The sequence below is a fragment of the Lissotriton helveticus genome, chromosome 11 (assembly GCF_964261635.1).
Source record: "Lissotriton helveticus chromosome 11, aLisHel1.1, whole genome shotgun sequence".
Classification (NCBI taxonomy): Eukaryota; Metazoa; Chordata; class Amphibia; order Caudata; family Salamandridae; genus Lissotriton; species Lissotriton helveticus.
Genome location: NC_136072.1, coordinates 585,958,385 through 586,246,742, shown reverse-complemented (window position 1 = coordinate 586,246,742; position 288,358 = coordinate 585,958,385). Strand labels below are relative to the sequence as shown.

The following is a 288,358-nucleotide window of genomic DNA, read 5'->3' as shown; positions in this document are numbered from 1 at the left end:
AGGTGTTCTCTTTCCTCTTCCTCTAGTAATATGGTTCGATCAAAGGACCATGATGCATGGATGGGTTCCTGATCTAATTTTAACGAGAAGAGGATGGCTGAGTGGTCTGATAAGTGCTGAGGTAGATATATCATTTTTTTTATAGAGTCTTTTAGAGAAAGGCTAAACAGGGCGTAATCGATCGCGATTTATGTTTATATTTATGATTGTGAAAGGTGACACCCGTGGTTTTCCCGGCTCTTTGCCTCCAAAGATCATTTAGTCCCAAGTTTGACATGCAGCTCCGAAGTGTGTCCCTCATGTTATTTTGCACTACAGCCCTGGAACTGGGAGATTTATCTAATTTTGGATCTAGCACTAGATTGAAATCTCCCATCCATATTATTGGGTCCGTGATGGTAATCAGATGGTTCTGTAATATGTTTAAATAAGAAGGATCATCCTGATTAGGACCATAATAGCTTACAAGAGTAAAACACCTTGAGTCCATCCGGACATTGGCTATCATCCATCTACCACTCGCATCCGTTTTCCAGTCAGCAATCTGAGCCCTTGCTCCCTTTTTGAAAATGATGGCAGTTCCACGAATATTGGCGTTGTGGTCTGTACTTATGAATTTATCAACCCATTTCAGTTTTTTTAGTACATCCGTAATCTCCTGCTTATTTAGATGTGTCTCCTGGATCGCCATGGTCTGCGCGGGTGAGTCTCTGAGGTACTGCGTGATTTTATGTCTTCTCCCTCGTACGCGCAGACCATTAACGTTCCAGGATAGAAATCTGATGTCTCTCATTTAATTTTGCCATCCAAATGCTCTACTGCCGTCCTGCTAGTTATCTGCCTATTGTTTTCTATTTCGACCAAACATTTATTATATCGCGCCGTTGGATCCGTATTTTTTAAGAATTTAAGATTTAGCATATGAGAACTTTTGTTTTGTGCTTTCACCCCCCCCCCCCCCCCCCCCCCACCCCTGGAAACCCCCCCCAACTTACTCTGGCTGGATGTCTTGCCAGGTTATCGTCTCCGACGTGCTCCTGTCTGGGGTCCCCATTGTCTCATTTGTCGGCCAATATACTCAATATTGTGTAGGTGGTGAGTGTTTAATTTTATTTTTTAATGGTTTTAAAAAATATATATTTTTCCCCCTTAGATTGCAAAAAATGCCGAGTGATGAAAAATAGATCATAGAAAGAGTGAATCATGATCGGGTCTTCTTATCAAAAATGATTAAAGGGAGAAGGGAGGGAGAGATCAGATAGTGGTAATTTTTTTTGTTGTTGTTATTTTTACATTTGTATTTCTCCCTTTCTCTCTATAGGAGCACTCAATTACTTCTCCCTTTGTTTTTTTATTTTTTAATTTTTTTTTAGTTATTTTATTTATTTTATTATATTTTTTGACCCAATTTTTACCCTATTTTCTGTATTCATATTTAGTTTTTAATTAGTTATTTTTTCCATGGGCTCTACCATTCATTAACGCCACTCTTTTATATATATATATATGTATTTTTTTTATATTTTTGTGCTGGCTACTTCCAGGTGTCAAGGGGTTTTTGCAAATTCACTGATAGAGACTAGTAGCTCATCCGCCTCGAGAGGAGTCTTGATGTTGTGCAATTTGTTGTTGAACATAATCTTCAGGAAGGCGGGGATTCGCATCTGTACAGTAGCTCCCAGAGCTCTAAATTTCTCCATCCGCTGACCAAGTTCCCATTGCCTATCCAATGTGGTTTTGGATAGGTCCGATCTAACTTCGAAGGGGAAGTCTGAAGTTTTCAGTGTCTTGGCTTTAAGTGCTAAGTTCAGTATCTTTTCCTTTAATGTATAAGTTAGAAAGTTTACAAGGATCTTTCTGGGTTTAGTTCTGCCAGGGTGAGACGGAAGGGGTCACGGTGTACCCTCTGTATACCAGACTCCAGTTCTGGCACAGACTCCTCCAAGTTAAGGGAGTCCTTAAGTATGGTTGCCACAAATTTCTTGATATCACCTCCCTCTTTCCCCTCCGGAATTTTTAGAAACCTCAGGCTGTTCCTTCTTGAGAAGTTTTCCAGGGATTCAACCCTTTCTTTAACTACCTCTCCCTCTCTCCGTAGAGTCAAGATCTTAGTTTCTGCGTGTTCTAGCTTTGCTTTAAGTTCACCGACCGTATTCTCTAGGCTCCCAGTTCTTAGAAAGAGCCCATCCACTTTGGTCTCCAAATTTTCACACATGGTCCGGATCTCAGACTGGTTTTGTCTTGATTCAGCGAAGCATTTTTTTGACTCCTCAAACCCGTTCTTGATCTCCTTCCTCATATTGAGAAGTATATGTTGGAGGGTGTCTTCGCTATCTTCTTTATTACCCCCTGAGCATAGATCTGAGTCTTTTGTTACGCTTGCGCTTTCTGTCTCTACTAGGTTAGCGGCTAGGTAGTCTACTGGGGGCGTCATAATTGTAGTCTGCTTTACTGCATCACCCATCTTTACGCTATTTTCCTGCTCTACTGCCTCTGCTACCTCCGCTGCCTCCACTACTAACCCCTTGAGGTTGCTGAGTATAGGTGTCGAGTCAGAAACTTCAATTGGGGTGAGTGTGTTTTGAGTAATATACAGTCCTTGAGATTCTTGATTAATGTTAAGAACCTGAGGCAGGGAGGAGCCAAGCTCGCGTCCGCGATGGCCGCGTTTTAGCTCGGCTCCGTTCGCTTTCCTGCCTGGAACGTCTATCCTGTGTCTTATCCTGCCCCGGGAAGTATTCTTTGGTAGACTATGGAACTAAGACATTTCACTGGCACTTACCGTCTGATCCGTCTGTTCCTAGGTGCCGCGGATCCTGAGCTGCGCCCTTGTTCGCTTCGGGGCCTCCGGAGCGGGCGGGCCTGAAACTCCTCGGCGGCGCCCGGGCGGGGCGGAGCGCTGTAGCCGGCCCTTGGTGGCGGTGTGGGCTCGGTCGGAGAGGCCGATGTGCAATTAGACCGGTGACGGCTCTCCGGGCCTGGACCGGCGATCCTGCGGCCTGGTGTTGAGGCGCTGCCTTCCATGGACGGGGGTTGACCGTGTATGTGGCTCGTCTCCCCTTTGTTCTCCTGTCCGGCCATCTTGAGTCCCTCCGCCCGGACTCGGAGAACGGAGCCGGTGGCGTGGGGGAGCCGGCGACCCTCCTTATCCTGGTGGCCCGCCTTCCTGCCCTGGGGGTGCCTCTGCTTGTGGTCGGCTGTATCCTGTGTGACCCCGCTTGTGGCCGGACGGGGGTCGGAGATTGCCGCGGCCCCGCCGGGCTTTCAAGATGGCGGCTGGCTCCCTGTCTCTCAGCCTGGCCGAGGCTGGCGACGCTTGCCCGCCGCATGGCACGTTTGCTGAATACCGTAAAGGTGAGCCTACGTTTGGCGACATTCTCGCCGCCTTGCGCTCCTGGAGTGCTTCCATGACCGCACCTATCGCTGGACTGGATGATGATCATTTTGCCGGGCCTGCTGGGCCCTCCTCGGTGTGTGCGGCTTCATCGCTGCTGTGTGCTGCTGGGACTCTCCTGGAGGTCGTGGACCCGCCGGCTGCCGCTTGTTTGGGTGTACGGATGCCCGCTGCTCTCAATCATCATGTGATTTCCCCTGTGCTGAGGGTCCGCCGGCCGGGTCCCGTCCGGACCGGTCTCATTGGATCTCCCATTCCTTTTTTGCCTCGAATGGCCGAACGAAGATCCTGTGGTTGCTCCGCCGAGACGGCTTTCCTCCTATTGTCGGCGGAACTGTGCCTGCATTTCCTGCGGTGGTTGCCGTCTTTTCCTGTTCATCTGGGTCGAAATCGATATGACTTTTGTGGATTGACGATTGGACTCCCTGCTATTCGCCTCTGGTTCCTCATGACCTGGTTCCTGGTGCATTGTATGCCTACGGCTTTGGATAGACGAGGACAGGGTTGAGATGAACTTGCCTCGGTGGACTATTATTTTGCGGTATGGTCGGATGATCCGTTTGTGACTGTATGACTATGTTCGATTCTCCATCATGTTCCTGGAGCTTATCCTTGTAATTACTATCTTCCCGTGGGCACTGAGTATGTTTGGACAGGGGGGTGGGAGCTGATGGTTTTGATTATGTGGCTCCTCTCCCGTCGTTGTTTCCCTATTTCCCCTTCTTCTTTTTGTCTTTGTGGTTCTTTCTTTACTTTTAACTCTTCTATATTTCGGGTTTCTGGTTAGGGCGACAGGCACGCTGCTGGGGGGGTAGGCAATAGCCTTCTGCAGGGGTGCAGGGTGGGGTGTGCGGGGTGGGGGGGGGTCTGTCATTTTGTTTTTTCCCCCTTTTTTCCCTCTTTGGTTCTATGGCTCTTATGTATCCCTTTTTTCGGGACGCGGTGTCTGCATGTGGGCCCCCTGGGGTGTTTTTTGCTAGCATGGGCCTTCTGGTCTCCCTGCCGTCACGGTTTACTACGCATCTATTACTCCTGTTACCACTGGTTCCCTGTGCCGGTCTATTTTTGAGTGCTTTGTTAGCCATGGGGCGCATGCTGTGATGCCGCGTTCTTTCTTCCCCCCTTTTTCCCGATGCCCTTTCCCTTTTTCCCCCCCTCCTTTTTTTTTCTTCCCTCCCGTGGGTTGTTGTAGCGGAGGGCTCTTTGTTTTGCAAGCCTATTTTCCGTTCTGTGTATCATTGTGTGTTCTCGTAGTGGTGGGTGGGCGCTGGGCAGCGGTTGCAATTGCTTACTAATGTGGGACTCACGTTCTGCCTCTGCTAAAATGTAACTGTTCTTTTTGAATTTTCCTGTGTTCTGTATTACTGCTTGCTCGCGGCCCGCCACGGCCCTCTGGACCTTAATGATTGCCATTTTTCTGCTATACCCCTTTTTCTATTATAAAATCAACCTTCTCTCATCCTGCTCGTGGTGGTTGCTCTGTGGCTTTTCGCCTTTGATTCCCGTTTGGATTACTGTGGTACCCTGCTGGAGCTTCTGTCCTGCCCAATGTGCTTCTATAATTGTGGTGGCCGGCCCGATGGGTTGTAGGCCCGTATTTGTGAGCAATTTCTGCACAATAAAGGTTTAAAAAAAAAAAAAAAAAAAGAACCTGAGGCAGGACCTTAAAGTAGGACTTTAGTGAGGGTGTAATTCGGGAGGTTTTGATCTTTTTGGAGTTACCCTTGCTCTGAGTTTCCTTATGAGGTAGCTCCTTCGGGCTAGTGTATAATGGCTCATGTCTCTTTCCCCTCCTCTGCGCTTTAAGGCCCAGAGATTGTGGTAAGTCTGACTCAGTTTCAGTCTCTGACTCTGTAACAGTTTGTCTTTCAGGGCTTCTTTCAAGATCTTGCACCGGTTCAATAGCATCAATTTTCGCTAAACCTCCTAGGTCTTTATCCTTTTTACTCCCTTTCCCTTTTCCCTTCCCCTTTCGCTTCCCCAGGTTTTCGCCGGTGAATCCCTTCTTCGCTCCTAAATTTTTTTTTTGAGGCTGTGCTTTGCTGTTTTCCTGGGTTAGAGCTACACAAGAGAGAACTTGCAATTTTCTCTTAATACTAATCAAATTTGGGGTAGAGACTGGGTGAAGACCTTTTCCGACGATCTGCACAGAGCTAAGGTCCTGATTTTTAGGTGCAAAAGAACTTTTGTCAGTGTCAGTGTCTATATCTACATCAGTGCATTTGTGCCTGAGGAGGTCATCGTTTAAGCTTGTAACATTTCCAATATTATTGGAGTCTAATATAGCATGCTCTTTGTCCTTTAGCTGACTCACCCCCTGGTGATCCCCCTTACCGCACCGTGTTTTTGCAACTGCAGAGGTTGTTCTCCTCGAGAAAAAGCTGTGTGTGGCCGCCCTCCGGCTTCTTCGCAGCTCCACGGCTGCCTCTCTCCAGCGGTAGGGCGCAGGAAAGGAAACCCGCCCCCAGCACATCAGCTGCTCCGGCCGCGGCGTTCAGGTGTATCCCGGAGTCGCTGAGCTGCCAAACCCCCGAACCGCCGGGCTGCTGAGCTGCCGATCAGCAAGCGGAGATTCGTACGCCACTCCGACTCCAACTCCTATGGACCGCCAAAATCACCTCAGGTATGCCGCATATGACCGATACGTTCTTACGTTATTACTGCCCTACTGTTTTTAAATTCTGGACTTCCATTTGGTCTACGTCCTTTAAGACGTGAGCGCTATACCTGGAGTGCTGCATTTGGCAGTTCCTTGTTTTTAAAATACCCGTTTTTTGTCTTTTATTTATCTTGTTTAGGAATACTTATCCCTTGTTCTTAATCAGCCTGGCCTCGCATACCCTCCACTCTGTCACCATACTTGCACTATAATAGTGGAAATCACCGCTCTTTGTGGGTCCTTTGCCCCTGACTCGTGGCGGCCATTTTAGGTGAGTGGGTCCTAGCGCGTGTTGAAGTCCTCTCTCTACCTCGCTAGGAGAGTACTTAGGTAGGCAAATCCTGCAGCGCCGCCCTATTCCAGCATGAGCGCTATACCTGGAGTGCTGCATTTGGCAGTTCCTTGTTTTTAAAATACCCGTTTTTTGTCTTTTATTTATCTTGTTTAGGAATACTTATCCCTTGTTCTTAATCAGCCTGGCCTCGCATACCCTCCACTCTGTCACCATACTTGCACTATAATAGTGGAAATCACCGCTCTTTGTGGGTCCTTTGCCCCTGACTCGTGGCGGCCATTTTAGGTGAGTGGGTCCTAGCGCGTGTTGAAGTCCTCTCTCTAGCTCGCTAGGAGAGTACTTAGGTAGGCAAATCCTGCAGCGCCGCCCTATTCCAGCGTGAGCGCTATACCTGGAGTGCTGCATTTGGCAGTTCCTTGTTTTTAAAATACCCGTTTTTTGTCTTTTATTTATCTTGTTTAGGAATACTTATCCCTTGTTCTTAATCAGCCTGGCCTCGCATACCCTCCACTCTGTCACCATACTTGCACTATAATAGTGGAAATCACCGCTCTTTGTGGGTCCTTTGCCCCTGACTCGTGGCGGCCATTTTAGGTGAGTGGGTCCTAGCGCGTGTTGAAGTCCTCTCTCTACCTCGCTAGGAGAGTACTTAGGTAGGCAAATCCTGCAGCGCCGCCCTATTCCAGCGTGAGCGCTATACCCGGAGTGCTGCATTTGGCAGTTCCTTGTTTTTAAAATACCCGTTTTTTGTCTTTTATTTATCTTGTTTAGGAATACTTATCCCTTGTTCTTAATCAGCCTGGCCTCGCATACCCTCCACTCTGTCACCATACTTGCACTATAATAGTGGAAATCACCGCTCTTTGTGGGTCCTTTGCCCCTGACTCGTGGCGGCCATTTTAGGTGAGTGGGTCCTAGCGCGTGTTGAAGTCCTCTCTCTACCTCGCTAGGAGAGTACTTAGGTAGGCAAATCCTGCAGCGCCGCCCTATTCCAGCGTGAGCGCTATACCTGGAGTGCTGCATTTGCCAGTTCCTTGTTTTTAAAATACCAGTTTTTTGTCTTTTATTTATCTTGTTTAGGAATACTTATCCCTTGTTCTTAATCAGCCTGGCCTCGCATACCCTCCACTCTGTCACCATACTTGCACTATAATAGTGGAAATCACCGCTCTTTGTGGGTCCTTTGCCCCTGACTCGTGGCGGCCATTTTAGGTGAGTGGGTCCTAGCGCGTGTTGAAGTCCTCTCTCTACCTCGCTAGGAGAGTACTTAGGTAGCCATGTTGACGCGCAGCGGCCACGCGCAGCGGCCACGCGCAGCGGGGACGCCAGACTGACGCCGGAGTTACGCCAGAGTTCAGCCCGTCTGTGCCCGTCCGGGCACAGACGGGCTTAGGGCTGGTCCCCCTGCCTATCTCACAGGAGCCACCCTCTACTTGTATCAGGTATAGGAGGGATGACCTTATTTCTTGGCGGTCCCCAATTGCATCTACTTGTAGTTTTGCTCACGTGGATGGTGTCAGGAATACGGTCCTGAACGGGACGCTGTCGCGCAATGCGTAGCATTTGGCACCTCAACCAACCGGAACTACATTTCCTAGAGGGCCAAGTGGTTACGCGTCGCGACAACGCTACCACACAATTCCCGGAAATAAAACAAACGAAGCAGCGGCTGTCGATGCCGATAATTCTTACCAAGTTCGGGTAAGAGGTTTGTAGAGTCCGGTTTCCTGACACAACCGTGAGTACAGCTATTGCGAAGAGATTTGCCTGGAGTTTATCGGAGTGGTTTCAGGCTGTGTCCAGGGTGTGTTTCTGAAGATTCACTCGGCTGAGTGAATACGTCTGTTTTCCCCGTTGGCTGAGAAGTGCGGCTGCATTCTCTTGCGGGGAAAACGAACTTGATATAATTTTGGAGTGTTTTGGTTATCACAGGAGCAGAACGTGAATTCAAAAACTTATTGTGGTTCTATGGCATCTTGTTCTCATGTGACAAGTAGTGTGGGCTCACGCTACTGATTGAGTATAGACTTCTGTGGAATTCGAAGGAGTATAAAAAACTCTTAAAAGCACATGTACATTCACGCATAAAGGTGTGAGCTGAACTGTTAAGAGGGTGATTCAACCTTCAGTGAGAAGTTATCATTTGTCTGCCGACAACTTTGTTTTGTTATCTTTTCTCCAGTGCAGGAGAGAACCTACAAGGGGGGGTATCTAATCAAAAGGACGTGCAGCCTAAGAGAGAACACTGAAAGAAAGTGGTAGGTGAGGTATTGACCTAATGTGCATGTACTTCGTGAGGCAGATAGCATCACCTGATATTCTTTCTTGTTCTCTTTCAGTTGGTTGCCATTTTGGATAGAACCCTAGCCTCTCTCTCCTGTTTATAAGACCTCCTATTTTTTTCTTTACAGGTAGGAGGGTAGACATACAGGGTTCTCTTGTTGTTAACCTTGGGGTATGCAAATGTGAGAGTGAAAGATAAGAAAGTGGACATTAGTGTAAAACGTGTTATTTCTGTTGTTTCAGATCTCCCTCCCTGCTGTCCCCTTCCTTTCCCGCGCTCACGGGACCATTCTGCTAGTTTGTGGTTACCAAGTCATACAGCAGGATTGTCACGAGGGTGTGGGTAAAGGGTTTTCAGCACAGCCCCGAGGAGTAGTCCGACGGAGCCTGACAGAATTATCGGCCCAAGAAAAAGGTCCCCCTCTTGGCTGTGTTGAAAGACAATGGCCACGCTTGATGACGTCCTGGCAGCCCTAGCCTTAGTGCAGACAGAACTGGCAGCCTCCAATAGAGAAGTGGCGGCTTCCAGAACTGAAAATGCTCAATTACGAGCTCGTATGGATAGAATGCAGGGGAATACGTTTGATGCCGGGACGAGCGCTACACCTGCCCCCTCATTAGTCGTAGAAATGCCCACTCAAATACCACTAGCTCCCCCTGAAAGGTTTTATGGGGATAACAAAAAGGTCCAGGTTTTCATGACCCAAGTGCTCTTACACTTCATGTGTAAACCTAAAATGTTCTCAACCAATCAGGCTCGGGTAGCGTTTCTGATTTCCTACCTTGGGGGGGAAGCAGCGCAGTGGGCTGTCCCAGTGGTCAGAAGAGATGACCCCTTGCTCTACGACTGGGACGAATTCAGGGTAGAGTTCGAAAAAACCTTCGATCGCAGAGCTGAAACGTTTTCAGCGGACAGGGAGTTGCTGGTCCTTAAGCAGGGTAACACAGATCTGGTGACTTATTTGAATAGTTTCCGGCGATTGGTTGCAGAAACAGATTGGCCCGAGGTTAAACAATCTGCTTTGTTCTATCAGGGCCTCAACGATGAAATGAAGGACGTACTGGCTCATATCGACCTGCAGCCCCGTACCTGTTCGGCTCTCATAGAACTCGCCCTACGCCTGGATCATAGGATAAGAGAGCGGAAAGGCGAACTAAGAAAGAAAGAGCCAATAGCGGTGGCTCCGGATCGAGGAGGAGGGGGTGGCGACAAAACGACCTCGGCACAAGACGCCATGGAAATAGGAGCAGTGCGGGCTTCTTTATCCTTTAGCGAAAAGGAATATCGCCGAAAGAACGGCCTTTGTTTATATTGCGGGAAAAAAGGTAATTATCTACGTGAATGCCCAACAAAGCCTAAAACTGGAAAGTATAGGACAGGACAAGCCGCTGCAGGTGCCTCCGATAAGAAGACGGAAAACTTCAATGCTTGAGAGCAGAAGAAGGGGAACCCTCAAGCGTGATCATCATCCCTTCTATCACGCCTGGTTGTGATCAGGAAAAGAATCATGTGTTTTTGTCCTTGTCTTTAATCATGGAATCCGGAGAAAGAGAAGTCAAAGCTATGGTGGACTCTGGGGCCAAAGGTTTTTTTATAGACTATGCGGAAGCAGAACGATTGGGAATACGGCTTATTCCCAAGAAAAAACCTGAACTGGTATTTGCGGTGGATGGCAGTGAACTGATAGCAGGACCCATCAAATACCATACCCCTGAATACCAGTGTATCCACAACGGTAACCATCAGGAGATGATCTTGTTTAATGTGATACAAGCACCACAATATGGCATCATTTTAGGGCTTCCCTGGCTTCAAAAACATGAACCGTACATTCATTGGACTTCTAAAACGATTAGTTTTTCGTTTCTGATTATTGCAAAGAACATTGCTCAGTGTCCGCGGAGTGTCCATCTCGAGCCTTGGCGTTGTTACATAACATCGCCACTGCCGCAGAAAAAGAAGTGGAGTTACCCTCCTGTTATGAGGCTTTTTCGAAGGTGTTCTGCGAGGAGCAAGCCGAGACGCTTCCGCCTCATAGACCATACGATTGTCGTATTGATCTTATACCAGGATCAATAGTGCCAAACGGCAGGCTCTACGCTCTTACAATACCCGAGAATGAGTATCTAAGGGCTTATCTGGACAAATATCTGGCCATTGGGTACATCCGTCCTTCAAGATCACCGGCGTCGTCGCCTTTATTTTTTATCCCTAAGGCGAACGGAGAGAAGAGGTGCTGTATAGACTATCGCGCCTTGAATTCCATCACCATAAGGAATCAGTACCCTTTGCCCTTGATCCCGGTCTTGCTGGAACAAGTCAGAGCAGCTACTATCTACACAAAGCTCGACTTACGTGGAGCATACCATCTGGTCCGAATTAGAAGGGGCGACGAATGGAAGACGGCCTTTAAGACGCGGTATGGGCTTTTTGAATACCTAGTAATGCCCTTCGGGCTTTGTAATGCCCCGGCCGCATTCCAATACTTTTTGAATGAGGTACTAAGGGAGTTTCTGGAGCGCTTCGTAGTCGTCTACATCGACGACATCCTGGTATACTCCAACTCAACCGATGAACATCGAATACACGTAAGCAAGGTGTTGGAAGCCTTGATGTGTCATCATCTTTATTGTAAAATCACAAAGTGTGAATTTCATGTGACAACAGTTGAGTTTCTGGGGGTAATGCTTACTCCCTCTGGTCTGGTTATGGCAGAAAGAAAAGTTAGAGCCATAAAAGAATGGCCTCGTCCATGTACAGTCAAAGACATCCAGTGCTTGTTGGGATTTGCCAATTTTTATCGGCGCTTTATCAGTGGATTTTCTGCCCTGGTGACCCCCTTAACCCGCCTCACCAGAAAGAACGTATCGTTTCTTTGGGATGCTGAAGCGCAACGTGCGTTTGATGGTTTGAAAGAGGCCTTCACCCGAGCACCTGTCTTGACTCACGCCAATCCGGAACTGCCTTTTGTGGTAGAAGCAGATGCGTCTGAAGTAGCTTTAGGGGCTGTTCTGTCCCAGAGAAACGAAAACACAGGAATCTTACACCCCATTGCTTTTATGTCAAGGAAGCTCAGTCCTGCAAAAATAAATTACACCATCGCCGAAAAGGAGCTATTGGCAATAAGAGACGCCTTCTTAGAGTGGAGACATTGGTTGTTGGGAGCGGTTCATCTGGTTACGGTCTATACTGACCATCGCAACTTACAATTCATACGAGCGGCACGTCATCTCACTCCCAGACAGTTACGATGGATGCAGTTTTTTGAGGAGTACAGATTTGTTGTCACTTACAGACCCGGAATTAACAACAAAAAGGCAGATGCTTTGACCCGGCAAGAAAGTCCTGGGATGCATGCCATCACCCCAAACCGATCCATCATAGATCCCACTAAGGTGGTGTGTGTTGCCCAATCCGGAGATTTCTTGCAAGCAGTGCGTTCAGGGATACAGTCCTGCGTATGGAGAACTTGGCTTCGCCACCATCCGGAATGGACAATGAAACAAGGAATAGCCATGAAAGGGACTCAAGTGCTAGTACCTACCAAAGCATTGCAAAGAACTGTGTTCAAATGGTGTCATGACACACCTAGTGCAGGTCATATGGGACATGTGAAGACTCTGGAGAAGGCGTTAAGGCAATTCTGGTGGCCTTCCATTCGTGTGGATTTAAGCAACTGGGGAAAACAGTGCGAGCTGTGTGCCCGTATGAAATCAGATCGACAACAACCTCAGGGGTTCTTACAACCTTTACCCACTCCTGAGACCCCATGGGAAAGCTTCTCCGTGGATTTTATCGTTAGCCTACCGAAGGATCAGGGTAAGACAGCCATCGTGGTTGTTGTGGATTATCTTACAAAGATGGGACATTTTATCGCTTGTGATCAGGCGCCAACTGCGGGTCGATTAGCACACCTTCTATTGATACACGTGGTGAGGTTGCATGGACTCCCTAAAGTGATAGTATCGGACAGAGGGGCCCAGTTTACTGCCAGTTTCTGGAGAGTCTGGTGTTCGGCACTGCATATATCCTCATCTTTGTCCACTAGTTTTCACCCCCAGACCGATGGCCAAACGGAGAGGCTCAATCAATCCCTGAAACAATATCTCCGTTGTTATGTCCAAGCAGATTCAGATTCCTGGGTGGATTGGCTGTGGGTGGCGGAGCTAGCGTATAATAGCACTCAACACTCTTCCACAGGTCATTCCCCCTTTTTCAGCTCCTATGGTCATCATCCTAGGGTTAATCCCTTGGTGCTCCCAAACGACAATGTTCGGCTGCCAGACGTTAAAGCAAGATTGATGCGCATTCGCAAGATACTTCTGGCGACGCGTAGGAATCTTGTTCGGGCCAAAGTGAGGTACAAGACACAGGCGGATAAACACCGAAGGCCGAGTCCTGTGTACAAAAAAGGGGACTTAGTGTGGTTATCCACAAGACACATCAGATTCAGGAGACATAGTGTGTTTAATCCAAGGTTCATTGGTCCTTATCGGGTGGTTAGACGGGTGAACCCTGTTGCTGTGGAATTGAAGTTGCCTGCTCATCTCAAAATTCACCCTGTGTTTCATGTGTCTCTCCTGAAGCCCTCTCGTGTCCCTGTTTGTCGGGCTCCCTTGCCTGTTTGGGTGCAGAATGAGCGGGAATACGAGGTTCTGCGGGTGTTGGACGCCAGGAGGGTGAGGGGGAGGCTCCAATACTTGCTTTCATGGAAAGGGTTTGGCCCGGAGGAGAACTCCTGGGAACCGGCTGGTTCGGTACATGCTCCCCGACTTGTGTCCCGCTTCCATAGACTGCATCCGGACAAGCCTGCTCCTGGACAGCGCCCCTTGTGAAGGGGGATGTACTGTCAGGAATACGGTCCTGAACGGGACGCTGTCCGCGCAATGCGTAGCATTTGGCACCTCAACCAACCGGAACTACATTTCCCAGAGGGCCAAGTGGTTACGCGTCGCGACAACGCTACCACGCAATTCCCGGAAATAAAACAAACGAAGCGGCGGCTGTCGATGCCGATAATTCTTACCAAGTTCGGGTAAGAGGTTTGTAGAGTCCGGTTTCCTGACACAACCGTGAGTACAGCTATTGCGAAGAGATTTGCCTGGAGTTTATCGGAGTGGTTTCAGGCTGTGTCCAGGGTGTGTTTCTGAAGATTCACTCGGCTGAGTGAATACGTCTGTTTTCCCCGTTGGCTGAGAAGTGCGGCTGCATTCTCTTGCGGGGAAAACGAACTTGATATAATTTTGGAGTGTTTTGGTTATCACAGGAGCAGAACGTGAATTCAAAAACTTATTGTGGTTCTATGGCATCTTGTTCTCATGTGACAAGTAGTGTGGGCTCACGCTACTGATTGAGTATAGACTTCTGTGGAATTCGAAGGAGTATAAAAAACTCTTAAAAGCACATGTACATTCACTCATAAAGGTGTGAGCTGAACTGTTAAGAGGGTGATTCAACCTTCAGTGAGAAGTTATCATTTGTCTGCCGACAACTTTGTTTTGTTATCTTTTCTCCAGTGCAGGAGAGAACCTACAAGGGGGGGTATCTAATCAAAAGGACGTGCAGCCTAAGAGAGAACACTGAAAGAAAGTGGTAGGTGAGGTATTGACCTAATGTGCATGTACTTCGTGAGGCAGATAGCATCACCTGATATTCTTTCTTGTTCTCTTTCAGTTGGTTGCCATTTTGGATAGAACCCTAGCCTCTCTCTCCTGTTTATAAGACCTCCTATTTTTTTCTTTACAGGTAGGAGGGTAGACATACAGGGTTCTCTTGTTGTTAACCTTGGGGTATGCAAATGTGAGAGGGAAAGATAAGAAAGTGGACATTAGTGTAAAACGTGTTATTTCTGTTGTTTCAGATCTCCCTCCCTGCTGTCCCCTTCCTTTCCCGCGCTCACGGGACCATTCTGCTAGTTTGTGGTTACCAAGTCATACAGCAGGATTGTCACGAGGGTGTGGGTAAAGGGTTTTCAGCACAGCCCCGAGGAGTAGTCCGACGGAGCCTGACAGATGGATACCCGTTCCTCCCCTGTGGGGCCTGCATTCCGGATTTGGATAACTCTGTGTTATCACTAGCTTTGCTGAACTGTCGCTCTCTACCCAACCACGCGACCGAAATTAACTCTCTTATTCTTGATCATAAACTGGATGTCCTATTCCTAACGGAGACCTGGATTTCCTCATGCTCCGGCCCGGACATGGTCAGAGCACTTCCACCAGGCTTCCTTATATTTCATCTAGACAGACCTGTGGGGCGGGGCGGAGGAATTGCCATCCTTTACAGGGATACGTTAGTGTGTAAGGCTCAAGATGGAGGGCTGAGCGACTGCGAGAGCTGTCAGTTCTCCCTACGTCTGTCGCCTACGGCGTCCCTGGCGGGCCTTCTTATTTACCGCCCCCCTGGGACTATGGGCAATTTTATCAACTCCTTCCTAGAAACGGTCGCGCTCCTTGCCTCCTCTACTGCCAACTTTGTGGCATTGGGGGATTTCAACATTCACTTTGATGACCCTTCTGGCTCTCCGGGTGCAGATCTGCAGTTCGACCTCAAGGCGTTTGAGATCAGCCTGGCCAACTCGGGTGCAACGCATGTGAAGGGACATCTGCTTGATCCTATATTCTCAAACTCGGATCGCCTCAAAGTACTGCCCGCGTTGGCTCTGCCCTGGACAGACCACTTTATGGTCCCGGCCCGATGGCAGCTCGATGTCTCAGTGGCACCAACCCCCAGGGTATTTATGGTTGAAAGAGCCTGGTCTAGGCTTCCAGTGGACACTTGGGCAACACATTTGGAGTCGTCCCGGCCCCTTCTTGGGTCTGATCCACTGGTAGCCGATGTGAATCTTAGCACCTGGCTGACCAATTCACTCGACGCCATTCTCCCGAAGAAAAGATTACTTACCAGGGGTAGAAGAGTGGGATCAGCCCCCTGGTATACACCAGAGCTGAGAACACTCAGGAAGGGCTGCAAGAGGATGGAGCGGATTTGGAGAAAGGACTGGAGTGAAAACAGCCGGACAGAATATCGGGTGGCTCTCGGTGCCTATAAATCTGCCATTAAGGCAGCGAAAGCTGTGTTCTTCGAGGAGAGAATAGGTCTCTCTTCTAACTCCTCAAAGGAATCTTTCAGGGTTATCAGAGAACTCCTGCAAACTCCTGATCCCCCGGTTACTCACGACAACCCACGTGAGAAATGTTCCGAACTGGCTTCTTTCTTCAAGACCAAAGTCGAAAACATCTTGGCATCTCTCCCTCGGCTAGCCCAGGAGACACACTCGGGTGGCAGCCCAGGGCCTCGACCCGGGCCGCGGTCAGTGGAGCTGGATTCCTTTGGTCTAGTCACTGTGGAGGAAGCTCTCGGGGTCATGGCGACTGTGAAGAGTGAGTCCCCGCGAGACCCCGTACCGATGAAATACCTGAAGCAGGTCGCCCCTACCATCGGCGGCCCTGTGACTGACCTTATAAACCTTTCTTTTTCCAAAGGAGTGGTGCCCCCCAGTTGGAAGGGAGCGGTTGTCAAGGCCCTCTTGAAGAAGCCTAGCCTGGACCCCGCCGACCTTGCTAATTTTAGCCCATCTCTCTGCTCCCCGGCATTAGCAAGGTGGCGGAGAAACTCGTGAATAAGCGCCTATCGGGTTTTCTGGAATCCAATTCCCTCCTGGGTGATTCCCAAACGGGTTTTCGTCCTGGTCAGGGGACGGACACTGCCCTGCTCGCAGTCGTGGAGAATGCCAGGAGCATTTTGGATTCAGGGGGATCGGTGGCAGTCATCCTCCTGGACCTCAGTGCGGCATTTGACACCGTAGACCACCAGGTGTTACTCCATCGGCTGGCGGGGGTGGGGGTTTCCGGGATGGCCCTGAAATGGTTCGCGTCATTTCTGGAGGGCCGGACGTTTGAGGTTTGGGAAGGCCAGGAGAAATCAACATCAGTCCCTCTCCAGTGTGGTGTGCCACAGGGCTCATCGTTGAGCCCTACATTGTTCAACATTTATATGGCCCCTCTGGAGAGTGTGGTGCTGCCACTGGGTATTAAGATCATCAGCTACGCTGATGATACCCAGTTGGTGGTAGGGCTCTCCCAGGCGCCAAACCAACCCGACCGGCTGCACACCTGTTTATCTCAGATCTTTACGTGGATGTGCAGCTCGGCACTCAAACTTAACGGTTCGAAAACCGAATTGATGATGCTAGGGAACTCCCCTCCCTCCCTCTCACCAAGCAGCTGGCCCAGCTGCCTGGGAATGGCACCCACCCCCAAACAGGAGATTAAGAGCTTGGGGGTGTGGCTAGAGCAGGACCTCTCTTTTAGGACTCACGCCAAAAAGACAGCAGGCGTGTGCTTTGGTCTGCTCCGGTCTGCCCGGAAGATCCTACCTCTCCTCCCGATGGCCTCGAGGAGGCTGCTAATCCAGGGACTCATCATCTCACGGCTGGATTTCAGCAATGCGCTGTTTCTGGGGGCTCCAGAAACAACCCTAAACAAATTACAGCAAGTACAAAATGCTGCTGCCAGGCTCTTGACGGATCTGCCCAGGTGCCAATCTGCCCGCCCGGCGCTTAAGGCGCTTCATTGGCTTCCCATCAGAGAGAGGGTGAATTTTAAAGCACTCTGCATGGCCCACAAAATCCTGCAGGGTAAAGGGCCACCGATCCTACGGGAGATGGTCCAACCCTATAAGGCCCCTCGTACCCTGCGTTCGGATCATCAACACCTGTTACAAGTGGCGAGAGTAAGGAAGGCCAGGACTGGCGGCAGAAGATTTTCCATAAACGTTGCAACTTTGTGGAACTCCCTTCCGTTATTCCTACGCTCTGAAACGAGTTCCTTACGGTTCCGCAAACTTTTAAAGACCCACCTGTTCCCTGTCTAATGTCTTTCTCTTCTGTTATGGTGCGCTGTTTTTTTTTGGAAGAGCGCGGGGATGCCCAAGGGTAACCAGGCGCGATATAAAACTCAATAATAATAATAATAATAATAAGATATTTCAATGCCGTATTCCATTATCAATTCAAAATGTTTTTCTTGGATCCATGTCTTATGATTTCTGTGACTCCTCTTTGAAGCTGAAATTACTCCATCTTTGTATTGCTCTTGCTTTTAAAGGTATTTTAACTTGCTGGAAAGATCATTCTAAAGTTTGTTCTGTGATGTATTCCTATAGGTTCTGTATCGATCCCCCTATTCCTGACCCTATTCTGGTTAACAAGTTAACTAACAGCCATCCCATGAGGCAGAAAACCCCCATGATGCAGGAACCGTTATCTGATTAAGCCACACTACGGCACAGGAACGTGTTATCTGATTAGGTGATAACGCTTGCCATCTAATTAGACAAGCGATATTCCTCCAGCCCCTGATAAGGCATACGGAGTTCTCAAAACAAATCAAACCTATGACAGACCTGGGAAAAACCCTGCGGCCATTGTTTTGATTTCACCGAGAACTTCAGCAAAAGAATGTGCTAACGACCAGGTCGTATGACATCCTTATTGACATATCTATGTCCATCCTTACGTCAATCTCGGCACCTTAAAGGTATAAATATTACCGATATTGCCCTATGCAAACACACGCGGTGGTGACGAGATCGGAGCAGCCAGACTTGCCGAAGCCCAGAGCAGAGCAGACCCCGCTGGCGCAGCCCCGCCTTCCTGACGCGCTGAGAACGAGACGCTGCTTTCTCCTGCCGAGAAATCCAGCTCCGGCGCTTCCGGGTAGCCCTCGCAGGCAGCCTGGAATATCGAGACCAGAGACGAGAGATACCATCCCTCATTCATCCTAGACTCCAGGTACAGAACTGAATAACCCCTCACAGAGAATTCTTGAGTCAGTCACTTGGCAAAACAAACTTAACTTAAACTGCTACTTTCTACTCCCGCCCACGTATTAGGCTTAGGTCAGGTACATCTGGGGTAGGCGTAGTTAGAAACACCAGTTGAGTACGATTAGTCAAATGTATATGTGTATGTATCTATTTTATCCATTTTAAACCAGCATATGGCTTAGAAACCATATCAATGTTTTTACAGTATTATTTTATACTTCTGCTTTTAATGTATGCACTTTACTTAACCATAAGTATTGCAATAATATCGATCCATTTCTCTTGTATGAGAAAAGAGACTGATCAATAAATAACATCTTTTATTGAACACGCCCGTCTCTTCCTTTTCTCTACAATCTGGTGAGACTAAGAATGCACGTACTGACTGAGTAAAATAAGTCGTCTTTTGTTTTCACACGACTCTAGAGATACACTCTTGATTAGGGGAGAGCAAAGTTGTCCTGTTCTATGGTTGTCAGAAACTAAATCCCTTCTTGTCTATCCAGGGAGGTTCAACTCCTCCTTGCCTAGTCGAGAAAGTTTCTAGTGAACTCTGAGCTAGCTGGCAAACCCAAAACTTTAAGTCTAATATCGACAGTAGTAGACCTAGTTAACGTCTGGTCTAGGCCTATACTATTGAAGGTATTATTCCAATGCGCAGAGCCTATTGGGATAATAGGAACTACACTACAGTTCATCAACATGATGGAATCTTATTTGTAATGAGCATAGAATTTCTACTGTTTCAGCGTTAACATTATCTCAGAAAATCAAATCTGACTTACTCTGGCTTCCCTTTACTTCTTATTTATCTTCACACCCTTCTTTACACTAACCTCTTTTCACTATCCCCCCCCTCCCTTCTTCTTTCTCTCCCTCTCTCTCCCCCTCTTTTCTTTCATATTCTTTGCTGTAAAAGTTACTCTTATATCATTATTTCCTTTGTTATGTACCTTTAATGTGTTTTCATTAATTTTTAATGCATAAGGCTGTTTCTCTTTATGTACTTTAGGAATTTTAGATAAGATTACTTTTTACTATTGTAACATTTGTGAACATGATGTCTTTATTATGCTATTCTTCACCTTATGCCAAATGTATTTTTGGTACTCTCTTTTTCCTTTCATGTCAAAGAGCTGCACCAGGCCAGCGACAGTACAAGCTTCCCTGTGAGTCGTACTGTCTGTCACTGCTGTAACTCATGCTGCTGTGAGGTCAAGCCAGTCCCAGGGGCGTAGCTAAAATTGGTGCAGCAGGTGCAGTAGCACCTCTCTGCCTGAGGAGTCCAGTGAACCCTGAATATTGCTGTAGTGTACAATTCAAACACCAACTAAGGGGGCCCATTTCCTGACTTGCACTATGGCCCATGACACACTGGCTAGCCTACTGGTCAGTCGAGTTGTTATGTTTACCCATCAAGAATAATGCTGTCATTCTCTTCCAGAACAGCTATCATTCAGACTCTTACCACCTCCAAATAATTGGTTAGAGGGAAAATATCGAAGTGAGTGGGTGGAACTATGATCCACAAAATCTGTGAGGGCAGCTCAAATGAAAGTGAAGAGGGCAACGGATTTCATGCAGCAACCTCAGCTGAGGTATGTTTCATAATCATTTGGGTAGGACTTCAGCATGGTATAAAGGGCAAACAGGCAGTGTCTGAAGGGCTGGGCTGAAAGGCAGAGTGTGGACCTTTTTTGTCTGTTTGTGGGCCTGTTCTGTGGTCCGTTGGGCCTATTGTTTATCTGGTTTTACCACAAACAGTGCCTGCAGCAAGCACAGATGCCTACAGTCTTCCATATGTTGCAAAATATATATACACCCTGCCATAAGGTTCAAAACTGCCCTGATTTGCAAACATGGGTACTTTTTTAGCTATCTGATCTGCAAATTGAGTCCACTTTTATTCTGGTGCCTGGGCCTGTTTTCTGTCCCAGTCTGACCCAGCCTGGTCTGGCTAGTCTCTATAAACCAATTTTGAGAGTGGTTGCACAGCTAACAAAGTAGGATTCCGGTCAGTGCTCTTCACGTAGAAAAAGGCTCCTTACAATGTATCTCTATTTATTCATATTTATATAGCGCAGACTTTACCCAAAGGTGCTAGAGTGCTTTACATGAGAAATATGTAGTTACTTGGAAGTTACAGATAATTTAAGATAGATAATACAACTATAAGTAATTACTATGGTTAAACGTTTAACAAGGTAAATCATTACATAAAACAGATTATACAAAGTCCGCGAAATACCGTAAAAAGTTTATGGTAGCGTACCGAGTGTACAATAGGTATATATGGCAGTAAAAAGGTTTAGGTAGTTTGTATACAGTCGTCAAAAGATTGAGGTAGTATAGAGGTGCCAAGAATTTACCACAGTGTTTCAGTTAAAATACCGTTGGAAGAGAAGGGCTTTCAGGTCTGTTTTGAAAGTCACCAGCGAGGTGGTTGTACGAAAATTTGAAGGTAGTGAATTCGAGATTCTGGATGCGCTTCCCAAGAAGGATTGTGCCATCATTGCTTTGGCATTTCGCAATGGTCTGGAGCCACTTGATAGCTTGAGTTTGTCCTCCAGGTAACGAGGCGTAGCTGTGTGCAGTGCTTAGGGGTGATGCGGGCAGTCTTTTAGACAGCCCTTGCTTCAATTGGCAACCATAGGAGAGTGATCAGCATGGGTGGAATGTGGTAATTTCTTTTGGCCCTGTAGACGAACCATGCTGGTGAGTGTAGAATCGTTTTCAGGGGGGTGAGATGGGTTTTGGGGAGACCAGTCAGACGAGAGTTACAATAGTCTATTTTGGAGAGCACCAGCATATGAGTAAGAGGTTTAAGTTCTTGTTCTGGGATGTAACAGCAGATTCCCCATAGAAGGCATAGTTGATCGTGAGCATTTTTGGCCACGGCGTTGATTTGAGCATGTTGGTTGAGTCTTTTGTCTAAGATGACTCACAGAGACTTGGCACTAAAAACAATGGGGTGTTTACTGTTGAGGATGCTGTCTGTGTCAATCCAGGACTGCAGTGGAGATGTCACCTTGGCTACTAGTGTTTACCGTAAAATGCCTCCATCTTCCTATACAAGACCATTCAGTGTCTGTTCAGTTAAAGGAACAGGAGCTGTGCACTACCCTTCTGCCTTATAGGATAACTTGTTTGCAAATCTAGGTGAAGGTTTTTTTTTTCTGGTACACCCCCTCCATCAGTGTTGCTATATTTCTTCTTGTGGTATAAATATGGCTTCTCCTGTAGTGTGATAGATATCTACCTGGTGTATCTTTCCCTGTCCTCGTGTTTATCACACACACCATCCTCACTAACTCCTCTTTATCATGCATCCTCCTTTCACCTCATTTGCATGTTTCCCGCACTTTCGAATTTTTCACCCTCACATTTCTAACACTTTCCTCCTCTATCTCGCACCACCTTTGCTCCAGCCCTCCTATTGTAAAGTAGGTTATTTCATTTCCAAGCTTTGTCCATCCTCTAACACCCTGCTCACTCGCTCCCTCTTCCTTCCATCCACTTTCCTCTGGCTCACCCCTCGCACATCACACTCACTTGCTTATTCTCCTTTCACAACTTATTTTCGACAAACTCTGATCACAAGTTTCTTCTCGCAACCATTCCCTCCAGTGGCCTAACACAAGATCATGGGGGGGAGGAGGGGGGTTGTAGAATGTGGTGAGGGCATCCCTGGCTTCCCGTACCGTGTAAATAGGGTGCTGAATGGGGACCCCAAACACGGCAGAGACCTGTGTACATCCCTCCTTAACACCTTTCTCTCTCCCACACTCGCTTCTCTCACAAATACTCTCACGTAATGCTCACGCTAAACTCCCTCACAAAGTTCTCTAATGCCCTCATCGATCATAATCTGTTCCTCCAAAGCCCTGTCCTTACCTTTCTCTCACACCCCTCTTGCTCCTTCCTCAACACTTTCTCTCTCACCTATCCCTTTTCTTTCACATGCTGTCTCAGCATGCCAAGTTCTCACATGCACTTTAACACTTGCTCTCACACATATCCATTCGCTAGTGATAGCTGAGTTTTTACACTGCCTAGCACCAGGGCAGGTGTTGAAACATCATTTGTCAAATATGCATTAGTGAAATCAAAGCTGTGTTGCACAATGCAGCTGCATCAACTACTAGAACAGTAGAACTGACCGAGGGAGCCATTTTCGATGGCCTTATCTCAAACGCAGAGGCTGCAGACAGAGTGAACTGCTTGGAGTCCCACTCCCCAAGTAATGGGCACCCTGAAAGGGCAGTCTTGCCTGAAAGTACTATTTGCTTGAGCGGTAATTCAAACAGTTCACTTACCCTGGCACAGCCCATATACCGTGTAAAATAGTAATACTCAAAGTACGGCCCGGGGGCCACATGCGGCCCTCCTTAACCTTTACATGTGGCCCTTCAGCACTGGGCTGCTGTTTACTCAACTCAGCACTAACATTAAAAAAGTTAAATAAACAGCAAGTATTTATTTAAAGGTTTATTTCAATTTAAGAAAAGAAGTAAATTGGCTGTACTGAACCCCTTAACTTTAGGAACACTTTCCTTTTTAAAGACGTCAAATTTGTAAAAATATGATAGTCTCTTCAAAATTCAAAAAGTGTATTTAATTAACCTGCAGAACCATTTCACCTTAATAAATCAGATTTATAGCAGTGGATTCAGAAATATTTTTTTTAAGTGATGATTTTCAAAAATATATTTAGAAACATCCACTCTTACCCCCACTCCACCCTCACAACAATGCAATTAATGATTACAGCCAAACACAAGAGAAGGTTTTGTACAGCACGCATCCTTAAGTAATGTATTTCAAGGTCCTCTTACATGTCATAATGAAGAAAAAAGAGGAAAATTGAAATAAAACAATTGCCCAGGATCACACAGTTTGTAGTAGTGGGGATGCCAAGATTCATCCCAGGTTTTCTGGTTCCACATTGTGCAGTCCGTTTCAGGTACTAGGTGTACATGTTTTGCTGCCCCTACATCCACTCTATGCTCCCAACCAGCTGCACTGCAAGCCTGCTGGCTTCAGTGCGGCCTTTGGTCACACCAGAGACCAAACTTTTCGGCCCCCGGGAAAATATTTGCGAGTACCCACGCTGTACAACACGTGCCGGGCTCCATGGGGACGGAAGTAAGGAGAGCATGGAGAGTGCACATCCTGGCACGCAGTAATCCATCACCCTCCCTCTCCAGAAGAAGGACAATGAGCGTGCACAACAGGACACAAGCAACACATTCATCACTTAGTTACTCCCTCACGCCATGGCCCCCGCAGCTGGGAATACAAGCACTGAGAGACGGAAGCTGCACTGTTTGAGAGGGATGACGTTAGAGAGACAGCGGGAGGCTGTTCTCTTCCTGGAAGCTGGCCTGCACAGGTCAGGGCATGTATGACGTCGGAGCTGGGCGGGGTTTGCGGTGTTGTGTTAGCATTGACCGTCAATGCTCTCAAGTTCTTGATTCAAGGCCTCTTGAGCTGGAGTACTTAACTCATTACGTAGTTCAGATACTTTTTCTTTTGATCTTTATTTCGGCAACATATGCCATGAAAGGTACAAATAACATTACATCTCGAACAACTAATGCTAAAATATAAAAGATTTTAAAAACATATAAGATCAATGTACAGATATAGGGGCCAGCCATTAAACATACTGATATTATTGATGTCGTAAATTTATAATTTTTACAGTTGCCATACATCCCCGACTAAGAGATATCTCCTCTTGTGCCAAACTATCCCCAAATATTTAGCTAATGCAAAAACTATATGCCCAGATAGGTCGTCTTAAAGACCCTGTATGCATGCAGACAGTGAGAGAACCCCAGGTTTTTACATACTGGAACAATCCATTTCCTCCGCGCCTGCGCGTAAGCATTACAAAAAAACAATACGTGCAGATCAGTTTCCTGTTCGAATTTGCACCCTGGGCAATGGGTCGGGGAAGATTCGGCCCATTTACTGGTATAGGCACGTAATGGCAAACTGCCATACCTCCATTAGAGATACAGTTTCCTAATAGTACTGATATTATTGATGTCGTAAATTTATAATTTTTACAGTTGTCATACATCCCCGACTAAGAGATATCTCCTCTTGTGCCAAACTATCCCCAAATATTTAGCTAATGCAAAAACTATATGCCCAGATAGGTCGTCTTAAAGACCCTGTATGCATGCAGACAGTGAGAGAACCCCAGGTTTTTACATACTGGGACAATCCATTTACTCCGCGCCTGCGCATAAGCATTACAAACAAGCATTTGCAATGCAATAGGTCTCGCATTTACCAGAGTTTGAGCTGTTGGCTTTGTAAATGATAATGCCTTTTTATTTATGTTTTGGTTTTTAAAACATAAATAAAAGGCATTGTCATTTAGAATGCCAATAGCTAAACACTCACAAATGCGATACCTGTTGCATTCCAAATTGTGTTTAGAAAACTCATGGAATGCATTTGCAGGGGCTCACTGTGATTGATGGCCGGTATAAGGAGGCGAGATATAGGACGGGCACTTTATAGCTAATGTTGTTACAGATGCATTTGAACAGAATGCTGTCACTTGATGGGAGTTTATTTTTGTATATAAACTAACAGGAATGATTTATGTTTCGGTTTTTAAGTACCAAGGAAAATGCGTCCTAAAAATGCATTCCATGTTGGGAAAAAAAGAAAAGCAAAACAGAAATCTAAACTGTTAGTTTATTTTAAAAACCGTCAGGTGAACGTGCTGTGTTTATAAAGCACATTGAATGCAAGAAATGCATTGTGGGGGCTCACTGTGATTGATGGCCGGTATAACAAGGCCAGGAATGCCTCTTTCGGTGCAGCAGGGTAAAACGACGAAGTTGGAGGAAATAAAAGCAAGCGCCCTGAACCTCCCACCCAATTCTGGAGGGTTGGAATGTAAGATCCCTGCCATATCAGTAGGTGACCCCAGTCAGTTTCTGAAAAAGTAAACATGCAATGCAGGCATTTATTTTTTATTTAATAAAATGACAACAATGTCGTGCACACGTTTAAAGAGGCTCCTACCTGAAGGGTCGAGTGCAGAAGTGGAGGACGTGCTGATAAAAGTGAGTGCATACGGGGTGGATGTGCCGATGGAATTTAGATAATTAACCGCACTAACGAACTCCCGTAGGGTGAACCCGACATTTAAAAACACGGGCAGAAAGACATAGGCGGAAAAAAACAATTACAAGTGATAAGGAAAGGTTACCTGTGTCAGAGAGAGATTACAGCCACACTGTTTAGTGTCCCATGAAGCCCATCATGCACTGTAAAGGAGGCGGGAGAGCCGCGGAGTAATAAAGGTTCAGCAACTTCTCCTCCACAGGAGGCGATGATAAATCTGTGTGCGTCTTCATGCACAAAACAAAAAGGGTGGAGGGGGCAGGGGAGGAGGGGGCAGGGGAGGAGGGGTCCGGGGAGGAGGGAAGGGCCAGAGGGACTTGATGGGAGTGGTGGGGGGGAGGGGGAGGGTATAGAGAGGGAGAGGAGGAGAGACAGGACAGGGGGAAGCAGCAGAGACACGGCGGGTAAAATAAACAAACACGGCTGGCAGGGGAGGGGGCGGAGAGGGGAGAGGTGCGACACGGCAGTAGGAGGAGGAGGGGGGAGGAGAGTAGGGGAGGCACGGCCTAGCGGCAGGCAGGCAGGGGAGGAGAGGAGGAGGGGGGAGGAGAGTAGGGGAGGCACGGCCTAGCGGCCGTGCAATCAAGTAGTGAGGGGGCGGAGCTGGGGGAGGCTGTGAGAGAGAGTAGGCAAGGCAGGCGGCTGGGGGCATGTGCACGCGCTTTTAAGCTCAATGCACATGCGCATTGAGCTTAAAAGTCACGGGCACTGCAAGGAATCGCCACGATTCCTTGCAAGTTAGATAAGTCTGGATGAGCCCCTATAGTCTCGCTTGCTCGATGCGCATGCGCATCGACAGGCGAGACCTAAAAAACAATACGTGCAGATCAGTTTCCTGTTCGAATTTGCACCCTGGGCAATGGGTCGGGGAAGATTCGGCCCATTTACTGGTATAGGCACGTAATGGCAAACTGCCATACCTCCATTAGAGATACAGTTTCCTAATAGTTGTTGGGAATATGACATCTAAGACAGTTTCGAACCTATAGCTGTCCTTAGTTATTAAAAATGATGCCGTTAAAGTGCCTAGGCGTGTTCCTTGTAGATGTGCGACAAGTTTGCTTTCTTGATACTGGGTGCTGAGCTGCCTCCGTGTGACCCTGGGGCATGATAACAGTGGGTTAGACCATAGGGTGGATAACCCTAGTTTCCCTAGTTCTTTCTTTATGTAATTTAACCAGGGAATTTTCCCAACATTTGGGAGATTAAGGATTTCCTGCAGTTCTAGCCTGTAATTAACTAGCTCTGGTACAGACCATATCCTGCTCCAGAATATTAGAGGTCGTAGTCCCATATCTTCATCAAGGGGTCTCAAGCCCAAGTCAAGTCTCATTGGCAACAGGGGGGTGCTAGGGGGAAGTGATAAAAGCTGTCTAATGAATTTATTCTCTATGGCTACTAGATCACGGTTGCACATGTAGCCCCAGAGTTCACTTCCATACATGACCGCACCCCTAGCCTGTGCTCTGTAGATCTCTAATGGGGGACCAACCGGCTTAGAAGAAGATTTATTTGTATTGACCAGTTTAATAATTTCACCTGCTATTTGGGCCAGCTTTAGTTGAGATTTCTCCCGTTGGTGCCCCCACGACATTTTTTCATTTAGGGTGATTCCCAAGTACTCGAAGGTTCGAACCCTCTCTAGCCTGTTAGGACCAATGTAAGGATTGGGGCGAGTTTTAGATGGAGGGTTGAAGACCATATATTTTGTCTTCAGTGCATTGATCTCGAGGCCATGATCTTTACAAAATGCCTCGAAACCATTGAGAACTCGCTGAATCCCCATTGGCGACTTGGAAAGCAGCAGGGTGTCATCTGCAAACATGATTGCCGGCACCCTGCTGCCTCCAAGTTTGGGGGCATCGCTGTTTTCAACCCCATTCAGGTGGGCGATTACCCCGTTGACGTAGAGGCAAAACAGGGTTGGTGCGAGCACACAACCCTTTCTTACCCCCTGCCAACGGGGAATCTATTGGACAATGTTCCCTCCCTCCACATCTGACCTGAGCATAGTTATCAGTATGTAATCTGACAATCATATTTAAAAGATGTTGCGGAACCCCCAGGCCAGAGAGCACGGACCAAAGTTTCCTACGAGGTACAAGATCAAAAGCCGCTCGTAGGTCAACAAATACAGTATAGAGGCTGCCACCCTCCAACTGTACCGTTTTCCAAAATAAGATGGCAAGACGGAAGACTTGATCTATAGTTGATACTTTGTTCCTGAAGCCAGCTTGATATGGGCTCAGGACTGAGTGGTCTAGCATCCATTCTAATAGGCGATCCAAGATCAGCCTGGCAAAAATCTTTTGGGGGACGTCGATTAAGCTGATGGGTCTATAGTTGACTGGGAGCAGGGGTGAACCCTTCTTGAAGATGGGAACAATCTCTGCCCCCAGTCAAGTAGTAGGCACCGGCATCCCCTCTTGAATTGCATTTAATAAGACCTGTAGGTAGGGAGCCCAAACCGTGGGTTCATTTTTAAATAAGTCACCAGGCAGTTTGTCCAACCCTGGGGCTTTTTCTGGAGCAAGTCTGGCAATAGCTGTCCCAACTTCTGCCAAGGTAAATTTGTCCGTGTCCAGAAATGGCGTAGGGGCCAGGCCTGCCACCAGGTCTTCTTGGTCCCCAGTGAGATCTACGTTGGCCTGGATATACAGAGATCTAAAGTGATCCTCCCATACACTGGGTGCGATATTAGCCTCTACTGCCGGAGTGGGATCGGCCGAGCCATTTTTAACAATCTGCCAGAATTTCCGGGCGTCTCGGAGCTTGAGAGCGACCGTCATATCTGTCCAGTTGTTGTTATCCCATTCAATCTTGGCATTGGAAATAAGGTGTTTGTACTCCTTCCTCTTAGTTCTAACCAGGGAGATGTTGTCATGTTGCTTCATAGCCACTAGTAGGTCGGCTTTGGCCTTTCTACAGACGGCGTTGTACCACGAGGCACACATCCCCTTGCCTTTTCCTTTCTTTGCCCTCTGCACAGGGTTCAGCACATCGGCTAAGGTGCTACACAACTCCAAATGAATTGCACCAAGTTCTCCATGGCTCTCCTCAGACGGGAGTTGGTGAATGAAGTTATCAACTTTTTGCAAGACTGAAACAGTCTTTGCATACTGCCTCTGGACGTCCTTGGGGTTTCCTATAATTTTGGGCCATCGAACTCTACGCCGGTTGGTGGATAAAATCATGATCGAGTCCGTGGGATCATCACCGCCCTGCGTAGGAAAAGTAACGCCCTGGACCGAAATTTTTAGAATCAGCGCGTTATGATCGCTGTCGTCTCGAGGAATTACATTGGTCTTGAGTAGACATTAATCAGCGCCAATTTTACGGTGTTAGGCCATTCCAGGAGTACACATTGGACATCTGGAGAATTTGTTACGAGAGCCCTCGCTTTGCAGCCCAGATGGGAGGCCACCCAAATGAGTAGTCCGCCAGACGGGCGTCCCTTCCCCTTCCAATTCGCCCAGATTGAAAATGTATCAAACCCTGGACGCCGATGGTCTTCTCTAGCCCATGTCTCCTGAAAGACGCAGACGTCATGTAAATCTATGAATGCCCCCCAATCCGGGGAGTCAAGTTTGTTGACCAGACCCGCCAAATTTCAGGAAACAATGGAGATGTGACCTCTATCGTGCAGGTCTACATTAGAACAATTGTTTGGCCCATCTACAGATGGATCAAATAAATCCCGCATGGCCTGCAGATGATTCCGGTCACAAGGGATGGAACTCCTCTTGTTGGTATAAGGGAAGGATTTCTTGCTTGGCTTGGGTGCGGTAAACTCACAGTGCCCATTTAATCCCCCCTTGGGGCTTCAAGGTCCATCCTCCCACCCTTTGGTGAGCTAGTAGGATTTGGCTGTCAGTCGACCATCTCTAGGCAGCTGAATCTATTAGCAGTTGGGAAGCCATCCCAGTTGTCCCTATATGCTTGATCTCTAGAGCCCTGTGCCCCCCAGGTCCCCCAGTCTCTACTCCTTACGCGATGCCCTACAGTGTGCCAATCACTATAATTGTTCCAGTCACGTATCGGTCCACTCCTGGGGGGGTAAAAGAAGGAAAGGCGTCGGGTTGCGATCCCCTCATACCTATCCTGTGTATTCCAAGTACATACGTAGTCAGCTGTATGAGGGTCTGCAAAATTAACCAGGAGGCAATCACCCTGGACTGTTTTCCTTTCGTGACCCACCCATGTTACCCTGCGCACCGTCAGAATCTTGCTTGTTTGGTTAGATGGTAAGGGCCGATTTATATTAAGCCAATGTTGAACTTTGTTTTTTAGAGACCAATTGGCTTCCTCATCGGCCTCACCCAGTTCTGGGACCCCTGTCATGACCCCCACATAGGGACTTGCCTCGGGGGGCAAGTTCACTGGTCGTCTCCTATGTGGTCCTCCGTCGTTATTGTTCTTATTTGGCTGCATCGTGTGATCCCTGGATGGAATATGCCCCTCTCGGGGGGGGGGGGCGGGGGTAGCACAGATTTTAGTTTTAGGTGCGGTTAACTTCGCAGTGGCCAAAACAGACTTAGGTTTTGGGTTAATCACTGGTGCTGATGTTTTTTTAATGACAGGAACAGTGGGTTTGTCTAAATTTGAGTTAGTTCCCCCTGTTTTGTGAGTCCCCTGCGGGATTAGTTTTTTTGGGGCAGCACACAAACCAGCTATCTGTTTTTCAATATGGGCTAGTCTTGTCTCGATAGGGGTGAGGTAGAGTTTGAAAAGTTCAGCAATCCTAGGTAGGAGTGAAATATTAACCTCATCATCCCTAACGCTAATCCTATCTGAAATATCCAGGGCCTCTGCGCTCACACTAGACGATGCCTCATTTATAGGGACATTACTAAGGGGATCAGGAGCTGTAATCGGGTTTGGGACAAGAGCCCCAGGAGTCTTTCTCGATTGTTTACCCCTTTCCCTTGCATTTTTTGACTTGGGTTTTTTGGGGATGGCTCCCTCCCTCTTACCCTTGAGCTGGGTCGTACTCAAGTCAATGGGTGAGGTGATAGCGGCTAGATCCGGCGTTTTTTCTAAGTCTGCACTTAGTTGTGAGTCTAATGAAAGATGGGACACTGATAGGTCTACCGTACCGGGCAGACTCTGTCTATGGGCGTGTATGTTCGCGTTAGTTATTACAGGGGTTTCTAGGGGGACCAGACCCTTTGGTTGTTCGGGGGTTTTGGCTGTAGCAAAGTGGCCCATAGAAGATCTTTTTGCGAGGGCAAGGTCTTGGGATACTCTGCGTTCCATCGATGAAATTTCTTGCTCTATAAAAGAGTTAGCCCTAATGATAAAATTATCCAAAGTACCTATTGTGGTAGCCCCCCCGCTGCCGTTTTACTTCTAGACCCTCTTGTGCACATAACTATCCAATATTAGTGACTGACAATAATCTACTGCTGATCGAGACAGAGTTACAACTGCTGATCGAGACAGAGGTCCGGCTAATGCATAATTGCTACTTCGCAAAATCGGATTAACTCCACCGGATTAACTCCACCGGATGTGCTGCTCATTGGCATTTTAGGCATAACATTTCGATGCCTATCAGGATCGTGCACATTTAATCCCCGCATCCCCGTCTTGAAAAAGACCCGCCGCGACCGCCGAAACGTCGACGTAATTCTTAGGTCCAGGATGACCTGGTTTCTATAACAAGGATGAAACTGTGGTTATAAATTGAACTCTGGCCTCTCTTGTACATATGATTTTAGACAAAATAATTGTTTGTCATTGTATATATTGTGCACCTATTCACTGTTTCACTATGCACAAATGTCACTGAATTGTATCTGATATATAAATCGATTTCATTTTTTGAGATAAACTGACAGCTCGGTATAGAATGAAGTAATTCTGATAAAAAATTGAGCAATATTTTATAGTTTTGGTTTTTTGTTCTTGTGTGTGTTGAGAGTATAATTTGATGTATTACATGTACTGTACTTTGAAATAATTGCAGGTCCACCCGACAGAACCACTTTTTCTTGAAATATTGATAATAATCTATACAAAATATGCGCAATTGGAAGACAAAGAAATATAATATAAAACGTGCACCTAAATGTTAGTCCGATCTTGGAGTCAGAAGTTAGAGGGGTGGCCCGGCCCGGCCTTACACGGTCTCCTTTGCCCGGGCTAAGTCCCGCGCGCGTCCCGCGATGCGCGGTGGGAACGTTAATTAAGTACTAAAAAGGAGGCGGGGCACGCCCGGAAAGAGGCACCAGCTGTAGATGTTAGGGGGAATGCTGGTCCTCGCAGTCCCAGGCTCCCGCTGTGGGTCCTAGTTGTCAGGGTCCTCCACACGATATCAGCCTCCAAACGGACACGGCAAGGGAAACAGCAGAGGGATGAACCAACACCGGTTCAGAAAGGAAACGAACGCCAAAGACCTGCTGCGAGCGGCAGATACTTACTCGATGTCCCAAAAAGAACACCATGGGCTCCTGCCACAACACAGAAGAATTGTTGACCTGAATGTATCCCTGTTCCAGCAACAAATCTACGTATTTCTTACTCTGCTGATCTTCAGAAGCCTATTAATACAGGGGGGCATACCCCAATAAAAGCACTCAACATTGTTGGAGAGTCTAATGCTTCTTAAATAAAGCTGTTTTATGTGTAATGATGCTTAGCATAACGCATCGATCAGCCAACCTGTTTGCTTCCTTCAGATGTTTTTTTTCTCGTATTTCCACACTGAAGAGATTAAAACTTGCTGCAAAGCGTTTCATTTTTTTCAGGGTCTTGGTCAGTCCGTGTAGTTTTTCTCCAATGCTTAATTCGCTCCGATGGTTGCAGGTGGTGGGCTCGGGCACTCACTTTTTTAGGAAGCAGACTTGAACTTATTTTTCATCCTTAGATTTTGACTACTAGCAAAAAGGCGGGAAAAAAGGGAGGAGAAAGGAAGTAGAGAAATATAGCAAATAAATCAAATGTGATAAATGAATGTCCAGCCAGAGTAGTGCAGATAAAAAGACTGTGGGACAGATTTACAAGCCCCTTGCGCCCCTTTTATGCCGCCATTGCATCACTCTTTTGACGCAGCAGCGGCGCAAAAGATGCGCCATGGTGCTGGGTACTTACAACGTGACGCATCTGGGAGATGCATCACGTTGTAAAGCCCTGCGCCAGAAGGAGGCGTTCCTGTGCAGGGGGGGGGGGTGTTCCGGCGCAGGAACGCCTCCTAAAAGTGGCTGAGTGAAATCTACAAGATTTCACTCAGTCACTTTTGCGCCCATGCTGTGTCAAAACCCTGCGCCTGCTTGAAGCAGGCATAAGGAATGACGCAGCATTAACAAGATAGGGCCCCCCTGAGCATTGCTGGAGCTGCTTATACGGTACAGATGCATCACGCATCTGTGCCATTTTTGCCCCATAGTGTGCCGCATTGTAAATGCGGTGCATCCATGGTGGCGGAGGCATGGCGCACAATAACTGGCCCAACCCTGCAGATATGCAGGGATGCGCCAGTTATTGTAAATCTGCCCCTGTGTCTTTTCACATATAGGATGGTAGAACAGTTATAAAGAGGCGCAACACTGAAAAAAGAAGGTGATACCCAGAACCATGACCGAAATATGACATCAAATAAATCCATGGATTTGACGATTATGGCGCAAATAACCACACCTGTGTTATGGGACTGTATTGGGTTTGTCACTACACCTTAAACTGCAACGCCTTTAACAATTCAGCTCTCTGTCCATTGGTGAAGCCAAAACTCTCAGAGCATGTGGGCGGGAAAGAGCGAGGGCAGAATTTCAAATTGCCACAACATCATGACCAGAATAGCAAGGACCAAAATATCAACAAGTAAGTTTGCATAGATTTTTATATACCTAACTCCACATGTACGTAACTTGGTGATATAAATATATTCGAGGTACGTAGATGCGTAGTTAAGAATAATACATCCATACATCCCTCAGAGCACTTATCGCCTCAATATTCTAGTTTTCGATATTTTGGTTACAATATTGTGGCCGTTCGATATTCGGTCTTCGATAATCACTACCACAATCCTCTCAGAGCATTAACTACAACCCAGTCAATGGCTACAATGTATCCTAGGTGCTGTGATATGTCTGTCCTTTGTCCAGCGTTTCTTCCCCAGGTCAGGGTAGAGACAAGATAGATTGGTGGGCCTAAGCCAATGCTGCAGGGAATGTATAGAAAATGTCACAACCCCACTACCCAAAGGAGAAACTATGAGGACAACTTAAAATTAGGTGCTACTGATTTAACATGAGAACCAGACTAAGTCACAAGGGCATCCGGTGTACCAGAGCTTCAAACTGCAGTTCTGGCCACAGGACCATCAGGTAGCAGTTAAAGGATGAGTAGAAGCTTCAAACCGGTGTCATAAAAGGTTCTGGATACTAATTGGCTCTGGAAGATGGGTTAGCACCGCACCGTGTGGACCAAATGAGTATAGCAAACATCAGGGGCCTGAATCTTTCTACTAGTTGGTCCCAGCCAAGACATTTTAGTAGAAGGGACAACCCTAAGACAGAAGGCACTCATGGGTTTAGGTGGCACCTACCAGGGACAGAGGTTGCCTCAGCCAATGCAACATACCTAGGTGTCAAATATTAGAGACAGAATCCTTTCCTTCTCTGTTTCTGGCATGGATAGTAAAGGCTCCAATAGATTCCAGCAGATTTCACTGACATTATTCAGGACATGCTGTTGTCTACCAGTGGGTCGTGGTCCCATGCGCTCACAATTAACCTACAGGATGGGTGTCTAGGTTGGCAAATCAATGTGGCACAGAAATGTCACCGGCTGAGACAGTCTTCCAGTGTGCCTGGCATGTTCTCAGCTCTCTCATGATGCAGATATATAAGAGATGCACTGGAGCTGGACTTTGTGCTCCTCAAAGGTTCTTGGCCCGCTATCATCCTTGAGTTGTCCTCCATGTCTGCTGGGCCTTGGTCTGGTCCTCAAGGTCAGTGGATAGTTCTGTCCCCTTTAAGCAGGAGAGCTCATCTTCGCTAAGTAAGGCATATCAATGAAGCCAGCTGAAGCATCTTTTCAGTCCAGAGGGGAACAGCAACTCGACGCTTCGGTCCTCCTAACAATTTCAGGGCACAGAGTACAAAATCCGGCAACTTACAAAGGATAAGGAACTTGATACAGTCGCTGCAGAACTGCAGGTCTTCAGCATACTTAAGTTAAAGTTGTCATATCTTAATGAGAGGTGGATTGAAATATTATAAAACCCAAAGTTCAAGAGCAGCCCTTTTCCATAAACTACACACAATCCTTGTCTCATTCCTTCATATACCTTCTTGATAATTGTCCTAACCCTAGTGGCCAGAGAAATCTAATAGTTACGAAATTACAAAATATGTCCAATAAAACATATTCGAAATAATTCCTATGTTATATTTATCCAGGACATTAGCCGCTGTCAAAAGGCTCTGATGGGAAGAGTTTGTGAGGCATGATAAGTCCTGATTAAGGCTGTTGTATTGTGATGTATACAGCCGAAACACAACACCAGAAGCAGCAAATAAGTCCTGATACGAAGAGAGTTGAATTAATGTTAAGGGTATCCTGGAACTTTGTACTGGGGATATGGGGAATATGAAGTGTACAAAAGTTATCAAACTTAATTATGGTCGAATCCTGTACAATTGGAGAGACAGAAGATTATAGGTATGTGCAAATAGTGACGTGATTATAAAAATATTGGATTTCTGCATCTTGTGAAAGTAGTAGAAACAAGCAAAGAATTCTCTTTCATGTTAGCGAGGATGTCTATCTGCTTGTTTTCTTCTCCTTGACTGTGTTTACAAAATAGCTAAAACGAGACTTCTGCATTTCCAATGTATAGGCTGTTTTGATGTTTTATAGTGTCCACATGTCTAAGACTTATAAATAAATTTCCTTATCCGTTTGGGAAAGCGTACCTGCATCTTAAGTACCAGGGTGTACCATTGTACTCCTTTCATACAACCTCACTTGTGTGACCAGACACAAGTCTAAGCGAGATGATCAAGAAATATGCAGGCTCTGGTGCAAGAGGTGTGAGATTGGCAGAGGCATTCATGTTGACAACAGTTGAAGCGTGAAAGCAAAGAGCTTCTATTAGATGTATGAAATCATAGCCCAAGAAATACTGAGGGCCATTGACCAAAATTCAAGTCTCCAATTAAAATAATATTGTCAGGTGTCAAAAGCAACGATCTCTTAATTTCTGAAAACTCAGAGATGAAAGATCCATTGAAAATGAAGAATAAGTAATGAGTTGGTGTAACTGTGCAAGATATCACATTCAGTAATTAGAAGTTCATACTCAACAGGGAGAGGTGGGGACCATATGTAGATATCAATCTAACACCACACTACTAGGAAAAGACCACCGCCATGAATATCTGAGGCCTGGTCTTTCCTTAGGGTCAGAAACACAGGGATGATGGCTTTTGAAATTCAGATCCATGGTAGCCACTGAGCCAAGTCTCTATATTTAGAACGGATGTGGCCATTCCGCCTCAATAAGGCAAAAAAATGGAAAAGGAATATTTGAACATGGAGCAACTGTTGCACGTGTGGGTCGGCGGCGGGGTGGGAGGGCGGTGAAAGTCCAATGTCCATGAAAATTGAATGAACACTGTCAAAGCACCTAGCAGGCACAAATGCAGTGCTCGATCCATGCCAAAAATATATAATAATAATAATCCACATTTGTAAAGCGCACAATCACCTGTAAGGGTCTCTAGGCGCTGGAGGCCATCTGGAAGATTAAGCAAGCTATTGCCCAGAGTTACATGGTGCTGGGCTAATCTGCCGCCGGTGATTGAACTGTGATCCCCAGATTCCGGAGTCAGTCGCCCTAGCCGCGACGCCACACCAATGGGGTCAGATGGACATCAAGATGCCAAAATAGTTGTGGGTGTGCCCGGGTCTCAGGGAATCATTGACAGACTACAGGGGCTGTCCAACGACCCTGAACCAGGGACAATCGAATATAACACCTAACAGTTGGTTCAGGTGAAACCATAAAAAATCACATACAAAGGATGAAACACTTAATTAAAACAAAAAAGGTTAGAAAAAAGAAGAAGAAGCCTATACATATCCAAAAACAATTTAGAAAAAAACAATTAGAATTTATTAAAGTTAAAATTTCTTAAAAACATTAACGCTCAAGAATAACGTTGGCAGAGACAAAAACAAACAATTCACGGGCCAAGCAAGTGGCTAACAAACAAACATTATGTATACAGAAGGAACAACAAAAACAAAATAATGCATCCTTTATGAATTACGGCCACAGAGGCGTCGACGGCGTTTCGACGGCTGGGTTATTATGCGGTCATCATCAGGACCAAAAGGTTGCTTGAGCGTACAATTACTTCGTAAACAGACAGATCAGTCATAAATGGACTGGTAGTTTAGGCAAGAATTCTAAGCTTGGAGAAAGGAATAGCTAACTGCACTCCAATATATCGTCAAAGAACCACTCAATGGTCCTCTCAAGTCTCTCCAGAGAGTAAAAACTCGAATGGACGGCATATAATTGTGCCTCCAATTACGCCTAATAATTCGGCAAAGTTAAAAACGGGAACCCTGTCACTATCGAGATCTCTCAGGGAAGTCAGATCCATGTAGACAAGAAAAACACTGTTTGCCTTAAAGCAGGTGATTGAGGTCAACATGAGTCATATTTCAAGAGTCAGCAAGGTGGTCCTTGGCCCTGGACAGTCTGTGGGGAAAGCAGAAGGAGCAAGCTAACCAGCGATAGTCCGATAGGGATCTGCAAATCAAATTGGTTTGGTTTATTGTATGCTTATGCATGCTTTGCTGTAATGTATGTTGTTGTGTGATATGTCTGGATGCACAACCTGAAAATACACAGGCCCCCATACACACCCAGATAATACCTCCCTCCCCCACACACACAGCCAATCAGCACTCATATGGCACTTGGAGACATGATGTTGGATGGCTGTATCGAAAGATTGATGGCTTTGAGGGTGATGGATGAATACATGGTTGAATGGGCGCAGGTGCAAACAGATGGATGGGCGTGGCTGCATGGTTGGTAGATGCAAGTGTGGGTGGATGGGTGAATCCAGCCACGCCTTGAAGCTCAATCCCCAGATAGAAATCTATACCACCCTCACCTTGCACCCATCTATCCACCCATTCTCAATATTAAATCTATTCACCCTTCTAGGTTCTACTCATGTGTATGGTGCACTTGTCAATGTATATTTCCGTCCACACATCTACCCATATGTATACACACATCCACACATATGCCATCATCCACCCTCACCCAGGCATTCATTCACTATCATCCATGCATACATCATCCAATGTCACCATGCATATTAATCATGATTTCATGATAATCCAGTGAATACTGGAAAGACTATAATACTTCAACCTGGACAGAGGGGCAGGGGGACGTGTGGTTGAAGGTGATGTTAGGTCAACAAAGTCAGCCAAGTGAGACAGCTGCTGGGGGACCGGCTCGCCCAGAAGGCGTCACCACATTTCCGCTTTGAGCAGTCGACATTGTCGCATTATCTCTAATTCGGTTCTGGACTTCATCAACCATCCATGACTCAAAAGAACAAGCAGCGGTGTGTGCAGGACTTGGTGAGCTCGGGCCCAACCTGGTACAATGTGGGGCTTCCACACATTGTTAGAATATCCATTATGCCATGGAAAAGGGCGCGAGGTGAGGGGTGGTGGTATGGCTATGACATTTCAGAAGCCAGATTGTGCATCACAAATGTGACATTTGTCCTACTTCACCTTCGCACTGGCTCCTCGCCAGCAAGTAGGAAATAGGGCAATCGTCTGTATTCAGGTGGCCCCTCAGACGTCTGTTCCCCGGTGTCACTGCACCTGCTGCACCAATGGAAGCCTCGCCCCTGCTCAAGGTCACCTGCAACTTCCAGAACTGAATACATTCCGGTCAGTTCGTAGCAGCCAGAGGCCTTGCAGCGCTCCAGGCCTCTTGAAATGATTCATTGACGTCATCATGCAGGTGGACCGGCACAGGACAACAACACTTCACCATGGAGGCAATAGAAAACACACACAAATACACGATCGGGACAGGGTGTGGGGAGCCAATGGAGAGCGGCCCAGCAGCAGTGTGCAGCTGCCAGGCCCTCACAGAAATAAAAGAAAACGCGCAAGAATAAACAAAAAATGCAGGCTTTGTGGGGAGACTGATGAGGAGCAAGGGACAAGAAGACAAGGAGCCTGGCAACCGTCTGCGGTTGCCGGGGCCTCGCACAAGCAACTTTAACAAAACAAGCATTGGGAATAACAATAGGTCTGGCTTTAAAGAAATGTGTATGGTATGTGAAGCATTAAAAGTTAATAGCTTGGGAATAGATATGTATGTATGTGGAAGCAAATAACTCAAGTAATATTTGTGTAGGTTAAAAAGTCAGGTGACAGTTGAACTGTCAAGCCAGGCCTAAAATTCCATGCGGGCAGGGCCGGACTGGCCATAGCGGGCACCGGGCATTTCCCCGGTCGGCCACTAGGGTGGAGGCCAGTTTTGTTACCGGAGGTCGGCAATATCGGCCCCCTGTAACAAAATCGGCCTCAACCGGCCCTCGCAATCTGCTCAGCTGCACTCCCCCCCCAGGGTGGCCCGGCTGGGCAGTTTGCCAGGGCCGGTTTCTGTTCCCAGTCCGGCCCTGCATGCAGGTGAATGTCTGGCCACTTCCTATCTGTGCTGCTTTCAGAGAAAAACAAGATAAATTATCTAGTCATCTAAGACACTTTAATAGCATTAGAATGTATGTGTGTGCCCCTAAAAGTTGGGCTGGATGTACACATAAAATGTTTACAGCTGGGTGTGTGGTAAGCACTTTTTTTGTGGAAGCCAGTGGCAGCTACTCCACTAAGGCGGAGGAGCGCTGCCTCACTGCGTAAAAAAGAAAAACAAAATGACAATAACGAGTATCGTTATTGTCATTTTATTTTTACGATTGCATCGGTCAGTGGCCAGTGTGTGGCGGGGCAGGGCTAGCCAGAGCAAGGGAGGAGTGGTTTGCACTCCCAAAGTGGACATGAACTGTTTGGCATTCCCACTTGGGCCGATCAAACAGTTCATGCGCACTTTGTATGTTCCTACCAGGCTGCATTATACAGCCTGATCAGGAACATGCACAGGCTCCCTGTTCCAGTATGAGCACCGATCCACGCCGTTCAGACCAGTCACAACGCTGCATTGCAGCATTGTGATTGGCTCAGGGGAACCTGTGTGCCAAGTGCTTCCTGCTGACGGCCAGCCGTTCCAAGGGAAGTGTGTTTTTTTTGTTCTGTTAATTAACCACCTCCGCCTCACCACCCCCGTCAGGTAGCAGCCGCTACTGGTGGAAGCATACAACTTCTGCCCAATGAAAACATGTACTCTTGAGACATAACATGTGGGTGGAGCCAAGGTCCCTCTCTAGTGATGGTCACATAATTGTCTGGCAACAGTCGTGCTGTCAAGCCAGACCATAAAAAAAAGACTATACAGAAAAATAAAGTATGGGAGGGGTGGGGTGGGAGAGCTATTGAAGGGGTGCATTATTGAGTGGAAGAGAGAAAGAGAGGGAGAGAGAGAGTGCTCTCCCATACAAGTCTTCCACTCACAACTGATCTCTGCTGCAGAGGGGACACAAACTGAAACACAAGAATATAGAGGAAAGACGTTGAATAAGAAACAGGAAACTGATGAAACCATTCAGCCAGGACTAGAGGGCTGACCAAACGCCAACAACACTGTACAATGTATTACAGACAATAGGTATTCTTCAACAGCTGAATATGTGTGGGATGACCAAACCGAGATCAAAGTTAGAAATGGACCAAAAGCCATAGAAGGCATACAGAACCAGAGGGATCAAAAGAAAGAATACAGCTAAGAATAGAAATATGTACAAAAAAACTAAGAAAAAAAGCTAAAGAATGTTACAATTTAAAGAAAGCTCAAAGAAACTGTTTAAACAGGCAAAGAATCATAAACGAATGCCAGCTGCTTTATTATTTGGCATATAATAAAGGGGCGAGATAAACATAAAAAGGTTTCATTCTATCGGATGAAACAAATAATAAAAAAGGAAGGCTGTTGCAGAGATGGGGCGGGGAGTGGTGGTTGCCTTGCCTTACTTTGAGCAGGTGCATGGAGGTAGTTTTAAATATAGAAAAGAAGAGGCAGGTAACAGTAAGAGCCAGCAAAGGAGCATGTACTCCTGAAGGAATACCAAACCCAGAAATTTAAATGGAAGAAAGATATGTGGAGGGAAACGGGCAGGGAACAACAGGGATGACTACAAAAATACAGCCCAACTATAAAAATGCTCACTAAAAGATCATTAAAGGTGTTGCCTAAGTAAAACTAAGTGAAAATTGAGGATACCTCGAAAATGTTTCAAGAACAATGGTAATGAACAAAGGTTAGGCTCTTGCAGGTTACAAGACAATCAAAAAAGCAAATAGGTTAAAAATAAAATAATCACATTCTATAAACTAAAAGAAATTGAAAAGGTGGTTTGTTGGTTGTGCTCCCAGCTCTCACGTAAAGGCAAATATGAAGTACTGCTTGGCTACTACCTGGGAGGAAATTGGGGGTATAAGTGGAAGACAACGGCCCAGCCCGAAGGTTGGAGTGCCACCTGCAATATCTGGAATCTCCGCTAGCAATGGCAGGGTGAGAAATGTCCCCACAGATATATATAGAGACGTTGCAGGCTTGACATCAAAGGTGGCGCTGAGCTGTTAGTCACCATCTTGGCGAAATGGAATCGCCTCTTACATAAACCATTTCCAGCGAGTGCCTGGTCGGAAGTTGCTATGTCAAGAGGTGTGGCGCAGCGGCCAGGTGGCTGACTCCAGAACCCGGGGGCTCACGGTTCGATACCGGTGCCGGTGGCAGATCTGCCCAGCACCATGTGACTCTGGGCAATAGCTCGCTTAATCTTCCCGACGTACCCCAGCGCCTAGACACCCTCGGGTAATTGTTTGTGCTTTACAAATACTGGACATTTACATTTACACATATCCGCTCTCAACACGTGTACACAAGTACAAGCAAGCCATACACATTTAAGGCGTTGTTTAAGGACTGAGAGGATTTTCTGTGAGCTGGTCGTTATATGCTCTCCCACCAGTACAAGTAAAAAGTGACATAAATTAACAGCCACCATCAAGCGTCAATGTCCATTCAACATTTGAGGAGGTAGTAGAAGATAGCCTGTTCTAGCCATTGGCAGAGTGGGCTACTGCTCGGTCTACCCTCCCTATCCATGACACCCACTGAAAAGTTATCAGGACACTCTTCCTACCAATCTCTGTGCCTACCTCACCATCTCGGTCACTGCACCCCAATTCTCTAAATTATCCCCTCACTTCTCTCTGGCCATTTTACCTCACTGTATCTCTGCTGCACCTATTCCATCTTACTCTGAACCAAATGTGTCTCTTTACCGCACTTCTCTGTGTCACACCACCAGGGGCGTAGCTTCGGGAACCGAGGGGAGGGGGGTTGTTTGGGGTCTGACACTCCCCCAAATAAATGCATTCTTGCCTTGGTAGTTGAGGGGCCCTGAGTCGTGTCTTCTAGGACTTTGTTGGGTTTTCTCGTCATTCTCATTTCACAAAAAGGTTTGAACTTGTTAATTTTTGTATCAGGAACTTAAATACATATAGGGCCAGATGCATCAAGCAAAAAACCGGTCGCAAAGGGGCAGATTCTCAGAATCTGCCCCTTTGCGACCGGTATTTTTGCATTTGGGATGCATCATCCCAAATGCAAAAATCGGAAATAGAGAATTCGCTACATTGCGATTGTTTGCATTTAAGGAATCTCAAATTGAGATTCCTTAAATGCAATGCATGAAAGTTTCAAAAATAGCGAATTCGCTAACAGGGCACGCAAATTACCACGAAGTACAACTTCATGGTAATTTGCAAAAACTTTGAAAAATGCACTTTTGTGCATATTTCAAAGTTTCATGTTGTGCACACACATGCCCTAAGGGCATGTGTGTGCGCAACATATGTGCATAGATCAAAATCAGGGGTGCAACAGGGTGTCATTTTGACACCCTTGCACCCTTGAAATTGCATGAGCAATTTGCGAGTACCTACTGGTACTCGCTAATTGCTCATGCAATCTCCCATACATTCCTATGGGCCTGTAGGCCCATAGGAATGTATGGGGAGGTATTCATTAATTGCGACTCCCAATTTGTGAGTCGCAATTAAGGAATTCTAAGGAATCGCTATTTTTGTAGTGATTGCTTGATGCATTCCATTTTGCTATTCCTTATTAGCGATTCCTTATTTTTCGCTAATAAGGAATCGCAAAATGGATGCTTGATGCATCTGGCCCATAGTGACTGGTTTGCAAGAAAAGTAATAAATCAGCACACACAAAAGTGCTCCTTGAATGGTTGCAAATTTGCTACTTTTTGATGTCAGGTTTCGAGGCATACTACTGGAAATCAAACTCCGAAAAGGTGATGGGATGAATGCTTGTGAACAGTCTAACCACTGACAATTGCTCGGAGTAGCATTCTAACTAGGGCTGTGCGAAATGTGCATAATTTGCTTCCATGGAATTGCTCAAAATTTCTGCAAAAATATATGAAATTAAACATAAGTATGCAAAATACAAATCTGTCATGTTGCAATATATTTTTACTTGAGATATGTCCTCACGTCAATTTTTAGTGCAAGGAGGCATTCAAACAAGGGACCATGAACAACAGCCGCTTCCATTCTGTTATTCATAGTACATTTTCACTGTACTAAATTTTTACTGCAATTGGCGTGTTATGAAGTACATTTATACTGTGAACAGCTCATAATTAAGCAAAGTGGCATAATGGTGTAACTTTGGGAATTTCTCATAAGCGTAGCCCAGGTCTGTGAAATTATGCACAATACTCAGGCATAATTACATTTTGCCCAGGCCTAATTCCAACCATTGTTTTTCACCCACTGCTCTATTCTGGACTGACGCCCACCTATTGCAAATAAGTACTGACCCTGTTCCTCATGGGAACAGTCCATCCCGAACCTTGGTCATCTCACCCCTCCACCTTGCGAACCACCACTTTTAGTTGGCAAATTTGAGATTTATACCCCTCTGTACTTCACTGACTAAGCTACGCCCCAATACACCACCTCTCATTCTCACGCCTCTGTGGCTCACAATTTCTTCTTCACCTCTCTCGTTCTACCTCATTTGTCTCACTGCCTCACATCCCTCTCACACCAACATCATCTCTGGTCTACTTACCTCTCCCGCTTTCAACCTAACCTCTAAATTTACATCACCATTTGTTCGCTACCTTACATCTCATTTCCCTCTATCTTCCCTCCTCTGTTCCCTCTACCTCATCTCTCTTGCTACTTTATTTTTTCTCTGTACCCATTCTCCCCTACCGCTACCCTTTTTGCCCTTCATTAGGCGCCCTCTCCCTACCTCATCTGTCTCTTCCTCACTAAACTCTCTCTCCTTCTCCCTCTCTCTGCCTCTGGATAAACTTCACCTTTCCTCTTTTTCTACCATTCTTCTCTCTCTATTTCCCATCAGTTCCTGCTACACCCCCTCTTTGTACCATTCAGTCCTCTCACTGCCTCACTACTCTCTTTAACTGAGTTGTCTTTCTATTCTGTGCTTCTCATTCCACCATTCACCTCACCACTTTCTCTACCTTGCACCAATATACTTTTCTACCTCACCACTCTACGTGTTTATCTCTATCTGTCTTCCTCTATCTCTAAGTCACTTACTTTTCTACCTTACCTCTGTCATGTTCCCTCTGTGAACCCACCTCCTTCAATCTCTTTACATTCCTTCTTTAAATGTATAACTCTTTGCACTCTATACCTCATTCTAAAACGTAACTTTTCTGTCTACCACTCTTTCTCTACCTACTTCTTCCTCTTTTTACTTCTCTGTATCCTTCCGGCTCCCTCACCCTTCCCTCTTTACCTTACATCTATCTCTATCTCACCTATCTCTCTACCTCATCTGTGTTTCTGACTTACTTCTTCCTCTATTTCACCTCTCTCACTACAGTTTCCTCTTTACCTCTCAGCAGTGGTGACTGCTTGCATTATAAAGTGGTACGGCAACGGGGGACATAATAATAAATAAAAAAGACTTACCTGATGCTGCTGGCCACCTCAGTGCTCCTCTGCCACACAGCACAGACTCCCAGGCTCCGAGACTCCCCCACCCAATCCAGATGCTGCTCTCATGTTATTACCAAGCATAAGATAAGAACTGGGGTTGGCATGAGCAGGCTGGTTTGATGCTCACTCAGGCACAGGGAGCCTGTGCCTAATCTCCACTCGGTATCGCAACACAGCTGGGTTGGAGAAATATAGGTGTGCATGTCGGTTTGGCCATCCTAAGATGGCCGGACAAACCGACATGCGCACTTACAGTGCCCACCACTCCTCCTCCTTGCCATAACCCGTCCCGGCCCGCCCTAAACTGGAATCGTCTCAGTCAGTCAGTGAAAAATAAAATGACAATAACATTGTTTTATTATCATTCGATTTTTCATCTACTGGCTCTGAGCAGTGGGGCAATGCTCTTCCGCCATTATGGAGGTGCGCTGCTGCCTCTCAGTCCTATTCCTGTCTCCAGCATCCTTTTATTTCTCTTAGTAAAGCCGGGTATCACTGCTTAGCCAAAGGACAGTACACACAGAAAGAGCAGGGGAATTATAAGGAACGGGAAGAGAATTAAGAGGAAAATTCTCAGATTTAACTCGATGAAATGGCAAAAAATTATCAGAGCAGAGTTTTGATTTTTAGTGTTGCAACAAAAATACCAATTTCAAATGGGAATTTATTTTTGATTTGGAATACCCGGCAACTAAAGATGCACTTTCAAGTACTATGTCAATATGTTTTATTTAAATATCGTGCTTTAATTCACTGAACATCCACCAAGTCATTCTATATGTGTCTTACCTACAGTGGAAGGAAGATGCTGGTTAGGAACCTGAATTACATGTAAATGAAATGTGTTCCATGATACAATTTTTTTTTAGATCCAACACTAAAATGAACAAGTGTTACCAATTCTTGTTCTAGCTTTCTTTTTGTACTGATTGACTAGCTGCCGGGCAGCTGGAGCATTGAACTGTTTGTGCATGCCCAGTTTCTGAAAGTTTAACATATAATTCACTATGATGCAGGCATCGCAAGGGCTCAACATGACTGAAAATGGGTAATAATTTCAATTGTCCTGAACTGTGGAGCCCAATAATATGCCTGACCCAAGCGCCAAAAAACCCTTAAGATGGCACTGCTGGTAGAGGTACTGTTTTGATGCCCCACAGAGCATTGTCAGAGGTGTAGCTTGGTCAACAAGACTGCGGTGGTGTAAGCTTCAGATTTTCTGGCAATCACACTGGCATATCATATTACTCATTATATGGGAAGCAGCGCATGAGGGGGGCCTTAAAGGCTAGTGGAAAGGGAAAGAAGTGCGGATTGTAGGAAGTACTTAAAACACAGGGGCTCATTTATAAAAACCTGTGCGCCGCCATGACGTCACTTTTTGCGACGTTCCCGTAGCGCAGAGGACTTAGCCATAGCTATAAGGCCACATAAAGCCACCGTGGGTGGCTTTTCATCGCCTTGTAGAGATGGAGTGAGGCAATGCAGCGCAAGTCACTGAGTTGCCTCACACTAAGATAGGAAGGTGTGCCATGGGCGTTATGGTGGGTATTCCCACATAACACCCATGGCATTTGACACATTCCCAGATTTACAACAAAGTGTAAACCTGGGAATGTGCCAAAAACCTAGACCTTCCCAGGGGTGGTGTAGGGGAGGAGCAACAAGGAGAAATAACATTATTTCCCCTCATTTTTAGGTCGAGCCTGGGTAGCGCATGCGCTGGTCTGCCAGGCATGGTGTATTTCAGTATGGACTTGAAGCTCCACCCACTCTCCACCCACTCTCCACCCATATATTTTATTGGCTTGTGTCATTTTCCTTTGTAAATGCTGGCTTGTGATTTGTTAACGGGCTTGTTAGTCCCTCCTTAGTACCGCCTTGTCTTCATTTGTTACCTTCCATGAGGACTGGCCATTTTACTTTGGTTGTTACATGGTATGTCTTATTTAATCTGTAAGCACTATTTTCTTTAATTGGTTTCTCCTACTGCAGGCAGGACATGCTTTCCTGCAACATTCAGCACGCCATGCAGGCTTTCACTTTCCAAGCAGCTCGGGACAATGGAGCCCGCTTCTTTGAAATTAAATAGGTCTCGCATTTACAAGAGTTTGAGCTATTGGCATTGTAAATGACAATGGCTTTTATTTATGTGTTAATTATCAAAACAGATAAATAAAAGTCATTGTCATTTACAATGCCAATACCTTAAGCTGTCGCAAATACGAGACCTATTGCATTGAATAATGCTTGTTTCCTCTTTTTATGTGTGCTACATTCTGCAAAATACATAGAAAGAGGAAATCACCTCCATTGATTCTTTTTCTGCAGGGAGGTGTTTTATCCTGCACAAAAACAATCATCCCTACAATGCTTGCATTGGTGCATGGCACCTAATTGAGCACCAACGCATGGAAAGAGGACACGAATGGGCTGTATCTGATAGATACAGCGCGTTACTGCCCTTTTATTTTAAGAGCGCAGCAGGAAGGCTTGCAACGCTGCCCTACTGCAAAATATTGTAAATTAGGCCCACCGTATTTTGTAAAATTACCATCTTTATGCCCCTTAAAACACAGAGGAGAATGTAAAAGTGTGTGTGTGGGTGGAGGGGGGTGCGCATGTGTGTGTGTGTTTGTGTGTCTAAGTGAGTATTTAAAAACCCCAGATGAAATCCGCCCACAGTGAGAAAGCACAAGGTCAGGAAGAAAACGTCAAGTGAGGACAGGAGGTTCCAGCTCTCCTCACACATTTTAAGGACTTCCGTCTCTACACGTGTGCGTGCTTTGCCTTGCAATCTACACAGAGCAGCTGTTTGCTATGGTGGTCGTTTAAATGGTTGGGTTTTATTCTAATGACAATATTCTTTCAGCAAATGTATAAATATGTATATAGTTTGTAGATAATGTGTATAAAGATTTATTCTGACCACCTGATTCAGTAGGCCCAAAATATATCAGGTTATTATAAATAAAATATATTCCCCGGTGTCACTGCACCTGCTGCACCAATGGAAGCCTCGCCCCTGCTCAAGGTCACCTGCAACTTCCAGAACTGAATACATTCCGGTCAGTTCGTAGCAGCCAGAGGCCTTGCAGCGCTCCAGGCCTCTTGAAATGATTCATTGACGTCATCATGCAGGTGGACCGGCACAGGACAACAACACTTCACCATGGAGGCAATAGAAAACACACACAAATACACGATCGGGACAGGGTGTGGGGAGCCAATGGAGAGCGGCCCAGCAGCAGTGTGCAGCTGCCAGGCCCTCACAGAAATAAAAGAAAACGCGCAAGAATAAACAAAAAATGCAGGCTTTGTGGGGAGACTGATGAGGAGCAAGGGACAAGAAGACAAGGAGCCTGGCAACCGTCTGCGGTTGCCGGGGCCTCGCACAAGCAACTTTAACAAAACAAGCATTGGGAATAACAATAGGTCTGGCTTTAAAGAAATGTGTATGGTATGTGAAGCATTAAAAGTTAATAGCTTGGGAATAGATATGTATGTATGTGGAAGCAAATAACTCAAGTAATATTTGTGTAGGTTAAAAAGTCAGGTGACAGTTGAACTGTCAAGCCAGGCCTAAAATTCCATGCGGGCAGGGCCGGACTGGCCATAGCGGGCACCGGGCATTTCCCCGGTCGGCCACTAGGGTGGAGGCCAGTTTTGTTACCGGAGGTCGGCAATATCGGCCCCCTGTAACAAAATCGGCCTCAACCGGCCCTCGCAATCTGCTCAGCTGCACTCCCCCCCCAGGGTGGCCCGGCTGGGCAGTTTGCCAGGGCCGGTTTCTGTTCCCAGTCCGGCCCTGCATGCAGGTGAATGTCTGGCCACTTCCTATCTGTGCTGCTTTCAGAGAAAAACAAGATAAATTATCTAGTCATCTAAGACACTTTAATAGCATTAGAATGTATGTGTGTGCCCCTAAAAGTTGGGCTGGATGTACACATAAAATGTTTACAGCTGGGTGTGTGGTAAGCACTTTTTTTGTGGAAGCCAGTGGCAGCTACTCCACTAAGGCGGAGGAGCGCTGCCTCACTGCGTAAAAAAGAAAAACGAAATGACAATAACGAGTATCGTTATTGTCATTTTATTTTTACGATTGCATCGGTCAGTGGCCAGTGTGTGGCGGGGCAGGGCTAGCCAGAGCAAGGGAGGAGTGGTTTGCACTCCCAAAGTGGACATGAACTGTTTGGCATTCCCACTTGGGCCGATCAAACAGTTCATGCGCACTTTGTATGTTCCTACCAGGCTGCATTATACAGCCTGATCAGGAACATGCACAGGCTCCCTGTTCCAGTATGAGCACCGATCCACGCCGTTCAGACCAGTCACAACGCTGCATTGCAGCATTGTGATTGGCTCAGGGGAACCTGTGTGCCAAGTGCTTCCTGCTGACGGCCAGCCGTTCCAAGGGAAGTGTGTTTTTTTTGTTCTGTTAATTAACCACCTCCGCCTCACCACCCCCGTCAGGTAGCAGCCGCTACTGGTGGAAGCATACAACTTCTGCCCAATGAAAACATGTACTCTTGAGACATAACATGTGGGTGGAGCCAAGGTCCCTCTCTAGTGATGGTCACATAATTGTCTGGCAACAGTCGTGCTGTCAAGCCAGACCATAAAAAAAAGACTATACAGAAAAATAAAGTATGGGAGGGGTGGGGTGGGAGAGCTATTGAAGGGGTGCATTATTGAGTGGAAGAGAGAAAGAGAGGGAGAGAGAGAGTGCTCTCCCATACAAGTCTTCCACTCACAACTGATCTCTGCTGCAGAGGGGACACAAACTGAAACACAAGAATATAGAGGAAAGACGTTGAATAAGAAACAGGAAACTGATGAAACCATTCAGCCAGGACTAGAGGGCTGACCAAACGCCAACAACACTGTACAATGTATTACAGACAATAGGTATTCTTCAACAGCTGAATATGTGTGGGATGACCAAACCGAGATCAAAGTTAGAAATGGACCAAAAGCCATAGAAGGCATACAGAACCAGAGGGATCAAAAGAAAGAATACAGCTAAGAATAGAAATATGTACAAAAAAACTAAGAAAAAAAGCTAAAGAATGTTACAATTTAAAGAAAGCTCAAAGAAACTGTTTAAACAGGCAAAGAATCATAAACGAATGCCAGCTGCTTTATTATTTGGCATATAATAAAGGGGCGAGATAAACATAAAAAGGTTTCATTCTATCGGATGAAACAAATAATAAAAAAGGAAGGCTGTTGCAGAGATGGGGCGGGGAGTGGTGGTTGCCTTGCCTTACTTTGAGCAGGTGCATGGAGGTAGTTTTAAATATAGAAAAGAAGAGGCAGGTAACAGTAAGAGCCAGCAAAGGAGCATGTACTCCTGAAGGAATACCAAACCCAGAAATTTAAATGGAAGAAAGATATGTGGAGGGAAACGGGCAGGGAACAACAGGGATGACTACAAAAATACAGCCCAACTATAAAAATGCTCACTAAAAGATCATTAAAGGTGTTGCCTAAGTAAAACTAAGTGAAAATTGAGGATACCTCGAAAATGTTTCAAGAACAATGGTAATGAACAAAGGTTAGGCTCTTGCAGGTTACAAGACAATCAAAAAAGCAAATAGGTTAAAAATAAAATAATCACATTCTATAAACTAAAAGAAATTGAAAAGGTGGTTTGTTGGTTGTGCTCCCAGCTCTCACGTAAAGGCAAATATGAAGTACTGCTTGGCTACTACCTGGGAGGAAATTGGGGGTATAAGTGGAAGACAACGGCCCAGCCCGAAGGTTGGAGTGCCACCTGCAATATCTGGAATCTCCGCTAGCAATGGCAGGGTGAGAAATGTCCCCACAGATATATATAGAGACGTTGCAGGCTTGACATCAAAGGTGGCGCTGAGCTGTTAGTCACCATCTTGGCGAAATGGAATCGCCTCTTACATAAACCATTTCCAGCGAGTGCCTGGTCGGAAGCTGCTATGTCAAGAGGTGTGGCGCAGCGGCCAGGTGGCTGACTCCAGAACCCGGGGGCTCACGGTTCGATACCGGTGCCGGTGGCAGATCTGCCCAGCACCATGTGACTCTGGGCAATAGCTCGCTTAATCTTCCCGACGTACCCCAGCGCCTAGACACCCTCGGGTAATTGTTTGTGCTTTACAAATACTGGACATTTACATTTACACATATCCGCTCTCAACACGTGTACACAAGTACAAGCAAGCCATACACATTTAAGGCGTTGTTTAAGGACTGAGAGGATTTTCTGTGAGCTGGTCGTTATATGCTCTCCCACCAGTACAAGTAAAAAGTGACATAAATTAACAGCCACCATCAAGCGTCAATGTCCATTCAACATTTGAGGAGGTAGTAGAAGATAGCCTGTTCTAGCCATTGGCAGAGTGGGCTACTGCTCGGTCTACCCTCCCTATCCATGACACCCACTGAAAAGTTATCAGGACACTCTTCCTACCAATCTCTGTGCCTACCTCACCATCTCGGTCACTGCACCCCAATTCTCTAAATTATCCCCTCACTTCTCTCTGGCCATTTTACCTCACTGTATCTCTGCTGCACCTATTCCATCTTACTCTGAACCAAATGTGTCTCTTTACCGCACTTCTCTGTGTCACACCACCAGGGGCGTAGCTTCGGGAACCGAGGGGAGGGGGGTTGTTTGGGGTCTGACACTCCCCCAAATAAATGCATTCTTGCCTTGGTAGTTGAGGGGCCCTGAGTCGTGTCTTCTAGGACTTTGTTGGGTTTTCTCGTCATTCTCATTTCACAAAAAGGTTTGAACTTGTTAATTTTTGTATCAGGAACTTAAATACATATAGGGCCAGATGCATCAAGCAAAAAACCGGTCGCAAAGGGGCAGATTCTCAGAATCTGCCCCTTTGCGACCGGTATTTTTGCATTTGGGATGCATCATCCCAAATGCAAAAATCGGAAATAGAGAATTCGCTACATTGCGATTGTTTGCATTTAAGGAATCTCAAATTGAGATTCCTTAAATGCAATGCATGAAAGTTTCAAAAATAGCGAATTCGCTAACAGGGCACGCAAATTACCACGAAGTACAACTTCATGGTAATTTGCAAAAACTTTGAAAAATGCACTTTTGTGCATATTTCAAAGTTTCATGTTGTGCACACACATGCCCTAAGGGCATGTGTGTGCGCAACATATGTGCATAGATCAAAATCAGGGGTGCAACAGGGTGTCATTTTGACACCCTTGCACCCTTGAAATTGCATGGGCAATTTGCGAGTACCTACTGGTACTCGCTAATTGCTCATGCAATCTCCCATACATTCCTATGGGCCTGTAGGCCCATAGGAATGTATGGGGAGGTATTCATTAATTGCGACTCCCAATTTGTGAGTCGCAATTAAGGAATTCTAAGGAATCGCTATTTTTGTAGTGATTGCTTGATGCATTCCATTTTGCTATTCCTTATTAGCGATTCCTTATTTTTCGCTAATAAGGAATCGCAAAATGGATGCTTGATGCATCTGGCCCATAGTGACTGGTTTGCAAGAAAAGTAATAAATCAGCACACACAAAAGTGCTCCTTGAATGGTTGCAAATTTGCTACTTTTTGATGTCAGGTTTCGAGGCATACTACTGGAAATCAAACTCCGAAAAGGTGATGGGATGAATGCTTGTGAACAGTCTAACCACTGACAATTGCTCGGAGTAGCATTCTAACTAGGGCTGTGCGAAATGTGCATAATTTGCTTCCATGGAATTGCTCAAAATTTCTGCAAAAATATATGAAATTAAACATAAGTATGCAAAATACAAATCTGTCATGTTGCAATATATTTTTACTTGAGATATGTCCTCACGTCAATTTTTAGTGCAAGGAGGCATTCAAACAAGGGACCATGAACAACAGCCGCTTCCATTCTGTTATTCATAGTACATTTTCACTGTACTAAATTTTTACTGCAATTGGCGTGTTATGAAGTACATTTATACTGTGAACAGCTCATAATTAAGCAAAGTGGCATAATGGTGTAACTTTGGGAATTTCTCATAAGCGTAGCCCAGGTCTGTGAAATTATGCACAATACTCAGGCATAATTACATTTTGCCCAGGCCTAATTCCAACCATTGTTTTTCACCCACTGCTCTATTCTGGACTGACGCCCACCTATTGCAAATAAGTACTGACCCTGTTCCTCATGGGAACAGTCCATCCCGAACCTTGGTCATCTCACCCCTCCACCTTGCGAACCACCACTTTTAGTTGGCAAATTTGAGATTTATACCCCTCTGTACTTCACTGACTAAGCTACGCCCCAATACACCACCTCTCATTCTCACGCCTCTGTGGCTCACAATTTCTTCTTCACCTCTCTCGTTCTACCTCATTTGTCTCACTGCCTCACATCCCTCTCACACCAACATCATCTCTGGTCTACTTACCTCTCCCGCTTTCAACCTAACCTCTAAATTTACATCACCATTTGTTCGCTACCTTACATCTCATTTCCCTCTATCTTCCCTCCTCTGTTCCCTCTACCTCATCTCTCTTGCTACTTTATTTTTTCTCTGTACCCATTCTCCCCTACCGCTACCCTTTTTGCCCTTCATTAGGCGCCCTCTCCCTACCTCATCTGTCTCTTCCTCACTAAACTCTCTCTCCTTCTCCCTCTCTCTGCCTCTGGATAAACTTCACCTTTCCTCTTTTTCTACCATTCTTCTCTCTCTATTTCCCATCAGTTCCTGCTACACCCCCTCTTTGTACCATTCAGTCCTCTCACTGCCTCACTACTCTCTTTAACTGAGTTGTCTTTCTATTCTGTGCTTCTCATTCCACCATTCACCTCACCACTTTCTCTACCTTGCACCAATATACTTTTCTACCTCACCACTCTACGTGTTTATCTCTATCTGTCTTCCTCTATCTCTAAGTCACTTACTTTTCTACCTTACCTCTGTCATGTTCCCTCTGTGAACCCACCTCCTTCAATCTCTTTACATTCCTTCTTTAAATGTATAACTCTTTGCACTCTATACCTCATTCTAAAACGTAACTTTTCTGTCTACCACTCTTTCTCTACCTACTTCTTCCTCTTTTTACTTCTCTGTATCCTTCCGGCTCCCTCACCCTTCCCTCTTTACCTTACATCTATCTCTATCTCACCTATCTCTCTACCTCATCTGTGTTTCTGACTTACTTCTTCCTCTATTTCACCTCTCTCACTACAGTTTCCTCTTTACCTCTCAGCAGTGGTGACTGCTTGCATTATAAAGTGGTACGGCAACGGGGGACATAATAATAAATAAAAAAGACTTACCTGATGCTGCTGGCCACCTCAGTGCTCCTCTGCCACACAGCACAGACTCCCAGGCTCCGAGACTCCCCCACCCAATCCAGATGCTGCTCTCATGTTATTACCAAGCATAAGATAAGAACTGGGGTTGGCATGAGCAGGCTGGTTTGATGCTCACTCAGGCACAGGGAGCCTGTGCCTAATCTCCACTCGGTATCGCAACACAGCTGGGTTGGAGAAATATAGGTGTGCATGTCGGTTTGGCCATCCTAAGATGGCCGGACAAACCGACATGCGCACTTACAGTGCCCACCACTCCTCCTCCTTGCCATAACCCGTCCCGGCCCGCCCTAAACTGGAATCGTCTCAGTCAGTCAGTGAAAAATAAAATGACAATAACATTGTTTTATTATCATTCGATTTTTCATCTACTGGCTCTGAGCAGTGGGGCAATGCTCTTCCGCCATTATGGAGGTGCGCTGCTGCCTCTCAGTCCTATTCCTGTCTCCAGCATCCTTTTATTTCTCTTAGTAAAGCCGGGTATCACTGCTTAGCCAAAGGACAGTACACACAGAAAGAGCAGGGGAATTATAAGGAACGGGAAGAGAATTAAGAGGAAAATTCTCAGATTTAACTCGATGAAATGGCAAAAAATTATCAGAGCAGAGTTTTGATTTTTAGTGTTGCAACAAAAATACCAATTTCAAATGGGAATTTATTTTTGATTTGGAATACCCGGCAACTAAAGATGCACTTTCAAGTACTATGTCAATATGTTTTATTTAAATATCGTGCTTTAATTCACTGAACATCCACCAAGTCATTCTATATGTGTCTTACCTACAGTGGAAGGAAGATGCTGGTTAGGAACCTGAATTACATGTAAATGAAATGTGTTCCATGATACAATTTTTTTTTAGATCCAACACTAAAATGAACAAGTGTTACCAATTCTTGTTCTAGCTTTCTTTTTGTACTGATTGACTAGCTGCCGGGCAGCTGGAGCATTGAACTGTTTGTGCATGCCCAGTTTCTGAAAGTTTAACATATAATTCACTATGATGCAGGCATCGCAAGGGCTCAACATGACTGAAAATGGGTAATAATTTCAATTGTCCTGAACTGTGGAGCCCAATAATATGCCTGACCCAAGCGCCAAAAAACCCTTAAGATGGCACTGCTGGTAGAGGTACTGTTTTGATGCCCCACAGAGCATTGTCAGAGGTGTAGCTTGGTCAACAAGACTGCGGTGGTGTAAGCTTCAGATTTTCTGGCAATCACACTGGCATATCATATTACTCATTATATGGGAAGCAGCGCATGAGGGGGGCCTTAAAGGCTAGTGGAAAGGGAAAGAAGTGCGGATTGTAGGAAGTACTTAAAACACAGGGGCTCATTTATAAAAACCTGTGCGCCGCCATGACGTCACTTTTTGCGACGTTCCCGTAGCGCAGAGGACTTAGCCATAGCTATAAGGCCACATAAAGCCACCGTGGGTGGCTTTTCATCGCCTTGTAGAGATGGAGTGAGGCAATGCAGCGCAAGTCACTGAGTTGCCTCACACTAAGATAGGAAGGTGTGCCATGGGCGTTATGGTGGGTATTCCCACATAACACCCATGGCATTTGACACATTCCCAGATTTACAACAAAGTGTAAACCTGGGAATGTGCCAAAAACCTAGACCTTCCCAGGGGTGGTGTAGGGGAGGAGCAACAAGGAGAAATAACATTATTTCCCCTCATTTTTAGGTCGAGCCTGGGTAGCGCATGCGCTGGTCTGCCAGGCATGGTGTATTTCAGTATGGACTTGAAGCTCCACCCACTCTCCACCCACTCTCCACCCATATATTTTATTGGCTTGTGTCATTTTCCTTTGTAAATGCTGGCTTGTGATTTGTTAACGGGCTTGTTAGTCCCTCCTTAGTACCGCCTTGTCTTCATTTGTTACCTTCCATGAGGACTGGCCATTTTACTTTGGTTGTTACATGGTATGTCTTATTTAATCTGTAAGCACTATTTTCTTTAATTGGTTTCTCCTACTGCAGGCAGGACATGCTTTCCTGCAACATTCAGCACGCCATGCAGGCTTTCACTTTCCAAGCAGCTCGGGACAATGGAGCCCGCTTCTTTGAAATTAAATAGGTCTCGCATTTACAAGAGTTTGAGCTATTGGCATTGTAAATGACAATGGCTTTTATTTATGTGTTAATTATCAAAACAGATAAATAAAAGTCATTGTCATTTACAATGCCAATACCTTAAGCTGTCGCAAATACGAGACCTATTGCATTGAATAATGCTTGTTTCCTCTTTTTATGTGTGCTACATTCTGCAAAATACATAGAAAGAGGAAATCACCTCCATTGATTCTTTTTCTGCAGGGAGGTGTTTTATCCTGCACAAAAACAATCATCCCTACAATGCTTGCATTGGTGCATGGCACCTAATTGAGCACCAACGCATGGAAAGAGGACACGAATGGGCTGTATCTGATAGATACAGCGCGTTACTGCCCTTTTATTTTAAGAGCGCAGCAGGAAGGCTTGCAACGCTGCCCTACTGCAAAATATTGTAAATTAGGCCCACCGTATTTTGTAAAATTACCATCTTTATGCCCCTTAAAACACAGAGGAGAATGTAAAAGTGTGTGTGTGGGTGGAGGGGGGTGCGCATGTGTGTGTGTGTTTGTGTGTCTAAGTGAGTATTTAAAAACCCCAGATGAAATCCGCCCACAGTGAGAAAGCACAAGGTCAGGAAGAAAACGTCAAGTGAGGACAGGAGGTTCCAGCTCTCCTCACACATTTTAAGGACTTCCGTCTCTACACGTGTGCGTGCCTTGCCTTGCAATCTACACAGAGCAGCTGTTTGCTGCGTTTTTGGCAAAACTAGAGCCTTCTTTTGGCAAAAGAGCGCGCAAAAAATCTTCAGGGGATGGAGGAGATGTTGTTGAGTTCTTTTACATAAAAAACAGAGTCTTGTTTTGTTTCACACATAAGAATCAGGAATTCTTGGGAAAGCAGCCCAGTGCAGACATGGCGTTTGGTCTCTTCAGGCCGTAAGCCACAATTAGTGGATTCAATCTATTACGCATATGGGCCAGTTCTTCTCAAGTGACCGGAAATGACTCAGACTTTAATCAAATGGATTGAAACTTCACAATTTCTAATACAGGACTCTCTGAAAAAAAGACCTTAAGCGATATGATAGCAGCCTACTACACAGCTTTTGGGAAGGCTCTCTGAAAAAGGCCATTTTCTTCACATATAGTTGTGTAATAATGCACTGAGTGGCTTGCCAGGGATCAAACCTGTCACCTGTGGATTACGCATAGATCTCTACAATGGATGCATTGCTCCACTCAGCTAACTTACCAGTACTCATATGTTCCTTTCTATGTATTCGTCTAATGAACATGAAGATAAGTATAAGGGTGCAGGAAATGCAATCACTAGGCGCGAAATCAAACAAGCGTTTGCAAAGCAATAGGTCACGCTTTTGCAAGAGTTAGAGGTATTGGCGTTGTAAATGACAATGAATTTTACCCATGTGTTTTGGTTTGGAATGGAGTATAGGTATAAACAAGCATTTGAAATGCAATTGGTTTCGCATTTGTTAAAGCTAGAGCTCTTGGCATTGAAAATGACAATGGTTTTTACTTTTGATGTTTTGTATGCAGTGGAGTGATGATATTTGCATAGTGCTATTGGTATTTGTATGAACTCGCGGTGCTGGAGAACCAGAAAATAGGAAATACGTTATGAGGGAGGGTAGAGAAGAGTAACATACTGACTGAAAAAAAAGTAATAACATCCTGGAAATAGCAAACACTCATAGGGAATGCAAGATTAAATAAGCATTGTGAAATGTAAACAGGAATAACATAGTTACCTTAACGTTTTTACACTTAATATTCAGAAATCATTAAGTGTTTTTGCCTGAAAAGTTAAGAACATGACTACAGGGCCGGAAAGGACCTGTTTCAATGTCCATTGCTTGTATACATACAAAACATAAGAAGTACAGTTTAAAAATACCATATCAATGAACACAGAGCCGTGGTACACATTTTATAAACTAAAATAAGGAAAAACGCTCATAAGGATCACATCAACAGCTTTCCACTTTACGCATCAACCAGGTATTGCAGTACCTCCAGGAATGGTGCACTTCTCCATCTGGGAAAAACAATGTTGTTTAAAGAAAGAGGAGAAAATGAAAGTAGCACTTCACTGGCAAAATTTGTAAAGTGGTGTTAATGTATGTGGTTGTGAACAAAACCAATCTGGCCATTTTGGGACCACTCTGTATTGCTTTCTTTGGGTTTTTTTTGTTTCATATTTTTTTTTTTTTTTTTCAAAAACCTTTATTTGAGCAAGCATAGAAAAATACAAGAACGGGCCTACAACCTCACGGGCTGGCCGCTAATAATAAGGCACAAGGAAATAAGTAGAAATGTATTCCCGTGGTCAGGCACAAATCAAGTACCAAGCATTACTCCAAACATATCACAGAGCATATTGATTTTCTGTTTTATACATAAACACAACAAACACTAAAAAAGGCGAATGCATAGTAATCAAGGTCAGCCCAAAGAACGGAGGGGATGGTCAGCAATCAGGAGAACATAACAAGAGCCCTGAGACTCTAATAAGGTTGGGGGGGGGGGGAACAGCGGGGAGAACCGGAAATGCACAAGACAGTATGAAAAGGTTCCGGGAACGCTCGCCTAGGGAGATAGAGTAACATCAGTGGTGCCAACAAGGGGAGGGGTACAGATATCCCCACGATATTCATTCCACTGGCCCCAAATCTTCGTCCACGCCCTGGGTCTGCCCCTGGCCACATATACAGTCTTCTCACGAAACATGGACCAGTCCATGTTGTCCTCCCATTTCGAGACCTCAGGGGGTCTGGATGCGCCCCAGAGTTGCGCAATATCCCGTTTTGCAATCATGTAACCCAAGGTAGCCCATCTGGTCTGGGCTACAGAGTAGTCAGTGGGTTCCCACACATTCAACAGACACCGTCGTGTCTCCGGCCGCAGGGCAACACCAGTCACAGCAGTCATCACCTCAAGCACAGCAGTCCAGTAGGCCACCACCACTGGGCACTCCCAAAGAATATGTAAAAAAGTAGCACTCGACCCACAACCACGCTTACATAACCCATCCGGGGAAAAGCCCATTGTCACCAGACGCGGACCAGTGACATAAACTCGATGAAGGATTTTAAGTTGAACCAAACGGAGACGGGCAGGGATGGCTACTTCTTTCGGAGAAGAGAGTGCCGATTGCCAATCCTCGTCGTCCAGTTCCAACCCATCGCCGACCCAAACCTCCCGAAGTCGGACCAATAAGTCTGCCCGATTATTGATCAGCTTCTTATAGATCAGGGAAATAGTGCTATCAGGCAGGTGGCCATCAAGGACACGATCTTCGAGGGGGGAAGACTCGGGCAGGGTCTCATCAGGAGTCAGGACTGAGGCGAGGGCGTGTCGGACCTGCAGATAACGAAAAAATTCTCTACCATTCAAACCGTATTCCGCCTGGAGGGCCTGGAACGACTTCACACTACCTTTCGAACAGACATCACCCACCTTACATATCCCAATCATATCCCAGCGGTCGAAGCCCTTAGTAGACCAGAGGCACCCCAAACGTTCAGAGGCATAAAGCGGCGTCGCCAATGTCATTCGATCCTCCCATCCCAAACTCACATTCGCGGCTCGCCACACAGTGACTGCAATCCTGGACGGACCCACAAGATGGCGCCCGGCTGATCGAGAATAAAGCGCTCTATTAAAGTCCCCACCCGGCAGCTGGAGTTTATCCATCTCAAATGCAGTATTTCGACCCGGTGAAAACATCACGTGATTAATAGCAGACAACTGGGAAGCCCAATAATATCTCTTGATGTCGGGGAGCGCCATGCCCCCGTCGTACCAAGGGATGGTGAGTTTCGCGAGGGCAATACGTGGACGCCCGTCCCAAATCAATTGCCTTTGAAGACTCTCGATCTCTCGGAAGTAGGTCTTGGGGATGTCGTCATAGGAATTCTGGAGCGCATAGAGGAACCGCGGCAAGGACATCATTTTAAACAGAGCCGCCCTGCCCAGAGGAGACAAAGGGAGCTTACGCCAACGGGCCACGTCCAGTCGCAATCTAAGCAACGGGGGGAGGAGATTACGCTCAAATCGGAGCGAGGAGTCCAACGTAATGAAGATCCCTAAATATTCGAAGCCAGACTGGACCACCTGTATAGGAAGTCTGCTCGGCAATGGGGGTAAAACACCCGAAAGAACATACACGCAGGACCTGGCCCAGTTAATAACGAGGCCTGAGTTGGCTCCAAATGAAGTAAGAACATCAAATAAAACAGTCAGAGATTTACGCGGGGAGGTGAGATATAAAAGAATGTCGTCCGCGTAAAGCGAGACGCGGTCCTCAAAGTCCGGTGACCAGCGAATCCCTTTAAGCGAAGGCTCCCACCGAAGCCATGCAGCTAACGGTTCCAAGGAAAGTGCAAAAAGCAACGGAGACAAGGGGCAACCCTGACGGGTTCCCCTGCCAAGGGTGAAAGGGGTCGAAACTCTACCGTTTACCACTACTTGTGCTAGGGGTTCAGCATACAATAACTTGACCCAACCAATAAACTCAGGCCCGAAACCAAATTTCTCAAGAGCCGCCCAAAGATAAGGCCATTCCACAGTGTCAAAAGCCATCGAGGCATCCAACGACGCCAAAATGGCCGGCTCCGTCAGAAGCCCCGCCCTCGCAATCGCACCGTGGAGACGACGTAGGTTAAGAGCCGTGTTGCGATGCGGGATAAATCCGGATTGATCTGGATGGACCAAGTCACTAATGACCGTCAGAAGGCGGGTCGCCAGGAGTTTCGCCAATACCTTGGGCTCAACATTCAGCAGGGATATGGGTCTATAAGATGAACAAAGGTCCCGCGGTTTACCATCCTTGGGGATGACAACTATCGTGGCCAGACGCTGATCATATGGGAGAATACCCCGTTCCCGGGACTCCAGAAACATGGCGCGAAGATATGGCGCCACTCTGTCGGGACGTAGCTTGTACAGTTCAATTGGCAACCCGTTCGGGCCCAATGCTTTGCCCGAATGGAGTGAACGGATGGCAGTAGCTATCTCATCAACAGTGAAGGGGGAATCCAACGCTACACGATCCAAATCGGAAACACTGGGCAGAGCTATATCACGCAACAGAAGGCGAGAGTCAGCCACATCCCTCACAGACACAGGGGTATAAACCACGCGAAAATACTCAGTAAAACAGTCAACTATTCCAACCGGGTCCGTCACACTCTCACCACTCGATGACTGAATCACGGGCACCACACGATTAGCTCTCTCCTTCTTATCCAACCATGCCAGCAATTTACCCGCTTTGTCCCCCACATCATACAAACGACCCTGTTGCTCCCGAAACATCAATTTAGCAGCATCCGTGACCATAGATTTATAGGCAAATTGTTTCAGACCCAGGGCGTGGAGTTTCGCGGACGTGACCCCCGATTCCAAAGCAGCCTCCAATGCAGAAACCTCCCCCTCAAGGTCCACCACCTCCCGATTCCTCGCCTTCTTAGCTTCCACAATAAGGGAGAGGGCCTGCCCACGAATCACCGTCTTAAAAGCCTCCCACAGGGACACCGCAGAGGAAACCGACCCCTCGTTATCCAGAAAATATGCGTCCAAAGACTTAAGCAAAAGGCTGCAGGTCTCGGGGGAGGTAAGGTACCACGGGTTGATAGGAGCCACCCGGCCCACCGCCTCCACTCCAACCTCAAAACGGAGCCAGAGTGGAGAGTGGTCAGAAATGCCCCTGGGTAGGTGTACAATCTCACGCACCGCTGGCGACTGAGCCGCAGGCATCAGGAAATAATCCAGTCTAGACAGACTCCCATGGGCCCCAGAGTGAAAGGTGTATTGAAGCTGAGTAGGATGCAAAAGCCTCCAGCAATCCACCAAGCCAAATGTATCCAAAAACCCACCCAACCACTGTTGGGCCGCAGGAGTATCTCTAGGGGGGTGGCGATCGTGTAGACCGGAGAACACCGAATTAAAATCACCAGCCATAAATAGAGTACTATTAGGGAGGTCCAACAACACACGGCCCAAATCGGAAAAGGTAGAAGTCTGCAGGCCGGGGGGCACATAAACCGTAAATAAGGAGAGGGCACGACCCTCATAGCGACCCACAAGGACAGCATATCGCCCCCGATCATCCAGAATCACATCATCAATAGCTAGGGGGAGGGAAGCCCGAACAAGGATACCCACACCCCTAGAACCCGAGGTAAACCCCGAATGTGCTACGAGGCGATAGCCCCACCTATTCATCGCATGACAGATATTGCCCACCAAATGAGTCTCCTGCAGGAAAACAATATCTGGAGATAAACGTCGTATGCATTTCAACACCACACTCCGTTTGATTCGGTCCCCCAGACCGTTAACGTTCCACGAAACAAATCTCAACCCGCTACCCCCCATCCCACCCAACAACGCCAAGACCCCCCACCAATGAGCATGACACAAGAAACATCATCAAATACAGGATAGAGTCGCCTTGAGAACAGAACACACAAACAACGAACTTCCTAACCGCCCACCCCCCGACTAACAAGAGAACACCCCCCACCCTGCACCCCTGCACCCCTGCAAAAAGCTAAAAAGCCACCCCAACCTGCAGTGTGCCTGTCGCCCAAGAACCCCCATTCTACACAAAGACCCCGGAGGAGGAAAGGCTCCGTCCCACCCGCCACCCCGATCAAGACCAATAACGAGAAAAAACATACATCAAATCACATAAGCAGTAGAGGAACGTAGGCATACACTCCTGGAAAAAGGTATTCAAGACAAGGCACCAGGCGAAGACGAAATGTTCAGCTCTCTACACCACCGTCAGCACCGCCCGGGTGGGCATCGGACTCAGTTTCAGGAGGTCGGTCAGGCAAGGAGTCCAGCCAGTCATTCACAGCATCCGGCCGATCAAAGAAAAGAGTTCGGTCATTGTACTCAACCCGCAGCCTGGTCAGAAAAAGCATAGCGTAGCGCATCCCCATGTCCCTAAGACGCTTCTTGGCACCACGAAATCCCATTCGCTGCTTCTGGACCTGTTGGGAAAAGTCCGGATAAAAGTTCACCGTGGCATTCTCAAAGGCCACCGGGCCCTTCACACGTGATGCTTGCAGGATAGCGTCCCGATCCCTATAGTGGAAAAGTTTTGCAACAATAGGTCTCGGCGGGGCACCTGGCTTACCCTGGCCCCCCGGAACACGATGTGCACGCTCCACTGTGAAAAATTTACTCAGTCCAGATGGAGAGAGGTGGTTTTGGATCAGGTCTTCAACCAGGAGATCAACCGAGTGGGGTTCTGGATTCTCCGGAACACCAACCACGCGAACATTACAGCGATGTGCCCTGTTCTCAAAGTCTTCCAAGCGCCGGGTCATGAAATCGTTCACCCTACGGAGATTGCCAATCTCCGTCTGTATCTCAGAGACGTCTGCCGTGAGGCTGGAGGATTTGATGTCCAATGATTTCACCTTTTCATTGGTTTTTGATAGATCGGCTCGAATTAAGTTCACATCAATGGCCACGGTGTCAATTTTGTGGGCCAAGGTTTCATATTGTTGGCCTATCGACTCCCTCATGCCAGAAATGGCGCCCATGATGTCCTGCAAGGAAGGCTCCGTCGACGCATCCACGATGTGGCCAGACACGCTGGAACCGGGCAGGGCAGCTCCGGGGGACCCCTTAGAGTGGGTATAACGGTCCATGACGTTAGATTGGACCGGACCCCCGCGCAGAGGTGTCTTCGTCTTCCGAGTCTCCCGTTCCCCTCTGCCCGCCATTTTGGAGATGCGTCACAAGGAGATTCACCAGGGTCAACGGATCGGGCACCAGAAAGGGAGGCCTCGGGACCAAAGGACCGCCACAAGGGTACCGCTAGGATAGGGACAGCCAAATAGGAGAATAGTCCAGCCAAAGGCCCGACAGCCGACTCGTGCCCTGGACCCAGCTCTGGCCCGACTCTCTAGCCGATGTCTCAGCCTGAGGTAGAATCGAAACCGAAACTTAAGAGGGGGACCCACAAGTCCAATCCCCCTGCCGTTGTTGTTCAACTCCAAGACGGCCACTGAACCTCACCCAGTCCCGGGCGCACCTCAAGGGCGGAGCCCAAAAGTTCGAATCACCGTAACTCCGGCACCCGGTGTCAAAATAAATTTCTGAAAGGTCCAGGTAGATCAGCCCAACGTCCTCTATACAAATCCTCGTGGAAAATCAGGATTTGTTCAGGATATTATGCCGGGAGTGGCGGGGGTCCGGGGAGCGCTGTGCTCACGCGGCCATCTCGGATGCCCGCCAAGCTCCTCCTTGTTTCATATTTTGAACCTTTTTTTCGCAAGCTGCCACTTTGGAACTGGAAAGATGATGCTTACGTAAAGCGCTCCAATACCCTCTGGCCGGGTATGCACTACAACTGCAAAAAAACAAGCAGTGTTGTGATGGTGCAGCACCACAGACTGTCAGTAGGTGTCCCTTAGGACCTCTTTTGGCAATATATGTTACGGAACCCTGAAACATGGTTAGGCAAAGGGTATGGCGCAGCAGTGAGAGCTGTTGACTGGTGAGCTGGGGATCCGTATTCAAGTCTGCTGTTGGCTCAACCTCCTGAGATAATGGGCTGATTGTTTATTGTTCCCCAAGCCCATGGCTAGATGTGCTATATAAATTAAAGTGTTTAATGTTAAATAACTTAAGAATTCAATACAGTTATTTCGGAGGCGGGCAAACAGTGTTGTGCAGCGGGATGAGGTAGACGGCAAAGGGATATTAAATGAGGGAACTGCTTTGGAAATGATGCTTAAAGTAACAACAAAAAACAAGCAACACTGCAGTAGCCTTGGAGGGGTGGTGTGGGCCTGCGAGCAGTGTTGTGGGAGGGGTGAGGGGCAAGCACGGGGAGATTAAGGGACATGATGCTACGAAAGCAGTGTTATGGGAGGGGTGAGGGGGAGGCACAGGGAGATAAAGTGACAGCAATCAAATGATGAGACCAAAGTAAACAGAACATTCAACGAGCAAAGAGGGAGGTCAACTAAAAAAAGAGTTCTTTCTAAGTATAAATAATATGAACAGTAAGAACACATGTAAGAGGGCCAGTCCTCATGGGAGGATAACAACATTCCAAAAAAGGGACTACCAAGTGTATTCAACAATGAAAAGAAAGCATTTCTAAACGACATCAACAGGAACCAACGAAAAAGATGTGTGTTTTTTTCAAGCCCATATCCTAGATACAGCATGTTTCGAAGAGACAGCACAAGCGCTGCCTAGGGAGACCTAAAATACTGATGCACATTCTGCATACACAAGCCACCATGGTGAACTCTTTGTAATTGTATTACATAATCCAAGGGTTGTAACCAAAGAGGAGCTCTTGACCCATCCCAGTGGCACCATCCCTCTGGCAATTTAAGAATGTTGGCACTTACCTAAGCCGGAGAGGGCGCACACCCTACTTCACAGTACAGGGGGGACAGGGCGCAGTGTATGTGCGCACGTACACACATGGAAGAGTGTGTGTGTGTGTGTATGCACACTGAGGTAACTTTGCTGGGTGCCCTGTTCAGGTCGGTATTGTTACAATAAATAGCGCCCCGTTAAAGCATGGCCCATTATATAAGCCATCTTGCAGGCTCAAATTTCAAGATATTTATAAATACCAGACACCATGGCTAGCCTGATAAACAGAAAACAAATAATCAGTGCGTTAGATAGTCAGGCCCCCATTCGATAGTGAGCACCTCTATTTCTTTAATTTGAAAGGAAGAGTACCTACATTTCTGAGTACTGTTGCAAGGCATTTAATGGGAAAGTACCAGCACTTTTCAGGTGCAAACAGGTACTGTGGCTAGTGAGTCCCAGAACTTCTATATTTGCATTTAAAGCGCTGCATATAATAGGCTACAGTCTCCCAGGGGAAGACACATGCACAGTTGGTACTTGTACCCCTCAAAGACTCATGAATAAGGCGCCACTCTCGCATCAAATTCTTGTCATCTCTCTTGGTCCAGGGGTAGGTTCTCCCTCCCAAACAGATACTTTGGTGCTTCTCATTTTATCTGGTTGGATACTAAAGGGCTCTCTAGAACACAGAACAAACTGGTGGCCACAGTGATGTGTGCAACGCGTTAACCTGATTTGTCCGGATGTGATCTTCAAACGTTGGCATTGCCAACCTGGCTGGGAACTATGGCTTGCCACCTAGGTCTGTATAGGGTAGGGGTTACTGAAATCACAAACTTTGTTTTCCACAATATTTCTCAAAATGTTATGAAAATTGTGCAAAATGACGTGAGGTTTTGCTAAATGTATTTGGCAATACACTTCACATTCTAATACCACGTTAGATAACAGCAAGAGACTGATTCGAGGAGAAAATGTCTCTCAATCTTGGTTTTACTGTTTCTGTGAGACGTTTTCTGCTCAAACTAGTCCCTCGGAGGTGAAAATCACACAACATTTTGCAAATCTTGCACAGTTTCACAAAATGTCCATGAAGCCAATTTCTTGTGGTTTTGTCTGCATCAAAACAAAACCCCCAAGACCTCGTCAATGGTAGGCCAACAACATGGACATAAAGTAGAGTCCCACCTTGGTTAGGAGTTATAATAATTCTACCTAGCATGCATCACCCATTGCTACTTGAGAGGCCTAGTGGATCTAGGTACCAAATTATTTCACTTATTTTTTTTCCAGAGTTTCATATAGCGCGAACTTGACCCGAATCGGGTATCAGAGCGCTTTACATAGCACCAGTTGCATTACATGAGGACACATTAATTCTTTTTTAGGCACGGGGAGATTAAGTGATTTGCCCAGAATCACAGGATGTTCAGCGTCATTGCGGAGACTCAAACCCAGTTCCCCAGATTCGAGGTCGAATACCCTAGCCGTTAGCACTTACAGTATGCTACAGAAATGTCATGGGAGTCAGGAGTGACAGGGGCTCAAACCAGCCAGGTGCAAGCCCTTCCAGCTGGTAGATCCCCAGGACCCTGTCCCGTCTGGAAGAAAAGCCCATCCCAGCCTCTGGGTCTTCACGAGAAGCCTCAGCCCAGTACTATGCAGGGAGTCACTCCAGTTCCTAGATGTAAGGAGTTTACTATATGTGGCACCCCCCTGAGGGATTTGCAGGTACATCACACTCCCTCAGCCCTGCACATACATAAGACTTGACCTCCAGGCACTCTCTCAGCGGTAGGGAGGAGGACAGCAGTATACCAGTTCCACAGAGGCATTGCACTTGCAGGCCTTTCTCCGCCTTGTGATTGGTTTATAAGGAGGCGGTTCTATGCTGCCTCCCATCACACACAATCATGACAGTGGGTACTACACAACGCAGAAGCAGATCACAGAGCTCTCACAAACACTGTTTTGTGACATATGGCCTGATGTACAAAACACGTTTGTGGTTGTAGACACTGCAATTTAGAAAATCACATTGTTCGTGACCAAAAAAAGTGTGTTTTGCGATGTACAAAACCCCTTTTGCGAGTTGGAAAGGTATTACTGACTCACAAGAGGAGCTCATGCTACTCACTACAAATCACGATTTGGAGGGGGCCAAAAGAGGATTCCCCTCCTAAATGTGAATTGTCTTTAAATGTGTCAATGGTTTGTGACCGCACATGCTGTTGCAGCCACTGAAAAACGGTACTAACTTCTACGTTCAGGTGGTAAAGGATTTGCATAGGTGAAGCTGTTCCCAAGGTCACCTTCACTCTGAGTATAGTGTTGTGTGGCCTCGGGTAGAGCATGCTGTAGTTCAATGCCTACTGCACTCAAAGTCTTCCCTAACTTGAAACACTTCAGAAAAGCAGAAATTTCCCTTTGATGTAGGTGCTGCTTTTAGAAATATATATATATATATATATATATATATATATATATATATATATATATATATATACATATCTGCTCAAAAGGGGTCCCAACCGCTATCACGCGGAAAAAGAGATAGCAGCACTCAAGGGGTAATGCACAAGATTTATTCAACAAGAACGCGCTTTCGGCACTCGGCCTTCTTCAGTTATCACTTAGTTGCCACAAACAACATTCATTTAAAAGAAACAATCACGTGACTTATGGACAGAAAGGACGGACTCAATTACAATAATCAAAGCAATAGTCGCCATTTTGGAATGGTAAATACATGAAGCTGCATGCAGCACGTTATATCGTGTCATTTCCTATGTATTCATAGCCAGTTATTTAACCCTAGATGGGTCCCAAATAATCATCTTGCTTATACTTGGCCATTAATTTGCTTTCATATACTAATCTCGCCCTGGATGGGCTTGTCCCAACTTATGTGTCCATGCCAACATATTATATACAAACAACATTTCATATTTTTGTCATGTTTCCAATTCATTACAGAATATCTTAGTTTATATAATCACGGAACCATATTTCATCTACAGTCATATCAAATGAACCCCCAAATCTTCATGTATGTTTAATCCCATCGGTATCTTCGTTTGAAGATAGATTATGTATCGCGACTCGAGTCGCCTTAATTTTTGTAACCTGTCTCCCCCTCTCTCATTTGGCGGAACAGCATCCAGACAAAAATATGATAACAGATCCCTGTTACGAGCATGTTCTAAGTCAAAATGTCTGGCTACCGGATAACTGGGGTCTGCGTTTTGAATCGCCCTCTGATGCTCCAAAATCCGCAATTTAACTGGATTGGTGGTACTTCAATATCTTTCTGATGACCGACAATATTATGAAAAACGATTTACCTCCACATCCATTGGTAACTTTTAGAAAAGCTAGGGCTTTAAAAGATTATCTGGTACACAGTCACCATAAAGAACAGAAATCCAATCCAAAATCAGAACCCTTGAAAGGCTTCTTTCCTTGTGGGCGCTGTAAAGCGTGCAAGGGGAGTAAGCGAACCCTACAATATACTGTTCCGGGGATGCGAAAACCCAGAAAGATATTGAAGTTTCTAACCTGTACCACACCATATGTGGTGTACTGTCTGACATGTCCTTGTGGCAGAAGGTATGTCGGCAGTACCACCAATCCAGTTAAATTGCGGATTTTGGAGCATCAGAGGGCGATTCAAAACGCAGACCCCAGTTATCCGGTAGCCAGGCATTTTGACTTAGAACATGCTCGTAACAGGGATCTGTTATCATATTTTTGTCTGGATGCTGTTCCGCCAAATGAGAGAGGGGGAGACAGGTTACAAAAATTAAGGCGACTCGAGTCGCGATACATAATCGATCTTCAAACGAAGATACCGATGGGATTAAACATACATGAAGATTTGGGGGTTCATTTGATATGACTGTAGATGAAATATGGTTCCGTGATTATATAAACTAAGATATTCTGTAATGAATTGGAAACATGACAAAAATATGAAATGTTGTTTGTATATAATATGTTGGCATGGACACATAAGTTGGGACAAGCCCATCCAGGGCGAGATTAGTATATGAAAGCAAATTAATGGCCAAGTATAAGCAAGATGATTATTTGGGACCCATCTAGGGTTAAATAACTGGCTATGAATACATAGGAAATGACACGATATAACGTGCTGCATGCAGCTTCATGTATTTACCATTCCAAAATGGCGACTATTTGCTTTGATTATTGTAATTGAGTCCGTCCTTTCTGTCCATAAGTCACGTGATTGTTTCTTTTAAATGAATGTTGTTTGTGGCAACTAAGTGATAACTGAAGAAGGCCGAGTGCCGAAAGCGCGTTCTTGTTGAATAAATCTTGTGCATTACCCCTTGAGTGCTGCTATCTCTTTTTCCGCGTGATAGCGGTTGGGACCCCTTTTGAGCAGATATTACATGTCGGGCACACCCCCGACAAGCAAGCACCACCCCACGAGTGCGGCAGGCAGGTGTACACGGAGCAGGAATATATATATATATATATATATATATATATATATATATATATATATATATATATATATATATATATATATATATATATATATATATATATATATATATATATATATATATATATATATATATATATATATATATATATATGAAGAAACACTCCTGTTCCGTCAGTGAGCAGCGGAACCAAACAGGTATGGACCTCCAGCTATCCTCTTCAAATGTAGCGAACAATAATTACAAGCAAAAGAATCACTCCTCAAGTGAGTTGCAGAATGACGTATTTATTCAATGGAAAGACATATATATATTCCCATTTGGGAATGAAAATGCAGGGAAGTAGGTCTGCTGGCACTCTCCCTGCATTAGCAGGAAATCGAAGGGGGGCAAATAGAGACTTTTCTCATTCATATTCATTAGGCGAGTCAATTTGCTACCCCCACCCTTCACCCGGGGAAATGGGCATTTTGCAATGTGGCCTTTTAGTACATAGATCAGAGCACAAAAGGAAAGGCAAGTTGGAAAAAGGTGGTGTGCAGTTTTAACCCACTGTTTGGGAACTGTCTATACATACATCAAGTCCTAAGAGAGAGAGAGAGAGAGAGAGAGAAAGAGACTCACAGAGTGTCCCTTTAAATGCAAGCAGACAAGGAAACAACCACTCTCAGCCACATAGGCCCTCATTTACTATCCTTCATTCAATGGTGTGTTGCATGGCATTAGCTGAGCTGTCTTGTGCGGAAAATGGGAAAACGTGCTGCGCTAGAGAGCGTCATCAAGCAATGATATAATTGCCAGTGCTTGCGTAAAAAAGGCTATTTAGCATGACACACAGTCCTGCACCCAGGAGCAAAGGCAATCCAGCCGTATTAGACATATGATATCTAGCAAAGGGACACCCTCCGGTACAATTCTCTACACCACGTTACATGTTTGCTCTCCCTGAAGCTTTCCCTGAGAAATAAAGGTATTACTACTTGTTACGCCTCACTGGGGGAGGCGTAACATTTTGATGCATTCCCGTGTTTACTGGCCTTAATAAATTTGAGAATGCGCCAAAATCCATGGGGGGGATGCATGTGAACGTTCATGCATGGAATGCCACCCAGCTTGAAATGTAAGCTGCTGCATTGCGTTGCATTTGTTTACAAAGACATGCAAGGAGGCGCTTGAATGACTTTGTAAATGTTGCTGACACCTTCGTGTTGTGCTTACGTCACCTTGCTTGACGCACGGACAACGCAAGTGCTCGTGAAACCTGGGCTGAAGTCCCTCTCTGTCCCTCACGCACACACGTAACAACGGTCCCACCTTTCTTGCACACACATGCAAACTCCCTCTCTGTCCTTCTCTTTAACTCACACACACCTGCGACACCTGTCAGACACTCACTCACAAGAACTGCCCCACCTCTCTCTCACACACACATAATATAAAAGTAGTTGTAGCCCATCTCCCTTTTCTCGCTCTCTCTCAGACGCGCGACACCTGTCAGACACATATGCACTCGCAGTATTTCACTCAAGCACACGCACACCCAAACCCCTCTCAGACACCCTTACACCGTACACGCGCAGCGTCTCATAAACAGACACGTGCACAGTCTCTCAGGCACACACAGCGGTGCCTCTCAGCAGCGGCTCATTGCTCGTGTCACCGCACCCCCTCCTCCGTCTCCCCCTCCAAGTCGGCAGGCGGAGGGGGCTGCGGATGTCGCCCCGACCCTCGGCTGCATCTAAGCAGCTCTGGGCTCCAGAGGGAGGCGCAACCCGAGGGACCAACCAATATTTCGCCTCAGAGCCGCCCCACATTCTCATCAGGAGCACCCACGTCCCCCTTTTCCCCAGGCGCCTCGAAGACCGGCTCCCTCACTAAAGAGTGACCCCCGGCCTCACCTTTTCTCTCAGGGGCACATTTGCCTCTACACCGGGAATCCCCCTCCATGAAAATACTCATAATCATATAACACCCCCTGCCCCCCGCTCCGGCCGCAGTAACGTGTCCTTCAGTCCCAAGGGCATCCTTTCCCACTTACCCTTCCTTTCCCTCCACTCACCTCCTCCTTCCCACCCCCATCTTGCTTCTCTGGTTCCACTCTCCGGCTGCTGAGCCCGGTGCGTGCAGGTGTCTGGGGGGAGAGGGGTGCCTTCTGCCCACCCTGCAGCGTGCCCTGAGCCCCTCCGCCATGCCTGTTCTGGGGGCGCGGGTGTCGCCCTCAACAGTGATGCCGCTCTGCCTGGTCCTGATGCTGGGCTGCCTGTGGCTCCCTGCTGAGACCAAACCGCCCCCCCGGACCGCACCGTGTCCCACCAGCTGCTCTTGCACCCGGGACACCGCCTTCTGCGTGGACTCCCAAGCAGTGCCCCCCAGACTGCCCCCCGAAGTCATCTCCCTGTGAGTATCGCCAGTGGGGCATTTGATGCGGTGAGAGAGGCTGGGGCAAGGGCAGAAGGCGCAGGTGCGAATATATGGGGCAGGAGGAGCAGGGGACAGTCGAGAGAGGTAGAGGGGCAGCGAAAGCCACGGGGCAGTAGGGGCATGCGTAACGGGGAGGGCAGAACCTACATTAAGGGGGCGAAAATCAGGTTGGGCGCTGATTAAATAGTCAAATCTGTGCAGAATGTGTCATATCTGGTGCGGTGAAATAAAATGTCACAGGACAGGCGGGCATATTTAAAACTAGCCCTGAAATGAGAGGGGCCAGGGCAGGGTTGGATATGGTATGTGGGCAGAGGCGTAGCTCCCATTGGTGCAGCAGGTGCAGTGGCACCGGGGCCCAGAAGTGCGACGGGCCTACTTCCCGCCAATTAACGTCTATAAAAAATAAATAATAATGAAATCTGGGTGGGGGCTCAGTTGCCTTCCTTGTATTAGGGCCCACAGCACCCTTTCTACGTCACTGACTGACCCCCCCCCCCCGCCCCCCCTGCCAGCCCCGATGAAGAGGGAGCTGCTGAGCCTCAGAAGACATGAGGGGGCGTAAACGGGGGGATATCGATTGTTTATTGACCTGCAGCTCTCGTGGCAGTGCGGGTCAGGAGCTGCCGAACTGCTGCATTGCCCCGAGAGCTGCTGCATTGTGTAACACGTGTGTCTGTGAGTCTGCAGGTGGATTACTGCGGAGCGTGCAGAAATGAGGCCACTAGCAAAGCTGTGCGCGAGTGAGTCTCATGCTGGAGGGGCAGCCTGGCACGTCAGAGCCGAGGTGCATCAGCAGAGCGGTGTGTGATGACAGTGTTGGGACAGCAATGGAGTGAAGTACATCAGCAGGTGTGCGTGGCGCTCCAAACCAATAATTGCAGGGGGTGGGGCCTGGCAACCTTAAAAATGAATAATCCGTGTAGTACTTCACAGTACTTGAGGAGCATGTAGCGCTATGCTGAGTCAGGCGCGAGATGCTTTAATTAAAGCTGTGTGGATGCCAGTACTGATATATTCTTTTCCAAACAATTACTTTCACCAAAGTACAGACACCAGTTCAATACCTGGGATTTGCTATTAAATAGCTATTTATTCACAATGATAAAAAAATCGGGCACCATTTCAAATTTAATGCGTCTTTACAGATTATATTCTTCACAAAAAGGGATTTAGGACACAGAACAATAAAACGTTTCAACCATATCATCACTAACCAAGCATGTCACATTCACACCACTCTCATTCAAACAATGGTAAAATACATAGGGTCAACAGAAAGGTTGTAAAGCAATTGTTGGAAATAATGCAAACAATATATATACCACTATTATTTCATATTTAAACTTTCAGTTGTCAGAAAAAATATATGACACTCAATGGGTGTATAAGCACAAAACCAAGTGCCGGATAATTAAGCACCAGGATAGCGAAAGTTGACCCTACACGGTCTACGCGTTTCGAATCCTTATTAATCACAGGATTCTCTTCAGGACCATAGAACGCTCTGCAGAGGAGACAAAAAAGGGGAAAAAACAAAGACCAAATCTAAGTATCCAATCAAGTGGTTATAGCAACCTCAAAAAACTCATAAGCACTGCTACACCAGAAATCCAATATCAGCTTTCCCGTCAGAAGAGCGGACGGAGATTTATTCAGGAAATTATAGCTCCTATATGAAAATAGAAAATCAGAAAGGAAAGCAAATCCAAACAAAAAAGAGAGGGAGAAGATGGGGTATTAGTGACACTTCTCTAAGGCCAATGTGAGTTCTAAATATCAGCTTGCCACATCGGTTACCTTTACGGAAAATGTTGGCTTTTCTTGAAAGGCAAAAGTCCAATCTTCAACGAGATGCGCGGCCAGCTGGGATGACCCTGGTAAACCACATGTGCACAGTTTAATATACACGTTTCATGGATGTACGGCAAACAATTAAACACGTAAAACAGGGATGTCAAAGTAAGCTTACCGGGCGGGGTTCGTGGTTCGAGCCCGAATGGGGTTCCAACAGAATTAGTTGATGGGAGCGGCGTCGGAGAAAGTATCAGCATGCCGAATATCTAAAATGAGGCAATCGCCAAACTCGATTTAGGACGGGCCGTAAACATGAGTTAAAAACCGCAGCAGCTAATGGCAGGGACAAACGATCTTACCGTCAGGGAGCCGCATCTGACGCCATGGGTGAGCACTTTGTCAATGGCCAACAAACGACTGATTGCGCAAGGGTGGCCCTCAGCCGGCTGGGTAATGTAGTTTCCGGGGCGCGAGAGAAGTATTTGCGCAGGCGCGGTACTACTTCTGCTGTTACAGGGTCCCTCTGAGTAAAACAAGGGGGCCGTCACAACAAGGGTGTGAATTTTCATAATTAATAAACGGGAAGCCAAATTCCACTGTCGAAATCATAATGAACGGTGAAAAAAGGGAAGAGAGCTGCCATACAAACGTAGGATTAAAGCTTATAAATTTCGTACAATTCATTGAGACCTGACACGGCCGTGTCAAATTTAACAATGAGGAGGGCTTCCCTCCTAGATAGTTGCTGATTAGAGCCAGCCCTATTTTGTTATTAGTTGTGATCGCGGGAGCAGTCTTGCGAGGCATTTTTTTTTCCTTGTTGTGGAAACCCTACATGAGAGGGTGCATCGAGGACTTGTGCCTTTTTACTGGAGGCAGAGGTTGTTTCTCCTCTTTCCTTTGCCTACTCTTGTTTCTTTTTTAAACATTTTTGGCTTTACTTGTTTTCAGTACCCCTATGTTTGATTTTTTCTTTTACATCTACTAACATTTGAAAGGTTATGGCAGAGAAGGACGCCTTTGCCTATAGCGAAGACCATATAAAAAACCTCTTGAGCGCTCCACCAAAATTCACTTCAGTTTCCCTCAGTACTTCTGCTGCCTCACAAAACGAATCAGACAAACTACTGAGACTAAAGAAAAAACAGATCAGAACTGATCTGCACGGCCATTTCCTTCTCCAACATCTTAGGGAAGGTACTATTCCAGGAGGCCTCCAAATAAAGAATATACCCGTGATCTTCACCGAGGACCCCCTTTTTAAACAAGCATTGAAAAAGCAATAGGTCTCGCAATAGAATAGTTAGACATTTTTCTTTTTGCAAATGGAAGAGTGGCGTTGCGTGGATGAGTAGCGTTGCGTGGATGAGTGGCGTTGCGTGGATGAGTGGCGTGTGTGAGTGGCGTTGCGTGTGTGAGTGGCGTTGCGTGTGTGAGTGGCGTTGCGTATGTGAGTGGCGTAGCGTGTGTGAGTGGCGTTGCGTGTGTGAGTGGCGTTGCGTGTGTGAGTGGCGTTGCATGGATGAGTGGCGTGTGTGAGTGGCGTTGCGTGTGTGAGTGGCGTTGCGTGTGTGAGTGGCGTTGTGTATGTGAGTGGCGTAGCGTGTGTGAGTGGCGTTGCGTGTGTGAGTGGCGTTGCGTGTGTGAGTGGCGTTGCGTGTGTGAGTGGCGTTGCGTGTGTGAGTGGTGTTGGAATGCAATAAGTATCGCATTAGAAAAGTTGTACTTATTGGTCTTGTAAATGACATAATTTTTTTTTTTTGCGATGTTAAAATTGCTATATTGATGGCTTTGTCATTTACAATGCCAATAGTTATAACTTTTGCAAATGTGACACCTATAGCATTTGGAATGCAACATGTTTAGTATTTACGTGACTTATATGGCAGCTCTGGTCGTTATGCTACATCTCTAGATAGTTTTATCTTCCGCAAATGTGACACCTATTGTAACACAATATGTGTTGTGAGGGTGAGTGAGGGTGAGGGGATGAGGGTGAGGTGTTGAGGGTGAGGGGTTGAGGGTGAGTGAGGGTGAGTGAGGGTGAGGTGTTGAGGGTGAGGCGTTGAGGGTGAGTGAGGGTGAGGCTGAGGTGTTGAGGGTGAGTGAGGGTGAGGAGTTGAGGGTGAGTGAGGGTGAGGGTGAGTGAGTGTGAGGGGTTGTGGGTGAGTGAGGGTGAGGATGAGTGAGGGTGAGGGGTTGAGGGTGAGTGAGGGTGAGGGTGAGGGTGAGGGTGAGTGAGGGTGAGGCTGAGGGGTTGAGGGTAAGTGAGGGTGAGTGAAGGTGAGGCTGAGGGGTTGAGGGTAAGTGAGGGTGAGTGAGAGTGAGGGTGAGTGAGGGGTTGAGGGTGAACGGTGAGGGTGAGTGAGGGTGAGGGTGAGGTGTTGAGGGTGAGTGAGGGTGAGGGGTTGAGAGTGAGTGAGGGTGAGGCGTTGAGGGTGAGTGAGGGTGAGGGTGAGTGTGGGTGATGGTGAGTGAGGGTGAGTGAGGGTGAGTGAGGGTGAGGGTGAGTGAGGGTGAGTGAGGGTGAGGCTGAGTGAGGGTGAGTGAGGGTGAGGGGTTGAGGGTGAGTGAGGGTGAGGGGTTGAGGGTGAGTGAGGATGAGGGGTTGAGGGTGAGTGAGGGTGAGGGGTTGAGGCTGAGTGAGGGTGAGGGTGATTGAGGGTAAGGGGTTGAGGCTGATTGAGGGTGAGGGTGACAGGGTTGAGGGTGAGTGAGGGTGAGGTGTTGAGGGTGAGTGAGGGTGAGGGTGAGTGTGGGTGAGGGTGAGTGTGGGTGAGGGTGAGGGTGAGTGAGGGTGAGTGAGGGTGAGTGAGTGTGAGTGAGGGTGGGGGTGAGTGAGGGCGAGTGAGTGTGAGTGAGGGTGAGTGAGGGTGAGGGTGAGTGAGGGTGAGTGAGGGCAAGGGTGAGTGAGGGTGAGGCTGAGGGGATGAGGGTGAGTGAGGGTGAGGGGTTGAGGGAGGGTGAGGGTGAGGTGTTGAGGGTGAGTGAGGGTGAGTGAGTGTGAGGGGTTGAGGGTGAGTGAGGGTGAGGGTGAGTGAGGGTGAGGGGTTGAGGGTGAGTGAGGGTGAGGGTGAGTGAGGGTGAGGCTGAGGGGTTGAGGGTAAGTGAGGGTGAGTCAGAGGGGTTGAGGGTAAGTGAGGGTGAGTGAGAGTGAGGGTGAGTGAGGGGTTGAGGGTGAACGGTTGAGGGTGAGTGAGGGTGAGGGTGAGGTGTTGAGGGTGAGTGAGGGTGAGGGGTTGAGAGTGAGTGAGGTTGAGGCGTTGAGGGTGAGTGAGGGTGAGTGTGGGTGAGGGTGAGTGAGGGTGAGTGAGGGTGAGTGAGGGTGAGGGTGAGTGAGGGTGAGTGATTGCGAGTAGCAAAAAAATCGTATGGAGCCAGGGGCGTAGCGCAGGCTCCTGCAGGGGGAGGCTGGGACAGGCTGGGGTACCCCTTGAACTCAATTTCTACGACTATCCCTGAGTTGTGAGAAACTGGTGAGGGGGGGGATTCGGAAGGACGGGGTGACATCATGTAGATTTACACCATGGCATCGTGCTCCACAGCAAGCGAACGTCTCCCACAAACGGCAACATAGCGCGGCACAAAAACTCGGACTCTTTCCCCTGAGGGAAACGCGCACAGGCCTGCAGAACGGCTTATTTCCACCCTGTCAGAAATGGCACCTCAGCATATGCCTTCCCTCGTCACTGAACAGGGCATATTGAACAGGGTCGAGGGCTGGAGGGCTGGCAGCTCGTCCTGTTCTCTTCCGTGAATGTCTAGCTGATTTGTCTTGCCAATAAAATATTATTTAACCGGGAGATGGAAACGTGCAGAGAAATGGATAGAGAGTGAGCGGAGACAAATGGAGGCGGGGGCTGGGGAGAGCGAGGGTAGGGAAACAGACAATAGGAAAAAGTAGAAAGAGGAAACATGCAGCAATGGAGAGAACACATCAGAAGAGCAGCTGTAAAATGGGATTGCGAGAGGGAAAATGAAAGGACATGTGGGACAGAGGAGAAGAGCACGAGGTGACCCAACAGGAGTAGATGGGTACTGGGGAGACATGACAGAAGTTAGAGATTAAATAGGTGCGACGGGGGTAAGAGGGCTGAGATATAGGGGTGCTTAGAGCGACGGAGATGCAGGGAAGGAGAGTGACGGTCACAGAAGGGGAGAGGTGTATAGAGATGGCGGGAGGCGGACAAGGAAAATGGTTAGAGAAGGAAAGATGAAGGAAGCACGAGGGAGAAAAGGAAGACGTAAGAGGGTGAAAATGCGTAGAAAACAGAAAAGATTAATAGGTGGGGGAGAGGGCTAGCGAGGGGAGAGCAACAGAATAGACGATCGTGATTAGAGGGTGAAAGGAAGAGAGATGAGAGATCGTGAGACGGAGGTGAAGAGAGAGATATTCGTATAACGTGTAAGAGGAGATAGCTGGAGTGATAGATGAGTTGAGATGAGGATGAGGGACATCGAGAGGTAGGCGATTAAATGGAAACGTATTGAAAGGAGATGGGCAGTTGGAGGAAATTAACAAACAAGACGGAGGGCATTGCTGTGGGGAGAGGGTGGAGGAGAAATGCACACGGCGGGCAGGGGAGGGGGCGGAGCGGGGAGAGCGGCATGTGGGTGTGAAGAAGCCGGGGCCTTTGAAGTGAAGCTAAGCTTCACTTCAAAAGGTGTCGGGAGGAATGCGGCTGAGGGAACAGACGGCGATTGCGGCTGAGGGAACTGATGTGCACGCGCTTTTAAGCTCAATGCACATGCGCATTGAGCTTAAAAGTCACGGGCACTGCAAGGAATCGCCACGATTCCTTGCTTCTTAGTTAAAGGTTGTTTAAGCCGCAATAGGCTCGCAAGCTCGATGCGCATGCGCATCGACAGGCGAGACCTAAAAAGGATTCAGCTGCATTGAAACGAAATGTAGTAGGGACCTTATGGTCCTTACTATAGAAACGGCAGCTAGGATCTCCCAAAAAGAACTTGAGGAAATAGCCCAGTTGGAATCCGAAATAAGTAACAGCCAAACCATAACAGACTCAAAATTGCTACTTGAAAAAGTGGATAAGGAAATCCAGGAATTCAGAGATTACACTATCACGCAAAAAACTAACCAATTCGAAAAAGATTAAAAAAACTTTTCATTGTACAACGTTTACCCCTTTCTACAAGCAGACTTTTATACAAAGTCGGACTCAAGACGCTTTTTAAGTGACAATCGAGGACGGTCACGCAACCAATTCATCACGTTCTCTGACACGTCCTCATCGGCAGGCAGTGACAGCGATAACAGTAGCAAGAGACCAAACAGGAATCGTAAATGGAACCAACAACAACAACCCCAAGGACAATCTTCGAATTCTTTTGTAGGAAGAGGTTAACCCAGGTCAAGAGCAAAAACAAGATACACACAACCGTGGGAAATGACAACCCGCCGCCAACATTACAAGAACTAGCGGTCTCCCCAATTTTCAACCTATCGCAAAGAATTCTAAATGAGGCGGAAGAAAGCGTCCTGGCCAAAGGACTTTCTTTTGTGCCATCTAGGAGAACTGACTTTGTGCGAATGAAAACTGAATTCATAGAATTCTGCCGCAAATTGAGGTTGACTTTGTTTTTCGCAGACAGCTCAGTTACCCCGACACCTGAAGTAACAGGATTACGGAAAAAATCGACCTTCTGCCCTCCAGGCAACAAGATTCCTAGGGAAATTATCCTGTTTGAGAAAACGGTATTATCTGCTATCTCTGAAATGGAAAAACAAAAGAAATTTGTTAAATTTAACATCTCAAAGGATGAAACTAATGCCTTGACAACCTTACGCAATTACTCCACTGTCACAATAAAGCAATCTGATAAAGGTGGGTCGATCGTGGTTTGGGATACTATTGAATATACATCTGAGGTCATGAGGCAGCTCAATGACATATCATGTTACCGGAAAATCGAAAAAGATCCCACAGTTGAATTACAAAACCAACTGTTTTCTCTACTTAAAGAGGGCTATGAACAAGGCTTCCTCGGACCGAAAGAATACGACTACCTACAGAATAAACATCCCAAAGTTCCATTGTTTTACATCTTACCAAAGGTTCACAAGAACCAAACCAACCCGCCCGGAAGATCAATTGTGGCGGGTTGCGATTCTCTATTGGAGCCAATCGCGAACTATGTGGACTGTTTTTTGAAACAATTCATGGTGCATGTAATTTCTTACATACAAGACACCACTGACTTCATCAAAAAACTGGAAAGAATCAATTTTACCACAGGGAAGGACCTATTAGTTACAATGGATGTGACCTCCCTGTACACACAAATTCCCCAGGATGAAGCAGTGGCAGTGGGAAACACCCGTTACAGCGGAAGTACTGCATCGCGTGGCTATCGCATCGCGACTATTACATCGCGGATGTCTGCACACCGCATGCTACCGCGCCGCATGCTAAGACGTCGCAATGACTTCTACATCGCTAGTCATTACATCGCCAGCGATGACATCGACATCGCATCAGGATGGGGACCAGTGATGACATCGCATCGTGATGGGTAAAATGAAACCAAAATTGCTCTCAACCCTGCGAGGACCAGAAACGATCAACGATGTAATATAAAGTAAACAAAAATTCCTCTTAACCCTGCCAGGGCCAGAAACTGCAAAAGTGATGTAATATCGCCAGTGATAGGGAAAGTAAACAAAAGTGATGGATAAAAAACTGCAAAAGTGATGTGATATCGCCAGTGATAGGGAAAGTAAACAAAAGTGATGGATAAACGATGTAATATAAAGTAGACAAAAATTCCTCTAAAACCTGCGAGGGCCAGAAACTGCAAAAGTGATGTTTCACCACACGGAAAAATGCACGATATAATATTCAACAAAATGAAATGTAAACAAAAACGCTCACAAAATGTCTTAATTGAGCAGCGTGCGAGGCTCCAAATATATATACACTTACACATTTTAATGTGTTTTGTTGACACTACGAGCGATCACAAACTCTACAATGGGTGCGAGGCCCCCAAATACTACAAATGATTCACGAGCACATAAAGGGAAACGATGTGGTCTGAGGCCAACGCTGCCAACTTTAGTGCTGGGAACTAAGGTTCGAGCCTCCTGTCACGTCTCCCAAAACAAACGCTCACCATATATATTTTGTTTTTAAGGGAAACAATAATACAATATATTAATTTTTGGTATACTGCGTGCGAGAATCCCAAATATACACTTACTAAATTTTAAGTGTTTTTGTAACACTTATTGTGGATGGGTGGGTGGATGGAGGCGTGGATGGGTGGGTGGATGCGTGGGTGGGTGGATGCGTGGGTGTATGGGTTATTGGTGGATGGATGGATGGGTGGGTGGGTGGATGGATGCGTGGATGGGTGGATGCGTGGATGGGTGGGTGGATGGATGGGTGGATGGATGCATGGATGGATGTGTGAATGGGTGGGTGGATGCGTGAATGGGTGCGTGGATGGATGCGTGAATGGGTGGGTGGATGGGTGGGTGGGTGGGTGCGTGGGTGGATGGGTGGGTGGATGGGCGGATGGATGCATGATGGATGAGTGGAAAGACGATAAAACATCGGGAGCTTATCAGGGACAGATATCGAATCTTGATTCCCTTCGCAAAGCTTGAGAGAAAATAAAAAACAATAAATTATATACAATGCTAGTTAGAAGAGTTGTTACCACATCTCATGCCCAGATGGCGAGTACGTGCAAATTGCAATTTAAAGGGGGCTGTAAATGGGCGTCCCCCCTTCTTTTCAATATGTAAGGCAATGTATCAATAGTCATTGAAAATGTAGTGACTGACTGCCCTTGTCAGTTGATTAGTGTTTGCAAAGTGAAAACTTTCGGAGAAGGAAATCATCCGTCGTGCGGGTGACAGCTGTGGGCAGTGCTGTGGGCACAGTTTTAACAGTGCAGTAGCAATGCCAGCACTTTGTGAAAACAAGTGCAAGCACGGAGGTTTGCACTTCCTTGCAGGCCTCCACCTCTGCATTAACAATCATTTCACTAAACGGTTCACGGCTGGACTGGGGCGGGGGGGGGGGGGGGGGGGGAAAGCAGCCCTGACAAAATGCTCACACCAGCCCTGTTCCCTCCTTTCCTCTGTATATCTCTTTTCATCCATCCGTTCTCTCTCCCTTTCGCGCTCTCTTCTTCCTCTCTGTTCTCTGACTCCCTCTCCATGCCTCTCCCTCTCTTTCCCTCTTGCTTGAAGTCCCCTGTACCTGCTGCAATTAATCTGGGTGATTTGGGGAGAGTGACAGCTACCAGTCGCCACCCTGGGCTCTTCAATCTGGCCTCCAGTAGTTACAGCCAACTGAGGAAATGCCTGGCCAGTCCGGAATCACGCCCCATAAATATTAATTAGGCAGTACTTTGTCAGTGCTTGAGAATGGCCTCTTTGCACTGTCCTGGATGAATCCAGTGCACTGCAACGACGTGCCTATTGACATTATAGATGCACTGCAATGCGACCCAGCCATTGACATCATCTGGGCCCCTGGTGGGACCCTCTTTGCAAAGTTCAGCGTCTTGGAAATGCCACACCAGCAACTCCACCGAAGGCGCAGAGATGCCGTCCTTCCTGGTGGTGCAACAGAATTTACTTATAGGTAACATTAAGGCTGAATGAGCATCAAACCATAAAATATTGGACCTTAGGACACGATTTAAAAGATGGATTCCCAAGCGCATCCAAAACGTTGTACTTTTTTATGCCAACTGAACATGTTCGCATCCTTTGCGCCTGCAATGTTTTCATTCATCAAATCCCCACATTTATTCTTGATAAATTGTAGAAAATAATATACACGATAGCTTCCTTTCATTGAACGGGTGAAGTAGGGTTATATGCCATGGGCATGAAATTGAAACTGACTTTCAAAACGATAAAACAAATTGTGAATTTGTGACTGTCATGCAGGTTTTAACACATCATATATTGTGCACCTGTCTCTGTTTGTTTAAAACATGGCAAGGAAAGCGTTCGAAAAATACAGGCATTTCGATTATTAAATTTACAGAATAAATTTGCACACACAAAACACAATACACGTAATAAAAATAGAAGAATTTACGTCGGGGTAGGGGGGTGGGGTGGGCAGTGGGGGCCAGGGGTTCACAGAACAGATAGCAAACACTGTTGTAGGACACCAACAAAACTCGTTGTTATGGCGTGCGAGGTCATGTTCTGCGGTGTGATGTTCTGCCCAATAGAAAGCAACGCATTCGCGTTGCAACAGCCATCGATGTAAAGGTAGACGAAGTAATGTTCTGTGCGAGGTAAAAGACGCGTGGTTAAGGCACGCGATGAGAATGTGCACGATGTATCGTCATACATCCGTGGCAGTGCTCTCCTACTTCCTAGACTTGAGACCAAGACCAGTTCAAGTTCCCACACAGTTTTTGGTGGATTTGGCCTCTTTTGCCCTTAAAAAGAACTATTTCTGTTTCGGGAAGGAATTCTTTTTCCAAACGAAAGGGGTAGCTATGGGGTGTCCTTTTGCCCCCGAGTTGGCAGTATTGTTTATGTCACTATACGAGGACACCTATGTACATAATAACAATCCATTCTCTGAGTACATCGAGATATGGCTACGGTTCATCGATGACGTGTTCATGATTTGGTCAGGAGGGAGAGAAAAATTGGAACTTTTCCACAACTGGTTGAATGCCAGAACCTTCGACATCCAGTTCAGTATGGTTCAATCAGATAAGAGAATATCCTTCCTGGATGTTGAAGTTTTTCCTGTTGAAGGGAAATTGGCGACTTCATTATTTACTAAGCCAACCGATAGAAACAAGGCCTTATTGTTCTCCAGCAACCACCCTAGGAGTTTGAAGGAAAATCTGCCTTACGGGCAATTTTTACGCGTGCGTAGGAATTGCTCTTACAATGATGATTATAATTTGCACGCTGGCAACCTGGTTAAAAAGCTTTGCGAACGAGGCTACCCAAAAAAACTAGTGCGAAACTCACTGAAACGTGCTAGATGGACACCAAGGGAAAGCCTTTTTGAACGTAAAAAGAAACTCCAACTGAAACGTCAAGTGTGCGTCACGACCTTCTGTCCTAATGGCAACAAACTCAAAAAAATCATAGGACAGAACTGGCATCTAGTGAAGAATTTACATGAGAGTCTACAGGAGTCTCCCCTGTTTGCATTAAAAAAAGAAAAATCTATTGCCAACTATGTAGTGAGAGCAGCTCCACCGAAGGAACCACAACCCACTTTAAGACATCTTATGGGTTTGCCCCCCATTACAGGTCACCACAAATGTGGTACATGTCTGTGTTGTGACCTTACTGTGGAAGGGACACTCTTCCAACATAATGGAATTTCGTGGAAACACGAAACATTTAGCAATTGCAAATCGAAATACGTTGTCTACGGAATAAAATGCCTGTGTGGACTACTGTATATTGGCAAAACCAATCAAGAGATCCGCCAAAGGATTTCGCAACATAAGTCCAGATTAAAACAGAAAGTGGAAACTGCGCCATTGGTCAACCACTGGAATAGATGTCAACATCAGATAAACGAATTGAGATGGACAGTCATCTCCAAAGTAGAAAAAGACCCTCGTGGAGGTGATTGGGACCTAAAACTATCTAGGAGGGAAGCCCTCCTCATTGTTAAATTTGACACGGCCGTGTCAGGTCTCAATGAATTGTCCGAAATTTATAAGCTTTAATCCTATGTTTGTATGGCAGCTCTCTTCCCTTTTTTCACCGTTCACTATGATTTCGACAGTGGAATTTGGCTTCCTGTTTATTAATTATGAAAATTCACTCCCTTGTTGTGACGGCCCCCTTGTTTTACTCAGAGGGACCCTGTAACAGCAGAAGTAGTACCGCGCCTGCGCAAATACTTCTCTCGCGCCCCGGAAACTACATTACCCAGCCTGCTGAGGGCCACCCTTGCGCAATCAGTCGTTCGTTGGCCATTGACGAAGTGCTCACCCATGGCGTCAGATGCGGCTCCTTGACGGTAAGATCGTTTGTCCCTGCCATTAGCTGCTGCGGTTTTTAACTCATGTTTACGGCCCGTCCTAAATCGAGTTTGGCGATTGCCTCATTTTAGATATTCGGCGTGCTGATACTTTCGCCGACCCCGCTCCCATCAACTAATTCTGTTGGAACCCCATTCGGGCTCGAACCACGAACCCCGCCCGGTAAACTTACTTCGGCAGCCCTGATTTACGTGTTTAATTGTTTGCCGTACATCCATGAAACGTTTATATTAAACTGTGCACATGCGGTTTACCAGGGTCATCCCAGCTGGCTGCGCATCTCGTTGAAGATTGGACTTTTGCCTTTCAAGAAAAGCCAACATTTTCCGTAAAGGTAACCGATGTGGCGAGTTGATATTTAGAACTCACATTGGCCTTAGAGAAGTGTCACTAATACCCCATCTTCTCCCTCTCTTTTTTGTTTGGATTTGCTTTCCTTTCTGATTTTCTATTTTCATATAGAAGCTATAATTTCCTGAATAAATCTCCGTCCGCTCTTCTGACGGGTAAGCTGATATTGGATTTCCGGTGTAGCAGTGCTTATGAGTTTTTTGAGGTTGCTATAACCACTTGATTGGATACTTAGATTTGGTCTTTGTTTTTCCCCCTTTTTTGTCTCCTCTGCAGAGCGTTCTATGGTCCTGAAGAGAATCCTGTGATTAATAAGGATTCAAAACGCGTAGACCGTGTAGGGTCAACTTTCGCTATCCTGGTGCTTAATTATCCGGCACTTGGTTTTGTGCTTATACACACATTTAGTGTCATATATTTTTTCTGACAACTGAAAGTTTAAATATGAAATAATAGTGGTGTATATATTGTTTGCATTATTTCCAACAATTGTTTTACAACCTTTCTGTTGACCCTATGTATTTTACCATTGTTTGAATGAGAGTGGTGTGAATGTGACATGCTTGGTTAGTGATGATATGGTTGAAACTTTTTATTGTTCTGTGTCCTAAATCCCTTTTTGTGAAGAATATAATCTGTAAAGACGCATTAAATTTGAAATGGTGCCCGATTTTTTAATCATTGTGAATAAATAGCTATTTAATAGCAAATCCCAGGTATTGAACCGGTGTCTGTACTTTGGTGAAAGTAATTGTTTGGAAAAGAATATATCAGTACTGGCATCCCCCCTTTCCCCCTTTGTTGTTGTACTGATTAGAGCCAGCCCTATTTTGTTATTAGGTGTGGAGGTCAGGGCCGGACTGGGAACCAATGCAAAAACGGCCCTATAACAAAAAACGGACCCCAAGGTCCCAAAATCGGCCCCCACCCTAGCGGCCCACCGGGGAAACGCCCGGTGCCAGCTATGGGCAGTCCAGCCCTGGTGGAGGTTGTGTGTGTTATGCTGGGGCGCTGCAGGCCCTGATTCACGTGCATCGGTATAAACAAGTGTGGGAGTCACAGTGTTGCAGTAGCAGGTCATGGCTGAGGTGCATAGACAGAGCTGTGTTTGGGCCCCTGTTTTCAACAGCAGTGGAGGTAATACCACAGGACCCAGGCGCAGCAGCGCGTGGTTTATAGTACTGGGTGGGGTCCTAGCATATAGTCCAAAGAGTGAGTGCACTGGCAGGGCTGTGTGTGGGCCGCAGGACAGGCGTGCTGCGGAGTGATATGTACACTGACAAAGCTGACGCTGCACCCTTCTTCCTCCGCAGGACCCTGGTGAGTGCGGAGTTCTCACAGATCCGGGAAGAGGCCTTCGCTCATCTGCCGAACCTGCAGTACTTGTACGTAGCCTGTCACTGGACACCCCCTCATCTGTAACCCCCACCCCCTCCACATTTGCTCTCCTTCACGCGTATTCGTTTTTTATTTTTTTATTTTCTGCCAACAATAGGAATTTCTTTTTTCAGTCTGTCTGGTGATCCTCAGTAGCAAACCAGTCGTTCGTACTATTTGACATTCTGTTCATGTAACTGAATGTAAACAAACACAAATTTGAAGAGGGAGAAAAACTTTTCGGTAGGATCTTTTTGGACGGGAAATTTGGTATTTTTTTTCTAAATCTCTGAGCTTTACTACCGTGGTAATGTTAGTGTTTATTATTGTGGTTAGAAAAGTGTGAAATTTGCTGCAGAGATGGAAATTCGTAGACAATTTAAAGTGAAGGCGGCAGGAAGCTTGCTGGCATCATAAAACGTATATTCACACCGACAGTGTAAGGTACACGAAGATAATCTTACTATGTCAACACACCAACTCCTCATTTAAAAATTATTTGATACTTTACAGAGTCAATGGCTTTGTACCATTTTCAACCAACACAAAATGGCACCTGCACATGATAATGTACAAGGGATGGATGGTGGTGGCCCGGGTAGAGGGGCGGTGGGGATTAGGCCCATTTGGCGACACACCAGTTTTGGTCTTTGTTAATAAGATTGCCATGACGTGGTCAGTAGCACTTATATCAAACGCCTATAGCGGAATGACAAGGGCTGAATTCCACACGAAAATGTAGCCTTTTTTGCGCAATCCTTAATTCATACGTGCTCCGTAGCACCCTGGGCAGAAAGATATTGGTCATCCTCGCTACTGCTGGTGAATAAAATGAGACACCAGACCAGTATTTAATTTGTAAAAAAAAAAAAAATGCCAGGGCCCTTATCAGAAGTCCACTGCAACTTGTACTACTCATTGGCCCTGCCAAAGCTGCCAATAACAGTCCAAACACAACTACAAAGAAACACACTCTTACAAGTGTGACAATTCAGACTATTCCAGTCCCACAAAGCTATATGAATGGCTTGAGCAGCAGGTATTAGCCATTTTTGATGTATATTCAATTAATATACAACTGTTGTTGTGCTCATCTGTAAATTAGACAGACAGCATCACAATGTGGCTGACTGTCATAAGCACCGGTATGGACAATGAAGCGCCAGTTCCAGCACCAGAAACCACCGGTTCAAATTAAGAATTACACCAGCCCCTTTTTACGGGTCAGTATCCAGGTGGCTACCTCAGATCAGCGACTTGCCTCTGAACACGCATCTCCACACCTCCCCCAGCTCACCTGGATCATCCACAAAGTAGTTCTGTCTGGCTGGTTCCAGGTTCTTTGATGGGTTGGGGAGGGGGTGTTTGATGTGTGTCCACAGGGGGTTAGAGATAGATGGGAGGGCAAAGTAGGGTGCTGATAGAATGCCAAAAATGATTAGAAGCACTTTAAATGGAATCACTGGAGCTAAGGAAGAGGGGAGTTGTGTTTCCAGGCCCTTTATGCATTGCAGACACTTCTTTTCATCCCTCTGAAGATTGGCTCCCTGGGCCAAATACTGGATCTGCATATGTGTAAATTGTAGAGTGATACAAATTCAGATCTGAGGACTGTGAAGGCACATTTTTGAAGATGCTGAATGATGAGGGACAGAGCTTCTTTATTTTCTCAGGTCACCTCCGACCCCGAGGCTAGAGAGACGCGTTTTGGCTTCGCAGAAGCCTTTCTCAATCTATATATATACATACACATATTGTTTTTTTTAAATTGTTTTTTACATATACCAGTTGCTCTACAACTCAACCCGAAATGAAGGTTGTATGCACTCCCTCAGATCGTCAAGATGACTTTATTGCAACATTGGTGTCACATAATGAAAACATGAAACTTATTCTAATGGATAATGGCATATCTAGCTGCAATACTTGTACCTTAGTAGTCTCAGCAATAGTCGATCATATATAATCAGAAAGGTTAAGAACTGCTTGTTCTGCATTATTACTCTTCTTCATAGGATAACCTCAATCTAATCCTCCTCCCCTCCAATACATAAAATATGTCATTGGTGATAGTAGATACATAACAGGTACCAATGGAATATGGTCCATTATTGTCATTCAAGAGTAGGTCTGGTGACGTTATAAACCACGAGACCAAAGGCTTCGTGGCTTGTAATTATCACGACAACCCAGAGGTGGCAATACAAGACCATTCTTTGCAAGTTACCCACTACATATTTTTTTATGTCATTACGTGTATTATTTTAGGGAAGTTGTCTTGAATAATGTGTTTTTTCAGACAAGGAAATGTTTATCGAAAATAGTCAATTCCATTTTGAAATATAACATTTGATTGACAGCAATAAAAAGAAAAGCACACTATTTAATTATATAGTTAACAATGTAGAATTTTAGAAAAAACACTCTTAGCATTATTAAAAAACCTTCTTTCTGAAGTAGAGATAGATGATTGAAGTTGTTCTTTAAAAAGTACAGCAAACAACGGCCACTGATTGGAATCAGAATGCTTAGGTCTTGTTACCAGTTATGATTAAATGGTTGACAAAGCAATGGACAATGATAAAGGCCAGTGGAATTTTATGAATCGGTGTCATATACAGCATAATTCCCTCAGTTCCGTTTCAAATTTTTTTTAAAGAAACGATATTGCTGCTATTACACGTTAACTCTGTTTTACCTGTCACTTCGTTAGGTCTCGTGACCTATCAATGCGCGCAAGCGCATTGAGGGAGCGAGAATTCAAGTGCTGAAAACAATCGTGAAACCAAGGGTTTCATTCGTGCGGTTTTCTTTAAGTTCACGTGAATCACGTGATCAAACAAGCACGGGCATTCACAGCCGCACAGCACATCAAAGGGCTTCGCCCAGCGTGCGCTCTGCGGCTTCTCCTCCCCTAACACGCTGGCATTCACGGCCGCACAGCACATCAAAGGGCTTCGCCCAGCGTGCGCTCTGCGGCTTCTCCTCCCCTAACACGCTATCTCAGCTTTCCTGCCCCCATCCGGCTTCCCTCCGGCCACTCTCTAATTACCAACAGCCACCCAATCGCCCTTCTACAGCAAGAAGGATGCACTGCATTCTACGAGACCTACTGGCAACGCCAGTGCTTGTTTTTAAATTGTAATTGCTGCTATTTACACTGACTGTTGTAGCCTGCCATTGGTTGCTGGGGAGCTGTGTTCAATGCTCCAGGGGAAGTGAGGGATTCTCAAGGGTTAGGAATCACGCCAAATTGGCGCCGGGTCAGCATTCTAGCTGCTGAACCCGACGCCCAGCTGACTGCACAAATACAGCAGATGGTGCAAGCCGCAAGCTCGCATTGCTCACTAGGAAAGGTACGACTTGTACATGACCACGTTAAGAGGCTTGCCGCCTCCCTCAGTTCCGTTAAAAAAATAAATGTAAATCTATATTGCTGCTATTACGCGTTAACTCTGTTTTACCTGTCACTTCGTTTTTAAATTGTAATTGCTGCTATTTACACTGACTGTTGTAGTCTGGTAGCTGGGGAGCTGTGTTCAATGCTACAGGGGAAGTGAAGGATTCTCAAGGGTTAGGAATCACGCCGAATCGGCACCAGGTCAGCGTTCTAGCTGCTGAACCCGATGCCCAGCTGGCTGCACAAATACGCCCGATGGCACGTGCAAGCAGCGGTTGTGCCGCTGGCACGCCGAAGGCGCGCCTAAGGCAAGCCTGTCTGTGCCTGTCCGCGCCCTACCGGGACCAGGGCCCAGTACCCATGTATCTCAGCGCCCTGAAACCTTACACTACTCTAGCTCTGTGTTCAAACAGTTGAACAAATTCAAGGGCCCTGGTTGCATGCATACTTTGTCCCAGGACGAGCATCAGAATAAGTGCAGTTTCTGTGGTTTCAGATTCACCCCCCACCTTTCCCACACGGCTCCAAGCGCCCCCAACTCCTTCTGCTTGATGGCAGATCGTTGCCCAAACACACAGCCAAGATTTCACACTCCTAATGGCTCTGGGGCCGGAAGTTCTGTTCCTTACGGAGACGTGGTTAAACCCCAGCTCAGAACCTGACACGGCCCAAGCACTTCCCCCGGGATACTTAATCCAGAGGAAAGACAGAATGCTGGGGATGGGCGGCGGGATTGCTATAATATACAAAGATCATCTGGTTTGTAAACTACTTGATAGTCCTCTCTCAGACTGTGAGAATGTGCACTTTGCAATCAAATTTAGCCCCTCACTGTCATTTTCAGGTATTCTTATTTACCTCCCTCCTGGGCCACTGGGCTAATTTGATAAATCCTTGATGGAAACGGTTATAACTCTGGCTAGTTCCTCGGCTAATTTTACACTGCTGGGAGACTTCAATTTACACTTTGATGATCCTTTAGCATCATCAGCGAGTGAATTAATGCAAGACCTTGCGGCTTGTCAACTTCACCAGAAGGTCTCTCAAGCGACTCATATCAAGGGTCACCTTCTAGACCCTATCTTCTCTAACTTGACAGACCTCAGTGTCAAAGCGCCCACGCCCATACCATGGTCTGATCATTTCCTCAGTTCCACAATATGGACCCCATCCACCCCGGCACCACATCCACACCCTACGCGAACTCTGGCCCAGCCTTGGGCCAAACTTCCACTGGAAGAGTGGGTTCAGGTAATGGAAAATACTGCCCCAAGTTTGGAACTTGATCCCAGCATAGATTACCGGAAGTTCACCCACTGGATTGAGGATTCACTGAATACAGTGCTCCCTAAGAAACTGATTCAGAAGAAATTAGGTTACAACAAGACTGTGTGGTTCTCCCCTGAACTGCGGATGCTAAAACAAAAATGTTAACGCCTAGAGAGGATCTGGAGGAAAGATTTCTCGGTAGCAAAGAAACAGGAATATAGGACTGCCTCTGGCAACTATAAGGCTGAAATTAAATGAGCTCAAGCATCCTACTTTGCCTAAAAGATCTCAGAGGCAGCCAATTCCTCCAGAGAGACTTTTCTGATTGCAAAAAAACTTCTCAAAAGCCCAGATCTCCCGGCAGCCCTGACCCGTCAGGTGACCACTGCAATGAACTGGCAGAATTATTTGCCTCCAAGGTTCTCAATATTCTTAAACATCTCCCCCAAAAAGCACCGACACATTCAAATCGGCTGCCAGCCTGGAGATAAACACAATTTGGAGACCTTCACACCTCTGACTCAGGAGTCATTTTTAGCCACTTTAATGAAGATTAAGTCAGGATCACCACTGGACCCTGCTCCTCTTAATGTTTTAAAGTTGGCAGCATCCACAGTGGCTCCCAGTATGACCTGTATGATCAACTCGTCCCTTTCATTAGGGATTGTCCCCCTTTGACTGGAAGAAAGCTATGGTAAAAGCTCTGCTCAAAAAGCCACACTTGGACCCAGCAGATTTGTCCAACTATCACCCTATCTCGTTGCTCCCGGCAATTGGCAAAATCACAGAGAAAATAGTTAACCATACCCTGTCCACATTCCTGGAATCCAATCACCCACTACACCCCTCTCAAACGGGTTTTCGCCTGCCAGGGCACCAAGACCGCCTTACTGGCGGTGGTGGAGGAAGCTAGGAAGAATGTTGATTCAGGAAGCACAGCCGCCATCATACTCCTAGACCTAAGTGCGGCCTTCGACATAGTGAACCACCAGATTCTGACTCACCTTCTAAAGAAACTAGGCGTGTCCGGCAAGGTGCTATCTTGGCTAAAATACTTTTTTTGAGGATAGGTGTTTTCAGGTGCTCTCAGGTGATGCTCTGTCTAAATCAGTTCCCCTCAAATCTGGAGTTCCACAGGGCTCATCCTTGAGCCCTACCCTTTTTAACGTTTATATGCACCCACTGGCGGAGACGGTTGCCCCCTTTGGGATCCATATAGTTACATACTCCGACGATACCCAGTTGGTGGTAGCCCTGACTCAGACCAACCATAAATCACTGAATCTCCACCACTGCTTGGAGGAAGTTACTAATTGGATGAGTCTTTCCCAATTAAAACTCAACGGCGATAAGTCTGAACTTTGCTACTTGGTAGCCAGCTTACTCTTAAAGACAATACCATGTGGCCAGTATTCATGGACCCAGCACCCACACTAAAAACAGAAATAAAAAGTCTATGTGTTTGGCTGGACCAAGATCTCTCCTTCAATGGCCAAGCCAGGAAAACTACTGCATTCTGTTTTGGCTTACTAAGAATGATTCATAAAGTTCTGCCATTACTACCAGAGCAAGCTTAAAAAATATTGGTCCAAGGGCTTCTCCTATCAAGGATAGGCTATAGCAATGCCCTTTACCTGTGCGCTCGCCTTTATGTAATTTCAAAACTACAGACCGTGCAGAACTCCGCTGCAAGGCTGCTTACAGGAACCCAGAAACAAAGCTCCCCAAAACTGGCACTATACACACTCCATTGGTTACCAGTACAAGAAAGAATCCACTTCAACACCTTGTGTGTTGCCTATAAGTCTCTAGGGGGTAACGGGCCTCCTATTATCGAATCCTTGATCTGCCCTTACAAGGCCCCTAGAAGCCTCCGCTCGGATGAGGTGCACCTCGCAGTGGTACCAAGGATAAGGAAGACCAGAAGTGGAGGCCGTCGCTTCTCCTATAACGCCTCCAAGCTGTCGAACAGCCTTCCATTGCAGCTGCGGAAACAACCAAATCATCTCGTTTTTCGTAAACAACTCAAAACCTGTCTCTTTCCTTAAAAGGTAGTTCCGACTCTAGTGATCATACAGCGTTGGGATGCTCCCGGGTAGCCATGCGCTATATAAAAATCCCTTCTATTCTATTCTTCTTCTATTCTAATTATCAATTAATTGCAATTGAGATATAATTTGTGTGAGGAAATGTGGTGTATTATATAGTGTGGTTGGGCGAACCCACCGTGGAATACACTCATGTTACAGACTTGGGTCCAGTCGGGGTTATTTGCTAAGCCTTATCTTAACCCTGGGTAGCTGTTGCTTTGAGCGGTCAGGCATAAAAAAAAAGGAAAATGTGTAAAGAATTTAGAGTTACAAAACAACAAAATAAGAAAGTCATGCAACACTAAAGAAATCCACACCATTTAATAAAAACAGATCTTATTTTTATGTTTTCTTAGAAATCAGAACAGACAGAACCCACCAGAGGGTTCCGGAGACATGTATTTTTAAGAAAATCAAAAATCACAGCTTTTCACTGAAAAACATGAACACGCAATGGCAATCACAAACTTTTGAAAGCTAGTTAAACTTTTAAAAGGTTGTGTTTGGTTAATCCGGCCTGCTGTTGGCGATCAATTCCAACAAGGGGAAAGTCAGGGTGGTCAGTGAGGAATAGTAGACAGTTACCTTGCCACCAAAGTAGTCTCAAGCCCTGTTCCAGGCACTATGAGCGAACCGCCATAGACTTTAATGGAGTGGTCCTAGTTCAAGTTATACAGAATGCTGAAGATGCTGTAAGATGATGAGGATACTGTGTGGTCAACAGGGGGCCTCCTGGGGCTACTCCTTAGTCCACGGTCCAGGTGGAGTGACTTTGGCCTCAGGGGTCGCTGTCTCTTGAAGTCCCCATTGGTCCAGCACAAGTCTAGTTGCCACTGGATTACTGGTCTCTGGTCACAGTAAAACCAGCAGTTTTCTTTGGTGAAGGCTAATGTCCATCTTGGGCAACCAAACTGCACTTCAATGACTCTCCGAGGTCTGGCAACTTTTGAGCATCAGGACATGGGTGCCAGGGCTGCACATCGGCGGTCAGTGGTGATCAGGTGATTGTGGCAACTGACTGACCAGAACAGGCTTCTTCAGCTTTTGTGGTCCTTGTGCTGTAACAGGATGTCAGCCAACTGCCTCTTGGAGTTCACCTCTTCTGTCTGGGGCTCAAGAGCAGGCACCACAGGCTCAGTCCTCTCTTTGCAAGCCAAAATTTCAGCAAGTGCAGTCCAGTGCCTGGTGCAGCCCCTCTTGCCAGGTCCAGGGAACGACAAAGCATCCCTTCTTTGGTCTTCTTTTCAGTCCAGATGTCATATTAGGTCTGGGTGCCATATTTATGCCCAGAAATTGCCCTTGAGGTGGAACGGTGACTTCTAGCCAATGGGCTGTTTGGACCCCCTCCAACTGATGACAACTTACTGCAATGTGTGGCATCTAGCCATTCAATAATGCACTTCTCTGTCCACTTCAAAGATAGCAGAACCCCTCTTAAACGTGTGAAGCTTCGTATACTACCTAGAGGTATGGTTACCTGAGCGGTACATTCCCACTGAACAACCGGTTTGGCAACTGATATCCCCTCTCTGTCCATGACACCAACATGTCTAGCCCCAAGAAAAGAGCAGCCCCTTTTGTGTGTGTTCACCATTTGTCCTTCAAAGGTGGCTTCTCCTTTGAAGCTCGCCTTTTGGGCTCAAACCCTGTGTGGCTTCCTGCCAGGGAGAGGTAACACCTCTTCCAGCGACAGATCTCTATTGTTTGTACTCCCGTGAGTCATTCACACTTCTCCCCAGGAGGGCAGAAGGCTGTCTTGTGGCCAGTATCTGCAAGTGGCCACAGGAAGACTTGGGCAACAGAGTGGCAACTTTCTAAAAGTTGCATTTCATAAAAAGTTACAAAAATTTGACTTGGGCATCAAGTTGGGTTTAATGCAATAATTATCTTGTATTTTCAACTTTAGCAGTCCCATTCAGGAGTTAAGACAGCTGAGTTGTCAGAGTTTAACGCTGTACTCGCCAATGGAGCTACTATTGTTTCAGCAATAATAGCAATAATTTGGGGTTTTATACTGTTAGGACATATAACAATACATGCCTTACTCTTTAAAATACAGCACCCTTCCTTGGGACTCGACAGGCCTCCTATAGGGGTGACTTATGCATATAAAAATGGAGGTTTGGGCTGTGCCATTAGTTTAAATGGCAAAGCCGAGTTAGCAGTTTAAAATGCTCTGCCAGTCTGCAGTGGCAGGCAGGGAGACATGTTTCACGTTGTCACATCCAGGGTGGAAACATTGGTGGGACTCTTTCACTTACAGGCCCTGGGTACCACTAGTATCATATACTAGGGATTTATAAGTCAGTAAATTTATACCAATTGTGTGTAAGCCAATCAAACATATACTTTTAAGGGTCAGAACACTGGCCCTGAGTTATGGTTAGCAGGCCTCAGTGCGCTCTCAATGTCTAAGAACCATCAGCCCAAATTGTTGGGGGTGTGTAACAACTCGGAAGGACCAGGACGCACACTGGTTCTGGGTAAATAAGGTTTTATTTTCTTTACAGTTCTTTTGTATCTACTGGTTAGTCTAGTAGCTGCAAAGCTAGAGGGCTCCGTGGTGGCAGGATGTTTCCGGTACTACTATACTGCTAGCTGGCATGTCCTCGAACTTCCTTCAGTACGTACTGCTCTGCAGCTAGCTGGCCAGGTCTCGAACTTCCTTCAGTCCGGAGATCGTAGGGAGCCCCAAAACAAAAAAAGAAACAAAGGATAGCTTTACTATACAGCTATCCGATACTCTACATCCCAAAACAAGGGCCGGGAGTGAGGGAACACCTAGGGCACTCGTGGTATGTGCACTTTATTTACGGTGTTTACGTGTGGCGTGTTTGAGTCTCTCACAAGGGTACAGGGAGTGAGGGATAAGTACAGGGGATAGACGGGTGCTTGAGCCAGGACCCTGCAAAAACGGCTTAAGGGCGGCCCGCCCCCCTACCAAACCCATGATACGTTCACGTACCTGGGTTAGCCACGCTCTCCCATGAGCGTGACTCGGGGATTGATGGGGTCGTTGGCCTCCTGGCTTTACTCCTGCCGGCGCCGCGTTTCCTCCCCCGAACGGCTCCACACGGCTATCAAAAGGTCCTTCCTTCCTCCTTGTTCCGGTCGCGTCTCTCCAGCTCTCTTCTTCCGCGTCAGTGACGTTCCACACCTAGAGGTGGGCTTCTGGGCTTATATCCAATGTCCGTACGGCGGGATTCCCTTGGGGCGAAGTCTCGTCACAGAATAGAGACCAGTTAAAGGAACCGTGTCCTTTTTCCTCCTCATCGTCCGGCTCTGTATTCCATGCCCAGGTCTCCTGTTGGGAGAGAGAGAGGGATGGAGGTAAGGCAGTCCACCAGTCCTTTGATGCTCCTGGTAACCCCTACGCCGTGTCCTCCCGGTCCGTCCGGTCACAGGGTGATCATGCAAAAAGAGGCATTTCCTCACAAATTTCCAAAACTCGAGCAGATGTAAACAATATAATGTGATTTCTATATCATACACAGAACATGCTATCTATCTATCTATCTATCTATCTATCTATCTATCTATCTATCTATCTATCTATCTATCTATCTATTTATCTATCTATCCTCTATATATGTGTGTGTGGATTTTCAACAAGTGTACATACCTAGCCTCATCCACCTATGGCGCCGGTGCTCATTCTGCGGCTGTAGCTCCCATGAAATAGTCAACCAAATTCCCCAAAGAAGAGTTGTTGGTACACCGGGATGTGATGAAAGTGTGTTTATTTAGGACACAGCTGAACACTGCTCGATGCGTTTTGGTTAATGCCTTTCTCAACAGTAAATTCCATGGCAGACTCTCCACAGATATAAAGTGACGTCCATGGAGGTGAAAGAAATATGATTTAATCATATATAGCCCGTAATTCTTATATGCATGATTATCCAACATCAGAATAATTGTCACAATAAAAATTTCCCAATACATATTTTACATAAATAATTTCCTTCATTATCGACAAGTCATTCATAATTATTATTCATTGGTTATCCGAATTGCCACCTATAGACATAGAAGACAGACCAGGTAATGGGACAGATTCCCGGGACCTTGAGTGAATTGTGTGCTAAACCAGTGAAATAAGCACATGCAGGAAAGTGCCCCTTTTTGATATGGTCACCCATATTTTGCCCTAGTACTGATGCTTTTCGACTGAAAGTGCACAGGGTCGCTGCTAACCAGGCCCCCAGTGCCAGTGCTCTTTCCCTTACGACAAGGTAAATTCCTAATTGTAACCCAATTGCCAAGGACTTTAGCACCCCTGCAACTTCCTAGTAAATGGTACTCCTGGTACCCAGGGCATGGGTACTAAAGATGGCCCCTATGGGCTGCAGCATGTACTGTACCACTCAAAGGGTCCCAGACAAAAATTGCATGCAGACTGCCATTGCAAGATGAATGAAATGGTGCAAACCATTTTGAAAACACAGCATGGCACGCTCCCTGTGTGCCAAGCCCATGTACACTGCATATACTACATGTAAGTCACCCCTACAGCAGTCCTTAGGGTGCCTTATATTGTATGTGAGGGCCCATCTGCATGATCAGATAGGCCCCTGTGATGTCTAGTTCAGTTGTATGTCAATACAATGCGGGCTTTCACTCCGCGTGCCATTACAACGCGGGCTTTACAACCCAAGTCGTTACCACGGCTTGCGCTGTAGGGTGCTGGACTTAGGAATAGTAAGATTTACTATTCCAACACCAGCCTAAGTACAGTAGGGAAGGTGTTGGAATAGTAAATCTACTATTCCTTAGCCTAGAGCGCCCTCCAGCGCAAGTCGTGGTAACGACTTGCGTTGTAAAGCCCACGTTATAATGGTAGTGCGGTGTAAAAACCGCGTGGTAATGGATGTTCCCCGTCTAGTTCCATTACTAGATATTGCAAGTAAAAAGGCAGCCATCTTAAGGACATGTACTGGTCACTGGTCGTTACAAGTTACCCAGCTACAGGATGGCTGCACTGAAACCAATGGTGTTTGGTATCAAACACCTGGTCTTATTAAATCTGTGCTGATGTCAGTACTAGATGTATTAGGACATGCACCCATAGGGCACCTTAGAGCCCCCCTTCCAAAAACCCTCTTGTCCTCTAGGGTGCTGGCTGACTGTATCACCCAGCCAGCCACCACACATGAGTTTCTGACCCCCGTAGGTGAGAACCCACGCTCTCTGAGGTCAGAAACCATGCATTGTCTGGTAGAAGGTGATCACATCTCTTCCAGTAGGATGGCTAGTGAATTATCCTGGCAATGCCAGAGGCTTGGAAGCCTCTGCCACCCTTGATAAGCAGCAACAGTTCCCCCCAGGCCTAGGGAATGCCATCACCTGCCCTGGTGCTCATTTGGCACCAGAGTAGACGGGAAAGTAGTAAGTCAGAGGGCGTGTCACACTTTCAGGCTAAGCACACCCCTTAGCTGGGCCACCTGAAGAGGACAGAAAAGAAAGAGTTTCATCATTTTGAATTTGGTGAAACTAGGAACTCTGGGTCAGGTCTATGTCCCCTCTCCCCAGGAAGTGGTTATATAGGGGGTGTGGTCACCCCAGCAGTAAATAACCCTTTGGCTACTCCCCTAAATGCCCCTAAATTCAGCTGTTAGGGATACCCCTGACATCAGGAACTCAGATTTATCTACTGGGAACCAAAGGAAGGACAAAAAAGAGCTGAAGTCATGAGAACAGAGGTCCTGCACGGAATCTGGTGCCAAACCCTGCCAGGCTGCTTGCACTGTGACAAACACAAAGACTGACTCATCCAGAAGCTAACAACAAGGAGTGGAACCTAGGGTGGACAATATTTAACGGGGTCCAGTGTACGTGTCCGAATCACTAGTAACAAAAAGAAGTATAAAATTCCCCGATAGGACTAAGTAAAAGGCTTGTGTGTATGTGTAGTGTAGAGAGAAAGGGAGATAAATCCAAGAGGGAAGGAGGAAGGGGGAATTTCCCTCTTGGGAACTAGAACCCTCACACACCCAGCAAGCTAGGTGTCATGCTTCATCATATGGGTCCTGCTCCTCGTCAGACTGGCGCTGCAATGTCTGACGGGCACCCGCGAAGGGGCTCTTTAGCGGAGATCTTTTGTTCCAGCCATATAGTGCATGCGTGTGAGAGGGCAGGTGAATGTGTAGTCGTGAAAAACTGATAGTGGATTAAAAAAGGTGGGTTAGTCCACAAAGAACTTTAATGGTGTGGCTAGCTCCCTTGGTTAAAATAGTGGGAGGGGAGATAGACGCCACGAGTGTTTGCGGCGAAATACCTGCAACCCTCTATTTAGGTCGACATGTTTCTTGCTATTCTAGCAATTCCTCAGGACCTCAGTGCTCAGTACTACACAGTGAATTAAAAATTTGTTAATACAACCTTGAATCTTAAGGTCTGTAGTGGGGCAGGCCAACTGGTCCTACCCTGAATGGCGCAACCTGGGGAGAAAAGGAGAACATATACGGAGGATAGTCAGTGTAGGTCTCCTATAAAAACTAGGTGCGCTCTTCTACACACAACAAAGACACACACTGAAAGATTTAAAAAGGCCCAAAAGAACCTAATCAAAAGAAGATGGTCAAACGCTTACCCTAAGCGTATCCCTAAGGTGCCCCGCAGTGTGCTCCTGTGGGACCTGCACAGAAGAGTCAGGCACCTAAGAAAAGAGGGGGGGGGGGAGGACAATTTATATCCTCAAACGTAAGCCGGTGTCAAGTCGTGGTAACAACCACTTACAACCGGGCTAATCCAGCCAAGTACACTCCCTGGCGTCTATTGCTCACTGTTCAGAACGATAAAAGTGGCAGATTTGGGCAATCAGGGTTGATTCCGGAAGGGCAGCCATTACTGTGTTAGTGGTCACTGACAGGGGAAGCACCGGGCCTCATCAACCATCTCGAGTCCTCAGCGCTATCAGGAACTGAAGGCGCGGGAATTCGAGGGGAGACTGTTCCTATGCTTTTCTGCCAGTGTGTCATCCACCAAAAGTAAAAGTAGCTGGGCCCACCGTCTCATGTATCTGCCAGTATGCCCCATGTTTACTGGTCACAGCGTATGCAATGATCCCAGCGTGGAATGGCACAATCGGCCACGACTGTTGTCATGGTGATAACCCGGTAATGATCCGACACGAATCTGGAAGGACACTTACCCAAGCGGTGTGCGGTCTCTGCCTGCAAACTTACCCCCACGCGTAATCCGTAAGGGATCCGGAGCGACTGGTGAAAAGTCGCGGTAGGCAAAGCGCTCTTGTACCCTGCACCTCCGTAATCCGACGAGTCCAGCGGGGGGCGTGGTCACGCGGTCAGTATCCGCGCATGCGCAAAGGCAGATGTATGAGACTAGTGCCAGTCTGTGTGAAGCTGACGGCAAAGACGGTTCCACCCGTCGGCCATGTTGGAGGTATGGAACATATGGAAACAGACAGTGGATTTGTAGATAAGCATGTATATTCGTGAAGCTCAAACTAAATAATTTGTCTTCAATATGACCAACATGCTCAGAGATACATATTTTTAAATTTTCGTATACATTTTCCATAGGGTGGTGAGATTCAACATTGTAAATGGGATGATAACTCGTCATAATGGCGTCAAACATCAATTGATTGTATCACAGGAGAGGGGGAAGGTGTCTGATTCACAGGGAAGGTAGGCGAAGGAGTGGGCAAGGGAGAGTCAATGTTACTTGAAAATGCACCCCAAGGGGGCGCATTAGTTGTTCTGATGGTAGGGGTGAATGTATGTCTGTGGGGATGTAACCAGTACTCAGGTAGGTCACTGAGGTTTTTTTTTATTATTTATTAGGATGTACTTGATCTGTAGTGTCTGCAGAGTAGACCACATCAAATAAGTGCATAGAAGACAAGTGATGGTCACTCTAGTGGACTAGTTTTTAAAGGAGGACCACGGGACGGCATCGTTGAGACCCACTGTATCTAGTCTCAATCGATGTACCCATCTTTGTTCAATCCTGAACAGGCCCTGTTTGGTGATTCCAGGATGGCATTCTAGAACCAACCAACGGATGCTATCAGCTGTGTGTCCCCATTGTGTGTAGTGTTTTTACAGTTTAGTGTGCGTCTTAAGGCATCTTATATTACTTTTGTGTTCTTGAATGCGCAATTTAACTTGTCTCATCGTCATCCCAATATAGTGTTGATCGCAGGGAGTAAGTAAATGCATTTAGCGCTGTTGCAATTGGTATGCCTTCGCATATGCCAGACAAAAGTATTTGACAGTTGTATCTCTTTGGTTACGCTAGTCTGGGGGCACACTGCACAACCCCCACAAGGGAAATGACCCTCTACTGGCGGAAAATCCCATAATGTACTCTGGTTACTTGTATTCAGTTTTTTGGGTCTTGTATGGATCAGCGCGTCCTTTAAATTGGAGGTGCGTTTAAACGCAAATCTCGGGCGCGGAAAATTTAAACCCCCGGAGTTGATAATGCTCCAATGTTTATTGATTGTTTGCTTTATGAAAGCTGAGTTTTTTGTGTAAGAGGTCACACAGGTGATCACATCTTCAGGTTCCTTCACTCGAGTCTCCAATAAGGCTTCCCTGGGATTATTTGCCGCCCTTTTGTAGGAGTTTCTAATCAATCTAGTAGGGTAACCCCTGTCTTGCAATTTATGCTGTAGGACATTTGCTTCCTGTTTAAAGTCATTATTCGCAGTACAGTTCCTGCGGACCCTGAGGAATTGTCCAAATGGGAGATTGTCCCTCAGGGCCCTCGGATGGTAACTTTCGTATAGGAGCAAGCTGTTTCTGTCTGTATTCTTGCGATAAAGTGTGGTGCTCAGACCCTCAGCCTCTAGGTTGATCCTCAGGTCTAGGAAGGGGATGGATGGCTAAGAGATTGTTCCTGTGAATTTTAGGTAAGGATTTTGTCCATTGATCCAGGTACAAAAGGTTTCAAATGACAGACGGTCTCCCTTCCAAAAGACGAGGATGTCATCAATAAAGCGGCGCCAGAGTGTTATATTGCCCAGAAAGGGGTTGTGTGGTGCTCTGATGACTCTCTCCTCAAATGTAGCCATATAGATGCAGGCCAGGCTAGGGGCAAAGGTCGAACCCATTGAGGTCCCCTGTATTTGATGGTAGAGTTGTGTGCCATATTGAAAGAAGTTCTCAGTGAGGGCTATGGTGGCGCATGCCATGATAAAAGAAATTGGTGTAGGGGAGCACCACTCCTCTTGCTGGAGAGTGGCCTCTACAGCTTCAAGTGTGGCCTGTTGTGGAATATTTGTATATAGTGCTTCCACGTCCAATGTCAGGAGCAGGTCTACGCCCTCTCTCCCTTCAATGTTGTCTATAGGACGGAGCACAACCCTGGTGTCTTGGAGAAATGAAGAGATTTTCTTGACCAATGGTTGCAAGAAGGAATCACAGAATTTGGAAAGTGGTTCAAGTAATGAGCCAATTCCAGAGACAATTGGTCTCCCCGGGACCGGTGTTGTACCCTTGTGAATTTTGGGGAGGGTAAAGAAATAAGGTGTAACAGGTTCAGTAGTCAGTAGAAAGGCAGCCTCATTCTTCGTGATCCACTCATTGGTCTCACCCTCCAGGATTAGACTCGTGATAGTTGTTGTAAGTCTTTTAGTTGGATCTACAGTGAGAGGGTGATAGTGAGAGTTGTTTGCCAATTGGTGTTTACACTCTGCGTCGTAGTCCTTGCTATTCTGAATAACAGTAGCACCCCCTTTGTCTGCCTGTTTGATGACAATAGAGGTGTCATTTGCTGAAGACTGAACAGCCTGTCTTTCCATTGTGCTCAAGTTGTTAAAGCAACGCGTCTCAGGTCTATTTTCAAGGCTCTTAAGGACAGCCCCCTCAAATGCCAACACTGCAGGTGGGACCATGCTGTCAGTGGGAGTGAAAGTGGAGGGGTTTCGTAAGCCGGTGTCTGTTCTTTCAATGTCATGGAAGAAGGACCGGAGGCGGACCTTCCTAAACAGTTGTCTCACCTCGACCATTTCATTGAAGCTGTCGGGTATGGGGGTGGGAACATAACCCAAGCCTTTCTCAAGAATGTTAGTCTCAGTGGAGGTGAGTGTCCTCTCAGAAAGATTCACAATCAAACTCTCTTTCCCCGGGTCGTGCTCCTGGTTTCCACCGGGGATGCTGTGGCTGGTTGGTCTTGCCATTGTACACCCTTTTGTGGCCCTCGCTTGCGCCCTCTGCCCCAACCTCTGTCGTAAAAAGGGGGTTCATAGGGTAGAATTGGGGCGGTCCCTGTTGGTAGAAAGGGTATTGCCAAGGTGGCATCATTTGTGGTGGCCCATGGAACATAGGTCCATTGTTGTACCCTTGGTTCCAATTGCCACGTCGTTGGTTACGGTTATTTTTGGCTGGGTAACTGCCGCTAGAGTCGCTGCCGGAGGAGCCCCTCTGGCTCCCATTGTCCGTACTCTCGTCGGAGGAATAGCTATTCCTATTGTTAGAATATCCATCTTTAAGGTAGGGGTAGACTTTCTCCTTATCAAACTTGGCTACGTCTTTCTGTAGCTTAGTCATCTTTTGTTTAAGGATAAATTCCTGGTTCTCTGCAATCTCTTGGTTAATCTCAGCTAACTTAGTTGTAAATGGGGTCTTGTTCATTGTTCCCCTTATGGCCACCAATTGCAACAGCGCTAAATGCATTTACTTACTCCCTGCGATCAACACTATATTGGGATGACGATGAGACAAGTTAAATTGCGCATTCAAGAACACAAAAGTAATATAAGATGCCTTAAGACGCACACTAAACTGTAAATTGCAAAACAGGGGTTACCCTACTAGATTGATTAGAAACTCCTACAAAAGGGCGGCAAATAATCCCAGGGAAGCCTTATTGGAGACTCGAGTGAAGGAACCCGAAGATGTGATCACATGTGTGACCTCTTACACAAAAAACTCAGCTTTCATAAAGCAAACAATCAATAAACATTGGAGCATTATCAACTCCGGGGGTTTAAATTTTCCGCGCCCGAGATTTGCGTTTAAACGCACCTCCAATTTAAGGGACGCGCTGATCCATACAAGACCCAAAAAACTGAATACAAGTAACCAGAGTACATTATGGGATCTTCCGCCAGTAGAGGGTCATTTCCCTTGTGGGGGTTGTGCAGTGTGCCGCCAGACTAGCGTAACCAAAAAGATACAACTGTCAAATACTTTTGTCTGGCATATGCGAAGGCATACCAATTGCAACAGCACTAAATGCATTTACTTACTCACTTGCCCCTGCGATCAACACTATATTGGGATGACGATGAAACAAGTTAAATTGCGCATTCAAGAACACAAAAGTAATATAAGATGCCTTAAGACGCACACTAAACTGTAGCAACACTACACACACCGTGGACACACAGCTGATAGCATCCGTTGGTTGGTTCTAGAATGCCATCCTGGAATCACCAAACAGGGCCTGTTCAGGATTGAACAAAGATGGGTACATCGATTGAGACTAGATACAGTGGGTCTCAACGATGCCGTCCCGTGGTCCTCCTTTAAAAACTAGACCATTAGAGTGACCATCACTTGTCTTCTATGCACTTATTTGATGTGGTCTACTCTGCAGACACTACAGATCAAGTACATCCTAATAAATAATAAAAAAAAACCCTCAGTGACCTACCTGAGTACTGGTTACATCCCCACAGACAAACCTTCACCCCTACCATCAGAACAACTAATGCGCCCCCTTGGGGTGTATTTTCAAGTAACATTGACTCTCCCTTGCCCACTCCTTCGCCTACCTTCCCTGTGAATCAGACACCTTCCCCCTCTCCTGTGATACGATCAATTGATGTTTGACGCTATTATGACGAGTTATCATCCCATTTACAATGTTGAATCTCACCACCCTAAGGAAAATGTATACGAAAATTTAAAAATATGTATCTCTGAGCATGTTGGTCATATTGAAGACAAATTAATTAGTTTGAGCTTCACGAATATACATGCTTATCTACAAATCCACTGTCTGTTTCCATATATTCCATACCTCCAACATGGCCGACGGGTGGAACCGTCTTTGCCGTTGTAGTGTGTTTATCTAGGTACCTGTATCGATATTCCTATTCTTTGCCCTTGTCCGGTTATAAATCAATAATATCCCTACAACGGCATAGAAACCCTTTTCATAAATTCAGTCATAGCGCATGCTGTCACATTAAGCAAGCACTATTCCTCCAGCCCCCTAGAAAGCACACCGAGTTCTTAAACAAATCCAAGCCTCCAGCAACCTGGGAAATCCCCGCCTGCTATTGTTTTGATTTCGTCCGAGAACGCCTGTAATGCACTGTAAGAACGACCAATTCTTCGTGACATCTTTTATTGACGTCTTATGTCCATCCTTACGTCAAACCCAGCACCTCTCAGGTATAAATATAGCAACGCTGCCTTAAGCAAAGACACGGTGGTGGTGAATCTGGAGCAGCGACTACTTGCCCGAGAGCCCAGCTGATGCGAGAGCCCACGGACGCTGCCCCTCCCTTTTGACGCGCTGAGAAAGACGCTGTCTTTTCTCTTGCCGAGAAATCCAGCCTCCGGCGTTTCCAGCTTGCCCTTGCGGGTGACTGGGATACCGAGTCCTGAGAGAAAGATACCAGCCCTCCTGCCTTCTAATACCCAGGTACTGAACTGACTAAACCCTTACAGAGAATTCTTGAGTCAGATTCTTGGCAAAACAAACTTAACTTAAACTGCTACTTACTTACTCCTTCCCACGTCTTAGGCTTAGGTCAGGTACACCGGGGTAGGCGTAGTTAGAAGCACCAGTTGAGTACGATTAGTCAATGTATATATGTATGTATCTATTTTATCCATTTTAAAGTATCATATGGCTAAGAAACCATATCCATGCTTTTACAGTATTATTTCATAATCCTGCTTTTACTGTATGCACTTTACTTAACTATAAGTATTGCAATTGTAGCAATTCATTTCTCTTGTATGAGGAAAGAGACTGCTCAATAAATAACACCTTTTATTGAAAACGCCCGTCTCTCTTTTTCTCTGCAATCTGGTGAAACTAAGTACGCACTTATTGACTGAGTGAAATAGCTGTCTTTTGTTTTCACACGACTCTAGAGATACACTCTTAATCAGGGAGAGCAAAGTTGTCATGTTCTATGGTTGTCAGAAACTAAATCCCTTCTTGTCTATCCAGGGAGGTTCAACTCCTCCTCGCTTATTCGAGAAAGTTTCTAGTGAACTCTGAGCTAGCTGGCAAAAAACTTAAGTCTAATATAGTCAGTAGAGACCTAGTTAACCTCTGTCCTACGTCTACACTACTGAAGATATTATTCCAATGCGCAGAGCCTATTGGGAATATAGGAAGTACACTACATGGCGCCCAAACGTTTGGTAAGGCGATAAATCTAACGCAAGTAATTAGAGTAACTCAGTCGTGCTTTTTCACACAGACCCTTTCTCCCGTAAATACTTCAAAGACGTCTGGAGTGGGTCAAAGGTTAAAATCCGCCGAAACTTAGTCGGAGGAGACTCCTATGTATGGTTTTTGGTTTATTCAACGTTGAAGGATACAGTGTTCCAAAATATTGTGCACCTAATCTTTGTTTCCTTGAAACTTGATCTGCAACAAAAACCTTCCTGTCAGTAAAATGTCAGACAATGAAGAAGAAAGGGAGGCAGCTAGAATAGCAGCTCAACTCCTAGCGGATGACGCAAGTCTCCTGCAGACTGACCCGGATGCAATACTCATCCCGGTCAATATAAGAAAAACTATAACTCTTAAACTTATAGAAAATGGACTGACACCGAGAGGTGGTACAGTCATATTCGTAATTGAGGCACATGAATATCGGCAGACAGAGGTATTCTATTCATGGATAAACTTTCCAGCAGCAAACGCTGTTACACGTGAGTTCCACTATTACAAAATAGAGGAACCTCTGGATGACTACACTCCTTTCGAGGAGGTGGAAATCCCATTAAAATACCAAGAGCACCTGCTCTGGTTTAAAGGCGCCCTAAAACCTAATAATCACATCACCAGGCTCGGTCCACTAGGTAGACCAGGAGCAACATGGCCGGTTCTAGCCAGCTACACATCAAATCCTGACATTAATAGAATGTCAAGCGAAGAACTCTTAGTTAAAATAAAATAATTAACACAGGCATATAGAGACTTGGTTCAATTGGCAACTGAGGATATAACTTTCCTCCAGAAACTGAAAGAAACAGATATATCAGAACAGCCATTTGAACTTGCCAGAATCATAGAAAAATCCTATGAAGAACTAGGAAGAGATAGTTTGGGTGGGAAACCAGTAAAACCCCAACTAACTGAAAATCCTGAAAAGATATTTATTAAAAATATTCTAAACACTCCAAAAAAGAGCTGGGATGGAAATAAACAATCCACTCCCAAAGAAAAAAGATTCCAGTCCAGAGGAAGGTCTCCTCGGAGGAGAGAAAGATCTCCGGTCCAAGGACACAAGTCTCCCCAGAGGGAGCCCTCTGAGAAAAGATATAACCTTAGAAATAGGGATAATTTGAAGAAACCTGATAGATATCAAGATATTGATACACGTCCCTCTCGATCTTTTCAGACTTCCTCGCAGAAATCGGAAAGAAGAGGACGGTCAGAACACAGGGAAGAGCACGTCAAGTCCAAAGACAAGGAACCTGCTCATCAAAGTAAAAAATTACAATTTCCAAAAAAGAAGGTAGCCAGTATTAAAGTAATCAAACATGCCGAGGATACTGAGGACACAGCTGAAAAACGGAGAGTGGGCTCAGACAATGCTAGACAGCGCAGCAGAAGTGAGCATAGCTCGCAAGATCCTGATGAATCATCTGGAGACAGTGGACACGAATGAATACATTCAGGTGGAAACTGCAGATACCAGAGTTAGCAAACCTCATAAGATATACGAAATAACATTACGTATAGAGGGAGATAAGACTAGGAAAATAAGGGGTCTATTTTGGGATAACCTCTCCAAAGGCTATGACATCCTTTTAGCTGAAAAAGACTGGCCACCGGAATTTGTCAGGGAGTGCCCTCATGGCGAAGAAATGATTATGCCTGCCTTCTCAAATCACATTCCAATTCATAAAAAATATACACTTGCAAGAAAGTGGGCAGTAGCCCAAGCTCCTGCATTATATAAAAACCATGTTGGATGGGATGAGGACTCTCCTCCTCACAAAATCCAGTTAAAAAGTCAACCAACTGCACAGAGGCAGTACCCAATTAAGCAAGAAGATAAAAAACAGGTCAGGGAGATCTTAGATCAACTTGAATACCAGGGGGTGATTGAAACATGCACCTCACAAATGAACAATCCTTTGTTTCCTGTCTCCAAGCCAGACGATTCATATCGTCTAGTTTTGGACTACAGACATCTAAACTCATGTTGCAAAACTTTTGCAGTACAAAACTCACACAGTGCAGCACTAATGAATAACATTGTGCGCAAAAAATACAAAACAACATTAGACATCTCTAATGGATTCTTTTGTCAAAACATAGCACCTGAAAGCAGATATTTGACCGCTTTCTCAATAATGGGCTCGCAGAAAAATTCTGTCGACTCCTACAGGGGTTCAAGAACAGCCCAGGATTATTCTCAGCAAGAGTAACAGAGTTACTACAAATGTATGATGATGAGGCATTATCTTATGTCGATGACATCTATCTAACAGATGATGACTTGGATACTCACTTGAAAAGAGTGAACACCATAATACTTGGGTTCGCAGCAGAGGGTTACAAATTCAACTTTAAAAAGTCAGGAATTGCCCATCTAACTGTCCTGTTTTTAGGATATGAATTATCAAGTGAAGGCAAAAGCCTGGCAGACAATTTCTTAGAGAAATGTGCTGTAATCCAAGCACCGAGAACGCTGAAAAACTTACAATCAATTCTAGGTTTCCTGAATTTCGGAAGAACTTACATTCTAAATTATGCAGAGAGGGTTAAACCTCTCTATGAACTAATAAAACCATATTTTAAAATAATCAATTGGACTCAAAAACACACAGAAATTTTGAGGTCATTGCAAACAGACATGTTAGCTAAAACAAAATTGCAAACACGCGATAACACACGCAACCTTGTGATTCGAGTCATCCCAGGAAGATGCGGATTCACATACCTAACCTCTAATGAAGGAGAAACGGTACCAATAGCATACAAATCACATTTGTACCCAAAAGCTGAAATGAAATTTAGCTCAACTGAAAAAATTCTAACCACGGTTCAGACTGCGGTAGCAAAAGAAAGAGCCCTAGCACAAGGTAAACGAATAATCATCGTTACACCAGTACCAGCTTTAGAAGCGGTAACAAAGGCAAGCATTCCGAATGCTAAAGCACTACATCCGAGATGGATACAATGGGTTAATTCTCTTGCTGCAACAGACGTGGTCTACGAATTTGAACCTAATTTAAAAACACTAGAATTCCTCCAATATGAATTTGAATGTCCTCTGCCGACCGAAATCTTGCCTCTTGAACACTACGGCTGTATAATATATACAGACGGATCAGCACAGCCCGCAGTTGGGGGTAAACAAGCTTACAGTGCTGCGTGCGCGATTGTTAAAGGTCGTTGGCACGAAGGAAAATTTAGACCACTGGTCACTAAAACACAATCTCTAGGAGATTGTTCAGCCTAGCGAGCTGAACTACTAGCATTTAAGATGGCGCTTGAAAATACCGATCGCGAATTCCCCACACTCATAGTGTGCGATTCATATTATTGCGTTCAGTCTTATAATGAATACTTGCAGAACTGGGTTCTAAATGGTTTCAAAGATGCAAAGGGTGGCACAATCAAGCATAAAACGCTTTGGGAACAAGTAGTTCTTTTACAAAAGGAACTACAAAAGACTCACGTGATACATACACTGAGTCATCAACGTGATGGCGTTCACGTTGCAGGTAATCCATTGGCTGATGAGGCCGCGAAGGCAGCTGTGCAAACGGCTTCCGTAGCTGCCATCACCCGGTCAAAAACAAAAATAGACAGCGAAATATTGCAAGCTGTCAGCGCTACAGTAAAAAATGCGATAAAAATACTCCCGAAAGGCTTTCCAGTAAAGTACTCATACATAACTGATGCGAATAACGTTCCATTTGCTCGAATCCCTGGAGTGGGGGATAGGGCAATTCCAAACATGGAACATAGGTTAGGACTAATTATAGTGGCAGACGAAGGGCTCGCTTCTGCACACGCTGGTGTTTCGGCCACAGTATCATTATTAAAACAGAGATACTGGAGGCCACACATGAGAAGACCAACTAGGAACTATGTTCTAGAATGTGAAATATGCCAAAGAATGAAGGTATCAACAGTGAAACGACCAGCACAGACGCCCCTTCTAATCTCAGATAAACCATTAGCGTGTGTTTACCTGGACCACTGCGGTCCCTTACAAAGGGATGGCAACTATAAATATATCATGGTCGCAGTGGATTCCTGCACGAGATTCATTTGGATGTGGCCCCAGCGCCCGGATGACGCCAGAACTGTTATAAAAGATTTGCGAGTCTTTATCGGCACTTACGCAATTGGCATGCTACACTCTGACCAGGGTCCTGCTTTTAGCTCTCGAGCTTATAAGGAGGCCATGACCAGCATTGCCATTGCATTGCGGTATTCTTGTCCCTTCCATCCTGAGGGAAACGGGATTGTGGAAAGAAAAAACCGAGACATAAAGCAATCTATAACGGCAAAGGTATTAGGTTCGGGGGTTGGGTGGGTCAAACATTTAACAAGTGTCCAACGTAGTCTTAATAATCTGCCAAGAAATTCTCTAAAAGGTTTCAGTCCGTACGAACTATTGTTCGGGACTAGAATGCATATCCAGGACCTCGATAGTCAAACTTCAGTGGTAAAAGGAAAATGCTTTGATATCAAAGATCGTTTGGCTATTTTACAGGACTTAAATGAAAAAAGAAAAGACCTGAGCAACATTAAGTTGAAACAAGAGCCAACAGCCACTGAAGAGAAACCACCTGTCCCAGCAAGGCCTGTCTGGATTCCAAAGATTGGGGATCTGGTCAGAGAGAAAATCGCGGTGAAGAAGGAATTTGGGCCTTCTTACAGAAAGAAAAGCAGTACCTGTCTTAGCTATCAACGGAACAAGATCAGTTGTACTACCGCCCCTTGCTGGTAAAAAGGAGAACCGAGTTGTATCCATCGACCTGGTTAAACCACAATCATGTGGCCAATAATAAGTAGTAGGTCAAGTGGACTCCCAAGAAATAGCAGAACACCAAAGTTTGCTACAATTCAAGAGGTTCAAACTGAGAGACTAATCACATTTGATAAACCTACAGTGATTCAACAAGGACTATGCAACAAAGCCATGGAACTTATGCCTCTTAAAACCCAAATTGCAACAATACGTCAAGAAACACCAGTCTACGACGATGTAGCCACAGACTATGCTAATGAAACAAAGAAAATTCCAAAAGCAAAAGAAAATCCAGAAACAATTCCAACAATTGACAGAACTGCATCAGGCTACTTCATCAACTTCGATGACTTTTCTGAGGATCCAAGCGAACCTGGGGAACAGCCAACAACAACAAAGACTTTTAAAGGCAAAGCCAAAGAACTCTTTCATCAACTACAAGAAACCTATCTGATTTCTCCATGGATTGAATTTTGGGTGGTGCTAGGTGTATTTTTTCTCCTGCTTTGGCTCATCATGGTACTATGCTTGGGACATTTCATTGAGGGAAATATATTACAATGGACACAGCAAGTCAGAATATCAACTTGGTCCTGAAGCCACACAAGTCTTCACACATCGAGAAAAGAGAACTTTCTTCAGTAAACTTAAAAAACCTTCTATTCCGAAGCCAACACCTGACAGTAATAGCACTACAGATGTTGAGATAGACGTATCCCATATTTTAAACCAAAACAGAACACATCCTGATTGGAAAAAATGGTTGATCTGGCCCACAGACACAAATAACTGTCAAGATAGATTCCTGAACAAAATACAGGGGTTCAAATTGACCAGGCCAGACCCTAGATACTCCCAGAGACAACATCCAGGGATAATAACAACATACAGTGTAGGAAAACTCTGCCTCGAATGGCTACAGACATCCACACTGGCAGAAAGTAAGCAACACTTGACTTTACTTAAAGAAGGTGCTGACTTGCGTGATTTCATTATGGGACCGCGCAAACAGCGTCAAAAACGATTCATAGCGGCCTCTATATATGCAGCTTACAACGAAGCTTGGAAAGAAACTCAAATTGAAACAGCAGAGAAAATACGGGAAATTGACCGTATTAATTTGGAAAAATCACTTTCTGTTGTGGACAATGGGTTAATGACTCTGTCTTCCAGAATATATTCACTGGACAGTATTGTATCATCTGCAATCGATATAATAGAGCAGGACTTACTAATGTTACAACACGGTGAGTCCCAATTGCGTTCTATTGTACAGCTTGGCTGGACGTTACAAAATCTGCGTTCAGGCTACGTGCCTTGGCGTTTAATCAACACAACGTCATTATTCTCTATCTTTAACCTTACTGATACACAAATCAGCTTGGCACAAAAGGGAGCAGAATATACAATTCTGAGCATTGAAAAACTTGAGAGATTACCATTGCCAATGTCAGAACGACCTGTCATTGAATGGATAATACACGGAATCATAACTATTCCGATAACAACTTTCCAATTTCGATACTGCCAAAAGTATATACAGGCAGGCCAGTATGAAAGGTAGGGTAAAGGATACATTAAGTCAACATGGAAATTACCAAACACACACACATGTTATAGTGAAAAAGGACAGAATGTATTTCTTAGTGGTAATAATTGTGAAAAATCACTAAGTGGTATACTTCTGTGTCAGGGTATAAATTTGCATGGGGCCTGTGAGGGGACTTCAAATAACCTTTCATGTCACCAGCTTGGCACACCTGCAACTCGAATAGAGCCATTCTTTAGACTGCTTTCTAACGGGAGCTACATTCTAATTGTGGACCACAGATGTTGTGGCTTGGTGCCAGGAAAAGCTTATCTCGTAAGCGTTTCGTCCATGGTCACTTGTTGTATGCAAGTATTGTATCCAAACGACACTCCAGACAGGGAGGGAAAAATTTGGCCCAGTTTGAAAATCTCTTCTATTCGAATTGATACTTTAAGCAGAATGAAGTCTGTTGTTTTACAGACGCCTGTGCCCTTGACGTCATCGAAAGAAACGTATGATCTCCAAGTTGCAAGGACAACGACAGAGATACATGCATTATTATCAACAAATTGCCCCCTACATTTCGCAGAAATGCTAAACCAAATCTTAAACATTTCTGATACGAATGGTATCCCTAGTGTATTTAAGGCAATTGTTTCGGGACTGTTAACACCGTTCAAAGCAGTCCTGGGCATTTTTCCTAACTTTGTCCATTCGGTCTTTGGCAGCCTTCCACTCCTGTTGGGACTCGTAGCAGGCATTTTATTTTTGATACTCCTGCTTCGTTATGGTTCGTTATGGCAAGCCATGTCACAGACAAGACTCCAGCAACAATGGAAGAAACTATCCTAGCTATACGCTATCGGGACCTCATAACTAAAGCCTTGGATTAGCCCGGCTAAGAGATCTGAATATGACCTGGTTTCTTTCATTCAGACCCATCTGGCAGAATTGTATCTTACCTGTGTTAAGATGTATGCTGTGCGGAGAAGAATGCGTGCTGGACACCTGTCTTACACTACTATCAGAAGTACCATTGGATACAGATACTTTGCTAGGTCCAGTAACGGCTCATGCATCGTGTTGTCCCCAGCGGTTACCTATCCTGATGACGGCATTCGTGGAAACTTCACCACTGCGATTAAAGGGTAGTGAAGTACAAGATGAGAGCAGCATCAACCAGGTACGACCTTTGGTAAGCAATGCTGATCAATACATCGATGAAAGCGATCATGCTCATGACTGCATGATAGCGACATTCTCCAACTTGGTCGAACTTTCACTGCTTTTTTGAAAGTCTGTCTGAAATGATGTTCTCCCCCGAACAGAAAGAATAACTTTTAAGCAAACGAGCACACAGCGTTCAGTGAACTCTGAATTTGGCCTTCAGATTTGAAAAACAAAAGCTAATGGAAATATTTGGAACTGTTTTTTCTTCTTCCCCTGAAAAACGAAATTATTTTTTCCCCCGATTCTAAAATATTTACTTTTTTTTGGCACTCATCCTCTGCTTAAAGTAGAACTATTCTTAGAGAACAGAGCTTCTATTTTTAGGAACTCTAGAGACAAAATATTACCTCAGCCTCTAGCATATTTACAAATAACTGTATTTATATGTGATGAAGTGGTCTCGAACTTTTTTTCTGTATTAAGAGCCATTTCATGTGTAATTTCACAAAATCATTCCGCTGATATATGCATCCTATTCAATGAATGATTACTCTGCTTGAAATACTGTACCTATACTCATTTTTCGTGTATTTCGCATATACCATTTCAGATGCAAAAAAATGTATTTTGGGGTGGATCGGTATACACATGCACTATTTGATATGTTTACTATTGCTTAGTTTAGTAATTATGGACATGAATTCGTGGAGTGGGTGTAGTGTGTTTATCTAGGTACCTGTATCGATATTCCTATTCTTTGCCCTTGTCCGGTTATAAATCAATAATATCCCTACAACGGCATAGAAACCCTTTTCATAAATTCAGTCATAGCGCATGCTGTCACATTAAGCAAGCACTATTCCTCCAGCCCCCTAGAAAGCACACCGAGTTCTTAAACCAATCCAAGCCTCCAGCAACCTGGGAAATCCCCGCCTGCTATTGTTTTGATTTCGTCCGAGAACTCCTGTAAAGCACTGTAAGAACGACCAGTTCTTAGTGACATCTTTTATTGACGTCTTATGTCCATCCTTACGTCAAACCCAGCACCTCTCAGGTATAAATATACCAACGCTGCCTTAAGCAAAGACACGGTGGTGGTGAATCTGGAGCAGCGACTACTTGCCCGAGAGCCCAGCTGATGCGAGAGCCCGCGGACGCTGCCCCTCCCTTATGACGCGCTGAGAAAGACGCTGTCTTTTCTCTTGCCGAGAAATCTAGCCTCCGGCGTTTCCAGCTTGCCCTTGCGGGTGACTGGGATACCGAGTCCTGAGAGAGAGATACTAGCCCTCCTGCCTTCTAATACCCAGGTACTGAACTGACTAAACCCGTACAGAGAATTCTTGAGTCAGATTCTTGGCAAAACAAACTTAACTTAAACTGCTAGGGGTCTGAGCACCACACTTTATCGCAAGAATACAGACAGAAACAGCTTGCTCCTATACGAAAGTTACCGTCCGAGGGCCCTGAGAGACAATCTCCCATTTGGACAATTCCTCAGGGTCCTCAGGAACTGTACTAAGAATACTGACTTTAAACAGGAAGCAAATGTCCTACAGCATAAATTGCAAAACAGGGGTTACCCTACTAGATTGATTAGAAACTCCTACAAAAGGGCGGCAAATAATCCCAGGGAAGCCTTATTGGAGACTCGAGTGAAGGAACCCGAAGATGTGATCACATGTGTGACCTCTTACACAAAAAACTCAGCTTTCATAAAGCAAACAATCAATAAACATTGGAGCATTATCAACTCCGGGGGTTTAAATTTTCCGCGCCCGAGATTTGCGTTTAAACGCACCTCCAATTTAAAGGACGCGCTGATCCATACAAGACCCAAAAAACTGAATACAAGTAACCAGAGTACATTATGGGATCTTCCGCCAGTAGAGGGTCATTTCCCTTGTGGGGGTTGTGCAGTGTGCCGCCAGACTAGCGTAACCAAAAAGATACAACTGTCAAATACTTTTGTCTGGCATATGCGAAGGCATACCAATTGCAACAGCACTAAATGCATTTACTTACTCACTTGCCCCTGCGATCAACACTATATTGGGATGACGATGAAACAAGTTAAATTGCGCATTCAAGAACACAAAAGTAATATAAGATGCCTTAAGACGCACACTAAACTGTAGCAACACTACACACAACGTGGACACACAGCTGATAGCATCCGTTGGTTGGTTCTAGAATGCCATCCTGGAATCACCAAACAGGGCCTGTTCAGGATTGAACAAAGATGGGTACATCGATTGAGACTAGATACAGTGGGTCTCAACGATGCCGTCCCGTGGTCCTCCTTTAAAAACTAGACCATTAGAGTGACCATCACTTGTCTTCTATGCACTTATTTGATGTGGTCTACTCTGCAGACACTACAGATCAAGTACATCCTAATAAATAATAAAAAAAACCCTCAGTGACCTACCTGAGTACTGGTTACATCCCCACAGACAAACCTTCACCCCTACCATCAGAACAACTAATGCGCCCCCTTGGGGTTTATTTTCAAGTAACATTGACTCTCCCTTGCCCACTCCTTCGCCTACCTTCCCTGTGAATCAGACACCTTCCCCCTCTCCTGTGATACGATCAATTGATGTTTGACGCTATTATGACGAGTTATCATCCCATTTACAATGTTGAATCTCACCACCCTAAGGAAAATGTATACGAAAATTTAAAAATATGTATCTCTGAGCATGTTGGTCATATTGAAGACAAATTAATTAGTTTGAGCTTCACGAATATACATGCTTATCTACAAATCCACTGTCTGTTTCCATATATTCCATACCTCCAACATGGCCGACGGGTGGAACCGTCTTTGCCGTTGTAGTGTGTTTATCTAGGTACCTGTATCGATATTCCTATTCTTTGCCCTTGTCCGGTTATAAATCAATAATATCCCTACAACGGCATAGAAACCCTTTTCATAAATTCAGTCATAGCGCATGCTGTCACATTAAGCAAGCACTATTCCTCCAGCCCCCTAGAAAGCACACCGAGTTCTTAAACCAATCCAAGCCTCCAGCAACCTGGGAAATCCCCGCCTGCTATTGTTTTGATTTCGTCCGAGAACGCCTGTAATGCACTGTAAGAACGACCAATTCTTCGTGACATCTTTTATTGACGTCTTATGTCCATCCTTACGTCAAACCCAGCACCTCTCAGGTATAAATATAGCAATGCTGCCTTAAGCAAAGACACGGTGGTGGTGAATCTGGAGCAGCGACTACTTGCCCGAGAGCCCAGCTGATGCGAGAGCCCACGGACGCTGCCCCTCCCTTTTGACGCGCTGAGAAAGACGCTGTCTTTTCTCTTGCCGAGAAATCCAGCCTCCGGCGTTTCCAGCTTGCCCTTGCGGGTGACTGGGATACCGAGTCCTGAGAGAAAGATACCAGCCCTCCTGCCTTCTAATACCCAGGTACTGAACTGACTAAACCCTTACAGAGAATTCTTGAGTCAGATTCTTGGCAAAACAAACTTAACTTAAACTGCTACTTACTTACTCCTTCCCACGTCTTAGGCTTAGGCCAGGTACACCGGGGTAGGCGTAGTTAGAAGCACCAGTTGAGTACGATTAGTCAATGTATATATGTATGTATCTATTTTATCCATTTTAAAGTATCATATGGCTAAGAAACCATATCCATGCTTTTACAGTATTATTTCATAATCCTGCTTTTACTGTATGCACTTTACTTAACTATAAGTATTGCAATTGTAGCAATTCATTTCTCTTGTATGAGGAAAGAGACTGCTCAATAAATAACACCTTTTATTGAAAACGCCCGTCTCTCGTTTTCTCTGCAATCTGGTGAAACTAAGTACGCACTTATTGACTGAGTGAAATAGCTGTCTTTTGTTTTCACACGACTCTAGAGATACACTCTTAATCAGGGAGAGCAAAGTTGTCATGTTCTATGGTTGTCAGAAACTAAATCCCTTCTTTACTTCTATGATTCGAGGGACTGGACTCAACTTCATACAAATATCACAGGGTCAAAAAGTTCTTGATTCCCAAATTTTTCTTTGTTGTTCAAGTGTCCGTCACACATTGACGACAGTTCCCAGAATCATTTCCAATACTCCAAGTAAATCCAAGATGATCAAATAACATCAAACAGCCGACGCGTTTCGTCCAATGAAGGACATCATCAGGGCTTGCAAAAGGCTTTTCTTAACACTTCCCTCTTTCAAGTTCACGTCAAAATAAATGCACCACAGTATTGCCTATGTTTAAGGTCTATTCAGGTGCAGGACCTCTACCTCCCTTTCCAATGTGTCCTATTCTGTATCCACTATAACTGTCAGCCAATCTCCACAAGTGTTAAACAAATCCCAAGAGAACTCAAAATATTTTCTTTAAAGTCTGTGTCTGTTCTCAGTCAAAATTCCTTCATCAAAGTTCTGAATCAATTCAGTTAGTTCGTCTACGGGAAGTCCTGATCCATGGCGACGGGCATCTCATCTGGTAACCGTCTTTAGGCCCTTACTGTCGCTCCTATTAGTTTCATACTAAATCCCTTCTTGTCTATCCAGGGAGGTTCAACTCCTCCTCGCTTATTCGAGAAAGTTTCTAGTGAACTCTGAGCTAGCTGGCAAAAAACTTAAGTCTAATATAGTCAGTAGAGGCCTAGTTAACCTCTGTCCTACGTCTACACTACTGAAGATATTATTCCAATGCGCAGAGCCTATTGGGAATATAGGAACTACACTACACCGTCAGCTTAACACAGACCGGCACTAGTCTCATACATCTGCCTTTGCGCATGCGCGGATACTGATCGCGTGACCACGCCCCCCGCTGGACTCTTTGGATTACGGAGGTGCAGGGTACAAGAGCGCTTTGCCTACCGCGACTTTTTACCAGTCGCTCCAGATCCCTTACGGATTACGCGTGGGGGTAGGTTTGCAGGCAGAGACCGCACACCGCTTGGGTAAGTGTCCTTCCAGATTCGTGTCGGATCATTACCGGGTTATCACCATGACAACAGTCGTGGCCGATTGTGCCATTCCACGCTGGGATCATTGCATACGCTGTGACCGGTAAACATGGGGCATACTGGCAGATACAGGAGACAGTGGGCCCAGCTACTTTTACTTTTGGTGGATGACACACTGGCAGAAAAGCATGGGAACAGTCTCCCCTCGAATTCCCGCGCCTTCAGTTCCTGATAGCGCTGAGGACTCGAGATGGTTGATGAGGCCCGGTGCTTCCCCTGTCAGTGACCACTAACACAGTAATGGCTGCCCTTCCGGAATCAACCCTGATTGCCCAAATCTGCCACTTTTATCGTTCTGAACAGTGAGCAATAGACGCCAGGGAGTGTACTTGGCTTGATTAGCCCGGTTGTAAGTGGTTGTTACCACGACTTGACACCGGCTTACGTTTGAGGATATAAATTGTCTCCCCCCCCCCCCCTCTTTTCTTAGGTGCCTGACTCTTCTGTGCAGGTCCCACAGGAGCAGACTGCGGGGCACCTTAGGGATACGCTTAGGGTAAGCGTTTGACCATCTTCTTTTGATTAGATTCTTTTGGGCCTTTTTAAATCTTTCAGTGTGTGTCTTTGTTGTGTGTAGAAGAGCGCACCTAGTTTTTATAGGAGACCTACACTGACTATCCTCCGTATATGTTCTCCTTTTCTCCCCAGGTTGCGCCATTCAAGGCAGGACCAGTTGGCCTGCCCCACTACAGACCTTAAGATTCAAGGTTGTATTAACAAATTTTTAATTCACTGTGTAGTACTGCGCACTGACTCTGAGGTCCTGAGGAATTGCTAGAATAGCAAGAAACATGTCGATCTAAATAGAGGGTTGCAGGTATTTCGCCGCAAACACTCGTGGCGTCTATCTCCCCTCCCACTATTTTAACCAAGGGAGCTAGCCACACCATTAAAGTTCTTTGTGGACGAACCCACCTTTTTTAATCCACTATCACTTTTTCACGACTACACATTCACCGTCCTGTTCCTTACAGTAGCGGTCGCTCCTCACGCTGCTCCCCGCTCTGCCTGACTCCTAGACTGCTGTCTGCTACCTCGCCTCTGCCACTGCCTGTCCGAAGTATCGCAAGTACCCGGTAGCGCTAGATTGCCTGATAGTTAGTGAATCTGATGAGCATTTTTAATTCGTAGCACTTTGATTGAAAGTACGCTTTAATTAGATTTTAAACAGTGCTGCGCTGACTGTAATACTGATTGCTGCCTGTTTGCACCGGTGCCACTGCCATTTGCACCGCGTTATCCCTGTTTGCGCCCCAATACTGTTTGGTTTTTGGCCTTCTGCCATTTTGTTTTTATTGTTGTTGTTGTGGCTCCCTGCCCGGATCTCCACCCACGCTCCCGCCTCCCAGCTGATACTCCCTCGCCCCTCCCCCCCTCCACTCTACACTTATGACAGACGTTTCTACGCGCAGCGGACGCGCCCCATGCGCGCCGAAGGTGCGCCAAAGGTAAGCCCGTCTACGCCCGTCCGTGCCTGGACCGCGCCCAGCGCCAGACCCCCTGGCCCCCGCAAGACCCCAAGACCCACTCCGCCCGCCTAACGTACGACGCCGCTTCCCTTCTTGCCCTCAACCCCGGACGCACCCCACAATGCTGCACAACTACCCCAGGATACACACATGGACCATTCGCCTGCCACTCCTGCAAGTTCGCCTGCACAAGAACACACACCAAATCCACTACCTCCAAACACAGCTCCAACTCCAACCACCTGAAGTGCATCCTGCTGAACACCCGCTCGATCCACAGACATGCCACGGAACTCTGGGACCTACTCGACACTGCATCGCCAGACGTCGCCTTCCTTACAGAAACCTGGATGAACGCCTCATCAGCACCCGACATCGCCATAGCCATCCCGGGCGCTTACAAGATCATCCGAAAAGACCGCACCAATCAAACAGGAGGAGGCATCGCCATCGTCCATAAGAATACCATCAGAATCACGACCAGCTCCGACGATAACCTCATGACCGCCGAACACCTCCACTTCCAGATCCACACCGACCCCAGGACCACACTCAGAGGCACCCTCATCTACAGACCACCAGGACCCCACGCACAATTTAGCGAAGACATCACTGACTTCATCAGCCCACACGCCCTCCCCTCTGAGGACTACATTCTACTGGGAGACCTCAACTTCCACCTGGAAAAGAATAACGACAGCAACACCACCACCCTTCTGGACAACCTAGCTAATCTCTGACTCAAACAACTTGTTGACACCCCCACCCACCTTGCCGGACACACGTTCGACCCTATCTTCACCTCCAGCAAACACATCTCCTTTGATCACACCACAGCTCTCCATTGGACGGACCACTACTGCGTTCACTTCAGCTACAAAAAGCCCACGACCCACAACCCCCCACGACCTATCCCTCGAAGAAACTGGAACAAAATCACCACCGACCAACTCTTCACATCGCTTAACCAAAACCCTCCTGCCATATCAGCGGACCCAAACCAAGCTGCCACCAAACTCACACAATGGATCACCCACTGTGCAGACGAATTAGCACCCTTGAAAAACCACCAGATCAAACAACGTAGCAAAAAGGCCCCCTGGTTCAACGATGACCTTAAGAAATCCAAGAAGTTATGTCGTACTCTCGAGAAAACCTGGAGAAAAAACCCTACCACGGACAACCAGACCTCCTTCAAGGACGCCACCCGCAAACACCACCAATTGATCCGATCCACCAAGAAATCTGCTTTCAAGGATCGACTCGACAACAACGCCCACAACAGCAAGGAACTATTCAACATCGTCAAAGAATTTACCAACCCCACCGCCGGCACCAACGACATCACTCCTTCTCAAGACCTCTGCGACTCTTTATCCTCTTTCTTCCACAACAAAATCGCCGACATACATAACAGCTTTGAAAACCAATCCGATGAACAGCCCACTCCACCCACCTCCGAACCAAAACAGAACTCTCACAACCTTCTCGCCTGGAACCCAATCACCACTGAGGACACCATCCGCCTGATGAACTCCATTCACTGAGGATCGCCAACCGACCCATGTCTCCACCACATATTCAACAAAGCAGACTCTATCATCGCACCCCAACTCCGCGATGTCATCAACTGTTCCTTCAACTCCGCTACCTTCCCGGAAAGCTGGAAACATGCCGAACTCAGCGCCCTTCTGAAGAAACCCACAGCAGACCCCTCTGAACTTAAGAACTACCGCCCCATCTCACTCCTCCCATTCCGTGCCAAAGTCATTGAAAAAGCCGTCAATAGTCAACTCGCCGCCTTCCTGGAATCCAACAATTCCCTCGACCCCTCACAGTCCATCTTCCGTGCCAAACACAGCAATGAAACCGCCCTCATCGCAGCTACAGATGACATCCGAACGCTACTGGACAACGGAGAAACAGTTGCCCTAATCCTACTCGACCTCTCCGCCGCCTTCGACACAGTATGTCATAGCACCCTCATTCAACGCCTCAACAACGTCGGAATACAAGGAAAAGCTTTGGACTGGATCATCTCGTTCCTCGCAGGAAGAACCCAGAGAGTCCGCCTCCCCCCATTCAAATCAGAGGCCGCCGAAGTCATCTGTGGTGTACCACAAGGATCTTCACTCAGCCCCACCCTCTTCAACGTATACATGAGTCCCCTCGCATCCATCGCGCGCCAACACAACCTCAACATCATCTCCTACGCAGACGACACCCAGCTGATCCTCTCCCTTACCAATGACCCAAACACAGCCAAAACCAATCTACACGAAGGAATGAAAGAAGTAGCCGAATGGATGAAAAACAGCAGTTTAAAACTAAACTCGGACAAAACGGAAGTCCTCATCCTAGGATCATTGTCCTAGGATGAGGACCATAGCATCATCCTATTGTCATTAGATCTCAGTGCCGCCTTCGACACGGGATCGCACGGGATTCTGCTTCGGCGACTTGAGGAAGTGGGCGTCTCTGGCCTCGCCTTAAGCTGGTTTCGATCCTTTCTTACGGATAGGTCATTCCAGGTGGCGATCCCGCCCGGTAAGTCGTCATCTTACCCGTTAGACCAGGGAGTCCCACAGGGGTCATCACTGAGTCCCACCCTTTTCAATCTTTATGTGAGACCGTTGGCTGCGGTCGTCAAGCGGTGGGGCCTGACAATGGTCTCTTACGCAGATGACACGCAGCTGGCGGTCACACTGAGTGGGGACTCAGGTCTGGAGGCTCCCAGGTTCTGTGATGGTCTGCGGCAAGTGGCTAACTGGATGAATTCCAACTGTCTCCAGTTAAATACCAAGAAGACGGAGATTATGGTGGTTGGTAAACAGGTGGCTTTGTGGGGCGACAAATGGTGGCCTTCGGATCTCGTGTGACTCCCCTCCCAGTGTCAGAGATAAAAAATGTGGGGGTATGGCTTGACCCGTCTCTCAGTTTCATCTGTCATACCAAGAAGGTGGCGGCTTCTTGTTATAATTTCAAAAGGGGGTGGTGATGGACAGAGTATCTGAGTTAATCAGAACACTCCTACCCAGTCAACAGATCAGGGCTTGATCCATCACCGTTTTTTAGCTCACTGCACCATCCCAGCTCAGAACCTGGCTATATGCAAATTAGTCTCACAGCTGGGATGGGGCAGTGAGCTAAATAAGGGTGATGGATCAAGCCCTGATCTTAGGACTGGGTAAGAGTGGTCTGCTTAATTCAGACACTCTGTTCATCACCACCCCCTTTTCTGAATCGGCTTCTTGTTATGGCATCATTAGAGGACTCCGACCCAGCCTCAAATTCTTTGATGCACCCACAAGACAACTGGTGGTCCAAGCATCAGTGCTGTCCAGGCTGGACTATGCCAGCTCACTACTGGCAGGGGTTAACCAGTCAGAACTTCTTCGACTGCAGCGGGTTCAAAACGCTGCGGCCCGACTGGTGACAGGCCTGCCTAGGCGATGCTCGGTGTCCAAATCCCTGCGCTCTCTCCACTGGTTCCCTGTGCAGCAGGGGATTAAATTCAAGGTGCTTTGCCTTGCATTTAAAATCCTCAAGGGTACTTCCCCACAAATCCTGGAGAATCTGCTGATTCCTTATGTCCCCTCCCGCGCTCTTAGATCTCTAGGCCAGAACCTAGCAGTGGTCCCGCGTTTTAAACTGAGCAGAGTTGGTGGCCGCTCCTTCCGAGTCCTGGCGGCAAGTTGGTGGAATTCTCTTCCTCTGCAAATCCGGGCCATCGACGAGCTCCTTCAGTTTAGACGGACCATCAAGACCTTTTTATTTGTTTAGCCCCTCCGAGGGGTCTCTTTTCCTTTCTGCCTTTTTGTAGTGCTGTGTTGTGTTTACCTTTTCAAAGCGCCAGGACGCCCCTTTGCTGGGGCAGCTGTGCGCGGTACAAATAAAAATAACTTAACATAACATCATCCCCCTCTGCCTGGGACGACTCATGGTGGCCACCGGCCCTGGGTACAGCACCCATACCTACAGATCATGCACGTAATCTTGGCTTCATCCTAGACTCCTCCCTCTCGATGACCAGACAAGTCAACGCCGTCTCAGCTTCATGCTTCAACGTCCTACGCATGCTCAAAAAAATCTTCCGCTGGATCCCCACCAAAACAAGAAAGACAGTCACCCACGCACTGGTCACCAGCCGACTGGATTACGGAAATACCCTTTATGCCGGGACCACAGCCAAACTACAGAAAAAACTCCCAACGCATCCAAAACGCCTCAGCCAGACTCATACTAGACATTCCCCGCCAGGCTCACATTTCCGATCACCCGAAGGATCTCCACTGGCTCCCCGTCAACAAGAGAATAACGTTCCGTCTCCTCACCCACGCACACAAGGCACTCTACATCCTAGGACCCGAATGCCTCAACACACGACTGTCCTTCTACACACCCACCCGCCAACTACGATCATCCAATCAAGCCCTCGCCGTAATTCCGCGCATTCACGGATCCACCATGGGAGGAAGATCCTTCTCCTATTTAGCAGCCAAAACCTGGAATTCTCTCCCTACTCATCTCCGACTTACACAGAACCACCTCTCCTTCAGAAAGCAACTTAAAACCTGGCTATTCGATATGTAATGCACCCACCCTCCCTCAAGCGCCTTGAGACCCTCTGGGTGAGTAGTGCGCTATACAAATTCTTGAACTTGAACTTGAACTTGCCCTCTCACACGCATGCACCATATGGCTGGAACAAAAGATCTCCGCTAAAGAGCCCCTTCGCGGGTCCCCGTCAGGCATTGCAGCGCCAGTCTGACGAGGAGCAGGACCCATATGATGAAGCATGACACCTAGCTTGCTGGGTGTGTGAGGGTTCTAGTTCCCAAGAGGGAAATTCCCCCTTCCTCCTTCCGTCTTGGATTTATCTCCCTTTCTCTCTACACTACACATACACACACGCCTTTTACTTAGTCCTATCGGGGAACTTTATACTTCATCCAGAAGCTAAACAGCCTCCCCAAACCCTTGTAAGAATGTTAATATCTTCAACAACCAAATAGCATCTCCCTTGGGGTTGAGGAGCCATCCCCCTGTATCTGAAAGCACCGATTGCATAGACCCAGTCCTTTGTCTTGATGGCCAACGGGCCCACTGAGGAAGCAACTCACCAGGAAAATGTTTTTGTGAGTCCAGGAGGTCAGCCCTGTTGCTTTCACCAAGTCTCTAGACACAGTCCCTTCTCAGAGCCTCACAGCACCAATACCCTGGGTTCCGGAGCCCTTGCAACTACCAAGGCTTGTTGCTTGTCCAACCTGGACACCACCGGCGCCAACACCGAACTGCCAACAAGCAACTTCAGGATCCACATGGTCTCCTACTGTCCTGTTTTCTCTCCTTCTCCAGGTCACCAAAGCCAAGCAAGAGTCTTTAACTACAGCGACCTGCCGAACAAAACACCTCTGCACCTGAGCCCCCCAACCTGGGCTCGCATGAACCGACTCTGCCCCTGTGCTCCAGAGACCCTCAAGGGCCAAGCCCTCTTTTGGGTTCTACCAGACCTGTCCCTAAGTCTCCCCTACAGCTTTTCTTTTGCAGGTACTTCTTCTATAGACTTTAACATGCAGCGGTCGAAGCTACCAACACGACCAGCACTTCTGCACCAAGACACATCAGAACAGATAAAATTGAACAATGTTGGTTTCTTGGACCTTGACCCCTAAGCACCTTAAGTCCCAGAAGGCACTCTCCAAAACCGTTTGCAAGTATACCAATGCAGTATGCAGTGTATGTTTCTCCCATAGGATAACATTACCACTTTCGGGTCTCAAACCCCAAAACTATTATTCAACTTTATTTGCTACTTCTACACAAATCTATAACTCCCAAAGTACTTACTTGAGTCTGATGATCTTGGTGTCTAAACTTATATAAAAACCTGTGTTATTTTTCAAAATTGGTCTCTGATTTATTTTTAAGTTTGTGTCTCATTTATTGACCCTGTGAGATCAACAAATGCTTAACACTACTCTCTGATAAGCCTAAACTGCTTGACCACACTAACACAAATAGAGCACTTGGGATTATTAATGTAAGTCCTGTAAACAATCAAGGGTTGTCTGTATTTTTTGCATGGTGTGGCCTTAAATTGGCACTACCACGTAAAAAGCCTGCTTCATACAGTAAGAAAGTCAAAGTTATCTCATCTGGGGAATATTATGACTGGCTGGTGCTTTAAGTTTTGCGGGATGCTTCTCAGTATGTGTTTCTCCATGAGAGCGCTTATGTATGTGCTTTAGAAAAACATATTGCAAGGATACTGCAACTGTAATGTAGTTATTTGATTGCCCCATCGTGAATGTATTGCCAGTGTGTGCTCATCTTCTCTTGTGTAAACTATATAAATGCATCTCGGAAGGAAATTTGTTTACAAGTTATTAGGCATCTACAGGCCCTTGCTGTACTACATCTTATGATGTCCATGTAACACCAGTATGCAGTTCTCAGAAAATGTGGGGTGGCTGCAAGGAGCACGGCAGCCCCCAGGAAAACTTTAAATAAAAACAGTAAGACTCCAGAGTTAATGAATGCATGATCCCAAGAGAACTTACCATTTTTAAGTCTCGCCTGAACCAGCACGCATGCGCTGCTCTGCGAGGCTTCTAGTAAGGACTTCCAACTCGGACTACACGCTTGTGCATGTGCTTTTTTTTTGCTCACACGCTATTGGCCTTCGCGTGCATCTTTCTAAACACAGCTCGCAATTGGCCAAAGGTGGGAGCATGTCCCGCCTTCTCTCTGCCCTGGCTCAGGGAGCTCAGGAGCGAGAAGCGGCCCGCACTGTCCCTGCTGCATTCCTTAAATTGTTTGCTTTTTTTTCTTTTCTTAGTTTCTTTCATGCATTACCTCTTCTCTTAAATTCCTTTATCTTTCCTGTATCTCCCGTTCCGTTGTATTACCTCTTCTCTTTTGTCTCACCTTGTCTCTCTGTTTTAATTCCATGACTTTTTCTCTAGTGGCCCCTCATTTTGCATCATTTCCTTTCTAATTATTACGCTTTGTCCCATCCACACTTTCCTTAACCTAACTCCCAATCTCCTTTCTTTCCTAAAGGCATTATCCTGTCTTCTCTCCTTTACGTCTTGCAGAACTTCTTCTGTCCACTCTCGTTTTATTCTTTTCTCCTCCCGTGCACCCTTCTACCCAACTCTTGCCTCGCGAACTCCTACAACCTTGTGTAATTTCCTTGTGCACAGAAGTGATCTGTTCTCTCCTGTGTTAGAGGGTTTTTCTCGTAGAAATTGACTGAAAGCCCGGTGTCTTTCACAATCATGTGTCAGACTTCAGTGCCTGGAAGTGTTTCATATGTAGAGGCTATAGCAATGTATTCAGACGCTGGTTTATTTCTGCAGTGTTTCATTTATAAATGTTAATTGTAGAGGCCGTCGGCCGATTAATTTTCTCAGCAGCTGGGGAATTCCCAGTCCAACTAAACTGGGTCCTTCCCAGTGGCTATAATATACTCACTATCCGATGTGACCGCCAGCTCTTTTTGACAGTTAAGTGCTGCATGTACGATCTGTCACAAGGGGCCTCTGGAATTAAGTGGAATTAAGTGGCAAAGGAGGACCAAAATAAGTCTTACGGCTAACTCAATCAATTAGCAAACTTCTGCAGCATATTGTGACAGTATACACTTGCTATTTCGTCATTTTATTAAAGATGAAGATTATACAGTCGATTATAGGTTATGAGGCAAATGCAGTAAATTCCAAACTATACGGAAAACACTGCAGATTCAAAATCGCATAATTCCAGTGGCCCTGATGATAGCACGACGTGCAGGAATTTGTAGATCTGATAGCAGGAGGATAATGGATGTTCTGCACACATAAGAAAGTACTTCTTGTATTTTATTAAATAAAATTACACATTTATGAGAGACATAACATGCTCAAAAGCTTTACTTATTGGCTATAATTTCACTCGCCCCTTTTCTTTTTTTATCTTCAATCATCTCTCGCTTTCCCTTGCTTTCACTGCCTATGCCCCTCTACCGCCTGCTTCTCTGCTTCTCCTCTTGTCTTTCTTACTCCTATAGATCCGGTTGTCAGCCCTCTTGCAACTAGCTCTCTCTTTCTGTCTCCCCTCCCTCTAAGCGATATCACGCCATTGTCTAAGCTCCCTGGGTCCTGGCTCCTGGGGGTATTCTAGCCTGTGTCACTCAGGCTTTTTGCATCTTAATTGTGGAAGTACAGGCAGACACTGCACAGACTCTAAACCAGAGCACCCAGAGGGGCCTGGAGAATTATGTGCCTGTGGGAGTATGGATACAGGAGGTAGAATCCACAGCTTCTGGACTTGTCTCTCTTTAGGCTCGAGGCACTAATGGGAGCTCAGGCCGAGTCAGTGGTGGACATCTGACTGGAACCATGCTCTAGCCGTCATGGGCTCGCTCACCACTACCCCCGAGAGAGGAATGCCTTGGTTGGGTGCTGGAATCTGACAAGTGCAGAATACACGCGGGTCATCTTCGGATCAGCCAGCCAGGCTAAACGGTGGTTAAATCTGGGTGACGAATTCACAAAAGTGTTTTTGTCCATAAAGTCATTCAGACTTTGGAAACAGGCCTTCTTCTCTGGCACAAGCTTATTTGCTTCCTCAAACATAAATGTTGCATGTGGTCGGCAAGTGAGTGAGATTTGGAGCAATGTCTTTGTAGACTTCTTCCCTTTCATGCCGGCACAGGAATACTGAGGACAAATCCTTGTGTTTTCACCTTAATGAGAGCAATAAAAGGCCCAAATCTGCACACATTTACCACGTGTTTATCGGTTTCAGAGTTCTCAGACCCAGTAATTCCAGTCTCAGAGACACCAAGAAACTTATAATGGCCTCATCTGGGCTGCTTTTAATGAAGTCCATGAAGTGAAACACTTTAAAATAATAACAATAGCGTGAAGTAGAGCAAGAAAGAACCCTAAAGATCTGTGAAAGGAACTCTGCCTGAGGAAACTAATGTTAACCTGCGACAAGAAAATGTACACACTGCTGTGTCTGTGCACTGTGCTACACTGTGGGCCAATTGAGGTATTCTACATGGTGCACAGTGCAAAGGAATAAGGTAAATCCCGTACAAAGTTATAGTTTAAAAAGAATGCAAGCAGAATCAGATGACAGCTTATCAATAAGAAAAATACAGGATACTTTATTTTGATTTACAAATAAACCTTTATAAATATTTACAGAAATCATGAAATCAATATCAATTACATTTTATGTCTGACAAGTTGTAAAGGAGATTTTTCAAAAACACAATTCATTCACATATGTCCTTCAGATTTGCAGTAAACTTTGTAAATTGATTAAAGTCACCATGATTAAACTCTTCGCTCACCATTTCAGCTAATGATCCATCACAGTGTGAATGAATGAATGAATGAATGTTGGATTTATAGAGCGCGTGGTTACCCTGGAGCGTCCCAGCGCTGTACCACTGGGGAACCCGTCCTGGCTTTCCCTGTGAGATGGCCCCTTTACTGGCAGGGTGCTGGTGTATACACCTCAATCTTTTAGTAAGCTCCTCAAAGGTTATCCCCATTGGTCGTATAAACCTTTGTTGTTTGACTAGAAGCGCTGTAAGGGAGAAGACATCAGCAATACATTTCTGACTTGTGAAGCCAATGTGACTGCACAATAAGGACCAAGAATCACCAATTATGGTTAAATTGATTTATTTTAGAATTCTAATCAATCCACTATACAAGCAGGAAAAAAATAAGTTCAAAAGATGCAACAATACGGCTGAAATATCTCAGTAAATTAAGTCGGAATAAGATGAGTTACAGAACAGTAACAGACACAACAATACAGAAACAAAGTATAGTAAATAGGCGTTCCATAAATAAACATCCCTTCTCTCTTCTAAACATAAATTGACTTCAGGATCATACATCCAGGGTTTCTATTTAGGGAGCATAGAAGGTGGCATCATGATCTAGCTTTCGGTAGAAGTCTAGGAAAAAGTGAATACGTTTTTAGCATGAAGCTCCACACTCCCAGCAGGGCCGGCCCTAGGCATGTGCAAAGTGTGCACCTGCACAGGGCCGCCAAACCCCAGGGGCCGCCACGACGAGGATCGGATCCGGAACGAAGGATCGTTCGTGGCACTGGCGGCCCCCTGGCAGGATTTGGCGGCCTCCTGCTTCGCCCCGGCTGGCAATAGCAGCGTTGTTGTTTTAGTTGCACTTGCCCAGTCAGCCAGCAGTTTGGGTCCCAGGGCCGTCAATCTTAGCACTAGCAATGACGTGACGGCCCTGGGACAGCCCCCGCGCGCTGTGCGCAACTGCACCTGCTGCTAAGCCGCGCTGTGAAGCGTCACGGTGGTGGTCACGCTCCCGGCGCCAGGGAGAGTGTGTGCGTCGTCATCATCGTGTGAGAATAATAAAGAACGCGCCACCGACGATCAGAGAACACCTCTGTCCGACTCCGGCATCTCGACTCTTCCCCGACCCTATTTGGAACGGTGAGAGTCTCCGCGGACAGCGGACTGCAGGTATAGACACAACATAGAAAGATTAATTTCAATCTATTCTGTGAATATTACAGGCACTGTTGTGCAAATGTGCAGGCCTCGAGTGGGAACAGTCACTGAAATGAGCAGCTTCCTTTCGAAAGAACAAAACAGGAAGAGGAGCTTGTGCAATGTCGCATGAGAATGAGGAGCCCAGCGCTCCACACGCAGTCTTTCCTGGTAAAGCAATGGTGCATTTAATTACTGTGAACCGTCACACGTATTATTACGCTGAGATGTCGCTTTCACAGACACGCAAAATGAGGTCAGTGACAGTGACCATCAGAAGGTACGGAGACATGTCTCAGTCCAGTTTGCAAAGTGCTGTACTGTAAGATTAAACAACCCCGATAAATCTTTTAGATTATGAAGCAGCTCCTTATATCCTTGCAAGATAGCATACCTCTGGGAACATACTGTGGTGTCATGGCCCACAGTTTAAAAAAAATATATATATATACACAAGATAATAATTTAGCTTACAAAAAGGTTTCAACCTGCATTGCTGCACGTATCATCCCAACTTCAAGTGTAACGTATGCCATAGTGCATAAAACGAATGGAATGGTACTTATTTTAATGTTATACTAAGGCAGTCGTTTTCAAATGATCCCAGACCTCATACTTGTAGATAAAAAAAGGCAAACCTGGTGAGTTTTGTAAAAAAAAAAAGTCAATTGTATTAAACTTCTTTTAAAACAGATGACTTTTAAAACCATGTTTGGAGATTAAAATTACACTGTGTTAGTAATTCCATTGTGCATCACAACATTAAAATCTTTGTCTTTGCTGACCGGGGGGAGGGGGTGGGACCTCACAACAGGGAACCAAAAGGAACCGCACGCCTGTTAACATGAATTAAATGAAGCTGCAAACTTGCAAGACACGGAAATTACACTTAAAAGGCTCAACTGTAAGAACGAAATAGCTTCCGATGACAAAACGCCCATTTGTCCTGACAAGTCCAGTATAATTACTTAGAGGAAACTGTTAAGTAGTTGTGGAGTTACAGATAATTGGATTTCGTGGAGTTTTCACAGGTTGGCACCGGCTGGAACAGCTGAGTCTTCAAGGCACTCTGTGGACACGGGGGTGCTGTAGGCTAGTCGTCAAAACCACCTATCACCAACAAAACATTTGTGCAGATGTGGAAAAAAAAATTCACAGCTGATACAAAAATACAACCTATATTTCCAAATTCGCATTCGTTACAGCAGGTAAACAAAATAGAAAAGATTTCCACAAATGTCATCAGGGCCCGCTGCGACTCTCCTTCGCTTTTGGCATTCAGTGTTAGTGACCCCTAGTTCAGATGTGCAAATACTTGAGATTGGATACACTGTATCAAAATTCCAACTTTGCATACTGAGACGTGGAATCAGTTTACTTGCTGGATGCTTTCCTCTGGCCACCCTTCACGCACATGGAGAGGCACATCTCTTCCTCCTGACCCAAGTATACTCACTGCCTCCCACTGCATCTCGATTTACCACACAGTTTTTTGTCTCATGGCACGTTAATCTTCTCTGCAGCGCCTATACATTTTGTGGTGATCCAGTGCAGTCAGGAAATGCAATAAGGGATCTGGTCAGATGCAAACATCATCCCGAGCCACTTGTGGCCGTGCACCCTTGCCACTGGTTGCAGCGGGAATTCGGAAGGGTAGGAGCAGCCGCAGGTACTGGTCAATCATCTAACGACTTTTCTGGACGTATTATTAAAACACCTTCCTGAGCTCCGCCCCGTCCTGACCCCCTCTTCCGGGGCCCCCTCCTACGCTCCCTGCACAGGGCCACCATGAGCCTAGAGCCGGCCCTGCTCCCAGAAAAAAAGTGTGGTCTGTACTTATCTGAGTCAAGAAGGAATCTGAATCTGCCAACTGTGTGAACACCAACAGAAGTTTCATAAACATCCTTATATTTTTTAAACCAGCAAGAACCAAACTAATCATTAGTTGAGAGAAGCATCCACACCCTCACTTAAGTTTCCCATCACATTGACTCTGGGATTGTAGACTGTGTAGCGTCTTCCCCAGCCCAGGAGCATGCAGATGAATATTGCCACACTGGAGCTGCTATCGAGCATTACTTTATTCCTCAGTATGCACTCACACACTGCGCATTACATCATACTTCATGTTAACCACACCCTAACACTACACTGCATATCAAGTGTTTCCTCTCCAGAGTCCGCCCAGAACCATAAGGGTCCTAGAGTACATAACATCAATATGCTACAGACCGCAACTTTGAACATTTCACCATCCTGGTCTCTTCTGACCATTAGGTTGCCACTGTCACTGTCGAGGTATTCCCTTCAAGCCTCACCATCAGCAGTCTATTACAAACAATAAGCCTTTCTCTAGCTAACAAGAAATATGATAAAACTTCTGCAAAAGTAAGAAAGAACATGAAGGCAAGGAAAGCATATTTCAATGGAGGTCTGTAGTCAGGCTAAGTTAACTAAGTAGTCAGCGTGAACTTGGAATACATCATTATACATATGCACATACAACTTTAAGAATAAATGCAAAGTATGAATAAAAGAAGACATGATTACTGAAAAAATCAAGTCACTACAATTGTTTTGTTTTAGAGTTTTATATAGCGCAAACTAGACCCGAAGATATCAGAGCGCTTTACATGAGCACCAGTTACGTTACAGACGGACACATTCATTTTTGATAGTCAAGATTAAATGATTTGCCCAGAATCAGAGGATGTTAAGTGTCCCTGCTGAGACTCGAACCCAGTTTCCAACTTTGAGGTTGACTGCTCTAGCCTTTAGACCACATCCTCTCCCTCTCCCACATTCGTTACATTTCATTAGTACATTTAAATGCTTGCCACACATTAAGGAAATCAAAACATACAGTGAGTATAATGTCATGTATGAGTAAATAATTGAGACAAATAAAGGGTGGAGACTAAATGGGCCGCTCTTTCTAACTTCCTTAAAAGCTTTAAAATTGAAAGTGCTCCCTTTTGATAAGTGAAGAAAAACTGGGGATTATTTTTGGCCATTTGAATCTGTGTTCATATTATATTGTGGCTGAAAAACTGAAGTTGCAGCAAGAATATTTGTAAATTTATTTAACAGCTAAATGTCTTCCGCTCTTTCATGTCTCTACGATGCATTGCCCTAAACGATACAACAATACAGATGAGTGCAATAAAAGCACGTGCATTTATTTGCCCCTGTTTAAACAGAACCAACACAAGTGGGTAGCAGCAGGAGCAGTTTTTCCTATGACCCTGAAGCTTGCACTGCTACTGTTAAATGCATGTGCATATCAATCGCACAGCAAGCTTAGCCTGCTTTTGTGCGGTATCGCTCATGAGGCAGATAACATCAGTCGCCACAAGGCAGTACCTTCATCTGTAGCTGCCTTGAAATGTGTCCTAGGAGATCGTTGTTATTAGGTCTCGCCTAGATAGTGCTTGCGCTGTCTCTTCAAGGCATGCTGTATTCAGTATATGTGGTACAAAAGGGGGTGGTGATGGACGGAGCATCTGAACCAATCAAACACTCACACCCAGTCAACAGATCTGGGTTTAATCCATCACCGTTCTTTAGCCCACTCTGCCACCCCAGTTCAGACATGGCCATATCCAAATCAGTTTGACCCTGTGCCTCATGGGAACAGTCCAGCCTGAACTGCCAAGCCATGCCTTCCCTGGACTGGAAACAAGCTTCCGAGGACCGGTTTCTGGCATTTCAGCCGTCTTCAGCCCGGCTTGCTTGAATCCAGTGGCAAAGTGAGCAAAAGACTCACGTCTGAGCATACCCTGCGAACTTATGGCGAACAAAGTGATAAAAAAGGGGGAGGTGATGGACGGAGCGTCTGAACCAATCAAACACTCACACCCAGTCATCAGATCTGGGTTTAATCCATCACCGTTCTTTAGCCCACTCTGTCAGCCCAGTTCAGACATGGACAGATGCAAATCAGTCTGACCCTGTGCCTCATGGGAACAGTCCAGCCCGAACTGCCAAGCCATGCCTTCCCTGGACCGGAAACAAGCTTCCGAGGACCGGTTTCTGGCATTTCAGCCGTCTTCAGCCCGGCTTGCTTGAATCCAGTGGCGAAGTGAGCAAGGGACTCACGTCTGAGCATACCCTGCCAACTTATGGCGAACAAAGTTGTACAAAAGGGGGTGGTGATGGACGGAGCGTCTGAACCAATCAAACACTCACACCCAGTCAACAGATCTGGGTTTAATCCATCACCGTTCTTTAGCCCACTCTGCCACCCCAGTTCAGACATGGCCATATGCAAATCAGTCTGACCCTGTGCCTCATGGGAACAGTCCAGCTTGAACTGCCAAGCCATGCCTTCCCTGGACCGGAAACAAGCTTCCGAGGACCGGTTTCTGGCATTTCAGCCATCTTCAGCCCGGCTTGCTTGAATCCAGTGGCAAAGTGAGCAAGGGACTCACGTCTGAGCATACCCTGCCAACTTATGGCGAACAAAGTGGTACAAAAGGGGGTGGTGATGGACTGAGCGTCTGAACCAATCAAACACTCACACCCAGTCATCAGATCTGGGTTTAATCCATCACCGTTCTTTAGCCCACTCTGCCACCCCAGTTCAAACATGGCCATATGCAAATCAGTCTGACCCTGTGCCTCATGGGAACAGTCCTGCCCGAACTGCCAAGCCATGCCTTCCCTGGAACGGAAACAAGCTTCTGAGGACCGGTTTCTGGCATTTCAGCCGTCTTCAGCTCGGCTTGCTTGAATCCAGTGGCAAAGTGAGCAAGGGACTCACGTCTGAGCATACCCTGCCAACTAATGGCGAACAAAGTGGTACAAAAGGGGGTGGTGATGGACGGAGCATCTGAACCAATCAAACACTCACACCCAGTCAACAGATCACGGTTTAATCTATCACTGTTCTTTAGCCCACTCTGCCACCCCAGTTCAGACATGGCCATATGCAAGTCAGTCTGACCCTGTGCCTCATGGGAACAGTCCAGCCCGAACTGCCAAGCCATGCCTTCCCTGGACCGGAAACAAGCTTCCGAGGACCGGTTTCTGGCATTTCAGCTGTCTTCAGCCCGGCTTGCTTGAATCCAGTGGCAAAGTGAGCAAGGGACTCATGTCTGAACATACCCTGCCAACTAATGGCGAACAAAGTGGTACAAAAGGGTGTGGTGATGGACGGAGCATCTGAACCAATCAAACACTCACGCCCAGTCAACAGATCTGGGTTTAATCCATCACCGTTCTTTAGCCCACTCTGCCACCCCAGTTCAGACATGGCCACATGCAAATCAGTCTGACCCTGTTCCTCATGGGAACAGTCCAGCCCGAACTGCCAAGCCATGCCTTCCCTGGACCGGAAACAAGCTTCTGAGGACCGGTTTCTGGCATTTCAGCCATCTTCAGCCCGGCTTGCTTGAATCCAGTGGCAAAGTGAGCAAGGGACTCACGTCTGAGCATACCCTGCCAACTTATGGCGAACAAAGTGGTACAAAAGGGGGTGGTGATGGACGGAGCATCTGAACCAATCAAACACTCACACCCAGTCAACAGATCTGGGTTTAATCCATCACCGTTCTTTAGCCCACTCTGCCACCCCAGTTCAAACATGGCCATATGCAAATCAGTCTGACCCAGTGCCTCATGGGAACAGTCCAGCCCGAACTGCCAAGCCATGCCTTCACTGGACCGGAAACAAGCTTCCGAGGACTGGTTTCTGGCATTTCAGCCGTCTTCAGCCCGGCTTGCTTGAATCCAGTGGCAAAGTGAGCAAGGGACTCACGTCTGAGCATACCCTGCCAACTTATGGCGAACAAAGTGGTACAAAAGGGGGTGGTGATGGACGGAGCATCTGAACCAATCAAACACTCACACCCAGTCCTCAGATCTGTGTTTAATCCATCACCGTTCTTTAGCCCACTCTGCCACCCCAGTTCAGACATGGCCATATGCAAATCAGTCTGACCCTGTGCCTCATGGGAACAGTCCAGCATTCAGGATATGGGCATAAAGCTCCGCCCGCTTTCCGCCCATCTTTTGAATTGGCTACTGTCCCTGTCCTTTGTAAATGGTGCCTTTTCATTGGTCAATAGGCTTAGTAGTCCCTCCTTAGTGCTGCCTTCTTCTTGTAACCTCCCATGAGGACTCTCCTGTTACATGTGTTGTTACTCCCTAGGTTTTAATTACAGCCTCAAGGCACTATTTTCTTAAAAGGCTTCAGGCTGGACACACACTAAGCTAAGCTGGCAGTGGTTACTTCACTCACTAGAACATCTCACATTTATATGAGAAGTCTATAATTTTCCCTTCCTCAGCTCCACACAGAGTACAACCTAATCCAAAATTAATGTAATAATTCTTTAGTCACATTTCAAAGCTACTAATTGTATATATGGACATAGATATTTGAATGTACTTGTAGTACTTTATTGCATGCAATGCATTAAGGGTAGGGTGGATATACCACATCTTCTGCAGGATTTAGTACCATATGTGAGCAAAAGAGGTCACAGATGGTACTGCACCATGCAACATGGCTAGGTAAAAAACATTGCCATTCATAATGCCAATAACTCCAACTTTGTAGACATGCAGTGCTGGTGCTTTGCTCACTAGGGACATATAGGAGCAGCTTGCGGTACTGTACCAAGACATGCAGTGCTGGCGCCTTGCTCACTAGGGGCCTCTGGGAGCAGCTTGCTGTCCTGCACCTAGACATGCAGGTCTTGTGCCTTCCTCCTTAGGGACCTCCAGGAGCAGCTTGCGATAATGCACCAAGACATGCAGTGCTTGCGCCTTGCTCACTAGGGACCTCTAGGATCAACTTGCGGTACTGCACCTAGACATGCAGACCTGGTGCCTTGCTCACTAGGGATCTCTAGGAGCATCTTGCAGTACTGCACTGAGACATTCAATGCTGGTTCCTGGCTCACTACGCAAGCATTTGCAATGCACTAGGTCTCGCATTACTAAAAGTATGAGCTATTGGCATGGCATTATTTGCAACGCAAATACCTTAAACATTCAGCAATGCGAGACCTATTGCATTGCAAATGCTTGTTTTGAACGAGGCGCTCATCCTACTAGAAAACCAGAGAGGGCCCCCACATGTTGTCTGTGATCCGTGCCTGACATAACCCTCTGACAAGCCTTCTTTTCAACGTTTCTTAATACCTACTAGGTTTTGACTGAGATAAAGAACATTTAAAGGAGTAGATTTTCAAACACTCATTACCATTCTTCACGTCACACATTTTTGCCAAGCTTGCATCTCTCGTGCACGGAATACCTTCAATCACCTTTCTTTGTTGCCTTGCACTATAGGTTGCCAAAAGGCTTTTTACAATGACGTAGTTGTCAACTGAGTCTCTGTGACAGTTTGTTCTCTGTAAGAGGAATGTGCAATCTGTTGGGGTTCTCTTTTCTAAGGTTCTCCTGTACCAGTTTGTTGGACTAAGGCAGCAGAGCAGGAATGTGCCCGGTGGTTTCGCTTACAAGCCTTAATAAACATATTATTAACATTTATAGATAGTGATGTGTTTTAATCGCTGGCGACTAGGACGGGGTTAACAGACGTCAAACCCTAACACGTGTTTCCTGCTTTACACCCATTTCTCAAGGGTCTTTTCGATACATTTGCGGGCCGACCGACACGTCCCCGCAGGGGACACACATAAGAGGGAGGCCCCCTTAGTGCCACAAGATGGCACACGGGGCAGCCCAGTGTCCCGCGACCCTGCTAGGGTCCTGTCGTCACTTCTGGCCAAGTGGGGGCGGGGAGAGGTATATATTGCCTTTGGATCGCCTGTAAGATAACCCACCATGTTGGCATTTGTGTATGCTAATAAACATGCAGCAAATTTTCTCCAACAAAAAGTTGTCTTGTCTGCTTATTTATGCTGCATGTATGTTGCTCCAGGAGGGCTGGTGCGTGGGCCGATATTGGCACTATGGTGTTCCTAAAATCAAATCATGCCCGCAAATAAATGACCTGTTTTAAAATGTTTATTACTCGCAACGGGAAATTTCCATGCCTTGGAAAGCCTCGGTAATTAATTGTACTCGCCCTGGGAAGGGTTCGAGGAAATGGCATGAACCGGAGCTTCCGCTGCGCAGGTGACCTCAGGGGCGGGACATGATCTGGTATCATTACCCGGAAGCCGCACGAGATTAACTTGATCTGAGACCACCTTAACCATGTAAACGTAATGCCATTCTTTGAGGTGCGAGGAATGGTCTTAACAAATTAATCAAAATAAAAGTAAATGCTAGTGCTACTCTTTATTAACATCATTGCTCAATAGTAAGCTGGTGCATAATTCACAACATGCAATCAAGAACATCTTTTTAGTTTTAAATAAAGGAAGTGGTCGAAAGCCATATAAAATAATGCAGACAGAAAAACAGGGCAAGCATTACATTTGGAAAGCAAAGTTTGCCCGTTTGTTATAACTTGAGTTCACATAAATGTAGCCAAACTACACGAAATGTATGCTCCGGTCTAAAGTGCCATCTACTGGTCAGAGGCTGAAGAGCACAATAGACATGTTTTTAAAATAGTTTTTTTCGTAGTAAAGAAAATTTACAGAAAGTTAACGTGTGTAGTTCAAATTCATGGATTATACCTTTTAAATCCACAAGACAGATGGGAATCCATTAGGGGGCAGCAGCGGATCGAAGGATCCCATTAAAAAGAGCAGGCAGATCGTTGTTATGGTGGGACGAGGCGAACCTGTGCTGGCTGGATCTCCCTGCCATCACTGCTTAATAGACTGTATGTAAAGTCTTGGGCTCTAGCCAGTGCTTAATTTGTAAAAAATAAAAAAGTGTCAGGGCCCTCGTCAGGAGGCCACTGCAGTTTGCAACGCACATTGCCACTGTACTTAAACAACTACTACTAACCATCACACTGCTGCAAGTGTGACAATTCAGACTGTACGAGGCAGCCAAAGCTTTAAGAATGGCCTGGTGGCAGGCATTAGTTGTTTTTGATGTACATTGAATTAACAAACAACTGTTTTTCTGCTCATCTTTAAATTGTACAAACAGCACCACCATGTTGCAGCTATCTTGAGTGCAGGTTCCGGCAATTAAGTGCTGGTGCGAGCACCAAAAACCACTGGCTCAAACTAAGCACTGCGTGCTACCTATCCGCAAAGTACTTCAGCACATTGTTATTAATGGTAAGCGCTACATAAATGCTACCACACGTCAATATAATCAAGGATGTAATGATAATCACTTCATATCGGTCGCTAGAGGTCAGCAGTGAGCCGAGAGCAGCCGTCACAACCTGCACAACCTACGAGGTGAAGAGGGAATCTCCTGTGGTCCCGTGGTTCGCCGGAGCCTCCGGAGCCATTTTTGGAGCCGGTTGGAGCCGGGGCAAGAGGGGGCACTTCCGAACTCTCTGCTCTCTGCCCCGCTCAGTGCTCGCTGCTCCGAGCCGCTCCCGCTCCTCAGTGCGGTCTCTCGCACGGCCGCGGCCAAACGCGGAAACAACAGGAAAACGACCCGGTGGAGGCGGGACCCGCAGAGAGGCTCTCGGCGGAGCGGGGGCCGCGGGAGCTTTTGGCACTTGGCAGCAGCAGCGGGATTACTTGGCCAGCGAGCATACCGGTAACATCCCGGTAAGGGCTGTAAGGCTGGTACTGCTGTGAAGAGCATTTGGCATTTTGGCGGGCGCCTTAGGGCAGAAAGACCCCAGGCACCAGGCACCAGGCACTGGGCAAAGATAACAGCAGCACTAGGGTCACCCCAGAGGCTGCAGGAGCCGCGGGAGCCGCTGGGGCCATCCAGGAGTCCAGAGCCTGGAGATCACTGGAGATCACTGTTTGCCAGAGGAACTTCAGAGGGACCATCCGGAAAGACAGCAGACAGTAAACCCCTCTCCCCGGCCGGCCGGGCTGTCCGCACATCCACGCTTGTCCACATCCTCACCGACCCTGACAAGTTCCTGCACTAGCTCACGCCCGTCCCCGCCGAAGAAAGCAACCAACTAACACGACTAGACCCTCAGATAGGGTCAAAAGGATCGTGAGGTCCCGACCTGGGAAATTAGATCGGGCAAAATGCGCCAACCTGCGGAAAGTAAAAAATCCCCCCAAAAAATCGAGAAAGACAACCGTGGAAGCAAAAACGCCATCAGAAACAGGGCCCGAATCAAATCTCAGGGAGAGGCTGGTATCGGCACCAACCCCCGACTCAACATCGGATCCCATACGGAAATCCGGACTCCTAAAATTCTTTTACCTCAAGCACCCAATGGCGGCGATTTACGCACCAACTGCGGAGGCTTGCAAGTTACCAAGCCCAATCGCGCCACTGAATGTTTCCACCTCACGGGCCAATAGCCTGCAGAATACGTCAAGCACCAAACCAGAGTGTTTATCCCCTCCATTGTGTTCGGGTCCATCTCTCCAAGGTAAACGGGCGTTAGTATCCGCCCAGGTGCACCGTCCCAACACCCCCTCAGCCATAAACAAAATCAAGGGAGGTAGAGCCGTAAAGGACACTTCAGACAACTGCCTCGCAAAGGATATCAGGTTGAGCCAGAGTAAAAGCGTGACAATGGGGGAGCCAGTCGAAGCCAGTGACCATGTAATGGTAAGCAAGGACGCTCAGGAGGGAAACACGGGACACAAAAACCCATTTACCTCATTCGGGCAAGAAGGGGACTCATGGTTAAAGCCCCTCTTTCTTCCAAACGACTCCTAACTCGAAGAATTAACCGAGAGAATTACAAAGTATATTGACTCACAAGGGAGAGCACCACGAGCCGAATACTGTTTTGATGATCGACTTCGGAGTCCGGGTATGCTGGTCTCAACCCCTTGCGGCCCGAGCTAAAAAGAGACCAACACAAAGCATGCATTAATGACAGCATCATCATGCAGGCAAACCAATTACACTCCATCCATCCAGTGCCAATCACAATTTCCTCGGGGAGCACGTCGGACTTAGAGCCCAAGGACCTAAGTAAAACCCAAAAAGACGAGCCCTCCACATCATGGACCCAGTCTCTGTTAAGCACTCTAGAGCAAGCAATAAGGGTGCTGAACTATCAATCCAACAAAATGGAAGTCCAAATCGACCTCATCACATTAGTGGCTGGGCATATCTCGGGTATAAACGCAAAACTGGACTCCCTATCATCGCTCTTAACAACTCGGGGGAAATTAGAGCCCAATACCAGCCGAAGCAATCAACAACGAAACTGTGGTTGTGGAAGTATATTAGAAAAGCTAGCAAGCCTCCCGGTCATTTTGATGGACATCTTAGGGGAGGTAAAACAATCACGCGGTCATAGTCAGGCGTTAGACACTAAGCCTACCCCGGAGAAATCACAAACACTTAAGAGAAAGCCTATCCATGGCCCTACAAGAAGCAAACAAATAATGGAGCAAGAACAATTATCAAAGGAATGCGGTCTGGGAAAAACAGTCTCAGACACCGAAGAAATACAACTTACCCAACAATCCATTATTGAGGACAAACCAACAACGAGACAAAGGAAAAGGGCAAGGAAGGCCAGGCTCAAGTATAAGAAACAACCAAACGCAGATCCTGGCAAAATCTTCCCCATATTTAAATCCAACATCCATCAAGAAAACAAACCCAATCTTCTGAATGAGTCGCTAGCGGGCGAGGTTACTCTTGTAGACCCAGTGGTCAAATTAAATCCTTCTAACACATCAAGGGGCGAAGGCCCCAGGGCAGGAGCCAACTCAAGCCCATTCCCACCCATAGGCGACAAAAGTGAAATGGACATAAGATTGAACCAGCAATTACTAGCGCAAGAGCTGGGAAGAGACAAAATGAAGCCAGCACAAGTGGTCGAACATGGAGGCTGTGATCAACTTGAGCCAACACCAGCCCTGGTAAAAAATTAGTTTGGGCACAAAAAGCATCCCAAAAGAGAGCCCTAACCCTGGTACAAAAATTATCATTGATCAACAATCACCTACAATACTCGAAAGGAATGCACACAAACCTCACAGACAAGCAGCAGCACTTGCAATAAAACCGGTGTCAACCCCTAGGCAAATTACTGTCCTGGAAAAGGAACGCAAATGTTCGCTACTTTGAAGGGAGGAAAGCACGGCCCAAACGAAGTCAACGAAGACAGCCCCAAATCAGAAAAAAGTAACCACAACTGAGGCAGTGCAGAAAGAGCAAGAACAACAATCGATCCACCGTGTTCGCAACAGTATTCAATCTCACAACCCGTCAGCCTGCAAAGCAGGCCCAACACAAAAGGAGCCAAGTAAACACCAAGAGTCGTTTGACTTAAAACTAACTTTTATCCGCGAATATCCAACAAGAGGGACGCAGGACATTCTGAACCGAGGCAATTTGTTAAAATTGTTTAAAGAAACATCGGTCCTAAAAGAAATCATTTCCCAAGATCTTCACTCTGTTGAATTCCAACAAAACAAAAATAACGCGGCCATTGAAGAAACAGTCACAACTTGGGCCTCAAAGGACCTGGTAGATAGGATATACCTTGCAAGACCTCAGTTTGAATCATGGGGAATATCCATAATGCGACACAAGCGTCCGAAGTACCTCTATCCCTTACAACTTAACACAGGTGATCAAAATAAGGGGCAAGAGAACAGAGGCCAACATACCTCCTGCCTACGCGGCGCCCGGGCCACCACGCCAGAGCCATTAAGCACAAGTCACAAACTACAAACATCTGGTCCCCACGACGCAGATAGAACGGACTGGTCTTGGATACCCATCGTCCTGAGCAACAAAGCTACCTAACCCAGACCCAAACGCCCACGTAACATTGCAGAAGGAGAGGCTCCCCCAGAATCTAATAAAGAATTCAACAGTTTCAATCTGCTCGTGGAACGTGCACGGCTTTCGCGAAATGGCCCACGATCATGAAACCCAGGCCTTCTTTCTACGACAAGATATTATTCTCATCCAGGAGTCTTGGAAATTACACTCCACTTCAATCCAAGGTTTCAAAGAACACCAAATATACGCAGAAAGCCTTTCTATGCACGGCCATCCCCGTGGCAGATTATCAACATATGTAACCCATAAATAAAACTGGGCATCTGAGGAGATAGATGTCGGCCTGAAGTGGGCTCAAGTAATCAGAATCACAGAAGCCCCGTCACCGGGGATTGAACCTTGGAAAATGTTAATATTTAATGTTTATATCCATCCTGACAGAAAGTTGCAAAAAGAAAAATATGAGACTTTGCTGTCACTCATTAAGGTCATGCAAAGGACCTATTCATAATATCCACTTGTTATCTCCGGTGACTTTAACAACACACTTATTGACCAAAATAAGGCGAAGGTGAAGATGAACGCAAACAGTGGCGGGAAAAAATTAGCATCTAGCCTAAATGATTATGGACAGTCAATCTTGAATGGCAACACAAAAGGGGATAGGCCGACAGCCGTCACAAACCTGAGCGGCAGGGCCCATTCAATAATTGACTACACTATAGTAAGTGATGAGTTAATTCCCAGTATCGAATCATTTGGCATAGAACATCGAGTAGAAAGTGACCACTTTCCCCAAATAATAAGTCTGAATATTGCACCAAGCATGGCGCCGACAACTGCCTCCCTTCTGCACCACGCATCAAAGTTCAATCTGAGAAAATTAAAATGGCGTGGAGAGGGGTTGGGCAAAATTACGGACTCAGTTAAAGCCCATATGGCCAACCTTGGAACCCAAAAGGAGGAAGACCGAGTACCCAACTGGGAACAAATGATTCAGGTTCTGCAGCAAACGTTCCCAGCAAGGACAGGGCACCACAGAATCTCTAACAATAAGAAGGAGCCTTGGTTCAATATGGACCTAAGAGCTAAAAAAAGAAAGGTCACCAAGGAGGTCCGAGCCCTCGCAAGTCAAAAAACTTCGGGGTCAGCGGTAAACAAATCCAACCTGAGGGAAGCTAGGAGCATTTACAGGAAGGCTTTGAGGGCCGCAAAGCACGATTATAAAGAAAACATCTGGAACAAACTGCTAATTGCGGGTAAACATCCTAACAGCCGGGACTTTTGGGGCATCATAAATGAGCTTAATCAAGGGGTAAAACTGCAACAAGAAGCCGGGGTGGGCGCTGAAACCTGGATCAGACACGTGCAAACTCTATACAGTAATGCAGACTCAGGCCACGTTAACGGCTATGGGGCAGCCAATGATAACACAGTGCAACCAAAAGGAGTGAACAAAATTGAAGATTGGGAATCCGAGCGGGAAAAACTCCAGAAGAGGCCAACAGAGCTAGATGACCTAATCACCAAAAATGAACTGAGGACGATAATTTTAAGATTAAAGTCAGAGGGTGCAGCAGGACCAAATGGGCTGCCAAACGCGATCTTTAAGCATGACCCGGTCCTATGGTCAGAGACCCTAACGCCTCTGTTCAATCAATTATACAAACAAGCCGAGTTACCTGCCTCCTGGAAAGGCAGTATCATCCATCCCATCTTCAAGCATGGCGACCACCGCAATCCCACAAATTTTAGACTGATATCCTTAATAGACATCGAGGTCAAACTCTACGCCTCTTGCATTCTACTCGAACTACAAGCCTGGATATCAGAAACAAAGATTATGCCAAAATTTCAAACAGGATTCAGGCAAGGAATGGGAACAATCACTAACCTAACTTGCCTGTCCATCCTAATGGACCTAGCAGTAGCAAAGGGCACCCGCTTGTATGCCTGCTTCATAGACATCAAGTCTGCCTTCGATCGGGTGAATAGAGAGCGCTTGTGGAGAAAATTAGAGAGCTGGGGGTTGCCACATCAAATCTTTAATAGCCATCAAAGCCCTACATCATCACACTTGGGCAAGAGTCAAACTGGGAAATGGAGGCAGTACAACCAGGAGCATCCAAACACACCAAGGCCTAAAACAAGGCTGCGTATTAGCCCCCACCCTCTTCAATCTGTTTCTCTCCGACATCACACGCGCGATCGAATCAGCAGATAGTCACCCTCCATCTTTGGCAAACAACCCAATACACTACTTGCAATACGCAGATGACATTGTTCTGTTGAGTAAAACACCAATCGGCCTACAAAGAGCCATCAATAAATTAACATCGTACTTAGAACGGGCAAGCCTGGAACTAAATAAAGAAAAAACCAAAGTGGTCCGGCTAGTAGACCCACAAAAGTTAAAGTTCAAATGGATGGCCCAAGGGACAACAGTGAAAGAACAAGAGTATTACAAGTACTTAGGAATAATAATAACAAAAGGAGCAAACTACAAGGATCACAAAACAGCATTAAAAGCAAAAGCTCAATCCTTAATTTTTGCGTACCGTTCTCTTAAAGATAAAATGGATTGCCCCAACTATAACCATCTATTAAAAGTAATGCAGCGCAGATTATGCCCACCCTATCTTATGGTCTAGTTACATGGTGTGGCAAGGAGGCCGACCTACTAAACAATCTACAGATAAAAATTTACAAAGCGGTCTTCAACCTGCCAAAATCCGCCTCAGCCTCACAAGTCAGGCTTGAATTTGGACTGCAAAATCAGAAGTTCCGGAGCATGAGTGGCTTCGTGAAACTCTGTTATAAACTTCGATCTGCAGACCCAGACACATTGGACTGGCTAAGCTGGGAGGAAATTAAAAAACAGGGGGAAACCGAAACCCCGAACACCTTGGGAAAGTACTTGAAATTCTGTGTGGAAAAGTTGGAGCTGGAACCAGTCTGGAAATCTGAGTCAGAGAAAGCAAGCCTAAGCAAATTAGCCAACGCTGCGGCAAAAAGGAAATCCTTCTTGGAGGACAAAGAGTCATTGGCACAACAACAGCACGGCTGGACCATTATGAACTCCTTTACAACCCCAAAACCAATGCAATATCTAGTATCCCACTTACGTGGCTATCTCAAAAAGGCTTTTATAGCCTATCGTATGGGGATGCATGTCTCAAAGGACCTACTACCATCCTGGAAGCCGTCCCACCAGACAAAACAATGTCGCCTCTGCGGGTACAAAACTGAAACCTTCGTCCATCTTTTCTGTATTTGTCCTGCCCTGATAAGTCAGAGACGACTATTATAGAAATCCATCTTCAACGTGCTACACATCCGTTCTTGCAGACATGCAGTCACAAGCTGGCTCGGAGGCTCCTCCATAACTCTGGCATGTCGTGGAGTGAAATTCCTGGCAGAAGCAAGAAAATGCTTAGAACTAACTGAACAGGAGGCTGACCCAGTTGGCAGGCTATCAGGGACATCCTAACCCATGGACCTTAAACGCATTGTCTCTAAAAAAAATAGAGGCTGAGAATCAATAACTTCAGTATTTTAATAAATTGTGCACTGTTATTTTAATTTTGTAACAATTTTAATTAGTTATGCAAATAAAACTTTATGACTTAGGACTTAAAAAATGACACTCAAAGGGGTGCATGGAGGATCAATCTCTTGAATCTTACTCCTCACATCTCATTTTTAATACACAAAACATAGCACAAATTAAGCTGAAATACCCGTTCTTTCTACAATAATAATAAATAATAATCCTTGAATTTGTATAGCGTGGCTAAAAGTCGTGAAGATACCCATGATGCAAAGTAATACTCTGAAGAAGGCTGCTATTCAAATATCCTCTTAACTCATGCATGCTTTATACTTATTACCACATTTCTATCTGTTTTGAAAATGTATATTCATCTATATGCAGTGCTTAATTTGAGTCGGTGGTTTCTGGTGCTCAGCACTTGCACTTAATTCGTTTCTGGTGCAGGCCCCGGCACTTAATTTTCAACACCGCACTTAGGACAGTCTGCCACATGGTGGTGCTGCTCATCTAATTTAGTGATGAGTGGAAAAACGGTTGTTTATTAATACAATATACATTAAAAACTACTAATATTAAAACATTTTCAAAAAAAAAAAAACTACTAATACCTGCCTCCCCAGCCATTCCTTTAGCTTTGGGGACCTGGAATAATGTCAGCTGTCGTACTTGCAGGAGATAGAGATGGTTAGTTAGTAGTTGTTTTGGCAGCGATGACACAGGCGATAGGTGGTGCAAGATACAGTGGCCTCCTGGTCAGGGTCCTGGCACTTATTATTTTACAAATTAAGCACTGGATATGTGGAAACTTCAATTCTGTTTTAAATGTTGTCATCAATACAAAGCGCTCTGACGTCAACCAGGGCGCCATCCAATCTATATAAAACTACAAAAGTGAAATAATTAATACAACAATTCTAAAACAAATGCTTCATTTTCTTCTTGCTAAACATAGATTTGTTCGAAGTACACTCACTTCTTCATCACGGAGTTCCAGGTCTTCACATTACACAAATGAAGTGCAGAGCTTGGCTGCAGGCAGAGATTCGCATAGGGCGCATGCCATGCAAGCTTTGACATCTTTTATTACTCTCTCCAGCAGGGGGTGCCATTTCAGATGGGCTGACCATCAAGTTCCTTTAGAATGTTGTGAAAGCGCTCTGAGGGGGACATAATATTAGTTATATTCAAATTGTCTGCTCTTACAGCAAACTGTTAAAAAAAGCATTAGCTTAACATCGTGGAGAAGTGTGGCTCAACGTTTAGAGCGGCAGACCCTGATGCAGAAGTCTGGCCCGGGACCAGGGTTCAATTCCCGCCTCAGCGGGTCTTGGGCTCAATTTCCTCGGACCTGATAATTCTTGCCTTGGTGCCTATTCTAATCATGGGTCCCACTCTGCAACTCTGGGCAATAGCTTGCCTAATCTCCACAACGGCCCCAACAGCGCTGGGATGCCTGGTTTCACCTTGGGGGTGCCCAGGAGTGGACATTTCACAGGGAAAAGCCAGGAAGGGTTCCACAGCGGTATGTGTTACAGCGCCAGGACACCCATGGGTATTAGTGTGCTTTAGAAGTACAAATTACATCTCCAAGCACTTTCACAGCCCCCTGGAGGGTTTTCACTATCAGCCCATATGCTAAACGATCATGGTGAAGCGCTGGGAAGCACCTCCTCTGCTGCATGAGAGCCAGAGTGGAAGGCTTGGTGAATGAAGCACATGAAGGCTCAGCTCTTTCATAGCTTGAGAGTCCAAGAGAACCTTGGTGTGAGCTAGAGCCAAGCACCTGGCTTTTTAGTGATTTGACTATCCAGTGCCCTGTCCACCTCCACTCAGTGCTTAATTTGAGCCGGTGGTTTCCGGTGCTCAGTACCGGCACTTAATTGTCAACGCTGGCACTTGAAGCACTCAGCCACAGGTTATGTTGTCTGTCTAATTTCGAGATGATCACAACAACAGGTAATTATTAATTCAATGTATATTAAAAATGACAATTACCTGCCACACAAGCCATTCGTATAGCCTTGGAGGCCTGAAATAGTCTAAACTGTCACACTTGTAGGCGTGTGATGGGTTAGTAGTTGTTTTGTTACTATCATTGGCAGCATGACAGTGGCACTGTATGGTGCAAAGTGCAGTGGCCTCTCGATGAGAGCCCTGGCACTTATGTTTTACAAATTAAGCACTGTGACTATTTTCATACCTTTCTCTTCTTGCTTCTTTCTCCCTTCCATGCCATTCTCTGTCTTGCTCTACTAAAAGTCAGATGATGAGAAATAAGTTCCGGTCCCCAAAAATGATTGCCATTGCCAGTGCATAATTTGAGCAGGGGGTTCCGGTGCTCGCACCAGCACTTAATTGTCAACACAGAGATTTATGACAGCCAGTCACATGGTGGTGCTGTTTGCTCAATTTTGTGATGGGCACAACAGTTTTTTTTTACGATTCTATATACATTAAAAATTACTAATATCTGACACTCAAAGCCATAAAGATTTCTTGTGTGGCAGGTATTAGTCATTTTTAATGTATAAAAAGTCTGAATAGTCATTAGTAGCGCAATGGGTGATGCAAGCTGCTGTGATATTCAGACAACAGCCCTGGCACTTAATTCTTTACAAATTAAGCACTGGCCAGTGCCCATCATTTGCAACCACCTCCACACATTGGGCACTTGGGCGGGTAACTCTCTCCTTGTATAGCATCACTTCGAAAAAAGAATTAGGGCCAGATTTAGATAATTACGGACAGGTTACTCTGACACAACAGTGACATATAGCCCATCCGTCAAAATATAAATCCCATTATATACCATGGGATTTATGGTTTAGTGGACGGGTTATCCATCACAGTTGTGACGGAGTAACCCATCCGCCAAGATCACAATCAAGCCCTTAGTAACAGTATCAAGCTCAGAGCCCTGGGTCATGCAGGCCTGGGCCTCTCTGCATGGAATGGACCTGGTAAGGAATGAGGAGGAGGAGTTCCCCCAGCAAGTTTGGTCTATTGCTGTGCAGTGCTGAAGGCTGAGGTGGCAAATGCTGCAACTCTGAGCCAATATCATGCAGCCCTTGGTGTCTTGCTGTAAGGGACGAGCTTCTGGGTATTCTATTCCTAATTTTTTTTTTTTACAGAGTTTTATATAGCCCGCACTTGACCCAAATCGGGTATCGGAGCCCTTTACATAGCACCAGATGCATTACATGACGACACATTCATTTTTTTTTAGGCACGGGGAGATTAAGTGATTTGCCCAGAATCACAAGATGTTCAGCGTCATTGCTGAGACTCAAACCCAGTTCCCCAGATTTGAAGTCGACCGCTCTAGCTATTAGGCCAACTCCTCTCCCCTAATGAACATTTAGGTTCCGGGCTCTTTCTTTGCAAAAGTGATCCTAGAGTCAAGCCCTGGCCTCTTATTTTAGGCAGTCCACATGATGAATGCCATCCGTCCTTGATTCTATGCATAGCCTCTTGCTACACTTGCAGGACAATAAGGTGAAGAGGGATTTTATGTTCATGCCCTTTCCATCCGTGGCCGCTGATGGGAGATGCCCTTAATGCTTTGGTTTCTTATAGCCACTCACCTGTTGCAGTAATTTGTTAAATTGTTCCTCTCTTTTTTTCAGGCTCCTGAACTCTAATAAATTTACACTGATCAAGGACAATGCTTTCCTGGGACTACCTCAGCTGCAGTACCTGTAAGTAAAAATCCTCCCACTTCCACTTCCACATGTACAGAATGGTAACGCAGACAAAATGACAGTGCCGGGATTGTGGGTCTAAGGCATGCAAATTATTGCCGTGCAGTCAACCAGCGAACAGACATTTGCGGAAATGGTAAGACTTATGACATGCTGATTCACACAATAATCTGTAAGTCCATGGTAGAACCATTCACAGGTCAAGAGTACCTGACACGTGACTGCCTGTGGTCCAGTCCTATTGGCCTCCATGGGGCACCGGACTGGTAATGGTGCAGAATACTGTCTGCCAGAAATATCTTGTCCATAATATTGTTTACAAAAATATCATCACCATTAGAGTTAATAATGTAGCGTTTTAGTCCGGTGCTGAGGGCTTTACCGGTTGTTAAATGCCCGTAGAGACCTACAACAACGGAGAGGGCCTTTAACAACCGATATAGCCTGAGGCAGAAGGAGTATAAGCAGGGACATATTAAGGATTTTGGGGGCCCTGGGCCATACATATTTTGGGGGCCCCTGTTCAGAACAGTTTCGAATTTACGGTCCAATTTGAGCCCCTGTTTCCCACGCCGTTTCCGCTTCCTCAGCTACATTAGCGATCCAGTTTGCATCATAGGCATTAGCCTATATATTCCCGATGTAAACTGACACGCGCAGCTGACAGCGGTAGGATTTAGTGTTTCCTGCCCTTCAACTATGTTTTTAATACTTTTAAAATTGTAAATGTGTGGCTGAATTACTCTGTGCTATTTAATGATTTCTCCTACCTACGCGCACTTAGACTTTACTTTATTCTGTTTGCCTACACCTCCTTAGCTGCTCTGATTTGCATATTGCTTTTTCCTCCAGTCCTGATCTGCCGCGGCTGATACACCGATTGTGCGGAGAGCTGGGGCTACTATCAGGCTCCTCACTTCCGCCCATGAAGTGTCCACTTCCTCAGCTGTGTTAGTGATCCAGTCAGCATCATAGGCATTAGCCTATATATTCCCGATGCAAATGGACACGCCCAGTGGGCGCGCCGCTGGTTCACTAAAGGCAAGCCCCTCTGCGCCCGTCAGTGTCTTGGAGGCATCCAGCACCGTCCATGCTGCCCAGTTCCCCTCCAGTGAGTTTCTTCAACTATATTACAATAGGGAAAAACTGATTAGCCTTAGGGGGCGACCATTATGTCAGTGTACAGCGACTGATCCGAGTTTGGAGGTAGACTTTCGATGCAATGAGTGCAACTGGTCTCTCCTCCAGCCCAGGAAGCTCGCACCCAATAACCTCCCTGGACTTAAAATACAAAAACTGCCTCATTCTGGGAGATTTCAATATACATATGGACAATGGAAAATACCCTCAAACAATTTCCTTGATGGACACGCTGCAGGCCTGCAACATGTTTTCATCATTTTTTCAGCCACCCTTGAGAAGGGCCATACCCTAGACCAAATCTTTCACAATTTTGACATATCAGTAAGCCTACCTCTTCCCATTACCTGGTCTGACCACCTCCTATTAAAATTCGTCATTCTCAACTCTGCCACAGGCCCTCGAGCTAACGCATGGCAGGGGGTCCCTAATTACAGAACGTTGTATAAAATACCCATCCTGATGTTAGCAGATGCCCTCGGTCGTTCCTCACCGGAGCTGTCTGGCTGTCCCCACTCGGACGCCCTCTCAATAGATTCAAGGCTCGAACCAACTTTGGTGCAGTGGTACCGGTTGTTTCCCGCTCCTCAAAGAGGTCGGCCCCACCAGCTCCATGGTTTAACGATTCCCTCAGTTCTAGCAAAAGAAATTGTAGAAAAATGGAATGGAAATGGCATAAATCTGATCTACCTGAGGACAGGAAGGTGTATAAAGACACCTTAAAAGCTCATTACATTCTCGTGAAGGCAGCCAAGAAAAACTTATTTCAAACCAAGATAGAAAATGCTCAAAATATGAGTAAGGAAATCTGTAGCATAGTTAAATCCTTTACCGCCCGAAAGCCAGCAGAAAGGAAGGAGCATGCACAGAAGAATGGCTAAGCAAATAGCTCAATTCTTCCACAAAAAGATCTCTGTGATCCAACAAGCCTTTACTAACATCTCTGAGGAAGAACTGACCTTCTACCTTAGTTCTAATAGCAAATTTCACCTCTTGGATCCTCCATCTTTACTAACTTTCCCTGTGTTTCAGCTTGAAGAGACACTTACCCTTCTCCAAAGCGTTAAGTTTGGCTCTCCTACCAACCCTTGTCCAGTGAATATCCGGAACCTATTAGCTCCCACCATAAACCCCACGGTAAACCAGCTCTTTAATGCTTCCCTCTCGTCGGGCAGCATGCCGAAATTATGGAAGAAAGCTAAGATTGTTCCACTGATAAAAAAAGGCTAACGCCAAACCGACGGACCCTGCCAACTAGAGGCCAATCTCCCTTCTTCCGGCCCTCTCCAAAGTATTAGAGAAGCATGTAAACAAGGCCCTCCAAAAACTCATTGAAGATGGGCAGCTCCTTCATGAGTCCCAATTCGGTTTTAGGGCTAACTACATTACGGAGTCTGCTCTGCTGGAAGTGACTGAATTTCTCACGGGTAAGTTGGACCAGGGAGGCAAGGCTGTTCTGACACTGCTCAATCTGTCGGCGGCCTTCGATACGGTCCCACATGAGAGGCTCCTGGAGAGACTTGCTAACATCGGCCCGGGGGGGGGGGGGGCGCCTTAACATGGATGTCATCCTTCTTGGCAAATAGATCTCAGGACATCTGGCTCCCCTCTTTCTCATCCCCGATTCCGGCCATGAATTTAGGTGTCCCACAGGGCTCCATTCTCAGTCCTACCTTTTTTTAATATCCATTTATCCCCCCTTGCATTTCTGGTAGAGGAAGAGGACGCCAAAATGATTTCATATGCTGATGACACTCAGCTGATTTTTACATGTGAAAAAGGAACCGACTTTGACAGCGCAATGATTAGGTCTTGCCTCACAAAGGTTTTTAGCTGACTTAAGATCAATCAGCTGAAGTGCAATCCTGACAAAACTGAAGTTGTTTTCATTGGTAATCCAGAAACGCCTGACTGGAGCTCTAAGTGGCCAAAAGATCTGCCACCCCCGCCCACGGAAAAGGAGAAAGTCAAAACCTTAGGAATTGACATAGACAAGACACTCTCCATGCGCTTTCAAATCCAAAATCTAAACTGGTGCTTGTTTTGGCATACACTGGATGCAGAAACAATTCCTGCCACTGTTACTGCTTCGGAGCAGAAAGATCGTGATGCAGTCTACGGTGACATCAAAGCTTGACTATGTCAACAGCTTTTACCTTGGTCTTCCCAAATCCTTTATCCTGCACCTACAAGTGGTACAAAACGCAGCGGCCAGAGCCATCATGAGACCTAAACCCACATCTAGTATGACCCCAATTCTTAAGTGGCTAATCTGGCTCCGCATAAAAGAACAGAGCAACTTCAAAACGATGACCATCTTCTTTCCAGCTTTCCACGGCTTAGGAGCCGGCTACCTAAATAAGCGCGATAATCACTACACAACATATAGACCCCTAAGATCTTTCATTGCCAACCTGGCCATCATGCCTTAAATATGTTCTGCCCACACTGGAGGTAGACCCATCAGCTTTTTAGGTGCAAAATTGTGAAATAGACTCCCTGAGTCTCTGAGACTAACCACAGACCTACTCTCTTTCAAGAAGAACTTAAAATCTGGCTTTTTAATAACTGATGGGTCTTTTACGCACGTTTTCCTTCCACTGTTTCGCGCCAGGACACTCTAGTCTGAGTAGCTGCGCGCTTTATTAAATACACTATTTCATTTCATTTTATTAGGTCCCTGACAGTGCAAAGGAACACTCATCCAAATTCTAAGGGCCTTATTTATGAGGCCTTGCTTCACTTTTATGCCGTCGGTCTGTCACTTTTTGTGACGCACCTGCTGCGTAAAAAATGTGCCATGTTGTGCCCTATTTACAAAGTGATGCATCTAGGCAGATGCGTCACTTTGTAAACCCCAGCACCACATTATACCTGCGCCAGGTATAATGTATGCAGGGTGGGTGTTCCACCGCAAAATGCTTCGTATAAGTGGCGCATTGAAATCTAGGAGAACTCAGTGCACCACTTCTAGGACGCCATTGCATCAATATCTTACACCTGCCTCTCAGCAGGCAAAAAATAAATGCGGGCCCTTTCACATTGGGCTTGGCCCATGTGAAAGGACACATTGCTGGAGTTGCGTCTATTTTCCGACACACCATAGCAATGCATCACTTTTGCGCCTGCAAATACGTCAGAAATACTGACATATCAGTAACTCCTTGCGACATGATGCTTCATACAGTAAATATGACGCATCCATCATGTTGCAAGGAGGGCGCACTAAGAAGTGACGCATCCCTGTTTTCACACAGCGATGCATCACTTCTCATTAAATAAGGCCCAAAATGTGTTTACATCTAATATTCAGGGATGGTTCTGTGTGTTTTCAATATTGTAACACAGCAGCAGCTCACCAATATTACTGCAAATAATCTCTGTGATGCCCTCCTATTTCTTATGTTAGGCCTTGTTTTGATGTAAAATAAACTCTTTTTTTATGTATATTGCATGAAACTTAAACACAACATTTCTCTACAAAATGGCTGTACTAGACTCTCACACATCAGGTACATAAAAAATAGATTAAATGAAAACAGTATTTCAAACAATCTGTTTAAGAAATATTCAAGGTCATTAGGGCAAAACTCTGGAGAACCGAGCTGACTCTGTCAGGGGGCCCCCTGTAAGGCGGGGGCCCTGGGCCAGAGCCCTCTTTGCCCATGCATTAAAACGACTCTGAGTATAAGGCTTTTTGAACATTCCGCCAACTGCAACTAAGGGTAGCATGTTTTAAATTAGAAAGGAAGGAACAGAAACATATCCTTTGAATGTTGAAGCAGACGGCTTTATCAGCCCTTATTGACCCTGATATATTCTGCTGTCCTCACTGGAGCTCTCAATTGTCCAGTGTTCCACCAGAACATCTAAAGTAAATGGAGCAATATTTTTGTAAACAATATTGAGGTCACAACATTTCTGAGTAGTTCTGCTAACAATATTCTAAATTACAACCCACAGGAATATTAAGAGCTCCCACTGATCTGCTATAGATATTTTCGGCAGGACTCACAAGCCGGGCGTGTTTATGTCCTTTCACATTTGCTTGCCGAGTCCTGAGGTGTGAAATACGTGCATATTCTGGCTTCACGGTACTGCTGATGCGATAGGATTTCCCACTGTGCGTTATACCCATGTTTATTTTGCTGGCAGTTGCCTAGACCGTCTCCAGGATGAATAGTGAATTGTCTCAGCTATGACTAATTGAAGAGATTATATAATATCCGGCCAGCGGCCCAATAAACGCACACCTCTGTTTATTTTATGCGAAATTATTGTCAGCTAAGGGCGTCCTCGGCCTTTCGGCATGAAAGAATTCAAACAAAGCAAGTTTCATACCTCAGTTCGCAAGTAGTACACGCTGTTAGCTGAGTTGCTTCTAGGCGCTTCATATTTAAGTGCTTAGAAATGGCTCGTGGTAACCCTGGCTGAAGTTCTGCATGGCAGAGTGAACACCTTGCTTTGTCAAACAGGCTGGCTCCAGAATTAGGAGTGCTAGTCACTTGACTATTCTCTGTCTGGATATACTGTCAGCATGTTTTAACTACGTTTTTATTACAAAATTGTTTTATCCAGGTGTTTTTTAACTTTTTATTACTTTTAAAAATTGCTAATTTTGCATTGAATGAAAACTTTCAAAATTGGAACTGTACATCGAGTCATAAACTGTAAATATTATGCTTTAGTTCTTAATATAATTGATTGTAAATTTAATTTGTACTTTTAAATTTAGAATGCTCTTGCTTTTATGAGTGAAATCTCGAATAAAGCATACTTTGACTTGACTTGACTAGGAGTGCCTCGGCAGGTGGGAGTGTGTGTGTGTGTGTGTGTGTGTGTGTGTGTGAGTGCGTGTGTGTGAGAGGGTGAGAGTGTGTGTGTGAGTGTGAACGTGTGTGCGTGTGTGTGTGTGTGCGTGCGCGTGTGTGTGTGCGTGCGTGTGTGTGTGTGCGTGTGTGTGCGTGCGTGTGTGTGCGTGCATGTGTGTGTGTGTGTGTAGCAATGTAACAGGGCAGTAGACATGGCATTTGGTTCCGAACCATTTTCAATGAAGCAGGATGATGGTGGGTGCTGAATATGGTTGTGTGTACACGTGAGTGTCCCTAAAAGCAGCAAAGACTGACCATGTGCCATAAGGGGGAAAAATGCCACTTGAGGGATATCCTTGGACCATACCCAAGGAAAACACACCTGAAGAAGATCAGGTCACACTTCTTGGCCTAAATAACTAGCTCCCAGAAGGGCGTGTGCTAGATATGACTTTAACTCTGCAGCATCTTAACATAACCTGTTCATGGTTCTTTGGGCCTTACAACATAATGCTCCAGAGGCTGTTTAGTAAGTAGCTTCCCAGACAGATTTGTTATTGAGATATGTGTTACCATTGTTTACACCTTGGGTGTTGGGGTCTTGAATCGCATAAGAGCAACAATGTCTTCTAGTAGAACCTGCAAAATAATGAGATCCAATAGAGAGTCACAATCGTCAAAGATCAGTCCAGCAAACTGCCCAAAAACACATCAAACAGGACTAAATATTTTCCTCTATAGTTCTATAATATAGGAATACTTCTTTATTGCATACTTTCAGCTTAAGTTTGAACTATGATGCAGTATTGTAGTGTAGTTCCTATATTCCCAATAGGCTCTGCACATTGGAATAACAGCAGTTTAGACGTAGGACTGAGGTCATCTAGGTCTCTACTGACTATGTTAGACTTAATAAGGTTTGCCAGCTAGCTCAGAGGTCACTAGAAACTTTCTCAAATGTTCAGGAAGGAGTTAATTTTCCTGATTAGACAAGAAGGGATTAGTTTCTGACAACCGCATAAACATGACAACTTTGCTCCCTCAGAATAAAGAATATTTATCTAGAGTCTTGTGAAAATAATAGACAGATATTTTACTCAGTCAATTGTGCATACTTAGTTTCACCAGGAGTGCAGAGAAATAGAGAGACGGGCGTTTTCAATAAAAGGTGTTATTTATTGAGCAGTCTTCTTTCTCATGCAAGAGAAGTGAATTGCCACAAATGCAATACTTATCATGAAGTAAAGTGCGTACAGTAAAAGGAGTATTATGAAATAATACTGTAAAAGCATTTATATGGTTTCTGAGCCATATGATACTTAAAACGGATAAAATATATACATACATAAAATCATTGACTAAACGAACTCAACTGGTGCTTCTAAGATACGCCTACCCGCGTGTACCTAACCTAAGCCTAGTACGTGGGAAGGAGTAAGTGAGCTGCAGTTTAAGTTAAGTTGGTTTTTGCCAAGAATCTGAATCAAGAATTCTCTCAAGGGTTTAATCAGCTCCGTACCTTGGTTCTAGAATGAAGGAGGTCTCTCTCGGGACTCGATCTCCCAGCAACCCGCAAGGGTGACTGGAAACACCGGAGCTGGAATTTCTCGGCAGGAGAAAAGACAGCGTCTTTCTCAGTGCGTCAAATGGGAGGGTCGGCTTCCTTCGGCACTCGCATCAGCTGGGCGTTGGGCAAGTAGATAGCCGCTCTGCTCCAAACCACCGTGTGTTTGCTTAAAGCAACGTTGGTATATTTATACCTGGAAGGTGCGGGGTTTGACGTAAGGTTGGACATAAGGCGTCACTAAGAACTAACAGTTCTTTCTGGACTCCAGGAGTTCTTGTTCAAATCAAAATAAAAGCAGGGGGATTTCCCGGGCTGCTTGAGGCTTGGTTTGTTTAAAGAACGCGTTGTACTTTCTAGGAGTCTATGGGAGTAGCCTTGCCGTATGTGGACTGCATTGGCTATTACTAAATATGGACATGATTCTTATGCCTTTATAAGGATATGTTTTGTTATAACCACATAAGGGCATGAATCGGGATATCTAATTAGGGTCCTAGATAGATTCACAACAGTATTCCATTTGAACGACAAAAGCTACTTCTTTAAGGGCCATGTAATTCCACCACAGAAATATAAAGGATTCTATTTACACCTCTAAGTAAGACAGGACATGATGATACTGCTGAGGGGAAATATCTGTCCCCTGTTGCACAGAGGAAGATGAGGGGTGATGCCCCGGAACCGGTCCCAGGATGCTTGTTTTCCGTCCAGGGAGGACCTGGCTTGGCACTTCGGACTGGACTTTTCCCTTGAGGCACAGGGGCAAGATTGATTTGCATATGGCTGGGTCTCAACTGGGATGGCATGATGAGCAAAAGAATGATGGATTTAAACCAGATCCATTGACTGGGGGTGGATGTTTGATGTGCTCTGCATTCCATCCATCAGCTGTGTGTCTTTTACAGAGGAAGACCAGGGGAAGTTTAGTGGATATGCAGTTGTATCCCCTAGTTCAGGGTTCTCCAAAGTCAGTCCTGGAGGGCCGAATCCAGGCCTGATGTTGAAGATAACTACATTTATCTAAATGGGGTTATGCTAAAAATCTGGCATGGATCCAGCCCTCCAGGACCGACTTTGGAGAATCCTGCCCTGGTTAACCAGGGATGTGTCAAATCGTGCAATTGTCCCACCCCTAGCCATGTCCTTTAGCAGAAATGTTGTGGATGGTCCACTGTGGTCCTTGACCAATTTGAACACGCTAAAACACATTTTGTAAGTTCAGCCATATGCCATTTTCTTCCAGCCTACTCATTCATTTTACGTACATAGGTTTAAAAAAGATTTGGGAAATGTGGTCTGATCATGCATCGACCTGTGAGATAGCTTATAAGTTTGCCTCCTTCAGAAAGCCCAAGGCCTGTGCGGCGAATGGGTGAAACGCGTGTTGGTTGTTCATTTTTATACTATTTTGTTCACTGTTTGGAACCTTTGTCTATCTAGCAAAAGAAATGCTTTATTCAATTCGCACTATTGACTCTATCAACTTATATACACTGCAAGTTAACAAAATATTAGCTACCTCGATTTATCCTCCAACCCTACTTAATTTGCAGCCATCTGCTGGTTTATGAACATTAACCTTCAGATGTACTTTTTTCCTGTGCCCGGGCCAACATGAGTATCCTACTAGAATATTGTGTTTTAAATACTGTCCTACAAATATTGCCTGACTTTTACCTTCCATGATATTGTGAAGGTAAATACAAATAGATAAGTAAGGGTTTATTTTTCTTACCTGCACATATATATGTGTGGTACATATGTTATCAAGGTATGTATAATTAGATTTGAGAAGAGTGAACCTATAGTTACCTGTGTATAATATGCTTCATGATATTGTGATAGTTGATATTTTGGCTACAATATTTTGGTTGGATGATATTTTTCTACATTTTACACGCTATTCTGCTATCAACCACCAACATGTAATGCAAGGCGCTCCTGGGAAGGAAACAGCCAAAAAGGGCAAGAACCCTGCTCTCTGGGGACCACAACATTGGCCTGCTTCTCTAGGTGCTTTGCCTACACCATCATCAATGGTCAAGAACTTGGGCTTCCTTGTGGATGACATGCTATCTATGAAGTCTCAAGTGGCCAAGGTGATGGGCACTTGTTTTGCAGTGCTCAAATGGCTAGAAAAGATCCTCTGGCTGATCCCCGTTTCTGCGCAAAGGACGGTGATCCAGGCCCCTATCATCTTCAGACAAGATTATGAAAATGTGTTGCATCTGGGAGCCGACAAAGCTACTATCCGTCTGCTGCAGCTAGTGCACCGACAAAGCTACTATCCGTATGCTGCAGCTAGTGCAGAATGCCGCTGTTTGGATTCTCCATCGGTTGCCAAAATCGGCCTCAGTTTTGACTCTTCTTCACGAGCTGCACTGGCTTATGATCCCGAATCGTATCAAATTCAAAGCGCTATGCTATATGTTCAAGGCGAAAGCCGGAACTGGACCTAACTACATTCAGGATCTGGTACTCCCTTATCATCCCTCTTGTTCCCTCAGATCCTCACATCGGGCCTTGCTTACAGTGCCTAGGTTCTGTTTGTCTCGTATGAAGGCGTGTCTTTTGCTTATCTAGGCCCAAAACTATGGAACTCTCTACCAGATTCTCTGGGGAACTGCCCCTCCCATTTTGTCTTTCGCAAGGGCCTAAAAACCTGGCTTTTCTGAATCTGCTTTCAGGCTCTCTGCATCCTCCATACCTGCTCTGTGCTGGGAAACCCCTTGGGGTAGCTGTGCACATTATACGTTTAAGTATTAATAATAATAAAACGCAGGAGTACATTTACTGCTTACTGCTTGTCGTGGACATTTGTTTCCTAGAAACACAAAGATTGCAGAGTGAGAAGCCATGATTTGACAGTCTGGCCAGCAATGATGTTTTTGCTGAAAGTCGGCAAGTGGACTTTTTGCAAAGACCAGCAGAGCACTCCAAGTGGGCGGGTGTTTTTGAATTGGGACTGGAGATGTAAGAAAGAACCCCCTCTACACCAGGACACAGACAGACAGTCCCCCATACTCTAAATTGGCCCCACAGATTGTTAAGTCCTTGACAAGCTTAGTCATAGACCACATCAAGACTGTGGGCTCTCTGTGTTACCGCTCAAAAATCAGATTGTGTTCACAGCTACTTGGGCGTAAAGCAGTTAACCTAGAGACTGCATAAAACAACATGCAAGAGTCCAAAGCTTACACTTAATACCCTCAGTAGATTCTAATCTAAAAAAGCCATTTTCTTAAACTTTCTTTTTAAGTTCTCAAATGCTTATGCTTCTTTGCAAAATTAATCCAGACTGGAATTTCTTAGCACCGCTCATCCAGGGATTGTTGGGAGGATAATTTAAGGCAAATAATCTATACGTTTGAAATTAGATCTATCCTACTCATCTATTGCTTTTATTAATCGTTCCACTCCCCTTGTTGTATATACACATTTCTCACTTCACCAAATGTCACTGTGAGATCACCTGATCACTGAGCAGCCTGGTAACATTTATGATATTTATTGCAATAGTGAAGATTAAAATATACTTTTGGATGACAATTCTTTGGGGATTTCGGACTGATTCTATATATAGATAAAGCAAAAAATATTTTATATGCTAACCTATTTTTGATGATTCCAATGTGAGCCGCAGTTGTGGTCCGTTGGAAATAAGGCATGCTGCAGCAATAACTACCGTAAGTAATCAGTTTTCTATGATATCTTGAGCGCTACATCTGAGGAAGCACAGTTCGAGGGGTCGATAATGGACAGATTTCGGCTCACTGCTTTATTTATTGACAAGGAGATGCAATCATTGGCGAGGAGATACAGCCATTGGCAAGGAGATGCAGTCATTGGCAAGGAGATACACCCATTGGCAAAGAGATACATCCATTGGAAAGGAGATACACCCATTGGCAAGGAGATGCAGCCGTTGGCAAGGAGATGCAGCCGTTGGCAAGGAGATGCAGCTGTTGGCAAGGAGATACAGCCATTGGCAAGGAGATACACCCGTTGGCAAGGAGATGCAGCCATTGGCAAGGAGATACAGCCAGTCATTGCCCCTCTTTGCTAAAGAAAAGGGAGTAAACATCGCTACCATTAAAATTCAGAACACAAAGCAACAGATGCAATACCAACAAGATGAGATACTGCAAAAACAAATCTTGTATCAGTAGATTCACAGGGATCTTTTTTGGCTCCCCTAGAAAGTATTCAAGACTACATAGAGCTTTACTGTTGCGAGAGGTTTGAGGAAGCCTAGTACATGAGCTAGCCAATATGCCCATGCTGGAGGAAGTCCTGAGAATTCTGAAACAGTTGACGAATGCCTGGCAGTGGGGGTAGAGGCTTTTCCTTTGGAGTAATATGAGACCATTACTACAAATCATGGGCTGACATGTTGGACTAGTTTATAAAACATTTCTATGGCATTCATCTCCTCAGTCTTGGAGTGAAGCAAGTATAGTGCAGACAGTCCTTCCCCTCGCACGGGTAGATGCTCAGTAATGTTGGGGACGGTATCTCTATGTAACATAACAGCCGACTTCGTCACTCCCCAAAGCATGCTCACCCATAGCATCTACTTGATACTGTGATGGTAACAAAAGAGATGGGAGTCTTACTTTCTTAGGGGCATATTATCAAGCCCCAGCGATAATTATTGCTGAGCGCGCTTTGAATTACCGCTGGCTATTGCTGGAATATATCGCCAAGCTAGCCCTGTATTATCAATGCTTAGCGCTATGGCAATAAATATTCCAGCAATAGCGGGGTTTTCCATGGAGCATCGCTGGTTTTCCAGCGATGTTCCGTGGAAAACGGCGATAACTTAATGATAAGGCCCTGTGGCCTTAGCTCCACAATCCACCTTCCATGTTAGATATGCTTTAGTCAGGAATTTAACAGACATTAAATTCCTGCATTAAGGCATAGTTAAAGCAATTTCAAATATTGCTACCCCTCGTTGATAGTATTGCGAAGCTGGGGTAGCGATATTTGCCCATGGAGTTTTGTCAGGCACGCCTCCTTTGCATCTCATTAACGATGCGATGAGAGGCGCGCTAAGGCAAGGAAACACGCGCTAGCGTGTCCCTGTTAATAAAGCGATAATATTATCTGCGCTTTTCGTCCGAAAACGGCCACTAAAGCGGCGATAATGTTATCGCCAGCCCTTGATAATATGCCCCTTAGCTAGTCTGAGAGTAAGCTGACACGAGCCGTTTCCACATTAGGGGACAGAAGCTGAAGGTAATTTTTTACTCGAATAGCAGAATGCATGGAAAAGAACAGAGTAACACTACTTTTGTAAATCTCATGCATGTCTCTACCTACAGTATTAAGAAGTATTTGCATTGATGAAAGTATTGTGAAAATACTTACAAAGGTAATAACTATCAAAACTTCTAGAAAGCTATGATGCTGGAATACAATTATATTAAAACAAATAGTTCAAGTGCAAGCAAGCAGTAATTGCTAAAATAAAGTAAACAATTAACAAACAGTAAAATAAATACTCCAGCTTATTAACCTTACTTAAGTACTACAAATATTCAACACGCTAAACGATAATGGCCCGATTCACAAATATGTTGCCTTCACTTATTCTTGTAGTACTACTGACTTACTCCTGGAATTCACGTGGTAAGACAGGAGTACTAAATCATTGAATCAGGCCTAAATAATTTGCATTCATACTCTACACACTTAATAATAAGTCTGAATGTAAATACGCTACACACCAAACGATAAGTCTAAAATGTATAAATAAATATCTCAGTTCATAAGGACTAATATGCATTTGAAATGTACAATCAACATTCAGTTCTGCAGTCCTGCTACTTCCGTGATTCAGCGGTTTAAGATAGGCCTGTGGCCAATTGAAGATAGCAGCGGATTAGGACATTCAAATGAGGTTTATTTCTAATTAATATGAAAGGTTTTAGATTTGATTGCTGGAAGAAAAGGAGTGCTTCAAGGGAACGAACCAGGCCGTCAAGTTTCTTGTCTCTAGAGCTGACGAGATTCATAGAGCTGCCAACCTTAATTGTACAGAGAGCCATGTCACTGATGGAGAATGCTAAAATCACAAGTGAAAGGGAAGTAGCAAACAATATACAAGCCTGAGAATTCCTGCACCGAGAAAAACATATTTGTAATAATTTAAAGAACTCACGACTGAAACTGAACTATATATTACTCAGCAATGGCCGGACAGCTCACAATAATACAACATCCTTGTATTCAGTATAACTTACAGATGTTAACATTGTACATTAGCACTTAACAAATATATAATATTTAACCTATGTTTAAACATCACAAACTACTTTACAAGGTCAGTAGCACACACTATGAATCCTGAAATGTATTGGCAGTTGGAAATAATTAATTGACACCACGTTTTCATGCTTGGGTAGATTCATACATATTATCACTGTGATCTGAAGATACTGTCTCAAACACACTAGATCTGCTCAAGAACAATGTCAGCAGCCAAGCACCCAAGAATGCAACTGCTAGGAGGTTGATAAACTATACAGACATGATGGGACCCTTTGAATTCATCCTCTAAACAGAATACATTATTATTAAGTTTTTGTTAGTGTTGTATTTCATTAAAAATGTGAGCTTTTATAAAAGCAACATTCCAACAAGGAATTGGGAACATCAGGTTTTTTAGTAGAAGTTTTTGTTTTTTTTAAATCCTCAATTTCTTTATTCCTGACATCACTAGCACAATTTACAGGGCAATATACCTGATGTAATGAAAAAATAAAAGACAAACTACAACAGATAAAAAAATAAGACCTCAGGAATGTACATCTAAATCAACACTACATTGTATTAAACAGCTGCACTTTTGTTTTAGCGAACTGTGGCTATGAGTCCTGAACAAGAAGATTCTCCTGTTTAAGCTGCAGTAACTTTTCTGCCTAGGCTCTTCGCTCCTCCTGTGGTAGATTACAGTTCCTCCTAATGCACATGGACGATTGTCTCAAAGTAAATGAGGGACCCACAAACAAAACGTTCCAGAGGGTTTGGATTTGTGACTTACTCCTGCGTGGAAGAAGTGGATGCTGCAATGACAGCTCAGCCACACAAGGTTGATGGACGTATCGTAGAACCAAAGCGAGCAGTGTCACGCGAAGACTCTGCAAGGCCTGGTGCACACTTGACAGTCAAAAAAATCTTTGTTGGAGGTATTAAAGAAGATACAGAAGAATATCATTTAAGAGACTACTTCGAAGAGTACGGAAAGATCGAAACAATTGAAGTAATGGAAGATCGCCAGAGCGGGAAGAAAAGAGGCTTCACATTTGTAACATTCGATGACCATGATACAGTCGACAAAATTGTTGTTCAGAAATACCACACAATCAATGGGCATAACTGTGAAGTTAAGAAGGCATTTTCCAAACAAGAAATGCAGACGGCTGGTTCTCAAAGAGGTCGTGGTGGTTCAAGCAGTTTTGGTGGTGGCCGAGAAAGCAGCTTCGGCAATGGTGGTGGTGGCGGCGGCAACTTCGGTGGTCGTGGAGGAGGAAACTTCAGCAGCCCAGGAGGCTTCGGTAGTGGGGGTGGAAGCCGTGGGTACGGTGGCGGAGATGGATACAACGGCTATGGCGGGGACGGTGGAAACTATGGAGGCGGCTCTGGCTATGGTGGTGGAAGAAGCAGCGGTTATGGTGGTAGTCCTGGTGGTTATGGGAGCCAAGGTGGTGGAGGATATGGTGGTGGTGGTAGCGGAGGCTACGATAACTACAACGAAGGAGGAAACTTTGGTGGCGGTGGAGGCGGTGGCTATGGGGGCAGTGGTGACTACAACGATTTCGGAAATTATGGTGGCCAACCGCAATCCAACTATGGGCCGATGAAGGGTGGAAGCGGATTTGGAGGTGGACGAAGTTCTGGCAGCAGTCCCTATGGTGGTGGTGGTGGAGGTGGTGGCTATGGAGCCGGTGGTGGAACTGGTGGTGGAAGCGGCGGATATGGTGGCAGATGGATTTAAAAAGATGCCATAAGGCTACAGTTCTTAGCACGAGAGTGAGGAGTTGTTAGGAAAACTGCAGGTTACTTTTTTTTGCAGTTTTATATAGCACGAACTTAACCCGAAGTTATCGGGGTGCCTTACATGCGCATCAGTTGCATTACACAAGAACACATTCTTTTTTTTTTTTGGTAGGCACGAGGAGATTAAGGGATTGCCCCAGAATGTTGAGCGGATGCCAAGACTTGAAACTGACTACCCAGCTCCAAGGTCGGCAGCTCTGGCCCTTAGGCCACATCTTCTACCAACTGCCCACACCCTCTCCTCTACTTGGAACATGCATCAGCTGTGAGGCATGAGTATTCTCATCAAGTGCTGTCATTACATTTTACCTTTCCCTACAGAATCCAGCCCCAGAACACACTGCACACATCTATTGGCCATGCACAGTGGGGTTGGCTTGGAGTCTGACCAGGCCCTGCCCATGGCCCCTGTATGCCCATGCACACCAGGCTCTGGCAGCAAGGCTTGACCTTTGGCTCTGCCCAGCGCCCATACCCGCTGATGCGCACAGGATGGCACAGTCCATCAGCTGCCTGCACCAGGACCTCGGTGAAGAACCTCCAAGCTCCCACAATCCACTGCTCAAGGCCAAATGCAGGGCCTGTTCTTCCTTTTTAAATGTTACTTTTTAACAAGCGTATATGAAATGGGACCCAGATATACCAAATGGCAGCCACCCGGCTCGTTTACTCTGGATCGATGGTGACAATTTTGGAACACCTTCCCTTGAGTTTGGGAATGATGTACCCTTCCCCCTTCCAACGCCTGATCGGTGAGTTTCCACTGGCCCACTCCTTCCTAAAATGGCCTACCTTTTTTCCCCACCCTCAATAATTTACCCCCTCATGACCTTTCTTTACTAAATATAAAACAAAGGAAATAAGCTGGCTGAGTCAAGCGACTGCTACATTCTGTGCATTTGTATCAAACGATGCCCAGGTTAATAAAAAAGTCAATTATTATGGAAAGCACAACTTAGCCCTACCAATTGCTTTCGCTGTCTGATAAATATCATATCTACGTGCAGTTATAGGTAAATAGCAAAGAAAAGATCTTGTTTGTATGCTTCATAGCTCTTGTCCCTTTTCACAAATCTTCACAACCTTTTCCCCGTTTTTTTAAAACCTTTTTTTCATTAAATGAAATAACAGACAAAATAAATCAATGTGATGGGTCACGCACGCATTTGTCAGTCGAGAGTACACAAAAAAAGAATAAAGCAATGGCTCATTACATACACGAAATGGCACAGGGGTACACCAAAATAAATAAGGGGGGAGGAGTATGAGGAAGCCTGGGGCATGGGGTCTCCAGTCACAGCTGGTCAATGGCATGAACTGTAGCATCAGGCCACATCAGACATAGTCATCAACATATCTGTGTCTAGTGTTAACAAATAATCCCGCAATGGTTGCCAATGCCAAATGTCCTTGGGTCTAGACGTGGCCAGTTGTCTTTAGTAGGGGACCAGCTACTACCCCCAATAAAGAGCTATCCGACACTTAGCCAAAAATAGCCCAATGGTAGTGAAGCACCGATAACTGAGTGGAAGGGGTTTGACATATCCTAATTGGATCAATTGGGGATCATGTTCAATAGTGACCCCCGTCATTGCGGGAATCTAAGCAAGGATCTGAAGCCAGTAGGCTTGAACAACGGGCAGGTCTATACAAGGTGTATAAAGTCTGCATGATCAGTCCTGCACTCCGGGCAGTTATGGGAGTGCGTGGGATCAATTTTAGCAAAACGTGTGGCGTGGTGTATGCTCTGTGGAGTACTTGTATTGTAATAGTTTATGCCTTTGAATAGGGGAAACGAGTTTTGTTTGCCTGCAACAATAACATCAAGACTTGTCTGGTATAGGGTGCCCCATGTCAAGCTCCCAATCAGCCCTGGCCCCTCTCAGCAACCCGGGTTTTAGAGCTAAACAAGATTGATAATGCCTGGAGATGAATCGAGACCCCTCAGTGGCAGTGATCACCAGTGTCAATCGGGGGAAGTCCTCTGGTTCAACTGGATATGAGGGAAATCAGTTGCAAAGTGTATTGTGCAGTCGCCGAAGAATGATGTGGCCCATATGTAAGGGGACCCCAGAGCGAGTAATGTCATTCTGTGAGATAACTTGCCCATCTGGAAAGAGGTCCCCCATGGTATGGAAATTAAGCATCTGCAGAGTGCATTGAACCAGTCTTTCCTGAGTAAGAGGTATCCAGCTGTTATGAACTAGTGGTGTAGCTGGAGAGTACATTAACCCACCACTCAGGCACCTATGAAGCTTTGTCCCCACCAACTGGTAGTAGAAATGTTTTAAATATCTGAGGGATCTCTTGGGAGACCCACTGATAGGATATCGGGGAGTGGGGTTTTCCCTGCCTGGTCCCTTTCCGGTTTCAGGTATGGTAATATGCATAATACCAGTAATATATGAAAAGACATTGGGCTGCTACTACAACTGAAGATCTGGTACTCCTAATCCCCCTCGCTCATATGGAAGTGTTAAAACCTCCCATCAAATTCTGGGGTGACCGCTCACCCATATCAGGTGGAGAAAAAGGCTCTGCTTATTTGTGAAATAACTGTTGGTCAGAGGGATTTGTATAGTCAGAAACAGATATAAAAACAGGGGATGACTACCATTTTAATAATGGCAATGCGCCCAGTCATGGGGGTATACCAACGTACAAGGCACCGTTAGTTACAGGGTCTCTGAAAAATAGTAAAATATCATCCGCGTACATGGATCCAGTAGTGGTCCATGTCGAAACCGCAGGCCTTGATAGAGGTGTCTCTTTTGCAGCTGTCTGACCAGGGGCTCTAGTGCGAGTATGAAGAGCAAGGGCAACAAGGGGAAGCCCCAGTGTGTCTCTCTAGTCCAGGATTCTCCAAAGTTGGTTCTGGAGGGCCGGATCCATGCAGGATTTTTAGGTGGTAGCATATCCCTCACTTCGATAAATGAGGTTATCTTAAAAATTTGGCATAGATCCGGCCATCCTGGACCGACTTAGGAGAACCCTGCTCTAGTCACTGAGAATGGAGATGCGACAGAACCATTCACCCTCAGCCTAGCTACTGGATTGGTGTATAGTAGCATGATACAGTCTAAAAAAAACAGGCAGGAGTCCAATGTTTGGTCAGTGTCACTTTCAGTAACGGCCACTATAGCAAGTCAAATGCCTCCTTGGCGTCAAGACGGTCAACCGCTGTTGGGAGTGTGGGGAACAAAACCAGTATGCATTGGAGATATGATTTGTTCCATCAAAACGAAAGCCACGTGGTGATCACCTTGACTAGGATCTTGTGGTGTGATTAAGAAGTGAGAGAAGCTTACCTGATGTGCATAGCTGTGGTGCTTAACCGGGCTTTAGCAGGAGCGTTATCACCGCCTCTCTGCGAGTGGGAGGGAGGGACCCAGTCTTGAGTGGCTCTGCGTAGATCTCTAAAAGACGTGGAGCAAGGGCATGCTTGTAAGCCTTCTAAAACTGCCCATAAGACCATCCAGCCCTGGGGCCTTGGTCCCAAATAGTGTGTCTGTCACTTGAATGATTTCCTCACATGTGATCGGTGCTGCCAGAAATTGCTGGTGGCCTTCTGTTAACCATACCATTGCAACTTCTGCCGGGTATTATGATATCACAGTAGTGTCCTCCCCTGTTCTCGCAGTGTATAGCGACTGCTAGTACTGCATCTACTCCTTGGTTATGTTCACATTATCAACCACAGTCTTCCCCTCAGCAGTAAGGTGTTATTTCACACAGGGACTGTACGGGTTAGGTCATAATAGTGCCAAAGTGCATCCTGGTCTCCCACCCTCACCATATCTACGCGCCTGTGTATATTTCCCAAGGTAAGCCACTTCGCATTCTACAAGATCTCTAAAATCATCCAGTAGGACTGATCAATGATAGAGACGAGTTTTATGTCCCACCCTCATAGAGTTACAGTCTAAATCCAATAGTTCCAGATTGATTCGCCCTAACTCATTGTGAATGTCTTTGAGTATTCCAGCATGTTTGGAAATACAGAAGCGGCTTATGTAGGCTTTGCAGGCCTCCCAAAGGGCGGCCTGTGTGATGACCAACCCAGTGATAAGCGTGAAGTATTCCATGATGGAGTCACGTAACTCTGACCAGAACAGCATATCATGCAACACGTGATCTGGAAATCACCACTGTCTCACCAAGCCCCGAGCATATGGGATTCGCAGTTGTATCTTAACTGGAGTGTGATCTGCTAAGGTGCGAGGGAGAAGTGCTATGTCGGCCATCCATAGGGTTGCATTCCGGGACATAAACCCGTAGTCAATACGTGTCCAAACACCATGGGATGCCAAGTAGAATGTGTAGCCTGGTGTGTTAACATTGCATGACCGCCACCCAATGACCAGAATGAAAATGTCTACCATATCCTGGAATACGCGCAGGGCGCAAGGTTTGCCACTAATACCGGCATCAGTAGAATTTAGTATTGGGTCATAAGCCATGGTCAGATCGCCTCGCAGGAGCACTAAATTGGCTTCCGACTGTCCCATAACTGCAGAGACTTCAAAAAAGAAATCTGGGGGATCCAAGTTAGGAGCATAAATATTAACCAGTAGTGTAATCCTGCCTGCCAACATGCCAGAGATAATCACATACCTCCCGTCTCTATTTATAAAGCTATGATGATGTGTAAAGGGGATACTTTTATGTATCAGGGTGCAAATCCCATGGGATTAGGAGCTATAGTTGGAGACATATCGACTCTCCCTGCATGTACAGGTGTAGGAGCATGCATCCCTAGTGGAAAGGTGCATCTCCTGGAGGAATGCCACCTTAACGCCATGATTGGTAAGGTATGAGAGCACTTGTTTCCCCTTTTGGGAGTTGTTAAGGACGTGAATATTCCACACCAGACAGGTTAATTCCACCTCCTCTAGTCTGGTTCCCCATCAGGTAGGAGAGTATTAAGGAAAAGTCTAAATGAGTGTAATACAGAGTCGTTGTGTAGTCTGACAAGATGTGAACATTCAAGCATCAACAAAATACATCCAATACAGCCCACCTCCCCACCCACAGCAGAGTTGAAAACTTCTGGCAAATCCCAAACAAACCAATAAACATTAAAATTTTCAATCAATGTGGTACACACCATGGAGTGATTGCAACACTACGGCAGCCGATGCCCTTCTGATACGTGATACCTAAGTGTGAGAGGCAGTCGAGTCGGGCTATGGTGTGACAGTAACATATGATTACTAATGAAACTCACAATTTGTATTATGTTGGAAGGAAAAACAGCACAGGCAGTATATATGTACAGTGATGAGACAGAGATGCAGAGGCAGATGGTAGCTAGTCAGATGGATCGCGGAAGCCATCTGGAGCAGCAGCAGTGGGAGAGCTGGTTACAACATACTGTATTTGAGCCCCTGTTTCCGCAAAGTATTTTTGTTGTCTAAGAATTTGCATCGCGCTTCTTGGACAGCCATTGTGAGGTCTGGGAACAGTAATATGGTAGAGCCCTGGTGTTGTAGGGGACCTTGTTCCTGGCCCAGGCGCAATACTGTGTCCCTGTCTCTGAAGTTTAGTAAGCGGGCTAAGATAAAGTGGAGTGGCGCTCCAGGTGTAGGATGGGGCCCAAGTGACCTGTGGGCTCACTCTACTATGAATGTATCAGTAAAGTTCTATCTGCTAAAGAGTTCAATGAGGAGATGTTTGACAAAGACATCAGGGTTGCCGATATTCGCGGCCTCTGCCACCCCCATGATACTAAGATTATTGTGGCGTGTCCGTGCCTCAAGGTCTTCATTTTTTAGCCACTGCTGATTTGAGCAGCTTCCCCACCTTCTCCAGTCATTTCATAATAGCTGTGGCATCATCATTAATTTCAAGGATTTGCCTCTCCACACCATCCAATCTGACATTGTGGCAAAATAGCCACTTGTGTATGTGGTGTAGTCTGCTGGTAAGTGTTTCAAAGCGGGTATCAATAGATTTTAAATGCAGGGCGATAAACCTACAGTGGCAATATACGTGGAGCACCCAGACCTCATGCGAAGTGCATGGTAAGTCACAAGGGGTCCCCCAAGACTTACAGTTTGTCACTTCTCTTTCAATGCACTGCCAGACAGTACAAAAGTAGGGACACAACAAGATGCAGGCGCTCGGTCGGCTCAGTGGTTTCATGTTGTAGGACACCTGGTGCTGCAGAGTATCTTGTTGCTGTAGAGTATTCATTTAGGGCCAATAATTAATTGGGCAGCAGCTGCACCAGTGCACATGGCCTCCGCCACTCAGCAGACCCACCAGCAGACAGCACAACAGTTGTGGAAGCAGCACACCCTGCAGCTGCCGACCGAAAAGGCCCAGGCATGACACACAGCCAAATCCTGCTACTCCTGGTGTCAGTCCGAGCTTCAGCACCACAGGGCCACGTCCCCCGAAGGGCCCCCATGGGCAGGATGTCTAGCAGCAGTAGCGGCGTGTGTGAGAAAGGGGAGGTCTGGCAAATTAGCCTGGCCAACCCAGCGGTGCTCGATAGCCCCATCCTCACGCTGATCCGCAGGCCCCTGATGCCGCGGGGCCTCCAAGGACCACACCAGGCTGCACCAGTCCGCAGCACCCAGCTGCCCGCCTCCAATCAGGCACCCATCTGCAGGCAAGCAGATTGGGCGAGTGTCTAGGTTATCACTGTCTCTTTCTCCATGCAAAGAATCAGCTGAATAGTGGGAGGGGGGAAACCAACCATTTTTGGCTTTCAGGCCCGATGCTTCACTGCCACGCTGCCATCTTGGATGCCGGCATAGCCATGCCCCCCAACCTTTTTCTACATTTTGAATTCCTCCCACCTCTGAGCATTTGTTGCTAATTTCCATGTATATTGGTCAAGGAACGGTCAGGCTTATAGAGGAGTCCCAAAATGATCAACACTTTTGTGGTGCAAACACGAATCCTCTTATCAATATTTTCTTAGCAAACAACAGCGGGTAAAATTAAACCACTCTTCACAAGAAGATATTGCTTGGACGTCAACAGAAGCTCTTTGTGATTTGTTATAGATCTAGTCAGTATTTTTTTAAATGTAAAGATATCTAGGCGGAGCCTAAAAATTGTAGAATTTGATCTAGAGAACCTTTCAAATTCAAATGTCTTGCTGACAAGACATGATTTGTGTTTCTGTAGAGGTCTGAGAACTGCCTCTGTTCTTAATTCAAGTTAAAAACATTTCAGGGGGTCGTGTGGGTGCTAGCTTAGCACCCCTCAGACCTGAGTGGATTAAGGGCACATCCTTGAGGGATGAAAACGCACTTATGTACATTTTTGTGTGGTACTTGTGTTGCCTATAGCCCTGCAAATTCTATTCGTTTTCAATTTTTTTGTAGTGTACGCTAACACATAACCTTCTGACTGTTTATGCTATGTTTTAGCTTAGGAATATGAGCATATAGTTCGTTTGCCCGCCAAAGTTAATGCTGCTTTGAAAAAGAAACTACGTCACAGTTTAGCATGCTTTGGATTACTGTCTGGAAAATTTGAGAGATAATAATTAGCAAGTAAAATCTCCCTCTGGAGAAGATTGTATTCCCACGTAATGCCTTTGGACTATTTAGCCATAATCAAGGTTCATGGGACAACCGCAAACGTCTGCTATTATTTTAATCTTTTTCTAGATTCATAGAGAATAACGACATCCAAGCGCTGTCACGGCACACATTCCGCGGCCTGAAGACCCTGACACACCTGTAAGTATAAAATGAGCACGTGATTGGTTTATGTGTGAAATGGGTGCCTGAGGCCGTATTATGCATTGTCATTGTTTGCACTTACAAGATGCACCAAGTGCAAACAATGATAATGCGCCCTATGAGGATGTATGCACTGCCCCCAGGGCAGCGCATTTATGTGAAAAAATGGAGTAGCCGCTCTGTGTTTTGACAGTGCAGGCGGCACCCGCCTGTTCTTTTACAGGGGAATAGAGATCCCCTTGCAGGCGGGTGCAGTCAGTAACTGCATCCCCCTGCATGGGGATGTCTGGGGGGTCCATGGGACCCCCTGCAGAGGGCTGCTCTCAGAAGGCACACTGACAGTGCGCCACCTTTTAAATGACTCACTGTCAGAGCACCTCCTGAGGGCTTCTCTGCCTCTGCTCCCGTGTCTGTATTATGGATCAGGCTCAGAGTCGAATGAATTCCTTCATTTGCATAAGGCACGCCCTTATGCAAATGAGGGAACGCCCTCTGAAGGTTGCGCTGGCGCGTTGTGCGCCAGCGCTACCGGTATTAGTGAAGGGGATGCACACGTGTCTGCGCCCCTTTTATAATACCAAAGTGCCCCGGAGCACAAAGCGGCGCAAACACCAGTTGCGCATCCGGAGACCCATCATGCACACACATCACAAACAGGCACAAGTGTCTTAGAGAATATGTCCTGCTTGTGAGTGAAATCACTGAGACAGCCCCATATGCCAATAGGATACCTTACACCCTTTCCCCTGTGAGTGCAACCCGAGGTGCGCATCCTGAGGGAAGCCCTTCTGAACACAATATCTCTGGCTTTACCCTCTTACCTTACACTTGGGCAGATGACAGTGCACCATGGATGTCATTTAGGGGTCGCCATTGGTAGCAGCTGTGACCCCTGGCATGCCCCTTGCGACCCCTGGAACTTCCTTTGCAATCCCCAGCCTCAGAGGTGTCAAAATCAGTGCCCGGAACACAGTTATCTTGTCCTTATGGACTTGGGTTGTGGCTTGACTCTTTGGGCCCGATTCACAAAAGTAATCTGAGGCAAAATCCTAACTTTACGACTTTCGGTATTCACAAAGGGCATTTAGGAGTAGTAAAGTTAGGAATCCTAACTTTACTACTCGTAAATGCCCTTTTTGAATACCGAAAGTCAGAAAGTTAGGATTTTGTCTCAGATTACTTTTGTGAATCGAGCCTTTTGTTTTTCTGTAATTTTTGTTTATCACACTAATAGGGAATCATATTAAATTTTTCACTATTAGTATAATTAAAATAGAGGACAATTAGCTGGAATATGACCGTCTCTGGCAGCTGTGGTGAGTAAAAAATGCTTTTAAATGTATCCTGTGTGCATGCTTCCGGGTGAGAGTGTGTTTACATGTGGGAGAGCGTGTGAATGTATGTTTATGTGTAAACGTGTGTGTGACTAAAAGTGAAGGTCACTTCACCTTCCCCAGGCATTTTGGTGAATTGACATCATTGAGGCGCACTACGAAATAATATTCAAATTAAATCTACTTTCTTTGCAGATCGCTCGCCAACAATAACCTCAAGTCCCTTCCTAGAGATGTCTTCAAGCCGCTGACCCTGCTGAGTGACCTGTAAGTCAATTTGGATGTGTGTGACTGGGGGTAACCGTGTCGGCCTAACTCCATTAAATGAGCCACCAATGAGCATGCTCTGACCTCTGTGACACTCGATGAGCGGAGAAAGGGCAGTGAGCGTGGACTGGCCAATGGGGAAATGATGAATCAGCCAGCCAGTGTCTCTGCTATGAAGGGCACCAGGTGAACAGTGGTGGCTAGTAGGGGGAAGATGAGGACGGGGGTTGAAAATATAATTTTTAAAGCGCATTTACCTTTTCTCCGCCGGCCGCATCGCTCCTCCACTTCTCTGCTCTTTCTGGCTCCCCTGATCCAATCACAACGCTGTAATGCAGTGTTGTGATTGGTCTGAGCGCCGTGCATTGGCGCTCAGATCAAGACAGGGAGCCTGTAAATATTCCCTATCAGGCTGTCCATTACAACCTGGTAGGGAATATGCAAAATGAGCATGACTGCTGGCCGAACAAGCACTCATGCGCACTTAGGGGCCCATTATGATCACGGACGGATCGCGACCGCCAGCCCAGCGGTGGCAATCCACCCACCAAATGACCCATTTTCACCCCCACCATATTCGTATGGCAAGGTGCACTACGGCGAACGGAAAGACCATCTGCCGCATTTCTGCCGTTCGGATTGCCGGCCGGGCAGAAAAGGCACAGGTAATGGTAGCGGTGCCTTGCAGGCACCGCCATCCATATTAGGATGCATGCCTTTCCATGGCAGTGACCATGGAAAGGCATGCAGGAAATCACCGTGGTGGCCCATTGCGGCTCCCCGGGGTTGGGGGTGGCTGCACTGGGGGGTACCCATGATACCCCCAATCATTGGCATGCATAAGGTGGCAGGCACCGTGCAGTGCCTGTCACATTATACATGGCAATGCACAACATGGGCTTTAACTTTGTGGTGGGTGCTGCTTAAAGCACCGCCCGCCGCAATGTTAAAACCGAGGATGTGCCCGCCAGTGTGGTGGGCACATCCTAATTTTCCTGGCAGGACAGGCCGCAACTTCGGCGGTCGGTCCCTTGCTCCATTGTGGTGACGGGCGGACAAAGTCCTCCTGCCATCCTAATAGGCCCCTTAGTGTGCATATTCCACTCTTCCTCCCACAATGAGCCACCAGCCCTGCCCCGCCCTAAGCCAGCCCGCAGCAACCATCATTTTATTTTATCCCTTTTCACTGCTCTAAAAGCAGTGCGACGACGCTCCTCTGCCTCAGTGAAGGAGCCGCCACTGCAGGAGAACTCTAAACAGTCAGTTGTCTCGCGCATATAGGGACATGGAAAAGGTCCTGAGAAGTAAGTGTCTCTGGCCTGTAAGGGACATCAGATTATTTGCATTCGAACACTGCCTCTGCTATCTAGGAAACTCAGTCGAATTCCCAAAAAGCCAGGGCCTCTGCCTTGTAGTGAAATTAGAAGAAATCCTCAGAAGCTGGTGATCTAAAGGCAACAGAATGTCTATATGTTTTAGGGAAGCAGACACCCCCTGTAGGGAAAATTCCTGATTCCCACAAGGGGCATAGTCACTGCTGACCAGTGATTGCACGAATTTTCCAGTAGACAAGAGGTATGGGCCTGTCCAGAATGTTTTGTGTTTCTCTGTAGCAGGACCTCTAGAACGATGGGTCCATTTTGGTCAATCCTGAGGATTTGTGGCATTACCACATTTGCCACATAATCTATCTCCTGCTGCATAATCTCTATATTATGGAAACAAAAACATATTCCTAGCTTAAATTGATCAGCAGCTACTGAAAAGGCTGCATTTGAAATGATGAGCTCCATTTTGTTTTCTTGCTCTATATTTATAGAGTACATTTCGGCCATGCTATTCCCTTGTAATACTCAGGCAATGCCGAAGGATGCCTAGGAAGTGGGCGTTTTCTGTTTGTTGGAGTGTCTTTGGTATAAAGGAATGGCCATTGCATCCCATGTTTGCCAATCGTTGTGCCTCCATTTGTCTTTCTTTGTTGTCATGTCTTATAGTGTCTTCTCAGGTCTCCCAGTGTCTTTGCCTCCCTGCAAACATGTCCGTACATGTCCATGTCTCTTCATATTCGTGTGTGTGTGTTTGCGTGTGCACATGTGTGTGCAAAGTTGTGTGTGTGTGCCCCTGTGTGTGTGAAGTTGTGTGTGTGTGTGTGAGCGAGCAGTGTATGTGTGCGTACCCATGACTCCAAGTTTATGTGTTTGAAGTGTCGAAGTCTCCCAATGTCTCTCTGAAGTGTGTTTCATAAGAGCGTCCCATTGTGTCCATATCTCCCGGTGTCTGTGTCCCTACAGTGTCCTTAATTTTACACTGGCTTCCGGTGTCCATGCGCCTCCAGAGTCGCCTGGTATCTTTCTGTGTCTGGTATCTTCCTGTGTCTATGTTTCTGGTATCTTCCTGTGTCCATGTATCTGGTATCTACCTCTGTCCGTGTGTCTGGTATCTTCCTGTGTCCGTGTGTCTGGTATCTTCCTGTGTCTGTGTGCCTGGTATCTTCCTGTGTCTGTGTGTCTGCTTTCTTCCTGTGTCGGTGTCTGGTATCTTCCTGTGTTTGTGTATCTGGTATCTTCCTGTGTCTGTACATCTAGTATATTCCTGTCTGTGTGTCCAGTATCTTCCTGTGTCTGTGTACCCGGTATCTTCCTGTTTTTGGTATCTTCCTGTGTCGGGAATCTTTCTGTGTCTGGTATCTTCCTGTGTCTGCTATCGTCCTGTCTCTGTGTGTCTGGAATCTTCCAGTGTCTGGTTTCTTCCTGTGTCTGTGTCTGGTATCTTCCTATGTCTATTTGTCTGGTATCTTCCTGTGTCTGTGTGCCCAGTATCTTCCTGTGTCTGTGTGCCCAGTATCTTCCTGTGTCTGTGTGTCTGGTATCTTCCTGTGGCTGTATGTCTGGTTTCTTCCTGTGTCTGTGTGTCTGGTATCTTCCTGTGTCTATTTGTCTGGGTTATTCCTGTGTCTGTGTGCCCAGGAATCTTCCTGTATGTGTGTGTATCTCCTGTCTACCTGTGTCTGTGTGCCGGGTGTCTCCCTGTGTTTGTGTGCCTGGTATCTTCCTGTGGTTGTGTGTCTGGTTTCTTCCTGTGTCTGTGTGTCTGGTATCTTCCTGTGTCTATTTGTCTGGTATCTTCCTGTGTCTGTGTGCCCTGTATATGTATTTGTTTATTGTTTCAATTAATTAAAATTGTTAACAAAAGAAAAAGGCTGGTTGGAGAACGCTCCGTCCAGACATTTTTTTTAACATAAATAAGACATGATCATTTAATTTCACGAAACTGTTAGTAATATATAAAACACTAGCAGCCCGTCCCGACGTTGTCCGGGTATGAAATAGAATGTGTGTAATGTGTGTATTCAGATATGGTCATTCGTGTGTTCCCCCACTTGAGGCCCAGCTGCAGCCCTGATTGATGTTAGCAGGCGCGTGTTCCCCCGCTTGAGGCCCAGCTGCAGCCCTGGTTCATGTTAGCAGGCGCATGTAATTAGTGTAGTGATCCGCCGCCTGAGCCCGGCTACAGCCCTGGCTGATGTTAGCAGGCGCGTGTATTTTGGTTTAATGTGATAGTTCAGTAACAGCGCGCATGAGAGGCTGCAGTAATTGTCCCCGCAGACACGCTCAGTCGCGTGTACCACCGCTTGAGTGCCAGCGGCGACCGTCTAACAATTAGAATTGTGTGAGTCTTGAATGATTGTTTCCCGCTGTTCTTATTTTTTTATGACCCACACCGACGCTCTTCGGCCCGAGTGCTTTTTAGACGCACCCAGGCCAAGCCACACACTGCTTTCGGCCCTTTCAGGCGCACCCAAGCCAAGGCACACACTTGGCTTGTGAGACAACGGGCAGTCCCCCAAGGGAGTCTTGCGAATGGTTACTTACCACGCTTCGAGGTGAACGCCTTTGTGATGCCCCCGGCACACGGCCACAGCAGACGATCTGATTAATGTACGACCCAGATGGCATGAAGTGCGGAATGTAGCACACGCCCCCAGCGTTTGTCATGCCCCCAGCGTGCCCCTTGATGCGGCGCAATTGCATAATTGGCACTTCACATGGCATGAAGGGTGTACACATGCCCACAGCGTGGACACACGCCCACAGCGTTTGTCACGGCCCCTGCATGTCACGGCCCCAGCGTGTCACGCCCCAAGCGTGCCCCTTGATGTGGCGCAATTACGACTCACATGGCATGAAGAGGGAACGTACCACACGCCCCCAGCGTTTGTCACGCCCCAGCACACGCCCACAGCAGAACGCAGACACGCCCACAAGGGACTACTTTGCTGGCACGGTTCTTTTACCTTTTAAATGTATATGGTGGCCGTCTGCATAGCCCATGTCCTTCTGCTGCAACTGCCCTTTCCAACGCTGTATTGAATGTTGTGATTGGTACTGTGGTTACTGAGATTACCTGCCTCAAAGGTTTGGGCTCTCTCTTTATATATATACTAGCAGCCCGCCCCAGCGTTTCCTGGGGCAGAAGGTGGCTGGGGGCAGCATTTAAATCTCCCTGCAGATTGTTAAGAGCCTGGCCCTTCCCTATCATCCTCTGGGTAAGATTCTACATTTCATGAGCTATGGTCTGTTTTCTTGCAGGCCATGGCTTTAGTGCATGATTTACAGTGTGTGTTCATAGTATAAAAGTATGATGGAAGCATTGTGTGCTACATGAGGGCCAAAGCGATTGTCAAGCCTTTTTTATGCAGATTGTTGACTCCTTTTGGTATGACTGTGTCTCCCGCCCGTCCCTCCGCCCGTCCGGTATGATGGAAGCATTGTGTGCTACATGAGGGCCAAAGCGATTGTTAAGCTTGTTTATGCAGATCGGTGACTCATTTTGGCATGACTGTATCTCCCGCCCGTCCCTCGTTGCGCACCCGCGGCTCTTTCACTTACCTTGCTCGCCGCTCCTCCTCGCGCTGCTGATTTTGCTTCTCGGCTGGTCATTACCGCTTGTCCGCCGCTCGGCGCCCCTCCCCACGATCATGTCCTCCGCTCTTCCTGTTGCTCCTGAACGCCGCTCCTCCCCGCGCTCTCGATGTCATGACGCAGACGTCGCGGCCGGCGCTTCTTTCAGGGGACTACTTTGTTTTTAAAGTAAATTTTTCAAATTTATGTTTTTTTTTTTATTTAATGTAGCCTATGTCCATCTACACACCCTGACAATTTCAAGGATGTATCGGGTGTGTGGATTGGCGCTGTGGTTCTCGAGTTTACCTGGCTCAAAGGGTTGTGTTCTCTCTTTATAATAGTAGTATAGATAATATATATATATATATATATATATATCTATACTACTATTATAAAGAGAGAACTTGCACCTTTTGGCCAGGTAAACTCGGGAACCACAGCGCCAATCTACACACCCGATACATCTATGAAAATGTCAGGGTGTGTAGATGGACATAGGCTATATAAATAAAAAAATTAAAAGAAAATTAAAAAAATTAAGTTTGTAAACAAAGTAGTCCCCTGAAAGTAGCGCCGGCCAGGACCTAGCGCTGGCCGCGACGCGACATGCGTGATGACCGCGACGTGCGTGATGACGATGAAGGAGGAGCGGCGGTGCAGTGACGAGAGGCTGTGCAGTGAGGAGCGGCGGCACAGGTAAGGAAAGGGAAAGTTCAGTGCGAGACTGTGATGCAGGGGGAGGCAAGAAGGAGGCAGCAGTAAAGGAAAATGTCGGAGCGCGAGTGAGTCGGGGCGGGAGGGGGGCGCGAGTGAGTCGGGCGGTAGGGGGCGGGAGTGAGTCGGGGCGGGAGTGAGTCGGTGCGGGAGGGGGTCAGGGCGGGAGCGGGTGTACTGCCCCCAGCCCCTTTCTGCCCCAGGCAACGCTGGGGCGGGCTGCTAGTATATATATATATATATATATATATATATATATATATATATATATATATATATATATATATATATATATATATATATATATATATATATATATATATATATATATAGATACCCCTCGGTTCCTTTTCGCCAGAATTTGCAGCGCTCTCTCGCCGGTTCGTAAATCCCCGCGGCAAAACCACGCCGCATTTAAATCCACAACCGCAAAACCACGCCGCATTTAAATCCACAACCAATTCCCCCAGCTGGGAGAAAAACGGGACGAACTCGCGTTTGTCTTCACTTATGTGCTTTTTTATTTAATCCTCACAGCATGGAGTTTCTCAAGTAGGCAGACACAAATCTACGCGTTTCGGGATAGCATATCCCTTGTTCACGATCAATTTGGCTCCAGGCTCTCAGTCTCAATATAGTGAGTCACATTATTACATAATTTCCTGTTTGATGTTATTTTGGATGTACGTTGTTACAACGCATGCTTTTACCACGCATGCTGTAACAAAGCAAGTTTTAAAACGCATTCCATTACAACGCATTACACTGGGGGGTGTTGGATAGTGAATAGTTTAATTTACTATTACAACACCAGTCCCCGTGGACACTAGGGAAGGTGTTGGATAGTAAATTAAAACTATTCCCTATCCTAGAGCGCCCCCCAGTGTAATGCGTTGTAATGGTTTTCGTTTTAAAGTCTGCGTTGTAATAGCACTGCGTGCTAAAAGTTGCGTTATAAAGGTTGTTCCCCGTTATTTTGGCCCTCAGCCTTCTGGATGATGTAGTTTTTTGCAAATTTTTGTATACATTTTTTTATCCGTCTGCATAGCCTATGTCCTTCTGCTGCAACTGCCCTTTCCAACGCTGCATTGGGTGTTGTTATTGGTGCTGTGGTTACTGAGATTACCCGCCTCAAAGGTTTGGGCTCTCTCTTTATAATATTAGTATGGATAATCATTTCTTTAAAACATTCTGGTGATTACTAGTTTAAGAAAAAAGGGGGACCACACGTTTAAAACTACTGTTTGTCTCTAGTCTTTGACTGAGTCGTTATGTAATAGTTCTTTCACCTTGTGGGCAAATTTTGCTAATCTTGCTACTTCAATTGGGATCTCCAGCTTGAAGAGAAGTTTCATGGCATCTAAACAGGTGCGTATCCCATATTTTAAAAACAAGGGTTTCAGTAAAGTGCGACGTGCGTAATTGAAACGGTGACATATACAGACCATGTGGGCCATGGATTCCTCATACTGGTGACACAATCTGCAAGTAGCAACAGCCTCTAATGTTTTCCAACTGCAGTTGATCTCTTTTATCGGTAGTACCATCAATCTCACTGACAGAATTTACTTTAAAATTGACGTATTTAGGGCAGAGTCAAGGTATGACTGGCTCAGTTTATCATGGAAGGAACTGGCTAATAGCCTGATGTTGCTGCTAGAGGACTCCAGTTCCTTCAAGTCCTCTTCCTTAGATAGCAATCTGACTTGTTTCTTTAGAATGTTTTTTAAGGTTCCAGGTTGATAAATAAAATCCTGCCAGTGGACAAGTCAAGGTGCAATTCAGTGCAAGCAGTTAGAAGGCCGTTGGCCCACGAGTTGTTACTTTTCACAAAAATTTCCTTCAAGATTGCCTTCATTGTGTTTGGGGGGGCAGCAAAGACCCCTCTGTAGTACCGAACAAATGATGCCCAATGTTCATAGTGCTGTTTGTTTAGCCCAAATTCAAGGCGTACCAAGGTGTTCCGAGCATGGGCAGGTATATGAAAGATCTGTTTAAATGCTCGACAACTGGTGCGTTCCATGATGTTGATTGATGCCGCTGGAAATGCTAGTTGGCAGTGTGTAATCGAGGGGAGTAACTTGGCTCTTATAACCTTTCTAATGGGTCCAGTTGTCGGACTACTTAGTTTGGAATTCAGTTTGCAGAGGGCATACGTCACTGCCTTGGCTTTTGCTTCAATGGATGCAGTGTGTGCTGCAGACTTCCCACTGCTCATGATCCAAACCTCTAAGTAATTGTATTTAGTTGTTGTTTCTATTTTCAGGTTACCTATTCTACACCGTTGTTTTAGTTTGTTCGTATACTTCCCAAAGATTACTCCCTTTGTTTTCCGTACATTTGCTCTTAGGTCATTTTCATTGTTATAGGTGTTTAATGCATCCAGTATTCGTTGCATACCTGTTTTGGTATGATCCAAAAGCACCATGTCCATGTCATCTGCATACTGCAGTAAAAACAGTCTGGTAGACCCAATTTTCGGAGATAACAAATTGGCTTTGAAAATTGTTTTGCCGAGGTCTGCAGTGTAGAGGTTAAAAAGCAAGGGTGCCAGTACGCACCCTTGTTTTACACCACGGTCTGTGTAGATTTTTTTGGTCGCCGAGTTCGTCGTTACTTTCACTCGTACCCAAGTTCCGGTGTAGAGAGCAGTGATTGCTTTCAACAGGGTAATCGGAATCCCCCAATCTTGTAATTTCCTCCACAGCAAATTCCTGTTGACGCCATCGAATGCTGCAGAATAATCCACAAATCATGCGAAGAGTGGGGGCTGTTTTTCTTTAGTAGACTGTTCTACCAGGTAGGCAAGGGCTAGGATGTTGTCTAATGTCGAGACTCCTGGCCTAAAGCCGGACTGATATGCTGGAAGAATTTCATTATCATTAGCCCAGTTTTGCAGGTCTTGCAGGAGGAGGCTTGCATATCCTTTTGCTTCAATATCCAAAGGGGCTATCAGCCTATAATTGATTGGGTCTCCAGTGTCGCCCTTTTTATGAATCGGTTGGAGCAAGGAGCCTTTCCAAGCTTCGGGCACTGTATCTTCCTGTGTCTGTGTGCCCAGTATCTTCCTCTGTGTGTGTGTGTGTGTATCTGCTATCTACCTGTGTCTGTGTGCCGGGTGTCTCCCTGTGTCTGTGTGCTGGGTGTCTCCCTGTGTCCATGTGCCGGTGTCTCCCTGTGTCTGTGTGCCTGGTATCTTCCTGTGTCTTTGTGCCCGGTATCTTCCTGTGACGCCTGTCTCTTGAGTGGCCAGGTATTCCCTGTGTCTTTGTCTCCCCATATTCCTGTCTCCCCGAGTCCCCTGGTGCCCACGCTTCCCTGTGCCTGTGTCTCCCCGGTGCCTTCCTAGGTTCTTCCGTTGCCTCACTGGTGTCTCACATTGTCGGTCCGTGCTCTTAAGTGTCACTCCAGTAATTTCCTCTGCTTCCCGTGTCTCCTTGGTGTTTCCTCCATGTTGGTGTTTCTTAATGTAAGTCTCTGTCTCACCCTAGTGACTGTCACCTCAGTGTACCTTTGTCAGTGAGTCCCCGTGCACGGGTTCAGCCAGTACATTCCGAAGTTCATGTGTCCCGAATGTTCAGCTCTCGTACTGTCCATGGCTCCCAGTGTCATCCCAGTCTTTTCATGTGTCCACTGGAATTATGCGGAAGGGGAGGGTCAAATTATGCAGCAGGCTTGATTAAATTATGCGGCACGAGAAGGCAAATTAGGCCTTGTAATGCGGCACATTTCTGCTAGTATTGTGTACACTTTACGCTGGTTTACACTATCTAGGCATTGTGTACAATTCATTAGTACCAGTTTAAAACTAAAATAAAGGAATACGCAGCGGAAAGGTAACCAGTCAAGCTTTGCAAAGGGCCTTCCACTGAGAGACAACACGAGTTGCTGCATTTTTTGTAACTTTTGAACCGTTAGACCTAGAAACACAAATGTTTGGGTAGAAATCTGCAGATTGTGCAGGTGGCAAATGCGGCGAATCTATAATTGTGCGAAAATCGCTGCTGCCGCACAACCGTACAGTTTCAGCGGCCCTGGTCATGACTGTGTACCGCTGCATGTTTTCAGGCCTGTAGCTCCCCACTTGTCTATCCATATCCATTGCTCCCCTTCAACTGTCTTCCCATGTACTGTACATGCTCCTCACGTCTTAAAGTGGTCTACAGTGTCTGACCACCAATGCCTGTGTCTGCCCAGTGACACGCTCATCACTCCAGTGTCTACCCAATGTCTGTGTCTCCCCAGTGTCTTTCCAGTGATGTTCTGCATCTCTCTAGTATCCTCATCCCTTCCGTGTCTCCTCCTGTTTCTCTGTGTCTGTGACCCCCATGTCTTTAGGTGTCTGTCTCTTCCTGTGGTCCCAGTCATCGCGGTGTCAAGGTCATTGTATACCTCTGTCTGTGCACCATTGTACCACTGCGTATCCACTCAGCATGTATGCAGATGCCAGCAGTAGGAGAAAGAGGTGCCAAGGGGGCTGGTGTTAGAAGGTACAGGGGACACTTCTGAACAGTTAGCTGGTTGCAAAGTGTCGCTTGTACCTACAGCTAGCTTTAACCTGTTGGATGTTGTGTGCAGGCATTGCAGAGCTGAGAATTTCTTCCATGTTACATTCATTACACGTTATTGCCCACACATGCAGGCAATAACAGCTGTTAATAATCCTGCATATAGTTATAGGCCAAACCAGAGGCAGAATGCTCCCTTTGCGGGCTTGTAACAATAACTATTACACACAAAGGGAGCATTCTTATTGGCTGGCCTTTTTCCAGCAGTCCATCCAGGGGGCTAATATTGAATATGCAGCATAGTTCACAATAGATCTTTAAACCGTGTTGTATTATGAATTCTGCAAGAAACAAAACCCTAATTTTTTCAAATAGAGCGGAAGAATTGTTTATTTTTTATCAAGACGTTCATCAAAAAGGGGATGAGGAATAGTTGTCCCGTTCAGTTCCCCAAGGACAATATTTAAGTAATCAAGTAGAAAGGGACACTTGTATCTACAAACCCATTGGTTCACTTTGACAACCCTCATAGAAGCCAGAAGTTTTTTACGATGCGGTATATTTGTTTGTCCGCCCCTCTTCTAGCGACATGGCATAGTCATTGGGTAGTCAAATGTAAGGTATGCCTGCCTCACCCGAGGCACCTCTGGAGAGTGTAGAAGTGTCCAGAGATCAAAAAAGGATGGGTACAATGGCCAACCAGTGAGGGTATAGTTAAAAAACAGTATAAACACCAAAAACAAATTTAATAAAGAAGGTGAATACTGTAAACTAAAAACCAATGGATATATTCGATAATCGTGTGACCAGATTATCATATACGTTGTTTTTTAAAAGTCGACATGTTTCAGCTCCTAAAAAGGCCCAGAAGGGTCGGTGGAGCTTTCGTCAGGACGTACACACAGAATTGTACTTACACCACTTGTGCAGTATTCAAATGCTTACTAGGCACTCATGGGAATATTATCCTGAATGCGAGGCGAAAATCACTCCCTCAGGGTGCTAGGGCCGCCGTTTTTTGGTCACCGCGTCATGTGTGGTGCGCCGTGCTAGTGCTGGCTGGAAGGGGCAGAGCCAGCACTAGCACGGCGCACCACACATGACGCGGTGACCAAAAAACGGCGGCCCTAGCACCCTGAGGGAGTGATTTTCGCCTCGCATTCAGGATAATATTCCCATGAGTGCCTAGTAAGCATTTGAATACTGCACAAGTGGTGTAAGTACAATTCTGTGTGTACGTCCTGACGAAAGCTCCACCGACCCTTCTGGGCCTTTTTAGGAGCTGAAACATGTCGACTTTTAAAAAACAACGTATATGATAATCTGGTCACACGATTATCGAATATATCCATTGGTTTTTAGTTTACAGTATTCACCTTCTTTATTAAATTTGTTTTTGGTGTTTATACTGTTTTTTAACTATACCCTCACTGGTTGGCCATTGTACCCATCCTTTTTTGATCTCTGGACACTTCTACACTCTCCAGAGGTGCCTCGGGTGAGGCAGGCATACCTTACATTTGACTACCCAATGACTATGCCATGTCGCTAGAAGAGGGGCGGACAAACAAATATACCGCATCGTAAAAAACTTCTGGCTTCTATGAGGGTTGTCAAAGTGAACCAATATTTTTTATCAAGAACAATTTTTGTTTCATTGTTGATGCCAATTCATGTTTATCCTCGAGGGATTTTATTTGGATATGCATCATTCAGCAAAATGCATTGCATTCAATCAATCCATTAGTGAATTAATCAACTATGTGCAGCTGAAACGTATTTTGATAGAATATTTCTCTGCAATCCTTAAATACATACAGGTCGTTGGCTTCAAGTAAATATTGCAAATGCTGCCCTTTTAAAACAGATACAATCAACCTTATTCCTCCTACCAAGAAATGATGTTCTTCTATGCCATCCACCATCCACTAGAAAGCAGACAGAAGGAAATGACAGATCCATGACACAATATTGTGATAAAGAATATCGTTGACAAAAATATTGTGTCAAAGATATTGTTTATTACAATATTGTGATCCTATACTTACAAAGAAAATGACAAAAATATCGGAAAAAAATATCATTGACATTAATATCGTTAAACAGCGTACAAACATATTGTTTTCCTATATATATTTATACTTCTAAGTAGTAAATGTTAAACATGTTAATATATAATATTAATATAAGATGCGTTTATATAAAAAAATTGTGTATATGTACAACATCAATAATACATATTTATTATGCATTATATTAATTGTAATTGTATTTTCTATTTACTGCTATTAAAACATATCCATTATTAAACATAAACACAAACAGATTTATATGTAAGAAAACAACATAACAATATGCAAACAAATGGATATATTTTTTTTAATTTCACCAGTTTACAAAACATATTAAAATATTAGAACTCTCCCAAGAAATCTGCAGTAAAATTATTATGAACATTAAAAAATAAAAAAACAATATTAGATATATAAAAATAAACAGATAATAATATACATTGCAGTAAAAAAATATAACATATACGATTCCCACTCCAGTTTAACCAGCACTAGGGAAGGTGTTGGACTTTGGAGGGATTACATACACTATTCCCACTCTAGGCATTCCAACAGTAGGGAAAGTATTGAACTTGGAGGGGTTAGATTTTCTATTCCCACTCCGGTCTTCGCAACACTAGGAAAAGCGGTGGACTTCAGAGGAGTTACATTTACTCTTCCCACTCCAGCCTAAGCGACAAGAGGAAAAGCATTGGACTTCAGGAAGGTTAGATTTACTATTCCTAATCAAGTCTAAGCAACAGTAGAGAACATGCTGGACTACGGCGGGTTTAGATTCACTATTCCCACTCCAGTCTAAGCAACAGTAGGAAAAGTGTTTGCCTTTAGGGGGTTAGATTTACTATTCCCACTCCAGTCTAAGCAACAGTAAATAAAGTTTTGGACTTCGGAGAAGTTAGATTTACTGTTCCATTCAAGTCTAAGCAACTGTAGGGAAAGTATATTATTAGCCCTATTAATGTAGACAAAATATTTAAACCTTAATATAGAAATTATTAAATTACATGAAATTAAAATATTTATAATTTTCAGAAAAATAAAACCATTTAATATATAAATTAAAAGGAAAGAAAGTAGAATTCCGAACTACATATAAGAAAATCAACTTTTCTAACTACCGAAAAATGGATGAAATAATTCATAATAAATGTCATTCCAATTAATACATAAATCAATTTAAATAAAAAATATCACAGGACCAACAAACTTTCACAAATGCCATTAGATAAACTAAGAAATGTATATAAATTATAAATCTAAATATGAAAACATGTACATAATTAATTACCAATTAATACATTACATATAAATATAAATTATTGCAAAACAAAAATAGTTTTTTTCCAACCAACTCCTCCCAAAAAACTAAAAGACAACATTTAACAATACATGTGTAACACACATATAAATACTAAAATACATATACAAATAAACAAAACATTAGAGCAATTACGCAATCATTATTAAACTAATTTACATAATTACCAATCAAATAATACATGATGTAAAATCAAAATATATTATAAGACAAAAATTCATAATAAATCAATTAAAAGATTTATATAAATAATTAATTATAAAATACATGTATTTGTAATTTAAATAACTTCCCATCCTGTCCCACTACAAATCACCCTTCAAGTCCAACAACCCGATACAGCACTATAAATTACAAATACAACTAAATCTAGATTACTTAAGATTACAAGCTATATTTTAAAAATATTATAACAATTATACCAACAATATTAACACATGAAATAATAAAATTAACAAAAATACATTTAAATAATTACAAAATTATTCTTTTTACAACGATATTACTGAAAACAATATTAAACGCAGCGATATTCATAAAAAAAATATTACTTACCCAACAAAATGATATTCATGACAATGATGTTCTATGCCACCAAATGTTTGCATCACAATATTTTTTCTGATATTAATGTGTTCTGATATTTTGAACTTGGATTTTGCCTAAACACCGGAAACAACAGGCATTAATTTCTTAAGCACTGAGCCCTAAGGACAGTGCCCTTGGACTTAGTAATGTTTTAATAACCTTAAATATAATTAAAAGTAAAGTATGAGTGCCAATCAGTGCCAAACTACTAGAGTGCAGCTTGGATGTTAACCATTAACCATCACTTTAAGATGAATAAAATAGGGTTGTACTACTCAATATCGACACCAACAATGTTGTGGTATAAGAATATCGAGGACAGAATATCGATGGACAAAATATTGAAAACCAAGTGCGTATAGGGAAGCATAGATTTACTATTCCCAACTCCCCATTCATGTATTTTGAAAATATATATACCACATAGGGTCATATATGTGTAGTTAGGTACAGAAAATTAAGACCTGTCAATATCTCTTAAAAACATTTGGCACCCCATAAATATGCTTGAAAAACCTATTTTGTGCCAGTATCCCCAAGAATTAGTTAAAGCACTTGAGCCAGTCCATCTGCCAGCATTACTGAATTTTTGATTTAGCTGATCTAGATTTATTCTCCCAAGTTCTTCACTCTGTGGCAAACTGTAGGGCACCTTCTAGAATAATATGCACTACCCGTCAATTTTCTAACGGTCGAGGGTCTCCGATTTTTGACACATGAAGACGCCCTGGAGATCTTATGTCCTCTTAACACATAGCAACATTTACAGTTAGATGGTGGCAAATGCAAAGAGAAAAATAATCCAAGGATGATCGCAAGCAGCACTTAAGAAGCTAACTGGAGAAAATCAGTATTAAGGGTTCTCAGATTATAATGCTAAACATCATATCTAAAAGGATAGACTTGTTGTCTTCCTAATATACACTGCTTTGGTCCTGATTAAAAGGGAGAAGGGGAGTGGAAGGAGTGAGATATCAACCATGCCAGTAAATAACGACATAGAGGGCTGCTCTTTTTACCTTGTGCTGTGAATTTCTTCTACTTTTTATTTCGAAATCTCCTTGGAAAAAGAATGAGTTGCATGTAGAATGTGATGTTTTACACACCAAATTACACACATTAATTGGACATTACCACATGTTTTTTACCAAGTAAATTTGAGAAGGTTTTACCTGAGAAATTAAAAGGGGGAAAATTGCAGGTGTGCACTATCATTTGAGTATTCTGAAATCCGATTCTTGTGCAAACAGGGGTTGGCATAGAGTTCGGGATTTACTGGCACACATATAATCAGTGCCTATGTCGATCGCAGCCACAAACTCATGGGCTTTTCACATCTATGGCGGGTTGAGGAGCCATCGAGCCTCACTACATATGAACCAAAAGTCTTTTCACCCAAAGTTAGGACCTCCCTGGCATTACCAACATAGGCCTTCAATTGCGCCATCAGGGCACCAGAGTGCAAAAGTGCATTAGGAGTGCCTTGTTTTATGTACATAATTTAGAGAAACGTTGCTGACCGCAGACCACTCGCAAATTCTGACAACAATTTCATTTTATAGCAGATATGGCTTCTAACTACAGTGAGAAGTGTGATAGAGCAGCATGTGTGCACGGCCTAACAAAATCCTTATTTGGAGGTTGTGTATTATCTCACAAAATGGCTGCCAGCCAATATTAGTGTCTAAGGCGCATTCAGTTGACAGAGATCCAATTCTAATCACACATCCTCCCTTTCCAGGGATCTCCGTGGCAACCCCTTCAACTGTGACTGTGAGGTGAAGTGGCTAGTGGAATGGATGCGGGGCACCAATTCCACTGTGCCTACTAGCGTTTGCAGCGGCCCCGCCAAGTACAAGAGTCAGAAGATCCGCGACCTTCCTCTGAAGGACTTTGACTGCATCACCACTGGTATGACGTGCAGCTGATCTGACAACCGAGTGATGTGTTATAATTAACTTGCTAGTCTACAAGAACTCTGGAAAGTCTTTAAGCTAAATGAAGCTACTTTACTCAGCCTGAGGAAGAGATTGTTTGAGATTCATATCATAAGCTAGAAATTAAATGATATTTTTGCCCAAAAATCTATTAATTGATAATCTGCTTTGTATATGAAATAGCAGTTGCATAATGTGCCCTGTTTCTGTAGTAGTGGTGTAGTAATAGCAGTAATAGCTGTAGTGGTAATGACTCTAGTAGTTAGAGTTTTAGTTCACATACTAAGAGTATTAATAAGAGCAGTAGTAGTGGCTGTGGTGGAAATAGTTCTAGTAGTATGAGAATTAATTGTAACAGTAGGGGTAGCTGTGGTGGTATGTTGGAGTAAGATTTTAGTAGTAGCAGTAGCAGTAGCTATGATGGTAATAGTTCTAGGAGTAAAGGTATTAGCAGTAGCAATAGTTGTAACAATTGAATTACTAATAATAGTAACACTGCTATGACAACCACGTCTATTACTAGTAGTATTTGTTGAACTACTAGTAGTAGTCATAATAGCAATAGGAGTATTTGCACCAGTTACCAAAAGTACTACTTGGACTAATGGTATCATCAGTCATAACAGTGCTAATAGAAGTCATTAAGGAGATAGCAGAAAAAGATTAGGGGCCTTGTTACAATGTCCATCGTAGGTGCTTCCGACCGACACCGGCTTGCGCTCGAGACCGACGACCTCCGGTCGGCGGTTCCGACCGACTGATTACAATGAGACCGAACACTGTTCGGTCGGATACTCCTGTTTCTCTATGGGAGCTTGTATTACGGCCACAAACCAGCCTTAATGCAGACTCCCATTAAGATATGGGTGTGTGTAAAACCCTGCCCCCTGTGGCAGGCACCCCATTGTGCCTGCCACACAGTGCATGGATTTACAGGGGGGCACCCTAGGTACCCCCTCGGCCACCAACCGTAGGCAGGGGAGGCAAGGGGGTCCTGCTAGGTGCCCCAAAGTCACTTTCCATCAGCCTTTCTGTGTCGGACAGGCTGGCTTGGAAAGGCTATGGTTAACCAACATCGTAATCCTGACAGCAGAAACGCCGTCCATAGCGAATTATGGTGCAGTTCCACTGGCCGGAAGACACCGAGAGCCGGTAGGAACCACATTGTAATGACCGACCGGTTCACGCTCCAACTGCCGACAACGTAATTATTCGATGGTTGTACCGCAGACTGACCGTGAGAGTCGGTAAGCCTCCGACTGTGGTTGGAAAGCTTTCAACTAGCTGTCGGAGGTTTTCCAACTAATATTGTAATAGGCCCCCTATGTGTGGAAGCATCAGGGTTCAGGAGGTGATGTTGCAATCCCTATGGAAGCAAGCTTGGGGCAGGTCCTCTTTGGAGGACGATTTCTTAGTTTATTGTGTGTTCTTCGTGGAACCAAGTATCATAGTGCTATGATTCCATTTCAAGTTTCGGATATAGTGTTGAACGTTCTTTTGGAGAAAAGGTGATAAATACATGAAACTGCCTTTCATCAAGTGTTTTGTGTTTAAAGTAAGCCCCTCAAATGCTCCTGGAAGAAGCATGGCAGAAAAATGTAGGGTATGAGCAAATATGGCTGTCATATTCCCTCCCTGGTGATTTGGTCGGATAATTTCCTGATCCCCTTCCAGTTACACCTGAAAGCTAGGGCCAGGGCTAGCTCTCGCCCTAAGGAACTGCAGAGGAACTGGAGTAAGGTCTATTCGGAGTCTCTAACCCCTTTTCTTAAGGATTCCGAGCCCCTCCCTACTAATAATCTTGAGGACGGCATGGTAAATTTGAATGCCTGGTTTACGAAGGCCCTGGATAAAATTGCGCCTCTAAAGGTTGTAAGTTCATCCAGAGCAACCCCCTCCGCTCCTTGGTTCACCGAGGACGTTAGTGCAAAAAAAAGTGACTGTAAAAGACGGGAATGTAAGTGGAGAAAATCATACTCTACAGTGGATAAAATTGGGTATATAACGTCTCTAAAAGAATATTGCAAACTTCTCATTATTAAGAAAAGAGATTTTTGTGACAATCAGATTGCTTGTGCTAGGAATTCCTCTAGGGAAGTGTTTAAGGTAGTGAAATCTTTCACCAACCCTTTGGCACTTCAGCATCCGTTGGTTCCTTCTGTGGAGATGTGCAACAATCTTTCGAATTTCTTTGATTAGAAAATAGCAGAAATCTATGCCTTGTTCCCTGTAGATCACCACCCTATGAGGGAGGACATAATCTGTGACATTAGCCAGAACCGGGCAGTATTTTCCGAGTTCACCATGATTCCGGTTGAATTGCAAAAATGCAAATCTGGGTCACCTAGTGAACCTTGGCCAGCTAGACGCTACAGCGCGCTGTCAGATTGGCTTAATCCCTCCCTTAATACCATCTGGAATTCCTCATTCAGGCTAGGGGTCTTTCCATCTGCCTGGAAACATGCGTTTCTCCTCCCCATACTGAAGAAACCTAATGCTGACCCGGATATGGCCAGTAACTTCAGGCCCATCTTTCTTCTACCAGCCCCAGTGAAAATCTTAAGAGAAATTTGCGCATCAACAGTTGGCTGCTTTTGTTGAATCTAATGGGCTTCTGCATGATTCTCAGTCTGGCTTTCGCTCCAGTTACAGCACCGGATCCGCTCTGATCGAGATGGCTAATGCCATTCGATGAGCGGGGGATGGGGGTGCAGCGTCCATTTTGGTACTTCTTGACCTGTCAGCAGCGTTTGACACAATGTCCCATTCCATCTTACTTGATCACCTTAAGCAAATTGGCATCTGTGGGACGGCGCTGGACTGGATCACGTCTTACCTTCATGAATGAGACCAACAGGTATTTCTCCACCCTTTTTTCCTCCGAGTCCAAGCCACTAAGATCGGGGGTGCCTCAGGGCCCGGCCCTGAGTCCACTTCAATTTAATATCTATCTGGCACCATTGGCTGAACTCATCGCTAGTACTGGGATCAAGGTGATATCCTACGCGGATGACATCCAACTGATGTTCTCCTTTAGTGAAGTGTCTGCATCCGACTTTGACTCTTTTAGAGAGTGTCTTAAATATATCTCCGTCTGGATGAGCAGCAATTTTTTAAAGCTCAATGCCGACAATACTGGGGTTCTGTTTTTTAACCAAGCTGTCCCTCCCCCAGCGGCCGTGTGGTGTGGAATTGGGAACGACTCCATCTCCTAAGGACTCGGTCAAGAATCTTGGTGTCCGGTGGGACGACAACTTATCCCTTTCTGCACATATCCAGCATATCTTGGCAGTCTGCTTTGGGAAGATTAAAATTATTAGGAAATTCATCAACTTTTTGCCAGAGACAGAGCGTAAAACTGTGGTGCATGCGTTAGTCACTTTCCATCTCGACGACGCCAATGGACTCTATTTGGGTCTGCCCTGCGGCTTGATCCATAGGCTGCAGATAATGCAAAATGCGGCAGCTAGGCTGGTCCGCAAGGTCCCTCTCTGCCATCATATTTCCCCCCAACGTAGGCAACTCCATTGGCTCCCTGAGGCCAAGAGAGTTGAATTTAAGGCCCTCACAACTACCTTCTGGGCCTACCAGGGAAGAGGCCATAAGTATCTGAGGATGAGACTTGATCCCTACCAGCAGGGCAGATCGCTGAGGTCCAATTTTAAACACTACCTATGCATCCCCCATTTTGTTAAAGCGAGAATGGGGGGTAGAACTTTCGAGGTAAGAACCACTAAATGCTGGAATGACCTGCCCCTCCAACTATGTATGATGCACTCTGAGCAGGAGTTTAGAAAGGCCTTGAAGAGCCTTGAAGACCTGGCTGTTCAGCCATAGTTCTTTGCTAGCATGGCTGCAATATTCTCCACGTTATCGCCGGGACACCCCATGAGAGGTAGCTGTGCGCTTTATAAATGTCTTTTTATTATTATTATTATTATTGTAACTCTGACTGATCTTTAACTGTGATTTTAACTGTGATTATATATATATATATATATATATATATATATATATATATATATATATTCCAACAAGCAGGTAAGCCCAGTCGGTGTGGCTCTTTCTAGTCAGGACACACTTCGTTGGATGTATGGCGGCTAGCCCAGCCGCGAAATGAGCCCTGCCGTGGATGCGGTACCCTGCTGGCGCCAATCGACGCCAGCAACAGGACGCAGGAGGTGCGGAATGGAAGTTCTACGGTGCAGCTTCTCCGTGTTGAAACCTACATCACCCCACATGGGAAACACATTGACAATAGTGAGAACGTGCAAGCAATCCACGGTGATTTGATGCCACAGCACTGCATTGACCAGAAGGCAGTGCGAACTGCCTCCGCCCATTCTGGTGAGAGTCACGTATAATTTAGGTGCTATGGCCTGCTGGACACTTTCTCGTCAGTCTGCCTATGAAGAAGTGCGCTCAGCGCACGAAACTCGTCGGCGAAAGGACATCCACTTGTGTTGTTTGTTTTACCGGGTTGTTGCAGCTTCCTTCAATTAAACGCCGAACTCATACCTACCTGCGGTGTGGCTCTTTCTAGTCAGGACACACTTAGTTGGATTTATGGCGGCTAGCCCAGCCGCGAAATGAGCCCTGCCGTGGATGCGGTACCTTGCTGGCACCAATCGACGCCAGCAACAGGACGCAGGAGGTGCGGAATGGAAGTTCTACGGTGCAGCTTCTCCGTGTTGAAACCTACATCAACCCACATGGGAAACACATTGACAATAGTGAGAACGTGCAAGCAATCCACAGTGATTTGATGCCACAGCACTGCATTGACCAGAAGGCAGTGTGAACTGCCTCCGCCCATTATGGTGAGAGTCGCGTATAATTTAGGTGCTATGGCCTGCTGGACACTTTCTCGTCAGTCTGCCTATGAAGAAGTGCGCTCAGCGCACGAAACGCGTCGGCGAACGGACATCCACTTGTGTTGTTTGTTTTACCGGGTTGTTGCAGCTTCCTTCAATTAAACGCCGAACTCATACCTACCTGCGGTGTGGCTCTTTCTAGTCAGGACACACTTCGTTGGATTTATGGCGGCTAGCCCAGCCGCGAAATGAGCCCTGCCGTGGATGCGGTACCCTGCTGGCGCCAATCGACGCCAGCAACAGGACGCAGGAGGTGCGGAATGGAAGTTCTACGGTGCAGCTTCTCCGTGTTGAAACCTACATCAACCCACATGGGAAACACAATGACAGTAGTGAGAACGTGCAAGCAATCCACGGTGATTTGATGCCACAGCACTGCATTGACCAGAAGGCAGTGCGAACTGCCTCCGCCCATTCTGGTGAGAGTCACGTATAATTTAGGTGCTATGGCCTGCTGGACACTTTCTCGTCAGTCTGCCTATGAAGAAGTGCGCTCAGCGCACGAAACGCGTCGGCGAAAGGACATCCACTTGTGTTGTTTGTTTTACCGGGTTGTTGCAGCTTCCTTCAATTAAACGCCGAACACATACCTACCTGCGGTGTGGCTCTTTCTAGTCAGGACACACTTCGTTGGATTTATGGCGGCTAGCCCAGCCGCGAAATGAGCCCTGCCGTGGATGTGGTACCCTGCTGGCGCCAATCGACGCCAGCAACAGGACGCAGGAGGTGCGGAATGGAAGTTCTACGGTGCAGCTTCTCCGTGTTGAAACCTACATCAACCCACATGGGAAACACATTGACAATAGTGAGAACGTGCAAGCAATCCACGGTGATTTGATGCCACAGCACTGCATTGACCAGAAGGCAGTGCGAACTGCCTCCGCCCATTCTGGTGAGAGTCACGTATAATTTAGGTGCTATGGCCTGCTGGACACTTTCTCGTCAGTCTGCCTATGAAGAAGTGCGCTCAGCGCACGAAACGCGTCGGCGAAAGGACATCCACTTGTGTTGTTTGTTTTACCGGGTTGTTGCAGCTTCCTTCAATTAAACGCCGAACTCATACCTACCTGCGGTGTGGCTCTTTCTAGTCAGGACACACTTCGTTGGATTTATGGTGGCTAGCCCAGCCGCGAAATGAGCCCTGCCGTGGATGCGGTACCCTGCTGGCGCCAATCGACGCCAGCAACAGGACGCAGGAGGTGCGAATGGAAGTTCTACGGTGCAGCTTCTCCGTGTTGAAACCTACATCAACCCACATGGGAAACACATTGACAATAGTGAGAACGTGCAAGCAATCCACGGTGATTTGATGCCACAGCACTGCATTAACCAGAAGGCAGTGCGAACTGCCTCCGCCCATTCTGGTGAGAGTCACGTATAATTTAGGTGCTATGGCCTGCTGGACACTTTCTCGCCAGTCTGCCTATGAAGAAGTGCGCTCAGCGCACGAAACGCGTCGGCGAAAGGACATCCACTTGTGTTGTTTGTTTTACCGGGTTGTTGCAGCTTCCTTCAATTAAACGCCGAACTCATACCTACCTGCGGTGTGGCTCTTTCTAGTCAGGACACACTTAGTTGGATTTATGGCGGCTAGCCCAGCCGCGAAATGAGCCCTGCCGTGGATGCGGTACCCTGCTGGCACCAATCGACGCCAGCAACAGGACGCAGGAGGTGCGGAATGGAAGTTCTACGGTGCAGCTTCTCCGTGTTGAAACCTACATCAACCCACATGGGAAACACATTGACAATAGTGAGAACGTGCAAGCAATCCACGGTGATTTGATGCCACAGCACTGCATTGACCAGAAGGCAGTGCGAACTGCCTCCGCCCATTCTGGTGAGAGTCACGTATAATTTAGGTGCTATGGCCTGCTGGACACTTTCTCGTCAGTCTGCCTATGAAGAAGTGCGCTCAGCGCACGAAACGCGTCGGCGAAAGGACATCCACTTGTGTTGTTTGTTTTACCGGGTTGTTGCAGCTTCCTTCAATTAAACGCCGAACTCATACCTACCTGCGGTGTGGCTCTTTCTAGTCAGGACACACTTCGTTGGATTTATGGTGGCTAGCCCAGCCGCGAAATGAGCCCTGCCGTGGATGCGGTACCCTGCTGGCGCCAATCGACGCCAGCAACAGGACGCAGGAGGTGCGAATGGAAGTTCTACGGTGCAGCTTCTCCGTGTTGAAACCTACATCAACCCACATGGGAAACACATGGCGCCAATCGACGCCAGCAACAGGACGCAGGAGGTGCGAATGGAAGTTCTACGGTGCAGCTTCTCCGTGTTGAAACCTACATCAACCCACATGGGAAACACATTGACAATAGTGAGAACGTGCAAGCAATCCACGGTGATTTGATGCCACAGCACTGCATTGACCAGAAGGCAGTGCGAACTGCCTCCGCCCATTCTGGTGAGAGTCACGTATAATTTAGGTGCTATGGCCTGCTGGACACTTTCTCGTCAGTCTGCCTATGAAGAAGTGCGCTCAGCGCACGAAACGCGTCGGCGAAAGGACATCCACTTGTGTTGTTTGTTTTACCGGGTTGTTGCAGCTTCCTTCAATTAAACGCCGAACACATACCTACCTGCGGTGTGGCTCTTTCTAGTCAGGACACACTTCGTTGGATTTATGGCGGCTAGCCCAGCCGCGAAATGAGCCCTGCCGTGGATGTGGTACCCTGCTGGCGCCAATCGACGCCAGCAACAGGACGCAGGAGGTGCGGAATGGAAGTTCTACGGTGCAGCTTCTCCGTGTTGAAACCTACATCAACCCACATGGGAAACACATTGACAATAGTGAGAACGTGCAAGCAATCCACGGTGATTTGATGCCACAGCACTGCATTGACCAGAAGGCAGTGCGAACTGCCTCCGCCCATTCTGGTGAGAGTCACGTATAATTTAGGTGCTATGGCCTGCTGGACACTTTCTCGTCAGTCTGCCTATGAAGAAGTGCGCTCAGCGCACGAAACGCGTCGGCGAAAGGACATCCACTTGTGTTGTTTGTTTTACCGGGTTGTTGCAGCTTCCTTCAATTAAACGCCGAACTCATACCTACCTGCGGTGTGGCTCTTTCTAGTCAGGACACACTTCGTTGGATTTATGGTGGCTAGCCCAGCCGCGAAATGAGCCCTGCCGTGGATGCGGTACCCTGCTGGCGCCAATCGACGCCAGCAACAGGACGCAGGAGGTGCGAATGGAAGTTCTACGGTGCAGCTTCTCCGTGTTGAAACCTACATCAACCCACATGGGAAACACATTGACAATAGTGAGAACGTGCAAGCAATCCACGGTGATTTGATGCCACAGCACTGCATTGACCAGAAGGCAGTGCGAACTGCCTCCGCCCATTCTGGTGAGAGTCACGTATAATTTAGGTGCTATGGCCTGCTGGACACTTTCTCGCCAGTCTGCCTATGAAGAAGTGCGCACAGCGCACGAAACGCGTCGGCGAAAGGACATCCACTTGTGTTGTTTGTTTTACCGGGTTGTTGCAGCTTCCTTCAATTAAATGCCGAACTCATACCTACCTGCGGTGTGGCTCTTTCTAGTCAGGACACACTTTGTTGGATTTATGGCGGCTAGCCCAGCCGCGAAATGAGCCCTGCCGTGGATGCGGTACCCTGCTGGCGCCAATCGACGCCAGCAACAGGACGCAGGAGGTGCGGAATGGAAGTTCTACGGTGCAGCTTCTCCGTGTTGAAACCTACATCACCCGCATGGGAAACACATTGACAATAGTGAGAACGTGCAAGCAATCCACGGTGATTTGATGCCACAGCACTGCATTGACCAGAAGGCAGTGCGAACTGCCTCCGCCCATTCTGGTGAGAGTCACGTATAATTTAGGTGCTATGGCCTGCTGGACACTTTCTCGTCAGTCTGCCTATGAAGAAGTGCGCTCAGCGCACGAAACGCGTCGGCGAAAGGACATCCACTTGTGTTGTTTGTTTTACCGGGTTGTTGCAGCTTCCTTCAATTAAACGCCGAACTCATACCTACCTGTGGTGTGGCTCTTTCTAGTCAGGACACACTTAGTTGGATTTATGGCGGCTAGCCCAGCCGCGAAATGAGCCCTGCCGTGGATGCGGTACCCTGCTGGCACCAATCGACGCCAGCAACAGGACGCAGGAGGTGCGGAATGGAAGTTCTACGGTGCAGCTTCTCCGTGTTGAAACCTACATCAACCCACATGGGAAACACATTGACAATAGTGAGAACGTGCAAGCAATCCACGGTGATTTGATGCCACAGCACTGCATTGACCAGAAGGCAGTGCGAACTGCCTCCGCCCATTCTGGTGAGAGTCACGTATAATTTAGGTGCTATGGCCTGCTGGACACTTTCTCGTCAGTCTGCCTATGAAGAAGTGCGCTCAGCGCACGAAACGCGTCGGCGAAAGGACATCCACTTGTGTTGTTTGTTTTACCGGGTTGTTGCAGCTTCCTTCAATTAAACGCCGAACTCATACCTACCTGCGGTGTGGCTCTTTCTAGTCAGGACACACTTCGTTGGATTTATGGCGGCTAGCCCAGCTGCGAAATGAGCCCTGCCGTGGATGCGGTACCCTGCTGGCGCCAATCGACGCCAGCAACAGGACGCAGGAGGTGCGGAATGGAAGTTCTACGGTGCAGCTTCTCCGTGTTGAAACCTACATCAACCCACATGGGAAACACAATGACAGTAGTGAGAACGTGCAAGCAATCCACGGTGATTTGATGCCACAGCACTGCATTGACCAGAAGGCAGTGCGAACTGCCTCCGCCCATTCTGGTGAGAGTCACGTATAATTTAGGTGCTATGGCCTGCTGGACACTTTCTCGTCAGTCTGCCTATGAAGAAGTGCGCTCAGCGCACGAAACGCGTCGGCGAAAGGACATCCACTTGTGTTGTTTGTTTTACCAGGTTGTTGCAGCTTCCTTCAATTAAACGCCGAACACATACCTACCTGCGGTGTGGCTCTTTCTAGTCAGGACACACTTCGTTGGATTTATGGCGGCTAGCCCAGCCGCGAAATGAGCCCTGCCGTGGATGCGGTACCCTGCTGGCGCCAATCGACACCAGCAACAGGACGCAGGAGGTTCGGAATGGAAGTTCTACGGTGCAGCTTCTCCGTGTTGAAACCTACATCAACCCACATGGGAAACACATTGACAATAGTGAGAACGTGCAAGCAATCCACGGTGATTTGATGCCACAGCACTGCATTGACCAGAAGGCAGTGCGAACTGCCTCCGCCCATTCTGGTGAGAGTCACGTATAATTTAGGTGCTATGGCCTGCTGGACACTTTCTCGTCAGTCTGCCTATGAAGAAGTGCGCTCAGCGCACGAAACGCGTCGGCGAAAGGACATCCACTTGTGTTGTTTGTTTTACCGGGTTGTTGCAGCTTCCTTCAATTAAACGCCGAACTCATACCTACCTGCGGTGTGGCTCTTTCTAGTCAGGACACACTTCGTTGGATTTATGGCGGCTAGCCCAGCCGCGAAATTAGCCCTGCCGTGGATGCGGTACCCTGCTGGCGCCAATCGACGCCAGCAACAGGACGCAGGAGGTGCGGAATGGAAGTTCTACGGTGCAGCTTCTCCGTGTTGAAACCTACATCAACCCACATGGGAAACACATTGACAATAGTGAGAACGTGCAAGCAATCCACGGTGATTTGATGCCACAGCACTGCATTGACCAGAAGGCAGTGCGAACTGCCTCCGCCCATTCTGGTGAGAGTCACGTATAATTTAGGTGCTATGGCCTGCTGGACACTTTCTCGTCAGTCTGCCTATGAAGAAGTGCGCTCAGCGCACGAAACGCGTCGGCGAAAGGACATCCACTTGTGTTGTTTGTTTTACCGGGTTGTTGCAGCTTCCTTCAATTAAACGCCGAACTCATACCTACCTGCGGTGTGGCTCTTTCTAGTCAGGACACACTTCGTTGGATTTATGGCGGCTAGCCCAGCTGCGAAATGAGCCCTGCCGTGGATGCGGTACCCTGCTGGCGCCAATCGACGCCAGCAACAGGACGCAGGAGGTGCGGAATGGAAGTTCTACGGTGCAGCTTCTCCGTGTTGAAACCTACATCAACCCACATGGGAAACACAATGACAGTAGTGAGAACGTGCAAGCAATCCACGGTGATTTGATGCCACAGCACTGCATTGACCAGAAGGCAGTGCGAACTGCCTCCGCCCATTCTGGTGAGAGTCACGTATAATTTAGGTGCTATGGCCTGCTGGACACTTTCTCGTCAGTCTGCCTATGAAGAAGTGCGCTCAGCGCACGAAACGCGTCGGCGAAAGGACATCCACTTGTGTTGTTTGTTTTACCAGGTTGTTGCAGCTTCCTTCAATTAAACGCCGAACACATACCTACCTGCGGTGTGGCTCTTTCTAGTCAGGACACACTTCGTTGGATTTATGGCGGCTTGCCCAGCCGCGAAATGAGCCCTGCCGTGGATGCGGTACCCTGCTGGCGCCAATCGACACCAGCAACAGGACGCAGGAGGTTCGGAATGGAAGTTCTACGGTGCAGCTTCTCCGTGTTGAAACCTACATCAACCCACATGGGAAACACATTGACAATAGTGAGAACGTGCAAGCAATCCACGGTGATTTGATGCCACAGCACTGCATTGACCAGAAGGCAGTGCGAACTGCCTCCGCCCATTCTGGTGAGAGTCACGTATAATTTAGGTGCTATGGCCTGCTGGACACTTTCTCGTCAGTCTGCCTATGAAGAAGTGCGCTCAGCGCACGAAACGCGTCGGCGAAAGGACATCCACTTGTGTTGTTTGTTTTACCGGGTTGTTGCAGCTTCCTTCAATTAAACGCCGAACTCATACCTACCTGCGGTGTGGCTCTTTCTAGTCAGGACACACTTCGTTGGATTTATGGCGGCTAGCCCAGCCGCGAAATTAGCCCTGCCGTGGATGCGGTACCCTGCTGGCGCCAATCGACGCCAGCAACAGGACGCAGGAGGTGCGGAATGGAAGTTCTACGGTGCAGCTTCTCCATGTTGAAACCTACATCAACCCACATGGGAAACACATTGACAATAGTGAGAACGTGCAAGCAATCCACGGTGATTTGATGCCACAGCACTGCATTGACCAGAAGGCAGTGCGAACTGCCTCCGCCCATTCTGGTGAGAGTCACGTATAATTTAGGTGCTATGGCCTGCTGGACACTTTCTCGTCAGTCTGCCTATGAAGAAGTGCGCTCAGCGCACGAAATGCGTCGGCGAAAGGACATCCACTTGTGTTGTTTGTTTTACCGGGTTGTTGCAGCTTCCTTCAATTAAACGCCGAACTCATACCTACCTGCGGTGTGGCTCTTTCTAGTCAGGACACACTTCGTTGGATTTATGGTGGCTAGCCCAGCCGCGAAATGAGCCCTGCCGTGGATGCGGTACCCTGCTGGCGCCAATCGACGCCAGCAACAGGACGCAGGAGGTGCAAATGGAAGTTCTACGGTGCAGCTTCTCCGTGTTGAAACCTACATCAACCCACATGGAAAACACATTGACAATAGTGAGAACGTGCAAGCAATCCACGGTGATTTGATGCCACAGCACTGCATTGACCAGAAGGCAGTGCGAACTGCCTCCGCCCATTCTGGTGAGAGTCACGTATAATTTAGGTGCTATGGCCTGCTGGACACTTTCTCGCCAGTCTGCCTATGAAGAAGTGCGCACAGCGCACGAAACGCGTCGGCGAAAGGACATCCACTTGTGTTGTTTGTTTTACCGGGTTGTTGCAGCTTCCTTCAATTAAACGCCGAACTCATACCTACCTGCCGTGTGGCTCTTTCTAGTCAGGACACACTTTGTTGGATATATATATATATATATATATATATATATATATATATATATATATATATATATATATATATATATATATATATATATATATATATATGAAATAACATAGTATTTAGTGCAGCTGTTGAATAAATACACAGTTATTACTACAGTGCAAAGGTAAAATTGTAGTTTGTTACCACAGCCGAGCGAACTTTAGATCAGAAGCCAACAGTCTTTGCCACTGTTTACGCAGACCAGTGTCTTAACTGGTTGAAGTGCAGGAGCACTGCTATTTTACTCCCTTGGCCAGGTATAAAAGGTTGCTTTTTGCAGGACATTTAAAGCCAGCATGGTTTTAAATGTCCTGCCAAAGCAAAGGTGCACCACCAAACACAGACAAGGAAAAATATTTTTAAATCCTTGTCCACAAGTATCGTTTTCAAAGTTCTTCTTTTTATTTTGATACAAATTTAAAACATGATCAGGTCGATCAAACAACGATACAGCTGACTCGCTTCCTCCTTATAAAGGACTTCTTCAGGGCACAGTAAGTTTGTATATTTGAGCCATGCGATAGGCAGACCAATGAATAAAAATAGCCAAAGCGTGTAGTGTACCTCTGTCAGCTTGTCTATTTTATAGGACAAGGAAGGAATTCCTCATAAATGTAGAGGAAGAGAAGTGGTCCAATGAGATAAGCAGACCAAGGAATATAAATAGCCAAAAGGTATGCTTTACTTTTATCAGCTGGTCGATTTTATATAACAAACAAGGAGCTCCTCATAGATGTAGAGCAAGAACAGTGATCCAAGCAGCCGAAATAATTAATGGCAACAATGATATCAAATTTACCCAACCGTTCCAATAAATTTGACTTAGCGTTAAATCATCGCACTGTCTATCAAGATAAGACAAGAATTTATATGGTCTCTCCATGGTGGAATAGTCCATGGTCCAAAGCCGAATTCAAAAGGAGCCCATGTGGTTGACATAAGTGCCGTAACCAGCCAGATTCATACGATATCCTGATTCATAGCGTCCGCTCGCTGTGGTTAACAGTACGGGAAAAGACACGGATTTAAAAATCTTTTTTCCTCGTCTGTGTTTGGTGGTGCACCTTTGCTTTTGTTTAAACTGTGACATACCCTTGCTGGAATTGCACTGTGACAATGGGTGCCTTGCAGTGTGCACTCAGATCTCTGGGTAGCTCCAGACGATATATATATATATATGTATATATATATATATATATATATATCTCATACTCCACTCCTTCAAAGAACGAGTAAGGCCACAGCTGGGGAACGGATTGGAAGCGCTTTATTAGGCTGCACAAAAACACAGAGAAAATGTTCTCTTCTTATGGCGGATGCATTTCGGCGTTCTTCGCCTCTTCAGCGCCAGGTGCGTGTGCTTGTGTGGACGGATGTGAGTGCGGAAGATATGTCCTGCCTTCTCACCAACAGACCGCAGCTCCTCCCACTACGTTAACCTCATAATGCATACACCACTTGTAGTCCGCTTGATGTTCGGCGCCTACAAGGTCCAGCATGCCACATCAGTGCAATGGAAGGTAGCGCAGGAGTAGAGTGGAAGGGGGAATATTTGCTGCATAGCCTGTGATTAAAATACAATGTCCAAAAGTACATATGCGCAGCTGCGCTACCTCCAGTCCCCATACCGCTTCAACCACCGCAGCTCAGGAATCCACCAGTAGGTTATATATATATATATATATATATATATATATATATATATATATATATATATATATTCACTGAAAAAACAATAGGTTTCACACCAGTTATAGTTAGCTGGAAATTTTACTCGCATAAAACCAATGATATTCCCACGTTATAGTTAGTTGGACTCACTATAACTTGCGCGTGCAATGCACTGCTGATGACGTCACATATTACATCACTCATGACATGGTCAGTGACATCACTCATGACATCACTGATGACACCATCCAGTGAATGTGTGTCTTTCTGAAAAATGAATAGGTTTTATATATGTATATGTAAAGGTCTGTATGGTTTGTTGGGGGTATTACTTAGCACATAGATGCATAAATGACTGACTGACTGTTTGTATGTGTTTTGAAGACAGCATATGAGCAGGACTGTATGGGTGGATGAGTGTGTATATGTGTGGGTTAGTGAGTCAATGACTGTCTCACCAGTGTCTTTATCAGTATCTACATATGTTTTAATCAAGTATATGTGAATATTGATGTATATAAGTGAGTATATGTGAGAGTGAGGGATTGTAAGAGTTCCTGTTTAAATTAGTATGTGTTTCTATAAGTGATTGTTTAAGAGAGTAAGTATGTGTAAGTTTCCTTAGAAATAAAGTGGTAGTGTGTGTATAGCTGTATATGCAAATAAATGGATGTTCAATAGTTTATTTGCATGTGTGAGTATGTGTGAGAGTATCTTTAGGATGACTGCCGGTGTGTAAGAGGATGTATAAGTGTATCACTACATATGATGAGTAGAACTGTTGGTGAATGAGTGGATGTGTATATAGATGGTGGAATTATTGAATTGGTTGTTGTAACTGGTATGGGTATCTCCATTTTTTTGAAAATTTTAGTTTCTATTTTTGAATATGTGTTTCAAGGGTTACATTACAGTGAAAGGAGGTCTGTCACTCTGTCACAAGGATGGTGTCATCAGTGATGTCATGAGTGATGTCACTGACCATGTCATGAGTGATGTAATATGTGACATCATCAGCAGTGCATTGCACGCGCAAGTTATAGTGAGTCCAACTAACTATAACGTGGGAATTTCATTGGTTTTATGCGAGTAAAATTTCCAGCTAACTATAACTGGTGTGAAACCTATGGTTTTTTGTGAATTTAATAGGTTTTTTAAATGCTAATTCCTAACTATAACTGGTGTGAAACCTATGGTTTTTTCATTGAATTTAATAGGTTTTTCAATAGCAAATTTCTATTGCTATCAATTATAATATTTTTTAATGAATCCTATATTGTATATTTATGTAATACAATTTTTTATATGTATATTCTTCTTTTTTTTTTTTTTTTGCCCTGGTGCGCTCCCGGGGCGCGTACCGGGGAGCGTCCCGTTAACGCTATTGCCGCGAACGAAAACATCATCGTGACGTATCGCGTAGCCGCGTCCGCAAGAATACGCACGGCGTAGGCGCGCCCGGAAGCACCCACGCGCATACGAACGCGCTAAGTAAGCGCCCCGGGTTGCGTAGCGTAAGCGCGTCGGGTCATGTGACCTGAAATTAACACTTTTTATTGGTTCAGAACAGTTTTGGTTTCCAAATGATGAAGGCCCGAGTCATGTGACCTGAAAATAACACTTTTCATTGGTTCAGGACAGTTTTGTTTTCCAAATAATGAAAGCCCCCACCTTTTTTCCTTCTTCTCACTTTGTCCTTTGACTGAGGAAGACCTGTTTGGAGAGCTATTCCCAATTTGTACTTTAAAATGGCTTCAGTAGCAGCAGCAGCAGGAGCATCTCAGCCACCACCACCACCACCACCACCAAGAGGACCTCCACAACACCACAGTGGTGGAGATGAAGAAGAGAAGGAGGAGGAGGAGTAGGAGGAGGAGGAGGGGAGGAGGAGCTTCCTGCTAGAAGATAATACCCCATATAGGCCAAAGCAGCACATTATTTGGGAGTTTTTTTCTATCCCAAAGGACCAGAAGAAAGTAAATGCGCCAAGGGTTACTTGCCTAATCTGTGCCACTGAACTTTCAAGGGGGAACCCTAACAAAAAATATTCGTTTGGCAATTACACCATGATTCGCCACATGCAACGCTGGCACACTAACAACTATGCTAGAGCAGAGGTCCGAGAAATGGCCAGGAACCCTCCCCAATCTTCTCTGAGCACCTCCCAAAGTAAACAACCCACTCCAACGGGTCCAGAGGCAAGGGAGATGGTCCCAAACATACAACCCGGGTTTGCACAATTCAAATTTGTTTGTATTTTTTGTGGGCAAACAATTACTTATGGTGAGCAAAGCATTAAGCTCATCAACCGTGCTGGTGACAACCACGTGTGCCCCAAGAAACCTTAATTTTTTCCTGTTTTTTTTGCTCCAGTTGAGCCGTTTACAATTCCCTGTTTTTTGTTTGTCCCCATAAAAATAACAAAAAAAATATAAAATTGTTTATAAAAGCCCAAAAAAGTACAAAATGTTCCAAAAAACAATAAAAAATATAAAACAACAAAAAGAATAAAAAAAACAGTTATTTTTAGAACTACCTCCAATTTATAAAAAAATGCTAAATTTTTTAAAAACTCTGTCATTCTTTTTTCTCCATGGTACGCTCCCCGGTACGCTCCCCGGGGTGCGTACCGGGCGCTCCCCCCGCGTAAATCGAAAAAAAATGTTTTATTTTTTTTTGTCCCACGGGGCACTTTTATGGCCCCCACATCAAACCTAGGGGGTCAGGGGGGTCTACCCTGCCCCCTTTTGGTCATTTCCCCCTTTGTTTTTGCCACCTCTTGTGTCTCGATCCTACCGAGACACAAGATGGCGGCCGCTCCGGACTGTTTGGAATGTTGACAGACACCCAAGAGCCAATCAGCTTTCCGCTCGCGTACTCGCGTTGCGCGCTGGTACGCGCCCCGGTGCGCGTACCGGGGCACGCTTACAGATATATATATTTTTTTGAACCTAAATTACTCAAAATCCACTGGAGCACATACCTTGAGACATAGCAAAGGCACATCGGGCTACCAGTCCCTACAATTTTGCCAAGTTTGGTGGAAATCCATTCAGCCGTTCGGGCGAAAAGTGAGTCCAACCGCCCTATGGAAATTAACATGGGGAAAACACGTTTTGGGACCCCCTTTTATCTCGGCCCCCGCTTGACGAACCCCCCCGAAACTTTCAGGGAAGGAGCGGAGCGGAGCAGGCCATCTTCTTTGAGAAATTCGCGAAGATTCGTCCACCGGCGCCAAAGTTATTCCCAATAGAATGTTGCAGATTTCCTATGGAAATCACTCCTAACTATAACTACCTACTGGCGACTGCCAGTAGGTAATATATATATATATATATACTACTAAAAAAAGACATTACAAAAAGCTGGGAAATAATAACAATGGAGAAATATTTGGAACAAAAAATGGTTCCAAGGGGACTAAGAATTTTTACTCTCCCAAATCACCCGGATACAAGACCAGATATGCTAATTGATTGGGGGGGACAACAATATGCAGTGTTCTTATAATATGATGATGATTATCACGAAACACGCAAAAATAGACATTGATGAAATCAAGATAAAAGTGGAAGAAATCGAAGCAAAAATACAGGAAATTAATAAAGATGAGGAAGCAAAAAAACTACGAAATACAATGTAAGCAAATTTGGACAAACATGAAAAAGAAGTAGAGGAAAGAAAAGAAAGGAAGTACAGAAGAGACCAACATGATTATGCGTCAGGAACTATCCTAACCTTTGCCAAACGCTTCACAAATCTGAGAAAACAATTCAAAACCAACAAAATGCCTTTGAATCCACTTTTCAACACAACCCCAAGTGAATCTGATACAGATTTCAGCGACACCGAAGATATATTAGCACAAGGGAAAAAAAAGTCTTTTTTAGAGGAAATGCAACTGGTGTACTACGACCAACAACAACCAAAGGGAAGAGGAAGGGCCCGGGGCAGGGGCCTCTCAAGAGGACGGGGGAGAGGAAGTGGAGTACCGACATCAGGAGGACAAAACGTAAAACAAGACGAGGTAAAAGGAGGAAAGAAGGGATACAATCTGAGGAACAGAGTAACAACCACCTAGAAAAGCCTGATGAGGAAGAAGGAGAAAAAGAACCTTATTTGATAATCAATCTTTCTAAACATACGTTAACACGAGCAGAGGAAACACTTCTGAATAAAGGGTTGACATTTTGCCCGGAAAAGCATTGGGATCTGGTGGAAACCAAGATCGATCTCTATAAATATGTTAGAAAGATAAAATTATCGAAATACTTCAAGAAACAAGGAAAACGAAACAAAGATTCGATTGCCACTGATCATGTGGAAAATCAAGCATTGAACATTCAAGACATACCAGCTTTAAGAACAGCACATGAATTGTTACATGAAACAAATAATGAAACAACCACAGATACTCAAATCCTAACAGAAATGGGACATGAAACTTCGAAACACTTAAAGACAGACTTCAAAAAACAATCTAGATTCTGTCCAACATTACATCCAGGCAATACAATTGATCTCTTTTATGATTTGGTGGACGAAGAACTGGACAAGCTAAGCAACATCAAAACAAAGAAAAAAGAAAATCTGACAATCGAAGAACGCAACGCCTTGGAATCCTTAATGTCAAATAACAATCTGGAAATAAAGCCCGCGGACAAAGGCGGAAATATAGTAATTCAAAATAAGGAAGACTATATAAAGGAAGCAATGCGACAGTTGAGTGACACCAAAAGTTACAAGAAATTGGACAAAAATCCAACAAATGAAATGATATTGGACCTGGACAAAAGACAAAAAAAATGGCAAGACCTGAATCTACTTAGTGAAGACGAAGTAAAATTTCTGAACAACCAGACTCCGATCACCCCTACACTTTACTTTCTCCCGAAAGTGCACAAAACACTAAACAGACCCCCCGGAAGACCTATAATTTCTAGTTGTGGCTCACTCTACGAGAATGTGGCAAACTATGTAGACCACTTTTTAGCCCCCATTGTACCCTCCCTACCCTCGTATATAAGGGACACTGGGGATTTTTTGAGACATCTAATGAACATAGAATGGATGGAAGGATACCGGCTGGTAACCATCGATGTAATATCCCTCTATACCTCAATAAATCACAAACTTGGACTGAAAGCAACAGAATACTTCTTGAAACAAAAACCCATAGAACAGTTGAAACACTGTAAGATGATCGTGGAAATGGTGGAAATGTGCCTGAATAATAACGTTTTTCTTTTTGACAAGGTACATTACACCCAATTATGTGGAACAGCAATGGGAGTTTCCTTCTCTCCAAGCTACGCCAACTTGGTCATGGGTTGGTGGGAGAAAATGGTAGCTTGGAGAGAAGAAAACGACCAACACACAGCCAGAGTGGTTCTCTGGCTGCGTTTTATAGACGATCTTTTCATAATCTGGAATGGTTCAAATGAGGAATTTTTGGAGTATTCCAAAATCTTAAATGAAAATGAAGAAGGATTAAGATTTACTCACAACATCAGCAAAAATGAAATAATATTTTTGGACACCAGAATATATGTTGAAAATGGTCATTTGGAGACAACTGTCCACAGGAAAACAACGGCCACAAATAGCGTATTGCATGGCCAAAGTTTCCATCCGAAGACTTTGAAAAAGAACATACCTTATGGGGAATTCATAAGAATGAGGAGAAACTGTTCCAATCAAGAAGAAATGAATAAAAAATTCAAAGAAACTGCAGTCAGATTCAGGAAAAGAGGATACAAACAGTGTGACATCGATCAAGGCGAGAGAAAAGCAAGAGAAAAAAGTAGACTTGAAACATTAATTCCTAAAAAAGAACAAGAAAATGAAAAAGAAACACATGAGACAACCAGAGAACCGATTAGAATGATATTAACCTATACCAAGGAAAGTCACAAAATACGCAAGGTGCTACAGAAATATTGGCATGTTCTAGAAAAGGATCCAGATATAGGGAAGGAGATTGGCAAGTTCCCACAAATAACATACAGGAAAGCTCCATCTCTATCTGACAAATTGATCTACAGCCATTTTGAAAGAACAAAGAAATCAAAAAATTGGCTAGAGAAAAAACGAAATGGCTTCACCAAATGCAGCCAATGCAAGGCCTGTCAAGTTTGACGCAATCTCACCAAACTAAAGGATCCAAAAGGAAAGAATTTTAAAATAGAAAGTACAATCACTTGCAAAACAACCCATGTGGTTTATCTGCTGCAATGTTTCTGTGGACAAAGGTACATTGGGAGTACCATCTGCCCTCTCCACAAAAGGATATTAGAACACATCCGAGCCATAGAGAATCATGATCTAAGCTATGCTATGGCTAAACACATGCTGACCCACGACAAAGAAAAAAAGACCTGGAAAGACATGACGTACAGTGGATTGGTCACAGTTCCAATAAAGGAAAGAGGGGGAAATAGACTGATGACGCTACGGCGTTTGGAATCAAGGTTGATCATTCGTTTCAAAACCAAGACCCCTGGGGGTCTCAATGGAGATGAGGAACTTTATGTGCACCTGTAAAAAGTTAAAGACTGGAGATTGACATGTATATAACAATGAATATAATAGTGCGTAAAGTGTGTGGGAATTATAGGGCACTGAGTCCCTAATAGAATATGTGAAAACAATATAGTGAAGAGCAACTGTATACCCATTAGTAATGGTTGGTGTATGAATGGAGTTCATATCTGTGACATATAATAAGAGGGCACTAAGTCCCTATATATATAAATATACAGATATATCCAGTGTGTTCACCAACATTAATCAGTGATGAATAATAGATACTGAGTTGCAGAAAAAATGGGGCGCAGTACAAATCACAATTATATGTTTTACTGGAATCATCCTCCAACTATCGCGCATAAAAACTAAATCAATGCCAGCAATACTTAACAACTGTGCTCAAATGTAAGCAAGCAAAGTACGTCATTGGATTTGTAAAAATGTAAATAAGTCACTACAAGTACCACAATGCCTCATAACAAGGCCAATGTGAATTACTAGTATAAAAGTAAAAACAGAAAAAGGACCAATGTTTGTAACCGTGATCAAGCAGCGGATGCTGTGAAACGCGTTGGTGAAGCTGTTGCTGTAATAGCATCAAAATAAACCTGCATAACTATATACTTGGTGGAGTGCGAGTAATCCTTTGGTGAATAATTGAAAAGCAGGGAAAGCCCGTCCCTGAAACTCGCACCGGCTGTCAAATGGTGTGCCTTTGATAACGGAGCAATTTGGTGATTAAAAAAAAAAAATATATATATATATATATATATATATATATAACGTAGGGATAGCGGATCAGGTGCTGTGTTCTGAAGGGTTCCACTGTCTAGCTTTATTCTCTCTTAACATGACACAATAAGTACACATAGCAACATAACAGAATTAAAACATAACAGGCCACAAGCCAACAAAACATTCAAAACAAACTGCAACACAACAACCACAGTAAAAAACAACAACAATTTGCAATAATGCAGCACAAAAATATAGCAGCACAAAAAAAGAACACATCAAAAGCAAATGCCACATAATAGATGTGCATAAACATTCTTCCCACACATTATCACCTCCAGAAACCTGCATTTACAATACAATGGTAGTCGAGCATTCTTGGGATATGGGAACATGGATGAAACATGCATGGAGTATGGGGTCCGTCATATGATTTTTCCAGTTGTAAAAATATTGCCACGCAAACAGTACGAGGTGTAAGTGAACCATGGACTGACATAGAAAGAAGCTGGAGGAGTGGATAAGAACTATCAGAGACCCTTCCCAGTGTAGGAGAGGAAAAACAAAACAGATGGCTTTGGCGGTCCTGGGGAGTGGTACAGCAGGCAATTGAACAAGGGTTGCTCCATTGGCCGATAACCTTGTCTAGGACCATGAAATGAGCATGGTAAGGTCGAGGGGAGGAACATGTAGAGATTACTTTGAACACACATAATAATACCATTATTACTTGGATTGATCCTAAGAATGTTACTAAGACCACTTGTTGTTTTTTTTTTAAGACCAACGGTCCCAAACTTTATTTATATTCACAGATAAGCCAGTAGTTAATCATACAGTGTCACAGTAACGGATTAGTGTCACAAATAGTACCCAGCAAATAGCACATGTCAACATAGCAATTATACATGAGTGAAAATAAACAGTTGCTGGTGGAAGTGCATTAGTTCATAAGTGATGGTGCCAGGAAGTGACTCATGGTGCAGTGCCCGCAGTTCGCAGCACTGCAGAAAGGGACCAGCGTGTTCACAAAGAAAAGTCAACAGTCATTGCGTGAAATGGAGTTCCCCGTTCAATGCAGCAGAGGATAGAGGCAACAGCATATCCTCCGATGACCCAAGGATCGTTGGGTGCCCACTTCCTAGTCCTGGGCGCATCCAAGCAGCTTCATGTGAGATGTAGACGAGGAAGCGTGGTCGGGCATAATTAATGGCACAGTATGATCGGCCTCTGTGGTAACCAAAAGAATTAACTGGGTAGTCTGATACAGGGGGGAGGGAGAAACATTTCAATAACTGTTGGACTAACATTCGTGTGTATGGTAGCGTACCTAGGATCCTAGCTGTGTGTGGTGCATCTTATGTGGGTCATGTAGGGGCGGGGACAAGTGAGGAGGCGGCGTCGCCGCCGCTGCAAGGCGAGGGAGGGGGGGGGGCAAGCGGCAGGAAGGCGAACGCGGCAGGAGACGTCTCTGCTACATACGGTCTCAGTCGCCGGAGGAGGGGGGGGGAGGGGAGGGGGGGGTGGGCGCGCGGAGCGAGGGGGAGGTCAGGAGGGGGGGAGGGGGGGAGGGGGGAGGGCAAGGGGGGGGGAAGGGGCGGCGGAGTCCGTGCCAGGTGTGGACAGCAATCAAGAGGGCCCTCTCTGTGCCGTGTCGGGACGGTACTCCACGCCGGCTTGTGTGCATGCGCGGTGATATGCAATCAGGGCAGCATCCCAGTCCTGGGCGATCGGGTATTTCCGGAGGCCTGCGGTTTCCTCCCTGTGGAGGGACACACTCTCCGCACAGGCCCAGGCGGCAAAAGAGCGACGCCAGTCCGCAGGGCGCGGTGGATCGGCATTTTTCCAACGTCGTGTGATAAGACGCTTGGCCGTGATGAGACCTAAATCCCAAAAGCGTGCCCGTAGCTTGGTCTGCTTGGTCCTCCTGTATAGTCCCAATAGGCACACTTCCCACGTCTTGGGGAGAGTTTCGCCAGTGGCCGCCGTCAACATGTCCGCGACCACAGACCAGTACGAGGTAAGATGTGTGCAGCTCCAGAGTGCATGCAGGAAGTCTGAGTCCTGGAGGCCGCATCTGGGACACGCCGATGAAGTGAGTCCGAAGTAGCGATTCAGTTTGTCCGGAGACAGATATGCACGGTGGATTATGTAATATTGGATAATCTTGAATCGTGCGTTGCGGGGGACGACCCTGGCGCCTGCTAAAATAGCGTTCCATTGGTTGTCCGTCCAGTCTGTGCCACGGTCGGTCACCCACTTCTCCCTCAATCTCTGAGAGGAAAATTGCGTCTGGCTGTGTAAGGCTTGTGCGAGCCAATGCACAAGGTGGGATCCATCTCCCATCACATGTAGGTATTGGATGAGTAGGTGAGTGGACGGCTCGTGACTGAGGTCACCCCATGCCTTTGTCAACTCACGGAGGAGTCTGGCATGTGTCAGAAATTGACCCACCGGCAGTTCAGTGTCCGCGGCCAAGGTCTCGAAGGGCAATAGCTCCCCGTCGCTGTACAGGCCGCCCAGGTCGTCCAAGTCTGCCGCAGTCCAGCTGCGCAGCTCGGTCGAGGACAATGTGCCTGCGCCCAGGGGTGTCCCCAGCAGAGGCAGGTTCGGGGCATAGGGTACTGTATGCTTGGTGAGCCGGAGGCTCCGCACGAGGCACCGCTTAGCCACCGCTACATGGACCTGTGTGGGTGGCCGGCCCCGTTTCAGTGGGTGGAAGAGTGTGAGCGCCTGTACGGGAGATAGGATGGTATCGGCCGTGGCCGTGTCCACTAAGTTCTTACCGCTCAGCCAGTAGGCAACCCACTGCAGCTGTGCTGCCAAGTAATAGAGCTCCTGATTGGGAACCGCTAGGCCTCCAGCGTCGGCGGGTGCATACAGGGTCTTCAGCGCTACCCGGGGTCTCCCCTTATTCCAGATGAGGCGTCTGGTGAGGGAGTCCAGTTCTTTAAAGATGCGCGCCGGCACGTACACTGGCAGATTGGTATAGTAATAGAGAAGCCGAGGAAGCATTATCATCTTGGTTAGTGCCACTCTGGCTGGTACATTTAGCGGGAGGGAATTCCAGAACGTGACCTGGGCTGCAAGCGAGGAAATGGCTGTCACTAGATTTCCCTCCAGGAGGGCTACAGGGTCTCGATAAATGAAGATCCCTAGGTACCTAAATACCGTCGGGTGCCATCGGAGCGTCTCCCCCATCATGCGCACATCGCACTGTGGCATCTCGTCATCGAACGCATAGGCCCCTGACTTGGCCCAGTTGACATGGAGCCCCGACATGTCTCCAAACATCCGAAAGATGTCTGTGATCGCCGCTGGTATGTGCGTGAGGTCTCTGACATATAATAACAAATCGTCGGCATACAGAGACACCAAGTGAATGCCATCTGCCAGCGGGATGCCCCAGATGTCTCCGGAGGTGCGGAGCATCTCCGCCAACGGCTCCATCGCCAAGGCGAATAAGATGGGGGAGAGGGGGCAGCCCTGCCTTGTACCTCTCCCGATGCGAATCCTGTCCGAGAACAACCGCCCAGTCCGGACCCGGACCTCGGGTGTTTGATAGAGAAGTCCCACCATCTGTACGTAAGCGTCCCCCAGCTCGTACTTCTCGAGGACTCGGAGGAGGTATGGCCACTCCACCGAGTCGAACGCCTTTTCCAAATCAAGCACAATGCATCCCGAGCGTGGCCAGGTTAGGGTCGCATAACGTTGGACCCTGAAAAAACGGCGTAGATTGTAGGATGTACTCCGCGTGGGTACGAAGCCATTCTGATCAGTGTGCACCAGAGTAGGGACCAGCGGTGCAAGCCTCCGAGCCAGGGCCGCTGCAAGAATTTTGTAATCGGTATTGAGTAGCGCTAACGGCCTGTAGGAGCCGAGGTCGCTCGCTTCTCTACCCGGTTTCAGCAGGGAGACCACGTTAGCTTCGTTCAGGGACGCCGGGAGTTCAGCGTCTTCCAGCGCCGCCTTGTACATTTTCAGCAGCTCCGGTATTAACACCAGGGAGTAGGCCTTGTAAAACTCCGCCGGGAGTCCGTCGGGGCCCGGCGCCTTGCAATTGGAGAGGGAGAAAATCACCTCTCGCAGCTCCTCACCAGTGAGCGTGGTACCCAGTTCTGCCTGTTGGGCAGCAGTAGCGGTCGGGAGCCGCATTGTCGCCAGATAATCCGTGATCTCCACCACCGTGGCTCGTAATCGTGAGCTGTACAGGGATTTGTAATGCAATGTGAACGCATTATGGATCTGTTTCTGGGTGTAGACCTCAACGCCCTGGGTTGTACGGATGGATAAGATCGATGCAGATTGCGTGTCCTGCCGTACCAACCATGACAGTAGCCTGCCAGGTTTGTCGCCTGCGTTGTGGGTGCGTGCGGAATGTGCTGCGAAGTTGATATTCTTTAGGCACTCCAGCAGAGCAGCATGGTCTGCTCTGGCCGAGACAAGTTGGGCCTCATCGCCCCCCATTGCCCCCTGTTCTTTACCCAGTAGTGCCTCTTCCGCCTGTAGCAGTTCTTTCTCCACCTGTCTACGCAAGCTTGCTTGGACACCAAGGCAACTTCCCCGGGTCACTGCCTTAAAGGCGTCCCACTCAGTTCTCGGGGAGGAGGTCGAGTCATTATTGTCCTCGAAGTACTGTAAGATCTTCCCGGAGATTTCCTCCCGGAATGTGGTGTCAAGTAGGAGATCCGGTTGCAGGCGCCACGTTGGTACGGGCGGGCGTTTCCAACCACATACCAGTGTGTGCGGGTTATGGTCCGAGTGCGTCCGGCCTAGGTAGTCAGTGTCAGACACAGAGGGGAGCAGGTCACGGGACATCATGAATCTGTCCAACCTGACATGTAGTGAGTGGGCTCCCGAGTAGTAAGAATACACCCGGGCGGTGGGGTTTCTGACGCGCCAGGCGTCCTGTAAGTTCCACTGTGTTGCCCAGTCAAGGAGGGCCCTGGAGGTCGCCTGCACCGGGGCGATCACTGATGGGAGGGACGAGCGATCAAGGGAGACGTCTAACACGCGTGAAGAATTTCCCCTGTTCCACATTAGGTGCGTAGATGGAGGCTATGATGATCTGCTGCCCGTCAAGTCTGCCCTGTAGGAAGACGTAGCGTCCCTCAGTGTCAACATTGCTGTGTGTTAGTGCAAAGGGGACCCCGGGCCGGACCCAGATCAAGGTCCCTCTCGCAAAGGCTGAGAAGGTTGTGGCAAATATCTGTCCCCTCCACCTACGGCGAAGTATGGCCACCTCAGTAGCAACTAGGTGTGTCTCCTGTAGTAATGCAATCTGGATCTGGTGCCGTTTAAGGTATGAATATACCTGGTATCTACGTGAGGGTGTGTGCATGCCCCTGACATTCCAGGTACAACATTTAAACGTAGCCATCACTGTGTTGATTGCGGCCAAGCACCCATCCCCCCCCTCCCAGCCCCCCACCCGCCCCACCCACACCCGCACAGCAGCAGCGGACAATGAGCATTTTCACCCCACGCCCCCTCCCATAGACCCAAGAATGCACGCAATAGCAGGTCAGTACCAACACTAGTCTCAGAAAGTAGAACTGGAACATTAACATAATACCAAAAGGGCAACAACAAAACAAGTCGTCGCCCAAACGCTCTATCGAGCTCAATCAATCCGTGAGTTCAATGGGGGAATGACTAAATACAGCACTTGAATTAAACAAGGTAGTTCGTTACGCCCGAAGAGCTGCAGCGGCTCCCCTCCACGGGCAGAGGGTCAGAAGGGCGCCAGGAGTCAGTTATAGTGTCTGTGGCCAAGACCGGTTCCCAGTGTCACTTGACCCGGACAGTAGGTCCCATGGCAGGAGCATAACGTTTAGTCCCTCGGGGGAGGGGCACTCACCTCTAGGGGTCCGTCCACCCCTCCAAAGCTATGGTCCCGGTGGCACTCCAGCGGGACAGCCCGGTTCCTCCCCCGGTGCCACGGCGGCTCCGCGGCAGTCCGGTGGGCGGGGGGGGTTGTTTGGTAGCAAATCACAGACCCCGGAGAGGGCGGCATGCACGGCCGCCAGGGCCTCTGGGAGTGTCAATGCGGGCTCCCGAACGAGCCATCCTAGGGGGTGCGCTGACAGTTCCATCATGTGAGACCGGTCGGTCCAGCCATGGTTTGAATGGGGAGAATTGCTTACGATATCAGATCTGACGTTTGGGGCGTGACGTCAGGTAGGCCCTCCGGGTTCGAGCCATCTGGCAGACCGAACATGTAATCGTCGTCTTCGCTCCCGCGTGAGCGCGGGCTGGTGTTGGAGAGCAGGATAGGTGATTGTGACCCGCTGATCGCAGCAGTTATGCGGACGGTTTCCAGGTGTTCAATCTGAATTTGCCCTGGGGTAGGGCCGATTTCCGTTTCCATGGTCGGGGACTCGGCCCTCGAGGTGTGTCGCTGTCTCCGCCTGCGTGCGCCTCGATTCCGGCGTTGCTCCCTCGGCACATGCCCAGGGTTTGTGTCTACTCCCGAATCCAGCCACGCCATGGCCGCCTCCGGGGTGTCGAAGAAGTGGGTCTTGTCCGTCGCCACCACTCTGAGCCGTGATGGAAACAACAGTGAGTATTTGAGAGCCAAGCGCCTGAGTCGTTGCTTCACCACGAGGAAGGAGTGGCGTCTTCTCTGAACTTGTACGGTATAATCGGGGAAGAACATCACCTTGGCATTGTCCACTTGTATATTCGACAGTTTCCGCGTTTCGCGAAGGATGGCATCACGGTCGCGGTAGTTCAGCACCCGCATGAGCATCGGCCGCGGGTTGGAGCCTTCCGGAGGTGGGCGGGATGGCACTCTATGCGCCCGTTCCACTACAAAGTGCGGCGACAGCGTGCCTTCTGGCAGTAGGTCTCTGAGCCAGGCCTCCATATGCTCCGCCGCCTCTCTCCGTTCCCAGCGTTCCGGAAGGCCTACTATGCGCACGTTGTTCCTTCTGGCCCGTCCTTCCGCGTCCTCAGCCCTATCCTCAAGGAACTCCACCCGGTTGAGTAGGTCCTGGACGTGCTTGTCCGTCTGTGCCAGTTTAGGTGTGGTCTCTGCCATCGTGTGCTCCAGGGTCGTGGTGCGGTCAGCCAGTTTCTTGTGGTCTGTCCGGAGGAGTGTCAGATCTACGGCTACCTTGTCGATCCTGTTCTCCAGCGATGTACGGGTCAGCTGCATGGATTCCTCCAGGCGTTCCATGGCTGCCAGCATAGTGTCCAGTTTGGATGCAGTTTGGTCTGTCTCCATGTTTTTCACCATTTTCCCCTTGTTCAGTGCCCCTCCTGTGCCAGTCTTCGCCCTGGTCCCCCCTGACATGTGGGAGGTCTTTGCAGCTGGTCAGTCGGGTGGGAATGTTCACGTATTGCGTGACGGAGGGACCGGTATGTGCGAGTCTCCCGGTCAGGTCCTCTGTCGCACTCGAATGGCGTGCGGCTGTAGGCAGGGGGGGGGGGTCATTCCACCGCAGGGTTTCAGGGTTCCGTGTTATGCAGCCGACCGCGCCACTCGGGGGTCCACTTCGTCCGGCACAAGCCCAGCAGGGGTGGGGTGTGCGGGTTGTAGAATCGTCGCGTCTGCGCCGGGCCGGGAGAGTCTCTCAGTGTTGGGTCGACCATCAATGAGGGCCGATGTGACGCAGCCTCAGTGTGCACGTGGCGCGGTCCAGGCCTCTCGGTGTCAGATGGAGTCGGTGACGATCCGCGATGCCATCCGTGCGGTGGACATGTGCAGAGGTCCGGGAGACAGGGCCGCTTAAACTCCGGCGGCAGTCTGCTGGGCCCAGGAGGACGGTGTCCGTGTGGACCGCGTGGCGGCCCAGCTCAGTGGTCCACCGGTGTCCGTCCAGCCGGGACGGGCGGTCTAGTGTCAGTAGGCAGGATGGGGCTGCAAGACAGACCGCCACGGGCTGCTTTGGTGTGGGTGCTCGCAGCACCTGGGGCCCTCGTGCGTTTGGGTCTCTGGGGACGTCTGGTAACGTGTCGCAAGTTCCCTTCCTGGGCCGGGTCAATGTCCGGGTGGTAGGTGAGCCAGGGGGGGTCCAGTGGGCTGCGTTAGGCAGCGTACGTTGTAGGCCGGCAGGGCCTCGGGCCGTTAGCGCCTATGCGGGTTTCCAGCTAGTCACACGCACTCACCCCCTGGTATGTACGGAGCCCGGCGGGGTATCCCCAGTGGTGGCAGGCGAGGCGGGCTGATTCCGTGGCCTCCGTGAGCCCAGGCGGCGAGCCTCTCGCTGTTGTCCGAGGTCCCTGTGAAGTGTTGTTGCTGTGGATCTTCCAAGTTGTGGGACGCAGTCCCGCTTCCACGCTGGATTGCGCACTGTGGGCCACTCGCTGTGCGGCCTACTCCGCAAGGCCGGATCCCCGGTCTCAGGTAGTCGGGGCCGCCGGCCGGAAGTGCGTGCCGGGCGGCCAGTCGTCTGGGTCGCTGCCGGGCGGAGGGTCAGGTGGTCCGATCCGCCTGAAAATCGCTCTGGAGGTGGGTCGGGTACCCGGGTACACTCGGTCCGAGTTTGGGCCCGGTACCGCCAGGAAATGTAGGATAAATGGCCCGTGGTAGGGGAGCTTCACTGGGAGCTCAGTCGGAGCACGTCTTCTCACATCGCGTGCTTGGCCACGCCCCCACTAAGACCACTTGTTGAGGAGAAAAGATTCACACATACTGCACTGAGGCCAAACAAGAACATCCTCTTTTAACAGTTTTGCCATTGTTTTTAAAGTTCTTCCAGTTGAATATGTTGTTGAGTGATGTAGGAAGAATGCTCACTGGAATAATGCCTCCACGGTGAGATATCTTCTGGCTGGTATGGAGGAACATATCACAATTGACATGCATGTAGAAACAATGTAGGTATGTTCACCTGTGATATAGTGCAATTTTCTATATCTCTGGCTTGGGTGCAGTCGTCAAACAAATTGCACCACAGGTTGTATGGACCATTAGATATCGACTGAATGTGTATTCTGGGAGCTAACATCAGTACAACAAGTCAAATTATACTGAAACCCATTTGACTCTATGAGAACAACAGAAAGGATGGTTTCCAAGCCATCATGGTGTATTAGCAAATTAGTCAAAGTTACAGATCTTAATCATTCAGAAAATCAGCTGTAAATTCAAGCATGAAGTCAATATAATCAATCTAATAGGGTAATGTCAGCCAGATGGAAGCATAAATCATTTAAATAGTACAAAATGCAAAGCAGAGAAAGTACCAGTTCCATGAAGGAACTTCCCCAAACTAAATGCAGTGTCTGAGGACAAGAAGGGGAAATCCTAGGCAGAAGGCGACAGTTTATTAGTGAACCAGATGAAGGTTCAGGGCAAAAGAAGCAGAAGCGTTCAAGAGTTTTGCTCAAGAAGGATGAATATCATCAGATTTATGTGAATGTCTTCCCTCGGCAAAGTCAGGATAGGATCTCCTATATTATTCTAAGACACACAGTTAAAATACATTTAGATCCTTCGAAAACTTCTTCCCACCAACTCCTCCTAACTGGCCAATCAGGTTACGTCGTCTTCTTGGAACAGATAAACTCCCCTCGTTCTCATCATCGAACAAAACCTTACACAGCTGCATGACCTTGGATGTATCATGGGTTTGGTCTGCCTGGTACAAGAGGATCTTTCTCATCCCCATGCATGGTATAAATCACAAATGACTGCTAATTAAAGTGATTAATTCCAACTTTCTCTAAAAGAAAACAGTAAGCTTCTCTTCTAACTAAGCAAACTAAGGAAAACATACAATCACATTTCAAAATAAACATTATCTTTAACAGTGAAAGTATTTAGAGCAGCTCAGCTGAGGCCTATTCACATTTAGGCCAAAGTTAAGAACGCATATTTTATTAGGCTTGAATATAATATAAACTAATGATAATACTTCACTTATACAAAGTGTGGCTGCTTTATATGTATGCAGCCACAAAGGAACACATGCATTAACAGATTGTTATTAAAGATCATAAAGCATTACATTTTCGGGCTTCCACCTGTAAAGACCAGCCTTGTAGAGCATATTCACAAAAATAAATATTGGTGATTTAAATATGATGTAAATTGGCTTAATCCCTGTATTAAGTGGTAGACAGTGCTTCATGTTATACTTAGCAAAAACTCAGACTTGGGCTTGTTGTAAGGAAAGCATCTGCATGGCAAAGACCTAGACATGTTATGGAGGAATTGATTGAGAAAGATTTACCAGAGCTGCAAAGAGAAGACTAGGCTTTCAGAAGTGGCACTCGTGATATTAGGTTCTACCTGCTTGAGTAGCAAAGCCAAGGCCAACATTCCACCATCGGGGGGGTACAACACATACAGGCATGCATTTACACACATGCAGACTCAAAGAAAAAGCAGTATTTAAGACTTTGGAAATACTTACCTTGTAATAGATGACCGCATATGGCCAACTCAGCCTCTCTGTAGTGATCCTTTCCTCATGCCTTTTCCAGTTCCCATGATTTGAAAGGTCCTGCTTTAGTGAGTATGAGTTAGAATGAGTAAGTGAGAGAGTATGAGAGAATTAGAGTGAGTGAGGGGGAGAGAGAGGGTGAATGTTATGCTCTGTTCTGTGAGCCATTTATAAAGCAGATCTGCGACATAGAAAGGTATCCTGGCATTAGAGAGGGAGTGAGTATGGGTGGGAGTGTAAGAGTGTGTTTGTTCGTATGTTTTATGCGTGTGATTTGCCACTTGCTAGGGCGTTCTCAAGATCATTCTTCGCTTATGGTCACATGCTTTCACTGGCAAATTAGGGAGTGCACACTGCACACATGGCAAAATGTAGGCCCTGTCATACTGAAATGAATTCTTGGCATATGGGGATCACCTGCAGCAAAATGCCGGTGCTCGCATACTGGAGGCAATTCTTGGCACGCATGGCATATTGGAGGTGGGGGAGAGCCAGATTGAGGAAAACAAACCAGGAGAAAATGTTTTCTGTGAGATATTGGAGGTAGTTTCTGACTAATGGTTCACCCACGGGATATGAGCAGTATCAATGTCAAAACTCTGGTGCTGGCATATTGCATGTAATTCTTGGCATAAGGGAGGTTGCCGTGACAAAATCGGGCACCGCAACACTGAAGATAATTCTTAGTGTGTAGGGGACACTCAGGGACACTCATGGCAAATGTTGAAAGAAATGGGGAGAGCCCGAGGCAAGTGTTATGCACCACCTTTTTCAGAGATCATCAGCCACACTGCATCATGACTGAACCTAAAGGGTCTGATAGGACTCTATACTCTAAGGCACAGTTAGTGTGATGCAGGGATTACAAAGAGATTTGTAGCACTGACATAAAGCTCTCTGTCAGAGAGCTGTGGCTTGTGATTTTAAGCCCCACCATTCAAACACAGAGACAGATGGTTATCTTTGAAAGTGGTGGGGTGTTCTACTTGCAAGGAGTTCACTCCATTTTTTCAAAATGGGCCTTGTCTTTCCCTAATGTCATGAATTACCTTCATTGTGCCAATGCCACCATTTTGCTATGGGTATCCCCTTATACCAAGCATCACAGAAAATATTCCAGTACAGGATTTTTCATTTATATTGCCAAAATACCGTGGGTGGCCTGTATTTAAAACATTACCTCCAATATTTCAGAGCCAGCATTTTAGCATGGGTTGCTTCCCCCAAACCGCCCCTCAGCCCCAATATGCCATTTCTGCATTCTCTAAGGCAAAGAATTACCACCAGCATGCCAGCACCAGTACTTGTCATAGGTGTCCTCTTAAGTCAAGCACTATTTCCAGGATTTCAGGGTCTGCATTTTGCCTTGAGTGTCCCGCTTATGGCAAGAATTACCTCCAGTGTCCCAGTGCCAGAAGTTTGCATACTAAAACTTTCCTCCATAATGTAAGCACCAGCATTTTTCTCCATGGGCCCCATGCCAAGAATCACTTCTAGTATTTCAGGGCCTGCCTTTTGCCATGGGTGCCTTTCCTTATGCCAAGAATTATCTCCAATAAGCCAGTAGCAGCATGTTCCCTTGGGTGCCACCAAAACCTCAGAATTATATTGAGTATGACATGGCCAGTGACAGACTCACAATCATAAAACACACAAACACACTCATACTCAAACTATTTTACTCTCACTCATACTCCCTCCCTCTCACATTCTCTCTCTTCCAAGTTATTCACGCTAACTCACACTTTCATACTTACTCATTTCCACTCATACTCGCTCACACTCATTTTTATTCACATACAAACTTACTCATGCTCACTGGTTCTCTCACTGACTTACAAAGACAGGTATACACAACTCACCCTTTCACATTCATTGACTCTGGGACCAGGTGCAACTCCACTTGTAGCACCATTGATAGTTACACCTCTGACTCACTTTTACACCCTCTCACAATCTCCAATCAATCACTCCTAATGAGTTCACACTTCTTCACTCATTCCTTTACACTCACACCTCGTTTCACTGTCTCTCAAATGTGGATTCTCACTATCTTCCTGACTGACCATGTCAAACACACGCACACACCTCTCTTCAATCGCAGTGGTGAAGACTCCACGAATGCCGTCATCAGGATTGGCAGCCTTTGAGGGCAGCACAAAGCGTGAACCTTGGTAGGAACCAACAGTGTATCTGCATCCACTGGCGCATCCGATTGTAGCGTCAGACAGGTGTCTAACACGCATTCTTCTCCGCATAGCAGACACCTTAGTACAGGTAAAACACATCTTTGCCACATTGGTCGAAATGATAGAGACCAAGTCATGTTCAGGTCTCTAAGCCGGGAGAGTCCCAGGATTTTTGATATCCGGTCCCGGTATCCAATGGCTAGGATCGTATCTTCCATTGTCGCGAGAGTTTGATCTGTGACATGGGTTGCCATAACGAAAAATAAGGACTAAGAATAGGATTCCTGCAATTAGTCCCAGGATCAGGGGAAGTCCGCCAAAAATCGAATGGACGAAATCTGGAAAAATACCCAGTATGGCTTTGAATGGTGTTAATGCCATCGAAAATACTGTCTTAAATACCTTTGAGACCCCAGTGGTATCAGAAATATTTAAGATTTCGCTCAGGATTTCCGCGAAATGTACGGGTGGATTAGTTGATAATAATGTATGTATCTCTGCAGTCGTCCTTGCGACTTGTAGATCATACGTTTCTTTTGATGACGTGAGCCTTGTAGGCGTCTGAAGAAGCACTGTTTTCATTCTGCTTAAAGTATCTATTCGAATAGAAGTAATTTTCAAATTGGGCCATGCCCTTGCCTCCCTGTCTGGAAAGGAGCTGGGGAACAAAGAACGTCCACAGCACTTGACCTTCGCCGTCGTAGTGACTAGATAAGGAGTCCCGGGCCTAAGACTACAACATCTGCGGTCTACAATAAGAATGTAACTCCCATTATAGAGTCTTTGAAAGAATGGTTCTATTTCAGTTGCAGGTGCGCCTTGCTGGTGACATGAAAGGTTGTATGAATTCCCTTCACAGGCTCCGTGCAAACTAATACCGTTACACAGAAGCGTGCCGCTTAGTGACATAGCACAATTGTTGCCACTAAGAAACACTTTCTGTCCTTTATTACTGACACATGCATGTGAATAGGGCAGGTTCCAAGTTGTTTTAAGGTACCCCTTTCCCAATTTCTCGTACATGCCAGCCTGTATATATTTTTGGCAGTATTGAAACCTGAAGGTTGAGATTGGAATATTTATGATTCCGTGTATTATCCATTCACTGACAGGTCGTTCTGACATTGTCATTGGTAATCTTTCTAGTTTTTCAATGCTCAAGATTGTATAATCAGCACCCTTTTGCGCCATACCGATTTGTCTATCAGTAAGGTTAAAGATTTGGAATAGTGACGTTGTGTTGATTAAACGCCAAGGCACATAGCCTGAACGCAGATTTTGTAACGTCCAGCCAAGCTGTACAATAGAACGCAATTGTGACTGACCATGTTGTAATAACAGTAAGTCTTGCGATAATATCTCGATTGCTGAAGACACAATGCTGTCCAATGAAAAAATTCTGGAGGACAGAGTCATTAACCCATTGTCCACTACAGAAAGTGATTTTTCCAAATTAATACGGTCAATTTCCCGTATTCTTTCTGCTGTCTCAATTTGAGTAACCTTCCAGGCCTCATTGTATGCTGCATATACAGAGGCTGCTATGAAACGCTTTTGACGCTGTTTGCGTGGTCCCATTATGAAATCACGCAAGTCAGCACCATCAGTAAGTAAAGTTAGGTGTTGCTTAATTTCAGGCAGTGTGGAAGTTTGTAGCCATTGAAGGCATAATTTGCCCACACTGTAGGTTGTTATTATCCCTGGGTGATGTCTTTGGGGATATCTAGGGTCTGGCCTGGTCATTTTGAAACCCTGTGTTTTATTCAGGAATCTATCTTGACAGTTATTTGTATCTGTGGGCCAGATCAACCATTGTTTCCAATCAGGATGTGTTCTGTTTTGGTTTAATATATGGTTTACGTCTATTTCTTCATCTGTATCAGAGTTATTGCTAAACATTGTTGGCTTTGGAATAGACGGTTTAATTAAATCTTTGATTTTGGCTAAGCCAAGACAGGTGGTTTGTTGAACAGTGTCATTTAAAAATATCATTTGTTCTGGGATCATGCAGGCTCTAAACAAAGCTTCTAAACCCTGTACTTGCCATTCTTTTGTACCCCAAACACTTTTCAAATCAACATTTTTGTCCCAATAATCAAATCCAAATGTATTCATTTTTTCAAAGAATGAATGTGAATATATCAATTTTGTGTTGGTTATCATGGTTTTCATCCCTGTCTTGTTTGACAATTTAAAATAAAATGTTTCAGCATTACTTATGTTAAAACCTGAAAAATATGAATATTTGTCATATACGGTTCTAGAGCTTCCTTTTGGAGGTGTAGCACAATGTTTCCATTGATTATAATTTAAAACATTTCTAGGTTGTGCAGATTTATGTAAAAAATGGTTACCATAATGGTTATAGCAATACATACTATCAAAATTTGTAGAACCTTGCAAATAATCATGTTTTGTAAATTTAGCAGACATTACTAAGTCAGACATCATGTTGTTAATGCTTTCGAAGTCCCAATCATCAGCAAATGAGTTTGGTTTTGCAAAGTCACTCAAGGAGATCTTGATTTGGTGTGGATATTTCAGGATCTCGACCGGACCATAAATTTCATAGTCAGTGTTGTCCCAGGCTACCCCACCAGGTATCGGATTGGCTGTGAAGTTGGCTGAAGAAAGTTCTCTTTTCTCGACGTGTGAAGATGTGTGTGGTTTGAGGACCAAGTTGATGTTCTGACTTGCTGTGTCCATTTTAGCATATTTTCCCTCAATGAAGCGTCCCAAAGTAAATACCATGATGAGCCAAAGTATGAGGATAAATGCACCAAAAGCCCACCCAAAATTCAATCCATGGAGAAACCAGATATGTTTCTTTCAGTTGGTTCAAAAGTTCCTTAGCTTTGTCTTTAAAGGATTTTGATGATGGCTGTGTCTTTGATTCACTGAAGCCGTCAGAGGAATCATCGAAGTTGATGAAGTAACCGGATGCAGTTCTGTCAATTGTTCCAATTGGTTCAGGATTTTTGTTTTTTGCATTTTCACTTGGTACTTCAGTATAGATTGGTGTGTCTCTGCTAAATGTCTTTATTTGGGTTTTCAGAGGTCTGAGTTCTATTGCATTGTTGCATAGTCCTTCTTGTTCTTCTTTAGGCGTTTCGAATGTGATGAGCCTTTTTGTTAGGACCTCTGTGCTGGTAGCAAACCTTGGTGTTCTGCTACTTATTGGGAGTCCACTTGGCCTACCGTTTGTTATCGGCCACATGTTGTGGTTTTACCAGGTCGATGGATACAACTCGGTTCTCCTTTTTACCAGCAAGTGGCGGTAGTACAACTGATCTTGTCCCGTTGACAGACAAGACAGGAACTGCTTTTCTGTAGGAAGGCCCAAATTCCTTCTTTACCGCGATCTTCTCCCTGACTAGATCCCCGACTTTTGGAATCCAGACAGGTCTTGCTGGGACAGGTGGTGATTCTTCAGTGGTTGTTGGCTGTTGTTTCAACTGTATGTTGCTCAGGTCTTTTCTTGTTTTGTTTAAGTCCTGCAAAATAGCCAAACGGTCTTTGACATCAAAGGTTTTTTCTTTCACCACTGAAGTCTGACTATCAAGGTCAGAGATCATCATCCTAGTTCCAAATAATAATTCGTACGGACTGAATCCCTTCAGAGAATTTCTTGGCAAGTTATTTAGACTACGTTGGACACTTATTAGATGTTTGACCCACCCAGCTCCCGAACCTAATATCCTTTCCATTATAGATTGCTTTCTGCCTTGGTTTTTTCTTTACACCATCCCGTACCCTCAGGAAGGAAGTGAGAAGATTCCCGCTGGACTGTGCTCATTTGGCCATGTTTCCCCCCAGGCTGGTATGCCTGAGTGAAAACAATGGTCAAACGTAACATGCTCTTAGCGTATATGCCATTTAGACTCGCAAATCTTGTATAATAGTCCGGACGTCAGCCGAGTGCTGGTGATCTACATTATAAGTGGAAACTAGCCTGTATATGTTAATCGCAAGCCATTCTTTTTGCTGGTAATATTATCTGCCTTGATACGACGAGGTATTAAACTGCTTCTCTCCCCACTGCGATCTCTGTTGCAGTTTGGGCAGTTTTTTACAAACATGGTGTAGTGCAGGCTCATGCCTGGCCACCAGTACCGTGATTGTAATTCTTCCAGAGAATCTTTTAATTTAAGGTGTCTGAGACCCTCGCCCATGTGTGCGTCTGCGATTAACAAGCTTCTCCTGTCCATGTTTGGAATCACTCTATCCCCCACTCCAGGGATTCGAGCAAAAGGGACGGAGTTCGCATCGATTATGTGTGTATAATTGAGTGGATAGTTGATCGGTAACGCTGAGCAGTCGCCTTTTGATGACGTTTTCACCGCCAGCATTGTTTCACCGTCAATGTATTTTAATGTGCGCTTTTTTCGATCTACGGGAGCCGGTTTAGTGGCTGCCGCTGCGGCTGCTTCAGCCAATGAATTCCCCACAACGTGAACGCCATCACGCTGATGACTCAGTGAGTGTGTCACGTGAGTCTTTGGTAGTTCTTTTTTCAAAAGAGCTACTTGTTCCCAGAGCAGTTTCTGCTTTATTGGTGCATCTGTGTCATCTTTGTAACCGTTCTGAATCCATGTCTGCAAATCCTTGTTATATGCTTTGACGCAGTAATATGAATCTGACACTATAAGTGTCGGGAATTCGCGATCCGCATTATCCAGCGCCATTTTTAATGCTATTATTTCAGTTTGTAGTTCTGAATTAGTTTCTACTGAGTGTGATTTTGTTAATAGAGGTCTTAGTTTACCTCCCCGCCACACTTCTTTTGTAATCTCACATGTGGGGTTGTATGCTTGTTCTCCCCAAACGGAGGGTTGAGCATGTCCGTCTGTATAGATTACACAGGCGTAATGTCGTATAGGCAGAATGTCGATTGGCAGAGGATAAGTTTTTTCATACTTTAGATTTTTTACTTCTTCTAGTTCTGGATCAAAGTAGTAGTATACTTTGTCCGTTGTGATTGAATTCACCCATTGTATCCATTCCGGATTCAATGTTGTTGTTGGTAAATTACACGGTGTTGTTAATGCCTCAAAGGCTGATTCTGCTGTTCTGACTGTGATATGTCTACCGTCAGCTATGTCTTTTTCTCTAGCTATTGCGGTTTGAACTGCACGAATGATTTTTTCTGTATTACTGAATTTCTGTTCAGCTTCTGTGTACAAGTGTGATTTGAATGCAATTGGTACCTTTTCTCCTTCATTAGAAGTCAGGTATGTGAATCCGCATCTCCCTGGGATGACTCGAATCACAAGATTGCGTGTGTTATCACGTGTTTCTAATTTTGTTTTAATTAGCATGTCTGTTTGTAAGGATCTCAAAATTTCTGTGTGTGTTTGAGTCCAATTGGATCTTTTAAAGTCTGGTTTAATTAGATCATAAAGGGGTTTGACCCTTTCTGCGTAATTTGCAATGTATGTTCTTCCGAAATTTAGGAAACCTAGAATTGACTGTAGGTTTTTTAGTGTTTTAGGAGCTTGGATTACGGCACATTTCTCTAGGAAATTGTCGGCCAGGCTTTTGCCTTCACTTGATAACTCATATCCTAAGAATAGGACCGTCAGATGGGCAATTCTGGACTTTTTAAAGTTGAATTTGTAACCCTCTGCAGCGAACCCAAGTATTATGGTGTTCACCCTTTTCAAGTGAGTCTCCAAGTCATCATCTGTTAAGTAAATGTCATCGACATAAGATAATGCTTCATCATCATACAGTTGTAGTAATTCTGTTACTCTCGCTGAGAATACCCCCGGGCTGTTCTTGTACCCCTGGGCTAACCGACAGAATTGTTTTTGAGTGCCATTTACTGAGAATGCAGTTAAATATCTGCTCTCTGGTGCTATGTTTTGACAAAAGAATCCATTGGAGATGTCCAAGGTTGTTTTGTATTTTTTGCGCACTATGTTATTCATTAGTGCAGCACTGTGTGAGTTTTGCACTGCAAAAGTTTTGCAACATGTGTTAAGGTGTCGGTAATCCAAAACTAGACGATATGAATTGTCTGGTTTGGAGACCGGAAACAAAGGGTTGTTCATTTGTGAGGTGCAAGTTTCAATCACCCCCTGGTATTCTAGCTGATCTAGTATTTCATTTACTTGTTTTTTAGCTTCTTGCTTAATTGGGTACTGCCTTTGTGCAGTAGGTTGTGATTTTAACTGGATTTTGTGAGGAGGGGAGTCCTCATCCCATCCTACATGATTTTTATATAAAGCAGGTGCTAGAGCCACTGCCCACTTTCTAGCAAGTGTATATTTTTTATGAATCGGGATATGATTCGAGAAGGCAGGCATAATTACTTCTTCGCCATGAGGGCACTCCCTGACAAACTCTGGTGGCCAGTCTTTTTCAGCTAGAAGGATATCATAGCCCTTGGAGAGATTATCCCAAAATAGTCCCCTTATTTTCCTAGTCTTATCTCCCTCTATATGTAATGTTATCTCGTATATCTTGTGGGGCTTGCTAACTCTGGTGTCTGCAGTTTCCACTTGAAGGTATTCATTCGTGTCCACTGTCTCCAGATGATTCATAAGGACTTTGCGAGCTATGCTCACCTCTGCTGCGCTGTCTAGCATTGTCTGAGCCCATTCTCCGTTTTTCAGTTGTGTCCTCAGTATTCTCGGCATTTTTAACTACCTTGATACTGGCTACCTTCTTTTTTGGAAATTGTAATTTCTTTTTTAGCTGAGCAGGTTCCTTGTCTTTGGACTTGGCGTGCTCTTCTGATCGTCCTCTTCTTTCCGATTTCTGCGAGGAAGTCTGAAAAGATTGAGAGGGACGTGTATCAATGTCTTGATATCTATCAGGTTTTTTAATATTATCCCTATTTCTAAGGTTATATCTATTCCCAGAGGGGTCACTCTGCGGTGACCTCTGTCTTTGGTTTGGAGATTTCTCTCTTCGCCTGGGAGACCTCCCTCGGGACTGGAATTTCTTTTCTTTAGGATTGGATTGTTTGTTTCCATCCCAGTTCTTTTTTGGTGAATTATTATTAAAAAATATTTTTTCTGGACTTGTAGTCAGTTGCGGTTTTACTGGTATTCCACCTAGACTATCTCTGCCTAGTTCTTCATAGGATTTTTCTATGATTCTGGCAATTTCAGCTGGTTGGTCTGCTATATCTGTCTCTTTTAACCTCTGGCGGATCGCCACGTTTGCTGCCTCACCTTTTATGTTGGCTAATAATATAGCCGAGACCTGCTTGAAGTCTTTTAGTAATTTCATACCAAGAGTTAAAGCAGGTTCTGGACCGTATTCATCCTGAATTTGTTTTAGCACATCTGGTATTACCGAAATGGATGGAACACCGTGCGTTTTTGTGTAGATGGAAGCAAAGACTGTACACCAAGTGTCACAGTCCTCAATGTGTGGTGCGATTCCCATTGGGAGACATATAGTCAGAATCCTGTGTTTTTCTAATGGGGTGGTATCAGGAAACACCGCCTCTATTTGGGTGATTTTCTGTGCCAACCAGAATGGTATCTGTTCCCGTTTAGCTGGAACTTTACCTAGGCAGGATTGGATGTTCTGTGGTGTAATTTTATTTGTGTTCCCCTGGTGAGGGGTCAGCTGTGGAAGTTTAATCGCTGGCTGAATTGTTGAAGTCCGCATTACATACTGGACTAATTGTCTATGAATTTTTAGTAATTGTTTTAGCTGTATTAACAGCTCAGCTGCAGGCATCCTATCGATGTCTGGATGTGGTGTGTATCCGGCTAAGACCGGCCACGTTGCTCCTGGTCTACCTAAAGGACCGAGCCTTGTAATGTGATTGTTATGTATTAGGGCGCCATCAAATAAGAGCCAATGCTCTTGGAATTTGAGTGGTACTTCCACCTCCTCGAAAGGAGTGTACGTTTCCTCTACTTTGTAATAGTGGAAGTACTTTGTTACAGCATTTGCTGCTGGAAAATGTATCCATGAATAGTATACCTCTGTCTGCCGATATTCGTGTGCCTCGATTACGAATATGACTGTGCCACCTCTAGGTGTCAGTCCATTTTCTATAAGTTTTAAGGTTATAGATCTCCTTTTAATGACCGGAATGAGTGTTATATTCGGGTCTGCTGCTTGCATGGTAGCATCAGCATCTGCGAGTTCAGTTGCTAATCTAACTGCCTCTCTTTCATCATCACTCTCTGCCATTTTACAGACAGGATGGTATTATGTTTGTTTGCAGATCAGGTTTCTTTATGGAAACAGAGATTAGATGCACAATATTTTGGGACTGTTTTTATCCTTCAACGTTGACTATACCAAGAACCATACATAGGAGTTCCCTCCTGCGAGGTTTTGGAGGATATTACCTTTCACCCACTCCAGACGTCTTTGGAGTATAATGGGAAAAGGGGTCTGAGTGAGAAAGCACGACTGAGTTACTCTAAATGTCTTACGTTAGTTTTATCGCCCTTTCCAAACGCGTTGGGCGCCATGTAGTGTAGCTCCTATTTTCCCAATAGGCTCTGCGCATTGGAATAATACCTACAGCAGTAAAGGCCTAGACCAGACGTTAACTAGGTCTACTACTGTCGATACTAGACTTAATTTTTGGGTTTGCCAGCGTAGCTCAGAGTTCGCTAGAAACTTTCTCGAATATTCAAGGAGGAATTAACTTCCCTGATTAGACAAGAAGGGATTTAGTTTCTGACAACCATAGAACATGACAACTTTGCTCTCCCCTAATCAAGAGTCAATCTCGAGAGTCGTGTGAGCACAAGGCAATTATTTTACTCAGTCAGTACGTGCATTCTTAGTCTCATCAGATTGTAGAGAAAAGGAAGAGACGGGCGTGTTCAATAAAAAGGTGTTATTTATTGATCAGTCTCTTTTCTCGTACAAGAGAAATGGATCGATATTATTGCAATACTTATAGTTAAGTAAAGTGCATACATTAAAAGCAATAGTATAAAATAATACTGTAAAAACATTGATATGGTTTCTGAGCCATATGATGTTTAAAATGATTAAAATATATTTATATACACATATACATTTGACTAAGCGTACTCAACTGGTGTTTCTAAATACGCCTACCCCGTGTACCTGACCTAAGTCTAATGCGTGGGCGGGAATAGAAAGTTACAGTTTAAGTTAAGTTTGTTTTTGCCAAGTGAATAACTAAAGAATTCTCTGTGAGGGGTTATTCAGTTCTGTACCTGGAAGTTAGGATGAATGAGGAATGGTATCTCTTTCTCTGCTCTCGATATTCCAGGCTGCCTGCGAGGGCTGCCCAGAAACGCCGGTGCTGGGTCTCTCGGCTTGAGATAGCAGCGTGTCTCTCAGCGCGTCAGGAAGGCGGGGCTGCGCCAGCGGGGTCTGCTTCTGCTCTCGGCTTCGGCAAGTATGGCTGCTCCGTCTTGTCACCACACGTGTGTTTGCATAGGGCAAGATCGGCAATATTTATACCTTAAAGGTGCCGAGATTGACGTAAGGATGGACATAGATACGTCAATAAAGATGTCATACGACTTGCTCGTTAGCACATTCTTTACTAAAGTTCTCTGTGAAATCAAAACAATGGCCGCACGGATTTTCCAGGTTGTCATAGGCTTGATTTGTTATGAGAACGTCGTATGCCTTATCAGGGGCTGGAGGAATGTCGCTTGTCTAATTAGATCTCAAGCGTTATGACCTAATCAGATAACACGTTCCTGTGCCGTAGTGTGACTGCGTCAGATAACGGTATCTGCATCATGGGGGCTGTTCTTGCCTCATGGGCTGACTGTTAGTTAACTTGATAGTTAGTTTAACCAGAATAGGGTCAGGAATAGGGGGATCGATTCAGAACCTATAGGAATACATGACAGAACAACCATGAGTACTTACCACCCATATCATCCAAACTAATCATCCCATTTAACAATATTCCCATTACGAAAACCTCCCGTGATTTCACCCCACTTTACGTGAACCGTCACCCTCCCTCATGCGCTCACCAACTCCGTCGCTTTTTAAACCCAATACCTCATGAACGTCCACGTCAACGGCCCCTCGTGCATTCTTCCATCAATATTCGCTTTCCTGAAAATCCGCCCATACCTACAACTGTGTCCTCACCTTCGGGCTTTAAATACCCAAAACCTGTAACGCATTCCCACCAATACTCTACTCCTAATTCCCACTCACTCAAGACTCCAACTCCCATGATGCACCAAAACAACCCACCCTACGTCACCAAAAAACATTCATTTGTGTATCCCACCAGCCCCATATCACGTAATAAACGACTCACAAAGTACAACTAACACTGTAAAAATAATATCCATTCCAACGTACAGAAGAAACTATGCTGAAACTTAACCATAAACTAGCACAAAGTGAAAACGATAGCATATTCACAGACACCAAACATAAATGAGTAATACAAACTCCGAACTCTGTTTGCATTAATCAGCTAAAATTGTTCATGAAATGTTCAGTAATCATGACTGAACTCCACTCCATAGTTCGACTGTCTCCGAGGTGATAAACTCTTTTATAATATTCCAGATCCTTTAACCTTCAATTCATCAATAGGGTGCAGACTCGTTGAGGCAATAAAATGCAAATGCCAAACAAACTCGTATGAGAGTAGGAAGGAGTGCACTCTCATACCAGTTTGTGTAGCACTTTTATAAAGTTGCCATTTTCTTGTCCCAACCATTTGATGCCTGCAGCCTGTTTCCTGGGTTACATGGCTAGACGTAGTTAGCTTTTGTGTATTCCTCCCAGACAGTATCACAGTAGAGGCTTGGGTGTTTTCTCGATGGGCCACCCTAACTAAAGGAGTGGAGCTGAGCTGTCACCCACCACACGTTCACTTCAAAGTCCCTGGCCCAGCTACACAAAAAGGACTTCACACTAGCCTATTGTGCTCCGACACAGACTGGGACCAGGCCAAGGAAGCAGGACATACCACACATCTTCTGTTGGGGAAACATTCCAGAAACCTCTCCCACTTCAAAAGGGACACCAGGTATAAACATGGGACTCCCAGTCCCACTTTTCAGTACACTCCTAGAGGTGTGGATACTACAGAAGAAGGACTGTCCTGCTGCCAGATGACTACCCTGCTGCTTTAGGCCTTCTTTGTTGTCTGAGAAGGAAGACTGGACCTGTACCCTTCATCCCAGGCTGAACAGGGTCTCCAAGGGTCAGCGGACTCACCTCCGGTTCTGAGCTACAGAGACACAACGAGCTCCAGAGGCCTCTCTGCAACTGCCCAGCTGAACTGCCATTGTGGACCTGCCTGGACCTGCACCTAGACCTGCCTGAGCCCTGCTGACCTCTGCTGCAGTGAGTTCCTGATCCCCAAGAGGTGCCTCCCAGGCCCTGGACCCTTGGTGTGGCATCAATTGAGTTCCTTCTTGAAGAAAAGAAGAAATATTGCAGTATTGGGCTCTTCACAACTGCGAACGGGGCAGTTCGGGCCAAGACCTTGCCGCCTGTGCAGACCGCCAATGCGAAGCTCTGGTGAACATGATTCCTTGTGCTAGAGCGACTGCCAGTGAAAACCGGCAATGCGAGATCTGCAATTTGCGCTACAGCATCGACATCCCATGTTGACCACCAATGCGAAGCTCCAGCAATGACCGTCTGACAGCCAACAGGATCTTTGACCTACAGCGATGACCATCCGTGACGCCCAGCCTGCTCCTCATTGCCTATGCCACCGCAAACGGAACTCATGGTGCTAGGCTTTAGAAAGTAACTTTTTCAGTGGGACCAAGCTGGTCCCTATATCTGCCCACACTCCATCATGGTCGACCTGAACTTGTGACTTTCACTTGGTCTTTCACAACCAGATAACCATGGTTGTCACTTTGTACTTTTAGGCGCTATGCTTATCATAAATCTTTAAAAATGCACATCTTTGGTTTTATTGGAGTTTTGATTGGATTTTTATCATTTTGATTGCAAATATTTTATTACATTTTTCTCTATTTTTCTAAATTGTTATGGGATTTTCCTTGTGCTGTGTTTTTACTTTATTACTGTTGGTGCGCTGCATATACACTTTACACGTCTCTAAGTTAAGCCTGGCTGCTTTTGTGCCACGCTTTCAGAGCATTAAGCACAGGTTAATTTAGTGACTTTTGTTGTGTACCTTGACAAAGATTGTGGCTATTGCTTGAGGAAGGCTCTCACCCCCTCAACCCAGAACCCAAGTTCTCACAGTCATTCAATCACACACACACACACACACACACACACACACACACACATACACACACACCCATGCACAAACACACACACACACCCATGTTGTTTACTTACCTTGCTTCCTTTGCTGTCAACTTGGAGGCTCAGTGGCATCAAGAAAGCAGGAATCAGCAAGCCACGACTCCTAACATGAAGCCAGATAGAGCAGCAAGGCCAGATTTGAAAATGGGAAGACCCACCTCAATCTGCCATCATTTCTTGATAGGACAGGAAGCCCAGTCCTATAACAACCTGGGACAGTGCTGGGGACTCCTGCCCATGCTGCACTTCGTGGCTTCATAGTGGCCTTCGGGATTCACTGATGTGCAGCCTGACAGCCACAATTTACCAACTATTCTGTGCTGACTGAGGCAGGCATAGTATGTCTGCTAAATATAATGGATTTTGTCTGTGTGGGGGGATCTTTGTTGAACTCATCACACATGCACAATCCAGACATCCACCTATGAAGTGCTGTGTTTTTAAAGGAGTAGCAAGTGGCGAGTCACAGAGGTGCTCTCATCCCACTGTTAACCTCACATTTCAAATTTCCTTTTCAATAACCCCTTCACTTTTTGCATTCTCCTGGATCAATGATCATGTCTCCCTCTCTCCCTGCTGTCTGCTGTTCGTATCACATGTACCTCAATCTCTCTTTAGATTTGCTTGTGTACCAGACTCTACCCTTCCAGTCTGTGTCGGTGGAGCCATTTTTGTACTCCAGTGATCTGTATGTGGCCTTCGCTCAGCCCAGCACCAGTAGCTGTGTCATCCTTAAGTGGGACTATGTGGAGCGCAAGTTGCGTGACTTCGACAAGATACCAGGTAAGGATAATCCCTCCGTGGGTGTTTAGCAAACCCATCTAGCTAATTTTCAGATGTGTTGAGTCAAAGATCAAAGGGTTCTTTTCGGAACATAGAGAAACTATTTTAACATTTTGAAGCAGTACTTAAATATCCCACTAAAGTCCTCTTTAAGAGTGGCCCAGGTCGTTTACCATTTCTGGCCTCTCCAACATTCTTAGTGGCCAGATGTAAAACGGTTTTGAGCGTGCGCACTCGCGTCTTAGACCCGTTTGCGCACGCTAAAAAACCATGGACCCATGTACAAACAGTATTTTGCGAGTCGCAAATAAATTGCGACTTGCAAAATACTGTGTTGCGACTCGGTATTTGGAAGGGGCGTTCGCTTCCAAATAGAAACTCCATAGCCATGTGTGAATGTTTTGCAACCACAATTGCTGTTGCAAAACACTTGCAAATGACCACCTACTTCAAATAGGTGGATCCCTTCCCCTTTGCAAATGCATGCAAAATGATTTTTTAAGGGCAGGCAGTGGTCCAGGGATCACTGCCTGCCCTTAAAAAATGAAACGAAAACATTTCATTTTTTTTTTTTTTAAATGCATCCAGTTTTTCTTTGAGGAAAACGGGCTGCATTAAAAAAAAATCTGCTTAATTTAAAAGCAGTCGCAGACATGGTGGTGTGCTGAGCCCAGCAGGCCCCCATCCCTGGGGGGGGCAGCCATTCCAAATGGGGCACGCAAAATGCGAGGGGCTCATTAATATTCATGAGCCTCACATTTTGCGACCCCATTGGGAATCGCAAACAGTGCCCAAGACACTGTTGTACTTACCAAATAGCGAGTCACAAATTGTGAGTCGCAAAAGCGGCGCAATTTGCGAGTCGCTATTTGGCAGGTCGTACATCTGGCCCTTAGTGTCTCTGGGTCTAGAAAGACATGGTTTGCAAATTCCAGAAATAGAAACGGCCCAACATAATTTTACATCTGCCCCGAGCAGGTTCGTGTATACGTATGTTATTCCTTATTCTAGGGAAAATAACTTGTAATCCCCAAAAGTCAGGTGTGGGGCTATGGTTATCCCTGCTCCCAAATAAATATGAATACCTTGTAACGAGGGCTTATGTGCTTTATTCAGCACTCCACTTGAAAAATATGATACAAATAAAATAATTACAATGTATTGTATTGAGTTGTAATTGCGTTTACAAAGCGCTTACTACCCCTGGCAAAGCATTATTGTTGTGAATTTGTTGGTTACTGGGTTAGCATTGTTCTTTGTGGAGACTGTTTGAAGTATTTCCTACAGTTGCTAGTGGTGGATTAAAATAATATGAGTTAAGTGTAATTATTCGAGTGCGTTCAAGCTAGTGGAAAAAAATTGAATAAGTAAAGAGGGTGGAGCAGGTAAGAAATTGTGAGATCGCAGGGAGAGGTTACACAGAGGTAGAAATAGTGATTTATGGGAGTGGGATGAGTAGGTAGGTTTGGAAAAATTAGGTACCGCAGGAATAGTTATAATAAATAGAGTTTATTATTTGTAAGGAGGGGATATGGTTAGTTTACTCAAGTATAGTAGAGAGTAAAGAGGCAGGCATGTGATAGAATAGGGTACGCTCGGAGACCCTAATGTAGGCAGAGATGAAGCGTAATGAGAGTATCATTCAAATAGTAAGTAGGAGGGAGAAAAATCGCTATCTATAAACCAGGTTAATTTTCATAGTTTTTGGGGGGGAATATTGAGAAAGGATACAATCTGACGAAGGATAAAGAGTCGAAAGAAAGGATGACAATTGATTAGAAGTGGACAGGTGATATATATGTTGTGCGTCTTTGGTTGTTCCATTCGGCTGTTGATGGTGTTGATACAGTGTGTCCATTTGTAAATCAATATTAAGCATTAATGTTTGACTTCTTACTTGTTTCTTTAATATTGGGTATCGAGTTACGTTTAATGTCTTGATTGCAGCTTGTTTAGGTTTGTCTGGTAAAAGTGGATAATCTCTGGGTTTGAGTTGATAATTTCATTATGTATTTTGTTTGATATAGGGACATGTATGGTAGGATTCTAGAGGTATGTGCTTCTCTCTGATAATAGGGATTGTTTGAAAAGGCTTCTGTTGGTGTCTCTCTTCCTTGATCTTACAAGGCCTGGAGGGTCTCTGGCTGAAGGCAGATAATGAGAATGTGTGGATTGTTTTGGGGATTATATTGAGAATAACGTGGTCTTAACCACCCTTCTGAACTCATGGGGCCCAATTCACAGAACTAACTTAAGACAATATCCTAAACTTGCTACCATTTTGGTATTCACAGAAGGCACTTACTCATTTCGGGATTCACAAATAGGCACTTACTCATTTCGGTATTCACAGAAGTTAGGAGTCCTAACTTTAGGATTCCTAAATGCCTTTTGTGAATACCGAAAGTCTTAAAGTTAGGATTTTTCTCAATTTAGTAGTCGTAAAGTTAGGAGTCCTAACTTTAGGACTCCTAAATGCCTTCTGTGAATACGGAAAGTCTTAAAGTTAGGATTTTTCTCAATTTAGTAGTAGTAAAGTTAGGATGCCTTCTGTGAGTACCGCAAGTCTTAAAATTAGGATTTTTCCCAACTTTACTACTACTAAACTGAGAAAAATCCAAATTTTAAGACTTTCTGTATTCACAGAAGGCATTTAGAAGTCTTAAAGTTAGGAATCCTAGCTTTACTACTACTAAATTGAGAAAAATCCTAATTTTAAGACTTTCGGTATTCACAGAAGGCATTTAGGAGTCCTAAAGTTAGGACTCCTAACTTCTGTGAATACCGAAATGAGTAAGTGCCTTCTGTGAATACAAAAATGGTAGTAAGTTTAGGATTTTGTCTTAAGTTAGTTCTGTGAATCGGGCCCTAAGTGATTCTCAATTGCTCTGATCTTGGAAGGTAGTGCTAAAAATGGTGTTCTTTCTAGAAGCATGAATTATTAAGCTCAGTGCCTGGATGGAAGTAGATTCCTGGGTTGGGAGTATTTTGTGATTTTCGTTTGAATTAATTTGAATAGACCTCTGTGTGATGCACAAAAGATTGAAAGAGAATCTTCCTACTTTTTGGGAGCCAGTTTAGTACCTTCAGGAACAGATTAATAATAATAATGATAATAATAATAATCCACATTTGTAAAGCACGAACAATCACCCGTAAGGGTCTCTAGGCGCTGGGGGCCGTCGGGAAGATTAAGCAAGCTATTGCCCAGAGTCACATGATGCTGGGCTAATCTGCCGCCGGCCCCTGGGATCGAACCGTGATCCCCAGATTCCAGCGTCAGTCGCCCTGGCCGCGGCGCCACACCTCTTCCGTGGTTGTATATATTTTCATTTAGAAGCACACATGAAATAACAATATACAATGTATTTGCTGTGTATTAACAGTATTGAATGAGCTACATATAGATCAAGTCAGCTGGGAACACAGTGCTCTGGTGCATAGAAAGTGCAGCCAACATGACAAAATATACATGTAAAACAAACTGATAGCAGTCAGCAAGGGTAAGGCATTTACGTCTGCTATTTTCTCCACAAATTGTCAAACGTTTATGCTTACCGGGAAAACTTTAAGTTTCAATAATTTGTATTGGTCTTTGTAGAGAACTGAATGTGGACAACACCACCTTAAAATTGTGACTTAATTAAACGGTAGCTATAACTACCACCCCAGAAACACGCTCCACCACACAACATCTCATTTACCCCAATTCTCCCAACGCCCCTCCTCGCCTCCCCTTTGCATCAGACATTTAACACCAGACAGTTTCGAGTTGGGTTGGCAGCCTGTCATGAGGCCCATCTCTGACACGGATGAGTCTTTCTTTCATGCTCGCCAGGTCTCAATGTTGTGGTTAGCTGATCAAATACATACTCTAGAACTCTGAGCACTCACAGTCTTCTGCAGCAGCTTAGTTCTCAGTGGTCTTTTTACTCCATCAACAATGGTTTCCACTTGCTCCAAAAATGTCTCTCCTTCCCTCCAGCTACTTACACTAGATTCTCCATCACCGAGCCACAATTGTTTTTCAAAATCCATTTTAATTGATGGGATGATCTTAGTGTCCCACAACATCAAAATCACCAGTTTTGCCACCAACAACAAATGGAATATTATTTTCTCTGTGTCATGTGTGGGTGATACGTTACTTCAGAAGGGCACCACGGCGGGATCACTGCTCCACATTATGCTAAGGCAGAGCACATCACCTCCGAGACACCTGTGAAGGTGTCCAACTGTGGACATGACCAGAGGATATGTTTACTGATACTGTGGAGCTTTCATAGTAAAGGAGAGTGGGTATCACTGTCCTCTACATGTAGGCATGTCATTTTCATTATCAATTTAAGAACAATCACATAATCAAGCATTAAATGTATAAACCCACTACCTCACTAGTCAAAGTTTTCAGGTTGAAAAATTAATTTTTTTACACTTTTCTAAAATATTGAATATATCAAGCTTTCTATTCCTGGCTATTTCAGTTTTGACACGTATTCTGTCTGCACCTTTTTGTATTAAAATGTGTGTTACTTTCTACAAAGAATCCTGGTCTGGCTTAGTCAGTCAGTTTTGTGTATTATGGTAAAGGGATTAATGCAGAGCTAAAATATAGCCTTATAGCCTGCCGTAGCGGGCTATACCGGCTCTTAAAGGCCCGCTGAATCGTTAAAGGCCCGAGCCGAAGGCGAGGGACTTTAACGAGACAGCGGGACTTTAAGAGCCGGTATAGCCCTGCTAGGAAGGGCTATAAGGCTATTAGAACATTCTGCCACTAGAGGGCAGAATGTTCTAACAAATTAAACAAAGGGTTCTCGAAGCTCGAGGGGATATAAATCCCCTCGAGCTTCGAGAAGCCTTTGAAGAACATTAGAATGTTGCTCTGCTGGCCTTTACCGGCCGTAGAAGCAGGGAGCACTCCATTGTCTGCAATGGAGCTCCCAACATTCCAATGTTCTAATATCGCTGATGGACTAAAGATTTTTGAGAGCTGAGAATTCTAGAATCTGCTGTTGAGTGGCTGGAGGAACTGGTGAGGCCGGATTTGTTTTTTTGAGTCTTCTGATAAGTTGGTGCCATGAAAGCTTTTCATGAGCTTCACCAGCTATTGTGTGCACACATTCTTCAAGTTGGAGGTACCAACATCCAGGGAAAAACATTTTTATGTGACCTGAAAATATGCAGCACACAGCAAACAACCATGTGCACTCTGTTTATTTCTAAAATATACAATGCCTCTCTACATAGGTTACCTTTTCCACACCAGGCACAAATCAATTCCAGGCTACTTGTTTTTTTAAACCATTTTTGATTACTTTTGCAGTATTTTATGCACCTACATAAATGTGTTAAATATATACATTACATTGCTGTTAATATTGCATACTTTAAAAAGTTCCACCCATGGAGTAGATTTGGTTACAATAGTGTCGGTTTCTTCCTTATTTGCCATCCTTACTAACAAAGATTATAGAACTAGGAACAACAATGTGTATGTGTAAATACTTACAAATGCTCACACCTTTCCTCTATCTCTTGCAGCTCGCTCAGCCATCTACTGCAAGCCGTTGGTGGTGGAGTCCCAGCTGTTTGTGGTAGTGGCCCAGCTGTTCGGTGGTTCCAACATCCATCGATGGGACAACAATGTGGACAAGTTCATCAAGATGCAGGATATTGACCCACGCAAGACACGCAAGCCCAATGATGTGGAAGCCTTTTCCATTGATGGTGATTGGTACTTTGTCATTGCAGACAGCTCCAAGGCTGGCTCCACCAGCCTGTATCGCTGGAACCAGAATGGCTTCTACTCCCATCAGACCTTACACCCCTGGCACCGTGATACTGATGTAGAGTTTGTGGCGGCAGACGACACGCCAAAGCTCATCATATCCAGTAGCTCCCAGGCCCCGGTCATCTATGAGTGGAGCCGATCCCAGAAGCAGTTTGCCCTCCAGGGGGAGGTAGCTGAGATGATGGATGTGCAGACGGTGAAGCACTTTCGGCAGAAGAAGGAATCCTACCTCTGCCTGGGTCGCTACATTGGTGACTCCAAGGTAGTGAAGTGGGAGGGGCTGCGATTCACAGAGATGCAGACCCTGGCCTCCCGCGGAGCTATGGCCTTGCAGCCTTTTCTCGTTGGCTCACGTCGGTACATGGCCCTGGGGAGCGACTTCTCCTACACGCACCTCTACCTCTGGGATGCCGAGCAGCAGAAGTTTGTGAAAGTCCAGGACCTGGGCGTCCAGGCCCCACGTGCCTTCAGTTTAGTCACTGTGGGCGGCTCAGACCTGGTTTTGGTGCCCAGCTTCAAGGGGGACACTCTTGTGTACAAGCACATGGTGGTGGATCTCAGCTCATAAGGTTTGCTCCCCTCTTTCTCGTTACAAGGTGGGGCCACAAAGACCAATGGATGGTGGACAACTGAATTCTAGAGGGTGTGCAATGGCAGACTGCAGATTTCAAAGGATGTTGAGTTGTACGTTTCGCAAGATCCTTGGATCACTACATGGCTCATATCAGGAAACATTTTCTAGAGAAAGCCCCGTGCCTATCCGCACGTACCGCCCAATCAGAGGACATTGACTGGAAAGGGTAGCATGAGAATGTTGATAATAAAATGTAAACTGCAAAACGACAATGTGCTGACCAATGTGGAAGTCTAGGAGACCATTTGTGGGAACGCTTTGTAGTTTGCCTGGCTCTGTCAAATCAATGAACACTTGTAATTTGATACAGTATTATAGTGAGGTTGTGCGCTTCTGTCACATGACAGGGGGGTCAGTGGCACTGTGGGCACATCTAATTTGACAGTGTGTCTAAATGGTGTTCTGGGCTACTGTCATGTGCCAGGGTCAAGTCAATTGCCCTCTAAACTCATATCATGTGAAGGGTATTAGTTGCATGGGCTTTTGTCATGTGTTAGAAGGGGTAGAGGGATTCTGGACAACTGCCGTCTGACAGGTAACACTATTTCCACAGGAGACAAGATGTGCCATTGGCACGCAGGGTTCCAGCCAAGTGAAAGGTCAGTTGTGCTCTAGTATCCTGAGATGTAAATGGAATCTTTGTAGGTCCCTGAACTCCTGTCACATGACAGGTGTATTTGGAGAACTTTGGACTCTGTTGCGTGATTTGTGGTTTCCATCGCTCTTTGGGCACCCGTATGTGGTGCTGTGACACAGTGGTTACATTAACATCACCTTTTGTTATTTGCTGGAGAATCTATGAAGGGCCCTGACACTTAAACTACATACCCATATCTTTATTACACACTGTCCTAAGGGCCCGATTAGGATCGCGGTGAATCCGCATCCTCCGGGCCGGCAGAAGCCACCGCCGGCCCGGAGGATGCGGATTCACCGCGGCAGACACAGAAAAGACCCGCCGCCAGATTAGGATGGCTGGGGGGTAATTTTTCCGTCTGCCGCTTTTCCCCCACGGTCGCCTTCCAACCGCGGCGGAAAAGCTCTAATATGGTGGCGGTGTCTATCAGACACCGCCAGCCATATTAGGATGCCGGCGGAGACATGCTTTTCCACGGCGGGTTTTCCGCCGTGGAAAAGCATGTGGAGTTTGAGTATGGGGCCCGTTGCGGGCCCCCAGGGGTGTTGGGGGGTGGGGGGTGCTTCGTGCATGCAAAGGCGAATCTTTGTAGGTCCCTGAACTCCTGTCACATGACAGGTGTCACAAAGATCCCGCCTTTGCTTGCACGAAGCGGCAGGCACTACGCGGTGCCTGCCGCTTCGTGCATGCAAAGGAAAACATGCACATTTAACCTTGCGGCGGGTGCTGCTTGAAGCAGCATCCGCCGCAATGTTAAAGATAGGGGATGTGACCGCCAGGGTGGCGGTCACATCCTAATTCCGAGGGAGGGAACGCCGCAGCCCCTGCGGACGGTCCCTCCACCTCGGGGGTGGCGGACGGACGCTGGTCTGTCCGCCATCCTAATCGGGCCCTAAGTTTGGACCTACAGGATGAAAAATTGTAATAAAGGTTGTAGTTAACAAAGACCAAACTGCATTTACTAAAAAGACAAGGCTACTATACTCCTTGCCAAATATGGCATATAATACAGCCAATTAGGTTGAACGTTTGAGCCCTAGGTATGGAAATGTGTGAACAATATTTCAAGGCAATATTATTAAAAGTTATTTGACAAATTAAAGTTGTGGTGAATTTACTCAGGTAATTCAAACTGTAGACAAAAGCATGAGAATGTTCATAAGTATTAATGGTGATCCAGCGCCCCTATAGAAAATCTGTCTCAACAACACTACCCAACACCATGATACTCACATTAATCACAAATCTCTCATAAGGCCCATAAACTAACGAGACAAATTGTGGGCAACTGAATCATGTGACCTAATTAATCAGAACTATTTATAAAACTATTTAGACATTTATATACATCTGCAGTTTATCATTTCTAACCATGGTTTTTAAACAATTATCATTTAATTAAGTCACTAAGGTGAATGGATCAACTGATGGCAACTAGACCATGAATAAACAAGACCAGCTTGTCGTTTCAAAATCTAATTTTATTTACTTTATTTTTCAAAGAAAGAGCATTTTCTTTAATAGATCATTAATTTATTAGCAAAATAAGCAGCATTTAATGAGGAATGAACAATTAGACTGACATTTCAAAAACACATTCAGAGATCATGAATATTAATTAATAGCAGTTTCCATTCCCTATAGCTATTTCCCTGTCTAAAACTCTCTCCACCTAAAAAGAATAGTCATTAAATACTGCTGTCCTTACGTGCGCCAAAGTCCATCAGCACGTCACACCCTTCAGGAATCAGGAAGCGAGAAGCGCCCTCCTGCCCATGGGGCTAGGTTTAATACCTTTCTAACTAGCTAATCTCCACTAAAAAATACATTTTTCCTTGCCATCCAGTGTCCTTATTGGTTAACTTATGTCAGTTCATGTGATGTCATCACCATTTTCAATCCAAAGTCGAGCTTTTCTAAAACTCCATTGTCCTTTCACTCACGCGACTTTTGGCTTCCTCAAAAGTGAAACATTTCTTTCAAGATACAGTCCACGACTTCCTAACCTTGGCAATGTCGCCTGACTTCCTGCCCTTGAGCCATCTTCACTGAGAGCACGTTCAGCACAGTTAATAGTCTGTATTTTTCTGTCAAAATCAACAACGTGGTAAAAGTTTCCACTGCTGTGCGAATACAAGGCTCCACTCTGGACAGGTTTCACGACCACTGCCATTTCTTTTCAGGCCTTAGGCCTCTCTTCTGAAACTGTTATTTAAACAAACACAAGACATCAATTAATTAGAGAATTGAGACCCATTCTGTTACCCACCCCCTTTGCTAATTAATAACCCATTAATTTATGTTACCTAGCTGAAGCACAAAAAGCAGCTTTTATATTTACTTTCTTCTTTTAGGTCGCAGAATCCTCCACGAGTTTTTGCCACAGAAAAGACGTAAAGACATAACATAAGCACACAAAATAAGCACTTGCCATTAGTTAAACAGCCGCATTTAATACTGACAAAGACAATAGACAAAGTTAGTTTATTATTTTCCACGCACTTGCTTTTGTAACATAGAGCACACAAGTTAATCCCTCGTGTTTCTGATGTAAATGCATTCTTAAAACTAAGTTGATTAGTACTTTTCATCACAAACTTATTAATACGGTTATTTTATTATGGAAGTTTAACTTCACGAGTTTGAACAAAATTTAGTTCTGCACCTCGCTCCATCAACTCCCTCATCTGGTGATTTCAAAATCACCAAACTACACCCAAAAATTTAGAAAATTTTCAACCCTTGAACATGTTTTGGACATTCACAATATTAGTGTTTCTAAACTCTTGACTCAGCTGTTTGTCTGCTACTCTCATATTGGGTTCTACGAAACTCTTCTAATTCTAATTCTCTCTCCTATTCCTTTCTGAGTTTATATATTCTTTTCTTTTCCCTAAGGTATTTCTTTCTCTTGTGTAACATACAACTGATTTTTAATAAAAGTCTCACAAAGACTATAACTAATAAAGGAGTCAGTACTAATATTGAACTACCAATCTCTTGAAACCAGGTTTTGATTGCTGTAAATCTTTTGCTCAAACGTTCTGAAAAATCTTCATCTTCTAAAGGTACAATTTCTGAATGTAATTCTGTAATATTTTTGATATACATCTCAATGTTTTGACTCTTGTCTGGGATATATGTGCAGCAATGCTGGACATGTAAAATTCCACAGACTCCTCCCTCTTTAGCTAGCAGAATGTCAAGGGCAAGACGATTCTGCATTACCATTGATCTCATGGCAATAAGTTCTGTGTCAACTAATTGAAAACCACTAGCAGTATCAGTAGACAACCTATCAACAATTGTGGAATTTTTTCTGATTTTGATTGCATTTAGGGTTATACCCATCATAGGTATTACTGCACCAAATATGTCACCCAAAATTTCTGTAAAACTTTCCCTCTTGAACCTATTCAGGTGTTTGCCAATTTTAAATTAACCTTTTGCATTTCTATCTACATGAAATATCTTTGGAAAGACTAAACCAATATAACATGTCCCATACCAGTGGTCAGGGAGATTGTAATAGGCTTTGTCCCCGCATACAAAATAAATTCCAGGAAATATTGGATCCTTGCCACCTTTGAATCCCCATCCACCTAAAATTTGATAAGTATCTTCGCATTGACTGGCACCCACAAAATAATTGTCAAAAAGCGTATTATCTCTTCTAATACAAAGCTTTCCACTAACAGGTTTATCTATGTGAATAGCAACATTCTCAATTCTACCATTGAGCTTCTCATCCTCAATTTGCCAAAACTTAGATTTGGTTTGTTTCAGCATTTCATTTATTTTATAAATTGCTCATCTCTCTTCAACCATGTTTAAGAAAGACTTCTCTTCCGACCTCAACTTACATGTTAGATTATTTCTAAAAGCGTACTCATAAGTAAGTTCATTAGTTACAATGAAAAATTCCCTCATCTGTTTAGCATGTTTCAGTTTATTCAGGCTGTTGTCAACGTTTAGATTAGCAAAAATCTCGTCGAAGTTAGAGTAGTAATACTCCAAACGACCTGTCCGATAAAACAAACTAGCTATTACACTGCAAGTTATTCCATAAGTAAGGGGAAGCATATTATAGGTGACCCCTTCAGAAACTGAAGCGGGTAATTTCACACAAATGTAACAATCCTTCGCATCCATAACTTTAACATATTCAGATAAGAGTCTTGAAAAAGTATTACTAGAAAAATCACCAACAGATCTATCTTGGTGGATCTCTGGTTTGTGATCAATAACTCTATTAGTTTTACCAACAACATCATGATTTTCTTGTTTAGTCATAGCTTTACTTGTCATGTTAGCTTTGTACATCTCTTTGTCATATCCAAAAGGGAAAATGACAGCTAAAATTAACCAAACCAAAATTAATAAAATCACACAAATAGAAGACATTTTACAGCATCTCTTAAGAATCGAACATCTCGAATTGCTATTAGTATAAGGCATCTTTACTTTGAAACAAGAGCCTTACAAAAAAGAAAATCAAAAATTAAAAATTAAAAATTAAAAATCACTAAATATACACCCTCCTGCTCTTAATTTTTTTTTTTTTTAAAGAAAACCCTACTTTCTAACAGCTTTTCTTCGACCTTATGTCTTACATCAAATGTGTTTTTCCAGCTAACACAATTTCTTCGACCTTGTGTCACCTAACACAATTTCTTCAGCCTTATGCCAAATACAGATTTAAACTATTTATTGGAACAAAATCAATCATTGTCACTTGTATCATCTAAATCTTCCTGACTACTGCTATTCACCTCCACCACAGGTGGGATGATAATATAAGTCCACTCAGGGGACTTGTACTTTTGGTTAGGCTTTACTACTCTCTTTGCTCTATTACTAATCACTTCTATATTCTTCCCTGCTTGATCTTTCTCGTCTAAGTCTCCTTTTTGACTTGAGACTTCATTAACCTGCTCTTTTGATCTGTTTACTAATTTGAATTTTAGGCATCTGTTTTCATTAGGCCAATTATCTCCTTTTCTTGTTAATTTCTTCTTTGGTTCAGTTTGATTACACTCTGCTCTCCAAGCTCTTTTCCTTGAACTTTTCAGTTGCAATTCATCGTCACTTTCATCTGTCCCGCTTTCTGAGATTTGAATTCTAGATTCAGGTATTTCTTTACTCTGCAGCTTCACTCCGTTAGGAACATCATCCTTATAGCTAGTACTTGGTAATTCATCTTCGTCTTCTTCTTCAATTACCTCCAACTTCCCAGTTTCAGAATCTTCGTTCCTTCTTTCAGAGCTTCCAATCTGCTTTTCAATACCGTCCTGATCTTGATTCACTTCTTGTTCAGACTCCGTTTCTGCTTCTTTTTCTAGCATATCTTCATCATTTTCAGAGTCTTGTATCACAATCTCTTCAATTTCATCATTTATTGCCTCATTCGCATTTGAATCTTCCAGATGTCGACCTTCTTGTCGATCTTCAGAATCTGTATTTCTTTCAGGTTCTTCTTCAGAGTCTGAATCTGTTGTTGTGTCACCTTCGTCAGGTTTTTCAGGTGGTTCTACACGAATGATGTGGCTAGCATGAATCCACCTTTTCAAACCTCTGCACTTAACTACATTTGTTGTGACAAGTATCACCTGTCTTGCCTTTTGCCACCTGGGTACTAGACAGTTTCTTCTTCGGTGTACCTTTGTCCTTACCCAGTCTCCTGGTAACAGATCATGAGCTTGTTCCTTTTCCTTTGTAATCACATCAGTTCCCACCTGATGGAACACAGAAGTCACCACGTCAGATCGTTTCTTGCAATATTCCAATATGACACTATCATTAATGCTCAATAGTTTGTCAACTGGAACAAATGCTTGTCTCATGACTCTACCCATGAGTATCTCATGTGGGCTTAAACCTGTTTTTCTATCTGGGGTACTTCTCAGAGACATCAAAACAAGTGGAAGTGCATCTGTCCACTTCATTCATGTAGCTAAACACATTTTAGCTAGCCTATTCTTGATTGAACCATTCACTTGTTCAACAACACCTGATGCTTCTGGTCTGTATGCACAATGAAGCTTTTGTTTTATATTTAGTGCTTCACAAATCATTTGTAACAATCTGTTTTCAAAATGTGTTCCACGATAAGTCTCGACCATCACCGGAAATCCATACCTAGGTATGATCTCCCTTAAAAGCAATTTTGCAACAGTAACTGAATCATTGTGACGTGTTGGGAACGCTTCCACCCATCTTGAAAACAAACAGACTATCACCAATACGTATCTTAACTTGTTATGGGGTGGCATGTCAATGAAATACATTTGTAATCTGGTAAAAGGACCACCCTCCTGTCCTATGGTTCCCATGCTCACAACTGTTTTTCTGTTTGGATTGATCTGCTGGCAGATCAAGCATCTCTGACAAAAAGATTCTACAATTATTCAGAATTTTGGATTAAACCATGTTTGCCTAAACAACCTGATCATGGAATCTCTTCCTAAATGTCCTGGACCATGATACATTCGAGCCATGTCAGCAATCATGCAGTCTGGCATTACTGGTCTGTCATCCTTGTAAACCCAAATTCCATCTTCTTCTCGCTGTCTACAACCTGCCTTTAACCATGTGTTTTTCTCCTCATCATCTGCCTCATCTTGTAAATCTTTTACTCCTTACCATGTCTCAACTACAGATGTTAGCATAAGTGTGTTCAAAACATGTTCATTGTCTTTTTGCCGATTGATTGACATATTGTTCTTTGCACAGAACCTTGCAATTTCATCTGCATAAGCATTACCCTTAGTCATATAATCCTCTCCTTTTTTGTGCGCTGTACATTTCACGACAGCAATTTTCTCTGGTAGCTGAATGCCATCGATCAATCTTTTGATCAATTTTGCATTTCTGATAGGAGTTCCCGCAGAAGTTAAATAACCTCTTTGAGACCAGAGCTGGCCATAGTCATGGACCACGCCATATCCGTACTGACTATCAGTCACTATGGTCATTTTTAACTCTTTTGCTCTTTCACATGCACGAATCAAAGCAATTAATTCTGCTACTTGAGCTGAACGAATTCCTTTGAGACAAGAGGCTTCAACTACGTCTGCAACTGTACAGACAGAATATGCTGCACTCAGAACACCGTCATCTGTTCTTAAGCATGAACCATCAACAAAATAAACAAAATCTGATTCAGCTAATGGGACGTCTTTTATATCTTGCCTAGGTTTAGTGCAATATTCTAAAACATCCAAGCATTTGTGATCAATGTCATTCTCATTTCTGATTTCTGTTACAATACCCTCAGGCAACAATGTGGAAGGATTTAAATTTACACATCTCGCAATTGAAACGTTATCTGATCCCAGAATAACCTTTTCATATTTAGTCAACCTGTTACTTGTCAAATGCTGTGTTTTGCTTCTGGTAGGAAGAATTTCCACTGAATGGGGCATGTATACTTTTACAGCAAATCCCATTATAATTCCTTCGCTTTGCTCAAGACTTACACTAGTTGCAGCTACTGCCTTTAAGCAGCCTGGTAATGCTTTTGCAACAGGATCAAGAACTGCTGAGAAATAGGCAATTGGCTTTCTCAGTTTTCCATGTCTTTGAATTAGAACTGATAATGCACAACCTTCCCTTTCACTACAATACAGCTCAAATTCTTTCTCATAATCTGGCATACCTAAAGCAGGTGCTTCGCATAAACTTCTTTTTAGTTTTTCAAAAGCTTCTAACTCAGTTTCTGTTAGGATAATCGGGTCTTTTATGTCTGCTTTTGTCAATCTCTGCAGTGGCTTTGCAGTTACTGAAAATCCACTAATCCATTGGCGACAATAGCCAACCATTCCTAAAAACATTCTGACCTGTTTTTGTGTCTTTGGGGGTTGCAATGCCTGAATCATTTTTATTCTCTCAATTGTTACTTGCCTGATTCCTTTTGCAATTCTGTGACCAAGGTATTTTACCTCTTGTTTGCAAAACTGTAATTTTGCAGGAGACACTTTATGTCCTTCATCTGCCAAATGATTCAATAGAGTAATGGTATCTGTCACACAGTTATCTTGAGTTTTTGCAGCCACAAGAAGGTCATTTATGTACTGAACTAATGTTGATTTTCCAGGTAAATCTAGATCTTCCAAGGATTACTTTAGCAACTGATAAAAAATAGATGGACTCTCTAGATACCCTTGAGGGATACAACACCATGCTAATATACGCTCTTGGAATCTGAACGCAAAAATTTGTTGGCTATCTGGATGCAATGGAACAGTAAAGAATGCATTACAAAGGTCAATAACTGCATACCATTCTGCATCATGCGGAATTTGATATAAAATCACCGCTGGGTTTGGTACAACAGGGCAACATGGAACAACTATCTGATTAACCTTTCTCAGGTCTTGAACAATCCTGAAAGTTCCGTTTGGCTTCTTAATTCCCATAATCGGTGAATTGCATGGACTACTCTCAATCTCCTTTAGAACACCTTGTTTTATGAATTTGTCAATTACAGTTATGACACCTTCAATAACTTCTGCTTTCATTTTATACTGAGGAATGTTTGGAAAATCTACTCCTTGTTTTACTGTAAATTTAACTGGGTCTACATTTTTCATCAAACCCATTTCACTTCCTGTGAGATCCCGAATTTAGCATTGACTGTCTCTTTTAATTCTTCAGGTAGATTATTTTTATCAAATGCAGGAAATAATTAACTTTCTTCTGCCTCAACCATTAACATTGTTAGCTTATAAAGCCCATCTTCCTCTTGAGTTTGGAGCTCAATACCATCTGGTGAACAATATATTTTGCAGTTCATCTTACAAAGGATGTCCCTTCCTAACAGGTTTACACGACTGCTGTTACAAACTACAAATCTATGTTTATCTCTAAATTGACCAATTTCAACTTCTACTGGTTCTGTTAAGTCTGTTTTAATTTGTTGATTAGCTATGCCAACTACTTGGATGGTGTCACCAGAGAGAGGTAGGTTTTCTATTGCCACTGATCTAACAGTAGAACGGGTAGCACCTGTGTCCACTAGAAAAGTGATTTCTACATCATTCACTTGACCATTTACAAATGGACCGGATTGGTCTACCTCAAGAGTGGCTCCAAGCACACACTCTTCCTCCTCTCTCAGGCACCGTCATAAGTAATCCTCAGAATCACTCCCTCCATTTTCTTTTAACCAATATTGTTGAGAAACATTTGACACATTCACTCTTTGCGGTCTGTTTACCTGTTCACCTCCGGAGAATCCCGTTTCTGAACTGTATCTCTGCACATTTACACAGTTTGGAAGTGGCGGTTGTGGAATTTGACTCTGCTGATTCACTAGGTGTCGCTGTTGCTGCAGATTTATCTCATTCTGCATCTGTGGATTTAATGGTGCCTTTTTTTTAAATTTCTGGGCGGATTTTTACATTCGCGCTTCCAGTGTCCAATTTTGCCGCAATTAAAACATGGGAGTTTTTGTTTTAACTCTTCAATATTTCCCATCAATCTTGCTTTATTAAAATTACCTTTAAATTTACCTTGATTCTGATGAACATTTTTATTTTCTAGAGTTGCTATTTGCTGTTCAGCTACCTTTACCTGTGCCCACATAGCTTTCTCCTTTAGCTTTTTCTGTTTAGCATCTATTTCATCACTACAGTATTTTGCTTTTCTCAGAATATCATCAACTGAAAGTGATTGCCAGCCTACAATTCCATTTCTAATCATTTCACCAATTTCAGGTCTTAAGCCATAAACAAATCTATATATGAAATGGCTCATATCCTTTTCACTCAATTTTTCATAGCCACTGTATTGTTTAAATACCAGCAGCAATCTTTCATAAAATGAATGTACTGATACTTTTGGTTCTTGATTTCTTCTGTCTATTTTAACCCAATCTACTTCTTTTGGGGAATTTTGTTTTTCAACCACACAACTACTTTATCATACAAGTCCATAACATCTGGTGACGGAGCACCTGTTATTTTATCTCGAGCAGGTTCTTCTTTGGGCCAACTTATAGAAATTTTACATTCTGTCCAAAGATCCGATGGGACAACAATGTCAAAGAATCCATCTAGATCAATCCACAGAACTTTTGAAACCTTAATAAATCTATCCACCTGTCTATACCATTCTACAGGTTTCTCTCTCAGCCGAGGGAAATCATTTGTGAACAATAAAATGTCCTGTCTCGTCCAAGGAACATGCACATACCCACCTCCTGCTATCTCTCTCATTGGAAACTGATTTGCTACTTCTCCTCTTTCTCTTTTTTCTTCCTCTCTTTTCTTTGTCCATTTTACTCTCCATTTACTTAATTCACCTAATCTTTTTAGGAACACAATTAATTCTTTTACATTAATTATTCTTCCTGTGGTATTCATATTTTCAATGTCTTTTTCAGAGAAATCCACTCTGTAATGTTTCTGCAAATTTTCTGCCTACTCAAATCTACTTCTAATTCAGTAGCCATTTCCTCTAATTGATCATACTTAGTTTTCGTTTTCCAATGTATGCTTTTACAAATAAACAATAATTCATCATCCTGATATAGCTTTAAACTGTCAGGTCCAATTGTTCCAATTATCAATTCCTCCAAATCTGCTTTTAACTTTGCCACATCAAGTAATTTAAATTCTGAGCTTTGTGGAGAATGCGTTAAATCTATTTTATTTATGCTCTTTTTTGGAGTTTCAGTATCAGATTCTGCACCAAATGGAGTTTTACATGGTGAACCTTGATTAAATGTTAAGTCAGGCATTGTTTTCTCTCGGTGAATCTCTGATAAATCTGAGTAAAATTTTTCAGCCACTTTTTGAATTTCTGCATTTAATTGAATAGTCAAAGCTGAGTGTCTAATTTCCCTTTGATCAAATACTGGTTGAACAGGTCCAATCGTTACTTGTACTGTTACTGCTTCCATGCCTTTAGTTAACTGTTGTATTAATTCATCATTTGATCGAAAATATTCTGAAGAATTTGGTAATTCATCACATCTTTCTGTTCTCATTACATTCCTTGGGATTTCATTTCTTTGCACTGGGGTTTCAAAATTATTTCTGGGAGTTTCAATATAATTTCTATTTTCTCCTGATATGCTAGAATTAGACCTTAATTCTACTCTTTCAGGTGTTTTTCCATAGCTTTGATTTGACATGGTAGATGTCTCATCAATCATTTCTCTTGGAGGAGGAGGAGCACTCGGGGAGACTCTTGGTGTGACTAGGATTCTTGGCGAAGACCATGAACAAACTGGTTGATATTGGTAAGGTGGCGGTTTCGGTTTTGTGATATAAATCTCTTCTAAAACCGCATCTTCTGAGTCATTTTCCTCATTAATATTATTTCTCTTTTGGGTATTCTTTTGACCTGGTACTTCAGTAACCATCACTCTTACCGGGTACAAACCATCACACATGTCTGCACGTCTCCAACGACGCATTCTATCCTCATGAGTTTCCCTATTAATGTCTAATTTTGGACCTCTTGTTATACCTCTGTTTTCTCGTTCAAGTTCAAACATTTCATCCTCCCATTCAACTAAAGCTTCAAATTGAGTAGGTCTAGGCTTTGGCACAAGAGCCATCATTTTTCCTCTCAAGTTTTTCAAAACCTTAATATTAAATGATCCGTCTTCTGGCCATGCTAATACACCATCATCTTTGGTATATTCCATCCAATTTTCCATCCATAGACAAGTATGATAACCATATTCACCTTCCATATAAGCTGCGGGTGTTTTGTACTTATGAAGTAATCTTCCACCTCGCGTTTCAATTTTCTTATCACGTTTAAATATATTTTTCAATTTCTGAAGCCATGTAAGCTTCTTTTTCTCTTTCATGTAGTAATAACTCATGTTTTTAAACAAATCCGCTTATTTCTAAATGATCGTAAGTATTTTCTTGTGGTTCCGCAAAACCAACCAATCCGTGCGCGAAACTCACCAACAAGCCAATCAGGTTAAGCCACGTCACTACCTTGCTCAACCAATAGAACTACCGCTTTCAGAATGAACCAGTCAGCTGTCAGCTCGTCTTAGTCACGTGAACCAATCAGCGTGCTTGCTGTGATGTATGCTAGCCAATCACAGCGCGGACCCTGTGACTTACTCTGCCGCTGCAGCTTCGCTGTCTCTCACTCCGCAAACTCACCCCTCCTTTACAAAATATTTTCACAGCGCCATTTTAACAATTCTTTTCAATGGAATTCAGTTAGTAACTACAGAAAAACAAACCATTTGTCTGTTTCGCTAAAATAAAGTGATAGCTTTTACAATCATTCAAGTATTCCTTGCGTGGAATAGACAACGCTATTCTCACAGAATATTCTGATTCGTTGATAAAGTAAGTAGCCTTACCCTACCCTTCTAGCAAGTAATAACAAACTTATTTCCTTCTGAATGCACATATAGTAGCAATTCAAAGTTTGACTCGATCGTAATTACAAAATCATTTGCGCACTTTCAAACAGAAGAAACCCTAACCATTCATACATGAATCTTGGTAGGACTTTAACCAACCATAGAAACCCACACTCGCCAGTAAGATAGACGACGCTTCCTTACCCTTCACTCAAGCTTGGATAAATTCTACTACTCTTTTCACAGTAAGTTTTAAAACAGGCTCCAAGTGCCTATACTCGAAAGCTACAATTTCATAGACAATCCTCACTATACATTTAACCTAGCACACCTAAAATCCCTAAACTTGTGCTGTACGTCCACAACACTAGTGATATATGACAATACCACTATTTTGAAACAGAACAAATGCACTGTGTATCTTCACTTGTCACACTACTCTTTAGCCGGCATACCAGGAATTTTCACACTGCTGGAAAAAAACTTTTCAAGAACATATAACAACTTGACAAACTTAACATGTTTTAGACATGAATCCTATGTAACTACCATGTAGCATGTCCGTTACCATAGTAACCTTAACTCTGCTACCAAGTATTTGATCCCGCGCCCCTATAGAAAATCTGTCTCAACAACGCTACCCAACACCATAATACTCACCATTAATCACAAATCTCTCATAAGGCCCATAAACTAACGAGACAAATTGTGGGCAACTGAATCATGTGACCTAATTAATCAGAACTATTTATAAAACTATTTACACATTTATATACATCTGCAGTTTATCATTTCTAACCATGGTTTTTAAACAATTGTCATTTAATTAAGTCACTAAGGTAAATGGATCAACTGATGGCAACTAGACCATGAATAAACAAGACCAGCTTGTCGTTTCAAAATCTAATTTTATTTACTTTATTTTTCAAAGAAAGAGCATTTTCTTTAATAGATCATTAATTTATTAGCAAAATAAGCAGCATTTAATGAGGAATGAACAATTAGACTGACATTTCAAAAACACATTCAGAGATCATGAATATTAATTAATAGCAGTTTCCATTCCCTATAGCTATTTCCCTGTCTAAAACTCGCTCCACCTAAAAAGAATAGTCATTAAAGACTGCTGTCCTTACGTGCGCCAAAGTCCATCAGCACGTCACACCCTTCAGGAATCAGGAAGCGAGAAGCGCCCTCCTGCCCATGGGGCTAGGTTTTATACCTTTCTAACTAGCTAATCTCCACTAAAAAATACATTTTCTTTGCCATCCAGTGACCTTATTGGTTGACTTATGTCAGTTCATGTGATGTCATCACCATTTTCAATCCAAAGTCGAGCTTTTCTAAAACTCCATTGTCCTTTCACTCACGCGACTTTTGGCTTCCTCAAAAGTGAAACATTTCTTTCAAGATACAGTCCACGACTTCCTAACCTTGGCAATGTCGCCTGACTTCCTGCCCTTGAGCCATCTTCACTGAGAGCACGTTCAGCACAGTTAATAGTCTGTATTTTTCTGTCAAAATCAACAACGTGGTAAAAGTTTCCACTGCTGTGCGAATACAAGGCTCCACTCTGGACAGGTTTCACGACCACTGCCATTTCTTTTCAGGCCTTAGGCCTCTCTTCTGAAACTGTTATTTAAACAAACACAAGACATCAATTAATTAGAGAATTGAGACCCATTCTGTTACCCACCCCCTTTGCTAATTAATAACCCATTAATTTATGTTACCTAGCTTAAGCACACAAAGCAGCTTTTATATTTACTTTCTTCTTTTAGGCCGCAGAATCCTCCACGAGCTTTTGCCACAGAAAAGACGTAAAGACATAACATAAGCACACAAAATAAGCACATGCCATTAGTTAAACAGCCGCATTTAATACTGACAAAGACAATAGACAAAGTTAGTTTATTATTTTCCACGCACTTGCTTTTGCAAAATAGAGCACATGAGTTAATCCCTCGTGTTTCTGATGTAAATGCATTCTTAAAACTAAGTTGATTAGTACTTTTCATCACAAACTTATTAATACGGTTATTTTATTATGGAAGTTTAACTTTACGAGTTTGAACAAAATTTTGTTCTGCACCTCGCTCCATCAATGGCTATAACCTGGAATTCTAAAACATTAGTAAAGGAACTGAGGAGGATGGCTGCTCTAGCTATTGATGTCTAACATCAGTCAAGCTATTAACTCATAGCATGTTGAGAAATTTAAAGCGGTTGTATTTGGCAATTCTGAGAAAAAGATTAAAGTATGCTGGGAACACACCAAGGCTCATATCTGATCCCGCCAAAACATTTCTAGAATTGATGAGGTAAAATCTTTCATTGACTTCACAGAGTACATGCTAAACACCCAGAATCCTTTGGTCTGGGCCATGTCTTGCAGTAACAGCAACAAAGTGATGGTATGACTGTTTAAATTAATCTCAGCCACTGCTGATTGCTGGGGCAGCATTTCAGGCCATCATTTTTCACTCATTATACCACTCTAGGCAGAGACATGACAAATACAAATCAGTCTCGGCCCTGCTCTAGTGAAAACATGTGTTTCCGATTTTTGGGCCTCATCAGCGAGGTGTAGCTTAAGTCCTGTGACATAGTGTGAACGGGACTCGCTTCTGTGCACACTGGTGGCACTCAACCACTGCCTCAACTTCCTCCAACTCACCAGGCAACTGCACTCAGCCTCACTCTTCCTCGCACAAGTACCCCGCGTCCGTAGGATCAAGTCAGGACTACACTCCTTTTCCTACATGGCTTCCAAATCCTGGAAAGACCTTCCTGACTGCATCAGAATCTCCCTATCCCTTCTTGAATTCCGTAAGAAACTGAGGGGCATATGTACAAGTCCCTATCACCACGGGAACATCAGTTTTTGTGTAGTTCCCATGGCGATAGGAGCCTTGCCTTATGTACAAGGCAGCGTTAAGCCACTTAACGTGGCTTAACACTGCCTTGTACATAAGGCCCCCTTTCACGCTATGTTTAGCGTGAAAGGGGCATGCAGTGGGTGTTGCAGTGGGTGTTCCACCGCAACACCCATTTTATTCGACACGGCCCCCGATGTACTAGGTTTTCGGTACATAGGAGGCAGCGCCAAAATTAAGATCAGGAAAATCCAGGTCATAAGTTCACGAAACGAGGAGAAATGCATTATTTCTCCTTGTTTTTTTTTTTTTCATGTGTGCTGCCATGTGCAACACAGTTGTTAAACTTAGCGCCATCACAGGGGGAACCGCAATGCTACACCACATTCTTGTAAATATGGTGCAGCCTTGCGATTCAGAAGTGGCGGAGCGTGTCGTTAAGCCAAGGAGGCTAATGACATGCTCCCCCACTTCCTTGTACATATCCCCCTGAGTATCTGGCTCTTCAACCTACTCCACACCTGGATACCTCTCGGGTGAGAAGTGGCTATACAAATCCTCATAACATAACTTAAGGCATCTACTTGTAACACCAATGAGATGATGGAGGGAATGACTGGAATAATTTCAGTCACTGGTGATTGCTTGGGGCTTGGTAGTTCTCACTGGACTGCTCCTACTGGAGCAGTACTGACACTGATTTGGAATGCCTTCTTGACGCAAAGTAATGGAAGTCAGTGGATTGTGCTGTGTTGTGTTACTTTTGGATACAAACCAACGCAAATTAAATTCCAACCTGGATTTTGGTTCTGGTCTGTGCTTGTCGTGTAGTTCCTACTAATCTATAGGTTCTGCACATTGTTTGGAAAACAAAAACTAAGGGCTTGGTGTCAAGATTTATAACGGACACCCCGGCTAGATGTATTGGCCTAGAGACCAGCTAGCTCACAGTGCCATTGTAAGACCCCTAGCCTTACCAGGGAGCGAATAGTTTCTGGCAACCACTGAACATGACAACCCTGATCACTCAGGGATCGTGAAAACAGTACAGAATCTTTTGCTGAGTCACTCATGCTCACTTATTCTCAAAGAATTATACAGAGAATACACAGTGGGACGTTTTTGAATAATATTTATTGAACCAACATTATTCTTGCATAAAATACGTTTGCTGTAATGATTAGAAGACAGAAGCAAATAAAGGAGATTACAAGCACCAAAAGACTGAACAGTAGATACATTTCTACAATGGTGCTGAAGCAATGAACATATGCAGGCATATATGCAAAATGGTAATCTAACGTTCTCCTACGATGTGGACCCTACTCTGAGTGCACCTAGAGTGTGTATTGGTGTAGAGACAAGAATCCCCACAAGGGATGATCCAACCTGATCGGATGGAGTGAAGGAACCCATCTTGGTCTCGAGTTGGTCACCCCATACCAAATGTCAGACTGGTGCATGGTGATTTCTCAGCATGCGTGGACCTTCGGTGTCAGAGAAAGTGCCTCCTCTCACAATCTATGGGGGTGCCTATTATTTTTTATAAAAAGCAGCCTTCGCGATGTGTGCGCCAGATTAGTGATGTATGGATATGTTGATAGCGATGTCGCCCCGCGAATGAAGTTAAGACGACTTTTGTACCTAGTGTGTAGAGAGGCCTAGTACATGATGTTCAGCTCTTTGAAGGATGGAAGACTCCCTCTTAAATGGAAAGCAGCGCAAGTTGTTCCTATCCAGAAAACCCCCCGTAGACGATGTGTCCAACTACTGCCCCTTTTCACTGCTCCTCCTCCAGATCAAGCTCCTGGAGAAACACATAAACAAACACTTATCTGAATTTGTGAAAACATCAAATTACCTGGGTGTTTTACAGTCAGGTTTCCGGGTAAGACACAGTACCGAGTCCTTCCTGAAAGCAGTAAGCGATAATATCAGAATGACACCGGACAATGGTCAGGCAGCACGTTTAGTGCTGCTTGACCTATCAGCGGCGTTTGACACAATTTCTCACCGGATCCTGCTTGGGCGACTCCAGGACATTGGGGTTCAAGGGGTTGCACTGAAGTGTTTGGCAAACTTTCTGACTGATTTAACGCAGACGATTAACCTGGGTCTGTTCCGTTCTAAGAACATGAAAGTAACCAAAGGAGTTCCGCAGGGATCCTGTTTGAGCCCTACCCTGTTTAACATTTAAGTCACTCCCTTGGCGGAATTAATGAGGACATTAGGATTCAGTCCGTTCTTCTATGCTGACGATACTCAGTTTCTACTCTTGTTTGATAACTCCAATCTCAACACTCAAGTCATCTTCTCAGAGGGCTTGAAGACCATTGCTGATTGGATGAGGGATAACTTCCTTCCTCTCAATGCAGAGAAATCGGAAATTATGCTGTTTGGAGGTACAGCGGGGACCCGGACTCCTTGTTGGTGTACAGAGGAATTGGGCACAGCCCCACTCTAAAAACAGTGGTAAAAAACCTGGGGGTTCGCAAAGATCAAAAACTCTCGCTAGAAGAGCATGCCATCATGACAGCTGGGACATCTTTCCATATACTTAGCCTATTAAGGAGAGTCTTCCCTTTCCTACCACTCTCAACGTGAAAAATGCTGATCCTGGCACTTATGTTAAGCCACCTGGATTACTGCAATGCCTTACTAGTCTCTGCCAACGAAGCTTCTCAAACAAATTGCAGGTAGTCCAGAATACTGTGGGTCGCCTGGTAGCAAATGCCCCTCCCAGAACAGCATCTGCTCCCCTTCTGCAACAACTACACTGGCTACCAGTGAGGAAGCGGATCAAATTCAAAATCTGCTGTACTGTCTTCAAAGCTCTCTTCGACCTGGCCCCTAACTCTGACAAACTAGTAAGGTACATACCTTCTCGGTCCCTACGGTCAGGCTCTAAATAACTTCTCTGCATCCCTCGGTTTAAAAAGTCTCGCTTGGGTGGTAAAGCCTTTTCATACCTTGCCCCTCTCTTTTGGAATCAACTCCCCTTGTCCTAATGTCAATGTTCAGAATACTTACAATTCAGAAAGCTGCTAAAGACCTAACTGTTCTGAGACGTCCTTGTCTGGCTATAGCTCGCATTCCCAGCGTGGAGATACCTCTGACGGGGTGATTCTGGCGCTATATAGATGATAAAATATCAAATATCAAGGCATCGTGATAATGTTGTGATAAGCTGGATGTGTAAACAAAGTAGTTTTAGAAAAACAAATCCAATATTGTCGAGCATGCAAATGTGTGCAAAAGTTCACAGCCGAAATGTTATTTTCTAAGACAATGTAAGGAATAAGCTGCCTTGCTACATGGGTCTAACTCGGGAATATAACTAGTTAAAAAAAAATAACACAAACCTAATGCAAAATCTTTGTAAATCGGGGTCTTGGTCTGGGCATTGTCCCAGCTTCGTTTTTATGTTATCATTATACTACATATTGTTTTTTTGAAAGCATGCGCAGATGCTCCGGAGCAGCGCGATTGCCGAAGTGCAAAGAAGTGTGCATTTAAAAGTCAGGCATGGATTCAAGTTTTTCTGTTAAATATGAGCCACTTGACTGTGAAAGTGACCCCTAATACAAACTCATGCTTCGATTAAGGACTTTAAAGGCTCAGGCTTGCCATGAACAATTCTGCACATATTCGATTGGGACAGTGGTCAGGTTAACTTGTGAAAAATAAAAGTGCCAGGGCTCTCGCCAGAACTAACTACTAACCATGAAACCATGAAACACTACAAGTGGGGAGAGAATGTTGTGTAATGTCCAGAGCTGCCCACTTTGGAGCAGGGGAACCAGCTTCGAGTCTAGTTGTAGGCTCATCATCCTGTGATTGTGGTCACATCACTTAGGGGTAGATGTATCAACATACCCTTTTGCGATTTCTAAATAGCGATTTTTAAGGAATCGCTATTTAGAAATCGCAAAATAGGATGTATGTAGAAATTCACTATTTTTTAGCGATTTCTTATTCTTCCTTATTTGCGAATTCGCAATTTGCGAATTCGCAATTAAGGAATAATTTCCCATTCATTCCTATGGGCCAGGAGGCCCATAGGAATGATTGTGAAATAATTCTCAATTTGCGATTCGCAATTTGCTAATCGCAAATTGAGAATAATTTCAAGGGTGCAGGGGTGTCTCAAGAACACCCTGCTGCACCCCTGAAATTTACATGTGTGTGCATATAGCGCACATACATGCCCTACGGGCATGTATGTGCGTCACATGCCACCTTCACAAATGCCAAATTGTGCATTTTTAAAAGAATTTGCAAATTACCACCAACTACAAGTTGGTGGTAATTTGCGATTTCTTAACCTAAATTCGCAATTCCAAAATGCTACATACATAGCTTAAATGCTTAAGCAAAATCAGGAATTGCAATTTTTTGCGATTCCTTATTTTGAGATTTTTTGTTACATGTCAAAACATGCAAAAAGACCGTTTGCGATTCACAACGCCGGAATTCTGCGAACTCCGGCCTTTGCGAATCGCAAACGGCTTGATACATCTACCCCTTAATCCCCCCCTGCCTACAAAAAATGAATGTGTCCTTAACTGCTGCTCAAGAAAAGCGGGCAGAGTTTGCGATATAAGCGCAGATGTTGATGATTAAGTGGCGGTGCCGAGCACTGGAAACTACCGGCTCAAATTAAGCACCGTATCGGGAACAACAGTGATATTTTAGAGTGTTGGTAAAATCCTAGTTTAGAATAAATGTGAGTAGCAACAGTCAGGCGCGTCTGAAGGAGATCTGTCCTCGGTTTCCTTTCACTCCGTACAAAGACCCAAGGGGCAATTCTAAAGAAGGCATAGTTGGACAGTATGGTGGCAGACCTGTAAATCACCAGAAAGACAGGACCTACACTGAAAGTGGCACAGAACAAAGGTGACTCTGAGTCAGGTTCACACAGAGCCAACCACTCTTTTGAACGTTATAAGATGCTGAGGAAGACACAGAAGTTCAAGCTCCTCTATTTAAGATGTAGGGTTCTAAGGATGACTAAAGAGATCAAAGACATACAATACCAAGTCCAACTCTTAAAGATATACATTCTATATATATAAAGAGGATGACAGGATTGTTCCAGGTCATCAGGTTTCCTAGGGCACCTCTGAATACTGTAGGTTTCTTTAGCTGATTATTGAATTCTAGGTCTTGAAAAATCAATGCCACCTTCAAATTATTGGTCTGAGAAAGATCTCTGAATTTCACGTGATGAGGAATTCAAGGCTGCCTTTTAAAGATGGAGATGTCTTGCGTTCAAGGTCATGATAACAGAAGGTAAGCTCTCGAGTTCCATGGCATGAGGTTCAACAGCCACTGATTAAGAAGTAGAGTTCTGTGGATGACCACAAACAACAGGACTTGTGCCTTTGAATGACTGATGTGGCTAGGGAGAGTAAGCTCTATGTTGAATTTGTAACAATTGTGATCAATTCCATACCTGCCTCTGAAAGACCACTGTTGCTTGGTGGAGCTAATAACCTGTCAGATATGTGCCTCTCGGGTAGGGCTAGAAAATGCCAATCAGTCGATATTCCTCGCACTATGTGGGCCTGCTTCTTTTTCAGCTCACCTGGCAGCCTGTCCAAATATGTTTCTCCACGTTTAGATCACTATGCTCAGCTGGATGAGACCTAAAGTGAACCTATGCCCACACTAGAGTGTGGCCAGTGAGCACTGGGATCTGCGACCAACTGGTGGCTAGAAAGCGTGGCTTTGAAGTGAGCATAACAACACATTTGACTCCATATTTCAAGCCAGGAGAAATGATATGGCTCTCAATTCATTAAGGATCCACACTGTAGTTATCACTGCATGAATTTTGTGCTGAGCCTGGAATGGGCTACTTCGCTCTACAACATACATAGGACGGGTTAGCCCTGTTACAGGTTTTGCTGTCCCCTGCGCCTTCACTAAGGTACCTGCGCTCCCCATGAGTGCCGCCTTGTCGAGTGGCTTCATTTGGTTACCTAAGTGCCAAGTGACACTAACAATCTTGACCATCTCAGGTCAATTCTGGGATATGGGTCCCTAAACTTTGTGAACCTGTTTGGGTACCAACTGTGAGATGGCACCCCTTTTCCTTGGTGTCTTGAACAAGGAGAGGTACTGACTGGAGTGAGTACTGATAAATCCCTTTCATGCCACCAGTTCTCAGAGTCCCTAGCACCCTGGACAACCCCCCTGAAACAGTGCAGTTTCCACTACTATTCAACACCCTATACTGATTTTGTAACACCAAGTACACTTTTGGATGGAGTATTGTTGTGTCTATGTGTACGCACTGCAGTATTGGAATGAGCCCACTGAGGTACCATTTGCTAAACCTCAGCCTGTGAGGAATTATTTAGGAAGAAATAAATAATAACTAACAAGACAAATTGTTGTAACTCGGTCTGGCATGTAGGCACATTGAATGGGGTATGAGAATTTAGACTTGTGGTAGGAGCAAAGAGACCCAACAGAATATAGACATTTCCTAAACCTTGCAATCTCCGCCCATCAGATAGCATTGCCCAGGGCTTCCAATGTTAAGTAGGCAAAAGTGACTCACAATGCAAGAGCTTAAACTACATCTAGGTTGGGGTCATGTATCAGCTCCAAAAGGTGCTAGCAGGCATCTTGGTTTGTATGTTCATCTATATTTTAAACCCCTACCTTTATATTTTCAAAATAAAAATATTTTTTAAGATAAAGCTTTGGCAGGGCATTGCCATTCTTTTGTGGATTTTTACTCTGTGTATTGTATGTGAGTTCCAGATCTATTACCCCCTCATTGAGTGTGCTTTCATTACTCACCCAAGATTCAAGAGCACAGGGGGATAAACTTGATGAATCCAAACTACCTGAAATAGCACCCAAAACTCTGGGGCACCCGTGGCAAGGGGCAGTACTCTCCACGTCTACAGCCCAGTAACCATTGACAACTCCAGGACCCAGAGAAGATGCCTCAATGATGCACACGGGCCTCACCGGACATTCAAATACCTGAACTGTCCTGAAAACTCAAGATATCGAGTATGGACCAGTGTGCCTTTGTATCAGGATAAGTATGAGCAGCTTGTAATTCACTCTTAAAACAGGAAATCTGACGAAATTACACAAACGTACATTCCACTTTAAAACAATGGGTAGAGGTTATTTTTGTCATAATTCAACTTTTGCTTGGAGACAAAATCATAACTCACATGCTCACATCTAAAATCAAATTAATCAAATAATTAAAGAAACATTTATCCTTGAAATTAGTAAACATTGAGGGAGGCTGTGAGTTCAAACCCCAACAAGGGTGATATCCTTGAAGGAATTATAGAAACTTGCCTGGGCACGAGACAAGAGAGGATCCAAATGTAGTAGCTGTGATTTTGGCCATGATAGAGCCAAGGGTGAAAAGAGAAAAAGAAGAAACTGAGCAGCATTCATAGTCGAGGAGCAGGAAAAATTGGGAGCAATCGCTACCAGTATCGTCAGGCACGGCTGGAAATGGGGAGTAGATGGCTTTAATTTTGAAACAAAAGTAATGTACCAACTCCTCACAAAGAGGAGAGCAGTGCATAATTTGAGCCTGTGGTTTCAGGAAACAACCTTTACAACGCAGTCATTAAATCGCACTACCTTTACATAGCAGTCATTACATCGCAATATCCTTTTCATTGCATGTCACTACAACGCATGTCATTACAATGCATGTCACTACAAGGCAGGCATTACATCGCAAGTCATTACAACGCATACCATTACAACGCATAGTACCCTTACACTATCCAACAGTTGCACTCACTGGCGTTAGAATATTAATTTTTACCCCTACACTATCCAACACTTACCCTACTGTTGCACTCACTGGAGTTAGAATAGTAATTATTACCCCTATACTATACAACACTTACCTTAAATGCAATGTAATGGTATACATTGTAATGGTATTCATTGTAAAGGTATAATGCGATGTAATGGAACGTGTTGTAAAGGTAGTTTCTGAAAATGCGATGTAATGGCATGCTATGTAAAAGAATGCGTTGTAAAGGATGTTGCGATTTAAAACCTGCGTTGTAAAGGCATGCATTGTAAATGTATGCGTTGTAACGTCATACATTAGTCTGGCTAATTTCGAGATAATCATAACAACAGGTAATTATTAATTCAATATATATTACAAATGACAATTACCTGCCGCCCAAGCCATTCTTATAGCTTAGGAGCCTTTAATAGTCTGAACTGTCACACTTGTAGGTGTGTGATGGTTAGTAGTTGTGTTGTTACTATCATTGGCAGCATGGCAGTGGCAATGTGTGGTGCAACCTGCAGCGGCCTCCTGACGAGGGCCCTGGCACTTATTTTTTTACAAATTAACCACTGGAGGAGAGGATACCAGGATTACATTTTTAATGCAGCTGGATTCGGAGAGATTGACTAGTTTGAAGGTTTCTTTAACCGAGTTAGGGGCAGGAGAAATGAGCACATAAGCACAGAGTAATAACTAGCAATGGCTTTGCATAGGGATGAATTATAGTCTCTTCCTGAATTATCAATCAATCAGAGATTTGTAGGGCGCAGTAATCACCCCGAGGGGTATCCAGGCGCTAGCGTGAGTAGGGCATTAGTCTGCTCCTAAACTTGGGGAGGGAGGTTGATGTTCGGAGGTGGATCGGAGGGTCCTTATATTAATGAATATTGGACATTCTGCTTTCAGAGTTGAATGTTTAGCTATTAACAAGTAAGTCTGAGAAGCTTTAGCTCATGGCCATACCAAGGTGCCTGAGCTCTAAAGAGTGGAGATTTACTAACTCATAGTGTAGCTTCTTGAGCCAGTGAGTGTGTAACCCTAGCGCTGATTAACAAGTAAGTCTGAGAAGCTTTAGCTCATGGCCATACCAAGGTGCCTGAGCTCTAAAGAGTGGAGATTTACTAACTCATAGTGTAGCTTCTTGAGCCAGTGAGTGTGTAACCCTAGCGCTGATTAACAAGTAAGTCTGAGAAGCTTTAGCTCATGGCCATACCAAGGTGCCTGAGCTCTAAAGAGTGGAGATTTACTAACTCATAGTGTAGCTTCTTGAGCCAGTGAGTGTGTAACCCTAGCGCTGATTAACAAGTAAGTCTGAGAAGCTTTAGCTCATGGCCATACCAAGGTGCCTGAGCTCTAAAGAGTGGAGATTTACTAACTCATAGTGTAGCTTCTTGAGCCAGTGAGTGTGTAACCCTAGTACTGATTAACAAGTAAGTCTGAGAAGCTTTAGCTCATGGCCATACCAAGGTGCCTGAGCTCTAAAGAGTGGAGATTTACTAACTCATAGTGTAGCTTCTTGAGCCAGTGTGTGTGTAATCCTAGCGCTGAATAGTTTTGACTCTAGTGAAAGATCACGAAAGGAAAGACGCAAAGGATACAAGACTGCTGACAAAGAGGTCAGTATAATTTCATTCCAGTTTCTTGAGCACCTGAATAGGAGTGGCTGAAGGACTAACTGAAGGACTAGTTATTTTAAAATTGGTTGCAACATGGTTGACGAACTCTGGTGCACAAAAGATTAAATGTTAAGGTTGCCGTAAAGTGAGAAGATGCAATGAATAATATTACCAACAAGATATGTAGAATTGGCAGCTCATTGGGTTAATCCTGTGGGATAACAGGAATTGAATAATTACATTAATGGTGTCTGTGTTGGCAATAAAGTCAGGCAGTAAAATAAGGGTAGAAGCTTTTAGCTCACACCGGGAGATTAGGTCAATCAGTTCCGAGCCTAAGCCTGAGGCTGGACTTGATGGGCGGTAATTACTTAACAGAGAAAAACGTGAGCTCTATTAAAAAATAGAGAGACTACTATGGTAACAGTGGAAAGGGATCACTGGTGGGGCTAAGCCATCTCTAAGGTGACCAGCGTGTCCTTACCAGAAAGCAGATAAGTGGAAGGAATAGCAAAAACAATGTCAAGAGCATTATATTCGTTGACCCAGGATTACTCTCAACAAAATTTTGTACATCTTGGGAATGATTTATAAATAATGGCTTCTGGTTTGATTGGTCGGGCTATTTTGGCCTGGAGAAAGTCATGGCTTGGGATCAAAGGCACTGTCTTAAAAAATATGTTTGTGTAAAAATCACTCAACAGTGGCATTACTTTCTTTTTTCACTAAGGGGTGGCATAACTGTGGTTTGGATTCTTATGACACCATTAGAATATTTTGAGGGTTAGGCTTATGATGCTACTACACTGTATCTAACACAACATAAAGGAATTCAGGAAAGGCCCCTCTTTGGTCAGGTCATTCGAGCAGCTAGAATAGCTGCTGAATAATCACACAACTCAAATATACATAATTGAATGGTTTAGTATATTTGTTTGCATTTTTTAAAATGTGTTAATCTGCCAGACTAGTTATCAATGTGTGCGGTAGTAGTAGGTGGTGGCAGCTCCTACGATTCCGCTGTGCGCTGAGGGGCAGACTGCGAGGCACTTGATTGTAATTATTGAGATTACTGTGTACTCTTCTGCTTTACTGATCGCCTAATTGCTTGTTTTTATAGTTTTCACTCGCATTTTTAAATCAATTTTTTAACAGTTCCAATTGCTGCTGCAACACCATTTTAGATTTCCCTTTCCTACCTGGGGCGCCATCGTGGGTCAGTCCCGGAGCCCGGCAGGACCATAGGCTGTGGTCTAGCAGGAGGAGGGGCTAGACTATATATTGCACATGATCTACCGGACGCGCAGCGGGCGCGCTGCAGGCGCACCAAAGCCGCGCCAAAGGGAAGCCCGTCTGCGCCTGTCCGCGCCTGGATCGCGCCAAGGGCCATATCCATTGGCCCTCCAAGACCCCTAATTGGAGACAAGGTAATAACCTGCACTAGCTCTCAACTTATGGATATTAGGAACTCCACCTTCACTTCTCGCTACCGCTATTTTAAACCCGATTCCCTCATTAACTTAGTATCCACACATTGTCCCAACTGCTCTTATAAGATGATCCTACCTTTCCGCCAACAAACGGATAACTTATCTCCTGGAGCTAATGAATTTAAATACATTCAATGCTCGCTCATTAACGCTCGTTCCCTCGTAAAACATAAATATGAAATCTTTGAAATGATAACCAGCCATAATATTGATCTCCTTTTCATAACAGAAACCTGGGCAGACTAAGCATCCGGTCCAGACTTCTGTATCGCCACCCCCGATAGCTACCAAGTAGTCAGACAGGACAGATCCTCAAATAAAAAAGGTGGTGGTATAGCAATTATATATAGGAAAATTTTTGTAACTAAAATAGAATCTATTGACTTCCCATTTGCAGAAGCACTAACTTTCTCAATCATGCTTTCTCACTCTCAATCCTTCAAAGGAACCCTTCTCTATCGCCCACCAAATCCCCGGACTGAATTCCTTGCAGCCCTTAACAGCTTAATAGAGCCTATTGCCGCTACTCCTGATTACACCATCTTAGGAGACTTTAATTTCCATTTATAAACCTCCACTGACAAAGACTCCTTAGCTTTAACCTCGGATCTTCTATCAGCAGGTCTTCGACAATTGATTACAGGACCTACTCATCAAGCGGGACATACCCTTGATGGTTTATTTACCAATAACTCCCACATTGCTTTATCAGCAGTTATACCACTAACTTGGACAGATCACTCAGCAGTTATGTTTACCATCATGACAACCAATCACAAAAACTCACATGTCACTTCTCGTTCCCCTGTTCAATTTCGAGACTGGAAGAACATTGATGTCCTGACCCTACAGACAACCCTTTCATCCACTCAACCGGATGACATAACAGACCCACATATAGCCTCCAGCAACTATTGTCGCTGGCTACATAATGCCTTTACCACTTTAGCACCTTCTAAGAACATGTTGCCCAACCGGACTTCACCGTCTGCCCCCTGGTTCTCAGAAACCCTCAGACTGGAAAGGCAACGTTGTAGAAATCTAGAAAGGCGATGGCGCAAACATTATGATAACAATGATAGAGCTGTGTACAAAAAAACACTTGCCACATATAGAATGCTTCTAACTACAGAAAAAAGCGAATTCTATCTCACACAAATAGAATCAGCCCAAAATTCCACCAAACAACTTTATCAAGTAGTAACGAAACTATCTATTCGCCGGCGAGTGCAACCACAGAACCTTCTCAAAATCTTTGTAATTCCCTGGCTGACTTCTTCAAGGAAAAGGTCAACGACATCTATTCCAACTTCGCATCCAAGGCTGTTACTGATCGCCCTAATCACAACACTAGCTCCAGCTCCCCCTCCACCACATTTCTCGAATTTAGCCAAATCTCCCCTACACAGACAGCAGAACTAATAGCAACCACTAAATCATGATCCCCCCTCGACCCTTGCCCACCTTCCATCCTCAAGCCTGTTTCCAATTTAATAGGTCCCGCTCTTACAAAAATATGCAACTCCATGTTCCTCTCAGGTTCCTATCCATCCATTTGGAAAAAAGCCATCATTAAGCCCTTATTAAAAAAAAACAATCTTGATCCCACAGAACCTAAAAGCTACAGACTGATAGCATCTCTTCCCTTCCCATCCAAAATATTTGAAAAAATCATGAATATCCAGTTGACTCAGTATATTGACCAGAACAATCTCCTGGATGACACCCAATTTGGATTTAGGAAGGGCCATGGGACAGAAACGGCCCTTATAAAGGCATCGGACGAATTTAGGATGATTGTCGACCAAGGCGGCGCGGCAGTCCTGATATTATTGGACTTGTCCGCAGCCTTTGACACGGTAGATCATACCATCTTGATCGACCGTGTATCCTCCATTGTTATCCATCACAAGGCGAAAGCTCTTCTGACCTCCTTTTTATCTGACCGTAAACAGTCAGTCAAACTTGGTGGCTACAACTCCCCTGTTTTCACCCTCCCTTGTGGAGTTTCCCAAGGATCCTCGCTAAGTCAACATCTATGTGTCGGACTTGGCTAGGGTCATCAAAGCAAATGGAATACATACGCCAATGATACCCAGCTGGTACTGGCTATACATAATGCTGGAGGACCAGTTGCTGCCAACTTTCAAGAAGGTATGATGGCTATTAGTTCTTGGATGGCATGTAACTGCCTAAAACTTAATTCCGACAAAATGGAGGCCGTGATTTTTGGCAGCCTCACCCCCTCTTGGTCCCCAGTTTGGTGGCCTACTGATCTGGGTCCCCCTCCACTATCTGTTACGAAGGTCAGGAACTTAGGAGTAATATTTGATGACAAGCTATCTTTTGTCAGCCATGCAAATGCTGTTGTCTCCTCCTCTTTTTATACCCTTAGAATGGTTAGAAAACTCCTGCCTTTTCTCCATCCCAGTGCCGGCAAGACCCTCATGTGCACCTTGGTACTATCCAAGGTCGATTACTGCAATGGACTTCTATTAAATGCACAAGAGAAAGTCCTTAACAAAATGCAGCTAATTCAGAACGCGGCAGCAAGAATTCTGAACCGCACCCCAAAGTTCACCTGAATATCTCCCATCATTCGTCAACTCCACTGGCTCCCGGTCAGAAGCCGCACTAAATTCAAGGCTCTGTGCATCGCCTATAAAGCTATGAACAATATAGGGCCGGAGTTCCTAAAAAAAGCTTTGCGCACATACACTCCTAAAAGATCCCTACGTTCATCCTCGGCCCACTTGCTCCCAATCCCGCGTACAAAAAAAGTGGCCTGGGGAGACAGACGATTCATAGTGGCCGTATCCAGATTGTGGAATACACTCCCCCTCCACATCAACAACAGCCCATCCTTGATGCTATTCCGAAAACAAATAAAAACATGGCTCTTCAATCAGTAACTCCATCCAGCGTCTCTTGAGCTACGTTCAGCGCCTAAACACCCCAGGGTATTTGCGCGCTATATATATCGTATAAATAAATAAATAAAATAAATAAATATCTTCTTTGTTTTTAGGCTTATAGTAAATTCATGTACTTTCCTAGCTTGCTGGTGTTACTGGTCCTCAAGCTAAAAATGATTTGACCCGACTGACTTGACACTCCTAAGATATGATATACAGACTCTTTTCCTATTCCTGGATATCTTGCTCTCTCTCACTCACTCTTCTGGTTCTTTAAAAAAAAATCTAATAAGTGATTTTCATACAACAGGGTGGAAAGCGGCCACCCTTCTGCAAAACAAACATGAACTTGAGCGTAAACATACAATATAGCTAAATCCATTATCCGAGGTACCAGCCTAACTCTTGTAGGACCAGAATGTGAGAGCAGACTCTTTAGAGACCCGCACCGTATGGTACTGTCTACAAATCCCCAACCCAACCAGGTCTCCCTCCTGGCCCCTCTCTCAGATGTCATCCATGGCTTGTCGCCACGATCCTCACGCTTTGTCAAATTTCTTATGGCAGCCACGCGGACTAAACACCATATTTTCAAATTGCATACACCAATCTACGTTAGCTTCCCAGTTCCTCTGTGTTGGGACCTCACCGCTCCACCACAGTCTGATGACATCACGATTCATGACTACTAATGCTGTATTGCAGAAAAGCAGGGAGTATCCGTCCAGGGACTGGTCGCCCCACATTTTTAGGGTAACCAGTTGGGGGTCAGTTTTATTTTGCCATCTAGGACCATAGCGAGTCGCTTCCCTAATTTCACCCCAATACTTCCCGAGCAGGGGGCATTCCCAAATAGTGTATAGTAGTGTTCCCCTTTGCTTGCAGCCTCTCAAACATCGATCTGAGTCCACCCTGCCACTATGAAACAGTCTGGATCTGGTAAAAAGGCCCTATGGAAGAGTTTCAGTTGCACTAATTGAAATCTGGCCCGTATGGCCGCCTCGTGAGGATATCTACAAGCTGGCCCCAATAATCATCCTCCCGCATACCCATGTGCCCCTCTTACTTCTCTCAGAGGGTGGTGTAATGGGGGAACGCTATTCTGTAAGAGACACTGCGTGATTGGTGAGGGAGGCACCCAGCACTCTGAATTCCAAAAGTGATTAGTCATTGTTCTGGTTCTTGATGGTCTTGCTCATTGATCATAAACCTAGCCTTATTTCTCTGGTAATCAAATGCCTCCTCCTCAGGAAGTGCGCTTTTTGTGTCTAGGGGCAGTACACTTCTCCTGATTATGCTCTGCTAGAACATTTGAATCCCCATTCTTGGTGTGATAGGATTTGCCATTTTGGTTCTGTAGGGAGTTCTGCCAATATTTCAAGACTCTCTACTCATGGCATATATATTATGTTACATGGTAATTTATTGAGCGCTCGTTCACCAACAGGTCTCTTGGCGATATGGTTTGAAATCAACATCGAACCCTTCTCCATAGACCTTGTCTGCTAAATGTTTGTGCCTTATGGGCTTTAAGAGGCCTCAACCACCATCTTCTCCCTTTACCTCCTCCTGTCATCTATCTAGTCTTCTGTAACTTTCTTTGGTCGCCTGACTTACAAAAACAACAAATAAAATAAATTAGACTATTGACGTCCTCTTGAAACATGCCTTCTTTGCTAGGTCTTTAACTCAGTATTGGATAGAAGGCCTGCTTACTTCTGCAGTATCAAAGTATGATCGTTTTTGCGACCAAAAGACTCTTAATAATACAACATCCCATTATCCTATCCACATATTGCAGGACCTCTTAGAGAATGACAAACCAAGGAATGAGGCAAACTGAGAGGCTTATTACCATGTTCATTTTTCTACAATTTCCCTCGCCGAACGTTGACTAAAGGGCAATCCCAAAACAAGCTTCTATAGGAACATTCAGGACTATTACAGCTCCAAAAATTGTAAGATTGTACGTCTTTTTAAAACCCTGGTAAATCGTCAAAATTGTCTTTAACCACATTAGAAAAAGATTTGGCGTGGACGATGCAAGAGTCACTGATAATGCATTATATCTCGGCGTTAATATTACGTCCGATCTGAATAATCTAGTGGCCCTGAACCTAGACCCCTTATTGAAACAGACAAATAAAACCTTATCGAGACTCCACAACCTGCATTTAACAATAATCGGAAGATGCAATCTCATTAAAATGTTTTTTCTGCCCAAATTTTTGTACTTCTTTCGGGCAATCTGTCTTAACTTTGACCTATCACTTTTTAATGAAATAGATAATATGCTATCTCGCTTTGTTTGGGGCTATGGAAAACCACGAAGAGCCTATAAACATATCATACACTCAAGGGATAGAGGTGGCCTAGTCCTCCCTAATTTCAAATTCTATTGGTGGGCCACAACCATCAAATACAGTTGTCTACTGTTAATCCCCAAACAAGACTTAACGCCCATTTGTCCGATTCCAACTCCACAGGAACTAATCTTGGGTAATAACGCCAATAACCACCTTTGGAAGCTACCTTATGATTGCCATCTAAAAAAAGAACGATTTAAAACACTCAAGGGTATTTACACAGTTTGGAACATGGGTCGGAAAAATCTGGCGATCGGCAGGTTTTCATATTATACTCCGATAGAAAACAATACCAATCTGCCTGAAAATTTTTTGGATTCCTGTATGCGGCGATGGGTTAGTTTAGGAATCTCGCAATTTTTGTAAGTTTTTACAATCAAGAGATTTTATTCTCAAAAAGGGGGGACCCAATGGTTGCTTTAAAAAAATCCCCACATTAATACCGTGGTCAGCTCGGCCAGGGTAAAAATTGGAGACATTTATAAAGACCTAATTGCTGTACTACCAGACGATGTGGATAAACATGCAAATAATTGGCAAAATAGGATCGATATTACAGAGGATCTGGTTCACAAAGCACTTGAACTATCCAGCTATATTCTAATGTCCACCAAGCTACAAGCTCAGTTCTACAAAACTTTTTTCGACCTTTATTATACACCCGAAAAAATTTCAAAATGGGGGAGGGGAAGGGGACTCTCTGCCCCAGATGCAATAGGCCTAAAGCCGATCTGATACATATGCTGGCTACATGCCATACATTAGATAATATTAAACGAGAAATCTCCAACTTCCTATCTGAAATATTCGAAGTGATTATATAGAGATCAGCACAGCAGAAATTATGCTAGGGGTAGATAGAGTTACCAGACCTATCGCCATGCGGGGACTCATTTATATTGCTATGGCAGTCTTAAGAATCTGTTTGACTTCCGCATGGCTGGATCAATATCCACCCACATTTCAACAGTGGCGGACTCGCTTCTTAGCTACATATAATCTTGAAATTGCCATTTATAGCCGGAAAAGTATCAAGAAGAAAATAAAGGGATTAAAAATTTGAGACCCAGTTAGATTATGGCTATCGAGCCCAGTATAGATCAATAATGTAACCGAGATGTATCGAGTTCGTAAGGAATGTAATGATGTTTTTTCTTTATTCTTCTTATTCTTCGAAGCCTGTTTTTTTTTCTATTTTTCTTTATAATTTTTTATTTTTTAATTGCTATTTTTCAAATTGCTACCTGTACCGGGAGAAGGGGTCTCAGGGGGGGAGGGGTAGGGGGGGTAACTGTGATGTAAAAAATAAGATAAAAAGCTCAATAAAGACTTGTTGAAAATAAAAAAATAAAAAGATTTGGTTGTCTGGAATATTTTTTGTTGTATCCACCCAGGGTCTTTTCCCAGATGTGAATGTCTAAATGAAACTCCGGGTTGTTCTCTCCATCAATCATACTTTTCGTGTAGCCAGCCAATTGCAACACTGGACTCTCTGTGATGTAACACAGAACCTCCCTCATTTGATATAATAATCCTTAACAATGTTAGTGTCAATTCCAGTGTGAGTTAATTAAAAAAGATTGTATACAATACTTTACACAATTATATTAAAAATTCCATAGAGCGTTATGAGTGTCCTTTAATCACATTGTAAGAATCCCCTCCTTTGTTCTCAGTATTTTAATTTTTTAATTATCCATATCTACCTGAGTACATTGTCACTGTGACACACCATTGCAAACTTCTTCGAAAGATTTGTAGAAATATTGAGTCATTGTTAAAGAATCAATGAAGGCCTTGTGTAGACTTTTCTTTTTTCTCGAGCTATTCAATGGGTAAGTGATCCAAGAGCTTGACTTACATAATGACATAGTGTCCCTATGTCTAGAACAGAACTTGGAAGTTATAATTACTTACTGCACTGTGACAGCAAAGCTGCCCTTTGCTTCTCTAAAGTCTGAAAGAAGGTTATCCTTCAGGCAAGTCACTTGCTTCAAAGCATATTTGATCTCTGGCCCCGAAATGTAAATTCTTTTAGTATTTGTTTTGTAAATGACTTACACTGACTACAATTTATTCTGAATTGGTTCACCACGCCGTTTTGGACGAAAGTCAGAAAGGGACTGGTATTGAAAAAACCCGGCCTTAACAAGCTATTGTTTAATTTGGGTGTGCCTGGCCTCAAAAGAACTGCACCTTTCAGAATTACCATACTTAGAATGATCACATACCACAGCAAGAGCTTATGCATTAATGAAGGCTTATTATTCACCAAAGGAGCCAGTTGGTACACCATGGAACTGTGCACATCGAAATGCAGGTGCAAACAACTGCAAAGAAGGTGGCGCACCAACAAGAACGACACTGACCGTGCCTCCTTCGAGTTGGCTCTCAACAACTACCAACGCAAGCTCAAAGCCGCAAAAAAGAAGGCCCTCACTCACCGTATCGAGACCAGCACCAACAAAACCAAGGAACTCTTCACCATCATCAAGGAGTTCACCTGCCCGTTAGCCACCAAAAACGTAATCCCCCCCTCCGAGGAACTCTGCAACGTACTCTTTGACTACTTCCATAACAAGATAGCAATCATCTACAGAAACTTTGATCCTCAACCACCCGGCCTCCTCAGCAGCCCATCAACCACCCATGCCAAGCACCCGCTCACCACATGGAGACAACTCAGCACAGAAAACAAAACCACTCTAATGAACTCCATCCACCGAACCATGACCCCACTGACAGAAGAGACGAGATTGGCCACCAGCTCACCACCATCCTCAACACCTCCATTGCCACAGCCACCTTTCCTGATGCCTGGAAAAACGCAACGGTAAGACCTCTACTCAAAAAAACCCTCTGCAGACCCCAGCGAGTTCCAGAACTACTGCCCCACCTCACTACTCCCATTTCCCGCCAAAGTCCTGAAGAAGGCCATCAACCTCCAACTCACTGAGCATCTGGAGAGAAACAACCTACTAGACCCTTCCCAATCAGGATTCAGAGCCAATCATAGCACAGAGACAGCCTGATCGCCGCAACACATGACATCCTTACCCTACACGACAGAGAAGCATCTGACGCCCTAATCCTGCTCGATTTGATTTGATTGATTTGATTTTTAAATGTATAAACACAACGATTGCCCGAAGGCGTCTTGGCGCTATGAACCAAACTAGCGAGCAGATAGCACGTAAGGCATGTTAGAGATCAGTTTGAAAAAGCCATGTCTTTACTGCTTTCCTAAATGTTTTTAAATCCATGCTGTTTTTGATCGCAAATGGTAAAAGTTTCCAGGTGCTCGGCCTTTCTGCAGCCTTCAACACCGTGTCCCACCACACACTCATCAATCATCTACGTCAGATCGGAATCACAGATGACGGGCTCAGATGGATGGCATCTTTTCTCATGGGGTGCACCCAGAGAATCTGTCTCCCTCCCTTCACCTGAAAATCCAAGCCCACCATTTGTGGCACCCTCAAGACTCATCCCTCAGTCCAAACCTCTTCAGCATCTACATGACATCACTCACAGACATCTTTAGAGTCTATGACATTAACATAATCTTTTATGCCGATGACTCCCAGCTCGTCCTCTCGCTATCAGGAGACCCTACTACGATGAAGACCAACTTCCTCTACTGTATGATGAACATCTTACCCAGGATGAAGAACAACTAGCTGAAGCTCAACACTGACAAAGGTGAAGTACTGATCATCGGCAGACACAAGTCCATCCAAAAGACCACGCCTGCAACCTATGCATCACACGGACAGGGTACTCTCCATGAAACGCCAGGTCAACACCATCTCCTCAGCCTACTTCCACACTCTTTGCATATTCCGCAAAGTATTCAAGTGGCTCCCCATCAGCACCAGGAAAACTGTGATGCAGGTTCTCATGACCATCTTGCTATACTATAGCAACGCACTCCATGCAGGAACCACCACCGAACTCATGAGAAGACTCCAGATGATCCAAAACAATGCAGCCATGGGGATCCTCAACCTGCCCTAGTGGAACCACATCACCCAGCGCCTCAAATACCTCCACTGGCTCCAGAGACGTTTTAAGGCATGGGCAAAGTGGGCTCTAGCCCAGGGCCCCAGCCATTCAGGGGGCCAACTGATACATTGGGTGTTGTTATCCACACAGTCCTGCCCTATTGACCTTGACATTTTTTTAAACATAGATAGTTTTAAATACCATTTTCCTTTCATTTACGTTTAATACTGGTAATGGGTGGTTGTCTATTACAGACATATTGCAGAGAACTGTTGTGTTTATGTTTTTCAACACCATGCAACATCCATAAAAACAATTTTTTAGATGAAAACAGGACCTCACATATGAGAAATGGCAGTGGGTCGCAGATATTATTTACAATAATATTAGTGAGCTGCTGCTATAATACAATATTGAAAATGTGCATCACTCTCCCTGAATATTAGATGGGGATACATTTCAAATTTGGACTGGTCGGTCTGTGCAGTGTCAGTAACCTGGCCACGGAAGCCATGAAAAAGCTGAAATTGGACCATAAATTCAAAGCTGATTTGAACGGGGGCCTCCAAAATATGCCTGGGCCGGGGTCCCCAAAATATGGCAGGACTTGGGCCCCAAAATCCTTAAAATGTCCCTGATTGGATCCCCAGCCTGAAAAAATGGCAATTCCAGCTACTGACCCACGCCTACAAAGCCTTCCACAACCTTGGACCTGCCTACATGGCCACCGCCTGAACTTCCACCAACCTCCCAGGAACCTCTGCTCTGCTCATCTCTCCCCTGCACAAATACCACACATCCGACGCGGCTGAACAGGAGGACGCTCCTTCTCCCACCTTGCCGCCAAATCCCGGCCCTCCACCTCCGTACTTCACCATCACAGACTCACTTCAGGAAGGGACCTGTCTCTTCGACTGATATCCGCAGCACAGTGCCTGCGTACCCTCTTGGGTGATAAGATTGATTGCTTGATGAATTGAGGTCACAGGTGATACCAACACAAAGCCCAGGCTTCATTTTGCATTACAAATGGCGCTCCTTGGGGGCAAGATGGCGGCTGAGGGGTTGAGCTGAGCGGTCGCATCACTTTCCTCTCCTGCTCTGTATGACTCAACAGGTTAGGACGCCGTGCTCCCCTTGATGGATATTTGATGTATTGTGGCAAGATGGAGTGAAAGAATGAAAGAAGATTGCCAATTCATAAAACAACTCCGACTGAATAGTGCAGCTGTAAACTGGGTGAAAGCGTGCATCTGCAAGCTGGTGAGTGCGATTAGAGCACTAAGAGGTGAAGAGGACCCAGCGATCGTGATGCCTCCCTGACCGCCGCGACAGGATAAGCCCAGAGAGGTGGCAGACCGAGAGATGAAAGGAGCGGAGAATGGAGAGGCATCGACAGGGAAGAATCTCGGAGCAATCCGCAAGGTGCCTGCTATACCGCCAAAAAGAAAAACAGAAGTCCGCGGTAAGACTCCGGTGCTCCCAAAGAAGATACCGGATAATCATGCAGTATCTAAAAATACGAGTATGAGCACAGAGGAACAAAACTTAAAAGAAGACAAAGCGGGCAAAAGCAAAAACAAAGATAGCGGGATGCGCCAACCTACCCTCACGGAGGTTTTTTCCATTACCGCTCCCGGACAGCCTGGGGAATCGTTGGAGACGCAGGTATCGGGAGAGAGCGTCCGCGAGGACGCAGCGGTGGAGACCGACGCCGCTGAGAACCTGGTTGCCAGGCAACCAAGCCAGAGCGCTGAGGCAGCAGGTCTGACAGACGTGAGCAAAGAGGTTGAAGCAGCAATGGAAGGCGCGGCTCGAGTGCCGATACAAGCAAACCAGGAAATGGTAATGGATTCTACAGAGACTCAGATGGCGGTGTCAGTAGGTATAACGCCGTCGCTGGTAAAAATGACAATGGAGAGAGACACGGGGGGTCCCTTGGAAACGCCGATATGATGAGGGCTCTGATGTTGGTGGAGGCAGAGATGAAAGAAGGCAGTAGAACAGCCCAACACCAAAGAGTTAAAACCTGGGGCAGCGCGGGAACCGTGGCAGATGATAATGGACAGGGGAAGAGCAACAAGTGTAAGCAGCTAACAGAAAAGCTAGAAGGGGGCTCTATAGAAGGCGAGCACTTTTACTCAGTAAATGAGGACTCAGAATCAATAATCTCTTCTGAAGAGAGTCAGGAAGAGGAAGTTGACGATGAGGTTACAGACTCCGGGTCCAGCACCTCTGGTAAAGCATCCACACAAAGAAAAAGACTCTCTAAAATAAAGAGGCGCACCTCAGAGTCTCCCCCCCATCATGATAGACGATTGCTATGGGATTATTCAGCTACATCCCAGATCTACCAGGACAGTGGTAGTGGTAGTGGTAGTGGTGGTGGTGGTGGTAGGGGCCCTATTCCGGACACTGTACCCCAGCAAAATTCTCTCGAAGCGCTATTTGATACCCTGAAGGAGATGCAAGCAGAGGCAAGAATTGAAAGTCGGAGAGCAAGACAGGCCTCAAAAAAGATTCAGGGCTCATTGAGGAAAATAAATAAACTATATAAGGAAGTAGAGGTGAGAGTCACTGAAGTAGAAGAACGCACAGGCAGATTGGAGGACAACGTGGGAAACTGGCAGGCCTTCAAGACTGAGCAAGAGAAACTGACAGAAGATATGAGCTGGAAGATGGAGGACTTTGAAAACAGGCAGAGACGGAATAATGTTAGACTTTTGGGTGTGGCAGAGGGGGCAGTAGGGCAAGATGTCAGACAATTTGTCGTTAATCTCTTAAAAGGAGCCTTTCCGGAGTCCCAGTGGCAGTGGGAAAGGGAAGTACAGAGGGCACATAGATTCCCCTTTACAATAAGGAAACCCCGAGGCATGGGAGGTACAGGTGGTGAGACCCAGGGGAACCTACCCAGGGCAATCTTGGTAAATATAGGGAACTTTTTACTGAGAGAGGAGATAATTGGCAAGGCAAGGCCGGATAGCAGAAGGACTTTTGAAGGTATTACTTTCTTTGCCAGGCCTGATTTCTGTCATGTCACCATAGAGAGGAGATGGAGGCTTAGACAGATGATTGCTCCATTTCAGGCTCTAGGCTGTGAAGCATATCTCCTCTTCCCCGCGAGGCTCAAGGTGATTGTAAGGGGGAAGGCCAGGATGTTCTCTTCAGAGATCAAAGCCCAGCAATTTTTGGAAGAGACGAAGAAACAGAAAGGCGGATAAAATAAGGAGGCCTAGGGTATTGGTATATAGCATACTCCACAAGCTTGCTGAATACAAGTATAAGAAGGGGAGGTTAAACGACACATCAAAGGGAGAAGCAGGAGAGGGATGCGATTAGCACAACTCAAGGCGGGCACTCATAGGTCGACTGACCTATTTGCCTGTAAAGGGGAAGGGAGGGTTCAGGAGAGGGGGGGCAGTGGGGTGGGGAGGGGTGGCAGGGGGAGGGGTAGGGTGGAAGATTGGGGGGAGGAGAATGGCACATAGAATTGTTTTTGTTTTGATATTTCACACTTGTGGGGAAAATGTGATAGAATGTACACAATATGAGAATAGCAATGCAGTAGAATCGGAATGTATACAGTACGAGAGGGAGATTGTATGGAATCAGCGGAAATGGAATTTTCTTAAACATTTTGTAGGTTCTCTGAAAGGACATGGGGTGCTTCTGTATGGCGTGTAGAATTGCCTCGATAAATGTAAGCGGGCTTAATGAAATAAATAAAAGACATAGAGTAGCTGCGTTCCTTAAAACATTACGCCTGGATTTAGTATGTCTGCAGGAGACCCATATAGAGGGTGTTAAAGGTCATCTACTGGAACATTTTGGTTTCTCGCTACTAGCGAACTCTAAGCAAAGGACTAAGACCAGAGCAGTGGCGGTTTTAGGGAGAAAGGGAGATGCAATAGTGCGAAGAAAGAAGGAAGATCAGTGGGGGAGATGGGTTATACTGGAACCAGTTTTTAAGGGGGATATTTTCACTTTGGTCACGATTTACGGGTCAACAGAGGAATGTCCCAGATGTTTTTCAGTATCTGGATGTCGAGTTAGCTCAGTGGCCCGAGCCCATTGTCTGTTGCGGGGATCTCAATTTACATGATCTTAGTAGCTCATTTGTTCAGCCTGGGGGACAATATAGAGGGAGGAAAAAAAGGGTGTATAGAGCACTCTCAGACATGGTGTTTAATAATTCCCTGGAAGACCCCTGGACAAGGTGGCATCCACACTTAGACGGTAGCACATTCTATTCAGCTCCACACAAGGTGTTGGTTCGGTTGGACTACTTTTTAATCTCTAAGAACTTGATCACTGATTTAAAATTGAGAAACATCCACGACTAGTCTCAGATCATAGTCCACTGGTAGTAACACTTAAGCTAGGCCAGAGTCAAAAAAGAGAAGTTTCATGGACTTTTGAACGTGCACTATTACAAGACCAGGCATATCGGGATTATATGAGCATATGGATAAAGGACTTTTGGGATATAAATAGAGGGACAGCACCACCGGGGGTTGTCTGGGATTCATTTAAAGCAGGGGTAAGGGGGGAGACACTGAGTTTTGTGTTATTTAATCAAAAGAAGGAGAAATTAAGGGCGGATGAAATTCGACAAAATCTTCTAAAACTTGAAGCAGACTTAGCAGCAGCTATAGCACAGAACTCTCCGCTCGATCAGCTACTGCTTAGGATTACTGTAACTAGAGCAGAAGCCCTGGAAGGAATGGCTAAAAAAGTGGTGGAGAAGTACCTGACTCAAAGGGAGAAGGCATATGAGTTTAGTGAAAGGGTGGGGCACATCTCAGCGGCACGGAGTAGACAAAGGGCAGCAAACTCGGATGTCAAGCAGATTGTTGATTCACAGGGCAATTCATTTACAGAGGCTGGGCAGGTAAGGGAAGTTTTTAGACAGTTTTATGTTGATCTTTATTCCTCTGATAACATAGGGGGCGAGGAAGAGATAGAGGGATATCTGAGGGGCGTTATCCCTCCTGAAATTGAGGCAGAGGATAAAGAGGAGTTAGAAGCCACGTTCCAATTGGAAGAATTTCTCATGGCCCTTGGTAGCCTACCCTCTGGGAAGGCAGCGGGTCCAGACCAAATCCCACTGGAATTCTTTAAAGTGTTTCAGATGGTATTAGCAGCTGATATGTTTAATGTTATGATACTTGCCCAGAAGGGGGAGTCAATACCTGACTCCTGGGGGGCTGGGACATCATAGTGATAGCCAAAAAGGGTAAACCTGCAATGGCTCCAGGCTCGTATAGACCTATCACTTTAATGAACGCCGATGTGAAGGTGTTCTCTAAAATACTGGCTAAAAGACTATCAAGGGTTATTGAGAGATTGGTTAGCCCCTTCCAGCATGGGTTTATCCCAGGTAAGGGTACAACGCAACATGTCAGGCAAGTAATTACTATGTTCGATGCAGCAGGTACTTTAGGAGACCCTATGGCAGCTCTCTTCTTAGATGCTGAAAAAGCATTTGATAGGGTCTCCTGGAGTTATCTATGGGCTGTCATGAGATGGAGTGGTATAGGGGATGGATTTATAAAGGCTATACAAACTCTTTAAAAAAGACCCAAAAGCTAAGATCAGGGTCAACAGAGGGCACTCTGCCTGGGTTAAAATCAGTAGGGGACCCAACAGGGTTGTCCTTCCTCCCCCTTATTATTTGCACTTTATTTAGATCCTTTTCTCCGTCGATTAGAACAAAATCCAAAGATACCGGCAATGCTGATGAAAGGTTGCTCGATAAAATCTTTGGCGTATGCAGACGATGTGGCCATTATGACACCCAACCCGGCAGGGGCTATTAGGGAGGTGGAACTGGAAGCCAGAAAGTTCGGCTGGGTATCGGGTTATAGTTTAAACTCCTCAAAAACACAAATTGTAGAGAATAGGTATGTAGATTGCAACGATGAGAGGGAGGTGGATTCTGCAGTATATTTGGGAATTGCGATCTCTGTGAATCTAGAAAGCGTAGTAAAGAATAATATGGCTCCCTTAATGACTCAAGTAAAAGTAGACCTGGACAGATTAAACAATCTACATTTGTCACTAGTCGGATGTACGAATATAATTA

General features: G+C 45.2%; 2 protein-coding genes across 2 annotated transcripts; both read left to right on the top strand.

The window, feature by feature from the left end:
* Window positions 1-126,183: 126,183 nt before the first annotated feature.
* LGI3 (leucine rich repeat LGI family member 3) lies at window positions 126,184-246,586 on the top strand. Its single transcript, XM_078665518.1, has 9 exons — window positions 126,184-126,244; window positions 126,452-126,643; window positions 131,576-131,600; window positions 151,533-151,604; window positions 174,818-174,889; window positions 176,422-176,493; window positions 192,339-192,508; window positions 239,635-239,799; window positions 245,341-246,586. The coding sequence occupies exons 1-9, from the start codon at window positions 126,184-126,186 to the stop codon at window positions 246,156-246,158; spliced, it is 1,647 nt and encodes a 548-aa protein (XP_078521644.1). The 3' UTR covers window positions 246,159-246,586.
* Window positions 166,123-167,127, top strand: LOC144792025 (uncharacterized). The gene has a single exon (XM_078666884.1). It carries the CDS (start codon window positions 166,123-166,125, stop codon window positions 167,125-167,127), a length of 1,005 nt encoding a protein of 334 aa, XP_078523010.1.
* Window positions 246,587-288,358: the final 41,772 nt, after the last annotated feature.

What these genes read in the sequence shown, in the direction of transcription:
- LGI3 (XM_078665518.1), top strand. Translation starts at nt 126,184, where the DNA reads ATGGCCAACGGGCCCACTGAGGAAGCAACTCACCAGGAAAATGTTTTT. An exon ending in CTGAAGACCCTGACACACCT is followed by an intron (nt 174,890 to 176,421) that starts GTAAGTATAAAA and finishes CTTTCTTTGCAG; the next exon opens with ATCGCTCGCCAACAATAACC. An exon ending in CTTTGACTGCATCACCACTG is followed by an intron (nt 192,509 to 239,634) that starts GTATGACGTGCA and finishes ATCTCTCTTTAG; the next exon opens with ATTTGCTTGTGTACCAGACT.
- LOC144792025 (XM_078666884.1), top strand. Translation starts at nt 166,123, where the DNA reads ATGAGGGACCCACAAACAAAACGTTCCAGAGGGTTTGGATTTGTGACT.